The sequence below is a fragment of the Hordeum vulgare genome, chromosome 6H (assembly GCF_904849725.1).
Source record: "Hordeum vulgare subsp. vulgare chromosome 6H, MorexV3_pseudomolecules_assembly, whole genome shotgun sequence".
NCBI classification, from domain to species: domain Eukaryota; kingdom Viridiplantae; phylum Streptophyta; class Magnoliopsida; order Poales; family Poaceae; genus Hordeum; species Hordeum vulgare.
Window position 1 is genome coordinate 490,841,316 of NC_058523.1, and position 288,358 is coordinate 491,129,673.

At 44.3% G+C, this 288,358-nt stretch overlaps 2 protein-coding genes across 2 annotated transcripts; one reads left to right on the forward strand and one right to left on the reverse strand.

Moving 5' to 3' along the window:
* The first annotated feature begins 72,292 nt into the window (after positions 1-72,292).
* On the forward strand, positions 72,293-73,475 carry LOC123402885. Its single transcript, XM_045096853.1, has one exon. It carries the CDS (start codon positions 72,346-72,348, stop codon positions 73,294-73,296), a length of 951 nt encoding a protein of 316 aa, XP_044952788.1. The 5' UTR covers positions 72,293-72,345; the 3' UTR covers positions 73,297-73,475.
* A 101,931-nt stretch (positions 73,476-175,406) lies between these two features.
* On the reverse strand, positions 175,407-177,606 carry LOC123404636 (zinc finger protein CONSTANS-LIKE 16-like). The gene is made up of 2 exons (XM_045098575.1): positions 176,145-177,606; positions 175,407-176,063 (listed from the first exon to the last, which is right to left on the reverse strand). Exons 1-2 carry the CDS (start codon positions 177,405-177,407, stop codon positions 175,830-175,832), a joined length of 1,497 nt encoding a protein of 498 aa, XP_044954510.1. The 5' UTR covers positions 177,408-177,606; the 3' UTR covers positions 175,407-175,829.
* Between the last annotated feature and the right edge of the window lie 110,752 nt (positions 177,607-288,358).

A 288,358-nucleotide genomic window follows, 5' to 3' on the forward strand; every position in this document is an offset into this window, starting at 1 on the left:
AATTTCCTACGCATGTTCAGATCTTCCTATGGAGAGACCAGCAACGAGAGAGGGGCAAGAGCATCTTCGTACCTTTGAAGATCGCTAAGCGGAAGCGTTGCTAGAACGCGGTTGATGGAGTCGTACTCACGGCGATTTCGATCTAGTGCCGAACAACGGCACCTCCGCGTTCAACACACGTGCAGCCCGGTGACGTCTCCCGCACCTTGATCCAGCAAGGAGGAGGGAGAGGTTGGGGAAGAAGTCCAGCAACACGACGGCGTGGTGTCGGTGGAGAGACGAGGTCTCCCGGCAGGGCTTCGCCAAGCGCCGGCAGAGAGGAGGAGGGAGAGGAGCAGGGCTGCGCCGATAGAGAGATGAAACCGTGTCTCAAACAGCCCCGAACCCTCAACTATATATAGGGGGAGAGGGAGGGGGCGCAGCCCTTAGGGTTCCCACCCCCAAGGGGTGCGGTAGCCCCAGATGGGATAGGGGGCGGCGGCCAGGGCAGGGAGGAGGGGTGGCGCACCCCTCTGGTGGGCCTTAGGCCCACCTATGCTAGGGTTTCCCCCTTCCCCCTTTCTCTGGTGCGCATGGGCTGGGTGGGGGGGGGGGGCGCACCAGCCCACCTAGGGGCTGGTTCCCTTCCCTACTTAGCCCATCTAGCCTCCCGGGGTCGTTGCCCCCCTTCGGTGGTCCCCCGGGACCACCTCCGGTGGTCCCGGTGGTCCCGGTACATTACCGGTGACGCCCGAAACACTTCCGGTGTCCAAAACCACCCGTCCTATATATCAATCTTTACCTCCGGACCATTCCGGAGCTCCTCGTGACGTCCGGGATCTCATCCGGGACTCCGAACAACTTTCGGTAACCTCGTACAACAATTCCCTATAACCCTAGCGTCATCGAACCTTAAGTGTGTAGACCCTACGGGTTCGGGAGACAGGCAGACATGACCGAGACACCTCTCTGGCCAATAACCATCAGCGGGGTCTGGATACCCATGGTGGCTCCCACTAGCTCCACGATGATCTCATCGGATGAACCACGATGTCAAGGATTCAATCAATCCCATATACGATTCCCTTTGTCTGTCGGTATAGAACTTGCCTGAGATTCGATCGTCGGTATACCTATACCTTGTTCAATCTCGTTACCGGTAAGTCTCTTTAATCGTTCCGTAGCACGTCATCGTGTGACTAAATCCTTAGTCACATTGAGCTCATGATGATGTTCTACCGAGTGGGCCCAGAGATACCTCTCCGTCACACGGAGTGACAAATCCCGATCTCGATTCGTACCAACCCAACAGACACTTTCGGAGGTACTCGTAGTGCACCTTTATGGTCACCCAGTTACGTTGTGACGTTTGATACACCCAAAGCACTCCTACGGTATCCGGGAGTTGCCCAATCTCACGGTCGAAGGAAAAAATACTTGACATTAGAAAAGCTTTAGCATACGAACAATACGATCTGGTGCTAGGCTTAGGATTGGGTCTTGTCCATCACATCATTCTCCCAATGATGTGATCCCGTTATCAATGACATCTAATGCCCATGATCAGGAAACCATGATCATCTATTGACTAATGAGCTAGCCAACTAGAGGCTTGCTAGGGACACATTGTGATCTATTTATTCACACATGTATTACTGTTTCCTGTTAATACAATTATAGCATGAACAATAGACGATTATCATGAACAGGGAAATATGGTAATAACTATTTTATTATTGCCTCTAGGGCATATTTCCAACACATAGCTAGTAGCTAGATGGCTTCTTCTCTCTCTTGGATCTTCAATACAAAGTTCTCCATGATCTTCATGGCGATCTATCCGATGTAATCTTCTTTTGCGGTGTCTTTGTCGAGATCCGATGAATTGTGGATTTATGATCAGATTATCTATGAATGTTATTTGAGTTTCTTCTGATCTCTTATATGCATGATTTCATATCCTTGTAATTCTCTTCGAGTTGTGGGTTTCGTTTGGCCAACTTGATCTACAATTCTTGCAATAGGAGAAGTGCTTTGTTTTGGGTTCATACCGTGCGGTGACCTCGCCAGTGACAGAAGGGGTAGCGAGGCACACATCGTGTTGTTGCCATCAAGGGTAAACAGATGGGGTTTATATCTATTGCATGAACTTATCCCTCTACATCATGTCATCTTGCTTAAGGCGTTACTCTGTTTGTTATGAACTCAATACACTAGATGCATGCTGGATAGCGGTCGATGTGTGGAGTAATAGTAGTAGATGCAGAAAGTATCAGTCTACTTGTCTCGGACGTGATGCCTATATGTATGATCATTGCCTTAGATATCGTCATGACTTTGCACGGTTCTGTCAATTGCTCGACAGTAATTCGTTCACCCACCGTAATATTTGCTATCAGGAGAGAAGCCTCTAGTGAACACTATGGCCCCTGGGTCTACTTCACTTCATATTTTCAGATTTACACTTTTACTTCGTTGCACTTTCCGCCTTCAAATCTCACCTTGCAATCAATCGTGAAGGGATTGACAACCCCTTTGTAGCGTTGGGTGCAAGTTTGCTGTCTTTGCGCACGTACTTTGGAGACTTGCCTTGATACTCCTGCTCGGTTGATACCTTGGTTCTCAAACTGAGGGAAATACTTACCGCTGCTGTGCTGCATCATCGTTTCCTCTTCAAGGAAAAAACCAACGCAAGCTCAAGAGGTAGCACTCAAGTCCACCAACACTAAAGCGATAGAGAAACACTTTCTTATCTTTTAACCACTGTGGGGATGACAACCGTCTTGTGCCACGTGATAATCTCTGAAAGCTTAATGCACATGATTAGTCCGCAAGGGGTATTGTTATCAACCACCAAAACTACTTAGGAAAAATATGCTCTTACAAGTATCTATCTAGATCTCGATGAAAGCTTCCAAGCAAACCTAAATGAGGATGATATTGTCAACTATCCAAGAGCCACTTTGCCTCCAATATTTAGCCCTGCAAGGAGAGTGCCCGACAGCAGTACTACAGAAATAGAGCATGCAGATGCAGAACCACATGTAGAGAAAGCGACAGAAGAACAACCAGAGGCAGAGCCACAGGCAGAGACAGAGGCAGGGGCACCTATTTCTCTCCAAGTTATATACCGTGAAGTGGATGGAGAAGCAAATGTAGAGGCAGATGGAAATGAGGATGTGCACCAGCTTGAGTTTGTTAGAAGGCCATCAACACACAAGCTATAGGTAGTCAGATTGAGGAAGAAGAAGAGCTGGTGGTAGTGCAACCCAGTCACAATATTGATTATCATATGGAAGCAAATGATGTTGGAGGAAGCACATAAACTAGGAGGAGTGGTAGGCATACCAAATCAGTTATGCTATGGAAGCAGTGGATGAAGCAAGTGATGACAAGTTGATGGATATACTTCTCGCCCGTCGTTGGTTACCCAAGTGGAAGGTGGAGATGTAGTCAGCAGCAGATTTCCCTTACACGTGGACTGTGAGGTTTATCGAACCAGGAGGACTCCGATGATCAACAAGTAGGTGTCCGCTGCTCTGGCGCTAGCAGAAGACGTGGACCTGCACACACAACAAATAAGTTTGCTACCAACAAGTACGGAGAGGTTGTCAATCTCTCCGGCATTGTAGTTTGCAAAGGATCAAAACACAAGCGGGTATAGTGATAGTGATTGCAACGGAAAAGTAAATAAACGCAGTAAATGATGGAGGTGTAAGCAATGGCGGCAATATGAACCGGAGTCACATGATGTTCACTAGTCATGTCTGTCTCCCAAAACACGATAAACTACTATGCTTGGGTAAACAAATTACAGCTCGGCAATTGACAGAATTATAAATACACCGCAATGCTAATCATGCTACTAGAAAGTTAGAGGTTCAAAAGTAATGGGCAGTAGGCCAAGACAAGTAGATCGTTTATGCATCACCCTCTACTTATTAATCATCCACCTTGAGATATCTATCCAGAACAGCTCGCTCGTATTAAGTTGCAAGCCCCACCCAAAGTGTAAACTCAAAGCAACAGACAACTGCATTAACGAATTTGCGTAAGGTAAACAATCCTTGCAACCGTGGTCACAAGCACCGTTGTTTTCTCCCTGGTGGTAATAGCACATCCCCTAGTCTCATGTTTCTGTCACTCAAGGTAGACATCAGGGGGCATGAACCCACAATCATGCATAACGCTCCCTCTTGGAGCTACAATCTACTACTCGTCCAAAGCAATACAAAGCAACGGGGAACATGCATGAATTACCTAAGAACATAATATAAAGGGATAATCAAATATATAACTCATCACAATCTAAACATAATCTCATAATCCATTGGATCCCAGCAAACCGAGCATAGCAATAGTAGGAAAATTACATAGATGCCTTGATCATGTAGGGCATCTCACAAGGGCTAATCATTGAAGCACACGATTGGAGAGAAGACATCACATAGCTACTGGTCGTGGGCTCATGGTCCAAGGAGGACTACTCACGACACGTACATGAAGCGTCCATGGTGGTGCAGAAGCTCCAGAAGGTCAATCCTCCCTCCGACACGGTGCCGGGAAGAGGTCTGCTGACGGTCCCGATCTCGGAAGCGCTGCGGCGGTGGCACGATGGAGAAATTCGTGATTTTGGATATGATGGAAGGGTTTCCAATCAGAGGGGTAAATATAGGTCGAAGGAGGGCACCGTAGGAGGTGGGGCCCACCCAGGCGACCTGTGGGCGCAGCCAGGGGCCAGGCCGTACAGGGAGGCCGCCTGGGCAACCCCTAGCTCCCCTCTGGCCCATCTTCATGCTTCGTGAAGCTTTCGTCACGCTTATTCTTATATATTTTTCTCGGGATTTTTGGGATTCTGTAAATTTGGGTAAAAGTCCCTGCAAAAAAGACATCAGGGGACAGGAACTGGCACCGGGTGCACTGAGTTTGTAGGTTAGTCCAAATATGTGTAAAAAGATATAGAAGTGTAGCAAAACATATAACAATGTCACCCAAAATATCATGGAACAAGCAGAAATTATAGATACGTTTGGGTCGTATCAACATTCCCAAGCTTAATTCTTGCTCGTCCTCAAGTAGGTAAATGATAACACAAATAATTTCTATGGTGACATGTTAACACACATATAAGAACTTCAAACTAAAGCAAGTAGGATATGCAATTCAACTCAAGACAATAACAAGCAAGAGTCTATATTTAGTATTGAAAATAGCAAAGTAAGAACATAAAGGTGCAAGAGCTCTCGTTGTCCGTGATTCGAATGTCTCCAAATGGTGTTAGCATGCAAGAAATGGGAGATGGGTTGAGAGTATAAAAATATTTTTTTAATTGAGAACTCAATCTACTAAACTTCACACTTGGTCTCCTTCGAAATCTTATTTTGACTCATCCCAAGACCACTAGTCAGGCACAAGCCAAAATGATCCTCTCCCTTTCGACTTTGAGCACTCATGCAATGGATGAGCGCAAGCAAGATATGTTGGCACTTAGGATGTCAAAGAGAATAATGATGGGGAAGGAAGACAAAAAGGGTGTGAAAGGCTCACATCAATGAGGACAACCATAGGCGAGAGAAAGCCAAATGATAAATATGATGTGAGGAGTAGGGATTCCCATGCAACGAATGCACATATGAGCTAAGGTAAGCTCTCCAATGAAACTAGTGGGGGTGCATCCAACTTGCTTGCTCATGAATACCTAGAGCTCATTTGAGGAGGCTCATCATTGGAATATAGAAGCCAAGTTCTATAGTGTAAGGGTCCCCACATAGTTATGCATGAATTATAATCTCTATGTAGTACAAATATAGAAATGGAGTACGAGTGTGGATCTTTCAAAAGGAATAGTAGTGTTGCCCCTTCTCTCTCTCTCTCTCTCTCTCTCTCTCTTTTATTTTATTTTTATTTTTTGTGGCCTATTTGGCTCTTTCTATTTATCTCTCGTTTGTCCTCTTTGGGATCTTTTGTTTTGTCCACTTTGGGATCTTTTCCTCACTTAAGAGCAACACTCTATGTTTCACATGAATAAAAAGAAAAATCATCACACTTTATAAGGAGTACTCAACATAAAGACAAGTGAAAACTATCATGATGTATGCAAATGTATGCCTCTGCCAGTGTAGCAGGATATGCAATGATACCAGCACGTCATGTAGCAGTAATAAGGGCAAGGCCCAACTAGCATGTGGCTCTACGATCGAGAAAAAGCATGTATGACATGAAGATCAAGTCATGAGATGGTGGATGTTGCATGGCAATGTATCTCGAAAAGGCTATGGAAATGCCTTAATAGGTAGGTATGGTGGCTGTTTTGAGGAAAGATATAATGATGCTTATGTATGATAGAGCGTATCATGTCATGGGTTTGGATGCACCGGCGGAGTTTGCACCAACTCTCAATGTGAGATAGGGCAATGCACGGTACCGAAGAGGCTAGCAAATATGGATGGTGGAAGTGCCAACAATGGAGCACTCACATTAGTCCGAAGAACTCATACACTTATTATCGATAACTCTCTATCTAGTTAGGAAATTCAAAAAAAGACAAGTACCCGAGGAGCAGTGTTTGGGGGTTTGGTTATCCTTGCATCTCTCGACTCATGGTAACGTGAGGTTACTCTATATATTCCAACCCCTCCATAGGTTAGCGATCAGTTTAGAAGCTAGAGTTCTCAACTAATTTATAGTTTTTAAAAAACACACAGATTTCCCAAAATACGTCACCTATCACTAATAGGCTCATGCTCTTGGCACCAATAGTCCAAACATTACTCAAATCAATACCTCAAAACTATTGCAAGTTACTACTATACTTAAATAGCAACCTGAATTACCTACTCATGCAAGACACACAACTCAGTGCAACAAGCCAACTGTCTAAACAAGATAAGCAGGATAACTCAAGAGAGTTCCAAAAGCAACCTAAATAATAGCTCTTAAAAATATATAGCATAAAAACTAAGAGCTAAGCATGACAACAACTATGAAAATATAAAGAACACACAAAAAGATAAGCATGAAAACCTATGTTGTGTTCTAGTGTGGAGTGAAGCGTGTTTATATCCCAAACAAGGAAGGCTATGTTCTGACTTGTTAAGAACAGCAAGCAAAACTAAAAAAAACTAAAAAGTAAAGAGCGGGACGCTCCAAGTATAGCACATAACATATGAAGTGATAAAATTTAGCATGGAGATGGACGAACTGATGATTGTTGATAGAGAAGGGGATGCACGTGGGCATCCCCAAGCTTAGACGCTTGAGTCTCCTTGAATATTTCTTGGGGGTGCATGGGGGCATCCCCAAGCTTGAGCGCTTGACACTCCTGGATCTTCTTTCATCATCTTCCATCACATACTTGAAAACTCCCTTCATACGAAACTCATCATAAGCTGATTAGAGTGGTTAGTACCCATAATAAAATAATTTATTCCCTACTGAAAATAAAGATTTTCATGAAAAACTACTGTTTCTCATGATTTCCAAAAGGTTTTTAAAAAGGAAAAGCAAGCTTAAGCTTTGCAAAACAATGAAAACGCAAAACGTGGCAGAATCTGTGAAAAACAGAACAACAGGTAGTAAATAATTTTTTCGGGGCACTTCTGCAACTCAAATCAAAAAACTCAGAACAGACGCGAGAAATAAAATTATATAGAGAATTCTGTAAAAACAATTAAGATCAAAAAGATGATCTGGTGATTTTTGGCAATTTTTTCCGTCGAGCAGACATAATCTGTTTCCGGATAACATGTCACAACCTTTTGAACTTTCTTGCAATCGGAGGCTAAAACTTGGCACAAAGCTTGAAAATAAAGATGCAATAACGTTGCTACAGTAGTAACAAGCATCAAGACCACTAAAACTGAAAGTAAAAAACAAATTTGGTTGCCTCCCAACAAGCGTTTTCTTTTATTCCTTTGAGCTATGCATGATGCAAAAAGATCAAGTTGTATCGATTGAACCATCACAAAGATCATCAAAAAGCTCATCAATAGTACAACTAATCTTAAGTGGACTCTCAAAGAGAGGCCTAGTGGAAACACTTCTACGGACAAAATAAAAGGTAGTAGGACCAATTGGAATTTCATTTCTAATTCTATTTAAGAGAGGTATCTCTTCCAAGGTCTTCACAGTTTCAACACACTTAGCAATAGGTATATTCGTTTTGGGTTGAGGAACCTTGGGTACGTGAACGAACTTAGGTCCCTTCCCTACGGGGGTTTCTACCTTTTTAGTCTTGATGGAGGATGGAGTAGTTCCTAAAGTTTCAATAATATCCTCGATCTTATGAATCCTAGAAGAATCCACATCATGGGATTTAAGGGTCTCCAAAATTTTGTAAATTTTGTGCATGGAGCTATCAAGTCTATTTAAGTTCCCTTGAATCCTACGATCTACTTCATTTATTTTACTCATGCTTGGCATCTCTAGCTCTATCTTCTCAAGTCTACTCATAATGTGAGCTAAAGTGATATCATCTTTTATGTAAACAATAGGTGGGATTCCGACAAGATTTTCCATAATGTTAAGAGCCTCCCAAACGGGAGCTTCCAAGAAATTCCCTCCTATTGCTGTGTCTAGAACAAACCTATTCCAATAATACCAACATAAAAATTTCTAAGAAAAATAGTGGTGGATTCCTTCTTGGTGGCCCTGTCTTGAGAATCTTTAATTCTATACCAAGCATCTTTAAAACTTTCGCCAACCCTTTGTTTGAAGGTGAAAATCTCTCCTTCGGGTGCAACACTAGAGGCAAAGGACTTAGACATACTGACTAAACAAAGCGAAAGTAACTAATATTTTGTGGTTCTTGGTATAAGATTCTAATGCACAAACTAGAAAGAAAACTAACAAGACTAAAAGGCAAAGGTAAAAGATAGTGTGCAACTCCTCTATCTTGAAGACTGGAGTCCCCGACAACGGCGCCAGAAACTTGCTTGGTGACGAGTTGATGGATATAATTCTCGCCCCTCGTTGGTTACCCCAAGTGGAAGGTGGAGATGTAGTCATCAGTGGATTTCCCTTATATGGGGACTGTAAGGTTTATCAAACCAGGAGGACTCCGAGGATCAACAAGTAGGTGTCCGCTGCTCTGGTGCTAGCAGAAGACGTGGTCCCGCACAGACAACAAATAACTTTGCTCGCAACGAGTACAGAGAGGTTGTTAATCTCTCCAGTCTTATAGTTTGCAATGGATCAAAACACAAGCAGGAATAGTGATAGTGATTGCAACGGAAAAGTAAATAAACGCAGTAAATGATGGAGGTGTAAGCAATGGTGGCAATATGGACCGGAGTCACATGATGTTCACTAGTGATGTCTCTCTCCCAAAAGACGATAAACAACTATGCTTGGGTACACAAATTACAGCTGGGCAATTAACAGAATTATAAACGCACCGCAATGCTAATCATGCTACTAGAAAGTTAGAGGCTCAAAAGTAATGGGCAGTATGCCAGGACAAGTAGACTGTTTATTCATCAGCATCTACTTACTAATCATCCACCTTGAGATATTTATCCAGAACATCTCGCTGGTATTAAGTTGCGAGCCCCACCCAAAGTGTAAACTCAAAGCAACGGACAACTGCATTAACGAACTTTGCGTAAGGTAAACAATCCTTGTAACTGTGGTTACAAGCACCGTTGTTTTATCCCTGGTGGCAACAGCACATCCCATAGTCTCATGTTTCTGTCACTCAAGCTAGACATCAGGGGGCATGAACCCACAATCATGCATAACGCTCCCTCTTGGAGTTATAATCTACTACTCGGCCAAAGCAATAAAAAGCAACGGAGAACATGCATGAATTTCCTAAGAACATAATATAAAAGGATAATCAAATATATAACTCATCAGAATCTGAACGTAATCTCATAATCCATCGGATCCCAGCAAACTGAGCATAGCAATAGTAGGAAAATTATAGAGATGCCTTGATCATGTACGGCAGCTCACAAGGGGTAATCATTGAAGCACAAGATTGGAGAGAAGGCATCACATAGCTACTGGTCATGGATTCATGGTCCAAGGAGGACTACTCACGACACGTCCGGGAAGCGTCCATGGTGCCAGGAAGAGGTCTGCTGATGGTCCCGATCTCGGAAGCGCTGCGGCAGTGGAACGATGGAGAAATTCACGATTCTGGATATGATGGAAGGGTTTCCGATCGGAGGGGTAAATATAGGTCGAAGGAGGGCACCAGAGGAGGTGGGGCCCACCCAGGTGAACTGTGGGCGTGACCAGGGGCCAGGACACGCAGGGAGGCTGCCTGGGCAGCCCCTCGCTCCCCTCTGGCCCATCTTCGTGCTTCGTGAAGCTTCCATCACGCTCATTTTTATATATTTTTCTCGGGATTTTTGGGACTCTCTAAATTTGGGTAGAAATCCCTGCAAAAAAAGAAATCAACACATAGGAACTGGCATTGGGTGCACTGAGTTAGTAGGTTAGTCCAAATATGTGTAAAAAGATATAAAAGTGTAGCAAAACATATAACAATGTCACCCAAAAGATCATGGAACAAGAAGAAATTATAGATACGTTTGGGACTTATCAACAAGTGATACAAATGATGAGGATTATGACCCACGTGTACTTGTGTACAATGACAATGAGATAGGAAATGATGATGATGATGACTTGTATGCAAATAATGTTGATGAGTATGAACCAGAACAGACGGAGGACAACAATTCAAATGAGAGATCAAAGGATGAACTAAATCAAGTGCAATATAAAGTTGAAGACAAAGGCAAGCACAAGTACAATTCAGACGAAGACTTATCCTGAAGGTGAAGATTTTGGGCACCTGATTCAGATGATGAAGAGATGCATTTGAATATCAAAACTTTCACACCATAGGATCTACGTAGGTCTAAATTCCATGTAGGGCAGGTTTTTGAGAGTGTAGATCTACTAAGGACAACATGCCAGAACAGAGTTGATATCAAGCTACCTATGAATGATATGAAAAGTGTGAACGCCAAATGTGATGAAGAGTATAGATGGTAGTTGTGGGCATCATATGATAACACAATTAAGGCATTCATGGTGAGGAGATATGTGCATGAGCACACACGCAACAAAAAGTGGAAGATTAGGGCTTTCACATCAAAATTCCTAGCAATGAAATACCTAGAGAGCTTTAGGGCTGATCAAGATATGAACTTGATGAATTTTCTAGGGTTTTTCAAAAAGAATGGCGTATGGCACCTGGTAGGATGAAACTCTAGAGGGCCGGGAGAATGGCTATGGAAATAATTTATGGTGATGAAGAAGGACAATACAAGTTGCTTTGGAATTATGGAAATGAGGTTAGGAGAAGCAACCCTCGCTCATCCTTCTATGTTTCACTTGATGAAAATCTAAGGTTCAACAAGTTATATATGTGTCTAGATGCTTGCATGAAAGGGTTTCTGCAGGGTTACCAACTTGTCATCTTCCTAGATGGTTGCCCGATTAAAACTACATACAGAGGTCAACTACTTGTAGCTACTAGGGTAGATCCAAATAACTGCATATTTCCAATAGCCATTGTTGTTGTTGAAGTTCAGGACACCCCTAACTGGGCATGGTTTTAATGCAAACTTAAAAGGGATCTAGGTATCATAAACACTGAACCTTGGACTATCATGTCAGACAAACAAAAGGTAAATATTCAACTATCTTTCTTCAATGTTTCTGAACCTTGGGTTATGGATAGCTTCAATGTCTATGAATTGTTATGTTCTTCTTCCATTGCAAATGTAGAGGCTCATCAATGCAGTTGAAGAATTGTTCCCTGAGTCACAACAGAAATTTTGTGTTAGGCACATGTGGCAGAACTTTCAACAATCTTTCAAAGGTGACATCTTGAAGAATCAACCATGGAAGATAGCAAGGAGCAATACAGTTCAGCTGTAGGAATGGAGGAAATGAACCGTCTTAATGTTGAGGCACACAAATGGCTCCATGAGTTAGAGACTAACACTTGGGTTAAGGCTTTTCAAAATGACTTGCCAAAATGTGATATTTTTCTTAACAAAATTTGTGAAGTTTTCAACAGGTTATAGGAAATGATAACTACATAAGTAATGTACATTTGTTTTCTGCATCAACAATCTCATGTGGTCTACTGTTAATTGCAGGTACATCTTGGAAGAAAGGAAGTTGCCAATACTTACCAGGGTTGATAAGATTTATAGGCAGCTTATGACAAGACATTACAACAAACAGTTGGAGTCAGATAAACGGCTAGGAGACATATGCCCAAAGATTAGGAAGAAGGTTGAGAAGGCAACAGAATTTGCAAGCACATGCTATGTATAGGGATGAGGAGATGGTTTATTCCTAGTAGGTGATAGAGGAGTGGATTACATAGTAGATACACACAAGAAAACCTGCACCAGTAGAAGAATCCAGAAAGCATGGACTCCATGCTCTCATGTGATAAACTATTGCATGAATGACAGAATTGATCCTTTGAAGATGGTTGATCCTTGATACTCAAAGAAGATGTTCAATAAAGAATATGTCAACATTATCTATCCTTGTAGATATAGGAGAGTACGAGAGGACTTACATGGGCTCCCAATATTGCCACCATTGTACCAAGCATGTTGGTAGGCCATGTACTAGAAGGAGACAAGTACATGGACATGTTGCTTACACAAGGGGAGGGAAGAAAATCACAAGGCATGGTGTCATTATGCATTGTTCTTTCTGTGGTGAGGTAGATCACAACAGGAAGGGGTGCAAGTACTTGAAGGCTGGACTGCCACCACCAAATCAATATGACGCTCATGGCAATGTGCCACCTCCAAATGAAGGTGGTGCTGCTGGCAATGTTCCACCTCCATCAACTAAAGTTGATATCGTTTTAACACACGTAGCACCTTTGTGTTAATTACATAGTCACTTCCATCATCTCATGTCTAGCACTTACCTAACAAAAACTACTTCATGAAAATGAAGAACCTTCAGCTGCATATGATGATCTCATGGTTGAAAACATGATTGCACAGGTAATATAAATACCACATGAATGCCCATATGATGATCCCAGCTGCATATCCTATTGATCGCATGAATTGTACATTCTTTATAGATGCCAACACCTAGGGTTTTGGAAACATGATGTAGCAAAGAAGAAAGCTGAGTTTGAAGAGAGAAGGAGAGTGTCTACATTGGAGAGAGTTTCCAAGAAGAAAGAAGAAGATGAAATAAACAAGAAGGTTCAAGCTGAGACCAGACAGATTATTTAAGACATAAAGAAAACAATAGCTGTTGTGAGGAAAGCAAAGCAGGAAGCACAGAGGGGAGCTTCTGCAGAGAAGAAGGAGGCAGAAAAGAGAGCAGAGAGGGAAGCAACTGCTGCAAAAAGAGAAGAGCAAAAGAAATTTGCTTCTGCACATGCAGAAGAAGAGAAGAGGCTTGCTGCTACACAGAAACAAGAGACGAAGAGGCTTGTTGCTCCCCAAAATAAACCTCCTCCACCACCTGAGTATGTCAACTTCTAAAAGAACCTTAACTTTTTTAGCATCACCACAAAAACACCAACACATAGCACCAGCACAACAAACAACATCTTCATGAACTTCACCAGATCCCTCCCTAACATCATCAGTGAAAATGCTTGATGCCTGCTCATCCCACATCTTCCTTCATTCTTCAGAAGCTTGTTGGACCTACTAGTGGGTCCATTCATTTGCACCAGATCCTTTGCACCATAGTGGCATCACCGATGAGGTAGTGTTTGTCAACAAGGTACTCAACATACTCCAACTCCCAATGCCAAAAATCGCAAGAAACCTATCCCAAATTGGGGCAGCATAGGTAAAAAACTAGCATCTTTCCACTCAAATCAAAGACAAACCATCCAAAGGAAACCAAATAAAAACCATTTAAATGAAGCACTAACCCCATGGTTGCGGAATTTGGAAGATCCACCCATCGTGCTTCTCAATGGTTGAGACATACATGCGTACCTTCTCTTCCAGCTTGAGTAGCAGATCATGGGAAGCACCATTGCACAACGACGAACAACAGAGGTGGAGGAGCTTGTGACAGACATGGGGAGATCTGGCGTGAAACAATGGTGGTGGTGGCGATGACGACCACAAAAAACGCGAGAGAGAGGGAGCCGCAGGTTAGGGATTCGAAAATTGGAGATTCCAGCAATTTTACACTTAATCCCTCCATTGAAGTTTGGCATAATAGGAGATGAGAATGTGGCATTCAACAAGTGGTCAAACTGAGCCTCTAGCACTGCATACACGTAACAGTGACCGTATTTTCACGTCACATCATATATAGTAACCGTTACAATCGTATTTCAAAGTTGGGTGACCGTATCATGCTTTCGTCTCAACTTTAAGGATCGTGAGTGTGTTTATCTCTACTTGCAACCAAGGTGTGCTTTCGTCTCAACTTTAAGGATCATGAGTGTGTTTATCTCTACTTGCAACCAAGGGGTTTACTTTTAATTTAGTGGGGATTAGCCCTTAGGAAATTGGTCCATAAGTTTACAATTTCTGAACAACGATTGTCTATTTTCTATACCCTATAAGAAAATTTCCACTATGTGACGCATCCTAACATGGCGACTCCCATCTCCCACCTCCCGCACTGGTGACTCCATGGCGATCTGGACTTCTAGCCGGCGTGCTCCTCCATCGCTCGGTGCATCATCTCAAGTGCACCGCCACGATCAAGTACGTGATTTTTCATGGCTTGCATGGGTGGCTCCACGTTGGATATGGATTTCTCTCCTGGTGCAACTTTTGCGGATAAAGTTTTCTATGAGTATGGCTTCTCTGTACACCCGATGCGTCATCATCGACCTTTCATCATGGTGGTATCTTTTGGTCGTCATACTTTTCTCCTCACCGAGGATTCAGTAGCTGCGGCGTTGGAGTCTGCCATTGGGGGTTCCGCCATTGATCTTATGGTGACGAAGATCACGGACTCGGTTTTCTCCTTCCTGGTTTCTTGCAAACAAGTTGGTTTTCATATCTTGGATTTACGTTCTTACAAGTGCTCCAGTTTTAAATGTTTCTTTCATTTATGGGGTAATGGTGGCCCAAATTGGAATCGGGAATTTTCTCTATGGAAGAAACAATGTGATGCTGAATGGGTTTTGGTCAGCCCCTCCAAGCGACGAGCTACATTAGGTCTGATGGCAATGCGTTCCAGTCTAGGAAAATCATGTCTAAAATCTGGATCGTCTACACGTAAGAAGCTTTCTTTTGCAACCCTCCAATAGTATGAGGTTTGCAAGGGTTATCGATGTCCTGTCATGCAGGATGAATTGTTGACTTTACAAACTGCTGGTTATTCTGTTCCACTGCAGGAGCATGTCATCATCCGTGCACCACGTCAGTTGAACTTCGGTGGACGACGGCGACACCTCATATTACTTTTGGCACAGTTTGTCAGCCGACGTCATCTGCCGGGTTGTACGGCAAGGAAACAAATACCTCCGTGATTGATGGGATTTCTCCCTCTCATTGCGCGGATCGGGTGACCCCCTCACCCTCAAGCGGAATTTCAAAATATTTGGATTTCTCAGGGCTGGATAATTTTACCTCCGAACCTGATTCTGCTAAACCTAATGGGCCGTCGGTGAGCTCTCCTTCGATGGGTCCAAAAATTCCTTCCTCGCAAGAAGCCCACCAATAGTTTGACGAGTTGATCAACGGCATGGTTCAGGAGATATTTTCCTGCACGATCTGCTCTGAACGTGGGCATCTAGCCGCAACTGCACGTCGCCGATATGCTCCTCCTGCGGCTATGTGGGCCATTCCAAATCTAACTATGCTTCCTTTATGCGTGATAATTGTCTTACTTGGAAATGTAAGAGCCCCACCACCTCCCCTGTCGCCGATTTCTCGAGAACCTCTGTTGTTCTTGGGGAAGCCGCACCGCCTACCGAACAGTTCCTGCCTTTCCTATCACACTCATCGCCTCCTAGGACTCCATCAGAGACACCGCCATTGACGCCTCCTCCACCTGCAACTCTCCCTGACAAGGCCAATTTCGAGCTGGACCCTGAGCGGTTTGTGCCTCCGGGCCATAACATCATCGACGGAGGCCCCGATCGCCTCCCGCGGACGTTTATCACGCCGACAAACCCCATTGCCCACAGACATGAACAATACGTCATTGCCAAAGTCATGCCTGCCCCCCTGCTGATCAAGTCGCTTAGGTACGGTAGGAGGTTGTTGATCTTCTCCACAACCTCGGTTTTCATGTCCGCTCTGCTCAACCATGGATTGAGGGGGTAGGTTTATTTGTGCTTAGGGATGCTGGTGAGAGCTTTGCTGTTGGTCGGATGGTTCCCCAAGCTATGGGGGATGACACTTTTGTCAGATGCATGCGACACAATGAGGGAGTAGGATTTAGAGGGGCTGTCGGATTTCGTCAGGGTTGTTTGATTTTTTTACGCGTTCCTTTGGATTACCGCAATACTAATGATCTCCGGGCTGCGGTTAATACTTTTGGGGAATTTCATCATTGGGTCAGTGATGACCCATATCTTGTCTGTTACATCGTCTTTGCATCTTTCCCAGATGATAATCTGGTGCCCCGTAGTGTCACTTTTTCAGAATATGCTGCTTGGGGTGGGGCGAGTGTTTCGTGGTCTGCACCTCTGTTCATCTTGGGTGCATGTTTTGCTGGGAAAATGCCGAATGATGAGGATCCTATGCCCCTTGATGGCAATTCCCATCCACTGCGAGGACAGTTGGAGCAGAAGAACATGTTATTCGCTCTTCCGCCATACCCAACGCTGGGCTGGAATGTTGTGCCACCACCCCCACCATCCCCAATGCCTGAGCCGTCAGCTCAACAAGATGATGGCGGTTGGAGTTGGCCCCCTGAAGCTTCTGTGGAGGAACCTATTGCTCCAGAACAAGACCAGGAGTCCATGGTTGTTGATCAACCAACTTCTTCCGACTCTGTTCAGGAGGTTGTGGTTGTTGATCCTCAACCGGCTGATGATGAAGCTGCTGCACAAGATGAGGCTGCAGGAGAGGAGGTGGCTGATGATGATGCTGTGGCCGCTCCTAATGGGGGCAATGCTGTTGCGGAGGAGGCTGTCGAAGACATGTCCCCTGAGGAGGAGGATGCTGAGGAGGAAGCTGAGGATTTCAATCCTCTGGCGATTGTTCCTTACTAGCAGCCCCTGTTCCGATCTGATCAGCTGATGATCAGAGCAGTTCGGGTGGCCTATGGACCTCCGCTACCACCAGTCGTCACTTGGATACGCTCCTTTCAAGCGCTAATGGGGGTTTTCACCTCCAAGGATGTTCCTCGTCACCTCACCATGCCTGCGGCCATGCCAATTGTGCTTCCCAAGCGCTCCTGGTCATGGCTTTTGATGAAGATAACACTAAACTTCGCGTCGTCTACCACGATAACAACCCTGTTCCTGCTCCTGAGGTAATGGCTTCATCTGACAACATCTCTACTCCATCAGGTGAATTGTTCTCCTTTGTGACTCCGACTGCCCCGAAGCGGGGGCCACGCAAGAAGGCCACGCCCATTGTGGACTCCTCGGTACGTCAGTGTACAAGGGGGTCAATCAAGAGGGATGGTTTCAAGCCAGTGCTGCAGGAGCTTCTGTTGCATGTGCCCAAGAAGAGGAAGCCGAGAGCAAAACCCCTGGACACCCCGAAGGTTCAGGCAGCGTCGCCTTCATCTCAGGAGGATGCTCTACCACCTACAACTCCTGTGCGTGTGATTCAGGCGATGGGCCACAACCTTGGCATTGCACCAGAGAAGCTGTCAGAGGATCGTCTTATGGAGGATCCTGATGTTCCAAAGCCTGCACCTACTCATGATTAAACTACATCTCATGTATCTATGTTCTTATTGCTGTCCGGTTTATTTTGCTACCACTGGTTGTGTTTCACGGCCGTCAGAACTTTGGATGAGTGGGTTATTATGTGACTCCGCTTTTACTTCTTTACATACTTGCTATGGATAGTCGGTCTACGAGAAGCTGGCGTGTTCTTTGCTGGAATGTGCGTGGTTTAAATTCTGATTCACGACAAAGAGCGGTTAGAAACAAAATTGATGAAAGCATGGCTACGGTTGTTTGTCTTCAAGAAACCAAAATGCAACATATTGACTTTCGGCTTGTTAGGATATTTTGCCCCAAAAGATTTGATCAATTTTCTTACATCCCCTCACGTGGCGCCTCTTGTGGATTGATTACCCTTTGGAACTCCTCAGTTTTAACTGGCACTCTAGTTGAAATGCAGAATTTTGGCTTAATTCTGTCATTCACCTCCAATCACACATCTGAGGCATGGACTGTGGTAAATGTATATGGCCCTTGTCAAGGAGAAGCTCGACACCAATTTGTCAGTTGGTTATACCATCTTAATATTCCTGCGAATGATGATTGGATGCTGCTTGGAGATTCCAATTTTATTCGATCCCCTTCCAATAGAAATCTCCCTGGTGCTGACGTGAATGACATGTTCATTTTTAATGAGATCATCGGCCACCTGGGTCTTCTGGAATTTCCCCTCAAAGGTAGGTCTTTCACTTGGTCCAACATGCAAGATTCACCCCTCCTAGAGCAACTGGATTGGTTCTTCACTTCTGCTAATTGGATATCTTCCTATCCCATGACTCAAGTCCTGCCTTTAGCAAAGTCTGCATCTGATCATGTTCCCTGTGTGGTGACAGTAAACACCTCCATCCCTAAATGTAACCTTTTCAGGTTTGGAAATTATTGGGTTGAGATGGATGGTTTTCTGGAATGTGTACAGCAGTCTTGGCAGACCCCTTCCAGGAAAGGTCACATCTCTGCCATCATCATGGATAAGTTTAAACACCTGAGGCAGGCCCTGAAGAGATTGCACACTGGTCTTTCCAAACTAAAAACACTTATTAATAAGTGCAATCAGGTGGTGCTATGTCTGGATGACCTTGAGGAGCTCAGACCACTTTTTAGACCTGAAGCTAATTTCAGGCTGATTGTCAAACTTAATCTAGATCATCTGCTGCATTTGCAATTATTTTACTAGAAAAATAGAGATAGCATCAGGTTCGTCAAGGTGGGAGAGGAAAATACTAATTTGTTCATGCCATGGCTACTGAAAGATACACAATAAACTCCATATCATCTCTTCGGTTGGAAGATGGCTCTGTTATCACTGATCATGAGCAGATTATTGGATGCTTTTGTTCTTCCTTCAAAAACAGAATGGGTTCTTCTCAAGGAATCAACTTAAAATCTCTCATTCCAAGAGTGGATGTGCTTCATGTTTTAACACTACCTTTCACCAATGAAGAAATGGATAGGACTGTCAAAGAAATGCCAATTGATAAGGCACCTAGCCCAGATGGTTTCAATGGTCTTTTTTTCAAGAAATGTTGGCATATCATTCATTCTAATTTCTATCAGCTTGCAGCTGACTTTCATGCAGGGATTGCCAAATTGGAAAATATGAACTCCTCCTATATCACTCTAATATCCAAAATAAGATCCCCTGATCAAGTTGGTGATTTCAGACCTATCTCCCTGACAGGTATGGGTCTTAAATTCCTCTCCAAGATGATTGCCAACAGGTTGCAGTTGCATATCATGAAATGTATCCATAAAAATCAGTATGGTTTCATCAAGTCTAGAACCATACAAGATTATGTTGGATGGACCCTGGAATATTTGCATCAATGTCACCAATCCAAACAATCAATTAACATCCTAAAGCTTGATTTTGAAAAGGCTTTTGACTATGTGGAACATGAATTCATATTTCAGATCCTCAAGCACAAAGGTTTCGATGATAAGTGGATTTTATGGCCACAACAGCTGCTCAGTTCCGGTTCCTCCTCTGTCCTTCTCAATGGAGTCCCTGGTAAAAAAATTATGTTCAAAAAAGGGGTCAGGCTGGGAGATCCCATGTGACCTCTCCTTTTTGCCATTCCTGCTGATTTTCTCCAAACATTGGTCAATCAGTTGTTGCATGATGGCCTCATCCAGCTGCCAATACCATGTCACGATAAAGACTTTCCAATTGTTCAATATGAAGATGACACACTCATCATTTTTCCTGCTGTTAAGTCTCAGCTACTAGAGTTCAAAAAGATGCTACTACTTTTTTCCCAATCCACAGGTCTTCAAGTAAACTATCACAATATCACTTCCTAACATAGCGGTTCACCATACGTGCATGCTACGGGAATCACCAACTTCAACACAAGTATTTATAGATTCACAAGACCCTACTAACATAGCTCTTAATATAACCGAATCCACATCTCAAAACTAATTGAGAGGAATTAAAACTTCTCTTTCTATTCAATGCACATGAAGATGGAGGTTTTTGTATCCTCTTTGGGTACCTATCATATTTGGGACTACTTTCATAGCATAAGCCAACTACCAAATCACGCACCGCCGTTCTCTAAAGATATAAGTGAAGCACAAGAGCAAAAGTATCTAGCTCAAAAGATATAAGTGAAGCACTATGAGCATTCTAGCAAAATCACGTTGAGTGCATGTCTCTCTCTCAAAAAGGTGTACAACAAGGATGATTGTGACTAAACAAAAAGAAAAGACTACTATGATACAATACGCTCCAAGCAAAACACATATCATGTAGTGAATAAAAATATAGCTCCAAGTAATGGTACCGATGGATTGAAGACGAAACAGGGGATGCCTTCCCGGGGCATCCCCAAGCTTAGGCTTTTTGGTGTCCTTGAATTTGGCTTGGGATGCCTTGGGAATCCCCAAGCTTGAGCTCTTTCCACTCCTTATCTCATCGTCCATGAGAACATCACCCAAAACTTGAAAACTTCACAACACAAAACTTAAACAGAAACTCGTGATAACATTAGCACAAGAAAACAAACTACCACTTATTTTGGTACTGTAGCAAACTTGAATTCTGCATATATTGATGTTGGGATATTGTATTCTAACTTTTCCATGGCTAGTACCACCCGATACTAACCATACTTTCATCAAAACAAGCAACCAACTCAACAAAAACAGAATCTGTCAAAAACGTACCAGTCTGTAGCAATCTGTATACTTCGTATACTTCTGGTACCTCAAAAAATCTGAAACATTACGACGGCCTGGGAAAAAGCATATCTACCAGCAGAAAAAAGAACCAACCCAAAATATCTTTCTGAATAAAAATGAAAAATCATCTCATGAGGGAAAAGTTTCGGTCTTTTTCCACCAGGATCAAACAACCATTACCGAGACTAGTCATAAAGGTTTTGCTTGGCTCAAACACAAAAAGAAACACAAAAAACACAATCACAATAGAATTATGAAAGTGTGGACGCAAGAAAACAGAAAGAAAAAGAAATAAATTCCTTCGGTTGCCTCCCAACAAGCGCTATTGTTTAACGCCCTTAGCTAGGCATTGATTTCAATGATGCTCACATAAAAGGTAAGGATTGAAACACAACGAGAGCATCATGGAGCATATGGCTAGCACATTTCAGTCTAACCCACTTCCTATGCATAGGTATTTTGTGATCAAACAATTTATTGAAGCAAGAATCAACTAGCATAGGAAGGCAAAACAAGCATAACTTCAAAAATTTAAACACATCGAGAGGAAGCTTAATACTATTGCAATAAGTAGAAGCATATGATCCCCTCTCATAGTAATTTTCAGTAGCATCATGAATTAATTCAACAATATAACCATCACCTAAAGCATTCTTTTCATGATCTACAAGCATAGAAATTTTACTACTCTCCACATAAGGAAATCTATTATCAAGAATAGTAGTTGGAGTATCGTAAAAGACTTGAGCACTACAAATTGTGTCCACAATGAAAAAGCAAGGTTTAGCAAAAGGGTTCTCGAGAGTATGACAAGTTTTATCATCCCTCTTCTTTAAAGCATAAGTATCCTCACAATAATCATCATAGATAGGGGGCATGCTTTCATCAAAATGATTTTGATCATTCAAAGTGGAAGAACTAAAAAGATCATCTTTATCAAATATAGCATCCCCAAGCTTGTGGCTTTGCATATCATTAGCATCATGGGTATTCAAAGAATTCATCCTAAGAACATTGCAATCATGCTCATCCTTCACATATTCTATGCCAAGCATTCTATGTAATTCTTCTTTCAGCACTTGAGCACAATTTTCCTTCCCATCATGCTCACAAAAGACGTTGAAAAGATGGAGCATATGAGGCATCCTCAATTCCATTTTTTTGTAATTTTCTAGCGAAAGAACAAGAAACCAAAATATTCGATTGCAAGATCTAAAGATATACCTTCAAGCGCTAACCTCCCCGACAACGACACCAGAAAAATGCTTGATGTCTACTAGGCAACCTTCTTCTTGTAGACGTTGTTGGGCCTCCTAGTGCAGAGGTTTGTAGGACAGTAGCAATTTTCCCTCAAGTGGGTGACCTAAGGTTTATCAATCCACGGGAGGCGTAGGATGAAGATGGTCTCTCTCAAGCAACCCTGCAACCAAATAACAAAGAGTCTCTTGTGTCCCCAACACACCTAATACAATGGTAAGTTGTATAGGTGCACTAGTTCGGCGAAGAGATGGTGAAACAAGTGCAATATGGATGGTAGATATAGGTTTTTGTAATCTGAAATTACAAAAACAGCAAGGTAACTAGTAACAAAAGTGAGCACGAATGGTATTGCAATGCGTGTTAACAAGGCCTAGGGTTCATACTTTCACTAGTTAAGTTCTCTCAACAAAGATAACATAATTGGATCATATAACTAGCCCTCAACATGCAACAAAGAGTCAATCCAAAGTCACTAATAGCGGAGAACAAACGAAGAGATTATTGTTGGGTACGAAACCACCATAAAGTTATTCTTTCTGATCGATCTATTCAAGAGTTTGTACTAGAATAACACCTTAAGATACATATCAACCAAGACCCTAATGTCACGTAGATACTCCATTGTCACCTCAAGTATCCGTGGGCATGATTATACGATATGCATCACACAATCTCAGAATCATCTATTCAACCAACACATAGAACTTCAAAGTGTGCCCCAAAGTTTCTACCGTAGAGTCAAAATGTGTGCCAACCCCTATGCATAGGTTCCCAATGTCACGAACCCGCAAGTTGATCACCAAAACACACACCGAGTACTCACATGAATCCACGTGTGCCAACCCATATGCATAGGTTCCCAATTGTCACAAACCCGCAAGTTGATCACAGCAGATAGACACGTGCAAGACATACATCAAGTGTTCTCAAAGACTCAATCCGATAAGATAACTTCAAAGGGGAAACTCAAGTCATTACAAGTAGGGAGAGGGGGAAGAACATCATAAGATCCAACCATAGTAGCAAAGCCCACGGTACATCGAGATCAAGACATCTCAAGAACACGAGAGAGAGATCAAACACATAGCTACTGGTACATACCCTCAGTCCCGAGGGAGAACTACTCCCTCCTTGTCATGGAGATCGCCGGGATGATGAAGATGGCCACCGGAGATGGATTCCCCCTCTGGCAGGGTGCCGGAAAGGGTCCAGATTGGTTTTTGGTGGCTACAGAGGCTTGCGGCGTCGGAACTCCCGATCTAGGTTTCTATTTGGGGGTTTCTGAATTTATAGAAATTTATGGCGGTGGAATTGCGTTAGTTGGGCCCACGAGGAGGTCACAAGCCTGCACGGTGCGACCAGGGGGGTAGGCCGTGCCCCATGGGCTTGTGACTCCCTCGTGGCTCTTCTGGCCTTCTTCCAAAGCTTCGGGGGTCTCTTTTGGTCCCAAAAAAATCATCGTAAAGTTTCATTCCATTTGGACTCCGTCTGAAAAAGGGTCAAAAACACGGAAGAAACAGAAACTGGCACTTGGCACTGAGTTAATAGGTTAGTCCCAAAAAAGATATAAAATAGCATATTCATGCATATGAAACATCCAAATTTGACAAGATAATAGCATGGAACCATCAAAAATTATAGATACGTTGGAGACGTATCAAGCATCCCCAAGCTTAACTCCTGCTCGTCCTCGAGTAGGGAAGTGATAAAGAATGAATTTTTGATGTGGAATGCTACCTAGCATAGTTGTCCTTTGCAACTTCTTTCACGTGACATGAATGTTCAGATCCGTAAGATTCAAAACAATAGTTTGCTATTAACATGAAAACAATAATACTTCAAGCAAACTAGCAAGGTATTCATGAACTTTCGAAATAACAAGGCCAAAGAAAGTTATCCCTACAAAATCATATAGTCTGGCTATGTTCCATCATCCTCACACAACTAATGTAAATCATGCACAACCCTGGTCTTGGCCAAGTAATTGTTTTCGCACTCATACTTTCTCAAACTTTTTATAACTATCACGCAATACATGAGCGCGAGCCATGTATATAGCACTATAGGTGGAATAGAGTGTGCTGGCTGTTGTGAGACAAAAAGGAGGAGATGGTCACATTGACTCGGCGTATCAAAAGGCTATGGAGATGCCCATTAATAGATATCAATGTGAATGAGTGGGGATTGCCATACAAGACATGCACTAGAGCTATAAGTATGTGAAATCTCAAAAGGAAAACTAGTGGGTGTGCATCCAACTTGCTTGCTCACGAAGACCTAGGGCAATTTTGAGGAAGCCCATCATTGGAATATACAAGCCAAGTTATATAATGAAGATTCCCACTAGCATATGGTAGTGACAAAGCAAGAAGCTCTCAATCATGAAGAACATGGTGCTATCATGAAGCACAAGTGTGGAAAAAGATAGTAGCATTGTCCCTTCTCTCTTTTTCTTTTTTTTTATTTGGGCTCTTAGACCTCTTTTTTTTCTTTTCTTTTCTTTTCTCCCTTTTTTTATTTTTGGGCTCTTTGGGCTCTTTTTTTTATTTCCTCACATGGGACAATGCTCTAATAATGATGATCATCACACTTTTATTTACTCACAACTCAAAATGATGATAAATCTATAGGAAATGCCTCTGGCAGTGTACCAGCATGTGCAACGATCTAGCATGGCGTATGACGTTGAAACATCTTGCTAGCTATCTTACAATCATGCAATGGCAATATGAGAGTGACGACATAAGTCATGAGACGGAACGGTGGGAGTTGCATGGAAATATATCTCGGAATGGCTATGAAAATGCCATAGTAGGTAGGTATGGTGGATGTTTTGAGGAAGGAATATGGTGGTTTGTGCACCGGCGAAAATTGCGCGGTAGTAGAGAAGCTAGCAATGGTGGAAGGTGAAAGTGCTGTTGGAATTATGCCCTAGAGGCAATAATAAATATAGTTATTATTATAATTCCTGTATCAAGATAATCGTTTATTATCCATGCTATAATTGTATTGAATGAAGACTCATTTACATGTGTGGATACATAGACAAAACACTGTCCCTAGCAAGCCTCTAGTTGGCTAGCCAGTTGATCAAAGATAGTCAGTGTCTTCTGATTATGAACAAGGTGTTGTTGCTTGATAACTGGATCACGTCATTAGGAGAATCACGTGATGGACTAGACCCAAACTAATAGACGTAGCATGTTGATCGTGTCATTTTGTTGCTACTGTTTTCTGCGTGTCAAGTATTTGTTCCTATGACCATGAGATCATATAACTCACTGACACCGGAGGAATACTTTGTGTGTATCAAACGTTGCAATGTAACTGGGTGACTATAAAGATGCTCTACAGGTATCTCCGAAGGTGTTAGTTGAGTTAGTATGGATCAAGACTGGGATTTGTCACTCCGTGTGATGGAGAGGTATCTCGGGGCCCACTCGGTAATACAACATCACACACAAGCCTTGCAAGCAATGTAACTTAGTGTAAGTTGCGGGATCTTGTATTACGGAACGAGTAAGGAGACTTGCCAGTAAACGAGATTGAAATAGGTATGCGGATACTGACGATCAAATCTCGGGCAAGTAACATACCGAAGGACAAAGGGAATGACATACGGGATTATATGAATCCTCGGCACTGAGGTTCAAACGATAAGTTCTTCGTAGAATATGTAGGATCCAATATGGGCATCCAGGTCCCGCTATTGGATATTGACCGAGGAGTCTCTCGGGTCATGTCTACATAGTTCTCGAACCCGCAGGGTCTGCACACTTAAGGTTCGACGTTGTTTTATGCATATATGAGTTATATGGTTGGTTACCGAATGTTGTTCGGAGTCCCGGATGAGATCACGGACGTCACGAGGGTTTCCGGAATGGTCCGGAAACGAAGATTGATATATTGGATGACCTCATTTGATTACCGGAAGGTTTTCGGAGTTACCGGGAATGTACCGGGAATGACGAATGGGTTCCGGAAGTTCACCGGGGGGGGGGGGGGCAACCCACCCCGGGGAAGCCCATAGGCCTTGAGGGTGGCGCACCAGCCCTTAGTGGGCTGGTGGGACAGCCTAAAAGTGCCCTATGCGCATCAGAAAGAAAAATCAAAGAGAAAGAAAAAAAAGAGGAGGTGGGAAGGGAAGGAAGGACTCCCACCCACCAAACCAAGTCCAACTCGGTTTGGGGGGAGGAGACCTTCCCCCCCTTGGCTCGGCCGACCCCCTTGGAGCTCCTTGAGCCCCAAGGCAAGGCCCCCTCTCTCCCACCAATATATACGGAGGTTTTAGGGCTGATTTGAGACGACTTTTCCACGGCAGCCCGACCACATACCTCCACGGTTTTTCCTCTAGATCGCGTTTCTGCGGAGCTCGGGCGGAGCCTTGCTGAGACAAGATCATCACCAACCTCCGGAGCGCCATCACGCTGCCGGAGAACTCGTCTACCTCTCTGTCTCTCTTGCTAGATCAAGAAGGCCGAGATCAACGTCGAGCTGTACGTGTGCTGAACGCGGAGGTACCGTCCGTTCTGTACTAGATCGTGGGACTGATCGCGGGATTGTTCGCGGGGCGGATCGAGGGACGTGAGGACGTTCCACTACATCAACCGCGTTCACTAACGCTTCTGCTATACGGTCTACAAGGGTACGTAGATCACTCATCCCCTCTCGTAGATGGACATCACCATGATAGGTCTTCGTGCGCGTAGGAAATTTTTTGTTTCCCATGCGACGTTCCCCAACAGTGGCATCATGAGCTAGGTTCATGCGTAGATGTCTTCTCGAGTAGAACACAAAAGTTTTTGTGGGCGGTGATGTGCGTTTTTCTGCCCTCCTTAGTCTTTTATTGATTCCGTGGTATTGTTGGATTGAAGCGGTTTGGACTGACATTACTCCTACGCTTACGAGAGACTGGTTTCATCGCTACGAGTAACCCCGTTACTCAAAGATGACTGGCAGGTGTCGGTTTCTCCAACTTTAGTTGAATCGGATTTGACTGAGGAGGTCCTTGGATGAGGTTAAATAGCAACTCATATATCTCCGTTGTGGTGTTTGCGTAAGTAAGATGCGATCCTACTAGATACCCATGGTCACCACGTAAAACATGCAACAACAAAATTAGAGGACGTCTAACTTGTTTTTGCAGGGTATGCTTGTGATGTGATATGGCCAACGATGTGATGTGATATATTGGATGTATGAGATGATCATGTTGTAATAGATAATATCGACTTGCACGTCGATGGTACGGCAACCGGCAGGAGCCATAGGGTTGTCTTTATACTAATGTTTGTGCTTGAAGATGCGTTTACTATTTTGCTAGGATGTAGCTTTAGTAGTAATAGCATGAGTAGCACGACAACCCCGATGGCAACACATTGATGGAGATCATGGCGTGGCGCCGGTGACAAGAAGATCGTGTCGGTGCTTTGGTGATGGAGATCAAGAAGCACGTGATGATGGCCATATCATGTCACTTATGAATTGCATGTGATGTTAATCCTTTTATGCACCTTATTTTGCTTAGAACGACGGTAGCATTATGAGGTGATCTCTCACTAAAATTTCAAGACGAAATTGTGTTCTCCCCGACTGTGCACCGTTGCTACAGTTCGTCGTTTCGAGACACCACGTGATGATCGGGTGTGATAGACTCAACGTTCACATACAACGGGTGCAAAACAGTTGCGCACGCGGAACACTCGGGTTAAGATTGACGAGCCTAGCATGTGCAGACATGGCCTCGAAACACATGAGACCGAAAGGTCGATCATGAATCATATAGTTGATATGATTAGCATAGGGATGCTTACCACTGAAACTATACTCAACTCACGTGATGATCGGACTTGAGCTAGTGTAAGTGGATCATGAACCACTCAAATGACTAGAGAGATGTACTTTTTGAGTGGGAGTTTAGCAAATAATTTGATTAAGTTAAACTCTAATTATCTTGAACATAGTCTAAGTCCACTTTGAATATATTTGTGTTGTAGATCATGGCTCACGCGACAGTGACCCTGAATTTTAATACGTTCCTAGAGAAAGCTAAGTTGAAAGATGATGGAAGCAACTTTGTAGAATGGGCTCGTAATCTTAAGCTAATCTTACAAGATGGAAAGAAGGATTATGTCCTTAATGCTGCGCTAGGAGATGAACCACCCGCTACGGCTGATCAGGATGTTAAGAACGCTTGGTTAGCACGTAAGGAGGACTACTCAGTAGTTCAATGTGCAGTCTTGTATGGCTTAGAACCGGGACTTCAACGTCGCTTTGAGCGTCATGGAGCATTTGAGATGTTCCAGGAGTTGAAGTTTATCTTTCAGAAGAACACCCGCATCGAGAGGTATGAGACCTCCGATAAATTCCATGCTTGCAAGATGGAGGAAAACTCGTTTGTCAGTGAACATGTGCTCAAAATGTCTGGGTACTCAAACCGTCTAGCTGAGCTTGGAATTGAACTCCCGCAAGAGGCTATCACTAACAGAATCCTTCAATCACTGCCGCCAACCTATAAAGGCTTTGTGTTGAACTACAACATGCAAGGGATGAACAAGTCTCCCGGCGAGTTGTTTGCGATGCTGAAAGTCGCAGAGTCTGAACTCCGTAAAGAGCATCAAGTGTTGATGGTGAATAAGACCACTAGTTTCAAGAGAAACGACAAAGGCAAGAAGGGTAATTCAAAGAAGAGCGGCAAGCCTATTGCCAATCCGACGAAGAAACCCAAAGCTGGACCTAAGCCTGAAACAGAGTGTTACTATTGCAAGGGTATGGGTCACTGGAAGCGCAATTGCCCCAAGTATCTGGCAGATAAGAAGGCGGCCAAAGAAAAATCAGGTATATTTGATATACAAGTTATTGATGTGTACTTAACCGGCTCTCGTAGTAGTGCCTGGGTATTCGATACCGGTTCTGTTGCTCATATTTGCAACTCGAAACAGGAACTGCGGAATAGACGAAGGTTGGCGAAAGATGAAGTGACGATGCGCGTAGGAAATGGTTCCAAGGTTGATGCAATCGCCATCGGCACAGTTTCACTTCAGTTACCATCAGGATTAGTTATGAACTTAAATCATTGTTATTTAGTGCCTGCGTTGAGCATGAACATTATATCTGGATCTTGTTTATTGCGAGACGGTTACTCTTTTAAGTCAGAGAATAATGGTTGTTCTATTTCTATGAGTAACATCTTTTATGGTCATGCACCCAATGTGAGAGGATTGTTCATATTGAATCTTGATAGCGATACACACATACATAACATTGAGACGAAAAGAGTTAGAGTAAACAATGATAGCGCCATATTTTTGTGGCACTGCCGCTTAGGTCATATTGGTGTAAAGCGCATGAAGAAACTCCATGCTGATGGACTTTTGGAGTCACTTGACTTTGATTCACTTGACACGTGCGAACCATGCCTCATGGGCAAGATGACTAAGACTCCGTTCTCCGGAACAATGGAGCGTGCAAGTGACTTGTTGGAAATCATACATACCGATGTGTGTGGTCCGATGAGCGTGGACGCACGCGGCGGATATCGTTATTTTCTCACCTTCACTAACGATTTGAGTAGATATGGTTATGTCTACTTGATGAAGCACAAGTGTGAAACATTTGAAAAGTTCAAGCAATTTCAGAGTGAAGTTGAAAATCATCGTAACAAGAAGATCAAGTTCCTACGGTCTGGTCGTGGGGGTGAATATCTGAGTTTCGAGTTTGGTGCTCACTTAAGACAATGTGGAATTGTTTCACAGTTGACACCGCCTGGAACACCACAGCGTAATGGTGTGTCCGAACGTCGTAATCGTACTTTATTAGAGATGATGCGATCTATGATGTCCCTTACTGATTTGCCGTTATCGTTTTGGGGTTATGCATTAGAAACAACTGCATTCACTTTAAATAGGGCACCATCAAAATCCGTTGAGACGACACCATACGAACAGTGGTATGGCAAAAGTCCAAAGTTGTCGTTTCTTAAAGTTTGGGGATGTGATGCTTATGTCAAAAAGCTCCAGCCTGAAAAGCTGGAACCTAAAGCGGAAAAGTGCGTCTTCATAGGTTACCCAAAAGAGACAGTTGGGTACACCTTCTATCTCAAATCCGAGGGCAAAGTGTTTGTTGCTAAAAACGGTGCTTTTCTCGAGAAGGAGTTTCTCTCGAGAGAATTGAGTGGGAGGAAGATAGAACTTGACGAGGTTGTCGAACCTATCATCCCTCTGGATGGTGGCGCATGGCAAGGGGAAACCTCTGTCGTTGCAACGCCGGTTGAGGAGGAAGTTAATGATGATGATCATGAAACTCCGGTTCAAGTTTCTGTCCAACCACGCAGGTCGACGAGACCACATGCTGCTCCAGAGTGGTACGGTAATCCCGTCTTATTAATCATGTTGTTGGACAACAATGAACCTGCAAATTATGAAGAAGCAATGGTGGGCCCAGATTCCAACAAATGGCTAGAAGCCATGAAGTCCGAGATAGGATCCGTGTATGAGAACAAAGTGTGGACTTTGGAGGTACTGCCTGAGGGCCGCAAGGCTATTCAGAACAAATGGATCTTTAAGAGGAAGACAGACGCTGACGGCAATGTGACCGTTTATAAGGCTCGACTTGTGGCAAAGGGTTTTTCACAAGTTCAAGGAGTTGACTACGATGAGACATTCTCACCCGTAGCGATGCTTAAGTCCGTCAGAATCATGTTAGCAATAGTTGCATTTTTCGATTATGAAATCTGGCAGATGGATGTCAAAACGGCGTTCCTTAACGGTTTCCTTAAGGAAGAATTGTATATGATGCAACCCGAAGGTTTTGTCGATCCTAATAATGCTAACAAGGTGTGCAAGCTCCAGCGATCCATTTATGGACTGGTGCAAGCATCTCGGAGTTGGAACAAACGCTTTGATGAGGTGATCAAAGCATTTGGGTTTATACAAGTGGTTGGAGAATCTTGTATTTACAAGAAAGTGAGCGGGAGCTCTGTGGCGTTTCTAATATTATATGTGGATGACATATTGCTGATTGGAAACAACGTAGAGTTTTTGGAGAGCATAAAGGATTACTTGAATAAAAGTTTCTCTATTAAGGACCTAGGAGAAGCTGCTTACATTCTAGGCATTAAGATCTATAGGGATAGATCAAAACGCCTGATAGGACTTTCACAAAGCACATACCTTGATAAAGTTTAGAAGAGGTTCAAAATGGAACAGTCCAAGAAGGGGTTCTTGCCAGTTTTACAAGGTACGAGATTGTGTAAGACTCAGTGCCCAGCAACTGATGAGGATAGAGAGCATATGCGCTCCGTCCCCTATGCTTCAGCCATAGGCTCTATCATGTATGCAATGCTGTGCACTAGACCGGACGTTAGCCTGGCCATAAGTATGGCAGGTAGGTTCCAGAGTAATCCAGGAGTGGATCACTGGACAACGGTCAAGAATATCCTGAAGTACCTGAAAAGGACTAAGGAGATGTTTCTCGTGTATGGAGGTGACGAAGAGCTCGCCGTAAAAGGTTACGTCGATGCAAGCTTTGACACAGATCCGGAAGACTCTAAGTCGCAAACCGGATACGCATTTATTCTTAATGGGGGTGCGGTAAGCTGGTGCAGTTCCAAGCAAAGCGTCGTAGCAGATTCTACATGTGAAGCGGAGTACATGGCTGCCTCGGAGGCGGCTAAGGAGGGTGTCTGGATGAAGCAGTTCATGACGGATCTTGGAGTGGTGCCAAGCGCACTGAATCCAATAACCTTGTTCTGTGACAACACGGGTGCCATTGCCTTAGCAAAGGAACCACGGTTTCACAAGAAGTCCAGACACATCAAACGACGCTTCAACCTCATCCGCAACTACGTCGAAGGGGAGGACGTAAATATATGCAAAGTGCACACGGATCTGAATGTAGCAGACCCGCTGACTAAACCTCTTCCACGGCCAAAGCATGATCAACACCAGAACTGTATGGGTGTTAGATTTATTACAATGTAATTCGCATGATGATGTGAGGGCTAGATTATTGACTCTAGTGCAAGTGGGAGACTGTTGGAATTATGCCCTAGAGGCAATAATAAATATAGTTATTATTATAATTCCTGTATCAAGATAATCGTTTATTATCCATGCTATAATTGTATTGAATGAAGACTCATTTACATGTGTGGATACATAGACAAAACACTGTCCCTAGCAAGCCTCTAGTTGGCTAGCCAGTTGATCAAAGATAGTCAGTGTCTTCTGATTATGAACAAGGTGTTGTTGCTTGATAACTGGATAACGTCATTAGGAGAATCACGTGATGGACTAGACCCAAACTAATAGACGTAGCATGTTGATCGTGTCATTTTGTTGCTACTGTTTTCTGCGTGTCAAGTATTTGTTCCTATGACCATGAGATCATATAACTCACTGACACCGGAGGAATACTTTGTGTGTATCAAACGTTGCAATGTAACTGGGTGACTATAAAGATGCTCTACAGGTATCTCCGAAGGTGTTAGTTGAGTTAGTATGGATCAAGACTGGGATTTGTCACTCCGTGTGATGGAGAGGTATCTCGGGGCCCACTCGGTAATACAACATCACACACAAGCCTTGCAAGCAATGTAACTTAGTGTAAGTTGCGGGATCTTGTATTACGGAACGAGTAAGGAGACTTGCCAGTAAACGAGATTGAAATAGGTATGCGGATACTGACGATCAAATCTCGGGCAAGTAACATACCGAAGGACAAAGGGAATGACATACGGGATTATATGAATCCTCGGCACTGAGGTTCAAACGATAAGTTCTTCGTAGAATATGTAGGATCCAATATGGGCATCCAGGTCCCGCTATTGGATATTGACCGAGGAGTCTCTCGGGTCATGTCTACATAGTTCTCGAACCCGCAGGGTCTGCACACTTAAGGTTCGACGTTGTTTTATGCATATATGAGTTATATGGTTGGTTACCGAATGTTGTTCGGAGTCCCGGATGAGATCACGGACGTCACGAGGGTTTACGGAATGGTCCGGAAACGAAGATTGATATATTGGATGACCTCATTTGATTACCGGAAGGTTTTCGGAGTTACCGGGAATGTACCGGGAATGACGAATGGGTTCCGGAAGTTCACCGGGGGGCAACCCACCCCGGGGAAGCCCATAGGCCTTGAGGGTGGCGCACCAGCCCTTAGTGGGCTGGTGGGACAGCCCAAAAGTGCCCTATGCGCATTAGAAAGAAAAAACAAAGAGAAAGAAAAAAAAGAGGAGGTGGGAAGGGAAGGAAGGACTCCCACCCACCAAACCAAGTCCACTCGGTTTGGGGGGGAGACCTTCCCCCCCCTTGGCTCGGCCGACCCCCTTGGGGCTCCTTGAGCCCCAAGGCAAGGCCCCCTCTCTCCCACCTATATATACGGAGGTTTTAGGGCTGATTTGAGACGACTTTTCCACGGCAGCCCGACCACATACCTCCACGGTTTTTCCTCTAGATCGCGTTTCTGCGGAGCTCGGGCGAAGCCCTGCTGAGACAAGATCATCACCAACCTCCGGAGCGCCGTCACGCTGCCGGAGAACTCTTCTACCTCTCCGTCTCTCTTGCTGGATCAAGAAGGCCGAGATCAACGTCGAACTGTACGTGTGCTGAACGCGGAGGTGCCGTCCGTTCGGTACTGGATCGTGGGACTGATCGCGGGATTGTTCGCGGGGCGGATCGAGGGACGTGAGGACGTTCCACTACATCAACCGCGTTCACTAACGCTTCTGCTGTACGGTCTACAAGGGTACGTAGATCACTCATCCCCTCTCGTAGATGGACATCACCATGATAGGTCTTCGTGCGCCTAGGATTTTTTTGTTTCCCATGCGACGTTCCCCAACAAGTGCATCTATACCATCGACTCACATTAGTCATGAAGAACTCGCATACTTATTGCGAAAGTTTTTATTAGTAATCGAAACAAAGTGCTAAACGCATACTCCTAGGGGAAGGGTTGGTAGGTGTTAACCAACGCGAGATCCCGACCTCAACACAAAGGATGACAATCAATAGATCAATTATGCTCCGACTTCCAAACATAGCGGTTCACCATATGTGCATGCTACGGGAATCACCAACTTCAACACAAGTATTTCTAGATTCACAACACCCTACTAACATAGCTCTTAATATTACTGAATCCACGTCTCAAAACTAACTGAGAGGAATCAAAACTTCTCTTTCTATTCAATGCACATGAAGATGGAGGTTTTTGTATCCTCTTTGGGTACCTATCATATTTGGGACTACTTTCATAGCATAAGCCAACTACCAAATCACGCACCGCCGTGCTCTAAAGATATAAGTGATGCACAAGAGAAAAAGTATTTAGCTCAAAAGATATAAGTGAAGCACTATGAGCATTCTAGCAAAATCATGATGAGTGCAAGTCTCTCTCTCTCAAAAAGGTGTGCAGCAAGGATGATTGTGACCAAACAAAAAGAAAAGACTACTATGATACAAGACGCTCCAAGCAAAACACATATCATGTGGTGAATAAAAATATAGCTCCAAGTAATGTTACCGATGGATTGAAGACGAAAGAGGGGATGCCTTAGTGTCCTTGAATTTGTCTTGGTATGCCTTGGGAATCCCCAAGCTTGAGCTCTTTCCACTCCTTATCTCATCGTCCATGAGAACATCACCCAAAACTTGAAAACTTCACAACACAAAACTTAAACAGAAACTCGTGATAACATTAGCAGAAGAAAACAAACTACCACTTATTTTGGTACTGTAGCAAACTTGAATTCTGCCTATATTGATGTTGGGCTCCTGTATTCTAACTTTTCCATTGCTAGTACCACCCGATACTAACCATAGTTTCATCAAAACAAGCAACCAACTCAACAAAAACAGAATCTGTCAAAAACAGACCAGTCTGTAGCAATCTGTATACTTCGTATACTTATGGTACCTCAAAAAATCTTAAACATTACAACGGCCTGGGAAAAAAGCATATATACCAGCAGAAAAAAGAACCAACCGAAAATATCTTTCTGAATAAAAATGAAAAATCATCTCGTGAGCGAAAAGTTTCTGTCTTTTTCCAGCAGGATCAAACAACCATTACCGAGACTAGTCATAAAGGTTTTGCTTTGCTCAAACACAAAAAGAAACACAAAAAACACAATCACAACAGAATTATGAAAGTGTGGACGCAACAAAACAGAAAGAGAAAGAAATAAATTCATTGGGTTGCCTCCCAACAAGCGCTATTGTTTAACGCCCTTAGCTAGGCATTGATTTCAATGATGCTCACATAAAAGGTAAGGATTGAAACACAACGAGAGCATCATGGAGCATATGGCTAGCACATTTAAGTCTAACCCACTTCCTATGCATAGGGATTTTGTGATCAAACAATTTATTGAAGCAAGAATCAACTAGCATAGGAAGGCAAAACAAGCATAGCTTCAAAAATTTCAACACATGGAGAGGAAGCTTGATACTATTGCAATAAGTAGAAGCATATGAAACTCTCTCATAGTAATTTTCAGTAGCATCATGAATGAATTCAACAATATAACCAGCACCTAAAGCATTCTTTTCATGATCTACAAGCATATAAATTTTACTACTCTCCACATAAGGAAATCTATTCTCAAGAATAGTAGTGGGAGTATCGTAAAAGACTTGAGCACTACAAATTGTGTCCACAATGAAAAAGCAAGGTTTAGCAAATGGGTTCTCGAGAGTATGACAAGTTTTATCATCCCTCTTCTTTAAAGCATAAGTATCCTGACAATAATTATCATAGATAGGGGGCATGCTTTCATGAAAATGATTTTGATCATTCAAAGTGGAAGAACTAAAAAGATCATCTTTATCAAATATAGCATCCCCAAGCTTGTGGCTTTGCATATCATTAGCATCATGGGTATTCAAAGAATTCATGCTAAGAACATTACAATCATGCTCATCCTTCACATATTCTATGCCAAGCATTCTATGTAATTCTTCTTTCAGCACTTGAGCACAAATTTCCTTCCCATCATGCTCACGAAAGACGTTGAAACGATGGAGCATATGAGGCATCCTCAATTCCATTTTTTTGTAGTTTTCTAGAGAAAGAAGAAGAAACAAAAAGATTCGATTCTAAGATCTAAAGATATACCTTCAAGCGCTAATCTCCCCGGCAACGGCGCCAGAAAAATGCTTGATGTCTACTACGCAGCCTTCTTCTTGTAGACGTTGTTGGGCCTCCAAGTGCAGAGGTTTGTAGGACAGTAGCAATTTTCCCTCAAGTGGGTGACCTAAGGTTTATCAATCTGCCGGAGGCGTAGGATGAAGATGGTCTCTCTCAAGCAACCCTGCAACCAAATAACAAAGAGTCTCTTGTGTCCCCAACACACCCAATACAATGGTAAGTTGTATAGGTGCACTAGTTCGGCGAAGAGATGGTGAAACAAGTGCAGTATGGATGGTAGATATAGGTTTTTGTAATTTGAAATTACAAAAACAGCAAGGTAACTAGTAACAAAAGTGAGCACGAACGGTATTGCAATGCGTGGAAACAAGGCCTAGTGTTCGTACTTTCACTAGTGAAGTTCTCTCAACAAAGATAACATAATTGGATCATATAACTAGCCCTCAACATGCAACAAAGAGTCACTCCAAAGTCACTAATAGTGGAGAACAAACGAAGAGATTATTGTCGGGTACGAAACCACCATAAAGTTATTCTTTCTGATCGATCTATTCAAGAGTTTGTACTAGAATAATGATACGTCTCAAATGTAGCTATAAATTTTTTTGGTTTCATGTTGTTATCTTGTCATCTTTGGATGTTTTATGTACCTTTTATATCTTTTTTGGGACTAACTTATTAATTCAGTGCCAAGTGTCAGTTCTTGTTTTTTCTGTGTTTTTGGCTCTTTTCAGATATGATTTTGGAACGGAGTCCAAACGGAATAAAATCCCCGAAATGATTTTTCCCGAACGAAAGAAGATCAGTTGGTTTTGGGCCAAGCCAGGAGGGCTACGGGGAGCTCACAAGCTCCCACTTTGCCACCAGGGGGCGGCGGTGGGCAGGCTTGTGGCCTCCCTAGCGCCCCCTGACCTAGATCTTTTGCCTATGTATTCCCTAAAATACAGCAAAAAATCAGGGGATCCACGAAAATACTTTTCCGCCACCGCAAGCTTCCGTTTCCGCGAGATCTCATCTGGAGACCCTTCCCGGTGCCCTACCGGAGGGGACTTTGGAGTTGGAGGGCTTCTTCATCATCACCATCGCCCCTCCAATGACTCGTGAGTAGTTTACTTCAGACCTACGGGTCCGTAGTTAGTAGTTAGATGGCTTCTTCTCTCTCTTGGATCTTCAATACAAAGTTCTCCATGATCTTCATGGAGATCTATCCGATGTAATCTTCTTTAGCGGTGTGTTTGTCGAGATCCGATGAATTGTGGATTTTTGATCAGATTATCTATGATATATATTTGAGTCTTTGCTGATTTCTTATATGCATGATTTGATATCCTTGTAAGTCTCTCCGGGTCTTGGGTTTTATTTGGCCAACTAGATCTACGATTCTTGCAATGGGAGAAGTGCTTGGTTTTGGGTTCTTACCATGTGGTGACCTTTCCCAGTGACAGTAGGGGCAGCAAGGCACACATTGTGTAGTTGCCATCAAAGGTATCAAGGTGGGCGCTGTCGTAGATATGAGATTGTCCATCTACATCATGTCATCTTGCTTAAGGCGTTACTCTATTCTTTTGGAATTAATACACTAGATGCATGCTGGATAGCGGTCGACGTGTGGACTAATAGTAGTAGATGCAGAAAGTATCGGTGTACTTGTTTTGGACGTGATGCCTATAGATATAATCATTGCCATAGATATCGTCACGACTTTGCGCGGTTCTATCAATTGCTCGACAGTAATTTGTTCACCCACCGTCTACTTGCTTTCATGAGAGAAGCCACTAGTAAACACTACGGCCCCCGGGTCTATTCACATCTATCGTTTCCACTCTCGCTTTTACTCTGTTTTGTTACTTTGTTGCTTTCAGTTCTCACTTGGCAAACAATCTATAAGGGATTGACAACCCCTTCATAGCGTTGGGAGCAAGCTTTTGTGTTTGTGCAGGCTCTTGTGATACTCCTTCACTGGATCAATACCTTGGTTCTCAAAACTGAGGGAAATACTTACCACCGCTATGCTACATCACCCTTTCCGCTTCGAGGGAACACCAATGCAAGGCTCCAAGGCCACGGGGGAAATTCTTTGCATATTTGCCTAGGAAGTCCCTTAAGGCGTAGTCGTAGTAGAAGGATTCCTGGTGCCGTCGACAGACCTATTTCTGGCGCCGTTGGAAGGACTTTTGTTGCAGTAGTAGAAGTATTTCTGGCACCGTTGCCGGGGAAGGAGAGATCTATCCAAGTAGGTCTCACAAACTCATCTCTCGCATTTACTTTTTTTTTGCCAGTTGCCTCTCGTTTTCCTCTCCCCCACTTCACATTTTCCGTTTTCATTTGCCTTTCTCCTTTGCCGTTTTTCTTTTGCCTTTTGCCTTTGCCGTTTCCCTTTGCCGGTTTTCTTGCCTGCTTGCCTGCTTGTTTGTTTGTTGAAGTCATCATGGCTGAAAACACCAAACTTTGCGACTTCTCGAGTACCAATAATAATGATTTTATTAGTACTCCGATTGCTCCCACCACTAGTGCGGAATCATATGAAATCAACGCAGCTTTGCTGAATCTTGTTATGAAAGAGCAATTCTCGGGCCTTCCTAGTGAAGATGCCGCATCCCATCTCAATACCTTCATTGAGCTTTGTGATATGCAAAAGAAAAGAGATGTGGATAATGACGTGATTAAGTTGAAACTTTTTCCTTGCTCGTTGTGAGATCGCACAAAAACTTGGTTTTCTTCTTTGCCTAAAAATAGTATCGATTCTTGGGATAAGTGCAAAGATGCTTAGATATCCAAGTATTTTCCGCCGGCTAAGATCATCTCCTTACGTAACGATATCATGAGTTTCAAGCAACTTGATCATGAACACGTTGCACAATATTGGGAGAGGATGAAGCTTATGATTAGAAATTGTCCCGCTCATGGCTTGAGTTTGTGGATGATTATACAAATCTTTTATGCTGGCTTGAATTTTGCTTCTCGCAATATCTTAGACTCCGCCTAAGGTGGAACGTTCATGGAAATCACGTTAGGAGACGCTACAAAACTCCTAGACAATATCTTGACCAACTACTCTCAGTGGCACACTGAAAGGTCACCTCTTAGAAAAAAGGTACATGCTATAGAAGAGATTAACTCGCTTAGTGCTAAGATGGGAGAGTTGATGAATTTGGTTGCTAGTAGAAACGCTACCGTAGATCCTAATGACATGCCACTATCTTCCTTGATTGAGAGTAGCAACGCTAGTTTGGACGTGAATTTTGTTGGGAGGAACAATTTTGGCAAACACAATGCTTTTAGAGGAAACTATGTTCCTATGCCTTTTCCTAGTAACCCCTCTAACAATTATGGCAATTCCTACGACAACACTTATGGAAATCACAACAAATTACCCTCTGATTTAGAGAGTAATATCAAAGAGTTCATCAACTCTCAAAAGATTTTCAATGCGTCCATAGAGGAAAAACTACTCAAAATTGACGATTTGGCTAAGAGCGTTGATAGGATGTCTTGTGATATTGATGCTTTGAAAGTTAGATGTGCTCCTCCCAAGGTCAACTTGGATGAAACTTTGAAAGCTATGCGTGTCTCCATGAATGAGAGCAAAGAAAGAACCGCCCAAATTCGCGCTAGGCATGATTGGTTTAAAAGGGTGCGTTCTAGTGATGCAAATCACGAAGATCTTAAAGTACTTGGTGTGTCTCCTCTTGAATCTTTATTTTCGCGTGTCAAACCTATCTATGGAGGGGCTGGATATGAATCCACTTTGGTTGAAAAACGCCCCAATGATTCAGAGTCCACCTATCTTGATGATAAAGGTGTGGAGAGTGGAGTAGAAGAAATCAAAATTTTGGGTAGTAATGAAACTCCCACTTTGGATTTCAAGGAATTCAATTATGATAATTGCTCCTTGTTTGAATGCATTTCTTTGATGCAATCCATTGCAAACTCTCCACACGCTTATAGCCAAAGCAAAGCCTTTACCGCGCATATCGTAGATGCTATGATGAAATCTCTTCAAGAGAAGCTCGAATTAGAAGTCTCTATACCTAGAAAACTTCATCATGAGTGGGGACCTACTATCAAAATCAAGATCAAGAACTATGAGTGCAATGCTTTGTGTGATTTGGGTGCTAGTGTTTCCGTGATTCCAAAGTCTTTATGTGATATTCTTGGTTTTCTTGAGATTGAAGAGTGTTCTCTTAATTTGCATCTTGCGGATTCTACTGTCAAGAAACCCATGGGAAGGATCGATGATGTTCTTATTGTTGCAAATAAGAACTATGTACCCGTGGATTTCATTGTACTTGACATAGATTGCAATCCTTCATGTCCCATTATTCTTGGTAGACCTTTCCTAAGGACTATTGCTGTTATCATCGATATGAAGGAAGGGAATATTAGATTTCAATTTCCTTTAAAGAAGGGCATGGAGCACTTTCCTAGAAAGAAAATAAGATTGCCTTATGAATCTATGATGAGGGCTACTTATGGTTTGAGCACCAAAGATGACTATACGTGATTCCATCACCTTTCGCCTAGCTAAGGGCGTTAAACAAAAGCGCTTGTTGGGAGGCAACCCAATGAATCTATCATTTTTATTTCTGTTTTGTGTTTTCTACACTTTCATAATTCTGTTATGATTCTGTTTTTTGTGTTTCTTTTTGCGTTTGTGCCAAGCAAAACCGTTATGATTAGTCTTGGGGATGATTGTTTGGTCATGCTGGAAAAGACAGAAACTTTCTTCTCACGAAAAGAATTTCCTTTTTTGTGTAAGAGCTTTTGAGTTGATTCGTTTTTCTGCTGATTGCTACGCAAATTCTTCAGACTGTCGTAATTGTTCAGAATTTTTGAAGTACCAGAAGTATACGAAATATACAGATTGCTACAGACTGGTCTGCTGTTAACAGATTCTGTTTTTGTTGTGTTGGTTGCTTATTTTGATGAAACTATGGATAGTATCGGTGGGTATTAGACATGGAAGATTGAAAATACAGTAACCCAACATCAGCATAAGTAGAATTTAAGTTTGCTACAATACCTAAGGAAGTTTTGTGTTGTGAAGTTTTCAAGTTTTGGGTGAAGTTCTTATGGACAAAGAGATAAAGAGTGGCAAGAGCTCAAGATTGGGGATGCCCAAGGCACCCCAAGAGACCCAAGGATGCCGTAAAAGCCTAAGCTTGGGGATGCCCCGGGAAGGCATCCCCTCTCTCGTCTTCAATCCATCGGTAACGTTACTTGGGGCTATATTTTTATTCACCACATGTTATGTGTTTTTTCTTGGAGTGTCTTGTATCGTAGGAGTCTTTTATTTTTGTTGTGTCACAATCATCCTTGCTGCGCATCTAGAGAGAGAGACATGCACTCACTGTGATTTTGTCGAGCTTCACTTATATCTTTCGGTAGACAATTCAACTCACATGTGCTTCACTTATATCTTTTGAGCTAGATACTTTTGCTCCATGTGCTTCACTTATATCTTTTAGAGCACAGTGGTGTGTGATTTGGTAGTTCACCTGTGCTTTGAAAGTAGTCTCAAAATGGTTATTTATCCAAAGGGATACGAAAACTTCCACCTTCATGTGCATTGAACAGTTAGAGAAGTTTCATTCATCTCAATTAGTTTTGAGTTGTGGTTATGGTAATATTGAAGTCATGCTAGTAAGGTGTTGTTGATCTAGAAATACTTGAGTTGAAGTTAGTGATTCCCGTAGCATGCACGTATGGTGAACCGCTATGTGATGAAATCTGAGCATGATTAGTCTATTGATTGTCATCCTTTGCGTGGCGGTTGGGATCGCGCGATGGTTTATACCTACCAACCCTTCCCCTAGGAGTATGCGTTGAATGCTTTGTTTCGATTACTAGTAAAACTTTTGCAACAAGTATATGAGTTCTTCATGACTAATGTTGAGTCCATGGTTTAGATGCACTTTCACCTTCCACCATCACTATCTTCTTAGTGCCGTGCAACTTTCGCCGGTGCACAAAACCCACCATTAGCCTCCCTCAAAGCAGCCACCATACCTACCTATTATGGCTTTTTCAAAGTCATTCCGAGATATATTGCCATGAAACTACCACCATGACATGTGCCACCACGTCTACATTGCCATTGCATGATCGTAAGATAGCTAGCATGATGTTTCCATTAATGTCTATGCCATGCTATATCGTTGTCACGGTACACTACCGAAGGCATTCCATAGAGTCATCATTGCTCTAATTTTGAGTTGAAAGTGTGATGATCATTATTGATGGAGCATTGTCCCATGTGAGGAAATAAAAGAGGCCAAAGAATCCCACCAAAAAAAAGAGGCCAAAGAGCCCACCAAAAAAAAGAGAGAAGGGACAATGTTACCACTTTTCCACACTTGTGCATACTAAGCACCATGATCATCATGATTGAGAGTCTCTCGTTTTGTCACCACCATATAGCTAGTGGGAAATTTTCATTTTATAACTTGGCTTGTATATTCCAATGATAGGCTTCCTCAAAATTGCCTTAGGTCTTCGTGAGCAAGCAAGTTGGATGCACACCCACTAGTTTTCTTTAAGAGCTTTCTCATACTCTTAGCTCGAGTGCATCATTTGTATGGCAATCCCTACTCATGCACATTGATATCTATTGATGAGCATCTCCACAGCTCATTGATATGCCTAGTTAATGTGACCATCTTCTCCTTATTTTTGTCTTGCAACCTCCACCACACTCCACACCATCTATAGTGCTAAAACCATGGCTCACGCTCATGTATTGCGTGAGAGTTGAAAAGGTTTGAGAAAGTAAAGTTGTGAAACAATTACTTGGCCAATACCGGGGTTGTGCATGATTTAAATTCGTTGTGCAATGATGATAGAGCATAGCCAGACTATATGCTTTTGTAGGGATAACTTTCTTTTGGCCTTGTTATTTTGAAAGTTCATTATTACCTTGCTAGTTTGCTTGAATTATTATTGTTTCCACATCAATAGAAAACTATTGTTTTGAATCTAATGGATCTGAACATTCACGTCACATAAGAGGAGTTACAAAGGACATCTATGCTAGGTAGCATGAAAGCATGAAAAATTCATTCTTTATCACTTCCCTACTCGAGGACGAGCAGGAGTTAAGCTTCGGGATGCTTTGTACGTCTCAAACGTATCTATAATTTTTGATGGTTTCATGCTGTTATCTTGTAATCTTTGGATGTTTATGTACCTTTTATATCTTTTTTGGGACTAACTTATTAATTCAGTGCCAAGTGCCAGTTCCTGTTTTTTCTGTGTTTTTGGCTCTTTTCAGATCTGATTTTGGAACGGAGTCCAAACGGAATAAAATCCCCGAAATGATTTTTTCCCGAACGAAAGAAGATCAGGGGGCTTGTGGGCCAAGCCAGGAGGGCTACAGGGAGCCCACAAGCTCCCACTCCGCCACCAGGGGGGCAACGGTGGGCAGGCTTGTGGCCTCCCTCGCGCCTCCCTGACCTAGATCTTTCGCCTATATATTCCCTAAAAAACAGCAAAAAATCAGGGGATCCACGAAAATACTTTTCCGCCGCCGCAAGCTTCCGTTTCCGCGAGATCTCATCTGGAGACCCTTCCTGGTGCCCTGCCGGCGAGGACTTTGGAGTTGGAGGGCATCTTCATCATCATCATCGCCCCTCCAATGACTCGTGAGTAGTTCACTTCATACCTACGGGTCCGTAGTTAGTAGCTAGATGGCTTCTTTTCTCTCTTGGATCTTCAGTACAAAGTTCTCCATGATCTTCATGGAGATCTATCCGATGTAATCTTCTTTGGCAGTGTGTTTGTTGAGATCAGATGAATTGTGGATTTGTGATCAGATTATCTATGATATATATTTGAGTCTTTGTTGATTTCTTATATGCATGATTTGATATCCTTGCAAGTCTCTCCAAGTCTTGGGTTTTGTTTGGCGAACTAGATCTATGATTCTTGCAATGGGAGAAGTGCTTGGTTTTGGGTTCTTACCGTGTGGTGACCTTTCCTAGTGACAGTAGGGGCAGGAAGGCACACATTGTGTAGTTGCCATCAAGGGTAACAAGGTGGGCTCTGTCGTAGATATGAGATTGTCCATCTACATCATATCATCTTGTTTAAGGCGTTACTCTGTTCTTTTGGACTTAATACACTAGATGCATGCTGGATAGCGGTCGACGTGTGGAGTAATAGTAGTAGATGCAGAAAGTATCGGTCTACTTGTTTGGACGTGATGCCTATAGATATAATCATTGCCATAGATATCGTCACGACTTTGCACGGTTCTATCGATTGCTCGACAGTAATTTGTTCACCCACCGTCTACTTTCTTTCATGAGAGAAGCCACTAGTAAACACTACCACCCCCGGGTCTATTCACATCTATCGTTTCCACTCTCGCTTTTACCTTGTTTTGATGCTTTGTTGCTTTCAGTTCTCACTTGGCAAACAATCTATAAGGGATTGACAACCCCTTCATAGCGTTGGGAGCAAGCTTTTTGTGTTTGTGCAGGCTCTTGTTATACTCCTTCACTGGATCGATACCTTGGTTCTCAAAACTGAGGGAAATACTTACCACCGCTGTGCTATATCACCCTTTCCGCTTCGAGGGAACACCAACGCAAGGCTCCAAGGCCACGGGGGAAATCCTTTGCATATTTTCCTAGGAAGTCCCTTAAGGCGTAGCCGTAGCAGAAGGATTCCTGGTGCCGTCGACACACCTATTTCTGGCGCCGTTGGAAGGTCTTTTGTTGCAGTAGTAAATAACACCTTAAGATACATATCAACCAAGACCCTAATGTCACCTAGATACTCCATTGTCACCTCAAGTATCCGTGGGCATGATTATACGATATGCATCACACAATCTCAGAATCATCTATTCAACCAACACATAGAACTTCAAAGAGTGCCCCAAAGTTTCTATCGGAGAGTCAAAACGTGTGCCAACCCCTATGCATAGGTTCCCAATGTCACGAACCCGCAAGTTGATCACCAAAACATACATCGAGTACTCACATGAATCCACGTGTGCCAACCCATATGCATAGGTTCCCAATTGTCACAAACCCGCAAGTTGATGACAACAGATAGACACGTGCAAGACATACATCAAGTGTTCTCAAAGACTCAATCCAATAAGATAACTTCAAAGGGAAACTCAATTCATTACAAGAAGGGAGAGGGGGAAGAACATCATAAGATCCAGCTATAGTAGCAAAGCCCATGGTATATCGAGATCAAGACATCTCAAGAACACGAGAGAGAGAGAGAGATCAAACACATAACTACTGGTACATACCCTCAGCCCCGAGGGAGAACTACTCCCTCCTTGTCATGGAGATCGTCGGGATGATGAAGATGGCCACCGGAGATGGATTCCCCCTCCGGCAGGGTGCCGGAACGGGCTCCAGATTCGTTTTTGGTGGCTACAGAGGCTTGCGGCGGCGGAACTCCCGATCTAGGTTTCTTTCTGGGGGTTTCTGAATTTATAGGAATTTATGGCGGTGGAATTGCGTCAGTTGGGCCCACGAGGAGGTCACAAGCCTGCACAGTGCGACCAGGGGGGTAGGCCACGCCCCATGGGCTTGTGACTCCCTCGTGGCTCTTGTGGCCTTCTTCCAAAGCTTCGTCTTTTGGTCCCAAAAAATCATCGTAAAGTTTCATTCCATTTGGACTCCGTCTGAAAAAGGGTCAAAAACACGGAAAAACAAAAACTGGCACTTGGCACTGAGTTAATAGGTTAGTCCCAGAAAAGATATAAAATAGCATATTCATGCATCTGAAACATCCAAAGTTGACAAGATAATAGTATGGAACCATCAAGAATTATAGATACATTGGAGACGTATCAACCATGCCCCTTCCCTTGCTGCTTGGCATTTAGTATGCAGACCAAAAATGAAGGGGGGGGGGGTTAAACACGACATGTGTTTATTCACTGTCATTCACGAGAAAAGGGCTGGTAATTGGAATGCCCAGTTCCACGCTTAAATCAAAAACATAACTGTAAAACAAGACTCCCCCCGGATTGATGTTAGTATGGACGGTGCCCGAGGATTCGGCTCGCCGTGGAGTGTGATTGATTGGTGGTGGGGGAGTTAAAACTTTACTTTTCTGTTTGGGAACCGCCTATAGCATGAGTAGCATGGAAGATATTGAGAACTCTTGGTCATTGCGTTGACAATGAAAGCATGCCACCCAAAATTATTATCTCTGTTTTCAAAGCTTGAGCTCTAGCACCTCTGCAAACCAATGCTTCCCTCTGCGAAGGGCCTGTTTATTTATTTTCCTGTTGAGTCATCCTCCTCTTGTATAAGCACCAATTAGAGAGCACCTCTGTCATTTTTATGCTTTGATTTTGATTGATATTGAGTATGACTATGACTGGATCTTCGTTGCTATTATTACAATGTTTAGTCAGCCCTTGATCTTTGAAAGTGCTCTGCATTTATGTTTTGCGGTCTCAGAAAGAGCTAGCGAGATACCACCTATTCATATTGCTTCATGCTTGTTTTGATTGAATTGTTGGTATATGAAACTCATTATTATTTGCTCGCTAGCTGATTATGCCATTGATATTAGTTTACCGTGAGACCTTTGTGTCACTTGCTTATGTGGTTTACTTGTGATCTTGCTGAAATTCTGGTTATGAGTTAGACATAGTTGCAACATAAAGATCAACCAGAGTTTGTCAAACTTTTTCTTTCTCTTTCAGTTTGTCAACTGAGTTGCTTAAGGACAAGCAAGGTTTTAAGCTTGGGGGAGTTGATACGTCTCCATCGTATCTACTTTTCCAAACTCTTTTGCCCTTGTTTTGGACTCTAATTTGCATGATTTGAATGGAACTAACCCGGACTGACGTTGTTTTCAGTAGAATTGCCATGGTGTTGTTTTTGTGCAGAAATAAAACTTCTCGGAACGTCCTGAAAATTTACGGAGAATATTTATGGAAAATATGAAAAATACTTGCGCAAATATCCACCGGAGGGGATGGGCCAGTGGGCCACAAGCCCTGTAGCCGCGGCCTCCCTCCTGGCGGCGGCTACCAAGCTTGGGGGGCCCACGTGGCTCTGCCGCCCCCAATTCCAGCGCTATTTATTCCCTTTCGTCCCGGAAAAAATCAAGAGAGAAGATTTCATCGCGTTTTCGATCCAGAGGCGCCGCCACATCCCGTTCTTCATTTGGAGGGCAGATCTGGAGTCCGTTTTGGGCTCCGGATCAAGGAGATTGTCGCCATCGTCATCATCAACCTTCTTCCCTCTCCAATTCCATAAAGCTCTTCATCGTTCGGGAGTAATCTATTCGTAGGCTCGCTGGGCGGTGATGAGTAGGATGAGATATATCATGTAATCGAGTTAGTTTTGACGGGGATTGATCCCTAGTATCCACTATGTTCTTAGATTGATGTTGCTACTACTTTGCCATGCTTAATGCTTGTCACTAGGGCCCGAGTGCCAAGATTTCAGAGCTGAAATTATTATGTTGTCACAAATATATGTGTGTTTTAGATCCGATCTTGTAACATCCCAATTTTCCTAATTGGGAATGTTTTACATTGTAGCTAAGCATCTATGCATATCGCTTGAAATAAATTTAGCTCGTGAATTTTCCTTCATCTTTGATTTGCATTTCCATTTTTTTCCTTGCCGAGAAATGCCCGGAGAATACCCTCTTGCACGCAAGAGAGAGAGCGGAGGAAAATGACACTCCAAAAGTGCGGGCAATTTTTGAAATGTTGGAGCCAAGAAAACCCAAAGTTCTTTTGCAAAAATAATTGCAAAAAGAAATAAAGTAAATTGGGAATTTCTGAAAAAAAAAAATTAAAAGTTTTTATTTTGGCTTTAAAAAAATGTTATTCAGGTAGAGATTCTTTTTTCTGATTTTTTTGATATATAATACCATATATAGATATTTCGATTTATTTCCCTTTATTAGCTTTTGTTTTGTGTTTTGGAAAAAAGTTAGGAAATAGGAAAGGGTTATTTTTTTCTTTCTTAACCGCCGCCGTGGGCGCATCTTAGCCACTGGGCCGAATCCCCACTTACCCGGGATTGAAATCCCTAGGAATAGGCCAACCTCCCCCCTCTGTCTGACCTACGGGCCCCCCTGGCCGATGCCTCCCTCCTCCCGCGGCCTTCTCCTTCCTCCCTCTCTTTCCTTCCTTCTCTGCTCCACCAGGGACCGAGACCGACTCCTCCAGGGATTTTCTTCCCGATTCTCTCCCTCTCCCCTTCCTTAACTCTCCCTCTCCCTGGCCTATATAAGTGCACCGCCCCGAGCCGCCCCCGTTCCCACCCCCGCCGCCGCCTCCCCATCTCCCATCCCCACCGCCCGCCGGAGCAGCAGTAGCAGCAAGGCTGCCACTTTCGGCACCACCCTGGAGAGCCCCCCCCGAGCTCTCTCTCCCCCGAGCGCCCCCCCCAGGAGGAGGACTGCCTAGTCGCCGCCCCATCCCCACCGCCCCGGAGCCCCCTCCTCCCCTCGCCGGCGACGTGACCTCGCCGGAGTACTGCCCAGCAAGGTAGCCTCCCTCTCCTCTCTGTTATTTCATGTTCTCTTTTGTTAGCCGTTAGATCTTAACTGGATGATGTAGATTAGATCATATATACCTCTTCGGTCTAAATCAGAAAACCAACGGTTTTATTTCCCACTTAAGTTTTAGCCAGTAGTTTTTGCTAGCCTTAGGACGTTTGCCCGAAGCGTTCCAACAAACACCTCTCTCGGCCAACAGCAGCCTGCCACGTGTAACCCTCTGTTAGCTACTAGTAGTTTTACATTTTCTGCCTGTTTACAAAAACAGAAACTTTCTGTTTTGTTTTGGCCACAACGTTTTATCCCGACGTCCAATGACATTGATTCTTTTTCCAGTATCTCAAAAATTTCCTGTAGTTTTTAAAAACATATAATTTGTCTATGTTTGAAATTTTCAAATATAAGTTAGAGCAGATTTAGTTTAAACCTTGTTTTGCCTATTCCAGGAGTTTGAAAAATGATTTTGAGTTGATTCTTTGTGCTACTACTTCCTAGTGATGTTAAAGTATTTTTACTGGTGTTTTCAGCAGAAACAAGTTTCTGCCATACCGGCGCGTGATGAATTCTTTTACGTAGGCTTTTGCAAATCATTACTTGTGATGTTATTTTTACTTGTGGCTTGATTGAAGTGCTTATAGTGTGCTTTGTGTTTGTATCGGTAGATCATCCGGAGTGCGAAGCGTGTTACTTAGAGACACTCGAGCAAGACAACTATCATCAAGGCAAGTCATTTTGATCATGTTATTTTTACCTATGTTTTCGATGCATGGTAGATCACCTTCTTTGCCCAATTGCATGCTGCCTAGGTACTTGGAAACTTTAGTATAAGTTGTAGTATCATGTGGTAGGAACACAACAACCCCGACACTTGGCCCCGGGATGACAAAGTTATATTTGCTATGCTTGAGTAGACGGGTTATCGGTTGAGTGTATACCACGAGTGATGCGAGGTTGATATAATAATCAAGACCTGCTAAGACAAGATTTTCAAGACCTCGGACGCAATGCAACTCTGGGTGAAGGACGGTTGATCGGCTCCCTGGAGAACCCAGTGGATGCCCGGGATGCTGGAGAGGCCATGTCATCCTGCGGAAAGCTTCACCCAGGCTCGAAGAGACGGACGGAGACTTCAAGACTCAAGGCTTACCTGCACAGCCACAAGTCATTATGGGCTCTGGCTTGGTTGGACAATGCGACGACTCTGAACAGGCGGTGCTAGCAGATGTAGACGAACGGTAGGAATGAATGGGCACCGACAGGGATTCAGAGGGACCCGTTGAAAGACCATGTTTTGATCATCCGGTCTTCAAACATCGTGAAGTGTGAGGACATACTCGGAGGCGATCAAATCTTGTGGGGAACGTGTGCAAAACTCTGCAGAGTACTCAAACCTAATCGATTAACCGTGACCACGGTCATGGACAACTTGAGCCGAAGGCATTGAATTTCCCCTGAACTCTCGACACAACTTAATAATGATGTGGGTGTTAACAACTACTCGGGTACGAGAATTGGTTGGAAGAACCATCTCGTTAACAACAAACATTGTAGTAATATTTTGCTTTCAACCCTCTTGTTGTAGGATAAAACTGGCTTTATGCAAAAACATAGCCCCACCGGCCAAATATTATTTGATTATTATTTTACCCCTCTCTTTGTTGACTTGCCGGCATATTCAATATGCTGACCTACATGGCTGCAGCGTATCATGTTGCAGAGTACTTTTCTGACCAGGAGTGAGGCTACGATCTACACTCAGCTACATGCCCTTGGAGTCAGATGGACTCGTCTGCCTGATGCTTCCGCTAGTCTTCGTTAGATATCTCATGAGTTGGCCTTCAGCCACTTCATTGTAATCCTTTATTGTAATAAAGTACTCTTTATGAGATTTCGATTAATAAAGCTGTGTGATTGAACTCATGAATATATACATTATGTACTGTGTGTGTACCAGCATGATCTTGGGATGGTACAGAAACACCAGAGGCTTGACTCGTCTTGAGTCGGGTCGCTACAGAAATGGTATCAGAGCACACGCTGACCTTAGGACGGAACCTCTAGGAATAGAAAAGCCTTAGGAAGAAAACTATTTCCTCTTATGTCTATAAATCTTCTATTTCCCCTTCTAATCATTTCTGACTTCTCTCCGATTTTCCAATGTTTAGATGGCCACCTTCATCCCTGTTAAGTTCACGGAGTTTTGCCAGCCCGACACCACTATGCCATTCGAAAAGGAGCTGGTGCAGATCACCAAGGACTTGAGGATTGCTCTGCCGACTATCACAGGGAAGCCAACTTCGTCTTACCCGGAGGATTCACGCTACAGGATCGAGGTGCATATTCCCGGAAGGACATTCCAGCCGCGCACTCAGCCGATGGATTTCAAGTTCATTGCACCCAACTGGATTCTGGGAAGGGACATGGCGATCCATTGTGCACTCGGACGTATCAAGGAAGAATACAAAGGCTGCCCTATTTCTCCAGACCTATTCACCGTATCCCGGAGAAACGAAGACGGAGAAATCATCTCAAGCAAGACCAAGGACGCTCTCTTGTCTTATGCTCAGACCTTGGAGAAGTACAGCGGGACTCTGGAGCATCACGTGATCAAGGAAGCCAGGAAGATCAAGCAACTGTCACTCCGCGAGCTTGAACTTGAAGAAGCAGCCCGGGAAGCCCACTATGAACATGAACTGGAGGTGAAGGACTTTCTGGAGCGGATCGAGAAGCTGAAGACTCGAGTTGCATACCTGGAGGAGGAACTGGACATGGGCGAGAACCTTCATCCCGAAGGAGACGTAGCCCCCTTGATCAGCAACGATGAGGACTATGAAGAAAGCTCCACCGAAGGACCCGTCACCATGCTTTTCTGAGGAGCACACTTAGACTAGACCACCAAATTTATTTTATCGTTATACGTTTAGGCCGATGTTTAGGATTATCGAATTTTGTATCCTCGTGTGAACCTTTGTGATGATATTGACTAAAATGTGTGGTGTGATACTTGTGTGTTGCATTCATATGGGTAGTGAAATTCTTCTTAGACCATTGTTCTATGCTAATCTCACCCCTCTACAAACATCAGATGCCTCCGAGACGTGCCCCTACTTCCAACTTTCCACTGGAACTCACCCAGTTGATCCAGCAACAAAACACCCTGATGCAGCTGATCATCCAGAACCAGAACAACAACAACAACCGTCATCCACCCCAGGCTGACAATCTCACCCGTTTTCTAAGGTTGAACCCTCCAACTTTCTCCAGCAGCATTGAGCCCATTGTGGCAGATGATTGGCTCCGCAAGATGGAGCGTGAACTCATCACCGCTGGTTGTTCTGAAGCTGAGATGGTGTGTTTTGCCGCGCATCAACTTGAAGGCCCCGCAGCTGCTTGGTGGGAGAACTACACCACCACTTATCCCATTGCTGGAGTCACTTGGGAGCAATTCAAGCAAGCCTTCCGCACCGCACATGTCTCAGCTGGTGCAATGAGTCTGAAGAAGCGTGAGTTTCACAACTTACGCCAGGGGAATCGCTCTGTAGCCCAGTACGTCGATGAATTCAGCATGCTCGCCCGTTATGCACCTGGAGATGTGGCCGATGATGCGGCCAAACAGGAAAAGTTCTTGGAAGGACTCAATGATGAGCTGAGCATTCAGTTGAAGGTAGCCACCTTCAACAACTACCAGGAGCTGGTTGATAAGGCCCTCATCTTGGAGGGGGAAACACCAGCAGATGGAGAACCGCAAGCGAAAGTTTGGGGTTGGAAAGTTCAACTCCGACACTCAGGAGAAGCCTCGCTACACCCCCTATTCAGGGAATACCGGGACTGGATCCGGTAAGTTTGGAGGACACGTTCAGCATAACCACCCAGTGCACAACCATGGAGGCCACAACCATGGAGGAAATGGGAACCACCGCAACAACAGCAACTTCAAGAATGGCGGTACCGGCACTCAGCAACATTCAGCTCCAGCTCAGAAGGATCTGACTCACATCACATGCTTCAAGTGTCAGAAGACAGGACACTATGCCACTGATTGTCCCCAGAACAAGCAAGGAAATGGAAACGACAACGGCAACGGTAACTCTGCAGCAAAGAAGCCCAATCCTTTTCCTCGAGCTCAGGTGAACCACCTTGATGTTGAAGAGGTCTATGATCACCCCGATACTGTGGTTGGTAAGTTTTTGCTAAATTCACATCCAGTATTGGTACTTTTTGATTCTGGTGCAACACATTCATTCATATCAAGGGTAGTTGTGGAAAAGTATAGTTTGCCAACTAGAACCCTCAGCCAACCTATTAAGGTCAGTTCCCCAGGAGGCATGATGACAGCCGGGATAGGATGCCATGCTTTGAGTCTCAACATCGGGAACCATAATTTTCCCACCGACCTCATCGTATTAGAGTCCCAGGGATTGGATGTAATCCTAGGCATGGATTGGTTGGCCAAGTATGAAGGGAATATCGATTGTTCCCTTAAGTCTATTTTGCTCACCACCCTCGAGCAGAAGCGGATTAAGTACGTGTCTCAGCGCCCGACACGGAGTAAGCGAGTAAACTCTCTCACGGGAGTAGTCCAGGAGGAAGTACCGATTGTACAGGAGTACCCAGATGTATTTCCGGAGGAATTGCCGGGCATGCCACCCGATAGAGAGATTGAGTTCTTGTTGAGCTATTACCCGGAACAGCCCCGATATCCAAGAGACCTTATCGGATGCCCGCAAACGACTTGATAGAAATCAAGAAGCAAATTAAGGAGTTATTGGACAAAGGGTATATTCGCCCAAGTTCTTCACCTTGGGGAGCCCCAGTGCTCTTGGTTGAAAAGAAGGACAAGTCCTTGAGGATGGTTGTCGATTATCGTGCATTGAACGATGTGACCATCAAGAACAAGTACCCCTTGCCGATGATCAATGATCTGTTTGATCAGTTAGTTGGAGCTCGCGTATTCTCAAAGATCGATCTTCGATCCGGGTATCATCAGTTGAAGATTCGTGAACAGGATATACCCAAGACAGCCTTCACCACTCGGTACGGCTTGTATGAGTACACGGTCATGTCATTTGGACTGACTAATGCTCCAGCATATTTTATGAATCTGATGAACAAGGTATTTATGGAATACTTGGACAAGTTTGTCGTGGTGTTCATCGATGACATACTGATATTCTCCAAGAACGAAGAGGAACACAAGGAACATCTGCGTCTAGTTCTGGAGAAGCTTCGAGAGCATAAGCTATATGCAAAGTTCAGCAAATGTGAGTTTTGGTTGAAGGAAGTCGGATTTCTCGGACACGTCATCACAGGAGAAGGCATAGCAGTGGACCCTGCCAAGGTCGCAGCAGTCACCGAATGGGTAGCACCCACTTCAGTCAAGGAGATCCGCAGTTTCCTCGGACTTGCCGGATATTACCGGAGGTTCATTGAGAATTTCTCAAAGATTGCCAAGCCCATGACAGAGTTGTTGAAGAAGGAATCCAAGTATATTTGGACTGAGGAATGTGAAACCAGTTTTCAAGAGCTGAAGAAACGTCTTGTTACAGCCCCAGTGCTGATATTGCCGAACATTCGGAAGGATTTCCAGGTTTACTGTGACGCTTCTCGTCAAGGACTCGGAGGAGTGCTCATGCAAGAAGGAAAAGTTGTAGCCTATGCATCCAGACAGCTCAGACCTCATGAGTTGAATTATGCCACACATGACTTGGAACTAGCAGCCGTAGTGCACGCTCTCAAGACCTGGAGACATTTCCTGATCGAAAATAGTTGTGATGTTTACACTGATCACAAGAGCCTGAAATATATCTTCACGCAGAAGGAGTTGAACCTCAGACAGAGGCGATGGCTAGAGTTGATCAAGGACTATGACATGAGATTGCATTATCACCCAGGCAAGGCAAATGTTGTAGCCAATGCGTTGAGCCGCAAGAGTTATGTGAACACGCTCACAGCTGGAGGATTACCCCAGGAGTTAGTCGATGACCTCCGAGAGCTCAAATTGGAAATAATTCCAAGAGGATTTGTTGCCACACTGGAAATTCAGTCCACCTTGACTGAAAAGATCCGCGAGGCATAGAAATTAGACAAGGAGATAGCTGAGATTAAGCAGAAAATGGAAGACGGGAAGGCTAAAGGTTTTCGTAAGGATGAACACGGAACGTTATGGTTTGAGGATCGCATCTATGTGCCCAATGATCCCGAACTCAGGAAGTTGATACTTCAGGAGGCCCATGATTCCCCGTACTCGATACACCCCTGCAACACCAAGATGTATCTGGATCTGAAAGAAAGTTTCTGGTGGACAGGATTGAAGAAAGACATTGCCGAGTACGTAGCTATATGCGATGTTTGTCAGCGAGTAAAAGCCGAGCATCAGAAGCCAGCAGGTTTGCTCCAACATCTGCCGATACCCGAGTGGAAATGGGAAAAGCTTGGTATGGACTTCATCACAAGATTACCTCGGACCCGTTCTGGCTATGATTCTATTTGGGTTGTGGTCGATCGTTTGACCAAGGTAGCTCACTTCATTCCGGTGAAGACGACTTACACGAGTGCCAAGCTGGCTAAGATATATATGACAAGGATCGTATGTCTGCACAGAGTACCGAAGAGCATTGTGTCAGATAGAGGGACTCAGTTCACATCCAAACTTTGGCACCAACTGCATGAAACCTTGGGAACGAGATTGGAGTTTAGTTCAGCTTTTCACCCGCAGACAGATGGACAGACCGAGAGAGTTAATCAGATTCTGGAGGACATGTTGAGAGCTTGCGCACTAGACTATGGTTCTAGTTGGGATGACAATTTACCGTATGCCGAGTTCTCATACAACAACAGCTACCAGACCAGTCTGAAGATGGCCCCTTTCGAAGCTCTATACGGAAGGAGGTGCAGAACACCGTTGATGTGGGATGGAGTTGGAGACCGACAACTTTTTGGTCCCGACCTTATCCGAGATTCTGAAGAGAAGGTCAAGCTTATTCGTGACCGACTCAAGATAGCTCAGTCGAGGCAGAAGAGTTATGCCGACAGCAAACGCAAGGAAGTAACGTACGAAGTGGGAGACCGAGCATATCTTCGGGTGTCTCCACTTCGAGGACTCAAGAGATTCGGTGTGAAAGGAAAATTAGCACCTCGTTTCATTGGCCCCTACAAAATTCTTGAACGTAGAGGCGAAGTTGCATACAAACTGGAACTGCCGAAAGGATTGTCCGGAGTTCATGATGTCTTCCATGTTTCCCAGTTGAAGAAATGCCACGCTGAGATGGCCGATGTTCCATTGAGAGATATAGTGCCCCTAGAGGCCATACAGCTTGACAGTGATCTGACGTATGAGGAGAAACCCGTCAGGATTCTCGAGACTGCCAACAGAGTTACCCGCAACAAGATCATCAAGTTCTGCAAGGTGTTGTGGAGCCACCACACCGAGGAAGAAGCCACCTGGGAACGAGAAGAGGATCTTCGTCGAGACCACCCGCACCTATTTTCTAGCCAACCCGAATCTCGAGGGCGAGATTCATCTTAAGGTGGGTAGGTTTGTAACATCCCAATTTTCCTAATTGGGAATGTTTTACATTGTAGCTAAGCATCTATGCATATCGCTTGAAATAAATTTAGCTCGTGAATTTTCCTTCATCTTTGATTTGCATTTCCATTTTTTTTCCTCGCGCGAGAAATGCCCGGAGAATACCCTCTTGCACGCAAGAGAGAGAGCGGAAGAAAATGACACTCCAAAAGTGCGGGCAATTTTTGAAATGTTGGAGCCAAGAAAAACCAAAGTTCTTTTGCAAAAATAATTGCAAAAAGAAATAAAGCAAATTGGGAATTTCTGAAAAAAAAACATTTTTTAAAAGTTTTTATTTTGGCTTTAAAAAAATGTTATTCGGGTAGAGATTCTTTTTTCTGATTTTTTTGATATATAATACCATATATAGAAATTTCGATTTATTTCCCTTTATTAGCTTTTGTTTTCTGTCTTGGAAAAAAGTTAGGAAATAGGAAAGGGTTATTTTTTTCTTTCTTAACCGCCGCCCTGGGCGCATCTTAGCCACTAGGCCGAATCCCCACTTACCCGGGATTGAAATCCCTAGGAATAGGCCAACCGACCCCCTCCTTACCTCCCCCCTCTCTCTGACCTGCGGCCCCCCTGGCCGATGCCTCCCTCCTCCCGCGGCCTTCTCCTTCCTCCCTCTCTTTCCTTCCTTCTCTGCTCCAACAGGGACCGAGACCGACTCCTCCAGGGATTTTCTTCCCGATTCTCTCCCTCTCCCTGGCCTATATAAGTGCACCGCCCCGAGCCGCCCCCGTTCCCACCCCCGCCGCCGCCTCCCCATCTCCCATCCCCACCGCCCGCCGGAGCAACAGCAGCAGCAAGGCTGCCACTTTCGGCACCGCCCTGGAGAACCCCCCCCCCCCCGAGCTCTCTCTCCCCCGAGCGCCCCCCCCCCCCCCCGAGGAGGAGGACTGCCCCGACGCCGCCGCCCCATCCCCACCGCCCCAGAGCCCCCTCCTCCCCTCGCCGGCGACGTGACCTTGCCGGAGTACTGCCCAGCAAGGTAGCCTCCCTCTCCTTTCTGTTATTTCATGTTCTCTTTTGTTAGCCGTTAGATCTTAACTAGATGGTGTAGATTAGATCATATATACCTCTTCGGTCTAAATCAGAAAAACAACGGTTTTATTTCCCACTTAAGTTTTAGCCAGTAGTTTTTGCTAGCCTTAGGCCGTTTGCCTGAAGCGTTCCAACAAACACCTGTCTCGGCCAACAGCAGCCTGCCACGTGTAACCCTCTGTTAGCTACTAGTAGTTTTACTTTTTCTGTCTGTTTACAAAAACAGAAACTTTCTGTTTTGTTTTGGCCACGACTTTTTATCCCGAAATCCAATGACATTGATTATTTTTCCAGTAGCTCACAAATTTCCTGTAGTTTTTAAAAACATATAATTTGTCTATGTTTGAAATTTTCAAATATAAGTTAGAACAGATTTAGTTTAAACCTTGTTTTGCCTATTCCAGGAGTTTGAAAAATGATTTTGAGTTGATTATTTTTGCTACTACTTCCTAGTGATAAAATCTTACTGTGATAGAAGTTTCAGAATTTTTAAAGTATTTTTACTGGTGTTTTCAGCAGAAACAAGTTTCTTCCATATCGGCGCGTGATGAATTCTTTTACGTAGGCTTTTGCAAATCATTACTTGTGATGTTATTTTTACTTGTGGCTTGATTGAAGTGCTTATGGTGTGCTTTGTGTTTGTATCGGTAGATCATCCGGAGTGCGAAGCGTGTTACTTAGAGATGCTCGAGCAAGACAACTATCATCAAGGCAAGTCATTTTGATCATGTTATTTTTACCTATGTTTTCGATGCATGGTAGATCACCTTCTTTGCCCAATTGCATGCTGCCTAGGTACTTGGAAACTTTAGTATAAGTTGTAGTATCATGTGGTAAGAACACAACAACCCCGACACTTGGCCCCGGGACGACAAAGTTATATTTGCTATGCTTGAGTAGACGGGTTATCGGTTGAGTGTATACCACGAGTGATGCGAGGTTGATATAATAATCAAGACTTGCTAAGACAAGATTTTCAAGACCTCGGACGCAATGCAACTCTGGGTGAAGGACGGTTGATCGGCTCCCTGGAGAACCCAGTGGATGCCCGGGATGCTGGAGAGGCCATGTCATCCTGCGGAAAGCTTCACCCAGGCTCGAAGAGACGGACGGAGACTTCAAGACTCAAGGCTTACCTGCACAACCACAAGTCATTATGGGCTCTGGCTTGGTTGGACAACGCGGCAACTCTGGACAGGCGGTTCTAGCAGATGTAGACGAACGGTAGGAATGGATGGGCACCGACAGGGATTCAGAGGGACCCGTTGAAAGACCATGTTTTGATCATCCGGTCTTCAAACACCGTGAAGTGCGAGGACATACTCGGAGGCGATCAAATCTTGTGGGGAACGTGTGCAAAACTCTGAGAGTACTCAAACCTAATCGATTAGCCGTGTCCACGGTCATGGACAACTTGAGCCGAAGGCATTGAATTTCCCCTGAACTCTCGACACAACTCAATAATGATGTGGGTGTTAACAACTACTCGGGTACGAGAATTGGTTGGCGGAACCATCTCGTTAACAACAAACATTGTAGTAATATTTTGCTTTCAACCCTCTTGTTGTAGGATAAAACTAGCTTTATCTAAAAACTTAGCCCCACCGGCCAAATATGCATGTAGAGATAGTTGATTATTATTTTACCCCTCTCTTTGATGACTTGCCGGCATATTCAATATGCTGACCTACACGGCTGCAACGTATCATGTTGCAGAGTACTTTTCCGACCAGGAGTGAGGCTACGATCTACGCTCAGCGACATGCCCTTGGAGTTGGATGGACTCGTCTACCTGATGCTTCCGCTAGTCTTCGTTAGATATCTCATGAGTTGGCCTTCAGCCACTTCATTGTAATCCTTTATTGTAATAAAGTACTCTTTATGAGATTTCGATTAATAAAGCTGTGTGATTGAACTCATGAATATATACATTATGTACTGTGTGTATAAGCATGATCTTGGGATGGTACGGAAACACCAGAGGCTTGACTCGTCTTGAGTCGGGTCGCTACATCTTGCAAGTTGTAGTTACCTACTATGTGTTATGATCCGGCAACCCCGGAGTGACAATAACCGGAACCACTCCCGGTAATGACCATAGTTTGAGGAGTTCATGTGTTCACCAAGTGCTAATGCGTTGTTCCGGTTCTTTATTAAAAGGAGAACCTTAATATCCCATAGTATCCATTTGGACCTCGCTGCCACGGGAGGGATGGACAATAGATGTCATGCAAGTTCTTTTCCCTAAGCACGTATGACTACACACGGAATGCATGCCTACATCACATTGACGAATGGGAGCTAGCCACATATCTCTCCGTGTTATAACTATTGCATGATGAATATCATCCCACAAATCACCGATCCATTGCCTACGAGGTTGTCCCACTGCTCCTGTTACTTGTTTTGCTCTGCTGCTGTTACTACTGTTGCTGCTACTGTTACTTGTTTTGCTCTACTGCTGTTACTACTGTTGCTGCTACTGTTACTTGCTGCTGCTGTTACCTGCTTAGCCCTGCTGCTACTTGCTACTGTTGCTACTTGCTACTGTTGTTTCTACTTTTGTTCCTTGCCACTGCTGTTACTCTTTACGCTGCTGCTACCTGCTACAATACTTTTTCTCGCACCGTTGCGAGGAAAGAATATTTCCCGTCCACGGGCAACTTACTGACGCTATTGATACAACAGTTAGGAATAGTCTGCCGTCAATAGATTGTTTCTGGCACTGTTGCTATCATACTACTTTGCTACTGATACTTTGCTTGCAGACAATAATCTTTCAGGTGTCGTTGAGCTGACGCCTGAACTGCTAATACTAGAGAATATTCTTTTCCTCCCGTCGCGTGAACCAGCAAATTTGGGTTGAATACTCTACCGTCGAAAACTGCCTCGATCCCACGCGCTGGTGAGCTATTGCAAGACAAATTCTAATTGTTGAGCAATTGGGAGCAGCTCTTTTCTCGCTCCGTTGCCGTGGAGGCATCAAGTCAGGAATAGTTGCACTCCAACAGCATTTTTTTGGCACCTTTGCCGGGGAACTGCTAACAACATTTTTCTGGCGCCGTTGCCGGGGAGGATAGCTATATTCTCTGAGTCACTTGGGATTTATATCTGCTGATCACTATGAAGAATATGAAAGATCCAAGAACCAAAGTTTTGCCCTCAACTACGAGGGGAGGTAAGGAACTGCCGTGTAGCTCTGCACTTGATTCACCTTCAGTTATGAGTAAGTTTGCGACACCACCTCCTGCTAGAAATCTTGATATGTCGCCTATGCTTGATGATGCTTATGATGCTACTATGCTTGATGATGCTATGCCAGATACTGCTAGAGATGCTATGCCTAATACTGCTAGAGATGTAATGCCTGATACTGCTAGAGATGCTATGCCTGATACTGCTAGAGATGCTATGCTTGATACTGCTTTGCCTGATGATGCTAGAGATGCTATTTTGCCTGATGATGCTATGCTTGATACTGCCTTGCCTGATGATGCTAGAGATGCTATTTTACCTGATGATGCTATGCTTGATACTTCTAGAGATACTACTTTGCCTGATATGCCACCAGGGGCATTCCTTGATGCTTATGTTGCTAGAGTTACTACCAATACTCGTGATGCTTCTGAAACTGCCGATACTATTGAGATAGAACCTGCTTTTGCTCCTGCTAGATCTAGCTCTCCTAGATATGAATTGCCTGATATACCTGAGGGTTACGTTATGGAGGGAGAGCCAGATGAGGATTTTCTTGCATGTAAGGATGCCTACGACGCTGAGAAATTACTTCTCTAGTGGAAGGAAAAATCTCTGAAAGCTAGGATGGAATACGACCCAAAGTTTTCCACTTCACCTATCTTTATCACCGATGAGGATTATGAATTCTCTGTCGACCCTGAGATAACATCTCTAGTCGAATCTGATCCTTTCCACGGTTATGAGTCTGAGACGGTCGTAGCCCATCTTACCAAACTACACGATATAGCCACCCTTTTCACTAGTGAGGAGAAGATTCGCTACTACTATATCCTTAAGTTGTTTCCTTTCTCTCTAAAGGATGACGCTAAAGCCTAGTTCACTTCTCTTGCTCCTGGATGTGTGTAGTCCCCAGGATATGGTCTATTACTTCTGTGAGAAATATTTCCCTGCCCATAAGAAGCAAGCTGCCTTGCAGGAAATATATAACTTTGCTCAACTCAAAGAAGAGAGTCTCCCACAAGCTTGGGGGAGGCTCATCCAGCTACAGAATGTTTTGCCCGATCACCCTCTTAAGAAGAACGAGATACTTGATATCTTGTATAACGGACTTACCGATGCTTCTAGAGACCACCTAGATAGTTGTGGCGGTTGTGTTTTTAGGGAACTAACTAAAGAACAAGCTAAGACTTTACTGAATAACATCTTGATCAACGATAATGCTTGGACTATTCCCGAACCACCTTCTAAGCGAACTCCTAAGAAAATAGGTATTCTATTCCTCAGTCCCGAAGATATGCAAGAAGCCAAGAAATCTATGCAAGAGAAAGGCATTAGATCTCAAGATGTCAAAAATCTACCACCTATCGAAGAGATCCATGGTCTCGATAACCCGATACACGTAGTAGAAGTAAATTATCTGCGTAGGTTTGATGAGAGTGATATTCCTTTTGATAAACCTACTAGCCTATGCTTTGATGAATTTGAAAACTTCTTTGCCAAACAACAGAGTTTCAGTGATCATGTTAGCACACAATTGGAACAAAGTACTCGTATGCTTAGTCATTTAAGTGCTTGTGTACAGAGAAATGTCAATGATCTGAAGCTTCTGAGTAAACATGCCTCTATGATTACTACTCAGGTAGAACAAGTACTTAAAGCTCAGAATGACTTGCTCAATGAATTAAATGACAACTCTGTCAGAGTCATTACTAGAGGAGGAAAAATGACTCAGGAACCTTTGTATCCTGAAGGCCATCCTAAGAGAATTGATCAAGATTCTCAAGGAATTAATGCTGACACACCCAATAATCCCAAGAAGCACAAGAAGGATGATAGAAACCTACATGTCAGTTCACCAAATACTGTCACACCTGAAGAACCAAATGATATTTCTGCGTCTGATGCAGAAACACAATCTGGTGATGAACATGAACCTGGTGACAATATGGACAGCGATGTTCATAATAATGCTCAACCTAGCAATGATAAGGATGTGGAGATTGAACCTACGGGTAATCCTGACAACCCACAACCTAAGAGATATGATAAGAATGACTTAATTTCTAGGAAGCATGGTAAAGAAAGGGAGCCATGGGTTCAGAGACCCATGCCCTTTCCGCCTAAGCCATCCAAGAAAAAGGATGATGAGGATTTTGAGCGCTTCGTTGAGATGATCAGACCTGTCTTTCTGCAGATGCGGTAATTGATATGCTCAAAATGTCTCCATATGCCAAGTACATGAAAGATATTGTGACTAATAAACGGAAGATACCAGATCTTGAGATCTCCACCATGCTTGCCAATTACACTTTCAAAGGTGGAACTCCTAAGAAACTTGGTGATCCCGGAGTGCCCACTATACCTTGCTCCATTAAAGGAAACTACGTAAGAACTGCCTTATGTGACCTTGGAACCAGTGTTAGTGTTATGCCTCTCTCTCTTTATCGTAGACTTGAACTGGATAAGTTGACACCCACTGAAATATCTCTGCAAATGGCCGACAAATCAACTGCTTTCCCTATCGGCATTTGCGAGGATGTGCCTGTTGTGGATGCTAACACCACTATCTTAACAGACTTTGTTATCTTGGATATTCCTGGCGAAACCCAAAATCATAATGGGTGTTATACGGGAGTGCTGCAGCCACTTCCTGAATAGCCGCCTCACGAAGTCGAGCAGCTGTCGCCTCCCTCTCATACTCCTCTGCCTCTCCTATGGTTATGTAGTATCTTTGTTTTACCTAAAAGTCAAAGAAAGCAGGAGCAGGAAGGGTAATATGGAAAACACGCTGCCGGTTAAATATCAAGCGGTATAGGAGGGATCCATGATCCCTCTCAAGGAACTGGTAGCGTGTTAGACCGACACGATCAAGGTAGGCTGTACGGAGAGGGCGGGTCTCCTGAACGGATGGATACTCCAAGAAAATTTGCTAAGCGTGTAGCATAAATTCCACCAAAGAAATCCCCCTCAATGGCATTATTATTCAGCCTCCTTGCTATTATAGCTCCCATGTTGAAGCTCCTGTCACATGTTACTGCGCTCTTAAGGATACTAAGGTCGGAAGCGCATAGGTGACAATGTGCACCCTTGCCGTTAATGCACCTACCTATGAAGAGGGCAAAGTAGTGCAAGGTAGGGAAATGAATGCTTCCTATGGTAGCTTGCGTGATATCTCTAGTTTCTCCAACAGTTATATTGGAGACAAAGTCTCTGACCGAAGACATAGAAGGATCATTAATACTACCCCCATCGGGTATCTTGCAAATCCTATTGAAATCCTCCAAATCCATGGTGTAGGATTTATCATACAGATCAAACAGTATGGATGACTCACGACCAACTGAAAATTTAAATCTACGCACGAAAGAGGAAGTGAGCATAGCATACTGTTCACATTTATCTGAGAGGAATTCTGCTAACCCGGCATTGCGGACAAGTGTATCAAACTCATCCTTGAAGCCTGCTTCGATCATGAACTCATCAGAAGGCCATTCACATGGTTGTATGGGTGCGTCCCTTAGTTGATAAGGTTCGGGCTCCCGAAAAGAAAGACGGGGACCCTTCTTACTTGAGGAACCACCATGAAACTTCCTCTTGAACATAATTTCCTTTTGCTGAAATTTTTTGAAGTTCAAGAGAAAAGTGAATGAAGACCAACCACACCTTGTAGCAATTACTCCTACTAGTGCCTAGAGACCGTATCACGCGCTAAAACTACTTGGGACCAACTAAAATTAACATTTCTAGCTCAAGAACAGGGTCACCAAGGTAGCAAGAATACGCGAAGGATAAAGCACCAGAGCAAAAACTAATTGGACCAATGGAGGAGTCACTTACCAAGGAGTAATTTCCCCAAAACGGTTCGAAGAATGGTGCTTTGAGCAAGGAGATCGAAAATCACAGCCAAATGAGCAAGAACACGGGTTTGAGCTGCGAAACAATTTTTTCTGGAGTTGGAAGAAGAGGATGGGAGCTGGAATGAGTGGAGGGGGTCCCTGTGGTACCCACAAGCTAGCTACCCGCCACCAGGGGGGCGGCGGCTGCAGGGCTTATGGCCCACTGGTTTGGCCCCTAGGCCAGCTCACACGCCCAGTATTTTTCAAATATTCTAGAAAAAATCATACTAGATTTTCAGGACCATCGGAGGACTTTTATATTCGGGGTATTTTTCTCCGGGACGCTAAAAGAAAATACAGGAAAAACTAAACTAAATCTATCATTTTTCTTCTAAGAAACAAAAAGTGAAAGCTTAAAACAGAGGGATGTGACTCTTTGATTCATCCATTTCATGGTCATCGAAAGAAATCCGTCAATGGGGTTGATCAAACCCTCATGACAAAACCTTTTCGAATCGCAAGAAGAAACGGAGAATTGTCGAATAGCCACTAAGTCACCTCAATGGGGATATGTATCTCCCCAACAAGCAAATCATACTTCATCTTGACACGAGGAATAGGGCATTCAAAGCTCCCAATAAGAATCGATGAAGTCTTTTCGATAGCATTGACGCATTGTACTTGATATCGTTTCTTCGGAAAGTGCACTGTATACTCATTATTGTTGACATGGAAAGTGACAATGCCTTTGTTGCAATCTATAACAGCCCCTGCAGTGTTTAAAAAGGGTCTTCCGAGGATGACAGCCATGGCATCGTCCTCGATAATATCCAAGATAACAAAGTCTATTAAGATAGTGGTGTTAGCAACCACAACACGCACATCCTCGCAAATGCCGATAGGGAAAGCAGTTGATTTGTCGGCCATTTGCACAGAAATTTCAGTGGGTGTCAACTTATCCAATTCAAGTCTACGATAAAGAGAGAGCGACATAACACTAACACCGGCTCCAACGTCACATAAGGCAGTTCTTACGTAGTTTCCTTTAATGGAGCAAGGTATAGTGGGCACTCCGGGATCACCAAGTTTCTTAGGAGTTTCACCTTTGAAAGTGTAATTGGCAAGCATGGTGGAGATCTCAAGATCTGGTATCCTTCGTTTATTGGTGACGATATCTTTCATGTACTTGGCATACGGAGACATTTTGAGCATATCAATTAACCGCATCTGCAGAAAGACGGGTCTTATCATCTCAACGAAGCACTCAAAATCCTCATCATCCTTTTTCTTGGATGGCTTAGGAGGAAAGGGCATATGTCTCTGAACCCATGGCTCCCTTTCTTTACCATGCTTCCTAGCAGTGAAGTCATTCTTATCGTATCTCTTAGGTTCTGGGTTATCAGGATTAACCGTAGGTTCAGTCTCCACATCCTCATCATTTCTAGGTTGAGCATTATTATGAACATTGCTGTCCATATTGTCACCAGGTTCATGTTCATCACCAGATTGTGTTTCTGCATCAGACGCAGAAATATCATTAGGTTCTTCAGGTGTGACAGTATTTGGTGAACTGGCATGTAGGTTTCTATCATCCTTCTTCTTCTCCTTAGGATGACTGGGTGTATCAGCATTAATTCCTTAATTATCTTGATCAATTCTCCTAGGATGGCCTTCAGGATACAAAGGTTCCTGGGTCATTTTGCCTCCTCTAGTAATGACTCTGATAGAGTTGTCATTTAATTCATTGAGCAAGTCATTCTGAGCTTTAAGTACTTGTTCTACCTGAGTGGTAATCATAGAGGCTTGTTTACTCACAAGCTTCAGATCATTGACATTTCTGTCTACACAAGCACTTAAATGGCTAAGCATACGAGTACTTTGTTCCAAATGTCTGCTAACATAATCATTGAAACTCTGTTGTTTGGCAACAAAGTTGTCAAATTCATCAAAGCAAAGGCTAGCAGGTTTGTCAAAAGGAATATCACTCTCATCAAACCTACGCAAAGAATTCACTTCTACTACTTGTATCGGGTTATCGAGACCATGGATCTCTTCGACAGGTGGTAGATTTTTGACATCTTCAGATCTAATGCCTTTCTCTTGCATAGATTTCTTGGCTTCTTGCATATCTTCGGGACTGAGGAATAGAATACCTATTTTCTTAGGAGTTGGCTTAGGAGGTGGTTCGGGAATAGTCCAAGCATTATCGTTGATCAAGATGTTATTCAGAAGGATCTCAGCTTGTTCGATAGTTCGTTCCCTAAAAACACAACCGGCACAACTATCTAGGTGGTCTCTAGAAGCATCGGTAAGTCCGTTATAGAAGATGTCAAGTATCTCGTTCTTCTTAAGAGGGTGATCAGGAAAAGCAATCTATAGCTGGATGAGCCTCCCCCAAGCTTGTGGGAGACTCTCTTCTTGGAGTTGAGCAAAGTTCTATATTTCCGGCAAGGCAGCTTGCTTCTTATGGGCAGGGAAATATTTCTCATGGAAGTAATAGACCATATCCTGGGGACTACTCACACATCCAGCAGCAAGAGAGGTGAACCAGGCTTTAGCGTCATCCTTTAGAGAGAGAGGAAACAGCTTGAGGATATAGTAGTAGCGGATCTTCTCCTCACTAGTGAAAAGGGTGGCTATATCGAGTAGTTTGGTAAGATGGGCTACGACCGTCTCAGATTGATAACCGTGGAAAGGATCAGATTCGACTAGGGAGATTATCTCAGGGTCGATAGAGAATTCATAATCCTTATCGGTGATAAAGATAGGTGAAGTGGCAAACTTCGGGTCGTATTTCATCCTAGCTTTCAGAGATTTTTCCTTCCACTTGAGAAGTAATTTCTCAGCGTCATAGGCATCCTTACACGCAAGAAAATCCTCAGCTATCTCTCCCTCCATAACATAACCCTCAGGTACATCAGGCAATTCAAATCTAGGAGAGCTCGATCTAGCAGGAGCAAAAGCAGGTTCTATCTCAATAGTATCGGCAGTTTCAGAAGCATCACGAGCATTGGCAGTAACTCTAGCAATATGAGCATAAAGGAACACCCCTAGTGGCACATCAAACAAAGTAGTATCTCTAGCAGTATCAAGCATATCATCATCAGGCAAGGCAGTATCAGGCATAGCATCTCTAGCAGTATCAGGCAAAGCAGTATCAGGCATAGCATCTCTAGCAGTATCAGGCAAAGTATCAGGCATAGCATCTCTAGCATCATCATGCAAAGCAGTATCAGGCATAGCAACATCATCAAGCAGAGGCGACATATCAAGATTTCTAGCAGGAGGTGATGTCGCAAACTTACTCATAACTGAAGGTGAATCAAGTATAGAGCTAGATGGCAATTCCTTACCTCCCCTCATAGTTGAGGGCAAAACTCTGGTTTTTGGATCCTTCAGATTCTTCATAGTGATCAGCAGATATAAATCCCAAGTGACTCAGAGAATATAGCAATCGCTTCCCCGGCAACAGTGCCAGAAAAATGTTGTTTAGCAGATCTCTGGCAATGGCTAGACAAATGCTATTCTCGATTGCTCAACAATTAGAAATTGTCTTGCAATGACCCACCAGCGCGTGGGATCGAGGCCGTTTTTGAGGGTCGAGTATTCGACCCAATTTGTTGATTCGCGAGTCAGGAAGTGAGAGGATACTCTCAAGTATTAGCAGCTGAATGTGTCAAATTCAACCACACCTGAAAGATTAGTATCTGCAAGCAAAGTATCAACAACAAAGTAATATGATAACAACGGTGTCAAAAACGATCTGTTGACGGCAGACTATTCCTAACAATTGTATCAATGGCGCCAGAAGTTGTCCGTGGACGGGAAATATTCTTTCCTGTCAACGTCGTGCGAACAAGTATTGTAGCAGGTAGCAGCAGTGGCAAGGAACAGCAGTAGTGACAGCAGTAGCAAGTAGCAACAGTAGCAAGTAACAGCAGAGCAAGTAAGAGCAGCAGCAACAGTAGTAACAGCAGGAGAGCAAAACAAGTAACAGCAGCAGCAACAGTAGTAACAGCACCAGTGGGACAAACTCGTAGGCAATGGGTTTGTGATTTGTTTGGATGATATTCATCATGCAACAGTTATAACACGGAGAGATATGTGGCTAGCTCCCGTTCGTCAATGTGATGCAGGCATGCATTCCGTGTGTCGTCATACGTGCTTAGGGAAAAGAACTTGCATGACATCTATTGTCCATCCCTCCCGTGGCAGCGGGGTCCAAAAGGAAACGACGGGATATTAAGGTTCTCCTTTTAATAAAGAACCGGACCAACGCATTAGCATTGGTGAACACATGAACTCCTCACACTATGGTCATCACCGGGAGTGGTTCCGGTTATTGTCACTCCGGGGTTGCCGGGTCATAACACATAGTAGGTAACTACAACTTGGAAGATCGGATCTAAAACACACATACATTGGTGACAACATAATAATTTCAGATCTAAAATCATGGCACTCGGGCCCTAGTGACAAGCATTAAGCATGGCAAAGTAGTAGCAACATCAATCTCAGAACATAGTGGATACTAGGGATCAATCCCCGTCAAAACTAACTCGATTACATGATAGATCTCATCCTACTCATCACCGCCCAGCGAGCCTACGAATAGATTACTCACGAACGATGAAGAGCTTCATGGAATTGGAGAGGGAGGAAGATTGATGATGACGATGGCGGCGATTTCCCCTCTCCGGAGCCCAAAACGGACTCGAGATCTGCCCTCCAGATGAAGAACAGGATGGGGCGGCGCCTCCGTATCGCAAACGCGACGAAATCTTCTCTCTTTATTTTTTCTAGGACGAAAGTTCATTTATAGAGCTGAGTTTGGGGGCGGCAGGGCCACGTGGGCCCCACAAGCTTGCTAGCCGCCACCAGGGGGTGGCGGCTACACGGCTTGTGGCCCACTGGCCCATCCCCTCCGATGGATCTTTGCGCAGGTATTTTTCATATTTTCCAGAAATATTCTCCGTAAATTTTCAGGACGTTCCGAGAACTTTCATTTCTGCACAAAAACAACACCAAGGCAATTCTGCTGAAAATAGCGTCAGTCCAGATTAGTTCCATTCAAATCATGCAATTTAGAGTCCAAAACAAGGGCAAAAGAGTTTGGAAAAGTAGATACGATGGAGACATATCACCCCCAAACAAGCCCGACGACCCGGCCTCTACCACCGCGATGAAGGGACTGGAGAAGCTGCGGCCAGAGCTCACATCGAAGGAGCTAGTGCACCTCGACCGTGAATCCTCCAAGCGGAGGGGACAACGGTACACCATCAAGGAGAAGAAGGTCGTGGCCGAGTACACCACCAAGGTCCCAACCAAGAAGAAATCCATCAATACAAGCTTGATGTCGACAGTTACGAGGAGCTCGTCGCCTAGGCTGCGCATGCAGCTATGGCGAAGGCCCTCATAATGCTTGGGTACTACCGACCACCATCGGCCATTCTCTTTGTTGTCGCAATGGTCACGGCGAGCACATGCTCGTCACCCGTTCGACCATCACATTTCCGGTCGCCGGCATCCTCCATAACCCCGGAGACGAACGAGTTCTCCACATCGCGGCTGCATGACCAGACTCGATTCTCGATGTCATCGAATGGCATCAGGATCGTGACGGCCACCCCTTCCACCCCTTCCGTCGACCTCAACGTCACAAACGTGGTTGGCCAGTCATCATACGGGATGCCCCGGAAGCAAGCCCATTCCATTCGTACGGCCGCATTTTCGGACGCACGCAAGCTTTTCAACGGAATGTCGGCTCGATAGCACCGCTCAAGGACCCCGATTACACCCAGCTCATCCAAGACGTCATCTATGAGGGCAATGGGCAGGTTTTCCATGTCGACGGCCAAGACAACACTTTCAGTGAAGGCCATGCTTTCGATCCAGAGGAGACACAAAGCGAAGATGGCCGCGTCCAATTTTGTGTGGACGAAGAAGAATAGGCCGAGCATGGCAACTCTTGGCATGAGGATGATGAATACATCTATTGCGGTAGTGGGGAAGAAGAGGTCGACGTTCCGGAGGAGCCATTGATCTTCATCGATGAGCTCACTCAAAGAGTCGAGGCACAAAGAAAGGGTAAGAACATTCGCACCGGATCATACAACGAAAAAAAGGAGTCGAGGCACAACGAAAGGGTAAGAACATTCGCACCGGATCATACAACGAAAAAAAGGACACTCTGATTTGTGAGAGTTGGATGGAGATAAGCCAAGATCCCAAGACCGGTGCCTAGCAAAAGAGAGCCATTTTTTGGGCGAGAGTTCACAAAACCTTGAAAGGAGGAAGTTTGTCCCCTACAAGTATGTGAGCACACATGACATTAACTCCATCCAAAAGAGATGGGGGTTCATCCAACAAGAGTGCAACCAATATTGTGCCGCACTTGTGAGCGTTGAAGTCCGTCACGTGAGTGGCCTAGGCATGGGAGACTTGGTATGACCTCTCTTATTTTGCATTTTTCATAAAATGAACATGTTTGCATTATGTGCTATTTTGTTTTGCGGTCTACTTTTTGATTGTATAGGCATTCCAATCTTTGGGGGCCTTAAGGCCTGCTACAAGAACAGGCAGTTCATTCTCACCCATTCTTTCTCGCTCATCAAAGAACAAAGATTGTGCCAAGTTTAGAGATCAATATGTTACACTAATGAAGAAGAAGAAAGGGAAGGTGTCCACGACCGTGATTGAATAAGATATGCCCAAGAGGCCAAGGGGCAAGACTAACTGAAGATTGATGAGAAGCGTGATGCGGCATCCTTCGCCTTGCAAGAAATTTTACAAGGCATGACGAGTCAAAAGGAGGAGCAAATGAAAGGAGGAGCAATTAAAGATATACTTGAAGCTCTAAACAAAGAAGTTTAATATGGAGAAGGTCGCCAAGAGGATGAAACTTGACATGAAGGAGGCCGGCCAAGCGAAGAAGCTCACTATCGAAGCCATGCTGACACCAAAGCAAAACAGGCGTCTCTTGCGATCATGAGTGTGGACTTGACAAACATATCCCTGAAAAGAAAGAGTTGGTTCATGAACCGTCAAAAGGAGATATTTGACCAAGACAACATGGAGTAGGGAGGACCCGGCCGTGCGACCGTGAATTATGGACGTTCTTTTTGTAGGTTTGGCTATTGTGCAGCCGCTGGCCTTGCTGTTGGCGTACAAAACTTATTCATTTTCGAGGCTCGCTGGTATACCGGTCGCTGACTTTGTTACCGGCGTGAAACTTCAGATTTAACTATTTTGTAGGCTAATAACTGTTTGTCGGTCGCTGGCTCTGTTGCCGGCATGAACTAGCTAGGTTCACTGTCATGGCCGTTGGCATGTATCTACATTCATATAAGCCGAACAAAATGCGGTCGAGATGCGTTCGCGTGTTTGACGCTCCGTCAACGTACCCATAAAAAAGACCGAATGCATGCCCGGCCGGTATCCTTTCATGAAATCTGAACAAAATGAACGTCGGTTTGCCGGAGCGTTGGAGTTGGCCTCACGCCTTCATTCTTGACAATGCTGTTATACACCATTTTAAAAAAGCAGTCACACCGCGTTATACTGTCAGGATACCCACCTTCGTGGCTATTCTGACTCTGTCACACCACCAATTAGCAAACTCTCCCTATATAAAACTATGTTCATTCCTTGTTCATTACTCATTAGTCGCTAGTCGCCACGCGTTATCCAATCCCCTGCCCAACTACTCCTACTATATATCTATGCGTCTCTCTTCTCTCAGCATCATCGCTATCATTTGAAGCTAGCTACTCAACCCATAAACCATGGCAACCAATCCAAGCACGGGACCTTCGTTCTTCAACTTCCTAAAGGAAGGCGTCCTCCTCCCGACCCGCAACCGGGGGCTCTTCATAGCAGTCGGCGCCATCGTCATCGCCTCTACCACGGTGCTCCTCCTCGGCAGCGACCTCGCCGTCCAGCCCCTCGCCGACGAGATCCAGCTCGACGTCAAGGCGCTAAACAGCACCGACCCCGGCAGCCCCGACTACGCCAAGCTCGTACAGGAGATCCAGAATGACGCTAAGGAGCTCCTGCTCGAAGGCGCAGGGTACCTCCTGTTCGCGGTCGTCATCAGCTCCGCCGTCCGGATCCTCCTCCTATTCGCCACCGTCTTGACGTACTCCGGCGAGCAGCGTACTACCTTCAGGGTGCTCCTCGGGAAAGCTAAGGCGCAGCTGAAGGGCCCCCTGCTCACGCTCGCCTTCGTCTACGTCCTGGAGATCGTCTACATCGTGTTTCTGGCGTTGATGGGGGCACTTCTCGTTGTTCTCATGAAGAAGCAGCACTTCGTGTTGCTCATCCTGGCGTCGCTGCTAGTCCTCTCCGCGGCCATCTCTTTCGTGTACTTCTGCTTCGTCTGCTCTTTGAGCGTCGTCGTGGCGGTGGCCGAGCCCGGCTGCCACGGCGCAGCCGCGTTAGGCAGGGCGTGTAGGCTGGCGAAGGGGAAGAAGTGGCAGGTCGTGCTGTACATCGCCGTTACCGGCGCCCTGGCCGCCGTCCTTTCGCCGGTGCACACGCTCGCGAGGACATGCGCGGGTAATAGCGTGGCGCTTGGGTTGCTCTTAGGTTTTGTCTACGCGGTTCTGATGGCACTCTTGCAGTTGTTCGCCCTCTGCGCCATGACCGCGTTCTACTACGAGCGCAGGGAGAACATGGACGGCCAGCTGGGGGCTACTCGATACGCCAAGTTATCATCGGAAGAATCAAACGCTTGATCATTCTACTTGTCAGTTGTCACACCGACTGTTGTTGGCCTGTAATTTCCACTTGCTTTGTAGGCCAGGCCATATTGTTATTTTTTAAACACAGTACAAGCCATATTGTTCTTATATACTCAATTTTATACTAAATATGATGAAGTAAGTACTACTTTACGTTTTTTTTGGAATGTATACTATTATATACTACTCCCTCTGTGACTCAAAAATGACTCAACTTTATACTAATTTTAGTACAAAGTTGAGTGATTTTTAAATTAGTTATTTTGGGACGGAAGGAGTATATGTAATACAGTATATACTTTCTTGCATAACTATATATACACGACCTTTTGGACATGGCATAACAATATACTATATGTAGTGTTGTATTTTAATTGTCCAAAATTATATTTTTGACCCTGTAATTTGTTTTTAAAATTATGCGCTAAGAAAATAGATAACCTCCTAGAATACGTGGAATATCAAACTTCTCTTATGGGTATTATGTATCAATGTATAAATTAGATGGTATTAACATTTCTCAATCGAAATCATCCAAATATATCGGGCATAATATGGTTTTCGAGGTTGCTTTTGATCATTGACAATATTAATAATATATGAGATATATGCTATAAATACTATATCATATAATGAATTTAACGATATGTTTTGTGTAACATGCATATTATTGTTTTAACCATGATCAAAAGTAATCTAAGAAACGTAATAGGCCCTATATATCTGGATCGAGGAAGTTTGACTATATCACCATGAAAATTATTTTGATTGTATCACATTTGATACTAAATTTTTTTCTCACATATTCATAGGAAGAATATTCAAGTACCGTGTCAAAACCTAAAATGTGTACCATTGAACTGCCGGGTCTAGTTACAAAATCTCAATCATACATGGGTGTTTTTAACAACAAACCCAATTGTGCCAATTTCATTTCTGCCACATAACACAATATGATTAGACTAAATTAATAATGGTCAAATTTTTGACTTGGACAACAAAGTAGGCCATACTTTTTCCCGGCAAAAAAAAGTAGGCCGTACTTTTCTGAACTATGGATATTCTGAAAATAAATTTCATGATTAACCTATTGATACCATTTGACACCATTATTATAATTTTTTCCTCCTAATTATGTTTGCTTTCACCACTAATTATATATGACGAACATATGAAAATTTTCAAACAAATTTGCATAGTAAATCTTATTGTCATTTTGAACCTAGTGAAGCCAGATAGTTTTATCAACTTCTTTAAATGATCTTCAAGTACCATTTATTCTCAAAGAGGTCGCAAAAGAAAACCAACGGAAGTTTATGTGACAGCCCGACACCGATGCTCCAAAAGATTCCATTTTTATTCCATTACCGTTGTGCGATTAGATTGTGTGTCGCATTCATCATCGCATTATGCGCATCATCTGCATTGCATCGGCACTCCGTTACCGCCAGTTTTGAAAACCTGCATCTGACATTAGCTGTCGGTTCTCTCTGTTCTTGTCGTTGACCATTTCAAGTCCAACAGCACACGCACGCGCCCGCGGCATCAATAATATATTGTTTTTAAAGGTTTGTATAAAATATTTTCGGATTGGGTTGAAACTTCGTGTGCGGTCTTATATTAATGTACGTAGGCCGCCTCCTAAATTTCATCGCAATCGGTGTCCGTTTAATACCCAAACGGTCGACCGTAGCGGTACCGTCATTGGTTTATTGTCGAACGTTTTTTTGGTGTTTTAAAAATATTGTGCGTGGCCGCAAACTTCCTCTCTTCTTAGCCGACCACCACTGTACACAGGCCAATAACCTATCCTAAGAGCATCTCTAGTAGAACCCTCAAACCCTTAAAAATAACCGCTTTTTTACAGTTTTCATCGGAAAAACGGCGTAGACTAGAACCCTTAAACCCTTAAACCCGTAAAAAAAATTAGAGGTCGAATCCTCAAACCCCTTCCCAGCCTGTAGAAGTGAGGGTTGGGGGGAAAACTGCCCCCAACCCGTACTCATTTTCCCACATCGCGCGGGAGGAAGTTGGTTCCCGCGCGCGGGAGGAATCCGCAGCGGCGGCCGCCAGCCCGCCGCCCTCCGCGCTCCAGCCGCTGCCCCGCCGCCCCCGCGCTCCGGCCGCCGCCCCGGCCCCGGCCCCGCCGCCCCTCCGCGCCCAGGCCCCGGCCCCGCGCTCCAGCCGCCGCCGTCGCGCCCGCCGCCCCCCGCTCTCCAGCCGCCGCGCCTGCCGCCGCGCCCCCACCCGCCGCCGCCGCCCCCCGCGCTCCAGCCGCGGCCGCCCGCCGAGAAGGGCCGCGGCGCCCGGCCGAGCTCCACCGCGCGGTACGCCAGGGAGACGGCCTTGTCCAGGCAGCGCGAGCGCGAGAGCGAGCTCCTCCGCGGCTGAAGTCATTTTTGTATCCTCTAGTCCTCCGCGTGCATGTTCATAGCGTTCAAAACTAGGCTATAAGGGTTGGGTTTGAGGGTTCTAGTCTTTGCCTCTGTTTTTCAACCCTTAAAAGTGTCAAAAATGGCCAATTCTCAACCCTTAAAACTGATTTTGGATTTAAGGGTTTGAGGGTTCTACTAGAGATGCTCTAACCCCTTCCGCGCTCAGTCATCGGGAGCCGCCACCCCACGCTGTTCCTGCTGCCAGATCGCCCCGCGCCACCTCCCTGCGTTCCGCCTCGCCTGATCGAGCGGAGAGGCTCGGGCGTTGACCCGCTCCAGCCTCGCGAGGACCCTGGGCCCGAGCCGGCCCACCTACCGTCGGACCACTCCGGCCTTGCCCTCCCGGAGCAGGCCAACCGACCCAGCTCGCTCCCTCCAGCCTCCCAAGCCTGAGGTGAGCAGTCTCCCACTATCCTACGCGCTAAGCGTAGCATAAAGAAGTTGCGCTCAGTGCTCTGCTAGGCTCGTGACAGATTCGTCCCTGTGGCGGACTTATCCATTAACGAGGACATTCTAATTTTTAGAAAAATATGCATATTTTCAAACGTCCGTAGTTTTTAGACTGTGCGTCAGATCACGACAAGTTAGATACGTAAAACGTGTAGAATTTCGCGTCGTTTAATATTTTCGAACTCTTGTGTATATTTAAAACTGTTTTACGTGCTGTTTGCATCGGTTTGTGTGTCGACGTGACAGAAACGGTTTAGTTCGTAGTTAATTAAACGTAGCTCCATTGGAGATGAGTCATATATGTAAATGGACTAGACCGACGAGTAGAATCACGTGAACCACTTTGGTTTACTGTTTAACAAACATAAAATGTGATTATGACAAGTCTGGACAGATTACAAAATAAACGTGTGGGGTCAGTTTGGAGATGTTATATGTCATTTCCGGCCTCATTTAAATTGCCTAGATAGGTAGTTTAATTTGTGCTTCACCCTCTGCCATGTCTAATAACATTTAATATTGCCGTGGAAATAAATGGGAGTGAACTAAATAATTAAATGTGGAGTTTCGTCAATATGCAACTCGTTGCATATTGAGCTTGACTTAATGTGTAGCGTTTGATTGTCGTGAATAGCCATGTCATGCCTTGCATATTTAAGACCGTTCATGCATCATATGTGTTGTGCATCATATCGTGCATGTGCCGTGGTGATTACTGTGTGTTGATTCTTGTTTCGGGTTTGTTTCGTCTCGATAGAGTTTTGCAAGCGTGTGGGAATGTGAGGATCCGTTCGACTACGTCGATTCACCTGCTTCACTGAACTGTTTTTCTTCCAAGCAGGATCTCAGGCAAGATGATCATTTCCCTAGATACCATTACTATCAATGCCATGCTAGTTGTCTCGTTTCTTTCGTCATGCCTCGCTGCCTACCACCTGTTTAACATGCCTCCCAGCATTGCCATGAAAACCTTCAGCATGTTCACAACCTAGCAAACCACTGTTTGGCCATGTTACCGCTTGCTTAACCATGTGTTAGAGTTGCTAGTTGCAGGTGCAGTTGCTTCCATGTGAAAACATGGGTTCCTTGTTTTATCACCATATTAATTGCTATTTAAACTAATGCACCTATATACTTGGTAAAAGGTGGAAGGCTCGGCTTTCTAGCCTGGTGTTTTGTTCCACCTTTGTCACCTTAGTTTCGGCTACCGGTGTTATATTCCATAATTGAGCGCTCCTAACACGATCGGGATTGTTGTGGGGACCCCCTTGATAATTCGTCTTAGATTAAAACTGGTCTGGCAAGGCCCAACTTTGGTACTACATTTGCCCAATAACTAATGAACCACATAGGGAGTAATTAACCCGAGGAAACTTAATCAACCCACGGGCTAGTGCTCCTCATGAGTGTTGGTCCAAAACGGGCAGCATGCGGGGCCACCGCGAGGAAACTCGAGGTTTTGTTTTACTCATAGCTAGACCCATCCGGTCTTGTCCTGAGAATGAGATACGCGGCTCCTATTGGGTTCGTCGACACGTCGCGCAGCCTTGCTGGATAATTTTTACCTTTTACGAAATATCTTGTGCATCAGGATTTCGGTGATGTTTTAGGTCTTCTCAGAGTTGAGGTTTTCCACTATGGAATCCGAGGAGATCACGAGTTTCGTGATTGAGGTTTTCTATGCGGCTTGTGGTAATTTGTGATGGACTAGTTGGAGCACCCCTGCAGGGTTAAATCTTTCATAAAGTCGTGCCCGCGGTTATGTGGCAAACTTGGAAACTTTGTTTAACATCCGGTTCTAGACGACGTGAAGTAAACTTAATTAAAACTTACCCACTAAGTGTGTAACCGTGATTGTCTCTTTCGTGAGCTCCTTCTTCGATCGAGAATACGGTGGGGTTATGTGTGACGTAAGTAAGTGTTTAGGATCATTCATTTGATCATCAGTAGTTCATATCTGTTGTGCATAGAGCATCCCCCTCTTTTATTTGTGTACTCGTAAGTTAGCCACCAAATAAATGATTAGTCGCTTGCTGCAGCCTCACCACTTAACTATACCTCACCCATTAAGCTTTGCTAGTCTTAATACCTTTAGAAATGAGATTGATGAGTCCCTTATGGCTCACAGATTACTACAACCCCAGTTGTAGGTACAGGTAAAGTGATATTAAGACGTGAGTGCGATGAATGTGCTATTTGGAGTTCTTCTTCTTCACCATCAATCTAGGAAGGGCTCCACGTCGGCAGCCTGGAATAGCAAGGATGGACGTCTTTCTTTTATTGTTTGTTTTCGTCCGTAGTCGGACCCTGCTTTTCTACTTGATGATTGTATATTGTTGTATTGATGTGATCTTGGTGTAGCTTGTGGCGAGTGTAAGCCAACTCCTTATACTCATCTTTTCAGTACATGTACTTGTAACGATATCCATTCTTGCGAAACGACGAGATGCGTTTCTATCCCTGTCGAGGCCCTCACGCCAAAATAAGGATAGGATCGCATCTTGGGCGTTACAAGTTGGTATCAGGGCAGTACCGACCTAGGAGCCCCCTTGATTGATCGAACTTGGCTGAGTCGAGTCTAGTGAAAAACTGTTTTGAGTCTAGTTATATATCACAGAGTAGGATTCCCTTTTTCTCCTCTTCTATACTCAGGTGAGGAATCTTGATGTAAGAATTTTAATTCTACTCCTTTTCTCACTCAAAAAAATTTAGGATCATGCAGATAATTTTGGACTCTATATGATGTCGATGTGACGGAGTTTTGTCTTGGTGCCTCTTCTCTAACTTGATTTCTTCCGTGGAATTGAGCTCGAGGTGATTCTTGAGCACATCGTTATCATTCAGACTTGTTACTATCTCAGGACGAAGGATGTTCGAAATTGATTCAATAGTAGTAGTGGCGAGAGGAGTCTGGCTTCCCCAGTACTGGTGCAGATAGGTCCGGATGTATCGCCATACTTAGTATCGTTGTGATTATGAGGGTCTGAGATAGATGAGGTTCTGAGATTCTGGTTATGTGTTGACGGATGTGATACTTTGGACGGGTTAGATGCTAGGAGTTGAGTGATGAATTTATCCTTGTATCCGTGGACCCGATTGCATGACCAGAAATTTCGGGAGTTCTTACGCTGGAATTCAAGCAGTTACTTATAGGAAAATCTTCCAACAGATGCATGATGTGAGGTTGGGGTTCGACATCTAGTGGATTCGTTTGTTCACGGTCGTCTTACAGCGGTTCTTGTTGTGTCTTAAAGAGTCCTTGTAGCTTGCTACGACTCGGGGACGCTTCGTATGTCGTGCGCACTGCCTTGTAGATGATGGCTACTGTAGGATCGAGCCCGTGCGATCCTATCCATGAAAATATCGAGCGGAATATCTATCATATGTTTGTTCTGGCTAATTCGCAAGCCGCATCCTTTGTTTTGTTGGAGTATAGTAATTCGAGTTGCTTCGATGTCAAGTGGTGAATTCATAACTTTCCAAGATGTGTTCTCATATTTTTATGGGAATGTTGATTCTTTTGCTCAATCTGTTGTCTTTTCAATTCTTCTCAACCGGAGTCGTCATGTCAATTCTTTTTCAACCGGAGTGCTTCTCTACAAGTTAATTCATTCTTGTTCGATATTTGGAAGGTCAATCTCTCATTTCTTCCGGAGTTCATCTCATCTGCCCCAAGTTGTCTTTGTTTTTGTCCACCCTCCCACCTTTTTCTTCAGTGATTCAGTTATCATCCAAGTGCAGTTCAATGCATTGTTGCTTCTTCTATATTTTCTTTTCTCTCTTATCCGGTGATTCGTTGTGAAGATTCTCACGAGTTCCGAGTTCATCATTTCTTGTTCCTTGTTCTCTTTTCGGTGGATTCAATTCAAGCTCTCGTTGTTCATCTTATCCTTTTCTTTTGTTCAGTGATTCCTGTGTTGGAAATTCTTATTCAAGTCTTTCTTGTTTTTTTCATCTCTCTCCATTCTATCCGGAGTGTTCTAGATATCTCAGAGTTTCTTGTTATCAATCCTTTCAATTATTTCGAGGTTCCCAACCTCATCAAGTTTTCAGTTATACCGATGCAGTATCTCTCTTTCTAAGCAATCTTTTCAAGGTGTTTCTTTTGAGTGGGCCCATAACCCGCAGGTTCTTTCCGAGGATGTTTCCTGACACTTCTAATCTCTTTAGAAGATCTCTAATTATTTTCAATTATGACGTAAGTATGCATTCCATCAGTCATATCCCTTCTCCAAGATCTATTCGAATTTATTTTTCATCATTGGATCAACTTTTCCTTGTTCATCATTCCGGAGTGTCTGAGTAATTCTTGATGGTGCTTCTTACTAGCGTTCTCAGCTTGGAAGACCAAAAGGGTGTTTATCTCAAATCTTGTCCATTCTTTTGAAGATTGTCATCTTAACTCGTGTTATCTACTCAATTGTTGTCTCATGAGTAATTCCTTCCATATCTATCTAGTGCATTTCAGAATTTTTTTCTTGATCCTCCGAAGGCCATCATTTCAGAAGATTTCTCCGTTCTTAGCTTTCAGCTTTCAATCTCAAATTCTTCTCAATTGTTGTCTCTTCGTTCGTATCTCAATTATTTCGGTGCCTCATTCAAGTTTTCTGTTAGGCGGCTCAAGATCTCTTCATTCTCATGTTCTCCATTCATTTCTTATATCCCCGTTTGTTCTAAATCTTCATGTTCATCATGATCTCTTCGTTCCCATGTATCTTCATTCATTCTTGGTATTCCCCTTCCGTTGTGAATTCTTAATGGTTCTTCCTTCAATTATTATTCAAGTGGTGCATATCTATCTCTCTCTTCAAGTTTATTTTGAAGAAGAATAAGTGGTATGCTAAATCCGTTGCTTGTCATCAATTTAAATTGATGAAGGTTAAGCATAACATAATTCTTATTCTTGTTGATTTCAATTCTTCTTCTCGAGTGGCTCATGATATCAAATTCTTTTTCTCAAGTGTTACTCAAGATTCTTGTTGGAGTACCTCAAGTATTCTTTCTCTTGCATTTCAAAGATCAAGTCTTCCTCCTTTATCCTTTGAGGTGGTGTTATAGCATTCTTGTTAGTGGAGGAGTCTCAAAGAGAAGTTGTTTCAAGAATTAAATATGTAAACCCACCGATTCTATGATCATGAGATATTTTCAACCCATGATTTCTTTATTGACCTATCTTGGTTTAGACTTCACCTCAAGCTCTGTCTAAGGATTATTGCTATTATGGTGTTGCCATTAATCCAAGTTTACAATGTATCCTCTTGGTGTAAGAAGTTTTTCCTTTCTTGCTGTATCCAATCAATCCTTGTTTTTGTTAGTGGCTGGTTGTCACCTCATAATTGTTGAGATGATTTTCATAAGTCCACTACAAGCTTGTATGTTCCGTTGTTCGTTTGTCAACAACTCCGTTCAATTCTTCTTGCAAGGCTGCTTATCAAATTCAGTTGTGATAGTAGTTGTCATTTTCTTCTCCATTCCTTCTTCCCAATGATCTACATTCTATTCTCTTGTTTCGGAGTTGTTGTGATGTTGCTTGCTTCAATCTATCATCATGTTCTATCAAGATCATGTTCTCTCCTTCGTTATTCTATTTAGTTAATGTGTTGTGTATCTTCTCAACGTCTTTCCATCTTATCAAATTTTTCTCCTCATTTTCCTACCGAAGTGCTGCCAAAATTTTGTGTGAACTCTTGCTTGTTTCTCATATCATTCTTCATCTCTTTGCAACCTTCAAGGATCGTTGGTTTCACTCGTTTGTCAAAGAAGCGACTAATCTTTACCTCTTCTTTCTCATCCTCTCCCCCTTTCATTCTTAGATCTTGGGGCGAGATCTCTTGTTAGTATACGAGAGTTGTGACAACCCAAGACCGACGCTCCAAAAGATTCCACTTTTATTTTGTTGCTGCCGTGCGATTAGATTGTCTGTCGCATTCATCATCGCATCATACGCATCCTCTACGTTCCATCGGCACTCTGTTGCCGCTAGTTTTGGAAACCTGCATCCGATATTAGTTGTCGGTTTTCTCCGTTCTTGTCGTTGATCGTTTCGAGTCCAACCACACATGCACGCGCCCACGGCATCGATAATATATTGTTTTTAAAGGTGTGTATAAAATATTCTTGGATTGGGTTTAAACTTGGCGTGCGGTCTGATACGTCTCCAACGTATCTATAATTTTTTATGGTTTCATGCTATTATCTTGTCAAACTTTGGATGTTTTGCATGCCTTTTATATATTTTTTGGGACTAACTTATTAACTCAGTGCCAAGTGCCAGTTCCTATTGTTTCCATGTTTTTGACCCCTTTCAGAGATTTTGAAACGGAGTCCAAACGAAAGAAAATCCTCGAAAAGATTTTTTCTGGAAAAGAAGAAGATCGGGAAGCTTGAGAGCCAAGGCAGGGGAGCCTCAGGGGCCCCACAAGCCCCCACCCCGCGGCCAGGGGGTAGGCCGCGACCCACAGGCTTGTGGGCCCCCTGAGCGCCCCCGGACCTAGGGGTTGCGCCTATAAATTCCCTAAAAATCCCAAAAAAAATCAGGAGATCATCGAAAGTACTTCTTCGCCGCCGCAAGCTTCTGTCTCCGCAAGATCCCATCTGGGACACGTTCTGGTGCCCTGCCGAAGGGGGGATTCGTACACGGAGGGCTTCTTCATCAACACCATGACCTGTCCAATGATGCGTGAGTAGTTCACCATAGACCTACGGGTCCATAGCTAGTAACTAGATGGCTACTTCTCTCTCTTGGATCTTCAAAACAAAGTGCTCCATGATCTTCATGGACATCTATCCGATGTAATCTTGTTTTGCGGTGTGTTTGTCGAGATCCGATGAATTGTAGATTTATGATCAGGTTATCTATGAATCTTATTTGAGTTTCTTCTGATCTCTCTTATGCATGATTTCATATCCTTGTAATTCCCTTCGAGTTGTGGGTTTTGTCTGGCCAACTAGATCTATGATTCTTGCAATGGGAGAAGTGCTTGGTTTTGGGTTCATACCATGCGGTGACCTCACCCAGTGACGGAAGGGGTAGCGAGGCACGCATCGTGTTGTTGCCATCAAGGGTAAAAAGATGGGGTTTTCACCATTGGTTTGAGATTATCCATCTACATCATGTCATCTTGCTTAAGGCGTTACTCTGTTCGTCATGAACTCAATACACTAGATGCATGCTGGATAGCGGTCGATGTGTGGAGTAATAGTAGTAGATGCAGAAAGTATCGGTCTACTTGTCTCAGACGTGGAGCATATATGTATGATCATTGCCTTATATATCGTCATGACTTTGCGAGGTTCTATCAATTGCTCGACAGTAATTTGTTCACCCATCGTAATATTTTCTATTATGAGAGAAGCCTCTAGTGAACACTATGGCCCCGAGGGTCTACTCCACACCTTATTTCCAGCCTTACACTTTTTACTTCGTTGCACTTTCCGCCTTCAGATCTCACTTTGCAAACAATCTTGAAGGGATTGACAACCCTTTTGAAGCGTTGGGTGCAAGCTTGTTTGTGTTTGTGCAGGTACTCTGGACTTGACGAGGCCCTCCTTCTGGATTGATACCTTGGTTCTCAAACTAAGGGAAATTCTTACTGCTCCTGTGCTGCTTCACCCTTTCCTCTTCAAGGGAAAAACTGACGCAAACCAGAGAAGTAACAAGAAGAATTCCTAGCGCCAAGGAAGGACTTTTGTTGCCGCAACAGAAGAATTTCTGGCGCCGTTGCCGGGGAGGAGGATCAAGTCAAGAACTCATCCAAGTAAGTGTCGCAAACTCATCTCTTGCATTTACTTTGTTTGCCAGTTGCCTCTCATTTTCCTCTCCCCCACTTCTGAAAAACAAAAATTTACAAAAAAAAATTGCCTTTTCGTTTGCCCTTCTCTCTCGCTTGCTTTCTGTTCGCTTGTGTGCCATGTGCTTTCAATATGCTTGCATCTTCGCTTGCTGAAAATCTAGTGATATGGATCCTCATCCACTTGCTAATCTCTTTAAGAGATCCAATTATGTTGATCCAATTGCTAGTGAGTTGAGTGCACTTGACTATCTTTATGGAGTTTTGCTTGAGATGCGTGAATCTGAAAATTGTGAGGAAGAAATTTATGAAGTGATTCACGAGGGCTCCTTGGATGAAAAGCATGATTGCAATAGTTTCACTATAAATTCTATTAGTGACAATCATGCTAAAAATTTGCAAAACCCTAAGCTTGGGGATGCTAGTTTTGCTATGTCCACTACTTGTTGAAATGATCATGAGTGGGGCGATGATTTTTCTTATGATCCTGAAAATTTGTTTAAGCCTCATGATGAATATGATATTTGCAATATTATTAAAAGTGGGTTCGGAGAAGTCATGACTTTAGTTGATCATAATCCCACTATTTTTGAAGAGCGTCAACTTTGCATGCATGTGGATCATGAAAATAATATCCTATGTGAGAGTTATATTGTTAAATTTTATTATGATCCCACATATAATTGCTATGAGAGAGGAAAATATTGTGGTAGAAACTTTCATGTTACCAAATTACCTCGCGTTATGTTGAGATCGCTATTGTCTCTTTCTTCTTCCTTGCATTTGGTAACTATTGGTTGTCTTGCCAATTTGTTTTCCTATAAAATGCCTATGCATAGGAAGTATGTTAGACTTAGATGTGATTTTCACATGCTTTATGATGCTCTCGTTGTGCTTCAATTCTTGTCTTTTTTGTGAGCGTCATTGAATTATCAATGCCTAGCTAAGGGCGTTAAACAATAGCGCTTGCTGGGAGGCAACCCAATGAATTTATCTTTTTCTTTCTGTTTTGTTGCGTCCACACTTTCATAATTCTGTTGTGATTGTGTTTTTTTGTTTCTTTTTGTGTTTGAGCGAAGCAAAACCTTTATGACTAGTCTTGGTGATGGTTGTTTGATCCTGCTGGAAAAAGACAGAAACTTTTCGCTCACGAGATGGTTTTTCTTTTTTATTCAGAAAAAGCTTTTGAGTTGATTCTTTTTGCTTCTGGTTTATATGCCTTTTACCCAGGTAGTCATAATTTTTCAGAATTTTGGAGGTAGCATAAGTATACGAAGTATACAGATTGCTACAGACTTGTCTGTTTTTGACAAATTCTGTTTTTGTTGAGTTGGTTGCTTGTTTTGATGAAACTATGGTTAGTATCAGGGGGTACTAGCCATGGAAAAGTGAGAATACAGTAGCCCAACACCAAGATAGATAGAATTCAAGTTTGCTACAGTACCAAAAGAGGTGGTAGTTTGTTTTCTTGTGCTAATGTTATCACGAGTTTCTGTTTAAGTTTTGTGTTGTGAAGTTTTCAAGTTTTGGGTGATGTTCTCACGGACAAAGAGATAAGGAGTGGAAAGAGATCAAGCTTGGGGATGCCCAAGGCACCCCAAGCCAAATTCAAGGACACCAAAAAGCCTAAGCTTGGGGATGCCCCGGGAAGGCATCGCCTCTTTCGTCTTCAATCCATCGGTAACATTCCTTGGAGCTATATTTTTATTCACCACATGATATGTGTTTTTTGCTTGGAGTGTCTTGTATCGTAGGAGTCTTTTCCTTTTGTTGTGTCACAATCATCCTTGCTGCACACCTTTTTGAGAGAGAGAGACATGCACCCATCGTGATGTTGCTAGAATGATCATAGTCCTTCACTTATATCTTTTGAGCTAGATACTTTTGCTCTTTGTGCTTCACTTATATCTTTTAGAGCACGGCGGTGCGTGATTTGGTAGTTGGCTTATGCTATGAAAGTAGTCCCAAAAGTGATAGATACCCAAAGAGGATGCAAAAACCTCCATATTCATGTGCATTGAGTAGAAAGAGAAGTTTTGATTCCTCTCAAATAGTTTTGAGACATGGATTTGGTAACATTAAGAGTTATGTTAGTAGGGTGTTGTGAATCTAGAAATACTTGTGTTGAAGTTAGTGATTCCCGTAGCATGCACGTATGGTGAACCGCTATGTTAGGAAGTCGGAGCATAATTGATCTATTGATTGTCATCCTTTGTGTTGAGGTCGGGATCGCGAGATGGTTTACACCTACCAACCCTTCCCATCGGAGTATGCGTTTAGCACTTTGTTTCGATTTCTAATAAAAACTTTTGCAACAAGTATGTAAGTTCTTCATGACTAATGTGAGCCCATGGTATAGATGCACCTTCACCTTCCACCATTGCTAGCCTCTCTAGTGCCGCGCAATTCTCGCAGGTGCACAAACCCACGAAATTCCTTTCTCAAAACAGCCACCATATCTACCTACTATGGCATTTTCATGGCCATTCCAAGATATATTGCCATGCAACTCCCACCGTTTCGTCTCACGACTTGTGCCGTCACTCTCATATTGCCATTGCATGATCGTAAGATAGCTAGCGAGATGTTTCAACGTCATACGCCATGCTAGATCGTTGCACATCCCGGTACACTGCCGGAGGCATTTCCTATGGAGTCATCATCATTGTGATATTTGAGCTGTGAGTAAATAAAAGTGTGATGATCATCATTATTAGAGCATTGTCCCATGTGAGGAAATAATAAAAAGAGGCCAAACAGCCCAAAAACAATATTAAAAAGAAAAGAAAAGAAAAGAAAAAAAGAGGCCAAAGAGCCCAAATTAAAAAAAGAGAAAAAGAGAGAAGGGACAGTGCTACTATCTTTTTCCACACTTGTGCTTCATGATAGCACCATGATCTTCATGATTGAGAGGTTCTTGCTTTGTCACTACCATATGCTAGTGGGAATCTTCATTATATAACTTGGATTGTATATTCCAATGATGGGCTTCCTCAAAATTGCCCTAGGTCTTCATGAGCAAGCAAGTTGGATGCACACCCACTAGTTTTCCTTTTGAGCTTTCACATACTTATAGCTCTAGTGCATCCTTTGTATGGCAATCCCTACTCATTCACATTGATATCTATTAATGGGCATCTCCATAGCCTTTTGATACGCCGAGTCAACGTGACCATCTCCTCCTTTTTGTCTCACAACCACCACCACACTCTATTCCACCTATAGTGCTATATCCATGGCTCGCGCTCATGTATTGCGTGATAGTTATAAAAAATTTGAGAAAGTAAGAGTGCGAAAACAATTACTTGGCCAATACCGGGGTTGTGCATGATTTACATTAGTTATGTGAGGATGATGGAGCATAGCCAGACTATATGATTTTGTAGGGATAACTTTCTTTGGCCTTGTTATTTTGAAAGTTCATGATTACTTTGCTAGTTTGCTTGAAGTATTATTGTTTTCATGTCAATAGAAAACTATAGTTTTGAATCTTACGGATCTGAACATTCAAGCCACGTGAAAGAAGTTGCAAAGGACAACTATACTAGGTAGCATTCCACATCAAAAATTCATTCTTTATCACTTCCCTACTCGAGGACGAGCAGGAGTTAAGCTTGGGGATGCTTGATACGTCTCCAATGTATCTATAATTTTTGATGGTTTCATGTTATTATCTTGTCAAACTTTGGATGTTTTGCATGCCTTTTATATATTTTTTTGGGACTAACTTATCAACTCAGTGCCAAGTGCCAGTTCCTGTTTTTTCCATGTTTTTTACCCCTTTCAGAGATCTTGAAACGGAGTCCAAACGGAAGAAAATCCCTAAAAGATTTTTTCTGGAACAGAAGAAGATTGGGAAGCTTGAGAGCCAAGGCAGGGGAGCCTCAGGGGCCCCACAAGCCCCCACCCCACGGCTAGGGGGTAGGCCGCGGCCCATAGGCTTGTGGGCCCCCTAAGCGCCCCCTGACCTAGGGGTTGCACCTATAAATTCCCTAAAAATCCCAAAAAAATCAGGAGATCATCGAAAGTACTTTTCCGCCGCCGCAAGCTTCTGTCTCCGCAAGATCCCATCTGGGGCACATCCTGGTGCCCTGCCGGAGGGGGGATTCGGACACGGAGGGCTTCTTCATCAACACCATGACCTGTCCAATGATGCGTGAGTAGTTCACCATAGACCTACGGGTCCATAGCTAGTAACTAGATGGCTTCTTCTCTCTCTTGGATCTTCAAAACAAAGTGCTCCATGATCTTCATGGAGATCTATCCGATGTAATCTTGTTTTGCGGTGTGTTTGTCGAGATCCGATGAATTGTAGATTTATGATCAGGTTATCTATGAATCTTATTTGAGTTTCTTCTGATCTCTCTTATGCATGATTTCATATCCTTGTAATTCTCTTCGAGTTGTGGGTTTTGTCTGGCCAACTAGATCTATGATTCTTGCAATGGGAGAAGTGCTTGGTTTTGGGTTCATACCATGCGGTGACCTCACCCAGTGATGGAAGGGGTAGCGAGGCACGCATCGTGTTGTTGCCATCAAGGGTAAAAAGATGGGGTTTTCATCATTGGTTTGAGATTATCCATCTACATCATGTCATCTTGCTTAAGGCGTTACTCTGTTCGTCATGAACTCAATACACTAGATGCATGCTGGATAGTGGTCGATGTGTGGAGTAATAATAGTAGATGCAGAAAGTATCGGTCTACTTGTCTCGGAGGTGATGCATATATGTATGACCATTGCCTTAGATATCGTCATGACTTTGCGCGGTTCTATCAATTGCTCGGCAATAATTTGTTCACCCACCGTGATATTTGCTATTATGAGAGAAGCCTCTAGTGAACACTATGGCCCCCAGGGTCTACTCCACACCATATTTTCAGCCTTACACTTTTTACTTTGTTGCACTTTCCGCCTTCAGATCTCACTTGGCAAACAATCTTGAAGGGATTGACAACCCCTTTGAAGCGTTGGGTGCAAGCTTGTTTGTGTTTGCGCATGTACTCTGGACTTGACGAGGCCCTCCTTCTGGATCGATACCTTGTTGGGGAACGTCGCATGGGAAATAAAAAATTACGTGCACGAAGACCTATCATGGTGATTTCCATTTACGAGGGGGATTTCAGATCTACGTACCCTTGTAGATCACACAGCAGGAAGCGTTAATAAACCCGGTTGATGTAGTGGAACGTCCTCACGTCCCTCGATCCGCCCCACGAACCGTCCCGTGATCCGTCCCACGATCCGCTTCGGTCTAGTGCCGAACTAACGGCACATCCGCGTTCAGCACACGTACAGCTCGATGATGATCTCGACCTTCTTGATCCAGCAACAGAGACGGAGAGGTAGATGAGTTCTCCGGCAGCGTGACGGCGCTCCGGAGGTTGGTGGTGATCTTATCTCACCAGGGCTCCGCCCGAGCTCCGCAGAAACGAAATCTAGAGGAAAAACCGTGGAGGTATGTGGTCGGGCTGCCGTGGCAAAGTTGTCTCAAATCAGCCATAATACCTTAGTATATATAGGAGGGAGGGGAGGGACCTTGCCTTGAGGCTCAAGGATCCCCCAGGGGTCGGCCGAAGGTGGGGAGGAGGATTCCTCCTCCAATCCTAGTCCAACTAGGATTGGAAGGTGGAGTCCTTCTCTATTTTCGTACTTCCCCTTTTTTTTCTCTTTGATTTTCTTTCTCTCCTGCTCAGGGGCCTTCTTGGGCTTGCCCACCTGCCCACTAAGGGCTGTTGTGGCACCCGTAAGGCCTATGGGATTCCACGGGCTGGGCTCCCCCCCCCCCCCCCCGGTGAACATCCGGATCCCATTCGTCACTCCCGGTACTTTCCCAGTAATGCCGAAAACTTTCCAGTAATCAAATGAGGTCATCCTATATATCAATCTTCGTCTTCGGACCATTCCGGAAACACTCGTGACGTCCGTGATCTCATTCAGAACTTCGAACAACATTCGGTAACCAACCATATAACTGAAATATGCATAAAACAACGCCGAACCTTAAGTGTGCAGACCCTGCGGGTTCGAAAACTATGTAGACATGACCCGAGGGACTCCTCGGTCAATATCCAATAACGGGACCTGGATGCCCATATTGGATCCTACATATTCTATGAAGATCTTATTGTTTGAACCTCAGTGCCAAGGATTCATATAATCCCGTATGTCATTGCCTTTGTACTTCGGTATGTTACTTGCCCGAGATTCGATCGTTAGTATCCGCATACCTATTTCAATCTCGTTTACCGGCAAGTCTCTTTACTCGTTCTGTAATACAAGATCCCGTGGCTTACACTAAGTCACATTGCTTGCAAGGCTTGTGTGTGATGTTGTATTACCGAGTGGGCCCCGAGATACCTCTCCGTCACACGGAGTGACAAATCCCAGTCTTGATCCATACTAACTCAACAGGCACCTTCGGAGATACCTGTAGAGCATCTTTATAGTCACCCAGTTACATTGTGACGTTTGATACACACAAAGCATTCCTCCGGTGCTAGTGAGTTATATGATCTCATGGTCATAGGTATAAATACGTGACACACAGAAAATAGTAGCAACAAAATGACACGACCAACATGCTACGTTTATTACTTTGGGTTTAGTCCATCACATGATTCACCCAATGATGTGATCCAGTCATCAAGCAACAACACCTTGTACATAGTCAGTAGACCTTGACTATCCTTGATCAACTTGCTAGCCAACTAGAGGCTTGCTAGGGACAGTGTTTTGTCTATGTATCCACACATGTATCTAAGTTTTCATTCAACACAATTATAGCATGGATAATAAACGATTATCTTGATACAGGAATTATAATAATAACTTTTTTATCATTGCCTCTAGGACGTAATTCCAACAGTCTCCCACTTGCACTACAGTCAATAATCTAGCCCTCACATCACCATGCGAATTACATTGTAATAAATCTAACACCCATACAGTTCTGGTGTTGATCATGCTTTGCCCGTGGAAGAGGTTTAGTCAGCGGGTCTGCCACATTCAGATCCGTGTGCACTTTGCATATATTCACGTCCTCCTCCTCGACGTAGTCGCGGATGAGGTTGAAGCGTCATTTGATGTGTCTGGTCTTCTTGTGAAACCGTGGTTCCTTTGCTAAGGCAATGGCACCCGTGTTGTCACAAAACAGGGTCATTGGATTCAGTGCGCTCGGCACCACTCCAAGATCCGTCATGAACTGCTTCATCCAGACACCCTCCTTAGCTGCCTCCGAGGCAGCCATGTACTCCGCTTCACATGTAGAATCAGCTACGACGCTTTGCTTGGAACTGCACCAGCTTACCGCACCCCCATTAAGAATAAATATGTATCCGGTCTGCGACTTAGAGTCGTCCGGATCTGTGTCAAAGCTTGCATCGACGTAACCTTTTACGGTGAGCTCTTCGTCACCTCCATACACGAGAAATATCTCCTTAGTCCTTTTCATGTACTTCAGGATATTCTTGACCGTCGTCCAGTGATCCACTCCTGGATTACTCTGGAACCTGCGTGCCATACTTATGGCCAGGCTAACGTCCGGTCTAGTGCACGGCATTGCATACATGATAGAACCTATGGATGAAGCATAGGGGATGGCTCTCATATGCTCTCTATCTTTATCAGTTGCTGGGCACCGAGTCTTACTCAATCTCGTACCTTGTAAAACTGGCAAGAACCCCTTCTTGGACTGTTCCATTTTGAACCTCTTCAAAACTTTATCAAGGTGCTTGCTTTGTGAAAGTCCTATTAGGTGTTTTGATCTATCCCTATAGATCTTGATGCCTAGAATGTAAGCAGCTTCTCCTAGGTCCTTCATAGAGAAACTTTTATTCAAGTAATCCTTAATGCTCTCCAAAAACTCCACGTTGTTTCCAATCAGCAATATGTCATCCACATATAATATTAAAACGCCACAGAGCTCCCACTCACTTTCTTGTAAATACAAGATTCTCCAACCACTTGTATAAACCCAAATGCTTTGATTGTTGGGGAACGTCGCATGGGAAACAAAAAATTTCCTACGCGCACGAAGACCTATCATGGTGATGTCCATCTACGAGCGGGGATGAGTGATCTACGTACCCTTGTAGATCGTACAGCAGAAGCGTTAGTGAACGCGGTTGATGTAGTGGAACGTCCTCACGTCCCTCGATCAGCCCCGCGAACAATCCCGCGATCAGTCCCACGATCTAGTACCGAACGGACGGCACCTCCGCGTTCAGCACACGTACAGCTCGACGATGATCTCGGCCTTCTTGATCCAGCAAGAGAGACAGAGAGGTAGAAGAGTTCTCCGGCAGCGTGACGGCGCTCCGGAGGTTGGTGATGACCTTGTCTCAGCAGGGCTCCGCCCGAGCTCCGCAGAAACGCGATCTAGAGGAAAAACCATGGAGGTATGTGGTCGGGCTGCCGTGGAAAAGTCGTCTCAAATCAGCCCTAAAACCTCCGTATATATAGGTGGGAGGGAGGGGACCTTGCCTTGGGGCTCAAGGAGCACCAAGGGGGTCGGCCGAGTCCAAGGGGGGAAGACCCCCCCCCCCAAACCGAGTTGGACTTGGTTTGGTGGGAGGGAGTCCTTCCCTTCCTTCCCACCTCCCCTTTTTTTTCTCTTTGATTTTTATCTCTATGGCGCATAGGGCCCTTTTGGGCTGTCCCACCAGCCCACTAAGGGCTGGTGCGCCACCCTTATGGCCTATGGGCTTCCCCGGGGTGGGTTGCCCCCCCCCCCCCCGGTGAACCCCCGGAACCCATTCGTCATTCCCGGTACATTCCCGGTAACTCCGAAAACCTTCCGGTAATCAAATGAGGTCATCCTATATATCAATCTTCGTTTCCGGACCATTCCGGAAACCCTCATGACGTCCGTGATCTCATCCGGGACTCCGAACAACATTCGGTAACCAACCATATAACTCAAATACGCATAAAACAACGTCGAACCTTAAGTGTGCAGACCCTGCGGGTTCGAGAACTATGTAGACATGACCCGAGAGACTCCTCGGTCCATATCCAATAGCGGGACCTGGATGCCCATATTGGATCCTACATATTCTACGAAGATCTTATCGTTTGAACCTCAGTGCCAAGGATTCATATAATCCCGTATGTCATTCCCTTTGTCCTTCGGTATGTTACTTGCCTGAGATTCGATCGTCAGTATCCGCATACCTATTTCAATCTCGTTTACCGGCAAGTCTCTTTACTCGTTCCGTAATACAAGATCCCGCAACTTACACTAAGTTACATTGCTTGCAAGGCTTGTGTGTGATGTTGTATTACCGAGTGGGCCCCGAGATACCTCTCCGTTCACACGGGGTGACAAATCCCAGTCTTGATCCATACTAACTCAACTAACACCTTCGGAGATACCTGTAGAGCATCTTTATAGTCACCCAGTTACGTTGCGACGTTTGATACACACAAAGCATTCCTCCAGTGTCAGTGAGTTATATGATCTCATGGTCATAGGAATAAATACTTGACACGCAGAAAACAGTAGCAACAAAATGACACGATCAACATGCTACGTCTATTAGTTTGGGTCTAGTCCATCACGTGATTCTCCTAATGACGTGATCCAGTTATCAAGCAACAACACCTTGTTCATAATCAGAAGACACTGACTATCTTTGATCAACTGGCTAGCCAACTAGAGGCTTGCTAGGGACGGTGTTTTGTCTATGTATCCACACATGTAAATGAGTCTTCATTCAATACAATTATAGCATGGATAATAAACGATTATCTTGATACAGGAATTATAATAATAACTATATTTATTATTGTCTCTAGGGCATAATTCCAATAGTCTCCCACTTGCACTAGAGTCAATAATCTAGCCCTCACATCACCATGTGAATTACATTGTAATAAATCTAACACCCATACAGTTCTGGTGTTGATCATGTTTTGGCCGTGGAAGAGGTTTAGTCAGCAGGTCTGCTACATTCAGATCCGTGTGCACTTTGCATATATTCACGTCCTCTCCCTTGACGTAGTCGCGGATGAGGTTGAAGCGTCGTTTGATGTGTCTGGTCTTCTTGTGAAACCGCGGTTCCTTTGCTAAGGCAATGGCACCAGTGTTGTCACAGAACAAGGTTATTGGATTCAGTGCGCTTGGCACCACTCCAAGATCCGTCATGAACTGCTTCATCCAGACACCCTCCTTAGCCGCCTCCAAGGCAGCCATGTACTCCGCTTCACATGTAGAATCTGCTACGACGCTTTGCTTGGAACTGCACCAGCTTACTGCACCCCCATTAAGAATGAATACGTATCCGGTTTGCGACTTAGAGTCGTCCGGATCTGTCTCAAAGCTTGCATCGACGTAACCTTTTATGGCGAGCTCTTCGTCACCTCCATACACGAGAAACATCTCCTTAGTCCTTTTCAGGTACTTCAGGATATTCTTGACCGCTGTCCAGTGATCCACTCCTGGATTACTCTAGAACCTACCTGCCATACTTATGGCCAGGCTAACATCCGGTCTAGTGCACAGCATCGCATACATGATAGAACCTATGGCTGAAGCATAGGGGACGGAGCGCATATGCTCTCTATCTTCATCAGTTGCTGGGCACTGAGTTTTACTCAATCTTGTACCTTGTAGAACTGGCAAGAACCCTTTCTTGAATTGTTCCATTTTGAACCTCTTCAAAACTTTATCAAGGTATGTGCTTTGTGAAAGTCCTATCAGGCGTTTTGATCTATCCCTATAGATCTTAATGCCTAGAATGTAAGCAGCTTCTCCTAGGTCCTTCATAGAGAAACTTTTATTCTAGTAATCCTTTATGCTATCTAAAAACTCTACGTTGTTTCCAGTCAGTAATATGTCATCCACATATAATATTAGAAACGCCACAGAGCTCCCACTCACTTTCTTGTAAATAAAAGATTCTCCAACCACTTGTATAAACCCAAATGCTTTGATCACCTCATCAAAGCGTTTGTTCCAACTCCGAGATGCTTGCACCAGTCCATAAATGGATCGCTGGAGCTTGCACACCTTGTTAGCATTCTTAGGATCGACAAAACCTTCGGGTTGTATCATATACAACTCTTCCTTAAGGAAACCGTTAAGGAACGCCGTTTTGACATCCATCTGCCAGATTTCATAATCGAAAAATGCAGCTATTGCTAACATGATTCTGACGGACTTAAGCATCGCTACGGGTGAGAAAGTCTCATCATAGTCAATTCCTTGAACTTGTGAAAAACCCTTTGCCACAAGTCGAGCTTTATAAACGGTCACATTACCGTCAGCGTCCATCTTCCTCTTAAAGATCCATTTGTTCTGAATGGCCTTGCGGCCCTCAGGCAGTACCTCCAAAGTCCACGCTTTGTTCTCATACAGGGATCCTATCTCGGACTTCATGGCTTCCAGCCATTTGTTGGAATCTGGGCCCACCATTGCTTCTTCATAATTCGCAGGTTCGTTGTTGTCTAACAACATGATTGATAAGACGGGATTACCGTACCACTCTGGAGCAGCACGTGATCTCGTCGACCTGCGTGGTTCGACAGAAACTTGAACTGGAGTTTCATGATCATCATCATTAACTTCCTCCTCAACCGGCGTCGCAACGACAGAGGTTTCCCCTTGCCCTGCGCCACCATCCAGAGGGATAAGAGGTTCGACAACCTCGTCAAGTTCTATCTTCGTCCCACTCAATTCTCTCGAGAGAAACTCCTTCTCGAGAAAAGCTCCGTTTTTAGCAACAAACACTTTGCCCTCGGTTTAGAGATAGAAGGTGTACCCAACTGTCTCTTTTGGGTAACCTATGAAGACGCACTTTTCCGCTTTGGGTTCCAGCTTTTCAGGCTGAAGCTTTTTGACATAAGCATCACATCCCCAAACTTTAAGAAACGACAATTGTGGCCTTTTGCCATACCACAGTTCGTATGGTGTCGTCTCAACGGATTTTGATGGTGCCCTATTTAAAGTGAATGCAGCTGTTTCTAATGCATAACCCCAAAACGATAACGGCAAATCAGTAAGAGACATCATAGATCGCACCATCTCTAATAGAGTACAATTACGACGTTCAGACACACCATTATGCTGTGGTGTTCCAGGCGGTGTTAACTGTGAAACAATTCACATTGTCTTAAGTGAGTACCAAACTCGAAACTCAGATATTCACCCCCGCGATCACACCGCAGGAACTTGATCTTCTTGTTACGATGATTTTCCACTTCACTCTGAAATCGCTTGAACTTTTCAAATGTTTCAGACTTGTGTTTGATCAAGTAGACATAACCATATCTACTTAAATCGTCAATGAAGGTGAGAAAATAACGATATCCGCCGCGTGCCTCCACACTCATCGGACCACACAAATCGGTATGTATGATTTCCAATAAGTCACTTGCACGCTCCATTGTTCCGGAGAACGGAGTTTTAGTCATCTTGCCCATGAGGCATGGTTCGTACGTGTCAAGTGAATCAAAGTCAAGTGACTCCAAAAGTCCATCAGCATGGAGTTTCTTCATGCGCTTTACACCAATATGACCTAAACGGCAGTGCCACAAAAATATGGCGCTATCATTGTTAACTCTAACTCTTTTGGTCTCAATGTTATGTATATGTGTATCGCTAGCAAGATTCAATATGAACAATCCTCTCACATTCGGTGCATGACCATAAAAGATGTTACTCATAGAAATAGAACAACCATTATTCTCTGACTTAAAAGAGTAACCGTCTCGCAATAAACAAGATCCACATATAATGTTCATGCTCAACGCAGGCACTAAATAACATTGATTTAAGTTCATCACTAATCCTGACGGTAACTGAAGCGACACTGTGCCGACGGCGATTGCATCAACCTTGGAACCATTTCCTACGCGCATCGTCACTTCATCTTTCGCCAGCCTTCGTCTATTCCGCAGTTCCTGTTTCGAGTTGCAAATATGAGCAACAGAACCGGTATCGAATACCCAGGCACTACTACGAGAGACGGTTAAGTACACATCAATAACATGTATATCAAATATACCTGATTTTTCTTTGGTCGCCTTCTTATCTGCCAGATACTTGGGGCAATTGCGCTTCCAGTGACCCATACCCTTGCAATAGTAACACTCCGTTTCAGGCTTAGGTCCAGCTTTGGGTTTCTTCGTCGGATTGGCAACAGGCTTGCCGCTCTTCTTCGAATTTCCCTTCTTGCCTTTGCCGTTTCTCTTGAAACTAGTGGTCTTATTCACCATCAACACTTGATGCTCTTTACGGAGTTCAGACTCTGCGACTTTCAGCATCGCAAACAACTCGCCGGGAGACTTGTTCATCCCTTGCATGTTGTAGTTCAACACAAAGACTTTATAGCTTGGCGGCAGTGATTGAAGGATTCTGTCAGTGATAGCTTCTTGCGGGAGTTCAATCCCCAGCTCAGCTAGACGGTTTGAGTACCCAGACATTTTGAGCACATGTTCACTGACATATGAGTTTTCCTCCATCTTGCAAGCATAGAATTTATCGGAGGTCTCATACCTCTCGATCCGGGCGTTCTTCTGAAAGAGAAACTTCAACTCCTGGAACATCTCAAATGCTCCATGACGCTCAAAGCGACGTTGAAGTCCTGGTTCTAAGCCATACAAGACTGCACATTGAACTATTGAGTAGTCCTCCTTACGTGCTAACCAAGCGTTCTTAACATCCTGATCAGCCATAGCGGGTGGTTCATCTCCTAACGTAGCATTAAGGACATAATCCTTCTTCCCAGCTTGTAAGATTAGCTTAAGATTACGAGCTCAGTCTACAAAGTTGCTTCCATCATCTTTCAACTTAGCTTTCTCTAGGAACGTATTAAAATTCAGGATGACTGTCGCGTGAGCCATGATCTACAACACAAATATATTCAAAGTGGACTTTAGACTATGTTCAAGATAATTAGAGTTTACCTTAATCAATTTATTCGCTAAACTCCCACTCAAAAACTACATCTCTCTAGTCATTTGAGTGGTTCATGATCCACTTACACTAGCTCAAGTCCGATCATCACGTGAGTTGAGTATAGTTTCAGTGGTAAGCATCCCTATGCTAATCATATCATCTATATGATTCATGATCGACCTTTCGGTCTCATGTGTTCCGAGGCCATGTCTGCACATGCTAGGCTCATCAAGCTTAACCCGAGTGTTCCGCGTGCGCAACTGTTTTGCACCCGTTGTATGTGAACGTTGAGTCTATCACACCCGATCATCACGTGGTGTCTCTAAACGATGAACTGTAGCAACGGTGCACAGTCGGGGAGAACACAATTTCGTCTTGAAATTTTAGTGAGAGATCACCTCATAATGCTACCGTCGTTCTAAGCAAAATAAGGTGCATAAAAAGGATTAACATCACATGCAATTCATAAGTGACATGATATGGCCATCATCACGTGCTTCTTGATCTTCATCACCAAAGCACCGGCACGATCTTCTTGTCACCAGCGCCACGCCATGATCTCCATCAACGTGTTGCCATCGGGGTTGTCGTGCTACTCATGTTGTTACTACTAAAGCTACTTCCTAGAAAAATAGTAAACGCATCTGCAAGCACAAATGTTAGTATAAAGACAACCCTATGGCTCCTGCCGGTTGCCGTACCATCGACGTGCAAGTCGATATTTCTATTACAACATGATCATCTCATACATCCAATATATCACATCACATCATTGGCCATATCACATCACAAGCATACCCTACAAAAACAAGTTAGACGTCCTCTAATTTTTATGTTGCATGTTTTACGTGGTGACCAAGGGTATCTAGTAGGATTGCATCTTACTTACGCAAACACCACAACGGAGATATATGAGTTGCTATTTAACCTCATCCAAGGACCTCCTCGGTCAAATCTGATTCCACTAAAGTTGGAGAAACCGACTCTTGCCAGTCATCTTTGAGCAACGGAGTTACTCGTAACGATGAAACCAGTCTCTCGTAAGCGCACGAGTAATGTCGGTCCAAGCCGCTTCAATCCAACAATACCGCGGAATCAAGAAAAGACTAAGGAGGGCAGCAAAACGCACATCACCACCCACAAAAACTTTTGTGTTCTACTCGAGAAGACATCTACGCATGAACCTAGCTCATGATGCCACTGTTGGGGAACGTCGCATGGGAAACAAAAATTTTCCTACGCGCACGAAGACCTATCATGGTGATGTCCATCTACGAGCGGGGATGAGTGATCTACAGCAGAAGCGTTAGTGAACGCGGTTGATGTAGTGGAACGTCCTCACGTCCCTCGATCAGCCCCGCGAACAATCCCGCGATCAGTCCCACGATCTAGTACCAAACGGACGGCACCTCCGCGTTCAACACACGTACAGCTCGACGATGATCTCGGCCTTCTTGATCCAGCAAGAGAGACGGAGAGGTAGAAGAGTTCTCCGGCAGCGTGACGGCGCTCCGGAGGTTGGTGATGACCTTGTCTCAGCAGGGCTCCACCCGAGCTCCGCAGAAACGCGATCTAGAGGAAAAACCGTGGAGGTATGTGGTCGGGCTGCCGTGGAAAAGTCGTCTCAAATCAGCCCTAAAACCTCCGTATATATAGGTGGGAGGGAGGGGACCTTGCCTTGGGGCTCAAGGAGTCCCAAGGGGGTCGGCCGAGTCCAAGGGGGGAAGACTCCCCCCCCCCCAAACCGAGTGGGACTTGGTTTGGTGGGAAGGAGTCCTTCCGTTCCTTCCCACCTCCCCTTTTTTTTCTTTCTCTTTGATTTTTATCTCTATGGCGCATAGGGCCCTTTTGGGCTGTCCCACCAGCCCACTAAGGGTTGGTGCGCCACCCTTATGGCCTATGGGCTTCCCCGGGGTGGGTTGCCCCCCCCTGTGAACCCCCGGAACCCATTCGTCATTCCCGGTACATTCCCGGTAACTCCGAAAACCTTCCGGTAATCAAATGAGGTCATCCTATATATCAATCTTCGTTTCCGGACTATTCCGGAAACCCTCGTGACATCCGTGATCTCATCCGGGACTCCGAACAACATTCGGTAACCAACCATATAACTCAAATACACATAAAACAACGTCGAACCTTAAGTGTACAGACCCTGCGGGTTCGAGAACTATGTAGACATGACCAGAGAGACTCCTCGGTTAATATCCAATAGCGGGACCTGGATGCCCATATTGGATCCTACATATTCTACGAAGATCTTATCGTTTGAACCTCAGTGCCAAGGATTCATATAATCCCGTATGTCATTCCCTTTGTCCTTCGGTATGTTACTTGCGTGAGATTCGATCGTCAGTATCCGCATACCTATTTCAATCTCGTTTACCGGCAAGTCTCTTTACTCGTTCCGTAATACAAGATCCCGCAACTTACACTAAGTTACATTGCTTGCAAGGCTTGTGTGTGATGTTGTATTACCGAGTGGGCCCCGAGATACCTCTCCGTTCACACGGAGTGACAAATCCCAGTCTTGATCCATACTAACTCAACTAACACCTTCGGAGATACCTGTAGAGCATCTTTATAGTCACCCAGTTACGTTGCGACGTTTGATACACACAAAGCATTCCTCCGGTGTCAGTGAGTTATATGATCTCATGGTCATAGGAATAAATACTTGACACGCAGAAAACAGTAGCAACAAAATGACACGATCAACATGCTACGTCTATTAGTTTGGGTCTAGTCCATCACATGATTCTCCTAATGACGTGATCCAGTTATCAAGCAACAACACCTTGTTCATAATCAGAAGACACTGACTATCTTTGATCAACTGGCTAGCCAACTAGAGGCTTGCTAGGGACGGTGTTTTGTCTATGTATCCACACATGTAAATGAGTCTTCATTCAATACAATTATAGCATGGATAATAAACGATTATCTTGATACAGGAATTATAATAATAACTATATTTATTATTGTCTCTAGGGCGTAATTCCAACATTGATCACTTCATCAAAGCGTTTATTCCAACTCTGAGATGCTTGCACCAGTCCATAAATGGATCGCTGGAGCTTGCACACTTTGTTAGCATTTTTAGGATCGACAAAACCGTCGGGTTGCATCATATACAACTCTTCCTTAAGGAAACCGTTAAGGAACGCCATTTTGACATCCATCTCCAGATTTCATAATCGAAAAATGCAGCTATTGCTAACATGATTCGGACGGACTTAAGCATCACTACAGGTGAGAATTTCTCATCGTAGTCAATTCCTTGAACTTGTGAAAAACCCTTTGCCACAAGTCGAGCTTTATAAACAGTCACATTACCGTCAGCGTCCGTCTTCTTCTTAAAGATCCATTTGTTCTGAATAGCCTTGCGGCCTTCGGGTAGTACTTCCAAAGTCCACACTTTTTTTTCATCCATAGATCCTATCTCGGACTTCATGGCCTCCAGCCATTTGTTGGAATCCGGGCCCACCATTGCTTCTTCATAATTTGCAGGTTCATTGTTGTCTAACAACATAATTGATAAGACGGGATTACTGTACCACTTTGGAGCAGTACGCGATCTCGTCGGCCTCCGAGGTCCGATAGAAACTTGATCTGGAGTTTCATGATCATCATCATTAACTTCCTCCTCAACCGGGGTCGCAACGACAGGGGTTTCCCCTTGCTCTGCGCCACCATCCAGAGGGATGAGAGGTTCGACAACCTCATCAAGTTCTATCTTCCTCCCACTCAATTCTCCCGAGAGAAACTCCTTCTCAAGAAAAGCTCCGTTCTTTGCAACAAACACTTTTCCTTCGGATTTGAGATAGAAGGTACACCCAACTGTCTCTTTTGGGTAACCTATGAAGACGCACTTTTCCGCTTTGGGTTCCAGCTTTTCAGGCTGAAGCTTTTTGACATAAGCATCACATCCCCAAACTTTAAGAAACGACAACTTTAGTATTTTTCCATACCACAGTTCGTATGGTGTTGTCTCAACAGATTTTGATGGTGCCCTATTTAAAGTGAATGCAGCTGTTTCTAATGCATAACCCCAAAACGATAACGGCAAATCGGGAAGAGACATCATAGATCGCACTATCTCTAATAAAGTACGGTTACGACGTCCGGACACACCATTACGCTGTGGTGTTCCAGGCGGTGTCAACTGTGAAACAATTTCACATTGTCTTAAGTGAGCACCAAACTCGAAACTCAGATATTCACCCCCACGATCAGACCGTAGGAACTTGATCTTCTTGTTACAATGATTTTCAACTTCACTCTGAAACTGCTTGAACTTTTCAAATGTTTCAGACTTGTGCTTCATCAAGTAGACATAACCATATCTACTAAAATCGTCAGTGAAGGTGAGAAACTAACGATATCCGCCGCGTGCCTCCACACTCATCGGACCACACACATCAGTATGTATATTTTCCAACAAGTCACTTGCACGCTCCACTGTTCCGGAGAACGGAGTTCTAGTCATCTTGCCCATGAGGCATGGTCCGCACGTGTCAAGTGAATCAAAGTCAAGTGACTCCAAAAGTCCATCGGTATGGAGTTTCTTCATGCGTTTTACACCAATATGACCTAAGCGGCACTGCCATAAAAACATGGCGCTATCATTGTTAACTCTAACTCTTTTGGTCTCAATGTTATGTATATGTGTATTATCACTATCAAGATTCAATATGAACAATCCTCTCACATTGGGTGCATGACCATAAAAGATATTACTCATAGAAATAGAACAACCATTATTCTATGACTTAAACGAGTAACCGTCTCGCAATAAACAAGATCCAGATATAATGTTCATGCTTAACGCAGGCACTAAATAACATTTATTTAAGTTTATAACTAATCATGATGGTAACTGAAGTGAAACTGTGCCGACGGCGATTGCATCAACCTTGGAACCATTTCCCACGCGCATTGTCACTTCATCCTTCGCCAGCCTTCCCTTATTCCGCACTTCCTGTTTCGAGTTGCAAATATGAGCAACAGAACCGGTATCGAATACCCAGGCACTACTACGAGAGCTGGTTAAGTACACATCAATAACATGTATATCAAATATACCTGATTTTTCTTTGGCCACCTTCTTATCAGCTAGATACTTGGGGCAGTTGCGCTTCCATTGACCCATACCCTTGCAATAATAGCACTCCATTTCACGCTAAGGTCCAGCTTTGGGTTTCTTCGTCGGATTGGCAACAGGCTTGCCGCTCTTCTTCGAATTACCCTTCTTTCCTTTGTCGTTTCTCTTGAAACTAGTGGTCTTATTCACCATCAACACTTGATGCTCTTTACGGAGTTCTAACTCTGCGACTTTCAGCATCGCGAATAACTCGCCGGGTGACTTGTTCATCCCTTCCATGTTATAGTTCAAAACAAAGCCCTTATAGCTTGGCGGCAGTGATTGAAGAATTTTGTCAGTGATAACCTCTTGCGGGAGTTCAATCCCCAGCTCAGCTAGACGGTTTGAGTACCCAGACATTTTGAGCACATGTTCACTGACAGACGAATTCTCCTCCATCTTGCAAGCATACTCTCCTCCATCTTGCAAGCATATTCTCCTCCATCTTGCAAGCATATTCTCCTCCATCTTGCAAGCATAGAATTTATCGAAGGTCTCATACCTCTCGATCCGGGCGTTCTTCTGAAAGATAAACTTCAACTCCTGGAACATCTCATATGCTCCTTGATGCTCAAAGCGAGGTTGAAGTCCCGGCTCTAAGCCATACAAGACTACACATTAAACTACTCAGTAGTCCTCCTTACGTGTTAACCAAGCGTTCTTAACATCTTGGTCAGCCGTGCCGGGTGGTTCATATCCTAGCGCAGAATTAAGGACATAATCTTTCTTCCTAACTTGCAGGAGCAACTTAAGATTACGAGCCTAGTCTACAAAGTTGCTTGCATCATCTTTCAACTTAGCTTTCTCTAGGAACGTATTAAAATTCAAGGTGACTGTCGCGTGAGCCATTGATCTACAACACAAATATATTCAAAGTGGACTTACACTATGTTCAAGATAATTAGAGTTTAACTAATCAAATTACTTGCTAAACTCCCACTCAAAAAGTACATCTCTCTAGTCATTTGAGTGGTTCAAAATCCAGTTCCACTAGCTCAAGTCCGGTCATCACGTGAGTTGAGGATAGTTTCAGTGGTAAGCATCCCTATGCTAATCATATCAACTATATGATTCATGATCGACCTTTCGGTCTCATGTGTTCCGAGGCCATGTCTGCACATGCTAGGCTCGTCAAGCTTAACCCTTGTGTTCCGCGTGTGCAACTGTTTTGCACCGGTTGTATGTGAACATTGAGTCTATCACACCCGATCATCACGCGGTGTCTCGAAACGACGAACTGTAGCAACGGTGCACAGTCGGGGAGAACACAATTTCATCTTGAAATTTTAGTGAGATATCACCTCATAATGCTACCGTCGTTCTAAGAAAAATAAGGTGCATAAAAGGATTAACATCACATGCAATTCATAAGTGACATGATATGGCCATCATCACGTGCTTCTTGATCTCCATCACCAAAGCACCGGCACGATCTTCTGTCATCGACACCACACCATGATCTCCATCAACGTGTCGCCATCAGGGTTGTCGTGCTACTCATGCTATTACTACTAAAGCTACATCCTAGCAATATAGTAAATGCATCTGCAAGCACAAACATTAGTTTAAAGACAACCATATGGCTCCTGCCGGATGTCGTACCATCGACGTGCAAGTCGATATTAACTATTACAACATGATCATATCATACATCCAATATATCACATCACATCGTCGGCCATATCACATCACAAGCATACCGTGCAAAAACAAGTTAGATGTCCTCTAATTGTTGTTGCATGTTTTACGTGGTGACCATGGGTATCTAGTAGGATCGCATCTTACTTACGCAAACACCACAACAGACATGTATGAATTGCTATTTAACCTCATCCAAGGACCTCCTAGGTCAAATCCGATTCAACTAAATTTGGAGAAACTGACACTCGCCAGTCATCTTTGAGCAACGGGGTTGCTCGTAGCGATGAAACCAGTCTCTCGTAAGCGTACGAGTAATGTCGGTCCGAGCCGCTTCGATCCAACAATACCGGGAATAAAGAAAAGACTAAGGAGGGCAGCAAAATGCACATCACCGCCCACAAAAACTTTTGTGTTCTACACGAGATGACATCTACGCATGAACCTATCTCATGATGCCACTGTTGGGGAACGTCGCATGGGAAACAAAAACTTTCCTACGCGCACGAAGACCTATCATGGTGATGTCCATCTACGAGGGGGATTTCAGATCTACATGCCCTTGTAGATCACACAGCAGGAAGCATTAACGCGATTGATGTAGTGGAACGTCCTCATGTCCCTCGATCCGCCCCGTGAACCGTCCCACGAACCGTCCCGCGATCCGTCGAACGATCCGCTCCGATCTAGTGCCGAACGGTCGGCACCTCCGCGTTCAGCACACGTACAGCTCGACGATGATCTCGGCCTTCTTGATCCAGCAAGAGAGACGGAGAGGTAGATGAGTTCTCCGGCAGCGTGACGGCGCTCCGGAGGTTGGTGGTGATCTTATCTCACCAGCACTCCGCCCGAGCTCCGCAGAAACGCGATCTAGAGGAAAAACCGTGGAGGTATGTGGTCAGGCTGCCGTGGCAAAGTTGTCTCAAATCAGCCCTAATACCTTAATATATATAGGAGGGAGGGGAGGGACCTTGCCTTGAGGCTCAAGGATCCCCAAGGGGTCGGCCGAAGGGGCGGAGGAGGATTCCTCCTCCAATCCTAGTCCAACTAGGATTGGAAGGTGGAGTCCTTCTCTATTTTCCCACTTCCCCTTTTTCTCTTTGATTTTCTTTCTCTCCTGCGCAGGGGCCTTCTTGGGCTTGCTCCCCAGCCCTATAAGGGTTGGTGCAGCACCTCTAAGGCCTATGGGCTTCCCCGGGGTGGGCTGCCCCCCCCGGTGAACATCCGGAACCCATTCGTCACTCCCGGTACATTCCCGATAATGCCGAAAACTTTCCGGTAATCCAATGAGGTCATTCTATATATCAATCTTCGTCTCCGGACCATTCCGGAAACCCTCGTGACGTTCGTGATCTAATCCGGGACTCCGAACAACATTCGGTAACCAACCATATAACTCAAATGCGCATAAAACAACGCCGAACCTTAAGTGTGCAGACCATGTGGGTTCGAGAACTATGTAGACATGACCCCAGGGACTCCTCGGTCAATATCCAATAGCGGGACCTGGATGCCCATATTGGATCCTAAATATTCTACGAAGATCTTATCGTTTGAACCTCAGTGCCAAGGATTCATATAATCCTGTATGTCATTCCATTTGTCCTTCGGTATGTTACTTTCCCGAGATTCGATCGTCAGTATCCGCATACCTATTTCAATATCGTTTACCGGCAAGTCTCTTTACTCGCTCCATAATACAAGATCTCGTGGCTTACACTAAGTCACATTGCTTGTAAGGCTTGTGTGTGATGTTGTATTACCGAGTGGGCCCCGAGATACCTCTTCGTCACACGGGGTGACAAATCCCAGTCTTGATCCATACTAACTGAACAGGCACCTTCGGAGATACCTGTAGAGCATCTTTATAGTCACCCAGTTACGTTGTGACGTTTGATACATGATAGGTCTCAAACGTATCTCTAATTTTTGATGTTTTCATGTTGTTATCTTGTCTTCTTTGTATGTTTTATGTATCTTTTAATATATTTTTGGGACTAACTTATTAATTCAGTGCCAAGTGCCAGTTCCTGTTTTTTCCGTGTGTTTGACTCTTTTAAGATCTGATTTTGGAACACAGTCCAAACGGAAGAAAAACCCCGAAATGATTTTTTCCCGAACGGAAGAAGTCCAGGGGGCTTTTGGGCCAAGCCAGGTGGGCTCCAGGGAGCCCACAAGCCCCCACTCCGCCACCAGGGGGAGGCGGCGGTGGGCAGGCTTGTGGCCTCCCTGGACGCCCCCTGACCTAGGTCTTGCGCCTATATATTCCCAAATATTCCGCAAAAAATCAGGGGAGCCTCGAAAATACTTTTCCGCCGCCGCAAGCTTCCATTTCCGTGAGATCTCATTTGGAGACCCTTCCCGGCGCCCTGCCGGAGGGGACTTTGGAGTTGGAGGGCTTCTTCATCATCATCATCGCCCCTCCAATGACTCATGAGTAGTTCACTTCAGACCTACGGGTCCGTAGTTAGTAGCTAGATGGCTTCTTCTCTCTCTTGGATATTCAATACAAAGTTCTCGATGATCTTCATGGAGATCTATCCGATGTAATCTTCTTCGGCGGTGTGTTTGTCGAGATCCGATGAATTGTGGACTTGTGATTAGATTATCTATGATATATATTTGAGTCTTTGTTGATTTCTTATATGCATGATTTGATATCCTTGTAAGTCTCTCCGAGTCTTGGGTTTTGTTTGGCCAACTAGATCAATGATTCTTGCAATGGGAGAAGTGCTTGGTTTTGGGTTCTGCCATGTGGTGACCTTTCCGAGTGACAGTAGGGGCAGCAAGGCACACATCAAGAAGTTGCCATCAAGGGTAAAAAGATGGGGTTTTTATCATTGGTTTGAGATTATCCCTCTACATCATGTCATCTTGCTTAAGGCGTTACTCTGTTCTTATGGACTTAATACACTAGATGCATGCTGGATAGAGGTCGACGTGTGGAGTAATAGTAGTAGATGCAGAAAGTATCGGTCTACTTGTTTCGAATGTGATGCCTATAGAAATAATCATTGCATATATATCGTCACGACTCTGCACAGTTCTATCAATTGCTCGACAGTAATTTGTTCACCCACCGTCTACTTGCTTTTATGAGATAAGCCACTAGTAAACACTACGGCCCCCGGGTCTATTCACATCCATCGTTTACATCTCCGCTTTTACTTTGCTTTGTTACTTTGTTGCTTTCAGTTCTCACTTGTCAAACAATCTATAAGGGATTGACAACCCCTTCATAGCGTTGGGTGCAAGCTTTTGTGTTTGTGCAGGATCTTGAGATACTCTTCCGCCGGATTGATACCTTGGTTCTCAAACTCAGGGAAATACTTACCGTCGTTGTGCTACATCACCCTTTCCGCTTCGAGGGAACACCAATGCAAGGCTCCAAGGACACGGGGGAAATCCTTTGCATACTTGCCTAGCAAGTCCCTTGAGGCGTAGCCGTAGCTGAAGGATTCCTGATGCCGTCAACACTACTATTTCTGGCGCCATTGCAAGGGATACACAGCAAAACATCAGAAGTATTTCTGGCGCCGTTGCCGGGGATATTTTTGAAGTAGCAATACACACAAAGCATTCCTCCGGTGCCAGTGAGTTATATGATCTCATGGTCATAGGAATAAATACTTGACACGCAGAAAACAGTAGCAACAAAATGACACGATCAACATGCTACATTTATTACTTTGGGTCTAGTCCATCACATGATTCACCCAATGATGTGATCCACTCATCAAGCAACAACACCTTGTACATAGTCAGAAGACCTTCACTATCCTTGATCAACTGGCTAGCCAACTAGAGGCTTGCTAGGGACAGTGTTTTGTCTATGTATCCACACATGTATCTAAGTCTTTCATTCAACACAATTATAGCATGGATAATAAACAATTATCTTGATAGAGGAGTTATAATAATAACTTATTTATCATTGCCTCTAGGGCATAATTCTAACATACCTTGGTTCTCAAACTGAGGGAAATACTTACTACTCCTGTGTTGCATCACCCTTTCCTCTTCAAGGGAAAAACCGACGCAAACCAGAGAAGTAAGAAGAAGAATTCCGAGCGCCAAGGCAGGACTTTTGTTGCCGCAGAACGGTCTTATTTTAATGTAGGTAGACCACCTACCAAATTTCATCCCAATCGGAGTCCGTTTGACACCCGAACGGTCGACTGTAGCGGCACCGTCATCGGTTTATCATTGGACGTTTTCGGTGTTCTAAAAATCTTGTGTCGGGCCACAAACTTCCCCTCTTCTTAGCCCACCACCACTCTACACAACCCAATAACCTCTCCTAGCCCCTAGCCATCGCCGAGCCGTCCGATCGTGATCATGTGGTCCGAATTCTTACAGATCAGCAAACCCTAACCATTTTTCTATAAATAGGCATCCAACCTCCTCTCCTCACGATCCGCGCCAGAAACCCTAACCCTTGCCACCACTCTCCACAGCCTCCACCTCGCACCTCCTCTCTCCTCGAGCGGACCTGCCAGGCCCAGATCCGGCCTTCCCCGGGCCCGGATCGTACCTCGCCCACGCTGCCGGCTCCCCGAGATCCACGCGAGCAGACCCTACCCGAGCTCCTCCGCAACCCCAGCCGCCGTCTCCGCCACGGATCTGGAGGGATCCGCAACCGCCGCCCTCCGTCAAATCTGGCCGAAGACCCGCCGGCCAGCCAGCGTTGCCGCTACTGCCAAAGCCAGGAGCCCGAGCCGCTCCTCCCGGCCCCTCCCACGCTGCCGCCCGACAACAGCCATGGTTGACTCCTGCACCGGTCGCTGCCACCACCCCACGCCGATCGCCCGCCACCGGTCTTCCCCGTCGCCGGTGCCTCAATCGTCGAGAGCCGCCGCCCCACGCTGTCCCCATCGCCAGATCTCCACGCGCCGCCTTGATACGTCCATTTTGCATCATGCTTTCATGTTGATATTTATCGCTTTTTGGGCTGTTATTTCACTTCACGGTACAATACTTATGCCTTTTCTCTCTTATTTTGCAAGGTTTACTTGAAGAGGGAGAATGCCGGCAGCTGGAATTCTGGCCTGAAATTGGAGCAAGTTTGAGATACCTATTCTGCGCAACTCCAAACGCCGTAAAAATCAACGAGGATTTTTTCGGATTTATAAAAAATACTGGGTCGAAGAAGTGCCACAAGGGCGCCAGCAGGTGGCCACAAGCCTGCTAGGCGCGGCCACCCCCTGGCCGTGCCTAGGGGGCATGTGGGCACCCAGCTGGCCCTCTGGCCCCCCTCTTCTGCTATAATGAAGGGTTTCGTCTAAAAAAATCACGAGGAGGCTTTTTCGAGGATTCGCCGCCGCCACGAGACCGAACTTGAGCAGAACCAATCTAGAGCTCCGGCAGGACGATCCTGCCGGGGAAACTTCCCTCCCGTAGGGGGAAAACGTCGCCATCGTCATCACCAACACTCCTCTCATCGGAGAGGACTCATCCCCATCAACATCTTCATCAGCACCATCTCATCTCCAAACCCTAGTTCATCACTTGTAACCAATCTCCCTCTCGCGACTCCTGTTGGTACTTGTAAGGTTGCTAGTAGTGTTAATTACTCCTTGTAGTTGATGCTAGTTGGATTATTTGGTGGAAGAGTTTATGTTCAGATCCTTGATGCTACTCATTACATCTCTGGTCATGAATATGATTATGCTTTGTGAGTAGTTACTTTTGTTCCTGAGGACATGGGATAATTCATGCTAATAGTAGTCATGTGAATTTGGGATTCGTTCGATATTTTGATGTGTTGTATGTTGTTTTTCCTCTAGTGGTGTTATGTGAACGTCGACTACATAACACTTCACCATTATTTGGGCCTAGAGGAAGGCATTGGGAAGTAGTAAGTAGATGATGGGTTGCTAGAGTGAGAGAAGCTTAAACCCTTGTTTATGCGTTGCTTCGTCAGGGGTTGATTTGGATCCACTAGTATCCACTAGTTTAATGCTATGGGTAGACTTTGTCTTAATTCTTCTTTCGTAGTTGCGGATGCTTGCGAAAGGGGTTAATCATAAGTGGGATTCTTGTCCAACTAAGGGCAGTACCCAAGCCCTGGTCCACCCACATATCAAACTATCAAAGAAACGAACATGAATCATATGAACATGATGAAAACTAGCATGACAGAAATTCCCGTGTGTCCTCGGGAGCGTTTTTCCTCCTATAAGACTTTGTCCAGGATTTTCCCTTGCTACAAAAGGGATTGGGCCACTTTGCTGCACCGTTGGTACTTTTGTAACTTGTTGCTTGCTACAAATCATCTTACCACACAATCACTTGTTACCGATAATTTCAATGCTTGCAGATTTTACCTTGCTGAAAACCACTTGTGAGATCCTTCTGCTTCTCGTTGGGTTCGACACTCTTACTTATCGAATAGACTACAATTTATCCCCTATACTTGTGGGTCATCAAGACTCTTTTCTGGCGCCGTTGACGGGTTGTGAAGCGCCTTTGGTAAGTGGAACTTGGTAAGGAAACATTCATATAGTGTGCTGAAAGTTATTGTCACTTGTCACTATGGAAACTAATCCTTTGAGGGGCTTGTTCGGGGTATCTTCACCTCGAACGGAAACACAAAGAGTTGCTCCTCAACCTGCTACACTTACTGAAAATATTTGCTTTGAATCCTTCGGGTATGCTTGAGAAACTGCTGGCTAATTCTTTTACAGGAGATGGAACATCACATCCAGACTTGCATCTAATCTATGTAGATGAAGTTTGTGGTTTATTTAAGCTTGCAGGTTTGCCCGAGGATGAGGTCAAGAAGAAGTTCTTTCCTTTATCTTTGAAGGATAAGGCGTTAAAATGGTATAGGCTATGTGATGATACTGCATCATGGAACTACAATCGGTTGAAATTGGAATCTCATCAAAAGTTTTATCCCATGCATTTAGTACATTGTGGTCGGAATTATATTCATAATTTTTGGCCTCGTGAAAGAGAAAGCATCGCTCAAGCTTGGGGAGGCTTAAATCAATGTTATATTCATGCCCCCAACCATGAGCTCTCGAGAGAAATTATCATTCAGAACTTCTATGCTCGGCTTTCTCATGATGATCACACCATGCTTGACACTTCTTGTGCTGGTTCTTTTATGAAGAGAGATATTGACTTCAAATGGAATTTATTGGAGAGAATTAAACACAACTCTGAAGATTGGGAGCTTGAATAAGGTAAGGAGTCAGGTATGAATTTCAAGTTTGATTGCGTTAAATCCTTTGTTGAAACAAATGCCTTTAGTGATTTTAGCGCTAAGTATGGACTTGACTCTGAGATAGTAGCTTCATTGTGTGAATCTTTTGCTGCTCATATTGATCTCCCCAAAGAGAAGTGGTTTAAATATCATCCTCCTTTAGAAGTCAATGTAGTTAAACCCAATCCAGTTGAAGAGAGAGTCATTGCCTATAATGATCCTATTTTTCCCAGTGCTTACATTGAGAAACCACCTTTCCCTGTTAGGATAAAGGATCATTCTAAAGCTTCAACTGTGATACGTAGAGGCTATATTAGTACACCTACACCCGTTGAGCAAATTAGAGTTGAACCTAGCATTGCTATTATCAAAGATCTTCTGTCCGACGATGTTGAGGGACATAATACTCACTTCTGTGAAGATGCTGCTAGAATTGCTAAACCTCACGCTAGAGACAAACATAGGCATGTTGTTGGCACGCCTGTTGTTTTTGTTAAGATAGGAGATCATTGCTATCATGGCTTATGTGATGTGGGTGCTAGTGTTAGTGCAATACCTCAATCCTTATATGATGAAATCAAAGGCGAGATTGCACCTGTTGAGATAGAACCTATTGATGTCACTATTCAGCTTGCCAATAGAGATACTATCTGCCCTGTGGGAATTGTTAGGGATGTTGAAGTCTTATGTGGTAAAACGAAGTATCTTGCTGATTTCCTCGTTCTTGCTACCGCACAAGATAGCTTTTGTCCCATCATATTTGGCAGACCTTTTCTCAATACCGTCAATGCTCATATTGACTGTGAGAAGCAAACTGTCACTGTTGGCTTTGAAGGTGTGTCACATGAGTTCAATTTCTCCAAGTTTGGCAGACAACCTCATGAAAAAGAGCTGCCTAGTAAGGATGAAACTATTGCCTTAGCTTCTATTGCCGTGCCTCCTAATGATCCCTTAGAGCAATACTTGCTTGAGCATGAAAATGATATGCATATGGATGAAAGGGATGAGATAGATAGAGTCGTCTTAGAACAATATCCTATCCTTAAGAATAACTTGCCTGTTGAACTGCTTGGGGATCCACCCCCACCAAAAGGTGATCCTGTGTTCGAGCTTAAACAGTTGCCTGATACTCTTAAGTATACTTATCTTGATGAAAAAGAGATATATCCTATTATAATTAGTGCTAGCCTCTCAGAGCATGAAGAAAAGAAGTTACTAAAAACTCTAAGAAAGCACCGTGCTGCTATTGGATATACTCTTGATGATCTTAAGGGCATTAGTCCCACTCTATGCCAGCACAAGATTAAAACTGATCCTGATTCCAAACCAGTTGCGGGTCATCAAAGGAGATTAAATCCTAAGATGAAAGAAGTAGTAAGAAAAGAAATACTAAAGCTCCTAGAAGTGGGTATTATCTATCATGTTGCTCATAGTGATTGGGTTAGTCCGGTGCATTGCATCCCTAAGAAGGGAGGTATTACCGTTATCCCTAATGATAAGGATGAATTGATCCCATAGAGGATTATTACTGGTTATAGGATGGTGATCGATTTTAGGAAATTGAATAAAGCCAATAGGAAAGATCATTAACCTTTGCCTTTTATCGACCAAATGCTAGAAAGACTGTCTAAACACACACACTTCTGCTTTCTAGACGGTTACTCTGGTTTCTCCCAAATACCAGTTGCACAATCTGATTAGGAGAAAACCACTTTCACCTGCCCTTTCGGTACCTTTGCTTATAGACGTATGCCTTTTGGCTTATGTAATGCACCTGCCACCTTTCAAAGATGTATGATGGCTATATTCTCTAACTTTTGTGAAAAGATTGTCGAGGTTTTCATGGATGACTTCTCCGTTTACGGGTCTTCCTTTCATGATTGCCTCAGCAACCTTGATCGAGTCTTGCAGAGATGTAAAGATACCAATCTTGTCTTGAATTGGGAGAAGTGCCACTTTATGGTTAATGAAGGCATCGTCTTAGGACATAAAATTTCTGAAAAAGGTATTGAAGTTGATAAGGCTAAGGTTGATGCAATCGAGAAAATGCCATACCCCACAGATATCAAAGGTATAAGAAGTTTCCTTGGTCATGCTGGTTTCTATAGAAGGTTCATTAAAGACTTCTCTAAGATTTCTAGGACTCTTACCAATCTCTTGCAAAAGGATATTCCTTTTATCTTTAATGATGATTGTGAGGAAGCCTTCGAAATACTTAAGAGGGCTTTGATAAATTCACCTATTATTCAACCACCTGATTGGAACTTACCTTTTGAAATCATGTGTGATGCTAGTGATTATGCAGTTGGTGATGTTCTAGGGGAAAGAGTTGATAAGAAGTTGAATGTTATTCACTACGCTAGTAAAACTCTAGACAATGCCCAAAGAAACTATGCCGCTACGGAAAAGGAGTTTTTAGCAGTCGTGTTTGCATGTGAAAAGTTCAAATCTTATGTAGTTGATTCCAAAGTCACTATTCACACTGATCACGCTGCTATTAAGTACCTCATGGAGAAGAAGGATGCTAAACCTAGACTTATCAGATGGGTTCTCTTGCTACAGGAATTTGATTTGCACGTTGTCGACACGAAGGGTGCTGATAACCCAGTAGCAGATAGCTTGTCTAGGTTGGAGAACGTTCTTGATGACCCACAACCTATTGATGATAGCTTTCCCGATGAGCAATTGAATGCCATCACTGCCTCACGTAGTGCACCCTGGAATGCTGATTATGCAAACTATATCATTGCCAAATATATACCACATAGTTTCACATACCAGCAAAAGAAGAAATTATTGTTTGACTTGAGACATTGCTTTTGGGATGATCCTCGCCTTTATAAGGAAGGAGTAGATGGTGTTATTAGACGTTGTGTACCTGAACATGAACAGGGACAGATCCTACAGAAGTGTCACTCCGAAGCCTACGGAGGACACCATGCGGGTGATAGAACTGCACACAAGGTATTGCAATCAGGTTTCTATTGGCCCACTCTCTTCAAGGATGCCCGTAAGTTTGTCTTGTCTTGTGACGAATGTCAAAGAGTAGGTAATATCGGTAAACGTCAGGAAATGCCTATGAACTATTCACTTGTCATTAAACCATTTGATGTTTGGGGCTTTGATTATATGGGACCTTCTCCAAAATCCAATGGGTATACTCACATCCTAGTTGATGTCACTAAGTGGGTAGAAGCTATCCCCACTAGTAGTGCTAATCACAACACATCTATTAGGATGCTTAAAGAAGTTATCTTCCCTAGATTTGGAGTCCCTAGATATCTAATGAACGATGGTAGTTCACATTTCATTCATGGTGCTTTCCGTAAAACGCTTGCTAAGTACGATGTCAACCATAGAATTGCGTCTCCCTATCACCCTCAGTCCAGTGGTCAAGTAGAGCTAAGCAATAGAGAGATTAAACCAATCCTGCAAAAGACTGTCAACAGGTCTAGAAAGAATTGGTCTAAGAAGCTTGATGATGCATTGTGGGCTTATACAACTTCCTATAAGAATCCCATGGGCATGTCTCCGTACAAAATGGTGTACGGTAAAGCATGTCATTTACCTCTTGAGCTAGAGCATAAAACTTATTGGGCAATCAAAGAGCTCAACTTTGATTTCAAACTTGCTGGTGAGAAGAGGCTATTTGACATTAGCTCGCTTGATGAATGGAGAACTCAGGCATATGAGAATGCCAAGTTGTTCAAAGAAAATGTTAAGAGGTGGCATGATAAGAGGATACAAAAGCGTGAGTTCAGTGTAGGTGATTATGTCTTGCTATATAATTCTCGTTTAAGATTCTTTGCAGGCAAGCTTCTCTCTAAATGGGAAGGTCCCTGTATTGTTGAGGAAGTATATCATTCCGGTGCTATCAAGATCAACAACACGGAAGGTAATTGTACGAGAGTTGTAAATGGGCAGAGAATCAAGCATTATATCTCACGTACTCCCATAAATGTTGAAAGCAATATCATCAATACCATAACTCCGGAAGAATACCTAAGGAATATTTATCAACCTTTTTCAGACTCCGAAAACGAAGAGGTATGTGATTCGGTAAGAAAACAGACTCCAAAACTTTTCCAGTAGGAATTTTTCTCCGTTTTGGAATATTCGAAAAAATAGAAAATTGGAAGTAGTACGGAAAGCGCGCGAGGAGGCGACAAGCCTGCCAGGCGCGGGCCCACCCCCTGGCCATGCCTGGGGGGCTCGTGGCCACCTCGTGTGCCTCCCGTACTCTGTTTTCGTGCGAAGTACTCCTTCTGGTCTAGAAAAAATCAATATATATTCTCTCGAAAGGTCTGACCCTCATATCACGCCGATTTCCTCTGTTTTCGTTTCGAGCCTGTTTTCTGCCACAGATTTAGAGCAAGATGTCGTCCTAGGAATCTGTGGGGGAGAACAATCTCCCTCAAGTCTATGGAGAAGTACATGCTGATCTGAAAAGGATGGAGGTCATGGAGGCCAAGGAAAGGCTACCTAAAGAAACGAAGGGCAAAACTAAGGAGAAGAATCAGGCGTGGGATGAAGCACAATCTACGTTCAACAAGGAAGAAGTTGAAGAAGTGGATTTCCTCAAACCCTACCTCCACCTGTTGTCTCCATCCTTGATTGAACTCTTGAGGTTTTGTGAAACAACTCGTGCTCGCAATACTTATCTCACTCATGAAGTTGTTTTGCGGGAGAAACATATCACAGATCTCCAAGGTATAAATCTAAGATTGATGGGCCTCTTGGAATGAAAGGACAAAGCAACTCCATCACCATCACCTCCAAAGGAAGGCAACTGAGCATGGGTATGGGCAATCCCCTTGGCTTTTGCCAAGCTTGGGGGAGTTGCCCCGGTATCGTATCACCATCACATATTTTGCCCTTACCTTTGTTTTAGTTTGTTCTTTTTCAGTTTTCTTTTTCTCTAGTAGTATAAAAGTCTTAGTGTTTTAGTCTTGAGTTTTGCTTTGTGTCACCCCCGATGTATTCGAGCTCGTGAGCCATATAATAAAGAGTGTATTAGTTGAGGGCTTTGCCTCTTCCCATGATCAAAAGAGTGAAAAAAGAACAAAAGCATGAAAGATCATGTAATGATCTTATGGGAAGTGATGGCTTCACATATAAAAAGAATGTTGATTGAAACTTGTTGAGGGTAGACAAACGTAGACCTTGGTCATTGTTGCAATTAATAGGAAGTGATAAGGAAGGAGAGGTTCACATATAAATACATCATCTTTGATACCATCTATGTTTGTGAACACTCACTAAACTATTGCATGCCTAGAAGTAGATGTTGGACAAGGAAGACAACATAATGAATTGTGTTTGCTTGGTTCCGAACAATGTTATATGATTAGAGATCCCTTAGCATGTGACGATTGCTTCCACCTCATATTAGCCAAAACTCCCGCACCAAGTAGAGATACTACTTGTGCATCCACAAACCTTCAACCCAGTTTTGCCATGAGAGTCCACCATACCTACCTATGGATTGAATAAGATTCCTCAAGTAAGTTGTCATCGGTGCAAGCAATAAAAATTGCTCCCTAATATGTATGACCTATTAATGTGTGGAAAATAAGCTTTGTACGAACCTGTGATGAGGAAGACATAAAAGCGACAGACTGCATAATAAAGTTCTTTATCACAGGAGGCAATATAAAGTGACGTTCCTCCGCACTAAGAGGACATGCATCCAAACCTCCAAAGCGCATGACAACCTCTGCTTCCCTCTACGAAGGGCCTATCTTGTACCTTTACTTTTTTCCCTTGAAAGAGTCATGGTGATCTTCACCAATTCCTTGTTTCGCCTTTATCTTTGCTAACGTCATATGTTAGGGAAAGATCTATATTCATATGTCAACTTGGAGGTAAGAATTCATGAATTATTGTTGTTGACATTACCCTTGAGGTAAGCAGTTGGGAGGCAAAACTATAAGCCCCTATCTTTCTATGTGTTCAGTTGAAACTTTGATCTCATGAGTACCACGTGAGTTGTAGCAATTGTAGAGAATGAAAATATGATTGAGTATGTGGATTTGCTTTACAAGCTCTTATTTGACTCTTTTTTATGTTGTGATAAATTGCAATTGCTTCAATGACTAAAGGTTGTCGGTTGTTACTTCTCGGTAAGGTTCTTGATCCATACTTTACTTTGTGAAGGAATTATCTCTTTAGCATGAGAGATTATATGTCGGTATTGCTGTTCTGATCATGATCATGATGCATGCATGTTCATATTTGGTTTTGTCGACACCTCTCTCCCTAAACATGTCGACATATTTATTGAGCTAGGCTTTCGCTTGAGGACAAGCGAGGTCTAAGCTTGGGGGAGTTGATACGTCCATTTTGCATCATGCTTTCATGTTGATATTTATCGCTTTTTGGGCTGTTACTTCACTTCACGGTACAATACTTATGTCTTTTCTCTCTTATTTTGCAAGGTTTACTTGAAGAGGGAGAATGCCGGCAGCTGGAATGCTGGCATGAAATTGGAGCAAGTTTGAGATACCTATTCAACGCAACTCCAAACGCCGTAAAAATCAGCGAGCATTTTTTCCGGATTTATAAAAAATACTGGGTCGAAGAAGTGCCACAGGGGCGCCAGCAGGTGGCCACAAGCCTGCTAGGCGCGGCCACCCCCTGCTCGTGCCTAGGGGGCTTGTGGGCACCCAGCTGGCCCTCTGGCCCCCCTCTTGTGCTATATGAAGGGTTTTGTCTGGAAAAAAAATAGGAGGAGGCTTTTTCGAGGATTCGCCGCCGCCACGAGGCAGAACTTGAGCAGAACCAATCTAGAGCTCCGGCAGAACGATCCTGTGGGGGAAACTTCCCACCCGGAGGGGGAAATCATCGCCATCGTCATCACCAACACTCCTCTCATCAGAGGGGACTCATCACCATCAACATCTTCATCAACACCATCTCATCTCCAAACCCTATTTCATCACTTCTAACCAATCTCCGTCTCGCGACTCCGATTGGTACTTGTAAGGTTGCTAGTAGTTGTTAATTACTCCTTGTAGTTGATGCTAGTTGGATTACTTGGTGGAAGAGTTTATGTTCAGATCCTTGATGCTACTCATTACCTCTCTGGTCATGAATATGATTATGCTTTGTGAGTAGTTACTTTTGTTCCTGAGGACATGGGATAAGTCATGCTAATAGTAGTCATGTGAATTTGGTATTCGTTCGATATTTTGATCTGTTGTATGTTGTTTTTCCTCTAGTGGTGTTATGTGAACGTCGGCTACATAACACTTCACCATTATTTGGGCCTATAGGAAGGCATTGGGAAGTAGTAAGTAGATGATGGGTTGCTAGAGTGACAGAAGCTTAAACCCTAGTTTATGTGTTGCCTCGTAAGGGGCTGATTTGGATCCACTAGTTTAATGCTATGGTTAGACTTTGTCTTAATTCTTCTTTCATAGTTGTAGATGCTTGCGAGAGGTGTTAATCATAAGTGGGATGCTTGTCCAAGTAAGGGCAGTACCCAAGCGCTGGTCCACCCACATATCAAACTATCAAAGTAACGAACGCGAATCATATGAACATGATGAAAACTAGCATGACAGAAATTCCCGTGTGTCCTCGGGAGCGTTTTTCCTCCTATAAGACTTTGTCCAGGCTTGTCCCTTGCTACAAAAGGGATTGGGCCACTTTGCTGCACCGTTGCTACTTTTGTTACTGGTTGCTTTCTACAAATCATCTCACCACACAATCACTTGTTACCGATAATTTCAGTGCTTGCAGATTTTACCTTGCTGAAAACCACTTGTCAGATCCTTCTGCTCCTCATTGGGTGATTCTGTGACAACAGACCTTCCCCTGCAACGGCACCAGAAGAATGTTGCTAGCACTCCCCGGCAACGAAACTAGAAGAATGTTGTTGATGGCCCACCAGCGCGTGGGTTCGCAGCAGTTTTCGAGGGTAGAGTATTCGACCCAAATTTGTTGATACGACAATAGGAGGTGAGAGGATACTCTCAAGTATTAGCAGCTGAATGTGTCAGATTCAACCACACCTGAAAGATTAGTATCTGCAAGCAAGGAGTCAGCAGCAAAGCAGTATGATAACAACGGTGTCAGAAACGATTTGTTGACACGGCAGACTATTTGTAACGGTCGTATCAATGGCGCCAGAAGTTGCCCGTTGACGGAAATTGTCTGTTCCCGTCAACGACTAGCGAATCAAAATTGTAGCAGGTAGCAGCAGTGTAACGAATAATAGCAGTGGCAAGGAACAGCAGTAGTGACAGCAGTAGCAAGTAGCAACAGTAGCAAGTAGCAGCAGAGCAAGCGACAGTATTAACAGCAGCAGTGGGACAAACTCGTAGGCAATGGGGCGGTGATTCGTTTGGATGATATTCATCATGCAACACTTATAACACGGAGAGATGTGTGGCTAGCTCCCGTTCATCAATGTGATGTAGGCATGCATTCCTTGTGTAGTCATACATGCTTAGGGAAAAGAACTTGCATGACATCTATTGTCCATCCCTCCCGTGGCAGCGGGGTCCAAAAGGATACTACAGGATATTAAGGTTCTCCTTTTAATAAAGAACCGGAACAACGCATTAGCACTTGGTGAACACATGAACTCCTCAAACTATGGTCATCATCGGGAGTGGTTCCGGTTATTGTCACTCCGGGGTTGCCGGATCATAACACATAGTAGGTAACTACAACTTGCAAGATCGGATCTAAAACACACATATATTGGTGACAACATAATAATTTCATATCTGAAATCATGGCACTCGGGCTTTAGTGACAAGCATTAAGCATGGAAAAGTAGTAGCAACATCAATCTCAGAACATAGTGGATACTAGGGATCAATCCCCGTCAAAACTAACTCGATTACATGATAGATCTCATCCTACTCATCACCGCCCAGCGAGCCTACGAATAGATTACTCACGAATGATGAAGACCTTCACGGAATTGGAGAGGGAAGAAGGTTGATGATGACGATGGCGACGATTTCCCCTCTCCGGAGCCCAAAACGGACTCCAGATCTGTCCTCCAGATGAAGAACGGGATGTGGCGGCGCCTCCGTATCGCAAACGCGACGAAATCTTCTCTTCTGATTTTTTTCTGGGCGAAAGTGAATTTATAGAGCTGAGATTGGGGCGGCAGAGCAACGTGGACACCACAAGCTTGGTTGCCGCGGCCAGGGGGTGGCCGTGGCAACAGGGCTTGTGGCCCACTAGCCCACCCCCTCTGGTGGATCTTTGCGCAAGTATTTTTCATATTTTCCAGAAAAATTCTCTGTAAATTTTCAGGACGTTCCGAGAACTTTCATTTCTGCACAAAAACAACACCATGGCAATTCTGCTGAAAACAGCGTCAGTCCGGGTTAGTTCCATTCAAATCATGCAAATAAGAGTCCAAAACAAGGGCAAAAGAGTTTGGAAAAGTAGATACGATGGAGACGAATCATTGGGTTCGACACTCTTACTTATCGAAAGGACTACGATTGATCCCATATACTTGTGGGTCATCACGCCTCCCTACGTTCCGCCTCGCCGGATCAAGCGGAGAGGCTTGGGCATTGACCCGCTCTAGCCTCGCGAGCGCCCTGGGCTCGAACCGACCCAGCTACCGTCGGCCCGCTCCGGCCTTGCCCTCCCGCAGCAGGCCAACCGACCCAGCTCGCTCCCTCCGGCCTCCCAAGCCCGAGGTGAGCAGTCTCCCACTATCCTATGCCCTCGGCGGAGCATAAAAATGCTGCGCTTAGTGCTCTGCTAGGACCGTGATAGATTCGGCTCATTTGTTTTTTTAACCGTGTGGCAGATTTTTTCATTAACGAGGACATTCTAATTGTCAGAAAAACATGCATATTTCCAAACGCCCGTAGTTTTTAAACCGTGCATCGGATTGCGACAAGTTAGATATGTAAAACGTGTAGAATTTCACTTAGTTTAATATTTGCCAACTCTCGTGCATATTTAATACTGTTTTACTTGCTGTTTGCATGGGTTTGCGTGTCAACGTGATAGAAACGGTTTAGTTCGTAATTAATTAATCGTAGCTCCGTTGGAGATGAGCCATATATGTAAATGTACTAGAACGACGAGTAGAATCACGTGAACCACTTTGGTTTGCTGTTTAACAAACATAAAATGTGATTATGAAAAGTCTGGACAGATTACAAAGTCAACGCGTGGGGTCAGTTCAGAGATGCTATATGTCGTTTTCGGCCTCATTTAAAATGGCTAGATAGGTAGTTTAATTTGTGCTTCACCCTTTTCCATGTTTAACAACATTAATATTGTCGTGGAAATAAATTGGAGTGAACTAAATAATTAAACGTGGAGTTTCGTCAATATGCAACTCGTCGCATATTGAGCTTCATTTAATGTATAGTGTTTGATTGTCGTGAATAGCCGTGCCATGCCTTGTATATTTAAAACCGATCATGCATCATATGTGTTGTGCATCATGCTACCTCTTGAGCTTGCGTTGGTTATTCCATTGAAGAGGAAACGGTGATGCAGCACAGTAGCAGTAAGTATTTCCCTCAGTTTGAGAACCAAGGTATCAATCCAGTAGGAGTATCAAGACAAGTCACCAATGTAACTGCGCAAAAAAAAACAACTTGCACCCAATGCTATAAAGGGGTTGTCAATCCCTTCATGATTAATTGCAAGTTGAGATCTGATGGTGGAAAGTGCAACAAAGTAAAAGTGTAGTGCTGAAAATAGGATGTGAAGTAGACCCGGGGGCCATAGTGTTCACTAGAGGCTTCTCCCATGATAGCAAGTATTACGGTGGGTGAACGAATTAGTGTCGAGCAATTGATAGAACCGCGCAAAGTCATGATGATATCTAAGGCAATGATCATACATATAGGCATCACGTCCGAGACAAGTAGACCGATACTTTCTGCATCTACTACTATTACTCCACACATCGACCCCTATCCAGCATGCATCTAGTGTATTGAGTTCATAACAAACAGAGTAATGCCTTAAGCAAGATGACATGAAGTAGAGGGATAAATTCATGCAATAGATATAAACCCCATCTTTTTACCCTTGAGGGAGACAACATGATGCGTGCCTCGTTACCCCTTTTGTCACTGGGTGAGGACACCGCACGGTATGAACCCAAAACGAAGCACTTCTCCCATTGCAAGAATTATAGATCAAGTTGGCCAAACAAAACCCACAACTCGAAGAGAATTACAAGGATATGAAATCATGCATATATGAGATCAGAGGAGACTCAAATAATATTCATGGATAATTCGATCATAAATCCACAATTCATCGGATCTCGACAAACACACCTCATAAGAAGGTTACATCGGATAGATCTCCATGAAGTTCATGGAGAACTTTGTATTGAAGATCCAAGAGAGAGAAGAAGCCATCTAGCTACTAGCTATGGACCCGAAGGTCTGTGGTGAACTACTCACGCATCATCGGAGAGGCAATGGTGTTGATGAAGAAGCCCTCCGTGTCAGATTCCCCCTCCGGCAGGGCACCAGAACGGTCCCCAGATGGGATCTTGCGGAGACAGAAGCTTGCGGCGGAGAAGAAGTATTTTCGTGGCTCTCTCTGGTGGTTCTGGATTTTTATGGAATTTTTAGGCGAAAGAAGTAGGGCAGATAAGCCACGTGGGGCCCCCAAGCCTGGTAGGCCCCCCCCCCAGGCCGCGGCTAGGGGGCTTGTGACCTCCCCCGGTGTCCTTTGCCTTGGTTCTCAAGTTCCCTGTGTATCTTCTGTTATGGAAAAACTCATTCCGCGGGTTTTATTCCGTTTGGAGTCGTTTAATATTCCTCTCTGAAAAAGGTCAAAATCACAGAAAAAACAGAAACTGGCACTTGGCACTGAGTTAATAGGTTAGTCCCAAAAAAGATATAAAATAGCATAATCATGCATACAAAACATCCAAAGTTGACAAGATAATAGCATGGAACCATCAAGAATTATAGATACGTTGGAGACGTATCAAGCGTCCCCAAGCTTAACTCCTGCTCGTCCTCGAGTAGGGAAGTGATAAAGACTGAATTTTTGATGTGAAATGCTACCTAACATATTTGTCCTTTGTAACTTCTTTCATGTGGCATGAATGTTCAGATCCGTAAGATTCAAAACAATAGTTTACTATTGACATGAAAACAATAGTACTTCAAGCATACTAGCAAAGTGATCATGAACTTTTGAAATAACAAGGCCAAAGAAAGTTATCCCTACAAAATCATATAGTCTGGCTATGCTCCATCATCCCCACACAACGAATTTAAATCATGCACAACCCCGGTATTAGCCAAGTAATTGTTTTTGCACTCTTACTTTCTCAAACTTTTTCAACTCTGGCGCAATACATGAGCGTGAGCCATGGATATAGCACTATAGGTGGAATAAAGTGTGGTGGAGGTTGTGAGGCAAAAAGGAGGAGATGGTCACATTGACTCGGCATATCAACGGGCTATCGAGATGCCCATCAATAGATATCAATGTGAATGAGTAGGGATTACCATGTAACGGATGCACTAGAGCTATAAGTGTGTGAAAGCTCAAAAGGAAAACTAGTGGGTGTGCACCCAACTTGCTTGCTCACGAAGACCTAGGGCAATTTTGAGGAAGCCCATCATTGGAATGTACAAGCCAAGTTATATAATGAAAACTCCCACTAGTATATGGAGGAAAAAAAAAAGAGAGACTCTCTATCATGAAGAACATGGTGCTATTTTGAAGCACAAGTGTGGAAAAAGATAGTAGCATTGTCCCTTCTCTCTTTTTCTCTCTCTTTTTTATCTGGGCTCTTTGGCCTCTTTTTTATTATTATTTTGGTGGGCATCTTTGGCCTCTCTTTTTTATTTCCTCACATGGGACAATGCTCTAATAAATATGATCATCGCACTTTTATTTACTTACAACTCAACACTCTGAACAATGATGACTCTATAGGAAATGCCTCCGGCAGTGTACCGAGATGTGCAACGATCTAGCTTAGAGTATGATGTTGAAACATCTCGCTAGCTATCTTACGATCATGCAATGATAATATGAAAGTGATGGCACATGTCATGAGACAGAACGGTGGGAGTTACATGGCAATATATCTCGGAATGGCTATGAAAATGCCATAATAGGTAGGTATGGTGGCTGTTTGGAGGAAGGTATATGGTGGATTTGTGCACCGGCGAAAGTTGCGCGGCACTAGAGAGGCTAGCAATGGTGGAAGGTGAAAGTGCATCTATACCATGGACTCACATTAGTCATGAAGAACTCATATACTTATTATGAAAGTTTTATTAGTAATCGAAACAAAGTGCTAAACGCGTACTCCTAGTGGAAGGGTTGGTAGGTGTTAACCATCGCGCGATCCCGACCGCCACACAAAGGATGACAATCAATAAATCAATTATGCTCCGACTTCCTAACATAGCCGTTCACCATACGTGCATGCTGCGGGAATCACTAACTTCAACAAAAGTATTTCTAGATTCACAACACCCTACTAACATAACTCTAATACTACCATATCCATATCTCAAAACTAACTGAGAGAAATCAAACTTCTCTTTACTAATCAATGCACATGAATATGGAAGTTTTATTATATCCTCTTTGGATGCCTATCATCTTTAGGACTACTTTCATAGCACACGCCAATCACCAAGTTACTTAGAGAGAGCACTCTCAAAAAGATATAAGTGAAGATCGAGAGTTCTTATTTCTCCAAAATATGACACCGCCGTGCTATAAAAAGATCTAGGTGAAGCACTAGAGCAATGTTATTAGCTGAAAAGATATAAGTGAAGCACTAGAGCAATGTTATTAGCTGAAAAGATATAAGTGAAGCACATGTGAGCTAAATTGCCTAACTCAAAAGATATAGGTGAAGCTCAATGAGTATTCTAGCAAATTCACGATGAGTGCATGTCCCTCTCAAAAATGTGTGCAGCAAGGATGATTGTGAAAAAACAAAAATAAAAGACTCCTATAATACACAACGCTCCAAGAAAAACACATATCATGTGGTGAATAAAAATATAGCTCCAAGTAACGTTACCGATGGATTGAAGACGAAAGAGGGGATGCCTTCCCGGGGCATGCCCAAGCTTAGGCTTTTTGGTGTCCTTGAATTTGGCTTGGGATGCCTTGGGCATCCCCAAGCTTGAACTCTTTCCACTCTTTATCCCATTGTCCACGAGAACATCACCCAAAACTTGAAAACTTCACAACACAAAACTTAAACAGAAACTCGTGATATCATTAGCACAAGAAAACAAACCATCACTCTTTAGGTATTGTAGTAATCTTGATTTATATTTAGATTGATGTTATATTACTGTATTATCACTTCTCCATGTCTGGTACCCCCGATACTATCCATAGTTTCATCAAAATAAGGAATCACCCAACAAAAACAGAATATGTCAAAAACAGACCAGACTGTAGCAATCTGTATACTTCGTATATTTCTGTTATCCCAAAAATTCTGAACAATTACGACAATTAGGGCAATTTGTATATCAACCAGAAGCAAAAAGAATCAACTCAAAATCTCTTTCTCGATAGGAATGAAAAATAATTTCGTGAGCGTATAGTTTCTGTCTTTTTTAGCACGATCAAACAACCATCACCAAAACTGATCGTAAAGGTTCTACTTGGCACAAACACAAAAAGAAACATAAAAAACATAATCATAACAGAATTATGATGGTGAGGACACAACAAAACAGAAAGCAAAAAAGGAAAGATAAATTCATTGGGTTGCCTCCCAACAAGCGCTACTGTTTAACGCCCTTAGCTAGGCATAAGGCGACAGAATCAAGTGTCGTCATCTTTGGTACTGAAACCATAAGTAGCCCTCATCATGGATTCATAAGGCAATCTTATTTTATTTCTAGTAAAGTGTTCCATGCCCTTCTTTAAAGGAAATTGAAATCTAGTATTCCCTTCCTTCATATCGATGATAGAACCAATAGTCCTAAGGAAAGGTCTACCAAGAATGATGGGACATGTCGGATTGCAATCAATATCAAGCACAATGAAATCTACGGGCACATAGTTCCTATTTGCAATAATAAGAACATCATTGATCCTTCCCATAGGTTTCTTAATAGTCAAATCTGGAAGATGTAAATTAAGGGAACACTCATCAATCTCATTGAAGCCTAGGACATCATATAAAGACTTTGGAATAGCGGAAACACTAGCACCCAAATCACACAAAGCATTGCATTCATAGTTTTTAATCTTGATTTTGATAGTAGGTTCCCACTCATCATGAAGTTCTCTAGGAATAGATACTTCCAACTCAAGTTTCTCTTCAAGAGATTTCATCATAGCACCAACGATATGATCGATAAAGGCTTTATTTTGGCTATAAGCATGTGGAGAGTTTAGCATGGATTGCATCAAGGAAATACATTCAATCAAAGAGCAACTATCATAATTGAATTCCTTGAAATCCAAAGTAGTAATTTCATCACTACTCAAAGTTTTGATATCCTCTACTCCACTTTCGGTGCCTTTAGCATCAAGATAAATAGACTCCGAAACATTGGGGCGTTTCTCAACCAAAGTGGATTCATATCCAGCCCCATCATAATTAGGATTGACATTATAAAACAAGGATTCAATAGGAGTCGCACCAAGCACTTTAAGATCTTCGTGATTCTCATCACGAGAACACGCCTTTTTAAGCCATTCATGTCTAGCACGAATTTGGGCGGTTCTTTCTTTACTCTCATTCATGGAAACACGCATAGCTTTCAAATTTTCATCCATATTAATCTTGGGAGGAGCACATATGAAAAGACCTCGATGACGCCTAGAGGGGGGGTGAATAGGCTATTTAAAAACGTCTTCAGATTTGGCTTGAACCTAATGCGGAAATAAACTAAGAGGGTACTTGTCAAGCACAAATCCTAAATGCACTAGGCACTGCAACGTGTATCAACAACACGATCTACCAAGATGGACACAATGCAGTTACTAACAAGCACAAGTAAGTTACACAAACTTACTTGAGCTATATCACACGACAAGTAGGTAAATAACACAAGATACTAGATCACACTATATCAACACCATGTATCAAGGGATGTAAGTATGAACGTGTGGATATAGAGGGTATGCTTGAATGATTAATCTTGTACAAGAAATAGCCAACACAATATAATGAGCACAAGCAATATGCAATGTATGTATGCTCAAATAACATAAGTAAACCACAAGTAAGGAGTTAGGGTTAAGGATAACCAAGGTCATTGAGACGAAGATGTATCCCGATGTTCACTTCCTTGGAGGGAAGCTAGTCACTGTTAGAGAGGTGGATGTTACCACGAAGGCACACCAACGCCACGAAGGCTCACCCTATTCTCCCTTCGAGATAACACCACGAAGGTGTTTCTCAACCACTAGTGGTAAGCCTTTGAGGTGGCTTCCAAACCATCACAAACTTTTCCGGGGGAAATCACACGAATTGATTCCTCTCCGAAGAACTCCTACCGCCTAGGAGTCTCCAACCTCCAAGAGTAATAAGATCACGGGGAATGCTCAAAACTTGCTCAAATCACAAATAGCTTGGGTTGAGAGAAGGAGAGGGAGAAGATCTATCTTTTGATTGGAACAACTCTCAAAGGGGCTCACAAATGCTCTTGGGATCTAAGATTTGGAGTGAGCAAATGTGTGTGAGGTGGAAGTGTATTCTTGTGAGGATAAGGCTGTGTTGGGCAACCCTCTCACGAAGTGGGAGGGGGTATTTATAGTGTGGAGAGAAAAAGAGCCGTTGGGGACACTTTAAGTCACACAGGGTCCGGACGTCCTACAGTTGTCGGAAGTCCGGGCGACCGCGAGGGGTCGGACGTCCGACAGGGGTCGGTCGTCCGGGGCCTGTAGATACGAATGAAACTATTTTGAATTAAACAGCGACCGGACGTCCGACAGGGGTCGGTCGTCCGAGGCCTGTAGGTGTGCCTAAACATATTTTAATTCATCAGTATACGAACGTCCGGAGTGGCCCGGAAGTCCGTGTTATACAGCACAAGTTCTACTGGTGGTGGCTTCCGGATTTCCGATGGGTGTCGGACATCCGGTGCTCGGGCATCCGGAGGAAGCCGGATTTCTGAGATATAGTGCACACATTCTACTGGTGTTGACCTCCGGATTTCCGGAGCTTGACCGGACGTCCGGCCCTCGGACGTCCGGAGGTAGCCGGATTTCCCAGATATAGAACTCAACTTCTACAGGTGCAGGCTTCCGGATTTCCGGGACTAGGCCGGACATCCGGGCCTCGGACGTCCGGAGGTAGCCGGAAGTCCGTGTTAAATGGCTCTGATTTCTCTCGTATAGGATGCCGGATTTCCGAGGTAGTCGGTCGTCCGGCCCTCGGACGTCCGGAGGAAGCCGGATGTCCGAGGCACTGGTTGTGTTCACAGATAACAGCAAAGCAGTGGAGATGTGGTCTGAGCAGAAAGTGAAGTTGTAGTTTGAGCAAGTTCATCGCAAAACCTGTGATCCCCTCTTAATAGTGCGGGATCCCTAAGGACTCAAGAATCATAAAAGAGTACTGATGATCCATACTTGAGTGTATACTTTTATTCGCTGATCATCACTCTGCACAACTAATGTCAAAGGAACTGATACCTTTGAGTTAGCCCTTTCACCTGAGCTTGATGTTGTTGTTCCTTCTTGGCTCAAGTTGAAAGCAAGACATGATGAAGTCTTCAAGTAGCTTTCCCATACACAATGCGGAAACCCTAGCTTATGTATTTATCTTCATTTGTCCACCATGTGTGAACATCCACAAGAATCAAGCATGTAGTGCTCAAGAATGCTTATCTTGATCTTGTCCTATCCACCATGTGAACATCCACAAGAATCAAGCATGTAGTGCTCAGGAATGCTTATCTTGATCTTATCCTTGTTAGCACATGATCATTGACAATAGTTTCAATGATATATTCGTGCTGATCCACTTGAACTTGCACACCACAATCTTGATGTCGATCACCACTTGACGTCATCCTTCATGGGTTGTATGAGATCTTCCTTTTGACGCAAGCCCAATGGAAACACACCTAACCCCCACATAGGAGTCTCACAAAGACCATGGGTTAGTACACAAACATGTAGTGGACAATGCTTACCTTACCATGGGATTACTTGATCCCTCCCGGTACATCTTATACGCTTTGTGTGTTGATCATCTTGATTTATTCTTTGTCTGAGATCTTGATCAACCTAGTGTTTCTACGACCATTCTTTGGATAATAACTTGAATAACATCTTGGTCAACATATAAACTCCATGAACCCAACAGATGAACTTCAAGAAGTGCCTATGGACAAATTGCAATAAAAGCAATGTGTTGATCATCTTGATTTACTCTTTGTCTCAGATCTTGATCAACCTAGTGTTTCTATGACCATTCTTTGGATAATAACTTGAATAACATCTTGGTCAACATATAAACTCCTTGAACCCAATAGATGGACTTCAGGAAGCTCCTATGGAAAAATCCTATAAATATAACTTAAGGCAACCATTAGTCCATAGGAATTGTCATCAATTACCAAAACCACATATGGAGATATATGCTCTAACAATCTCCCCCATTTTGGTAATTGATGACAACCACTTCAAGAGAGTTTATATAAGGAAATAAGCATAACCAAGCGCACACATACAAGGTAATAATGCATGTGAGCAAGATGTAAATGCTTACGCAATAAAAGCAAAACCCTCTAAACATATCCAAAGTAAACTCTCTAAACTTCTCCCCCATTGGCATCGATTGCCAAAATGGACGAACAGTTTAGAAGGTAAATATAGTAGGTGGTCCTCCAAAAAGTGTGTACTTCTCAGCAAATGAGTGCAGAAAAATATACAAATACAATGATTAGTAGTTGGAGGAAAACAAACTATATTAAGGACCCAAAAATTGCAAAATGAATCGTATGCCACAAAAACATACAAAGATAGAGGCAGGCAATCAAAGGATTCTAGATGGAACAAACAATCATATGGTCCTTCGAAGCACATGAATAAAAGATATTATGATAAAGGCAACATAGTGCTTTATCAAAAACTAGAGAAGCTCCCCATGATTTGTGCACTAATATGATATTATTGCATTTGACATAGGTGCACAAAATAGGATCGTTGCTCCCCCAGAATTTATAAAACACACAATGAGTGCAAGAGGATAGATGAGACAATAAGCATATCAATTGCACAAAACAAATGTTTGTGCAACATGTAATAGAAGCAACTTAAGAATAGGCTCAAACAAAGTAATGTGTATGAGTCATGGCAAAGCACTTGAGAAGACTAAGATAGGGATGAGCATTTCTCATCAACATAGTCTTGATGAAATGAGATACAAAGTGCAAGACATATCATTCCCACACACACATACTAGAAAATGGGTTCACAAGCTTACTAATAAACAAAATAAGAACCAACACTTGTGACAACCCATTGTGAAGATAGGAAGTAAGAACCTTGTCAAGAGGAGGGATACTAATTGAAAATGGCAAAACCCTCATCAAGACAAGCATGAGGAAAAAATAATCTTCACTGCCAAAGAGTGCATCAAGATGTAGAAATAAGATGCGCACACAAAACAAATCCTTTCACGAAGCCATCAAAAAAATATGAAAGAGGAAATGCAACGATGGACGTGAAAGAAAAGAGGATATCAATTAGAGATGTAACTTCTCTCATGTGTAAAAGATTCTAAGTGGAAGACAATCATGATGATATTTGTCCACAAAGAAGGATATACACACAAAATGGTTACAAGAAGGAACAAACTAGATATCCAAAAAGGGAGTCATAACTATATCAATGAAATCTTTTGCTTGGAAGCATAGCACATGGCCTAATATTTTCTTATTGTATAATATGAACTTCCAACATACGAACATCAAAGACATCCCAACTAGTAGTAAGACATCATCGTTCGGATGCTTTGAGAAAGCAAACAAGTACTACAAGAACGAATCAAGAGATTCATGCCATGATGCAACCTGGAAAAGAAAAGACAGGTTGGATCCTTTGCAAGAAAAGAATGCATGATATGGATACTTGTTACTGAGACAACATTGGATTGATGTAGTAGATGGTTGTTCTTTGATCATCCTAACTTGGCTCCAATAATCACATGGTCTCAACATCTTCCTTATAGGTGAGCCGAGCATCCAATGCATCTCCAGTTGTTCCTGGAACAACAAAACAAACAAAATGGTGCCCAAACTCATTGGGACCAAAGAGTTAGAAAACCAGCAATACATAGGACAAACTCCACATACATATGTGCATATAGATATGAATTTGAATTTCATGCACACTTTAGCCAATTTATGACAAGGTGGAATTTCCCCTATATATTGGGTCAAAGAAGGAAAGCAAGCAAAAGAAGTTGTATATAGTAGATATGATACGCATGCTCAAGACTCTTAAGAATCAACTCAACACAAAGTTGATAGGTCGCCAAAAGGCAAGGTATCAAGTGATAATAAGATCCTAAAACAAAAAGAACTATCACTTGAAGGATATAAATTAAAAGATACCTCAAGGAATGAGATATCCATTGACACATGACAATTAGAAGGCAACAAGAAGCCAATTGAAGGAAAACAAACACGAGGTATCTAATTTCCAAGAGAGAGCTAGGTTCCAACAAACAAAGCCCTCTACAAATTTTCATGATGGCACAAAGCATCATAAAGAGCAAGACTTTCCTCCCATCAACACACACTTGATGGGGATCAAATGATTTTATGATGGGTGAATAAAGAGAGTGTTTTAAAGAGAATAGGATAGCTCCCCCAAGGGACGTGCATTATATAGAATTTGCATTTGAATACAAAACGCACACGATGGGATCATCACTTTCTCTATATCTATAACCACACTAGACATGTTAAAAATAGATTCATAAGAGGCAAGAAAGACAAACGAAACACAAAATCCAATGTAAAGATGATTATCAATTCCAATCATATGATGGGAATACCAATTGTCAAGGGCAAGAAGTATTTTTGAAATGATACTCATTGGTAGATCAAAAATATATCCAAGATCATCTTTACCCATAAAACGCAAGCAAATGACACTTCTAGAGCTAACATGCCACCTAGGAACAAGATAGTTTACAATATCAACGCTAAGTGGTAATACGTCAAATGTACACATTTTCTAGGTTTGTAATATGCACATAGCATATTACTCCCCCATAATGTGATAAACCAATAACATTAACAAGTGGCAAATTAAAACCAACAAGAGATACTTAATGGACCATATAGAATTTGAATTTCTCATGAGTAAGACATACCACATAGACACTAGATAATCTTGAAGCATCAAAACTAAGTGGTATTCCCCATGTATACACATTTATAGGATTGTGAGGTGTGCAAAGCACATCACTCCCCCACAATGGGATAATCCATTAATCTCTCACAAGAGCCAACAAAAATACAGACAAGATGCAAGTAGGCTCAATACAAGACTCACATGTACATGATGTGCAAACCAACATACACATACTCGATTGCTCAAGATAAGCAAGTTGGAAGCACAACATATACAAACGCATGCAAGGTACAAAACCACAACATGCAAAGGGGCAAGCACCTAACAATGTAAACAGTTTAAGTATAAGTTACCGCAAGCAGGCACATTGGATATAAGATAGAAACTCGATAATCCAAATGACTTGGATTGAGATAATATGAATGATGAAGACCCCTTAATTCTTCATTATGTATCCAAGTCTCTAATGTCCTCCAAAGTCACCTATTGATCAAGTTTGAGCTTGTTGGTCCCCAACTATGCTGGGTCCTAAGAGGTTAATCACAATAGGCTTGGCAACCCAAATGGTTCTTTTCTTGACACCATTTTGAGTACCAACAAACTTGGCAAACACATTGCCACCCTTGTCCTTCCCAAGGGAATAGATATCATCAATAGTGATTGGGTTGGATAAGTTACCTATTGTGCAAGACGAAGCGACGTGACCCTTCTCACGACATAAGTAGCAACATCTACCCTTTGCTTTCTTCCCAGTTGATTTCTCACCTCGGGGAGTGTTCGCTTGGGTCTTATTGGGAAGAGGCCTTCCTTCAACTTATAGTTGAATATGTGATTGAGTTTGTGGCCGCTTCCCTTGTTGCTTGTGACTTTGAGACTTCGTCTTCAGAGGGCAAGATCTAACATGGTGCCCTTTAACTTTGCACTTGAAGCAAATGATTTTGGCCGAAATCTTGACTTGTTCTAGGCCCCTCTTGTTCTTGTTTGAGTTTACTCCAACATCATTTTTGTCATTCGGAGATGTTTTCTCACATAGGACGTTGTTGAGTGTGGACATCCCTTCATGACACTGTTCCAAGTCTTTCTACAAAGAAGTGACTTGGGCCTTGAGCTCTTCGATTTCCTCTGCACGGTTAGTATCAATGCAAGTACTAGAGGAAGTGTAAGCTTCAATGTTAGAGCAACAAGGCAAGGAAAGTAATTCATCACACGAGGTAGCAACATTATGAGTAGACGAATTACGAGGACTAGCACATGGAAATATAGTACTTTGACTAGAAGTAGTGCCATTGTCCACATGAGGCTCGCTTGATGTTACCTTGGTGATGATAGCCTCATGAGCTAACTTTTGCACATTATGGGATGTTAGAAGATCGGCATGAGAGCTTGTGAGCATTACATGGTTTTCTTCCAACTTCCCATAATTGCTAGTTAGTAAATCAAGTTGAGCACGTAGCTCAAAATTCTCCTTCAATGTTGATACTTCAAGAGAGGTAGAGTTAGATGTACAAGTATCATCAACAATATGAGAGGAGTAAGTAGCAAATAGAGACTTCTCATGAGTGGATTGAAGCTCCTCATAGATCTTAGAGGTTTTGATGAGCTCTCCCTTGACATTATTGCATTCAAGGAGAAGGACCTCAAAATCCCTTTTAAGTTTATCATGAGCAACTTCAATCTCTCCTTTTTAAGATCTTAAGTCTCTACATGCTTGATGACTCTTCTCAAGTTCATGTTCAAGTTGTTCACTTTTAGCTTGTTCATGATTAAGTGAATCATTACAGTTTTCAAAGTAAGCAAGAACATCTTGGAACCTTTGAAGAGAGTTATTTTTAGCTTTATGAAGAATTTTACTGATCACAAAGATATTTTCAGTCAAGTCATCATCATCATCCTCATCGCAAATATCATCGTTATTGCACAGGGAAGATGATACCTCATTATTACCTCTTGCCATGAGGCACATGTGAACTGGAGGAGTTGATGATGATTCTTTTGGTGAATCAGATTCTTCATTAGTCAAAAGTACTTCATATTTCTTGATTTCCCCTAAATGGTTAGTCATAGAGCAACTAGGGAGAAACAAGATATTTTGAGCAAGAGGACACGAGGAAGCAGGCATATCACCACACACATTTTTCAAGGAATCTTTAGGTGAAATGCATGACGTATCAGCACAATAATTTACACTATGTGTGATGCTAGATATGCTCGTGTCCATAGAGGCTATGCCATTTTCATCAACATATATTTCTTCACTCACCATGTCATTACCTTGTGAGATTGAAGATGTTGAGGTGTGCAAGCAATCGGATATGGGAGTAGTGGCGGACTCTTTAAGATCGAAAAGAGTGAAGAGCTCATGCACCAACTCCTTCATCATAATACCGTCTTCATCAAGATTGGACCCACCATATATATGTTCAAGTTTAGTCCAAACTTCATGAGCTGACTTGCAAGTCGAGATAGACTTGAACACTTCAGGACTTATGGTTCGATGAATGGCAAGAAAGGCCTCACAATCAAGATACATTTCATTAGTAGATGAAGATGCATCATCCTTTTTGTCGGCAATCCCTACAAGAACAATTCGTAAAGTATTTGGGCCCATGGCCCGAAAGTGATGAAGCATACGAATTCTCCATAGGGTATAATTTGTGCCATCAAAGTCAAAGATGCCATTGTGCACTAATCCAATAGTCGACATCGATACTCTCTAGGTCGTGAAACCTAATTAAAGAGAGACCTAGCTCTGATACCAATTGAAAAGACCTCGATGACGCCTAGAGGGGGGTGAATAGGCTACTTAAAAACTTCTTCAGATTTGGCTTGAACCTAATGCGGAAATAAACAAAGAGGGTACTTGTCAAGCAAAAATCCTAAATGCACTAGGCACTGCAACGTGTATCAACAACACGATCTACCAAGATGGACACAATGCAGTTACTAACAAGCACAAGTAAGTTACACAAACTTACTTGAGCTATATCACACGACAAGTAGGTAAATAACACAAGATACTAGATCACACTATATCAACACGATGTATCAAGGGATGTAAGTATGAACGTGTGGATATAGAGGGTATGCTGAATGATTAATCTTGTACAAGAAATAGCCAACACAATACAATGAGCACAAGAATATTCAATGTATGTATGCTCAAATAACACAAGTAAACCACAAGTAAGGAGTTAGGGTTCAGGATAACCAAGGTCACTGAGACGAAGATGTATCCCGATGTTCACTTCCTTGGAGGGAAGCTAGTCACCGTTAGAGAGGTGGATGTTACCATGAAGGCACACCAACGCCACGAAGGCTCACCCTATTCTCCCTTTGAGATAACACCACGAAGGCGTTTCTCAACCACTAGTGGTAAGCCTTTGAGGTGGCTTCCAAACCCTCACAAACTTTTCCGGGGGAAATCACACGAATTGATTCCTCTCCGAAGAACTCCTACCGCCTAGGAGTCTCCAACCTCCAAGAGTAATAAGATCACGGGGAATGCTCAAAACTTGCTCAAATCACAAATAGCTTGGGTTGAGAGGAGGAGAGGGAGAAGATCTATCTTTTGATTGGAACAACTCTCAAAGGGGCTCACAAATGCTCTTGGGATCTAAGATTTGGAGTGAGCAAATGTGTGTGAGGTGGAAGTGTGTTCTTGTGAGGATAAGGCTGTGTTGGGCAACCCTCTCACGAAGTGGGAGGGGGGTATTTATAGTGTAGAGAGAAAAAGAGCCGTTGGGGACACTTTAAGTCACACAGGGTCCGGACGTCCTACAGTTGTCGGAAGTCCGGGCAACCGCGAGGGGTCGGACGTCCGACACGGGTCGGTCGTCCGGGGCCTGTAGATACGACTGAAACTATTTTGAATTAAACAGCGACCGGACGTCCGACAGGGGTCGGTCGTCCGAGGCCTGTAGGTGTATCTAAACATATTTGAATTCATCAGTATACGGACGTCCGGAGAGGCCCGGAAGTCCGTGTTATACAGCACAAGTTCTACTGGTGGTGGCTTCCGGATTTCCGATGGGTGTCGGACATCCGGTGCTCGGGCATCTGGAGGAAGCCGGATTTCCGAGATATAGTGCACACATTCTACTGGTGTTGACCTCCGGATTTTCGGAGCTTGACCGGACGTCCGGCCCTCGGATGTCCGGAGGTAGCCGGATTTCCGAGATATAGAACTCAACTTCTACTGGTGCAGGCTTCCGAATTTCCGGGACTTGGCCGGACATCCGGGCCTCGGACGTCCGGAGGTAGCCGGAAGTCCGAGTTAAATGGCTCTGATTTCTCTGGTATAGGATGCCGGATTTCCGAGGTAGTCGGTCATCCGGAGGAAGCCGGATGTCCGAGGCACTGGTTCTGTTCACAGATAACAGCAAAGCAGTGGAGATGTGGTCTGAGCAGAAAGTGAAGTTGTAGTTTGAGCAAGTTCATCGCAAAACCTGTGATCCCCTCTTAATAGTGCGGGATCCCTAAGGACTCAAGAATCATAAAAGAGTACTGATGATCCATACTTGAGTGTATACTTTTATTCGCTGATCATCACTCCGCACAACTAATGTAAAAGGAACTGATACCTTTGAGTTAGCCCTTTCACCTGAGCTTGATGTTGTTGTTCCTTCTTGGCTCAAGTTGAAAGCAAGACATGATGAAGTCTTCAAGTAGCTTTCCCATACACAATGCGGAAAGCCTAGCTTATGTATTTATCTTCATTTGTCCACCATGTGTGAACATCCACAAGAATCAAGCATGTAGTGCTCAAGAATGCTTATCTTGATCTTGTCCTATCCACCATGTGAACATCCACAAGAATCAAGCATGTAGTGCTCAGGAATGCTTATCTTGATCTTATCCTTGTTAGCACATGATCATTGACAATAGTTTCAATGATATATTCGTGCTGATCCACTTGAACTTGCACACCACAATCTTGATGACGATCACCACTTGACGTCATCCTTCATGGGTTGTATGAGATCTTCCTTTTGACGCAAGCCCAATGGAAACACACCTAACCCCCACATAGGAGTCTCACAAAGACCATGGGTTAGTACACAAACATGTAATGGACAATGCTTACCTTACCATGGGATTACTTGATCCCTCTCGGTACATCTTATACGCTTTGTGTGTTGATCATCTTGATTTACTCTTTGTCTGAGATCTTGATCAACCTAGTGTTTCTACGACCATTCTTTGGATAATAACTTGAATAACATCTTGGTCAACATATAAACTCCATGAACCCAACAGATGGACTTCAAGAAGTGCCTATGGACAAATTGCAATAAAAGCAATGTGTTGATCATCTTGATTTACTCTTTGTCTGAGATCTTGATCAACCTAGTGTTTCTATGACCATTCTTTGGATAATAACTTGAATAACATCTTGGTCAACATATAAACTCCTTGAACCCAACAGATGGACTTTAGGAAGCTCCTATGGACAAATCCTATAAATATAACTTAAGGCAACCATTAGTCCATAGGAATTGTCATCAATTACCAAAACCACATATGGATATATATGCTCTAACAACATATCAATTTCAAATCATCAATATCAAGAGACATTCTATCAACGGACCTAGCCAAGTCATCAATTTTGAGCAGTTTTTCTTCTATGGACACATTGAAAATCTTTTGCGAGTTGATAAACTCTTTAATATTACTCTCAAGATCATAGGGTAATTTACTGTAATTTCGATGAGCATTGTTGTAGGAATTGCCAAAGTTATTAGAGGGATTACTAGGAAAAGGCCTAGGATTAAAGTTACCTCTATAAGCATTGTTGTTGCCAAAATTATTCCTACCAACAAAATTAACATCCAAGCTCTCATTGCTATTCTCAATCAAGGAAGACAAAGGCATATCATTTGGATCTAAAGGAGCACTTTTACTACCAAACAATTTCATTAACTCATCCATCTTAGCACTCAAATAGTTAATTTCTGCTATAGCATGCACTTTTTTACTAGTAGGTGACCTTTCAGTGTGCCATTGAGAATAGTTTGTCATGATATTATCTAGGAGTTTTGTGTCTTCTCCTAGCGTGATTTCCATGAAAGTTCCACCGGAGGCGGAATCCAAGATATTTCTAGAAGCAAAATTTAAACTAGCATAGAAGATTTGTATAATCATCCAAAGACTCAAGCCATGAGCGGGACAATTTCTAATCATCAATTTCATTCTCTCCCAAGATTGTGCAACATGTTCATGATCTAGTTGCTTAAAATTCATGATATCATTACGGAGAGAGATAATCTTAGCCGGTGGGAAATACTTGGAAATATAAGCATCTTTAGACTTGTTCCAAGAATCAATACTATTTTTGGATAAAGATGAAAACCAAGTTTTTACTCGATCTCGTAATGAGAACGGAAATAGCTTCAGTTTAATCATATCATTATCCACATCTTTCTTCTTTTGCATATCGCGTCACTCGGTGAAGGTATTAAGATGGGATGCGGCATCTTCACTAGGAAGGCCGGAAAATTGCTCTTTCATAACAAGATTCAGCAAAGCAACATTGATTTCATATGATTCCTCACTAGTGGCGGGAGCAATCGGAGTACTAATAAAATCATTATTATTAGTATTCGAGAAGTCACACAACTTGGTGTTTTCAGTCATGGTGACTTAGCAAGAAGACAAGCACACAAGCAAACAGAAAGCAAGCGAACAAAAAAGGCAAATATTTTTGTAAATTTTGTTTTTTCAGAAGTGGGGGAGAGGAAAACGAGAGGCAAAAGGAAAATAAAAGTAAATGCAATAGATGAGTTTGCGATAGTTACTTGGATAAGCTTCACTTAGAATAGTCCCCGACGCTAGAAATTGACACGTTGAAGGGAGACTAATCTTGACTTGATACTCTCCGGCAACGGCGCTAGAAATTCTTCTTGCTACCTCTTGAGCTTGCGTTGGTTTTTCCCTTGAAGAGGAAAGGGTGATGCAGCACAGTAGCAGTAAGTATTTCCCTCAGTTTGAGAACCAAGGTATCAATCCAGTAGGAGTATCAAGACAAGTCACCAATGTACCTGCGCAAAAAACAAACAACTTGCACCCAACGCTATAAACGGGTTGTCAACCCTTCACGATTAATTTCAAGGTGAGATCTGAAGGTGGAAAGTGCAACAAAGTAAAAGTGTAGAGCTGAAAATAGGATGTGAAGTAGACTCGGGGGGCCATAGTGTTCACTAGAGGCTTCTCTCATGATAGCAAGTATTACGGTGGGTGAACGAATTACTGTCGAACAATTGATAGAACCGCGCAAAGTCATGATGATATCTAAGGCAATGATCATACATATAGGCATCACGTCCGAGACAAGTAGACCGATACTTTCTGCATCTACTACTATTACTCCACACATCGACCGCTATCCAGCATGCATCTAGTGTATTGAGTTCATAACAAACAAAGTAACACCTTAAGCAAAATGACATTATGTAGAGGGATAAATTCATGCAATAGATATAAACCCTATCTTTTTACCCTTGATGGCAACAACACGATGCGTGCCTCGCTACCCCTTCTGTCACTGGGTGAGGACACCGCACGGTATGAATCCACAACCAAGCACTTCTCCCATTGCAAGAATTATAGATCAAGTTGGCCAAACGAAACCCACAACTCGAAGAGAATTACAAGGATACGAAATCATGCATATAAGAGATCAGAGGAGACTCAAATAATATTCATAGATAATCTGATCATAAATCCACAATTCCTCAGATCTCGACAAACACACCGCAAAAGAAGGTTACATCGGATAGATCTCCATGAAGATCATGGAGAACTTTGTATTGAAGATCCAAGAGAGAGAAGAAGCCATCTAGCTACTAGCTATGGACCCGAAGGTCTATGGTGAACTACTCACGCATCATCGGAGAGGAAAGGGTGTTGATGAAGAAGCCCTCCGTGTCCGAATCCCCCTCCGATAGGGCACCAGAACGGTCCCCGGATGGGATCTTGCGGAGACAGAAGCTTGCGGCGGAGGAAAAGTATTTTCGTGGCTCTCTATGGTAGTTCTGGATTTTTACAGAATTTATAGGTGAAAGAAGTAGGGCAAAGGATCCACGTGGGGCCCACAAGCCTCGTAGCCCCCCCCAGGCCGCAGCTAGGGGGCTTGTGACCTTCCCCGAGGTCCTTTGCCTTGGTTCTCAAGTTCCATGCGTATCTTCTGTTACGGAAAAAAATCATTCCGCAGGTTTTATTCCGTTTGGACTCCGTTTAATATTCCTCTCTAAAAAAGGTCAAAAACACGGGAAAAACAGAAACTGGCACTTGGCACTGAGTTAATAGGTTAGTCCCAAAAAAGATATAAAATAGCATAATCATGCATACAAAACATCCAAAGTTGACAAGATAATAGCATGGAACCATCAAAAATTATAGAAACGTTGGAGACGTATCACATCATATCGTGCATGTGTCGTGGTGATTACTGTGTGTTGATTCTTGTTTCCGGTTTGTTTTGTCTCGATGGATTTCTACAAGCGTGTCGGGATGTGAGGATCCATTCGACTATGTCGGTTCGTCTGCTTCACGGAATCGTTCTTCTTCGAAGTAGGATCTCACGCAAGATGATCATTTCCCAAGATAGCATTACTATCAATGCCATGCTAGTTGTCTCATTTCTGTCGTCATGCCTCGCTACCTACCACCTGTTTAACATGCCTCCCAACATTGCCATGAAAACCTTCAACCTCTTCACAACCTAGCAAACCATTGTTTGGCTATATTACCGCTTGCTTAACCATGTGTTGGAGTTGCTAGTTGCATGTGCAGTTGCTTCCATGTGAAAACATGGGTTCCTTGTTTTATCACCATATTAATTGCTATTTAAACTAATGTACCTATATACTTGGTAAACGGTGGAAGGCTCGGCTTTCTAGCCTGGTGTTTTGTTCCACCTTTGCCGCCTTAGTTTCGGCTACTGTTGTTATATTCCAGAATTGAGCGCTCCTAACACGATCGGGTTGTTATGGAGACCCCCTTGATAATTTGTCTTAGATTAAAACTGGTCTGGCAAGGCCCAACTTTGGTACTACATTTTCCTAATAACTAATGAACCACATAGGGAGTAATTAACTTGACGAAACTTAATCAATCCCCGGGCTAGTGCTCCTCATGAGTGTTGGTCCAAAACGGGATGCCTGCGGGGCCACCGCGAGGAAACTCGAGGTTTGGTTTTACTCATAGCTAGTCCCATCCGGTCGTGTCCTGAGAATAAGATACGTGGCTCCTATCGGGTTCGTCGATGCATCGGGAGGCCTTGCTGGATAAGTTTTACCTTTTACGAAATATCTTGTGCATCGGGATTCCGGTGATGCTTTGGGTCTTCTTAGAGTTGAGGTTTTCCACTAAGGAATCCGAGGAGATCACGAGTTTCGTGATTGAGGTTTTCTATGCGGCTTGTGGTAATTTGTGATGGACTAGTTGGAGCACTCCTGCAGGGTTAAATCTTTCGGAAAGCCGTGCCCGCGGTTATATGGAAAATTTGGATACTTTGTTTAACATCCGGTTCTAGACGACCTGAAGTAAACTTAATTAAAATTTACCCACTGAGTGCGTAATCGTGATTGTCTCTTTCATGAGCTCCTTCTTCGATCGAGGACACGGTAGGGTTATGTGTGGCGTAAGTAGGTGTTCAGGATCATTCATTTGATCATCAGTAGTTCACGTCCGCTGTGCGTAGAGCATCCCCTCCTTTTATTCTTGTACTCGTAAGTTTGTCACCAAATAAATGATTAGTCGCTTGTTGCAGCCTCACCACTTAACCATACCTCATCCATTAAGCTTTGCTAGTCTTGATACTTTGGAAATGAGATTGATGAGTCCCCTGTGGCTCACAGATTACTAGAACACTAGTTGCAGGTACAGGTAAAGTGATATTAATACGTGAGCGCGATGAATGTGTTATTTGGAGTTCTTCTTCTTCTTCATCGATCTAGGATGGGCTCCAGGTCGACAGCCTGGGATAGAAAGGATGGACGTCGTTGTTTTATCGTTTGTTTTCGCCCATAGTTGGACTCTGCTCGTCTACTTGATGACTATATATTGTTGTATTGATGTAATCTTGGTGTAGCTTGTGGCGAGTGTAAGCCAACTCCTTATACTCATATTTTCAATACTTGTACTTGTAACAATATCCATTCTTTCGAAACGACGAGATGCATTCACGCCAAAATAAGGATAGGATCGCACCTTGGGCGTTACAGTTTACAACTAATTGTCTTAAGGCCATGCAAAGAACTTCATAATGCAAATTTGTAAGTGCATCTAGTGCCCCTTAGTGATTTTGGTGGTTTGAAGACTTATAGGTTAAGTATCTAATGTGTTTATAAGTGTACACAGGATCTATAAGTCATTGAGGAGTTTGAGATATTTGAAGAATATCAACCCCTAAAAATATATGTCTTCAGTTGAAGAAATTGGTCTGAAGCTGAAGAAATGAATCACGAGGAATCTGCGATGAAATTGATATACCTCATGAAGATGTTGATATCTAGAAGATCGGTGGTTCCTGAAGAAAATCATTTTGAAGAAATTGAAGCGTGAAGATTTACGCTTTCTGTTTTTACTTTCTTCGCATTTGATGAATAGGAACACTGTACTGTTAAAGGGGGTCAAACTAACGCTATGGAATGAATTTCCTCATGATGCACAACCCAAGCCAAATCCTACCAAAAGCCTCAAGTGAGGAATGTGAGTGACATGAGGACTCTCAGAGTTGAGGGTCCCGACCGTTTCATAGCCACGCCAAGTCACTGGTCTTATCCACTCCAACGGTCATATTATTTAAGGGCATTAGTGTCAAATCATGTCGGGATGCTCCCAGTCTATAAATAGCCGCCCCCCACAACCATTAGCTTGTTGGCTGCTTCGTTAGAAACTGACACTTGTCATAAGAGCAACCCAAATTCCTCAGAGCCTTCGAGAGTAAATCATCAGTGAGGAAATACACCCACCGAAACCACAAACCAAACCTAGTGATTGAGCATCACTGAAGAAGTTGTTCCTTTGTGGAACTGAAGCCTTTTACCTTTGAGGACTGTGCATCCTCCAGACGGTTAGGCGTCATGGTCTAGAGCAATCCAGCAGTCAATTGTGGATCGCCGGGTGACCGAGTTTGTGAGGGTTTGGAAGTCTGCCCTGAAGATTTACCACGAGTCTTGGGCGAGGACTGTGTGTCCTTAGCTCAAGGAGAATATGGTAGGGACTGTCTGTCCCGGGACTGGGTGTCCTTTGGTTTCAATACCAAGCCGATCCAAACCAGATGTACAACTGTCACAACAGTTGGAACTGGGTCATCAACAACAGTCTTCACCAAGAATCGGTTTCTAATTCCTCAACTCTTTACATTCTCTGTATTATGTGTTGATGACATTCACTGTGACTGTTTGAAGAATTTGCTGGAGACTTTCTCTGAATTTCCTCAACCCCAAACTATTCACTTGAGTTAATCATCATCTGTATTCTGCGTGCCTGCTTACTGTGCAATCTGTTTTCATAATCTTCACTCTGTAATACTGCTGTTGTGAACGTTTGCACGACTGATCCTTAACTGTTTCTGCTGTAAGTTAGTCATCGGTGAGGAATTTTCTCAAAAGGAGTTTCCTCAGTGATGAAATTCTAAAAATCTCTTATTCACCCCCCCTCTAGTCGATATAACGCACTTTCAATTGGTATCAGAGCAAGGTACTCCCTTGTTCTATGTGATTTTGGTTTAACCACCTGGAGTTTTAGTTATGTCGACTGCAGGCATGTTTAAGGTGACTGCAGCATGTCCTACCTACGAGGGAAAGAACTTTCCCTTCTGGAAGAACAAAATGCAAATGCATCTACAAGCTATAGACTATGATCTCTGGTATATTGTGGAAAATGGTGTCCCCATCATTTCTGCCAGTGTCACTGCAGCTAATGTGAAGAAATTCAAGAAACTCGATTCTCAAGCGAAGAACATCATCTGTGGTCATCTGAGCCCTGGCCAGTTTGGAAGAGTAAGTGCCTTAGGCTCTGCAACACTGATCTGGGAGAGACTATGCAAGGTAAATGAAGGAGTATCAACCCAACGTGACTCCCGTGTTGATATTCTTCGCAATCTCTTCAATCGCTTCAAGAGAGATGACAATGAAAGCTGCCAAGACACCTTTGATCGCCTCACTAACATATCAAATGAACTGCAAGCACTGGGAGCTCGAGACATCACTGATCACGAAGTTGTGAAGAAACTGCTGAGATCTTTGGATTCTTCATTTGACACTCTAGTTCTGATGATTCAAGAAAGACCAGACTACAAGATGCTAGATCCAGCTGATATCCTCGAAAGGCTAAATACTCATGAATTCCAGCTAGAAGAAAAGAGAGATCTATATGGACAAAGCTATTCCAGACCACGTCCACTGAAGGCAAGAGCAATTTCCTCATCTGAAGAAGAAGACACAGATGACAGCAGTTGTGACCCTGAAGAATTTGGTCAGGAGCTTGCAATGCTTGTGAGGAAATTCCAGAGATTTACACGACGAGGCCAGTTCGGTAAATCATTAAGAAGAGGCATGAGGAAATCAGAATCTGCATCTGAGGACTACAAGAAACGGACCTGTCACAAGTGCAAGAAATTAGGTCATTACATTGCTGATTGTCCCCGCTGGGGAAAGGAATCAAAGAAGAAGAAATACAAGGATGACAGTTCTGATGACTCAAAGAAGAAGAAGAAATCTTCAAAATCCTCATCTTCAAAGTCCTCCTCACACAAGAAGACTAGCTTCAGAAAGGCTCGGGCACTTATTGGCTAGGAAATGGATTCCGAGGCAGAATCAGAGGAATGTGATGAAGAAGAAGGCTCTGGAGAAGACTCAGAATCCGGACAGGCTAGTCTTGCACTAGCAACAAAGTTCGTCAGCAAGTCAATCTTCAATCTTGAAGAAAATGAGTGCACCATCCATACTGATGACTATGCTGATGACTTCGCTCCAACCTATTGCTTCATGGCAAAAGGTTCAAAGGTATCAAATAATGCCTCCTCCTCTGATTCAAGTGATTGTGAACATGATGATTACAAAAAACCCAGTTACAGTAAACTTTCCATCATTGCCACTAAACAACAAACTGCTCTCGAAAAGCTTCAAAAACTGCTAGACAAAAGTGATGATCTGTTGAATGATGAAATGAATCTTAATCAAATCCTCGCTGATGACATGAAAAATCTTCAGTCTAGATTTGATAATCTTCAGGATAGTCATGGTACACTTCTCACTGATCATGAGAAGCTTTCCTACAAATTCCTTCAAAGAAAGCTTGATCTTGAGAAGCTGAGGATGTCTCATGATGATCTTCGTATGGAAAATGATTCATTACTAGCTCAACAGATCAGCGCTAGTCAAGTTGAATTTATTACTCCGTGTCTTCAATGCATTGAACGTGAAACTGCTAATTCTTCACCAGAATCATCAAATGCTACAAATTCTTCAACTACACCTGTTGTGTCTATTTCCTCACTTGAGGAAAACACAAATGTTACTGATGAAAATGCAGGGTTGAAGGAATTGTACGTGACAGGCATGTACAAAAGTCTCAAAGGACACCAAATCCTTTGTGATGTGCTCAAAAAGCAGATCTTGAACAGGAACCCGAGGAAAGAAGGAATCGCCTTTGAGAGGAAATTAAATGCTGATGGAACTTATTGGAAACCTGAGCAGTATCCCAAAACCTCATGGGTTGCTGCTACTTGGCCTCCTTTTGATCCATCTAATCTAACTGGCTTCTCATGTGAATTATCCTATTCCTCGGATGAGTCATTTGATTCCAACTATAAACTGTTTAAAAATCAATCTGGTGAAGTATTTGCTCGATATGTTGGAACTAACTGCAGGAATGGCCCTCCTCTGAGGAAAATCTGGGTTCCCAAAAGTTGTCTTGAAAATCTTCAAGTGAATGTCCTCATGACACCACCTCTGAAGAATTTGAACCCCAGATCCAATTCCTCAGGAGGACTAAAGTCTTCAAGAGGATCAAAATCCTCAACTGGTCAAAACTATGCTCGTACCCATGCTTATGCGTCTAACATGCAGGGAAACTACAAGGAATATGATTATGAGTGCTACTCCTCAAATCATTATGTTCATAAATCCTCAAACCAGTTCTCTGCATACTCATATGAGTACTTTAACCCCCCTACTGTTAAGAGAGGTGCATTAGCTTCAATGCCACCTTTCTCATATGGTGCTCGCAGGATGATGAACGCTTTGTCACCCCTTCAGATGTGGATGGTGAAGAAATCAAACTAATCACTTCTGCAGGTCACGTCTCCAGATGAAAATCATCATTTGAAGAATTTGCTGGAGACCTGAGGAAATGCTTGATAGGACGCAAGCTAATGATTGATGAAATAGAAATATTTCACACGTCCTTACATTTCTGTTATGATGAAATCACTGAACTGATGAAATTAGTATCATATTCTTCAAATCTGAAGCATATGAGATGGTAAGCTGTACTAATTCATCTGCAGGATGACAAACCCAAAAATACTGAGTGGGTTCTCGATAGTGGCTGCACACATCACATGACTGGTGATAAAAGCCTACTGATGAATATGCCACTAACTCCATCACCTCTGAAGCAAATCACATATGCTGATAAAGGTAAAAGCAAGGTATTGGGACTTGGCAAAGTAGCTATTTCCAAGGATAGGCATATGGACAAAGTGATGCTTGTTGAATCCCTTGGTTTTAACCTCATGTCAGTCTCGATGCTTTGTGATCTTGATATGATTGTTATCTTTGGTAGATATAGATGTGTAGTCATCATGGAATCTGACAGATCCAAAGTCTTCGAAGGTGTAAGAAGAGGGGATTTGTACATTGTTGACTTCTCTATAGGTCCTCAACCAGCCACTTGCTTACTAGCAAAAACCTCAGAAGGATGGCTGTGGCACCGAAGACTAGGTCATGCAGGCATGAGGAATGTGCACACACTTGCAAAGAAGAAGCATGTCATTGGCATCGAATCAGTCAAATTCCTCAAGGATCATCTCTGCGGTGCTTGTGAATCTGGGAAAATGACCAGATCCAAGCATCCCTCCAAAACCATCATGACCACTACACGTCCATTTGAATTGCTTCATATGGATTTATTTGGACCTACTCACTATGCAACACTAACCAATGCAGCATCTCTATATGGCTTTGTCATAGTTGATGATTATTCCAGATACACTTGGGTGCATATTATAGTGTATAAAACTGAAGTGCAGGAAATCTTCAAATGATTTTCTTCAAGGGCCTCGACGAACTTCGGCATCAAGATCAAACATATCAGTAGTGATTATGGAACCGAGTTCAAAAACACCGGCCTTGATGATTATCTTGATGAACTTGGTATTACTCACGAATTGTCTGCTCCTTATACTCCTCAGCAGAATGGTGTCGTCGAAAGAAAGAACAGGACTCTGGTTGAAATGGCAAGAACAATGCTTGAAGAATATCAGACTCCTCGTCGCTTCTGGCCTGAAGCAATCAATACTGCATGCCATATCATCAACAGGGTAGATCTTCACAAATTCCTCAAGAAAACCTCATATGAACTCCTCACTGACAAGAAACCCAATGTAAGTTATTTCAAAGTCTTCGATGCAAAATGCTGGATTAGAGATCCTCATCATAGCTCAAAATTTGCACCTAAGGCACATGAAGGTTTTATGCTCGGTTATGGAAAGGACTCGCACACCGACAGAGTCTTCAACAACTATCACAACAAAGTTGTTGAGACTGTAGATGTGCGGTTCGATGAAACTAATGGCTCGCAAAGAGAGCAATTGCCTTCTGATCCAGATAAGTTGTCTCCTGAGGAAGCAATAAAGCTTAAGCCCACTGAAGACATTGTCCCCACTGAGGAAATTGGTGAAGAAACGATCCCCATCACTGATGAAAACCAAGAAGATGCTCCTGAGGAAATTGCAACAGCACCATTTCCTCAGCCCAGACAAAATCCTCAACCAGCTCATCCAAGGATTGCAAATGAAGTAGAACTTGACAAAATCCTCAACGGCATTAACGCGCCAGGTCCTCTCACTCGCTCAAAAGCTTCACACTTAGTTAACTTTTTTGGGCATTTTTCATTTGTATCCATCACAGAACCCTCAAAAGTAGCTGAGGCTTTTCTGGAACCGGAGTGGATCCAAGCCATGCAAGACGAACTTCTTCAATTCAATCTGAATGACGTATGGGAGCTCGTCAAACGACCAGATCCTCGCAAGCATAACATCATCGGCACCAAGTGGATTTTCCGAAACAAGCAAGACGAGGAAGGTCAAGTGGTGAGGAACAAGGCACGACTTGTAGCCCAAGGCTACACCCAGGTTGAAGGAATAGATTTCGATGAAACTTTTGCACTTGTTGCTAGACTTGAAGCTATTCGAATTCTACTTGCTTATGCTAATCATCATAACATCACCTTATATCAAATGGATGTGAAAAGTGCATTCCTCAATGGTAAGCTTGAGGAAGAAGTATATGTTGCTCAGCCCCCAGGTTTTGAGGATCCAAAGAATCCAGACAAAGTCTTCAGACTCAATAAGGCTCTGTATGGCCTCAAGAAAGCCCCTCGGGCATGGTATGATACATTGAAGGAATTCCTCATGAAGAAAGGCTTCAAACCTGGTTCTCTCGATCCAACTCTTTTCACAAAATCCTATGATAATGAGCTGTTTGTATGTCAAATATATGTTGATGATATCATATTTGGCTGTACTGACAAAAGATACAGTGATGAATTTGCCTACATGATGAGTGAAGAATATCAGATGTCCATGATGGTGGAGCTGAAATTCTTCTTAGGTCTTCAAATTCGTCAACAAAGCAATGGAATCTTCGTATCACAGGAGAAATACCTCAAGGATGTTCTGAGGAAATTCGACATGCACGAATGCAAAGGTGCCAAGACTTCGATGCCTACCAACGGCCACCTCGGCACTGATGAAAATGGTAAAGATTTCGATCAGCAGGTATACCGTTCTATGATTGGCTCTTTATTGTATCTATGTGCATCTAGGCCAGATATAATGCTTAGTGTTTGCATGTGTGCACGTTTTCAAGCAAAACCGAAGGAATCACACCATAAGGCTGTGAAACATATTCTTCGATACTTAGCTCACACACCAACACTAGGATTATGGTATCCCAAGGGCTCCAATCTTCATCTGGTAGGGTATTCTGATTCAGACTATGCTGGTGACCGTGTGGATCGTAAGTCAACATCTGGCACATGCCATTTCCTCGGAAGATCACTAGTTTGCTGGTCCTCAAAGAAGCAGAACTGCGTATCACTCTCCACTGCCGAAGCTGAGTACATTGCTGCTGGTTCTTACTGTGCTCAATTACTATGGATGAAGCAAACACTCAAGGACTACGGCATCAACATGAAGAATGTGCCTCTCTACTGTGACAATGAGAGTGCTATCAAGATTGCATATAATCCAGTACAGCACTCGAAGACCAAGCACATCCAGATTCGTCATCATTTTCTTCGGGACCATGTCCTCAAGGGCAATATCCTCATCGACCATGTGAAGACTGATGATCAACTGGTTGATATCTTCACTAAGCCCTTGGATGAGAAAAGGTTTTGCAAGTTGCGGTGTGAGCTAAATATCTTAGAATCTTCAAATGTTTTGTAAAAACATGCACACATCCTAACACTTATGCAAAGTTGATGACTTAGATGTGCAACACATGATGAAACGATTTTCTTCAACCAATGAAGAAAGTCACTCTGAATGTGAAGAAATTAACGAAGAAATTGAATCTCAGGGCCCTACGACAATTGTACGCGGAGTCTGTAATCAACATTCTTATATGGTGGGTAACGCCACCGCCCAATGTGAAATTCCTCAAGTTGATTTTCTTCAAATGATCAATTTCCTCACAATGCATTTTTCTTCAAAACAGCTGTTCTTCATTGTGTTGATCTATTACAAAATCTTCAAAAATACTTGATGACTTTCATTTGCCTAGGTAGACTGTGATTTCTAGTCCTCAACAGCATTCACTTATTGCTATTTGTTCAAGTTGATGTTTCTGCTAAGTGAATGTGATCGGACCCTACTTTCCTTCTATGCTATACTTATCCAGTATATTCAATTCTTCATATGAGTTGTACTTGAAACTTTGCTCAAAATCCTCACTGCATCATTGTCAGCTGATGATTTTGTAACAAAAATCCTCAAATCTTCAAAAATTGTTTTCTTCAAAGGAACAGTAACTGAACCCCCACTTCCCACGATCGGATAACCACGATCTCCACTATCTCCACCGCATCGTAGGGGAGCTACACGTGTCCTGCGGAGACGTAGAGGCAAGGGCTATTCGGTCCGAAACTTTCGCGCCAAACAGTAACTTTCGGGCTATAAATAGGTCCTTATCCCCCTCGGTATCTTCTTCTTCGCCTCATCGCTCTCCTGCCATCACACTCTCCATCGAACCCTAGCGCCACCGCTGGTTGTCTTGTCGCCGGCAAGGAAGAGCTTCACTGCCTCAACCTTTTCACCGCCAGGATCACGCCGGAGTCGGAACATCTACGTCCGCTGCCGCCGTAGACGTCCTCTGCTGCCAAGTTAGGGTGCATTGGACACTCGACCGAAGAGCCTCTCCAACACCACCTTTTGTGTTCTTCGTTCGCACCTTCCAGGGTAAATATATCCCATTTTTACAGTAGATTAGATCTGAAATTTTACCTCTCCCATGTGGAATCTGTTTTTCCTCAAGATACGATGCGCACATGATTCCTCAAACACTATCTATCACCACAATCATTGATGAACTAGCTAAGCATCTAAGATTTTCACGAGATTCCTCAACTGTGCGAATTTTCGGATCTGTACAACTCTGGAACCCAAGAACAGTATGCTTAGGCAAATTCCTCAACCACTGGTTATATTCCTCAAACTGTCAAACTTTTTCATTTTCTTCAAATCTGAGAACGCATATGACCTCTCCAAATTCCTCGCAACTATACTCTGTTCACAGGTACACACATGCCAGCTGATGAATCTCTCGGTTCTCATCACATTAACTCATTTGCAGCGTTTCTGGAAGAAACTCTTCAAGGCTCATCAGAATCCTCAAGAGTTCAAAATCATCAGAAAATTCCTCGTCTGAAGAAAATGGAGGAAGAGAGGAAACAGAAGGGAGGAAAGAAACTGGAGCAGAACACAGCTGCTGATATTCCTGATGACATATACTTGGACTACTGTACGCCTGATGAAGAACCTGAGACAATGGCCAAGAGAAAGATTAGGCTGCAGAAAATTGAACGCAGATGGGCAAAGGAGTGGAAGGAGTACAGGTTTGTGACTCCAAAATATGCGAAGAAATTCGCTTTGAAGCCTCCTGGCAGAAGGGCCCCACTTGAGGATCATCAAGAAGCACATCCCTCTAGCCTTATGACACTTGATGACTACCCAGATGAAAAAGAAAGGCATCTGGACAAGCTCAAGAAGCAAGCTGAAACAGCAGTGAAGAAATTCAATGAATCCTCAGCTGCTGCCTCCGGTGCTCCTCATTCCTCAGCAGCAGAAAGTTCAGGCTCAGAGATTCATCAAAAGCAGTCTGCGCCATCAAAGCCAAAGGCTCCAAAGCCTCAAGAGAAGTCTGCACAGGCTTCTGTCACAAAACCCTCAGCTCCAAAACCCTCAGCTCCAAAACCCTCGGTTCCAAAATCGTCAACACCAAAACCATCAGCGCCAAAACCCTCAGCACCCATCTCATCTACACCAAAGTCCTCAGCTCCACCTCCAAAGCCAGTACAGAAGAAAGTCGTGAAGCCTACGACAACCAGCTCCAGCCCCTCACTCCCAGCTGCAACAAGCTCGGAGACAAAGTCTTCAACACCACTTGTGAAGACTTTGGCAACTACTGAACGTGCACCTCTGCCCAGCCCCAGAAAAATCATCATAGTCCCGTCTGCATCAGAAGGAAGTGATGGGTATGATGATGAAACCCTGCAAGCCATCATCAGAAACAAGCAAGAACGGGTAGCACAAGCATCAGGCAGTGCTATTCCTCTGGCCATGGACCCCAAGGTCCTCCTCGACTTCATCAATGTATGGTATGAGGACCCAAACACACCCATTGATGATTTCAAACTTCCTCCTGGCATCAGCCACATGGTGGCCACCTTCATAAACGAAGCCAAGTGAAAGGAACATAAGGCCAAGCAGGCAAAGATTGCAAAGGCCAAAAAGGAGAAATTCCTCAGGCAAAATCTCCTCAAGCTGACGCCTGAAGCACTGGTTTCAACCCAGGCAGAGCTGCAAGTCTTGACTGACAAGTGTGACAAACTGTCAGACCGCAAAGGCATCAAACGCAATTTCATCAAGCTAGCCACTAGTGTTGTTGATGACTACAACAAACGACACCCACCACCAGCACCAACTCCTCAGCCCCTGGTTGAGCAGCCAGAAGATGCATCTCCTGATGAGGAGGAAATTCCTCAAGCTGAGGAACAACACCAAGAGCGCCGTGCTGATGAGCCGGCCATTGAAGAAATCATCACCGAGACCGCTCCTGATGAAACTGCAACCCCTGATGCAACTGCTCCTGATCCAGCTGCTTCACCAAAGCAGGCTGATGACTGTGTCCCAGCTAGTTCTTCACTACCAGCTGAAGAATCTGTAGAGAAAACACCTTCACCAAAAGCTTCAAAGGTGAAGAAGTTAATCCCGTCTGCATCAGACGCGAAAAAGACAAGAGCTGCTGAGAAGGAAGCGAAGAAGAGAAAAGCTTCCTCAGCAGAAGAAAAGATTGAGGAAAAACGCCTCAAGGAAACTGAAGAATCTAGCCCTCTGGACCCGGTGCCTCTAAATGTTGCACCTTCATATGAAATGATCGTCATTGGTGACCAAACTACAAGGGCAGATGAGGAAATGAAGGATGCTGCCTCTCAGGAGCATACTGATGAGGAAATCCAGATTGATGACAGTCCTCAACCTCATATTCCTCAGACAGAGACTACTCAAGCTTCAGCTGCAGCAGCTGATGAATCTGCTTCTGCAACAAAGCCAGCTGAAGAAGAACAAGCTGATGAAAATGCACAGTCTGAGCAGGCTCCTCACTCTGAACAGGCTGATCAAACGCCTCAAGCTGAGAAGGAAGCAGAAATTCCTCAGCCTGAAGCTCAGCCAGAGCAAGAAGTACCAGCTGATGAAATTCCTCAACATGAGGAAACTGCTGAAGAAAATGTTCCCGCCCCTGACAATGACTTCATTGTGCTCAACCCAGAGACTGCCATGGTTGTTTCCCCTCCCATTCCTCAGCACAATATCAAGCCAGTTCAGCGCCAACCATTCTCGAAGCGGCCAAAGTTTCAGAAAGAAAATTTCTTTGAGGAACGCATGTATTTCATCGGAGAGAATCCCTATGACAAGCCTCAAATGAGGCATCTGAAGTTTTGGACACGAACTCAGATGAACTACTATGCTTCTGTGCTCTGTGGACGCACAAGATATTTCAGCACAGGCACATTCCTCATGTTGAGCTTGAAGAAATTCCCTGCATGGAACCAGTCCTCAGTGTACTCCATGATGCAGGTTTGCTCCCTATGTGCTCAGATATATCAGACTGGAATAGTGAACTTATTCTTTAGTTCTATGCAACTCTGCACATCTCGGGCAATGCTGATGACATCAACACTTGGGTGTTCGACTGGATGACCCAAAACACTCACTACAAGGCTCCAGCGTCTGAACTCCTCAGAGAACTGCCCGTACCAATTCCTTCAGACGGGGCAGTGAAGCTTTATGGTGAGCGTGAGCTGCCAAATGGAATGATGGAAGTCCTCATGAAGCCTTTGGCTGCAGGCAAACCCTCAAGAACCACATTCCTCGTCCATGAGCTCAAGTACACACCCCGGTCTGTCTACCGCATTCTCTGCAGTGTGATCGCGCCAATCAAAGGCCATGACGATGAAGAAGATGTCGTCGGCCTCATGAAGAATATCCTCTTCAACATCATTCATGGTATTCCTATGAATATCCATGATTTCTTCTTGAGGACTTTGGCTGACAATGCAATGTGCCCCTATGATCACAAAATTTATGCACCATGGATCATGAGATTCCTCAGGACAAGGACATGCATCAACTTCCACGCAGATTTCCAGAACCATGTTGGTTATATGCCTCCTATCCGGTTCAACAAGAAGACTTTCGAGCCCATTGAGGGAAAAGGAAAGTCTGTGATTGATGAAGGCAGCAGGCCTCTTGATGGTCAGTTTAAAGAACCAGACGCTTATTCTTCATGGGACGATACTGAGACTCGTCCATCCAGCCCTGTTCCTCCTCGCGTGCTAAACACCAGAGAGCTTATCCTCAGTCTTCATCAGAAGGTAGATCACAACCACAAATGGGTCAAACGCCAGTTTGGTGCCATTGTGAAAACCCTCACTAAGACACAGAACTCTGTGAAACTTAATCATCACTATCTGCATGAGGTTTTCGATCGCACCTGGGCTACTCTTGCACATCTGAAGACCCAGACTGAGCTTGAAGAAATGAACTTTGAGCAAGACTTTGAGTGGTCGTGGCCTCCCAAGAAGAAGTTCAGGCCCGTTCCAGTGCCAGATCTTGAAGACAGCTCCTTCTCGTCATTCCGCACCGCCGAATCTGATGAGGAACAACTCGACACCGCAACAGGCCCAAGGAAGAAGACTACACCCAAGAAGCGTCAAGGATCTTCATCAACCGCCAAGAAATGAAATCTTCACGGGCGTTAGTCCTCAGTTTGTCCCTTTTTTGTCACTTGATGACAAAGGGGGAGAAACTTGAGAGTTAGTCTTCAAACGGGATTTATTTTTGGGGCTTATGAACTATATTTAAGTTACAAACTCTTGGCTCTTCTGAAGTTTTTATGTAATGAGTTGTAACTTAAGCCCGATGGTACTCTGACGCTTTTTGAACGTTTTTCTTCGCATGCTTATTCCTCAAGTTTTTAATGCACGCATGCTGGAATTCGTCAGATACCATTTGCCATCATGCATCTTCATTTTCTTCAAATGATATGTTATATGCATGCATGACTTACAAGATTCAGGGGGACATCTCCATGATATATATCATCAATGTGCATATGCTATAAAAGCAAAATCCTCAAGGTATGCACATCTTCAGGGGGAGTCTCTATGAATCTTGTTTTCAAATTCCTCAATTAAGTATTTACACTTCATATTTTTGATCCATGTTGAAGACTTAACCTAATTGTCATCAACCACCAAAAAGGGGGAGGTTGTAAGTGCATCTAGTGCCCCTTAGTGATTTTGGTGGTTTGAAGACTTATAGGTTAAGTATCTAATGTGTTTATAAGTGTACACAGGATCTATAAGTCATTGAGGAGTTTGATATATTTGAAGAATATCGACCCCTAAAAATATATGTCTTCAGTTGAAGAAATTGGTCTGAAGCTAAAGAAATGAATCACGAGGAATCTGCGATGAAATTGATATTCCTCATGAAGATATTGATATCTAGAAGATCGGTGGTTCCTGAAGAAAATCATTTTTAAGAAATTGAAGCGTGAAGATTTACGCTTTCTGTTTTTACTTTCTTCGCATTTGATGAATAGGAACACCGTACTGTTAAAGGGGGTCAAAGTAACGCTATGGAATGAATTTCCTCATGATGCTCAACCCAAGCCAAATCCTACCAAAAGCCTCAAGTGAGGAATGTGAGTGACATGAGGACTCTCAGAGTTGAGGGTCCCGACCGTTTCGATAGCCACGCCAAGTCACTGGTCTTATCCACTCCAACGGTCATATTATTTAAGGGCATTAGTGTCAAATCATGTCGGGGTGCTCCGAGGCTATAAATAGCCGCCCCCACAACCATTAGCTGGTTGGCTGCTCCGTTAGAAACTAACACTTGTCATAAGAGCAACCCAAATTCCTCAGAGCCTTCGAGAGTAAATCATCAGTGAGGAAATACACCCACCGAAACCACAAACCAAACCTAGTGATTGAGCATCACTGAAGAAGTTGTTCCTGTGTGGAACTGAAGCCTTTTACCTTTGAGGACTGTGCATCCTCGAGACGGTTAGGCGTCATGGTCTAGAGCAATCCAGCAGTCAATTGTGGATCGCCGGGTGACCGAGTTTGTGAGGGTTTGGAAGTCTGCCCTGAAGACTTACCACGAGTGTTGGGCGAGGACTGTGTGTCCTTAGCTCAAGGAGAATACGGTAGGGACTGTGTGTCCCGGGACTGGGTGTCCTATGGTTTCAATACCAAGCCGCTCCAAACCAGATGTACAACTGTCACAGCAGTTGGAACTGGGTCATCAACAACAGTCTTCACCAAGAATCGGGTTCTAATTCCTCAACTCTTTACATTCTCTGTATTATGTGTTGATGACATTCACTGTGACTGTTTGAAGAATTTGCTGAAGACTTTCTCTGAATTTCCTCAACCCCAAATTCTTCACTTGAGTTAATCATCATCTGTATTCTGCGTGTCTGCTTACTGTGCAATCTGTTTTCATAATCTTCACTCTGTAATACTGCTGTTGTGAACGTTTGCACGACTGATCCTTAACTGTTTCCGCTGTAAGTTAGTCATTAGTGAGGAATTTCCTCAGTGATGAAATTCTAAAAATCTCTTATTCACCCCCCCTCTAGTCGATATAACACACTTTCAAAATTAGATTAGAGGTGGAGAAAAATTAACTAAGAGACATTGTATCTCACCAAACAAAATAAGAAATCAAATCTCACGATCTCAATACTCTAAGCCCAAATCGCTCGCATATAGGGAGAGCATTAATTGTCTCATTGCCAATGGACACGTGCGTAAATTGCCAAAAAGGCTTGGGGCTATAATCCATTGATATCATTAAACTATTACAAAGAACAACACGAGCGATAGGACACGGCTTTCCAAGTACTTATACATATCTTATTATCATCATTTTATGCAAAGTTTTGAAGTTTATTTGGACTAACATATTAATAAAGTGTATAGTGTCGGTTTCTATTTTCCAGTGTTTATTTACAAGGGAATAAATATTTTTCGGATATGGAAAATTCTAGAAAAGAATACAAGGATAAGTTTCAAGTCATAAGAAACCCGAGGACCAAACCGCGAGGCCTAGTGTGCACTAGGGGGAAGAACCTAAACCCCTAAGGTGATTGGGCGCACTAGGGCTCCCCTGGCTTATGGGTACTTTGAAAAATCATTGTTGTGTTTATCAAATATTGTGTCTACCGCCGTCGCTTCGCGATCTGAGACGATCTCATCTATGCTACTTCTCAAAAGTATTCATAATTTTTTATGGTTTCATGCTATTGTAATATCACATTTGCATACTTTTTTAAGTAAATTATATTGTTTTTTAGACTAACCTAAGTTCCCAAAGCCGACTACTCTTTTCTGTATATTTTTACTTCTGAGAAAATCCATATCTACGAACGTAAAAAAACAAAGGATTTAATATGATTTTTTTTGGGTCAAGAGGAATCCATAAAGTGTCGGGCCCTATCGGGGTCAATGAATGGGCCCATGTAGCGAGGCGGTGTGATGAGGGGTTGACCCACGCCACATGGCCACGTGCCCATATATGCACCCTCGTTCATCCGTTCCTTCACCTACAAATATCAAAAATCATGAAACCATTTGTACCATTTTCTTTGATTTTTTTCCACCGTCAAAAGTTCTTGGTTTAAGGATATGCAATATATATGCATGTTCTGCCATCCTATCAGAGGGAAAAAACAACAATCAGAGGCTTCTTCATTGATGAGTGTATTTTTTACGCTCCTCACACAGTTGTTTAAATGGGTTTATCTTATAAATCTGAGATATTCCATTAGATATTGCAACTGATGACTAACAAAAGCAAGAGATGTGAAATCCTCTATTTATTTTGTTTTCATAGAAAAATAGGTTGAACAAGGATAAAAATCATCACTTATATGCAAAGACGCAAAATGGAAAAAAGAAGAGATCAATTGGGAGGCGCACCAGAAGAAGCATAGTGCAGGACAACATCTCGTTGATACGTCCACTTTGCCTAACTATTTTCTACTATAATTTCTCCAATTTCAATGATATATTTTAATATATGATGCAATTCTAATGAATTTTCTCTCTTAATTTGCAAGATAAATATGGAGAGGGGAATTGTCGGGCAGCTAAAAATCTCGACAAAATTTACAACACAGAAAGTGCAATTTTCTGGAGTTCCAAATGAAATTTGGATTTTACTGAATTATGTATAGAAAATATGAAGCTAGAGAATCGAAGATGAGCCATAGGGAACCCACCAGTCCTCCATACGGCCTGGTGGGACAGGCCACCCCTGGTCGCGCCCCATGCCCGTGTGAGCAGTGGTGTTTCGTGTCTTGATGCCCTTTTGTCATAAAATCACGATTATCCTAGAGAAAAACAAAGAAAATCTTCAGGATATTCCATCGTCTTCTATGTGGTGGAACTTTTGCGAAGAACTTTCGCTCTCCGGCGGAGTGATTATGTTCGGGAAACTTCCTTCCGGGAGGGGGAAATTGAAGCCTTCCTCATCACCAACACTCCATTCATACTAGGGATCATCATCTTCATCAACATATTCACCAGCGCCATCTCATATCCAATCCCTAGTGCATCCCTTTCATTCAATCTTTGTGTCAATCCTCATATTGGTAACTACGAGTGCTTTTGTGTGTTGATTACACCATGTAGTTGATGCATGGCAGATTTACCGATGAAACATTGTTGAGTTCAGATTGCTCGTCATATATTTGTACCTACGGATCATGATCCATATGATGTCTTGTGAGTGGTTCCATTAGTTCTCGAGGAAATGGGAGAATCCTTGTTGCTAGGAATCATGTGAAGTTGATTACCGTCTATTATTTTGATGATATGTTGTGTTTTCTTCCTCTAATGGTGTTATGTGAACGTCGACTACATGGCACCTCAAAATTCTTAGTCCTAGATGAGGACATTGTGGAATTATTTTGTAGATGATGTGTTGAGGGTGTGATAGAAATCCAAACCCTAGTTTATGTATTGTTCCATGAGGGGCTATTTTGGGTCATTTTGGTTAATGTTATGGTTAGAATAATCTTAATCACTTCTCTTGTATTTGTGGATGCTTGCATGAAGATTATAATCATAGGTGGGTATTTGTTCAATTAAGAGCGATATCTTAGCTTCAATCCACCCCTACAACACGTATCAAAGCAATGAACGGGAACTTAATAAATTGTGCTGAAAGTAGATTGACGAGATTCATATGTTTCCTCAATAGTGTTTAGTCATTATCAAAAAAACGTCGTCTTGTCATTACCATACATAAGGATTGGGCCACTTGCTTCATTCTACTACTTCTGTTAATATTTACCTTGTTACCTTATCCTGTTATCAAAATATCTATCAAAACCATATTTATAGCATTTGAATGAAACCTTGTTGACAAACTACTGGTCAATTCCTTCTACTCCTGTTAGGTTCGACACTCTTACCCATAAAAAATGAAAGATAGATCACCTATACTTGTGGGTTATAATGACTTCGATGTTGATGTATCTGGGAGTGTAGTTATCTTGTAAGTTAATTTGGTGAGGAAAATATTAAACATAGGTGATGTCTTTATTTATAGTTTGCTCGTTTTCTTTATTAGAGAAAATAATCATTGTTTGGACTCACTTCCCTGCGTGCACACGTGCCTAGGGACGAACCTCTACCTACTAATTTTTATTGGACTACTAGAGAGGGTACAAACTAATTGGTATGCATAAGACGAAACTAGTCATCCTGATATGCATTTTCTTGTTATAAAATAATTGTGTGGTTTATTTAAGCTTTCATCTTGGCCTAAGAAAGAAGTTAATAAGAAGTTGTTTCCTTTAACTTTGAAGGGAAATGCATTTGCACGGGTTTGGTTATTGGACAATCCGCACTCCTCAAATTGAAAGGTGCTGAAATGTGGTTTCCATAATAACTGTTATCCTATGGATATGGTTCATCATGATCAGAAATATATCTATAATTTTTTGCCTTATGAAGGACAAAGTATCGCTCAAGCTTCGGGCAAACATAAGGAATTAATGCTCAAATGCCCTCATAAGTATCATTGTTCATAATTTTGATGCAAGACTTCCTTTGCGTGATAAAGAAATGCTTGATGCTTCTTCAACTAGATCCTATACAAGTAAACAAACCGATTACAGATAGGATCTTACTGAAATAATTAAACATAGTGATGAAGATTGGGAGGTGAAAAAAGGTAAATATTCACGTATATATCTTGAATACGATTGTGTTAAGTATTTTTTTGTGAATGATGTCTTTCAAGAAATTATAGCAAAGTATGGGCCTCATTTTGAACAACATTTAATATTTGTCAACTTCTTGTGAGCATGCACATTTAATAAAGAAGAAGTTGACAAAGCATGGCCTGATTTCCTAATTCTTGTGAGCATGCACATTTAATATTTTATTTGATTTTTATTATTCTCTTTTTCCTCGTATCTACATGTGTTTTGGAGCAACTTAGGACCAATCATGATGAAAGGATCAAAGTTAGGTTCAATTCGGAGACACCCAGAGCCACACTTAGTTATTTCGGAGGTCGGAAAAGTCATTTATTCAAAGTTATCAAAATCAAGATCTAAAACAATAAATGAATCGGCGTTGTTATCATTAATCGAAGGAGCCCAAGAACGCCTAAATCGGGGTCCGTATGAGGAAATGACTACCATTTTACCGAAGAGGGACAAATTGATAGAAGACATACCATACGACCAACCAAGGTCGTATGGCTATTTGTATGACGTGCAAACAACTCAAAAAGTTGCCCTTTCAGACATGATTATTCATCAATTTTGTCCATGATTGTTCCCAGGAGATCCTTGGACAATCAGAATGGGTTTGGGAGAGATAAGGCTCATCTAGAGTAATTGTATGCATCTCATCAACAGAGGAGACCGAGGACGCGCCCTATATATCACCTCCAATCTAGACCGAGGACGCGCCCTATATATCACCTCCAACCTAGCCGTTGTCTTCATCATCCTCATTCATCACTAATACATCCAAGTTCATCTTCATTGCTGCTCGATCACCACTATAGAGGAAAGGGCAATATACGGGATTAAGAGAGGGTTCGACCATTGCGAGCCCCGACCTTCACGTCGGTGCCATCTCCACCATGTAGGCACCTACACTGGAGTTGCCCTCGTCACCACCTTCGGGTCATTATTCTTGGGCATACGGATGATTGACTTTATGATTATAATTATTATGATTTACATGCGATCCAATTTTCTCTTGTTTATGTTCAAGTTAGTATTCTCCCGAGTCTTGAGAGAAGGCATGTCTCGCACTATTGTGACGTTGTTCGTGGAGGAACTAGTGTCACTGTACAGTTTATAGGATGTTTAGGTAATTCAAGGTGATAGTCAAAGCCTGAATTCCTAGCCATTGCAAATTGATAGGGGAGTTCAGGTAAACCCATATCTAACTCTGTCCATGGGAAACCCTTAATTAACCATATGTGATAACCGGTGTGGGGAAGCTAAGGATGATGGCCTATGTGGAATGTAGTCTACGTTAGAGTAGAACATGTTCTATACTGGAAACTGTCCACTTATGTATATAAAGAGTGGATAGAAGATACGATAAAGAGCGTTTTCGCCGCACTTGCGGTGTAGGTGATACTTCTGGTAATGACTTTGGAGTCCTAAAGAACACTTTACTACTCAAGCACCTTCACCACTAATGCAGTATATTTGTATTAGACTTTTTACCTTCTTGTTCTTTGTTCAGTAAGCACACTTTTAACCAGTTTCCGAGTTACTTATAGAATTGGCAATTTCCAAACTCCGGTTTGGATGCGTACGTAACTGTGTTAAGTGATATCATGGTTGTGGGGTTTATGGTGCCTTCCTATCAGCTCTGTGTGGGTTCGACACTTTATTTACCACGAAATTGATTCAACAACCTTGTGCACTTGCAGGACATCAAAACATGAGAAAGAAATTAATATGCGTGAAGTAAAACAAATAGAACATATCTTGTTTACATAAAGAACCTATTCTATAACTATAACATCCCAAAATTGTTGCAACCCTAGCTGACGCCTCCTGATATGTAACTCTTCCCATCCCACCTCCTGTATATGTGTAATTGTTGATTTGATATATACATGCAGTATGAGCATCTCCTACTATCTTACACTAAAAAAAAGCATCCCAAAATTCTACATTTTGGAATGTTACAATAAATAAATAATTAGGATTGCTTGTTTGATTGTTTGTGGTAATGTTGTTTGAAATTGAGTGCAATTTGATATTTTTTTAGAATTTAATGAGAGGGAATAAAAGGACTTTCCCAAAAAAATCATTTTGAATCCCTATTCGATTTTGAGTTTTGAATACTTATAAAACCTTTGATAAACAAATAAAATGAGAGGAGGAATATGACACTCCCAAATGAGAGACAATTTCTTGATTCAAATTTTAAACTAGAAACTATTTGTAATTTATTTGAAATTCAAATTCCTTTTCATTTTAGAGTTACTGCAAAAAAAATCAAAAGTATTCTATGATGCCTTGAATATTTGTTCTTGTTTTAGAAACCTTCATTATAAAAAATATGATATATAATATGTTTATATAAAAAGTATTTTAATTTTGTATTTTTTTCTTTTTTTTCTTTCTTAAAAAAACAATTGAAACAAAAGAATAAAGGGAAAAAATGCGTGCCCTTGCGCACCGTACCTGCGCGCGGCTCGCGGGAGGCCTCATGCGGCCGGTCCATGTTGTGCCTCGTTTTTGCTTTGTTTCTTCTTTTAGTATATACTAGCAAAAGGGCCCGTGCGTTGCAACGGAAGAAAAAAACATCATTTTTTATGGCAATGAGCACATTATGTTCATATCTCATCGCATGATTTCGAAAATTTGTTAACAAATGCAAGAAAATATTTCTTATTTTAATTTTATTCACAATTCACAAGTTGAAACAATGTTCATATTTTTTAAAAAATATCATGGTTGTCAAAAAACATGGTAACTCAAAGATTTATTTTGAATTTCAAGAAACATTTTTTAAAATATAGCATAATATTCCGATCCATCCCGACAATTTATTCTTCAAAATTCACCCTGGTACATAATCGGAAAGACTCATAAACATTACTGTTGAACTACATACATTCGATCATTCGTGAACATTTTTACAAATTTGGGGACCTTTTTAAAATCCAGAACATGTTTTACTATTTATAAACATTTTTTAAAAATTACAAACAATATTTGATTACGAACTATTTTCAAGTATTTTCTTGCGAATTGGCGAATAATTCACTTTTTGAATGATCAAACATTTTTTTGATTGCATTAAAGAAATTGCTCAAAATGATGGACTTTTTTGATTCACGAATGTTTTCTCGAAAATTACGATTTTTGGAATATGCAAACATTTTTACAAAAAATCCCGAACAGTTTTTGAATTCACAAACATTTTATGTTTTATCAGAAATTGATGTATATATAATTTTCTGAATTTCGAAAGTTTTTTTGATTTATTTTAATTAGAAAAAATAAAAGGGCACAGATAGTTAAAAAATATAAAATAAAAAAACAGGCGACTGTCCATGGGCTGGCCCAAATGGGCGTTCTGTTTCTTCTCCGGCTGGCAGAGCGTAGTATAGCTGCTCCCTATGCTTGGGCCGGCCCATACGATGATTTCCTGCAAAACGTTTTTTATGACTTATAGGTGGCATTGGTGAGTAATTTTAAACAATTTTGAATGCAATTTTAATGACGTACCACAGAAGCAATAGGTGCTTTATTAATAGGTAAAGATATATAGCAAATATGCCCGTGCGTTGTAACGGGAAAAACTATTAGATTATGCAGGTGTGGTAGATATAAAAAAATATGATTTCATAAACAAAAAATATGATGTTCATCGCGACTTGATTTCTTAATGCGTCACAACATAATATTTTATGGCTAAGCAAACTGTATTTACGAACCCTGTCTGATTTATATTGATGAATGATGTGCCTCGACTTAACTTAGCGTAGCGGTGCTTACCATAACCAGTATTCTGGTACGAGAATAAACATAATTATCTACAAAACTAACCCATAAAAAGTTGTGTCAATTTGGTTGGGCTCAGCGTTGTACAAAACACGAAAACCTTTTTTTGCCTAACGCGAGGGACTAAAAAAATCATAAAACGACCTCCAGAGATCTCGTAATAAAACCTTTATGTAAGTGATATTTAGTTTTGTTCATTATTTACGGATATGTTTTAATTTTTGCGAACATTTTCTAAAAATAGATGGAGATGTTTTTCAAATTCCTGAATATGCTTTGAATACCGGATCATTTTTCAAAAATTTGAACATTTTCTTACTTCATGAAAAATTATTTGAAATTGTGATTTTTTTATAATGTGTGAGCAATTTCTGAACTCATGAACTTTTTATGATTTTTCGAATACTTTTCTGGATTCACAAATGGTTTATCATTTTTCTACTTTTTTTCAAACTCGCAACTTTTCGATATGCAGGGGTCTAAATAAAATCATGAAATGACCTTTACAAATCTCCTAATAGAACCTTTACGTAAGCGACAGTTCGTTTTATTCATTATTTATGCATGTGTATTAATTTTTATGAAGATTTTCTAAAAGATGATGGACAAGCTATTCAAATTCATGAATATGTTTTGATTACTGGATAATTTTATACAAAAATCATGATCATTTAGTATTTCATTACAATTTATTTGAAATCATGATTTGTATTATAATATAAGTGAGAAATTTTCGAACTCATGAATATTTTATGACTTTCTGAATATATTTGTCGAATACACAAACAATTTTTGCTTTTTCCTACATTTTTTATACTCATAAATTTTTGATACTTTGTTCTTTTGAAATCTGGAATTAATTTAGGGAAGAAAAAAATAAAAAAGAAAAAAAGAAAACACGGGCGCCCCGACCAGCACATGGGTCGGCCCATGCTTCACACAGGTAAAGAAAAAGGAGAGAAAACAGGTGAGAACCAGGGATCGAACCCTGGTCTCAAGTCTCGAGCTTTAACCATTAGCCATCGCGCTACTCGTCGATTGTTGTTCTCCTAATGTATCGGATGGTATAACAACAAAGAACGGCGCCGACTTCTGAAATCCGAAAAGTGAACCGTTTTTTGACTTACGAGTGGCATTGGTGGGTAATTTTAGCCAACTATGGGGGCAATTTAAATGACGGACGACCAAAATCATATTTGCTTTATTATTAGGGAGAGATGTTTTGTCCCGCCTCGTCTAGTCTTAGACCTTCAAGTCTTCCATCCATTTATAAATATAGATCCATATGAGCATAAAAAATAATCCAATTCCGGTTAAATTAATCTTTTGATTGGACTAGATTCATTTAAAAATATATTTTCTTCTCTCCAGCGGGATTTCTAGAAGTCGTCTCCTCTTTCAAGTTGTTTCTTCTATGCATTCCAAAGGTATTTAACTTCGTATTTTTATACTACCGTAGTTTATTATTTCTAGACTAGTATATGATAGAGTAATTAGATTATCAATTAGTCTCCGTATTTAGAAACTTAATGGAGAATATTTTTGCAAAATATATAAGAATTATTGGGCCAAAAATACACCGCAGAGGGGCAGCCACCTAGGCACAAACCAACAGGGTGCCCCCCTCCCCAGGTCGCGCCCTGATGGCTTGTGGGCCCTCTGTTGGTCCTCCTACTCCTCTCTTCTCCTATATGGTGTGCTTTACCCTATAAAAAATCAAGCATAACTTTCGGGATGAAGCACCGTCGTGTCAAAGCGGAAACCAGGGCAGAGGCCCTTTTGCTCTCTGGCACACCAATTCTGTCGGGGGAAATCCTCTCCGGGAGGGGGAAATCAAAGTCATCGTCATCACCAACGCTTCCTCCTTCGTGGAATGACCATTCTTCATCAACATTTTCACCAGCACCATCTCATCTCCAACCCTAGTTCATCTTATGTATTCAATCTTTGTCTCAAAACTTCAGATTAATACCTGTGGGTTGCTAGTTGTGTTAATTACATCTTGTAGTTGGTGCTAGTTGGATTACTTGATGGAAGAAATAATCTTCATATCCTTAATCATATTTGTTACACCACTGATGTTGAACATTTTGATTAGGTGTGAGTATTTACTATTGTTCCTGAGGACAAGGGAGAATTCTGGTTATAAGTAATCATATAAAGTTGGCATTCGTTTGATATTTTGCTTATATGTATGTTGTTACTTTCTTTAGTGGTGTCATATGAACATCGCTATATGACACTTCACCATGTAATGGGCCTAAAGGAAGTCATTGTGGAGTAACAAGTATATGATGGGTTGTGAGAGGGGCAGAAGCTTAAACCCCACTTTATGCGTTGCTTCATAAAGGGTTGATTTGGATCCACATGTTTCATGTTATGATTAGATTTATCTTAATTCTTCTTTCGTAGTTGTGGATGCTTGCAAGAGGGGTTAATCATAAGTGGGTTTTTAGTTCAAGTAAGAACAACACCTTAGCGCAGGTCCACCCACATATCAAACAATCAAACTAGCGAACGTGAATCAACTTAATATGATGAACATGACTAGACAGAAATTCCCATGTGTCCTCGGTACCGCTTTCTTTACATAAAAGAACTTTTAGACTTGTCCTTTGCTATAAAAGGATTGGGATACCTTGCTACACCTTTTCTACTATTGTTACTTGTCACTTGTTATGAATTACATTGCTACAAAACTATCTATCACTGTTACTTACAGCACTTGTAGAGAATACCTTGCTAAAAACCGCTTATCATTTCCTTCTACTCCTCGTTGGGTTCGACACTCTTACTTATTGAAAGTACTACGATTGACCCCCTATACTTGTGGGTCATCACTGTTAGCCGCTTTGATCTTCTAGTTGGCTTCCTTATAGGCGGACGCCAGATTTCCATCCCTCTTCTGGAGGGCCTCCTTCATGGTAACTAAAGAAATAGAAGTTTTCAACCTCTTAGCAAGTCGATCTGGTAAAATAACCTCAATCGGTTAGGGAGAAATATCAAGTCTTACGACAGTCGGATGGGAAATATTTACCTTCGAGTAAGCATTTCTCCTGCTCCAGGCGCTCACTCCTAGCCCTTTCAGCATCAAGACTGAGGCGTAGGTCCTGCACCTCCCACTCCGTGGCATCATAGTGGCTCCCGAGCCCACAGACTTTCTGTCAAGGCAAACACAATCATGCAAAATTCAGCAATTGTAACTCCAAGAATAATGCCGACTGATTCAGTCAACGGCAGTCTTGGGGACTATACCTAGTGGGTGCACTCGGCGCACCCCCGGTGGAAGGATGAAGTAGGAGACGATGGGCCTTGTACCCCCATTGGTCTTTCTCAAGTCAATGTAAGAACTAAAACTACCATCGACTGATTCAGTCGATGGAAGTCTCAGGTACTACACCCAGTGGGTGCACTCAGCACTCCCCCACTGGAAGAGAACATCGAGTGGGTGTGCTCCACGCAAACTCACTCACGATAAAAAACAAGAAAAATGCAAAGGGAAAACTCCCTACTGAGGTTGACCTTTGCAAGAAAACTTACCAGAACGTTCTTCTCCAAGACCTCGCCGGCGCCATACGCCTCTTACAGTATTCCGATCATCAGCCCTAGCTGGGCTAAGGCCTCCTTGCGCGCACCTTCTTGGTCCTCTGGGATGTGGTGCAGCTGGAAGATGTTGGCCATTGGAGGAGTCGGTGGTGTCACAGTTCGACCGGTTCCGAGTGATGCACCAGCCGAGGCGGCACCCCGTGCGGGAGTCATAGCATTGGCAACTGAAGACCTAGTCACTCGGATAGGAGTGGCGTCCTACATTGCCACATCCCCGACAGCCGGAGGGCTGAGTGGATGAAGCTCGATCACGTTACATGGCCGGGCAAGTGTCGAAAGGCACTCCTCCGTTGTATCAAATGGAAACCTCAAGTCCTGAATGAAACATGAATGAGTTCAAGCACTACCTTTGGAGGACACAACATTGGCATCGGCCTAACCTTTCTCCAAAGTCTTTGGATCCAGCAAAGTGGTCGAAGTACCGGCTGTGCAACAAAGTCACAACGAAGCAAATATTATTCAACCGTCATTCAGGAAACTCTTCTAAGTAAATGCAGTCACTCGGCATGAACACTTACGCCGAAGCTACTAGCACGTCCACCTTGATACGCGGGATAACAAACTTCCGAGGTTTGGAGACTGTGGTCTTGGGCTGCTTAGCGGCCTTCTCTGGCAACACCTCGGGGTCGCTCCGTCCCCATTTGGAACTACGGGTTGGTGCAGCCGACGCAGTTGGTTTTGCAACACTTGGGGTCTTGGCGCCCCCAGTACGGACTCCACGGTCTTGGAGCGCCTTGGTGTGAGCCTCGGCCAGGACTTCGTCAGACAGGGAGGACTCTATCTCGTCTTCGTGCTTGTTGTTGTCATCGCTCTCCTCAGAGTCCTCTTCGATGTCGTCATCTTCGTCACCTCCCGAGCTCTCCGGAAGCTCGGTGTCACTCGCCATGTCAAACAGCGTACCATCGACCGCTGGCACGAAACTGGTGAAAGTTGTAAAGTCATGCCGAGTGAAGAAAGCAAGTTCATGAACAAGGACGGAGGACAACAACAATAAAGATCACTCGGGCAAAATGTACAAGAGATTACCTCATTCAGTGGGTTAGCCTCCAAGAAAGGGGGCACCAGCCTGGTGCACCTAGGGTTGTCACACACGTGAGTGATGGATTTAAGCTTGTTCTCCAACTCCTCTACTCCAATCTCCTCTGGGTGAACACGGGTTGAATCATTCGTCCCTTCGTACCTCCACATGGGGCGGGCTCTGCCCTGAAGGGGTTGGGTCCTCCGCTAAAATAAGACCTCCAAAAGGTCCATACCATTGACACCTTTTTGTAGCAGCGCTACCAGAGCGATCACCAAGATGTCTATGTCTACCTTATCGTCCTTTGACATGGTTAAAGAAAGAGTCGACTGAGCTTGCTTAGTCGAGTAAGGCGGGAGACCTGGTTGTCCCTCGCCGACTGGGACATCCTAGAAATAAAAATAGGAATCCTGCCAACCCTTCATAGGATCGGTAAAGGACATTCGAGGGAAGCTACTCTTCCCTCTGAGTTGTATACCTAAACCGCCGCAAAGCTGCACTACATCCCCCCCCCCTCGACCGAGAAGATTTCTTTACTGTCATCATCGGCATCTAAACAGATGTTTGAACAATCCCCATTTTGGGTGGCATCCAAGGAAGTTCTCACAGTAGGACACGAAAGTAGCTAAATATGAGACGTCATTGGGCGGAAGGTGCTGAAGCTTCACACCAAAAAAATCGAGGAAAGCGCGGAAAATGGGATGCGTGGGCATGGAGAAATTTCTCTCCACATGAATGACAAGGACACTCGCTCGCCCCCTAGAGGTGCGGGCTCCCGCTCGCCCTCCTCCGACAGTCGCCAGCTCCCCGGAGCCACGAGCCTCTGGCTCTCGAGCTCCAGCAGACGGGCTTTGGTAACGCGGGACGCCATCGAGTCGCCCTGGATCCAGCCCGACGTAAGCGCTCCGGCACTCGACAAGGACCCGCACGAGCCCTTTTTGGCTCGCTCGGCCTTCACCGTCGCACCCCTCGTCATGTCGCACGGCAAAGTGTTCGAGGCGTGTGGTGGCTGGAGGCATGGCGGAGCTTTCGAATGTGACACTTGGGAATGAGGGGAGGAAGAAGAGCTCCAGATCTGAGAGTGTGCCTCTCTCCTCCCTGAGCTCCCCCTTTTTATATGTCGCACAGAAGATCTCCGTTGAGAAATCCGCCTTCAAAGAGGGGATCCACAAGATTCCTAGGACAATGCACATGCGGTACGTGGCGAAATCTCACGGGGAATCGAGGAACCTCACCACTTTCCCCACTCCACACAATGTCGTTGTTTTCGCTCCCTTGAGCATGCTCCCACGGTTCAAAAACCGCGAGAACTCCACCGCGTGTTCATCCCGAATGGGTTATGCATCCTATTTCTCTAAGAGGAGTGGGTCGGACATCCGAACAACTCGTCTCTCCGTGGGACTCTGGTCACTCGGAAACGCCTAAAGATGACCAGGTTGCCCTCTTCAAGGCACGAGTAGGATCCGTCCTAACTTCCCCTGGTCACTCGGAGATCCGGGCTTGCATTCACTCGAGCCATCAATTCATCTCCCCAACAGATAAGCAACCGTTGCCGACTGTAGGCATGCAAATGTGTCTAATCATTCGAAATATTTCACTCCTGAATCCGTAGTGTCTTAGTGTGAGTCCGAGTGAAACAGCTCCGAGTTGCATCCCCGACGTCTCCGAGACCCGAGGACACCGAAAAGTGTCTTTCACTCGGCTAGTGAAACCTAAACTTATTTGGGGGCTACTGATGGGGTTGTCTATTAGGGGTAGGGCCATGGACCTGCATTTGAGGGCCCACCTAGGGCCCCACACAGTTATTAAAGTCCCAAGGCCATCGATGATGTCCCAGTCACACTCGGACATACAGAGTTGCACTCGCACGCACAGGGTCACTCGGATCATCTTCGATCAATCGGACGTGCGCCAACACTCGGACTAAAGCAAGGTGTGGACGAGGAAGAGACTATAACGACAAGAGACTTAATCTACCACACATAGCACAGTGAAGACCGACGTTACCAGTAACGCAAGAGTTAGAGATGTTGTTACTAGTGACTCATGTAGTTATTAGCATTAACTCGCCCTTGTTATGATGCTCAACGGGCCGAGGCGCACTCTATATAAGCGTGCCTTGAGCTCTGTGGCAAGGGTTAAGCATTTTGTGTACTCACACCCCCCATAAGCAACACTAAGCCTCCGGGCTCGACACGTAAGGTCTTTACCACTCCCGAGTGATACCTGAACTCGTACATCCGAGTGTTACCACTACGCCATAGCTAGGCTCTGCCCTCTATTCGTACCCCTCGTACTATTGTCAGGTTCATTCCCACGACATGTGTCGTACATCCGAGTGTTACCACTATGCCATAGCTAGGCTCCTCCCTCTATTCGTACCCCTCGTACTATTGTCAGGTTCATTCCCACGACATGTGGCGATGCTAAGTGAACGCGGATGGTGGTGGCATGTGCAATGGAGCATCACGATGGTACTAATTTCATCTCTCTCCCTCATGTGATTACATGATATTGTGTTTACTCTTATCTCTGGTTTGATTGCATGCTCTCGAAGGTGGGAAAGGGGGTTCGGAGGTAAGGGCAAGCCATTGATTGTTTTGCATTTTTACGATATGACATTGTCATTAACGGTTCAATTTTTCACACATGGATACGTATTGTGTTGTCAACTTTTGTATACACACATGGATATGTCTTTTATTTGTTATGACAATTCACATCAACTCATGATTGGTGTGTTATTGTAAAGACTAAAATGAGATATTTATCATATTTCAGTTGCTTGCTTTTGCTTCCTGATAGAGATAATTATCTCTTTTTAGTTGAGCATTGGGAAATGTTCAGTTCATTAGGCATTCATATCAGTATGAAACCGACATGTCTATGTTCTACTTGGTATGATTAGTGTCTTTCTAACTTCACAAAGTGGAAACAATAGCTATATTATGTTACATGAAAATAGAATTTATGTACATTGTGAACCACCATTTCAGATGTGTACTATAAGGAGCAAATTACTTATACATTCTGAAGAAATAGACATCTTTCTTGCTCTCTAATTAATAATGATGTGCGTTAAATAGCATCGATACATCAATACTGCAATTGATGTTTTAGTTTTTGCCAATCTGAACATTCAAATTTTTCGTTGTTCTGTTTGTTCGTGATCGTTTTTAAGCTTTGGGTGTGCACATTTTAGCCTCTGTTTGATGACCATAATCTCCCTCTCCGAGGGATCGCCCTCTGTTGTTTCCATCAAAAAAGGGTCTTTTCATGATGAACACAGTGGCAATTTATATTATTTTAAGCAATTGAGTGATATAAAAAAGGCGCATCTACCATCAAGGGGCCCTTTACCATGCTTCATAAATGTTGCCTACCAAACGTAGGGGCAGTAATTTTTTTAAAGGAGGACAACCCTTGGCTTGACCATTAGAATGAAACGCACACCCTGGATTTAGTATCAAAACTCAAATATTTATGCCCCATTGTGATGCATCGGTGATTACTGTAGAATCTCAAGTATGTCTAGAGGGAGGGTGATTAGACTACTTGACCAAATGAAAACTTAGCATTTTCTCAATTTTAGTTGTGTGTAAGTTTTAGCGATTGTTGTAAGTCAAGCACACCCTACACATGCAAGTCTAAGACTATAGCAGCGGAAAGTAAAGACATGTACATGTAAATAGAGGATAGGGATAGGAAGATCAAACGCAAAGATTGACACGGTGATTTTTGGCGTGGTTTCGATAGGTGGTGCTATCGTACGTCCACCTTGATGGAGACTTCAACCCATGGAGGGTAACAGTCGCGAGAGTCCACGGAGGGCTCAATCCATGAAGGGTCCATGAAGAAGCAACCTTGTCCATTCTATCACGACTTACGTCCATGAAGGACTAGCCTCACTCGGGCTAGATCTTCATGAAGTAGGCGATCTCCTTGCCCTTACAAACTTCTTGGTTCAACTCCACAACACGAAGTAGGAGGCTCCCAAGCGACACTTAACCAATCTAGGAGACACCACTCGCCAAAAGTTAATAGATGTGGTAGTACAATGAACTCCTTGCTCTTATCCTTCAAAATATAGTCTCCTCAACACTCAATCACTCTCTCACAGATTGGGCTTGGATAGAAGAGATTGATTGGGTGAAAAGTAATTGGGGGAGGTTAGAAATCAAGATTCAAATGGTAGGATTGAAATATCTTGATCTCAACACATGAGTAGGTGGATCTTTCTTAGAAAAATGGATATGACAAGCATATGTGGGTTCTGAGTGCTTCCTCTACGAATGAGAGGTGGTGGATGGGTATATATAGGCATCTCAAAAAATCCAACTGTTACAACATTATTGCCCAACTTGGTGAAACCGGATTAAATCTCAGTGGCACCGACTAGTGCAAAATGTGGCAACTTTTGTCTTTTCGATGAGGCCGATATATAAATCTCAGTGGTACCGTTATGGGTGTCCTAGGCAGTTTCCAAAGCTCGGTCAGACCGATTTCCAAAACTCGAAAATTCTGATTCTTGAAAATAGCTAACGAGAAAGTTGGTCACTGATTTCGGTTGAACCGAATGGAAAGTAGGTGGCACCGACATACTAGGGTTTGGCATAGGATTTGTCTGCTGGAAAACTCGGTAGGGCCGAATGGAAAGTTGGTGGTACCAAATTTTGGACTTTGTGGGTTTTGACAGAATATTTTGGGAGAATTTCTTGAGTATTTTTGGTGGCTATCTCTAAGCACTTGAGCAACCAGATCATCATAGTCACCTCATCCCTTTTAATAGTATTGGCTTCCTATGGACTCAAATGTGATTTTTGCCAATAGATGTTCCTTGCATCTAGGGGTTCTCCTCACAATTCTTAGCCAATGCATCTTTGAACTTTTCTCAAATATACTAGATAAGATCATTAGTTCAATGACACATATGTTGTTATTAATTACCAAACCACCCTAGGGAAAAGTTGTTCTTTCAATTACCTAGGCATAAATGATTTTTTTTCAATATACTGCAATTAGTGTTATCATGCCAAATCTCTCCTAGGCATAAGTGATTTTCTTTCAGTATAGTGCCCGAATGATTCACCAGTGACATGTTCTTCCAATTGATTTGTAAGTATGGAAAACATTATTGATTGATTTTATTATACTTGCTCAAGTATCATGCGAATGAAGCTAAATACAACATTTCTGATAATGTTCAAGAATTAGATTTTAATTTGTAATATATTTTACAATCACTCTATATGTACACATTGTCAAATTGTCCTTTTGTTATTAAAATGGACTTCCATTATAACCCGATCGTTCCTTTTGTCTACTTGTGAAATTTAACATACATCATGTTTACTACATAACCTCAGCAAAATATTTCAAAAGCCCGTGCCAACGTAGGGACATTCTACTAGTGTTTATTATGTTTGAGGTGCTTGTACACCTAACGAACTTTTATATTAGATTCAGATCTTTTTTGAAAAAAGGGAGAGTGTGTAGATATTATGTATAGCCGACCTGTTGATATACACGGTACATACAAGAGTTGCAAACCAACTGAGTATATGTTAATTTATTATTACAAACCATGTACAAATGTACAAGTGTACAAGGGCAAGTGTGCAACCATAACATGCAAGCAGAACCACCTATCCTTCTCTCGCGGTAGAAACGAGAGAAAAAGGTGGCAAAAACTTCTCACGGTGAGCTAACAACAAGCTCAGAAAACCTTTCTGTTCCCGGTCATTCTCCACTGCCCGGAATCACCAATGAAAGAAACGAAAAAGGACAAAACCATTCCTGACCAACGAAACAGACGCTAAAACAGCTTCGACGAATTCTGTGTGTGGGTGTGTGTGTAATTTCATGCCAGCCCGTGACTGACGAGCAGGCCGCAAATCCGTACCGCGCGCGCAGCAATCGACACGCACGGCGCAGCGGCGCCCTGGTCCTCCGACTGGCTAATGAGTCAGGTGACGGCGCACGGGGCGGCGCCGGTGCGCTTGACGAAGCGGCCCTTCATCCGGGGCCGCTTCTCCGCGTTCAGCTTCCGCACCTCGTAGCGTATCTTCTTGGCGAACAGCCGCGTCCGCCGCTTCTCCCGGTACCGCGACACCCGCGCCTCCCGCCACCCGTCCGTCCTCGGCCTCGCCGGCCACGCCGCCTCGCCCTGCCGTCCTCCTCCTCCGGCCGTCCACATGCCCTACACCATGCACCATGATTATTCCAATATAGTTATATGTATCCAGCATAGTTAAGTTAACTTGCAAAATCGTGCATGTACCGCGTGGTCGTTGAGCAACAAGTCGTCGAGCTGCTGGCCGGGCGGCCGCCGGCCGTCGGTCCACGGCGAGCTGGCCCAGCTCGCGATGACCGCCTCGTAGTTCAGCCTAAGATCCAGGCTCCTCTTCAGGAACTGCGCACCGTCAACGGCGTCTCCGTTGCTCGCCGACGACGTCTTGTGCTCGAAACTGTCGTCGTCATCCACCAATGTCGGCGGGCTGCCGCTGAACTCCCGCTTCAGGTCATGGCCAGCCGCCAGGACGCCGTTGCTTCTGGAGACAAGGCCGCCGTCGGCCTCCACCTTTACACGCCCGCCGTGTTCCGCGGGCGGCGATATGAGCCCTAGGGCCTCCATGTAGAACGAGTCCTCCAGCTCGTTGCCATCGTCCAGGCCTTGGCCGAGGAGCGCTTCCATGTCGGCCGCGAATTCCCTGAGATCGGCGTCCGTCGGGCCGAAACTGGCGAAACAATCGGGGAGCTCCTGCACGGGGGACGGCGTGTCCATGAGCTCCTTCGCGTCTTCCACGGCGCCTTCGACGTCCTCGCCGTGCCGTGAGGTCGCGGCCACCGCGTCATCGATCGGCGGGGGCGAGCAGAACTCGCCGAGGGCGGGGTCAAAGACCGGGACGCGGTAGAGCAGCTGCTCCTCCTCCGGCGCCCTCCGCTCGTCCGACGTGGAGGACTCCCCGGCGCCCACCTCGGGAACCACGAGGCGTCTCGACAGCAGCTGCCCGACGCTCTTAACCGTCGGCCGCCGAGTGCGCGCCTTCCGCTTGGGCCACGCCGGCGCGACGTCCAGGCACTTGGACGTCGTCGCCGGCGACCCCTTCACCGCCGTTGCCACGCCCTCGGCCGGCAGCGGGGACGTCACGCGCAGGCGGAGGCGCTCGTGCCGCCTGGCGAGCGGGTTCGCCGAGTGCACGGACGTTTCGCAGCCCTGGCACAGGAAGGCGTCGTCGGCCGCGCAGTACCACCGCGCGCGCCGCCGCATGCACCCGTCGCACGCGCGCGCCGCCTTGCCGCCCACGGCCCCGCCGGCCGCCTTGTGATTGTGATCCGAGCCACCCATCTCCGCCGCCTCCACCAAGACGTGCAGACCAGACCACCTCCAGCGCAAACAATAAGGTTTCTTCTGGTACCGTATAATAATAATAATAATCACGGCGATCCCACCTACGTCTACGCGAAGAAGATTGCGAGATAGTAGAAATGACAAAAAAGTATCACTGGATTTGGAAGGCAATTCGATTTGAGCGGCAGGCATGCATGGCCCAGCCCCTGCCCTTTCCCTTTTCTCCGAATGAGCTTTGCGCTTTAGGCTCGCGGGGGCGGGACCCGCCTGCTGGCCTTATCTGTAACCTGATTGGTTTACTGCTAATGCCCCATCCGATTCCATGATATGCGATTGGCTGCGCCCGGATTTTGGGCGGGGGCCACCTAGCTGGACATCGACACGTCGGATGCGAGAGCTCCTGGAGCCTGGCTCAAAAGCCCTATCCTGTATGTATCCACATCATCAGTCATCACGTAGAAATGAAGAAACGAAACACTTGACTAGTAAACTCATGTCCATGTAAAAAGGAACTACTATAATGCTGGTTGTGCCATTTAAATTCCGTACAGAAATAGTTTGGGGCGTACGTACGGTTGAAGGCAGTGGTGCTTTCCCGATGACAAACTCCAGCCATTCCATTGTAAACTCAGAGCCAAACCTGTGGTGGCAAACGGTACCATGCATCCTGCAAAAATACAGCTTGCTCAACGCCAGATTCGGTGTCGCTTACAGGAAAAGGTTGAGTTGTTACCACCAAAGAAGAAATAATGCAGGCTTTGGAGGCTAATGCAAGAGTCAGAGAGGCCAGCATGGGTTCAGAAAAGACCACGTCGAGAACCTGCGTTACAAGCCAAATGCCATATCCGAAACCTGTCCTGTTCGGATAATGTTCTAATCCTACTTCCTTACTAATACAGTATGTGTTTATGCTTCGACCTGCGTCCAGTTTAAAAAAAAATAGACACTCGTCAAGTTTGATTAACCTTCACCTGTGTTATTTGTCTGCATTTTGGCGGAGCTGCATACAGAAGCAAATTCAGATATGTTTGGCAGACGTTCCATTCCATCAGCCCGACAGACACTGCAGTCCAGTGCCCAAATGAGAACAAACGAGTCGTTTTTTCTCCTAGAAGGGTCCTCCCTGGCTCCAATAACATACCATTGTCCATATGCAAATGCCATATGTACATGTGCATGATATTTGGGACGCCCGTCCTCACAAAACGCGATGGCAAGCAGTCGTCGGCGAGATACCACGCGAGATTTGGCATACCAAACGAGCACGAGGGCTGGTTATTCGGGGCGTCCACGTCGAGCCCTCCCAAGTGGGAGGAGTGCCCATGCCCGTCGTCCTCGATTCCCCGCGGTCCAGCCTTCCGGGGGGGAAAGAGCTCGTCGCCGCGCTCCGGCAGGGCTCCGGACCCCGGATCTTGCCCACATGTGTCCGGTACACGTCGCCGTCCAGAATTTTACCCGTTGCCTGGCCTTCTCTTCTCGGTTACCACCACCACGGCGCTGTTGTGTGGTACAGTGCTGCCAGTCTATTCGCATCTACGCGACACGGCCGGCTGTGTTTATCCAGTCGAGCCGCGTCCCTGTCGATTTGTCCAGCGGCGTACTTCTTGTAGACGTGCAGTTGACACGGAGGCTGGTTTGTACTGTATGGTCTCACACCTTTTCATTTTCGCCGGAGGAATGGTCTCGCGCTCTCTCGAAGATTACTTTGTTCTTTCGCTTTCACGACTGCTCCTGGTAGGTGTTCTTTGTTTACAAGTGATGACAAGTCGTGGCCCTAGTCTCCCGTGCATGTTAGCAGGTTCCCTTACTGTTAAGCGTTTCTACACTAGAAGCAGTTGCGCGTTTTGCTGCGCCGTTATTTTTCGGAGTTATCAGATCAGTTTGGTACCATGCTTTCATTTCGTTATCGAAAAATCAGCAGATAAATCAGTTATCTCGCAGACTAAACCCTTCTTGAGTGTCGCTGAGTAGCAATTAACTACTCCCTCCGTTTCGAAATATAAGACATTTTAGAGTTTTGACTATAGACTACATACAAAGTAAAATGAGTGAATCTACACTCTAAAATATGACTACATACATCTGTATGTAGTATATAGTGAAATCTTTAAAAGGTCTAATATTTAGGAACGGAGATAGTAGATAATTAGCCAGTTTTTTTCATAACGAAACTATATATTAATATCATGGAAATATCAATTACACCGGATTTCTGTAATAACACATTACCTTAATGATATCAGGGATGCACATAGCCAGAAAAAAGAAGCCAAAAAAAAGAAGCTGATTCAGCTGGAGGGCTTTTGCCCTCCTCAGTGACCTTTAAAAAATAAAGCTAAAAAAAGCCTCACTACAGAGTTTTGCTCATTGGAGCAGTACAATCACCAAAACACTTGAATTTCAAGTTCCTCAAAAGTGATGCCCCAAAGAAGGAAACAATATACAAACGCCGTCGTCGCCCGCTCGTAGATCTTGGGTTTTTATCCTGAAGATAATCTCCGCTCTTCAAAACAATGCCTTCCACAAGGCCATTGCCACACACAACCAATTAAGGCCACACCTTGCATTTTCCAACTGAAAAGTAAGACTTTGAACTTCACCTGTGCTGTCGCCCCCACTTACATACCGCTGCTACCAAACCAAAGACTCCAAGCAAGTTCCTCATCGCCACAAAGACTCCAATCATCATTACTTGTCCTCAATCTCGGATGTCATGACATTCTCCGCCTCTCATTTCATCATGGAACTACATATCCTATGATGGCAACGGATAGCAGAGCTTCACACCGCTTCCCACTTAATGGAGAACCAGTGGGCACAACTGAATCCCATCCGATCTAGCAATCTCCACACATAACGCGTCCATGGAAGTTCGCCGACAGAGCCTTCCGGAACCCGACAATCCGGCCAGATCAAGAAGGACAGGCGTCAGGTAGATCTTTGTCTTGTCACATGAGGAACCTTAGGACCACCCCCTTTAATTAGGCCGAGCGAGCAGCCCCACGCTATCGGCCGACACCCTGCATGATATATCATACCGAACCCAATCGGCGGCCATGGGCCACCAGCGGGGAAGGAGGCGACAACACACGGGCGACTCTTCACCGGAACTGGCCCTACCACGCAACGAAGAAGAAATGTGTAGGCGTCAGGGCCGATTTTTCCGGGATATTAATTTCCCATCAAATGACCCTTTTGCATACCAGTCCCAGGAATACTGTTAGCTGGTGCACACTTCCTTGATACAAATATCCAAGCAATTACATAATTTTTGAAGTACTGGACCATGATGGTCTATGGAGTACAACAAAGATCTCTAGTGGTTAATGGAGAAATCGGTTTGGGGATCTCCAGTGTCTATGTGACTCCATTTCCCACGGGAACAGCTCATCTGGATAACTCCTATCTCGTAGGGCTCTATCTTCGGTGTCTAGGTTTCGGGGCTGTCGTCAGGATGTTCATCTCCAAATACGCAATCTGAGCAAGACAATAGCCAGGGACAAGCGAGCGAATACTTTGAATGTACTCGCAAATATCATGAAAACCGACATAAAATAGCATGTGATTAATATGCACTAAAAAGTACTCAAACATATTCAGTCAATCATAAGATAAATTAATAAATGCAAGCAAGCAGGCAATTTATCCATACTCAAGAATTTAATAAGCAATCAACGAAAGAAAATAACAGTGAACATCGGGCGGTAGTCCTCCCAAAAATTCCAAGAGTATAATATAGTCCGATCGGGTCTCCGAAGCGCCTCGAAAGGATAAAAATATGAAACATGCCTCAGTCAAGTGTTTTAGTGACACCGGGCTTATGTGAAATAATAAAATGCGTGCCACAGTCGGCCATTTGAGCGACACCGCATAAAGGGCTTATATGAAAAAAATAAAATGTGTGCCATAGTCGGATGTCTGAGCGACACCACATAAAAGGCCTATAATATCAATGACTAAATAATAACATGCATGCCGCAGTTGGGCGTCTCAGCGACACCACATAAAGGGCTTATAAGATAACCATAACAATGAATATCCATAAGGTAGAACGATCCCAAGGATATTCAAGACTCATACACAAGAAGAGGTTAGTCAATAACAATATAAATATGATCATCCACTAGGATTTACGAATATCCTCATAGTTAAATTAATTTCCTCTGAATATCGACACTCGGACCGACACTTAACCTATGCGAGCTTGTAGTCCTTAACCGCACACACGGCTATCCAATAGATATAAAACTCTGCAGAGGATGTACTCTCTACCCACGAGTAACGAAATTCTTTAATCAACCACAGATGTCAACTAATTCCTATTACGGTCTTTAAGTTGAAAACACACCTAACCTGCACACACCAGCTTAATTTCCCGATGCCTGAAATCACCCACGTCACCCATTAAGTAAAACTCTAAGTGGGGAGACTCCAATCTCGATTTGCATGGGGTCAAAATATTTATAACGCGCGTAAAATAGGGGCACTACCCCCTCGGTCCAACCAGTACACCTGATGGGGTCATAGTCCTAGGGTAGGGTCATAGGCCTGTCATATAGGTCCTACCCAAGGACTACCCCTCACTAAGGGCAAGGCCCTAGTCAGTCCCGACTGAATTAAGGGATCCCCATCATCCAGTCGGTAACAGGTCCTCAACCATCCAGTCGGAGACTAGCATTCGGAAGATACCAAGCTAACCGACTGGATACACTCGGTACATCGTAACCTCTCTGGAGGGAAATTGTCGTACGTTTCCGGGTGCATTTATTAGCATTTAGGGCATACGTTACCTGTAACGTACGCATTCAACCCCCGTTACTCCACCCCTGTACCGGAACCGTTGCGGAGGGCAACGCACTCTATATAAGCCGCCCTCCCCCACTGGTAGAGGGGTTAGCAAATCATTGTATTCCATATTACACTCGACAACAAGCTCCGAGAGCACTGGGTCGTAGGGCTGTTACCTCCACCGCAGAGGGGCCTGAACTCATACAACCTTGCCGCAGCTAGGACTCTGCCCATCTCATTCGTACCCTACACATCTACTGTCAGGCTTATACCCACGACAGTTGGCGCCCACCGTGGGGCAGGCGTCTAAGTGACTTCCGACGAGTTTGCGACTACTTCTTTTTCGTCATGTCGTCCGGTGGAGATTCGAGCATGGGTCACCAGATCTTCTTCGGCGCTCTCTCCTTCATCGTCGACGACTCGGCGTGGCTTCGAGATGCGCCCCTCGACATCGAGGAGCTTCCCCGTCGCGGGGCTACGCACTTCCGTGCTGGCGCCCGCGGCATTCTTCTTCTCCAGTGGTCGGCTCCCGTGTCGACCTACATCGCCGTCACGCGCCGCGTCAAGCGGTCCCGCCTTCCGCGGCTCCAGCGTTGGGTGCAACACGCCCAGGCGCGCCAGAACGCATCTTCGCAAGTGGCGGTTCTTGAGTCCGTTGTGGTTGCCCCGTCGGCCCAGCACTCGGACTCGGTTCCGACTGAGTTTCCTTCCGAGTATGCGGGTCACGGGCCCACAACAGAAGTACACATGGCCAACTCCCATGAAGATCCCCGTCAGGCTGGCCGGAACGAGCACGAGATCGGCGAAGCGTCCGGCGCACGTCGTCCACCTCGCCGTTCTGCTAGTCGGCACACTCGGCGGAGCAACGTGTTGCTGTTCCGCACACCCCTCCTCAATTTGGCTGCAGCTGCCAAGATAGCCGATTCCCTCCAACCGACCGATTCAGAGGCTGGTAGAGGGATCGAGCAGATCCGAGCCCTGTTGCACACGGCGCAGCAGCAGAATTCGGCAGTCTCCCAGTCGCACAACCGGATCTATAACAGTTCCGTCCACGCGAATACGCATCGGTCAGTTCACAGCCCTGGTTCCCATCAGCGCCACAGGGGAGGCAGTCGTTCCATGATTCATGAAGATCGCCGCCGCTCACGCACCCCTCCGCGGGGTGGGCCATATGGGTCCCGACATCATGATGATCGGCCTTCAGTCGGCGACACTTACGACCCAAGACCCGACGCAAGAGGACATATCGCCCAGCGAAGAGTCGACAGAGGTCGAGCCCACCGCGATGGTCGCGATACCGACCGTCCGAGTGGAAACAGGGCCACCGTGTCTGGTCCCGAGTGTTTCAGTCGAGCCATCCGTTCGGCTGACATCTTTGCATGGAAACCCTCTGACATGCCAGGTGTACCCAGGGAGTTGGCTGAGCACCAACTGCACGTGGATTCCACGGCTCGGCCTGTCCGAGAGCGCCTGCGCCGGTCCGCCGCGCACAAGAGGAAGGCAATCGGGGAAGAGGTGGCCAAGCTGCTGGCAGCCAACTTCATTCGCGAGGTTCACCACTCCGAGTGGCTCGCCAATGTTGTCATGGTGCCCAAGAAGGACAAGTCACTCCGAATGTGCATCGACTTCAAGCATCTCAATAAGGTCTGCCCGAAAGACCATTTTCCGCTCCCCCGCATAGATCAAATTGTCGATTCGACTGCGGGTTGCGAGCGTCTGTCATTTCTCGATGCCTACTCGGGCTATCATCAGATCCGTCTGTATGGTCCCGATGAATTAAAAACAGCCTTCATCACCCCATTCGGGTGCTTCTGCTACATCACTATGCCATTCGGTCTGAAGAATGCACGAGCTACCTTTATGCGCATGATCCAAAAATGTCTCCTCGATCAGATCGGTCGGAATGTGGAGGCATATATGGATGATATCGTAGTCAAGTCATGCAAAGGTTCCGACCTGCTGACTGACTTGGCAGAAACATTCGCCAACCTTCGTAGGTACGATATCAAGCTCAACCCCGCCAAATGTTCATTCGGCGTTCCCAGCGGAAAGTTACCCGGTTTCTTCGTTTCCGAACGAGGGATCGATGTCAACCCCGAAAAGATCGGGACCATCGTCCGAATGGAGAGGCCGGTCAGAATACACGATGTTCAACGGCTCACAGGTTGCCTAGCGGCTTTGAGCAGGTTCATCAGTCGACTCGGTGAAAAAGCACTTCCTCTGTACCGACTCATGAAGAAATCATATACTTTCGAGTGGACAAATGAAGCCCAAGTCGCATTCGACGACCTCAAAGTCCTAGTTTCCACCCAGCCGGTTCTTACTGCTCCGCTCAGTAAAGAGCCCCTTCTTCTGTATATCGCGGCTACAAATCAAGTCGTCAGTACTGTTCTTACAGTCAAACGAGAAGAAGAAGGCAAAGCATACAAAGTTCAGCGGCCAGTGTACTACGTCTCTGAAGTCCTGACTCCTTCCAAGCAGAGGTATCCCCACTATCAAAAACTTATCTACGGGATTTACATGACTGCGAAGAAGGTGGCTCACTATTTCCAAGACCACTCGGTGTCTGTCGTTTCTGATGCTCCATTCTCGGAAATTCTCCACAATCGAGATGCGTTAGGCCGAGTGGCGAAGTGGGCGATGGAGATGCTATACTGTGACATCAAGTTCGAGGCCAAGAAAGCTATTAAGTCTCAAGCTCTGGCTGACTTCATAGCAGAATGGGTAGAACAACAGCAACCGACCCACATCTGCTCGGCCCATTGGACAATGTTCTTCGATGGGTCCAAGATGTTGAATGGCTCCGGCGCTGGCGTTGTGATCATATCACCGAAGGGCGACAAGCTCAAGTACATGCTACAGATACACTTCGATTCCTCCAACAACGAGGCGGAGTATGAAGCTCTCCTCTACGGGTTGCGTATGGCCATCTCACTCGGCGTCCGTCGCCTGATGGTCTATGGCGATTCAGATCTGGTGGTCAATCAAGTGATGAAAGAGTGGGACGTCAGAAACCCCACCATGACTACATACTGCAATGCAGTGAGGAAGCTTGAGAAGAAGTTTGAAGGTCTAGAACTTCACCATGTTCCAAGACTGAAGAACCAAGCAGCTGACGAGTTAGCGAAACTCGGATCCACTCGGAGACCAGTCCCGAGTGATGTCTGCCTCGAGCACCTCCACCTCCCCTCAGTCAAAGAACATCCTTCCACAGAGGAACCGGTACAACCCAAGAGCACAACAGATCCGACTGAAGTCGATGTACCTGCTGTGGTTGATCTGGTCATGGAGATTCTGGCTGTCATTCCCGATTGGACTGTGCCGATCATGGCATATATCTTGAGGCAAGAACTTCCAGAAGACGAAGTCCAAGCCAGGCAGATAGTCCGCAGGTCGAAGTCATTCACTGTCATTGAAGGCCAATTGTACAAGGAAAGTATCTCAAGCGTTCTTCAACGATGCATCTCCCCAGAGGAGGGGCAGCTAATTCTGGAGGATATTCACTCGGGGACCTGCGGTCATCACGCTTCTTCGAGAGCAATCGTAGCCAAGGCATTCAGGGCTGGCTTCTTTTGGCTACAGGCTAACGAGATGGCTAAGGATATGGTTGATCGATGTGAGGGCTGCCAGTTCTACTCCAACAAGTCCCACAAGCCAACGTATGCGTTGAAGACGATCCTTCTGGTGTGGCCGTTTGCAGTGTGGGGATTAGGTACAGTCGGCCCATTCAAGACAGGCCAAGGTGGATATACACATCTGTTGGTGGTAGTCGACAAGTTCACGAAATGGATCGAAGCGAAGCCCATCAAGAAGCTCGACGCCTCAACAGCCGTCAAGTTTGTCAGGGACATCATCTTCAGATTCGGTGTACCTCACAGTATAATCATGGACAACGGGACAAACTTCGACTCGGACAGATTCAAAGGTTTCTGTACAAGCCAAGGCATCCGAGTGGATTTTGCTTCCGTAGCACATCCTCAGTCCAATGGACAAGCAGAGCGGGCAAACGGACTTATTTTGCAAGGATTGAAGCCCCGACTCCTGCGAGAGATAGGACATGTCGCTGGCGCTTGGGTTACCGAGCTACCTTCAGTGCTTTGGGGACTTCGTACAACCCCGAACAGATCTACAGGGCGATCACCGTTCTTCCTCGTTTATGGAGCAGAAGCGGTCCTTCCGAGTGACTTGCTTCACAATGCGCCACGAGTCGAACTCTTCTCCGAAGCCGAAACAGAACAAGCAAGGCAAGACAGAGTGGATCTTCTGGAAGAGGAGCGCGAGATGGCATTAACTCGCTCAACCATTTATCAACAAAATCTGCGGCGTTTTCATGCACGCCACGTCAGAAGTCGGACGTTCCAAGCAGGCGACCTGGTGCTCCGAGTGGATCAACAAAGACCTCACAAGTTGGCTCCGGCCTGGGAAGGACCCTTCATCATCTCCAAGGTGCTGAACAACGGGGCATACAGACTCTACAACATCGAGAGGGAGACAGACGAGCCGCGCGCATGGAACGGAGATCTCCTGAAGTGCTTCTACACGTGACCGTCGACTGAAGCGATGTAAAGAACAAGTATTGGCGAAATAATATAAAGCAAATTGAGTTTTTTGCAGGTTCAAAGTTCTTCTCCGGTCGCAGACTCCGGTCTCAAAAAAAAACTTAGCTGCGATCCAGAATCGCCTAAGTATTAACTTTCTCCGAGTGCGCACTTAACGTCACACTCGGGGGCTTAGCTGCGATCCAGCATCGCCTAAGTATTAACTTTCTCTGAGTGTGCACTTAACGTCACACTCGGGGGCTTAGCTGCGATCCAGCATCGCCTAAGTATTAACTTTCTCCCAGTGTGCACTTAACGTCACACTCGGGGGCTTAGCTGCGATCCAGCATCGCCTAAGTATTAACTTTCTCCGAGTGTGCACTTAACGTCACACTCGGGGGCTTAGCTGTGATCCAACATCGCCTAAGTATTAACTTTCTTCGAGTGTGCACTTAACGTCACACTCGGGGGCTTAGCTGCGATCCAGCATCGCCTAAGTATTAACTTTCTCCGAGTGTGCACTTAACGTCACACTTGGGGGCTTAGCTGCGATCCAGCATCGCCTAAGTATTAACTTTCTCCGAGTGTGCACTTAACGTCACACTCGGGGGCTTAGCTGCGATCCAGCATCGCCTAAGTGTTAACTTTCTTCGAGTGTGCACTTAACGTCACACTCGGGGGCTTAGCTGCGATCCAGCATCGCCTAAGTATTACCTTTCTCCGAGTGTGCACTCAACGTCACACTCGGAGGGTTAGCTGCGATCCAGAATCGCCCAAGTACTAACCTTCTCCAAGTGTGCACTACACGTCACACTCGGGGGCTTAGCTGCAATCCAGCATCGCCTAAGTATTAACCTTATCCGAGTGTGCACTTCACGTCACACTCGGGGGGGGGGGGGTTAGCCGCGATCCAACATCGACTGTTTGCCTTTGGCTTCACCAAGAAACGCCAAACAAAAACTCGAATCAACATTGCAACAGAAGAGCAAAAATCGGATTCCAAAATTCTCGCAAAGATAGCTAACTCGGTGCGGATCAAGCTTACCCGCACCGATTTAAAAGTGTGACGGCCAACAGAAGTGGCGAAAGTACCTTACAGATAAACACTCGGCATACCGAGGATAAAGTTTCTTACGCGTCAGCTGGGCCGGCGCCAGGACTGGAGGGCTCCACGAAAGTGTCCAAGTCGATTCCATCGGCGATGCGGGTAGCACTCTCAAGGAACGTCTCCATGAAGTCTTCGAATCGAAGCTTCTTTGTGTTGGCGACCTTCAGCGTCTTCAGTTTTTCCTCACACACCTCCTTGCAATGGACTCGGACCAAGGACAGAGCAACATCTGCACCGCAACGAGCTGCAGATTTCTTCCACGACTGCACTCTGTTGGGAATCTCCTCCAGTCGGGTCATCAGGTTCTCCATCTCCTGCCGCGACTCATCTTCTGGCCAAAGCTCCTTGTCGATTCGGCTGACGACTTCTCTCAGTCGACCGATGAAAGGACCAACTTTGCCCACGCGGATGTGCGCACGGAGCAGATCCCGATTGGCGTCATCGCCGAGTGGAACGTTCTCAAGAATCGAACGCTCCACGTCAACCGCTTCAGCTTCGGCGTCAAAGCAAAAATCTGCGACAATAGGACAAACAGACAATAAGCGCTGAGTGTTACGCGCATAGCACAACCACTCGGAAAAAGAAGGACTTACCAGCCAGACGCGCATCATCTGCCGAGCCCAGTCGCTGACATATTTCTCTTGCGATCTGCATCGTTTGTTCAGCACATCCATCTGACTCATCAGCGCAGTCCTCTGTTTCCCCATCTTTTCCACTTCCTCAGTCAACACCTTGTTCACTTCACGCGCCTGCTCCAATGACTTCTCCCGTTCCGCCAGAGCATCCTTCATGCCGACCATTGCAAGCATGGCCGCATCAAGTTCACCAGCGAACTGATTCCTCTCCGCCTTGAGAGTCTCATAGGCTGATCCCATTTCACAGGTTTTCTGCCACCAAACACCAAGAGACAATCAGAAAGTTCAACAGTTAAAAGTCTAAGTTCTTCAGACCCCTGCCGACGCAAGCAGTCGACAACGGTCTCGGGGACTACACCCAGTGGGTTCACTAAGAGTGACCCCACTGGCATGCAGCTCAAGCAGGCATGCCCTATTGAGATGCATGTTATCACCTACGCCTATGAGGCAAATGCTACCCGACCTGAGTACAACTTACTCTCGGAGACTCTTACAGTAAATGCACTCCGAGTGCCACAACTGCTAGCAGTCGGTCATATTATTTACAGACACGACCAAAGCAAAGACAATATGTATAAAGACAACTGTCGGTGCAAGCACTCGACAGAAGTCTCGGGGACTACACCCACTGGGTTCTCTCAGAGTGAACCCATTGCAAACAACAACTGCTATTCAAGAACACTCAGTGGGTTACAGGAGAAAAGTAAATACTTACTAGACCACTTACTCAGATATGATCGCGCACCTCCAAGCTCCGCTGGTACAAGGCCGCAACGGAGTCGTAGGCCCTCTTGGCTTCTCCAGCCATGAGCTCCGCCTGCACCATAGCCCCCTTGGCCGCTCCCACCTGCTCCTCCGGAAGACGCTGAATGCTGAATTCAGCATTCAACGAGCCTGGAATCGTCGGAGGTTCGTGAGGCATCCCAAGGCCCGCCCCAGTCGGCTCCTCAGCCACCAACACTGGTTCAGTCTGTGGCAGCGCCTCAGTCGGCAGCACGTCGGTGGCGAGAGCGGCAGCAGGAGGATCAGCCTCAAGAACAGGATCCACAGCTGGGTCGGCTCTCCCCTGGTCGCCCTCGTCCAGGCAAATCGCCCCTGACAGGCCGAACGACACGAGGTCTCAGAAAAAGAAAGAGACAGAACCTATGATAGAATAAAACACTCGGAGTCACTACAACGCACCTGGCTGGGACGAGACGACGTTGTCCATGTCCATGGGGTCGTCTTCTTGGCGCGCCAGAGAGGTAGCAGAAGTGGCGACTCTGTCGAGTGAAATCCATTCGACCAATGAACAAGAATTCACTCAGATATCAGAAGAAATTAGAAGACCGACACACTTATGTGGAGGTGACGGGGACAGCAACCCTCATCCGCGGCAGAGCCTTCCGAGGTTTGGACCCACTCGGTTTGGCCGCCTTAGAAGACTGACCCGCAGGCTCAGCGGCAGCATCCCTGGCCCTTTTAGTGCTCCGAGCACTCGGGACCACCGGGGCAGTGGGCGGAACACTCGACGATGCTGGAGGGGCCGAGGGAATGGCAGGCTCGTGTCGGCGCTTGGTCCGATGCTCTGTTTGCGGAGGCGGCGAGTCCTGCTCTTCATCTTCCTCCTCCTCCTCGCTGGAATTTTCCTCCGACTCCACGCTGTCGGAGACATATTCAGCACTCTCCACGCTGCCCTCCTGGCTGCCTTCCTCCTCCTCGGCCGATTTCCCATTCGAGAAGGGAGAAAACCAGTAGGTCCACTCCTGCATAAAATTCAGTCGGCGACATCAAACATCACACAGAGATTCAAGCAAACGACAAGATTAAGACAGTTAGGAGCACTCGACAAGAGTCTCTCACCTGATTCGGCGGAGGATTATCCACGCAGAAGGGCTTCACTCGCCGTTATCCTTTGGGATTCTCGCAGGGGCCCGTGATCTGGAGCACCCACGAGGTCACCCTCTCCTCAGTCACGCCCACAACATTGGTCCGAGTGGAATCCTCGGGACCCGTATAATGCCACATGGCGTGGTCGCGAGCCTGCAGGGGCTGGACACGCCGACCAAGGAAGACCTCGAGCAAGTCTATGCCAGTGACCCCCCTCCTGACGACGTCTACGAGCGCCCCGACCAGAGGCTGGATGTCGTTCTTCTCCGCCCTCGTGAGCGCGAGTTGCTTAGGTGGGGCGGGCCGGTCTAAACTAAAAGGAGGCAGCCCAGTCGACGCATTCGGACAGGCGATATCCTGGCAGTAGAACCACGTCGACTGCCAGTTCCTGACCGACTCACTTAACTGAAGAGCAGGATAACTACTCCGACTCTTCTTCTGAAAACCTAAACCCCCGCAGAGCTGGAGGAGATGCGTCTTATCATCCGACTGGCTAAGTCGTTTGATGGTTTGGGATCTGGCGGAAAAGATGTGTTTGAACAAACCCCAATGGGGAGGGCAGCTGATGAAACACTCGCACAAAACTATAAAGGCAGAAAGATGGGCGATGGCATTCGGAGGAAAATGGTGAAGTTGGGCCCCGAAGTGATTCATGATGCCCTTGAAGAAAGGACGCGGGGGCAAAGAAAAACCTCGGTGGACATGGCTGAGGAGCAGGACGCGCTCCCCCTCCCGAGGCGCTGGCTTGACCTCGTCCTCCGCCGGCAGTCTCCAGGACTTATGCACGAGCATTCTGTGCTCCACTAGCTGCAGCAGATCCCCCTCCGTCACCGTGGAGGGAAGGAAATCGCCTTGAATCCACCCCGCCGGCAGCGGCCGCTGTCGCCGCTGAGCAGGCGCCGCCGCCTTGCCCTTCTTCTTCCTCGCCTCCATCTTGCTGGTCTGACCCTTGGTCATGGAGGCGACGGCGAACCCTCGGGAGGAAGGAGAAGGAAGGAGTGTAGGAGCGCTATAGGTGGCGAGGAAGACGGAGCAGGCGAGAGCAAAAGATTCGGCGAGCGTAACGAAGAAGCCTCGCCGCCGAGATTTAAATAGGGTTCCGACTGGGTCACTGGCGCGTGGCCCCGAAACCTTATCCGTCCGACCGGCCGCGGCGATATAAGTGAAGGAGTTGAAGGCGCGAGAATCGAGGCGTCAGGCGCTACTCGAGCGCGCTGGCGTCATCCCCGCTGGACGCGCGGAAACCGAAATTTGAAGATCCTAGAAAATCCGCCGCTGTCAGTTGACCGGTCGCGTCAAAAGATGCCGCAGAAGCACTCGGCTTCCGACAGTCTGTTTCGCGAGTACTTCCACTCGGATCGTTGGTCAGAAAAGATAAAATGGATCGAGGCAAGCAACGCCCAAACCGAATCTGTTCCAGTCGGATCCTGACTTCAAGCACCGCTTCGTCGTTTCAACCCCAATCCATTCGGGGACTAATGATGGGGTCATAGTCCTAGGGTAGGGTCATAGGCCTGTCATATAGGTCCTACCCAAGGACTACCCCTCACTAAGGGCAAGGCCCTAGTCAGTCCCGATTGAATTAAGGGGTCCCCATCATCCAGTCGGTAACAAGTCCTCAACCATCCAGTCGGAGACTAGCATTCGGAGGATACCAAGCTAACCGACTGGATACACTCGGTACATCGTAACCTCTCTGGAGGGAAACTGCCGTACATTTCCGGGTGCATTTATTAGCATTTAGGGCATACGTTACCTGTAACGTACGCATTCAACCCCCGTTACTCCACCCCTGTACCGGAACCGTTGCGGAGGGCAGCACACTCTATATAAGCCGCCCTCCCCCACTGGTAGAGGGGTTAGCAAATCATTGTATTCCATATTACACTCGACAACAAGCTCCGAGAGCACTGAGACGTAGGGCTGTTACCTCCACCGCAGAGGGGCCTGAACTCATACAACCTTGCCGTAGCTAGGACTCTGCCCATCTCATTCGTACCCTACACATCTACTGTCAGGCTTATACCCACGACAACACCCATGCCCCTGGACCAAGTGACATGCCTACCAGGGGCCATTGCTATCTTTCACTATGGCCTCTCTGTACGGTGTTTGCCAAGAAAGGGGTTGACGACTTAGGGACTGTTTGGTAGCCTGCGCAGAGGGTGCATGAGCCCAAATGTTCCCTATCGGACCCACTTTTTGTTGTTTGCTAGAGTGCATGGGCTCTATTGGACTATGCTCAACCAATGCAAAAAACACCCCCCCCATCTATGCTCAACCCGGCACCCGCATCGGGCCAAGCTGGGGTCATGTAGGCTCGCTTCGACCCACCTCTGCCCTCGAACCACAACCCCTCCCGAATCCACCTCTCCCCCGTGGCCCATTTTTTCTCTCGTGGTCGCAAGCCTCTCTCTCGCACCACCCGATGTCATCGCCGCTCCGGCCCTTGTTGTAGAACGTTGCATGGGACACAAAATTTTTACTATGCACATACAAGATCTATCCTTGGTGATGACCATCTACAAGAGGAGAGATCGGATCCACATACCCTTGTAGATCGCTAAGCGGGAAGCGTTAAGAAATGTGGTTGATGTAGTCGAACGTCTTCGCGATCCAAATTGCAAGCCATCCCGCGATCCAATCATGATCTAGAACCGAAGGGACGACACCTCCATGTTCAACACATGTACAACTCCGCGACGATCTCCACCTTCTTCATCCAGCAAGAGGGGGTGGAGAGGTAGATGGGTTCTCTGGCAGCACGACGACGTGGCGGTGGTGGTGGTGAACTAATCCGGCAGGGCTTCGCCGAGCTCTACCAAACTAATCTAGACAAAGAAGATGATCTATGGAGGATAGGGCAGCACGTGGCTTTTTAGGTGGTGGCTGCCCTGAAAACCTCCACCATATATAGGAGGAAGGGGTATGTGGGCTGCCTTGGCCCCTCCTCCAAGGAGGATGAGTTTGGACGAAGAAAGGGGGAGTCCACCTCCTACAAGGGAGGTGAAAACCCTTGGGAGGACTCCTCTCCACCTCCCCCACCTAGGCTTGGCGCATGGGCCTCTTGAGGCTGGCTGCTTGATACGTCCATTTTGCATCATGATTTTATGTTGATATTTATCGCTTTATGGGCTGTTATTACACTTCACGGTACAATACTTATGCCTTTTCTCTCTTATTTTACAAGGTTTACATGAAGAGGGAGAATGCCGGCAGCTGGAATTCTGGTCTGAAAAGGGAGCAAGTTTGAGATACCTATTATGCGCAACTCCAAAAGCCGTGAAAATAAACGAGGAATTATTTTGGAATTTATAAAAAATACTGGGTGGAAGAAGTACCAGAGGGGAGCCACCAGGAGATCACAAGCCTGGTAGGCGCGGCCTACCCCCTGGTCGCGCCTAGGGGACTTGTGGGCCCCCTGTTGCCCCTCTGTCCCCCATCTTTTGCTATAAGGAGGGTTTCGTTCCAGAAAAAATCAAGAGGAGGCTTTCGGGAGGAATCGCCACCGCCACGAGGCAGAACTTGAGCAAAACCAATCTAGAGCTCCGGCAGGGCCGTCCTGCCGGGGAAACTTCCCTCTCGGAGGGGGAAATCGTCGCCATCGTCATCACCAACAATCCTCTCATCGGAGGGGACTCAAAACCATCAACATCTTCATCAGCACCACCTCATCTCCAAACCCTAGTTCATCTCTTGTAACCAATCTCCGTCTCGCGACTCCGATTGGTACTTGTAAGGTTGCTAGTAGTGGTAATTACTCTTTATAGTTGATGCTAGTTGGATTACTCGGTGGAAGATTATATGTTCAGATCCTTGATGCTATTCAATACCTCTCTGGTCATGAACATAATTATGCTTTGTGAGTAGTCACTTTTGTTCCTGAGGACATGGGATAAGTCTTGCTATAAGTAGTCATGTGAATTTGGTATTCGTTCGATATTTTGATGTGTTGTATGTTGTCTCTCCTCTAGTGGTGTTATGTGAACGTCGACTACATAACACTTCACAATTATTTGGGCCTAGAGGAAGGCATTGGGAAGTAATAAGTAGATGATGGGTTGCTAGAGTGACAGAAGCTTAAACCCTAGTTTATGCGTTGCTTCGTAAGGGGCTGATTTGGATCCACCAGTTTAATGTTATGGTTAGACTTTGTCTTAATTCTTATTTCGTAGTTGTGGATGCTTGCGAGAGGTGTTAATAATAAGTGGGATGTTTTTCCAAGTAAGGGCAGCACCCGAGCACCGGTCCACCCACATATCAAACTATCAAAGTAGCGAACGTGAATCATATGAACATGATGAAAACTAGCTTGAAAGAAATTCCCATGTGTCCTCGGGAGCGCTTTACCTCCTATAAGAGTTTGTCCAGGCTTGTCCCTTGCTACAAAAGGGATTGGGCCACTTTGCTGCACCTTTTTTACTATTGTTACTTGCTACTTGCTACGAATCATCTTATCACACAACTATCTGTTACCGATAATTTCAGTGCTTGCAGAGAATACCTTGCTAAAAACCACTTGTCAGATCCTTCTGCTCCTCGTTGGGTTCGACACTCATACTTATCGAAAGGACTACGATAGATCCCCTACACTTGTGGGTCACCACTGCCCAAGCCCACCAGGGGCTGGTGCCCCACCTGCTAGGCCCATGTGCCCCCCGGGGTGGGTGGGACCCTCCCAGTAGACCCTCGGAACCCTTTCGACACTTCTCGTACAATACCGGAAAACCCCGAAACTATTCCAGAGCCCGAATACCACTTTCATATATATATATATATATATATATATATACCTCCGGACCATTCGAGAGCTCCTCGTGACGTTCGGGATCTCATCCGGTACTCCGAACAACCTTCGATCACCAACACATATAACTCAATAATAACGAAACGTCACCGAACCTTAAGTGTGCACACCCTGCGGGTTCGGGAACTATGTAGACATGACCGAGACACTCTCCGGTCAATAACTAATAACGCGACTTGGATGCCCATATTTTTTCCTACATATTCTACGAAGATATTCATCGGTTGAACCTCTATGTCAAGGATTCAGTTAATCATGTATGTTGTTCTCTTTCTCCGTCGGTATGTTACTTGCCCGAGATTTGATCGTCGGTATCTCCATACCTAGTTCAATCTCGTTACCGGCAAGTCCCTTTACTCGTTCCATAATACAAGATCACGTGACCAATTCCTTAGTTACATTGCTTGCAAGATCCTTGTGATGTTGTATTACCGAGTGGTCCCTAGAGATACCTCTCCGTCATATGTAGTGACAAATCCCAGTCCCGATCCATGACAACCCGACAGACACCCTCAGAGATACATGTAGAGCACCTTTATAGTCACCCGGATACGTTGTGATGTTTGATACACACAAGTCATTACTTCGGTGTCTGGGAGTTGCATGATCTCATGGTCATAGGAACAGATACTTGACATGTAGAAAACAGTAGGAGTAAAATGACGCAATCATATGCTACGTTTATAGTTTGGGTCTTGTCCATCGCATCATTCTCCTAATGATGTGATCCCATTATCAAATGACAACTCATGTCTATGGGCGGGAAATCTTGCCATCTCATATCAACGAGTTAGTCCTATAGACGCTCACTAGGGACAGTGTGTTGTCTATGTATCCACACATGTATTTGAGTTTCCAACCAATACAATTCTAGCATGGACAATAAACGATTATCATGAACAAGGAAATATATTAATAACCATTTTATTATTGCCTCTAGGGCATATTTCCAAAAGTCTCCCACTTGCACTAGAGTCAATAATCTAGCTCACATCACTATGTGATTTACATTGTAATGAATCTAACACCCATATAGTTCTGGTGTTGATCATGTTTCGCTCGTGGAAGAAGCTTAGTCAACGGGTCTGCAACATTCACATCCGTGTGCACTTTGCAAATACTTATGTCCTCCTCCTTGATATAACCGCGGATGGAATGGAGGCGTCGCTTTATATGTCTGGTCCTCTTGTGAAATGTTTGTTCCTTCGCTAGAGCAATGGCATGAGTGTTGTCACACAACAAAGTCATTGGATCGAGTGCACTAGGCACAACTCCAAGATCTGTCATAAACTCCTTCATCCAGACAATTATTTAGCCGCCTCCGAGGCAGCTATGTACTCCGATTCGCATGTAGAATCAGCTACCACACTTTGCTTGGAACTGCACCAGCTTACCGCACCCCCATTGAGAATAAATATGTATCCGGTTTGAGACTTAGAGTCATCCGGATGAGTGCCAAAGCTTGCATGGACGTAACCCTTTACAACGAGCTCTTGATCACCTCCATACACGAGAAACATTTCTTTAGTCCTTTTTAGGTACTTCAGAATATTCTTGACCGTTGTCCAATGTTCCATTCCTGGATCACTCTGAAACCTTCTCGCCATACTTATGGCAAGGCTGACATCAGGTCTTATGCACAACATTGCATACATGATAGAGCCTATGGCTGAAGCATAGGGGACGACACTCATCTTTTCTCTATCTTATGTAGTCACTAGGCATTGAGTCTTACTCAACTTCACACCTTGCAATACAGGTAAGAACCCTTTCTTGGACTCTTCCATTTTGAACTTCAAAACTTTGTCAAGGTATGTGCATTGTGAAAGTCCTATTAAGCGTCTCGATCTATCTCTATAGATCTTGATGCCTAATATGCAAGAAGCTTATCCTAGGTCCTTCATTGAAAAACTCTGATTCAAATAATCCTTTACGCTTCCCAAAATCTATATTGTTTCCGATCAGCAATATGTCATCCACATATAATATTAGAAACGCTCAGAGATCCCACTCCCTTTCTTGTAAATACAAGCTTCTCCATAAAGTTGTATAAACCCAAATGCCTTGATCGCCTCATCAAAACGATGATTCCAACTCCGAGATGCTTGCACCAGTCCATAAATGGATCGTTGGAGCTTGCATACGTTGTTAGTGTTAGGAATAAGCAACTTGTATTCCCATGAGGCCATAGGCCGGTATATATACATGTACATGTGATGGACTATATGCAGGAAACCCCTTATATGTTGGGATAAATACAAAAGGGTAGATGACTTATATTATAACTCTAACAGTTAGCATTCTCTGGATCGACAAAACCTTCTGGTTGCATCATATACAACTCTTCCTTAAGGAAATCATCAAGGGACATTGTTTTGACATCCATCTGCCAAGTTTCGTGATTGAAAAACATAGCTATTGCTAACATGATTCTGATGGTCGTAAGCATCACTACAGTTCAGAAAGTCTCATCATAGTCAATTCCTTGAATTTGTGAAAAACCCTTTGCCACAAGTCGAGCTTTATGGACAGTGACATTGTCGTCCGCGTCCGTCTTCTTCTTAAAGATCCATTTATTCTGAATGGCCTTTCACCCTTCAGGTAATAGTTCCATAGTCCACACTTTATTTTCATACATGGATCCTATCTCGGATTTCATGGCCTCTAACCATTTGTTGGAATCCGGGTCCACCATCGCTTCTCCATAGCTCGTAGGTTCATCATTGTCCAACAACATGATTGATAAGGCAGGGTTACCGTACCACTCAGGAGCAGTACGTCTCCTTGTCGACCTACGAGGTTCGTTAGCAACTTGATCCGAAGCTTCATGATCATCATCATTAGCTTCCTCTTCAATTGATGTATGCTCCAAAGAAACAACTTTTTGTGTTGCGCTACTCTCCGGTTGCAGTAAAGGTTCAATAACCTCATCAAGTTCTATCTTTCTTCCACTCAATTATTTCGAGAGAAACTCTTCCTCAAGAAATGTTCCGTTTTTAGCGACAAGCACTTTGCCTTCGGATCTGAGATAGAAGGTGTACCCAACTGTATCTTTTGGGTATCCTATGAAGACACATTTCTCCGCTTTGGGTTCCAACTTTTCTGGTTGGAGCTTTTTGACATAAGCATCATATCCCCAAACTTTAAGAAATGACAACTTTGGTTTCTTGCCAAACCATTGTTCATATAGCATCGTCTCAACGGATTTTGATGGTGCCCTATTTAAAGTGAACGCATCTTTCTCTAATGCATAACCCCAAAATGACAATGGCAAATTGGCAAGAGACATCATAGAACGCACCGTATCCAATAAAGTACGACTACGACGTTCGGACACACCATTACTTTGTGGTGTTCGAGGCGGTGTCAACTATGAAACAATTCCACATTGTCTTAAGTGAGTGGCAAACTCATAACTCAGATATTCTCCTCCTCAATCAAATTGTAGGAATTTGATCTTCTTGTTACGATGATTCTCCACTTCACTTTGAAATTTATTGAAGTTTTCAAACATTTTAGACTTGTGTTTCATCAAGTAAATATAACCATATCTACTCAAATCATCTATGAAGGTGAGAAAATAATGATAACCACCGCGCGCCTCTATGCTCATTTGTCCGTACACATCAGTATGTATGATCTCCAACAAATCACTTGCACACTCCATTGTTTCGTAGAACGGGGTCTTGATCATCTTTCCCATGAGGCATGGTTCACATGTGTCAAGTGATTCAAAATTAAGTGACTCCAAAAGTCCATCAGCATGGAGTTTCTTCATGCGTTTAATACCAATATGACCTAAGCGGCAGTGCCACAAGAAAGTGTTGCTATCATTATAAACTCTACATCTTTTGGCTTCAATGTTATGAACATATGTGTCACTACTACCGAGATCCAATAAGAATAAACCCCTCACATTGGGTGCATGACCACACAAGATATGACTCATATAAATAGAACAAGCATTATTCTGTGATTTAAATGAGTAACCGTCTCGCAATAAACAAGATCCAGATATAATGTTCATGCTTAACGCAGACACTAAATAACAATTATTCAGGTTCATTACTAATCCTGATGGTAATTGAAGTGAGAGCGTGCCGATGGCGATCGCATCAACCTTGGTACCATTTCCCACACGCATCATCACTTCGTCCTTCGGTAACCTCCTTCTATTACGTAGTTCCTGCTTTTTGTTGCAAATGTGAGCAACTGAACCGGTATCAAATACCCATGCATTACAAAAAGAGTTGGTGAGTGATACGTCTCCATCGTATCTACTTTTCCAAACTCTTTTGCCCTTGTTTTGGACTCTAATTTGCATGATTTGAATGGAACTAACCCGGACTAACGCTGTTTTCAGCAGAATTGCCCTGGTGTTGTTTTTGCGCAGAAATAGAAGTTCTCGGAATGACCTAGAAATTTACGGGGATTTTTTTAGAATATATAAAAAATACTGGCGCAAGAATCAACTAAAGAAGTGGAGCGTGGAGCCCACAAGCCCACCAGGCGCGGGCCCCCTCGCCGCGCCTGGCAGGCTTGTCGGGCCCACGAAGCTCCACCGCCTCCAATTCCAGCTCTATTTAGTCCCTTTCGTCCGGAAAAAATCAAGGAGAAGAGTGCATCGCGTTTTACGATACGGAGGCGCTGCCACCTCCTGTTCTTCCTCTGGAGGGCAGATCTGGAGTCCGTTCTGGGCTCCGGAGAGGGGAGATCGTCGCCATCGTCATCACCAACCTTCCTTCATCGCCAATTCCATGCTGCTCTTCACCGTTCGTGAGTAATCTCATCGTAGGCTTGCTGGACGGTGATGGGTTGGATGAGATCTATCATGTAATCGAGTTAGTTGATGGGGATTGATCCCTAGTATCCACTATGTTCTGAGAATGATGTTGCTACTACTTTGCCATGCTTAATGCATGTCACTAGGGCCCGAGTGCCATGATTTCAGATCTGAACCTATTATGTTGTCGCCAATATATGTGTGTTCTTGATCCTATCTTGCAAGTTGTAGTCACCTACTATGTGTTATGACCCGGCAACCCCGGAGTGACAATAGCCGGAACCACTCCCGAAGATGACCATAGTATGAGGAGTTCATGTATTTGCTGTGGCAACAAAAGTCCTTCCCTGGCGCTTAGGAATTCTTCTTGTTACTTCTCTGGTTTGCGTCGGTTTTTTCCTTGAAGAGGAAAGGGTGATGCAGCATAGGAGCAGTAAGTATTTCCCTCGGTTCGAGAACCAAGGTAGCGATCCAGAAGGAGGGCCTCGTCAAGTCCAAAGTACCTGCGCAAACACAAACAAGCTTGCACCCAACGCTTCAAAGGGGTTGTCAATCCCTTCAAGATTGTTTGCAAAGTGAGATCTGAAGGCGGAAAGAGCAACGAAGTAAAAAAGTGTAAGGCTGAAAATATGGTGTGGAGTAGACCCTGGGGTCCATAGTTTTCACTAGAGGCTTCTCTCGAAATAGCAAGTATTACGGTGGGTGAAAAAATTACTGTCGAGCAATTGATAGAACCGCGCAAAGTCATGACGATATCTAAGGCAATGATCATACATATAGGCATCAAGTCCGAGACAAGTAGACCGATACTTTCTGCATCTACTACTATTACTCCACACATCGACCGCTATCCAGCATGCATCTAGTGTATTGAGTTCATGACGAACAGAGTAACGCCTTAAGCAAGATGACATGATGTAGAGGGATAATCTCAAACCAATGATGAAAACCCCATCTTTTTACCCTTGATGGCAACAACACGATGCGTGCCTCGCTACCCCTTCTGTCACTTGGTGAGGTCACCGCACGGTATGAACCCAAAACCAAGCACTTCTCCCATTGCAAGAATCATAGATCTAGTTGGCCAGACAAAACCCACAACTCGAAGAGAATTACAAGGATATGAAATCATGCATAAGAGAGATCAGAAGAAACTCAAATAAGATTCATAGATAATCTGATCATAAATCCACAATTCATCGGATCTCGACAAACACACCGCAAAGAAGATTACATCGGATAGATCTCCATGAAGATCACGGAGAACTTTGTATTGAAGATCCAAGAGAGAGAAGAAGCCATCTAGTTACTAGCTATGGACCCGTAGGTCTATGGTGAACTACTCACGCATCATCGGAGAGGTCATGGTGTTGATGAAGAAGCCCTCCGTGTTTGAATCCCCCCTCCGGCAGGGCACCAGAACGTGCCCGAGATGGGATCTTGCGGAGACAAAAGCTTGCGGCGGCGGAAAAGTACTTTTGATGATCTCTTTATTTTTTTGGGATTTTTAGGGAATTTATAGGCGCAACCCCTAGGTCAGGGGACGCTCAGGGGGCCCACAAGCCTGGATGGCATGGCCTCCCCCCTGGCCGCGGGGTGGGGGTTTGTGGGGCCCCTGGGGCTCCCCTGCCTTGGCTCCCAAGCTCCCCGATCTTCTTCCGTTCCAGAAAAAATCTTTTCGGGGATTTTCTTCCGTTTGGACTGCGTTTCAAAATCTCGTGTGAAAGGGGTCAAAAACATGGAAAAAACAGGAACTGGCACTTGGCCTGAGTTAATAATTTAGTCCCAAAAAATAAATAAAAGGCATGCAAAACATCCAAAGTTTGACAAGATAATAGCATGAAACCATCAAAAATTATAGATACGTTGGAGACGTATCAAGCATCCCCAAGCTTAACTCCTGCTCGTCCTCGAGTAGGGAAGTGATAAAGAATGAATTTTTGATGTGGAATGCTACCTAGCATAGTTGTCCTTTGCAACTTCTTTCACGTGACATGAATGTTCCGATCCGTATGATTCAAAGCAACAGTTTGCTATTGACATGAAAACAGTAATACTTCAAGCAAACTAGTAAAGTAATCATCAACTTTCAAAATAACAAGGCCAAAGAAAGTTATCCCTACAAAATCATATAGTCTGGCTATGCTCCATCATCCTCACACAACTAATGTAAATCATGCACAACCCCGGAATTGGCCAAGTAATTGTTTTCGCACTCTTACTTTCTCAAACTTTTTATAACTATCACGCAATACATGAGCGCGAGCCATGGATATAGCACTATAGGTGGAATAGAGTGTGGTGGTGGTTGTGAGACAAAAAGGAGTGTGGTGGTGGTTGTGAGATAAAAAGGAGGAGATGGTCACATTGACTCGGCGTATCAAAAGGCTATGGAGATGCCCATTAATAGATACCAATGTGAATGAGTAGGGATTGCCATACAAGAGATGCACTAGAGCTATAAGTATGTGAAAGCTCAAAAGGGAAAACTAGTGGGTGTGCATCCCACTTGCTTGCTCACGAAGACCTAGGGCAATTTTGAGGAAGCCCATCATTGGAATATACAAGCCAAGTTATAAAATGAAGATTCCCACTAGCATATGGTAGTGAAAAAGCAAGAAGCTCTCAATCATGAAGAACATGGTGCTAACATGAAGCACAAGTGTGGAAAAAGATAGTAGAATTGTCCCTTCTCTCTTTTTCTCTCTTTTCTTTTTTTTCATTTGGGCTCTTAGGCCTCTTTTTTTCTTTTCTCTTTTCTCCCCTTTTTTTTGTTTTTGGGCTCTTTGGCCTTTTTTTCCTCACATGGGACAATGCTCTAATAATGATGATCATCACACTTTTATTTACTCACAGATCAAAGATCACAATGATGATGACTCCATAGGAAATGCCTCCGGCAGTGTACCGGGATGTGCAACGGTCTAGCATGGCATATGACGTTGAAACATCTCGCTAGCTATCTTACGATCATGCAATGGCAATATGAGAGTGACGACACAAGTCATGAAACGGAACGGTGGTAGTTGCATGGCAATATATCTCGGAATGGCTATGAAAATGCCATAGTAGGTAGATATGGTGGCTGTTTTGAGGAAGGAATTTGGTGGGTTTGTGCACCAGCGAGAATTGCGCGGCACTGGAGAGGCTAGCAATGGTGGAAGGTGAAAGTTCATCTATACCATGGACTCACATTAGTCATGAAGAACTCACATACTTGTTGCGAAAGTTTTTATTAGTAATCGAAACAAAGTGCTAAACGCATACTCCGAGGGGAAGGGTTGGTATGTGTAAACCATCGCGCGATCCCGACCTCAACACAAAGGATGACAATCAATAGATCAATTATGCTCCGACTTCCTAACATAGCGGTTCACCATAAGTGCATGCTACGGGAATCACTAACTCCAACACAAGTATTTCTAGATTCACAACACCCTACTAACATAACTCTTAATATTACAGAATCCATGTCTCAGAACTAATTGAGAGGAATCAAAACTTCTCTTTCTACTCAATGCAAATGAAGATGGAGGTTTTTGCATCCTCTTTGGGTACCTAGCACATTTGGGACTACTTTCATAGCATAAGCCAACTACCAAATCACGCACCGCCGTGCTCTAAAGATATAAGTTAATCACAACAGCAAAAGTATCTAGCTCAAAAGATATAAGTGAAGCACTAGAGCAAAAGTATCTAGCTCAAAAGATATAAGTGAAGCACTATGAGCATTCTAGCAAGATCACGATGAGTGCATGTCTCTATCTCTCAAAAAGGTGTGCAGCAAGGATGATTGTGAGACAACAAAAATAAAAGACTCCTATGATACAAGACGCTCCAAGCAAAACACATATCATGTGGTGAGTAAAAATATAGCTCCAAGTAATGTTACCGATGGATTGAAGACGAAAGAGGGGATGCCTTCCCAGGGCATCCCCAAGCTTAGGCTTTTTGGTGTCCTTGAATTTGGCTTGGGGTGCCTTGGGCATCCCCAAGCTTGAGATCTTTCCACTCCTTATCTCTTTGTCCATGAGAACATCACCCAAAACTTGAAATCTTCACAACACAAAACTTAAACAGAAACTTGTGATAACATTAGCACAAGAAAACAAACTACCACTTCTTTTGGTACTGTAGCAAACTTGAATTCCATCTATATTGATGATGGGATAATGTATTCTCACTTTTCCATGGCTAGTAACCCCCCCCATACTAACCATAGTTTCATCAAAACAAGCAACCAACTCAACAAAAAACAGAATATGTCAAAAACAGACCAGTTTGTAGCAATCTGTATACTTAGTATACTTATGATACCTCAAAAAATCTGAAACATTACGACAGCCTGGGAAAAAAGCATAGCAATTAGCAGCAAAAAGAATCAACTCAAAATATCTTTCTGAATAAAAATGAAAAATCATCGCGTGAGCAAAACGTTTATGTCTTTTTCCAGCAGGATCAAACAACCATTACCAAGACTAGTCATAAAGGCTTTGCTTGACTCAAACACAAAAAGAAACACAAAAAACACAATCAAAACAAAATTTTGAAGGTGTGGATGCAACAAAACAGAAAGAAAAATATTAATTCATTGGGTTACCTCCCAACAAGCGCTATTGTGTAACGCCCTTAGCTAGGCATAGAAGCGATAGAATCACGTATCGTCGTCTTTGGTGCTCAAACCATAGGTGGCGTGATCACTAAGCATCTTAAGGTTTTCATCTTTCTTGCTGGATGATTCACCACTACTTTTAGGGACAAAGAAAGACTTGGTGATTTTATTGTGGGCAATATTTGGAGTATTCTGCACAGCGGCAAAAGCGGAACCCAAGTTGGTTATAACACCCTCTAGTTTGCCAATTCTAGCGGAATCATGACCTAGCTTTTCGTTAACTGTGGGTTCCTTCTCCTTTGAACTTTTCAAAACCATTCCCACCTTGGATCCGTACTGAGTGATTTGATTGTGGATCTTTTTATCCAAATTCTCAATGAGTTCAATCGTAGCAACTTTATTTTCAATAACGTCCAGTCTACGCATCACATGTTCCAGAGTTAAGGTAGTTCCGTTAACCAAGAGTGGGGGTGAGCCTACCAAATTTATCACAACTCCATAAGAATCAACGGTATGGCTACCCAAGAAATTTCCACCTACGATGGTGTCAAGAATATACCTATTCCAAGGAGAAACACCCACATAAAAACTGCGAAGCAAGACGGTAGGGGATTGCTTATGAGTAGATCTACTCTGAGCGCTGCAAATCCTATACCAAGCGTCCTTCAAGTTTTCTTCCTCAATTTGTTTGAAATTGAGGACTTCGCTCTCGGGAGTATCATTTGAAGTGGTGGATCTAGCCATCAGGATAGACTATCCCACACAGACGAGCAGAAAGCAAGCGAGAGAAAAGGGCAAACGAAAAGGCGAACGAAAAAGGCAAATTGGTGAAGTGGGGGAGAGGAAAACGAGAGGCAACTGGCAAACAAAGTAAATGCAAGAGATGAGTTTGCGACACCTACTTGGATGAGTTCTTGACTTGATCTTCCTCCCCGGCAACGGCGCCAGAAATTCTTCTGCTGCAGCAAAAAAAGTCCTTCCCTGGCGCTTAGGAATTCTTCTTGTTACTTCTCTGGTTTGCGTCGGTTTTTCCCTTGAAGAGGAAAGGGTGATGCTGCACAGGAGCAGTAAGTATTTCCCTCAGTTTGAGAACCAAGGTATCGATCTAGAAGGAGGGCCTCGTCAAGTCCAAAGTACCTGCGCAAACACAAACAAGCTTGCACCCAACGCTTCAAAGGGGTTGTCAATCCCTTCAAGATTGTTTGCAAAGTGAGATCTGAAGGCGGAAAGAGCAACGAAGTAAAAAGTGCAAGGCTGAAAATATGGTGTGGAGTAGACCTTGGGGGCCATAGTTTTCACTAGAGGCTTCTCTCGAAATAGCAAGTATTACGGTGGGTGAACAAATTACTGTCGAGCAATTGATAGAACCGCGCAAAGTCATGACGATATCTAAGGCAATGATCATACATATAGGCATCACGTCCGAGACAAGTAGACTGATACTTTCTGCATCTACTACTATTACTCCACACATCGACCGCTATCTAGCATGCATCTAGTGTATTGAGTTCATGACGAACAGAGTAACGCCTTAAGCAAGATGACATGATGTAGAGGGATAATCTCAAACCAATAATGAAAACCCCATCTTTTTACCCTTGATGGCAACAACACGATGCGTGCCTCGCTGCCCCTTCTGTCACTTGGTGAGGTCACCGCACGGTATGAACCCAAAACCAAGCACTTCTCCCATTGCAAGAATCATAGATCTAGTTGGCCAGACAAAACCCACAACTCGAAGAGAATTACAAGGATATGAAATCATCCATAAGAGAGATCAGAAGAAACTCAAATAAGATTCATAGATAATCTGATCATAAATCCACAATTCATCGGATCTCGACAAACACACCACAAAGAAGATTACATCAGATAGATCTCCATGAAGATCATGGAGAACTTTGTATTGAAGATCCAAGAGAGAGAAGAAGCCATCTAGTTACTAGTTATGGACCCGTAGGTCTATGGTGAACTACTCACGCATCATCGGAGAGGTCATGGTGTTGATGAAGAAGCCCTCCGTGTCCGAATCCCCTGTCCGGCAGGGCACCAGAACATGCCCCAGATGGGATCTTGCGGAGACACAAGCTTGCGGCAGCGAAAAAGTACTTTCGATGATCTCTTTGTTTTTTTGGGATTTTTAGGGAATACATAGGCGCAACCCCTAGGTCAGGGGACGCTCAGGGGGCCCACAGGCCTGGATGGTGTGGCCTCCCCCCTGGCCGCGGGGTGGGGGTTTGTGGGGCCCCTGGGGCTCCCCTGCCTTGGCTCCCAAGCTCCCCGATCTTCTTCCGTTCCAGAAAAAATCTTTTCGGGGATTTTCTTCCGTTTGGACTCCGTTCCAAAATCTCCTCTAAAAGGGGTAAAAACATGGAAAAACAGGAACTGGCACTTGGCACTGAGTTAATAAGTTAGTCCCAAAAAATAAATAAAAGGCATGCAAAACATCCAAAGTTTGACAAGATAATAGCATGAAACCATCAAAAATTATAGATACTTTGGAGACGTATCAGTATTCACTAAGTGTTAATGCGTTGGTCTGGTTCTTTATTAAAAGGAGAACCTTAATATCCCGTAGTTTCCATTAGGACCCCGCTGCCACGGGAGGGATGGACAATAGATGTCATGCAAGTTATTTTCCCTAAGCACGTAAGACTACATACGGAATACATGCCTACATTACATTGATGGACTGGAGCTAGTTACTTATCTCTCTGTGTTATAACTGTTGCATGATGAATACCATTCGGCATAATCATCCATCACCGATCCAATGCCTACGAGTTTTTCCTACTGGTCCTTGCTACATTACTTTGTCGCTACTGCTGTCGCTGCTGCTACTATTACTCTGTCACTACTGCTGTCACTTTGTTGCTACTGGTTACTGTTGCTACTCTTGCTATCACACTACTCTGCTACTGATACTTTTCTGCGGATATTAAGGATTTCAGGTGTGGTTGAATTGACAACTCAACTGCTAATACTCAAGAATATTCTTTGGCTTCCCCTTGTGTCGAATCAATAAATTTGGGTTGAATACTCTACCCTCGAAAACTGTTGCGGTCCCCTATACTTGTGGGTTATCAAGACCTTTTTCTGGCGCCGTTGCCGGGGAAGCATAGCTCTATTCTCTGAGTCACTTGGGATTTACGTCTGCTGATCACTATGAGGAATCCGAAAGATCCAAGAACTAAAGTCTTGCCCTGAACTACGAGGACAGGTAAGGAACTGCCATCTAGCTCTGCACTTGATTCACCTTCAGTTATGAGTAAGTTTGCGACACCACCTCCTGCTAGAAATTTTGATGTGTCGCATGTGCTTGATGATGCTACTTCTGTTGTCCATGATGCTTGTGATGATGCTTTGCTTGATACTGCTTTGACACTAGGTGCACTACTTGATGCACAAATTGCTAGGTTGCTGGTAGATGTGATGATACTTCTGAAACCGTTGAGATTATTGAGGTAGAACCTGCTATTTTGCCTGTTAGAACTAGCTCTCCTAGATATGAATTGCCTGATATGCCTGAGGGTTATGTTATGGAGGGAGAGATAGCTGAGGACTTTCTTGCTTGTAAGGATAGCTATGATGTTGAGAATTTACTGCGCAAGTGGAAAGAAAAATCTCTGAACGCTAGGATGAAATACGACCCGAAGTTTGCTACTTCGCCTATCTTTGTGACCGATAAGGATTATGAATTCTCTGTCGACCCTGAGTTAATCACTTTGGTCGAATCTGATCCTTTTCACGGCTATGAGTCTGAAATGGTTGTAGCACATCTTACCAAACTGCACGATATAGCCACCCTATTCACGAGTGAGGAAAAGATTCGCCACTACTACATCCTTAAGTTGTTTCCTTTCTCGCTAAAGGATGATGCTAAGACTTGGTTCACCTCTCTTGCTCCTGGTTGTGTGCGTAGCCCCGGGATATGATCTACTACTTCTCTGAAAAATATTTCCCTGCCCATAAGAAGCAAGCTGCTTTGCAGGAAATATACAACTTTGCGCAAGTTGAAGAAGAGAGTCTCCCACAAGCTTGGGGAGACTCGTCCAGCTACTGAATGCTTTGCCTGATCACCCTCTTGAGAAGAATGAAATACTTGATATCTTCTATAATGGACTAACCGATGCTTATAAAGACCACCTAGATAGTTGTGCTAGTTGTGTTTTTAGGGAACAAACTGTAGAACAAGCTGAGATCCTATTGAATAATATCTTGTGCAATGAGAATGCTTGGACTATTCCTGAACCACCTCCGAAGCCAACTCCTAAGAAAAGAGGTATTCTATTCCTCAGTCCTGAAGATATGCAAGAAGCTAAGAAATCTATGAAAGAGAAAGGCATTAAATCTGAAGATGTCAAAAATCTACCACCTATCGAAGAGATCCATGGTCTCGATAACCCGATACAGGTAGTAGAGGTAAATTCTCTTTGTACATTCAACGAGAGTGATATTCCTTTTGATAAACCTGCTAGCTTATGCATGGATGAATTTGATAACTTTGTTGCCAAACAACAGAGTTTCAAAGATTATGTTAGCAGACAGTTGGAACAGAATGCTCGTATGCTTAGTCATTTAAATGCTTGTGTGGACAGAAATGTCAATGATCTTAAGCTTTTGAGTAAACATGCCTCTATGGTTACTATTCAAGTAGAACAAGTACTTAAGGCTCAAAATGACTTGCTCAATGAGTTGAATGACAATTCCGTTAGAGTCGTCACTAGAGGTGGTAGAATGACTCAGGAACCTTTGTATCCTGAGGGTCATCCTAAGAGAATAAAAACAAGATTCTCAAGGAGTTAGCACTGATGCACCTAATCATCCTAGAAAGAAAAGGAAAGATGATAGGAACTTGCATGCTAGCAACCCTGTTGCTGTTACACCTGAGAGTCCAAATGATGTCTCTGTTTCTGATGCTGAAACGCAATCTGGTGAGGAACATGAGCCTAATGATTATATCGATAGTGATGTTCATGTTGATGCTCAACCTAGCAACGATAAGGATGTGGAGATTGAACCAGTTGATCTTGATAACCCACAACCTAAGAATAAGAGATACGATAAGAATGACTTCGCTGCTAGGAAGCATGGTAAAGAAAGGGAACCATGGGTTCAGAAACCCATGCCCTTTCCTCCCAAACCATCCAAGGAAAAGGATGATGAGGATTTTGAGCAATTTGTTGAAATGATTAGACCTGTCTTTCTGCAAATGCGTTTGACAGATATGCTCAAAATGTCTCTGTATGATAAGTACATGAAGGATATTGTTACTAATAAGAGGAGGATACTTGAGGTTGAGATTTCCACCATGCTCGCTAATTGCACCTTCAACGGTTGAACTCCTAAGAAACTAGGTGATCCCGGAGTGCCCACTATACCTTGCTCCATTAAAGGAAACTACGTTAGAACTACTTTATGCGAACTTGGAGCCGGTGTTAGTGTTATGCCTCTCTCTCTTTATAATAGACTTGAACTGGATAAGTTGAGACCCACTAAAATCTCTCTGCAAATGGCCAACAAATCAATTGCTTTCCCTATCGGCATTTGCGAGGATGTGCCTGTTGTGGTTGCTAACGTCACTATCTTAACAGACTTTGTTATTCTGGATATTCCCGAGGATGATGCCATGGCGGTCATCCTTGGAAGACCCTTTTTAAACACTGCAGGGGCTGTTATTGATTGCAACAAAGGCAATGTCACTTTCCATGTCAACGGTAATGAGCATACGGTGCACTTTCCGAAGAAACAATATCAAGTACATTGCATCAATGCTATCGAAAAAATTTCATCGATTCTTATTGGGAGCTTTGAATGCCCTATACCTACTGTCAAGATGAAGTATGATTTGCTTGTTGGGGATATGCACATCCCCATTGAGGTAACCTGGTGGCTATTCGAAAATTCTCCATTTCCTTTTGCGATTCGAAAAAGTTTGTCAAGGAGACTTGATCAACCTCATTGACGGATTTCTTTCGATGACCATGAGATGGATGAATCGAGGAGTCACAAACCTGTGTTCCAAGCTTTCACCTTCGGTTGCTTAGAAAAAAAATGATAGATTTAGCTTTAGTTTTCCCTGTTTTCTGTTTTTGCGTCCCATAGGAAAGTACCCCGAAAATAAAAGTTCTGCAAATGCCGTGAAAATCAAGTATGGTTTTTTCTGGAATTTTTGAAAAAATCTGAGATGGAGAGCTAGTCAGGGGTTGCACAAGTGGGCCACATGCCCTGGAGGCGCGGGCACCCCCTGGCCGCGCCTACCAGGCTTGTGGGGCCCACGTGTACCCCCTCCACTCATTCTAGCTCCCATCTGCTTCTCCTACCTCCAGAAAAAATCGTTTCGCAGCTCAAACCCATGTTCTTGCTCTTCTTGCTGCGATTTTCGATCTCCTTGTGCAAAGCCCCATTCACCAAACTGTTTTGGGGAAATTGCTCCTTGGTATGTGACTCCTCCATTGGTCCAATTAGTTTTTGCTCTAGTGCCTTATACGTCGTGTATTTTTGCTGCCTTGGTGACCCTGATCTTGAGCTTTGCATGCTAATTTTAGCTGGTCCCAAGTAGTTTTGATGCGTGATATGGCGTCTAGGCACTTGTCGGAGTAGTTTCTATGAGTTTCGTTGAGCCTTGTTCACTTTTCCTTAGAATCACTAAAAATTTCAGAAATTTTTAGAGTTAGAAAAAGGAAAAGATGAGGAGGTTCTTAAGAGGCTCTTCAAGCCGTGACCCCAAGGATGATGAACATGAGAAGAAGAAACCCAAGTATCCGGTCCCCCGAGTTGTAGAAGTTCGAGCGTGCGAGTGGCCAAGCGATGTGTTATTACGCGTCGCCGGACTTTATGAGGACTTTTACTACTTGGTGGAGAACGCAGGCCTTACCGCCTTCGTTGAAGATAAGTGTCCGCAATACCTCCTCCTCACTAATATTTTCATGCAAAGCTTTAATTTATATCCAAGGAAGAGTCCTCCTATGGTTGAGTTCAAATTATATGATATCCCCCAGCGCATGTCACTTCAGGATTTTTGCAATGTTTGCAAATTACCTTATGTTGGGGATATTCATGAACCTCGTCCACGGGACTTGGAGGCTTTCATCGATACTATTGATGTAGGAGAGGAGAGAGGAGTGTCTTGCACTAGAGCTGCTAGCATACATTTTCTCGTGCTTCAGTACTTCTCATTATTCGTGGGAAAATGTTTGATTGGCCGTGGGAAAGCTGGGGCCCTTAGCTCCCCAGATCTTGCGGTTTTGCACGAAGCCATTTATAATGATAAAACTTATAGCTTGGGCGCTATAGTAGCTCAACGGTTGAACACGAGTCGTTCTGAAGGCGTTGTTTATGGAGGTATCTATGCTACTCGTCTTGCTAGACATTTTGAGATACCTATTAGACTGCACGAGGAAGAAGAGATTCTTCTTCTTGAGAGATATCTAGATTATGATAGCATGGTTCGCCATGACTTTCTTGATAAAGATATAAATAATAGGATGCTTTATAACCTGGTATTTAGTCAGGGTACTCATGAGACTATTACCTTGCCTGCTCCTTCTTCGTTCAATCTTCATCTAGGCAGGTACATTATTATGCCCTCGGACATCGATGCATATCGGGTCATAGCCCAACCATAGGTGCTCGTGCCCGAGCTACCAGTCGAGTACCAGACGCCAGTTTATCAGTGGGAGCCAGAGGAGCTCACACAGCAGTGGCACCCTCAGTACACTCCGGAGTACCCCAGAGCTGGTTATTTCCCTCCTTGGGAGTAGACCAACTTAGGCAAAAAGCCTAAGCTTGGGGGAGTACGTGTTTCTCACCGGCTTTATATCCTTGCTTACGCTTTCACTTTGTTAGTCGGTGTTCACACTTTGCCACTGTATCATCCATGCTAGTTTATTTTTTTTTCTCATTTTCTTCTCGTGTGTTTGTCTAGTTTGAGAAAACCCAAAAGATTTCTCGTTCTTCTTTTGCTTGTTGGGAGCTTTCCCGTGTAAATAGTTTTCTTTTTCTTTGGGTCAAGGTAGAAGACCATGGTTACAATGTTCAGTGGCTCTCGCATGCATATCTGTTTATCTATCAAAGAGCCATATTACTTTGTCTTCTCCTTTGTGTTTGCTTGCAGATTCCAGCTTTTTTAGTCCAATGCACGAGCACTCTTATTATTGTTCACATCATTCGGTCATGCAAGTGAAAGGCAATAATGATGATATATGATGAAGTGACTGATCCTCGAAAAGCTGGTATGAACTCGATCTATGTTGTTTTTGTAAATATTACTAGCTCATCGTTCTAGATTCAGCTTTGTTGTGACAGAAACATGTTTGCAATGACAACTTAGAGATCATAGTTTCTGATGCCATGCTTAATTAGCTAGGAGATTATAATGGTTTGTCTTGGATGCCAACATGAATCTTGAGATGATTATGATGTAGTATGATAGGATGGTATCCTCCTTTGAATGATTCAAGTGGCTTTACTTGGCGCATGTTTACGCATGTAGTTGAAACAAAATCAACATAGCCTCTATGATATTCATGTTCATGGTGATTTATGTCCTACTCATGCCTGCACTCAATGTTGGTTAATCTCAATGCATTTTGATGACTGTTGTCCCTCTCTAGTTGGTCGCCTCCCAGTCTTTTGCTAGCCTTCACTTGCACTAAGCGAGAATACTGCTTGTGCATCCACTTCCATAAACCCAAAGTTGTTCCATATGAGTCCACCATACCTACCTATATGCGGTATCTACCTGCCGTTCCAAGTAAATTTGCATGTGGCACTCTCTAAACCTTCAAGGAATAATTTGTTTTGCATGCCCGAACCGCTCATGTGGTGACAGGGGGCTATCAGTATCTTCTGTGCTAGGCGTGTTATCCTCGATATGTGTTTATTCACTATCATTCACGAGAAAGGGGCCGGTAATTGGAATGCCCAGTTCCATGCTCAAATTGAAAAGATAATTGGAAACAAAACTCCCCCTTGATTGATGTTGGTATGGATGGCACCCAAGTATTCAGCTAATCGTGGAGTGTGATTGATCGGTGGTGGGGGAGTCAAAACTTTACTTTTCTATTTGGGAACCGCCTATAGTATGTGTAGCATGGAAGATGGTGAAAATTCTTGGTCATTGCGTTCACAATGAAAGCATGCCACCCAAAATTATTATCTCTGTTTTCAAAGCTTGAGCTCTGGCACCTCTGCAAATCAATGCTTCCCTCTGCGAAGGGCCTGTCTATTTATGTTTTTGTTGAGTCATCCTCTTCTTATAAAAGCACAAATTAGAGAGCACCTCTGTCATTTTTATGCTTTGCTTTTGACTGATGTTGAGTATGACTGTGACTGGATCTTCTTTGCCATGAATTACAATGTTTAGTCAGCCATTGGTCTTTGAAGGTGCTCTGCATTTATGTTTTGCGGTCTCAGAAAGAGCTAGCGAGATACCATCTGTTCGTACTACTTCATGATTGTTTTGGTTGAAGTGTTGACGTTTGAAACTTATTATTATTGCTCGCTAGTTGATTATGCCCTTGATATGAATTTACCGTGAGACCTAGATGTCATTTGCTTATGTGGTTAGCTTGTGATCTTGCTGAAAATCTGAATATGAGTTAGACATAGTTGCAACAACAAGATCAAACAGAGTTCGTAAAAGTTTTTCTATTGTCTCTTTCAGTTTGTCAACTAAATTGCTTGAGGACAAGCAAGGTTTTAAGCTTGGGGGAGTTGATATGTCTCCATCGTATCTACTTTTCCAAACTCTTTTGCCCTTGTTTTGGACTCTAATTTGCATGATTTGAATGGAACTAACCCGGACTAACGCTGTTTTCAGTAGAATTGCCATGGTGTTGTTTATGCGCAGAAATAAAAGTTCTCGGAATGACCTGGAAATTTACGGGGATTTTTTGTGGAATATATAAAAATACTGGCGCAAGAATCAACTAAAGAAGTGGAGCGTGGAGCCCACAAGCCCACCAGGCGCGGGCCCCCCTCGTCGCGCCTGGTAGGCATGTGGGGCCCACGAAGCTCCACCGCCTCCAATTCCATCTCTATTTAGTCCCTTTCGTCCAGAAAAAAAATCAAGGAGAAGAGTTCATCGCGTTTTACAATACGGAGGCGCCGCCACCTCCTGTTCTTCCTCTGGAGGGCAGATCTGGAGTCCGTTCTGGGCTCCGGAGAGGGGAGATCGTCGCCATCGTCAACACCAACCTTCCTTCATCGCCAATTCCATGATGCTCTTCACCGTTCGTGAGTAATCTCATAGTAGGCTTGCTGGACGGTGTTCGGTTGGATGAGATCTATCATGTAATCGAGTTAGTTTTGACGGGGATTGATCCCTAGTATCCACTATGTTCTGAGATTGATGTTGCTACTACTTTGCCATGCTTAATGCTTGTCACTAGGGCCCGAGTGCCATGATTTCAGATCTGAACCAATTATGTTGTCGCCAATATATGTGTGTTCTTGATCCTATCTTGCAAGTTGTAGTCACCTACTATGTGTTATGACACGGCAACCCCGGAGTGACAATAGCCGAAACCACTCCCGGAGATGACCATAGTATGAGGAGTTCATGTATTCACTAAGTGTTAATGCGTTGGTCCGGTTCTTTATTAAAAGGAGAACCTTAATATCCCGTAGTTTCCATTAGGACCCCGGTGCCACGGAAGGGATGGACAATAGATGTCATGCAAGTTCTTTTCCCTAAGCATGTATGACTATATACGGAATACATGCCTAGATTACATTGACGAACCGAAGCTAGTTACTTATCTGTCCGTGTTATAACTGTTGCATGATGAATACCATTCGGCATAATCATCCATCACCGATCCAATGCCTACGAGTTTTTCCTACTGGTCCTTGCTACGTTACTTTGCCGCTACTGCTGTCGCTGCTGCTACTATTACTCTGTCACTACTGCTGTCACTTTGTTGCTACTGGTTACTGTTGCTACTGTTGCTATCACACTACTCTGCTACTGATACTTTTCTGCAGATACTAAGTCTTTCAGGTGTGGTTGAATTGACAACTCAACTGCTAATACTCGAGAATATTCTTTGGCTTCCCCTTGTGTCGAATCAATAAATTTGTGTTGAATACTCTACCCTCGAAAACTGTTGCGATTGTTGGAATTATGCCCTAGAGGCAATAATAAATATAGTTATTATTATAATTCCTGTATCAAGATAATCGTTTATTATCCATGCTATAATTGTATTGAATGAAGACTCATTTACATGTGTGGATACATAGACAAAATACTGTCCCTAGCAAGCCTCTAGTTGGCTAGCCAGTTGATCAAAGATAGTCAGTGTCTTCTGATTATGAACAAGGTGTTGTTGCTTGATAACTGGATCACGTCATTAGGAGAATCACGTGATGGACTAGACCCGAACTAATAGACGTAGCATGTCGATCGTGTCATTTTGTTGCTATTGTTTTCTGCGTGTCAAGTATTTGTTCCTATGACCATGAGATCATATAACTCACTAACACCGGAGGAATACTTTGTGTGTGTCAAACGTCGCAACGTAACTGGGTGACTATAAAGATGCTCTACAGGTATCTCCGAAGGTGTTCGTTGAGTTAGTATGGATCGAGACTGGGATTTGTCACTCCCTGTGACGGAGAGGTATCTCGGGGCCCACTCGGTAATACAACATCACACACAAGCCTTGCAAGCAATGTGACTTAGTGTAAGTTGCGAGATCTTGTATTACGGAACGAGTAAAGAGACTTGCCGGTAAACGAGATTGAAATAGGTATGCGGATACTGACGATCGAATCTCGGGCAAGTAACATACCGAAGGACAAAGGGAATGACATACGGGATTATATGAATCCTTGGCACTGAGGTTCAAACGATAAGATCTTCGTAGAATATGTAGGATCCAATGTGGGCATCCAGGTCCCGCTATAGGATATTGACCAAGGAGTCTCTCGGGTCATGTCTACATAGTTCTCGAACCCGCAGGGTCTGCACACTTAAGGTTCGACGTTGTTTTATGCGTATTTGAGTTATATGGTTGGTTACCGAATGTTGTTCGGAGTCCCAGATGAGATCACGGACGTCAAGAGGGTTTCCGGAATGGTCAGGAAACGAAGATTGATATATAGGATGACCTCATTTGATTACCGGAAGGTTTTCGGAGTTACCGGGAATGTGCGGGGAATGACCAATGGGTTCCGGGAGTTCACCAGGGGGGCAACCCACTCCGGGGAAGCCCATAGGCCTTGGGGTGGCACACCAGCCCTTAGTGGGCTGGTGGGACAGCCCAAGAAGGCCCTATGCGCCATAGGAAGAAAATCAAAGAGAAAAGGAAAAAAAAGGAGGAGGTGGGAAAGGGAAGAAGGACTCCACCTTCCAAACCAAGTTGGATTCGGTTTGGAAGGGGAGACCTTCCCCCCTTAGCTCGGCCGAAACCCTTAGGGGTCCTTGGACCCCAAGTCAAGGCTCCCCCTCTTCCCCCTATATATACGGAGGTTTTAGGGCTGATTTGAGACGACTTTTCCACGGCAGCCCGACCACATACCTCCACGGTTTTTCCTCTAGATCGCGTTTCTGCAGAGCTCGGGCGGAGCCCTGCTGAGACAAGATCATCACCAACCTCCGGAGCACCGTCACGCTGCCGGAGAACTCTTCTACCTCTCCGTCTCTCTTGCTGGATCAAGAAGGCCGAGATCATCGTCGAGCTGTACGTGTGCTGAACGCGGAGGTGCCGTCCGTTCGGCACTAGATCGTGGGACTGATCGCGGGACGGTTCGCGGGGCGGATCGAGGGACGTGAGGACGTTCCACTACATCAACCGCGTTCACTAACACTTATGTTGTACGGTCTACAAGGGTACGTAGATCACACATCCCCTCTCGTAGATGGACATCACCATGATAGGTCTTCGTGCGCGTAGGAAAATTTTTGTTTCCCATGCGAGGTTTCCCAACAGTGGCATCATGAGCTAGGTTCATGCGTAGATGTCTTCTCGAGTAGAACACAAAAGTTTTTGTGGGCGGTGATGTGTGTTTTGCTGCCCTCCTTAGTCTTTTCTTGATTCCACGGTATTGTTGGATCGAAGCGGCTCGGACCGACATTACTCGTACGCTTACGAGAGACTGGTTTCATCGCTACGAGTAACTCCGTTGCTCAAAGATGACTGGCGGGTTTCAGTTTCTCCAACTTTAGTTGAATCGGATTTGACCGAGGATGTCCTTGGATGAGGTTAAATAGCAACTCATATATCTCCGTTGTGGTGTTTGCGTAAGTAAGATGCGATCCTACTAGATACCCATGGTCACCACGTAAAAACATGCAACAACAAAATTAGAGGACGTCTAACTTGTTTTTACAGGGTATGCTTGTGATGTGATATGGCCAACGATGTGATGTGATATATTGGATGTATGAGATGATCATGTTGTAATAGATAATATCGACTTGCACGTCGATGGTACGACAACCGGCAGGAGCCATAGGGTTGTCTTTATACTAATGTTTGTGCTTGCAGATGCGTTTACTATTTTGCTAGGATGTAGTTTTAGTAGTAATAGCATGAGTAGCACGACAACCCCGATGGCGACACGTTGATGGAGATCATGGTGTGGCGCCGATGACAAGAAGATCGTGCCGGTGCTTTGGTGATGGAGATCAAGGAGCACGTGATGATGGCCATATCATGTCACTTATGAATTGCATGTGATGTTAATCCTTTTATGCACCTTATTTTGCTTAGAATGACGGTAGCATTGTGAGGTGATCTCTCACTAAAATTTCAAGACGAAATTGTGTTCTCCCCAACTGTGCACCGTTGCTACAGTTCGTCGTTTCGAGACACCACGTGATGATCGGGTGTGATAGACTCAACGTTCACATACAACGGGTGCAAAACAGTTGCGCACGCGGAACACTCGGGTTAAGCTTGACGAGCCTAGCATGTGCAGACATGGCCTCGGAACACACGAGACCGAAAGGTCGATCATGAATCATATAGATGATATGATTAGCATAGGGATGCTTACCACTGAAACTATACTCAACTCACGTGATGATCGGACTTGAGCTAGTGTAAGTGGATCATGAACCACTCAAATGACTAGAGAGATGTACTTTTTGAGTGGGGGTTTAGCAAATAATTTGATTTAAGTTAAACTCTAATTATCTTGAACATAGTCTAAGTCCACTTTGAATATATTTGTGTTGTAGATCATGGCTCACGCGACAGTCACCCTGAATTTTAATACGTTCCTAGAGAAAGCTAAGTTGAAAGATGATGGAAGCAACTTTGTAGAATGGGCTCGTAATCTTAAGCTAATCTTACAAGCTGGGAAGAAGGATTATGTCCTTGATGCTGCGCTAGGAGATGAACCACCCGCTACGGCTGATCAGGATGTTAAGAACGCCTGGTTAGCACGTAAGGAGGACTACTCAGTAGTTCAATGTGCAGTCTTATATGGCTTAGAACCGAGACTTCAACATCGCTTTGAGCGTCATGGAGCATTTGAGATGTTCCAGGAGTTGAAGTTTATCTTTCAGAAGAATGCCCGAATCGAGAGGTATGAGACCTCCGATAAATTCTATGCTTGCAAGATGGAGGAGAACTCGTCTGTCAGTGAACATGTGCTCAAAATGTCTGGGTACTCAAACCGTCTAGCTGAGCTGGGGATTGAACTCCCGCAAGAGGCTATCACTGACAGAATCCTTCAATCACTGCCGCCAAGCTATAAAGGCTTTGTGTTGAACTACAACATGCAAGGGATGAACAAGTCACCCGGCGAGTTGTTTGCGATGTTGAAAGTCGTAGAGTCTGAACTCCGTAAAGAAATCAAGTGTTGATGGTGAATAAGACCACTAGTTTCAAGAGAAACGGCAAAGGCAAGAAGGGTAAATCAAAGAAGAGGGGCAAGCCTGTGGCCAATCCAATGAAGAAACCCAAAGCTGGACCTAAGCCTGAAACAGAGTGTTACTATTGCAAGGGTATGGGTCACTGGAAGCGCAATTGCCCCAAGTATCTGGCTGATAAGAAGGCGGCCAAAGAAAAATCAGGTATATTCGATATACATGTTATTGATGTGTACTTAACCGGCTCTCGTAGTAGTGCCTGGGTATTCGATACCGGTTATGTTGCTCATATTTGCAACTCGAAACAGGAACTGCGGAATAGACGAAGGCTGGCGAAAGATGAAGTGACGATGCGCGTAGGAAATGGTTCCAAGGTTGATGCAATCGCCGTCGGCACAGTTTCACTTCAGTTACCATCAGGATTAGTTATGAACTTGAATCATTGTTATTTAGTGCCTGCGTTGAGCATGAACATTATATCTGGATCTTGTTTATTGCGAGACGGTTACTCTTTTAAGTCAGAGAATAATGGTTGTTCTATTTCTATGAGTAACATCTTTTATGGTCATTCACCCAATGTGAGAGGATTGTTCATATTGAATCTTGATAGTGATACACACATACATAACATTGAGACCAAAAGAGTTAGAGTTAACAATGATAGCGCCATATTTTTGTGGCACTGCCGCTTAGGTCATATTGGTGTAAAGCGCATGAAGAAACTCCATGCCGATGGACTTTTGGAGTCACTTGACTTTGATTCACTTGACACGTGCGAACCATGCCTCATGGTCAAGATGACTAAAACTCCGTTCTTCGGAACAATGGAGCGTGCAAGTGACTTGTTGGAAATCATACATACCGATGTGTGTGGTCCGATGAGCGTAGAGGCACGCGGCGGATATCGTTATTTTCTCACCTTCACTGACGATTTGAGTAGATATGGTTATGTCTACTTAATGAAGCACAAGTCTGAAACATTTGAAAAATTCAAGCAATTTCAGAGTGAAGTTGAAAATCATCGTAACAAGAAGATCAAATTCGTACGGTCTGATCGTGGGGGTGAATATCTGAGTTTCGAGTTTGGTGCTCACTTAAGACAATGTGGAATTGTTTCACAGTTGACACCGCATGGAACACCATAGCGTAATGGTGTGTCCGAACGTCGTAATCGTACTTTATTAGAGATGGTGCGATCTATGATGTCTCTTACCGATTTGCCGTTATCGTTTTGGGGTTATGCATTAGAAACAACTGCATTCACTTTAAATAGGGCACCATCAAAATCCGTTGAGACGACACCATACGAACTGTGGTATGGCAAAAGGCCAAAGTTGTCGTTTCTTAAAGTTTGGGGATGTGATGCTTATGTCAAAAAGCTTCAGCCTGAAAAGCTGGAACCCAAAGCGGAAAAGTGCATCTTCATAGGTTACCCAAAAGAGACAGTTGGGTACACCTTCTATCTCATATCTGAGGGCAAAGTGTTTGTTGCTAAAAACGGAGCTTTTCTCGAGAAGGAGTTTCTCTCGAGAGAATTGAGTGGGAGGAAGATAGAACTTGACGAGGTTGTCGAACCTCTCATCCCTCTGGATGGTGGCGCAGGGCAAGGGGAAACCTGTGTCGTTGCGATGCCGGCTGAGGAGGAAGTTAATGATGATGATCATGAAACTCCGGTTCAAGTTTCTGTCGAACCACGCAGGTCGATGAGACCACGTGCTGCTCCAGAGTGGTACGGTAATCCCGTCTTGTCAATCATGTTGTTAGACAACAATGAACCTGCAAATTATGAAGAAGCGATGGTGGGCCCAGATTCCAACAAATGGCTAGAAGCCATGAAGTCCGAGATAGGATCGATGTATGAGAACAAAGTGTGGACTTTGGAAGTACTGCCTGAGGGCCGCAAGGCTATTCAGAACAAATGGATTTTTAAGAGGAAGACGGCCGCTGACGGCAATGTGACCGTTTATAAAGCTCGACTTGTGGCAAAGGTTTTTCACAAGTTCAAGGAGTTCACTACGATGAGACATTCTCACCCGTAGCGATGCTTAAGTCCGTCAGAATCATGTTAGCAATAGCTGCATTTTTCGATTATGAAATCTAGCAGATGGATGTCGAAACAGCGTTCCTTAACGGTTTCCTTAAGGAAGAGTTGTATATGATGCAACCCGAAGGTTTTGTCGATCCTAAGAATGCTAACAAGGTGTGCAAGCTCCAGCGATCCATTTATGGACTGGTGCAAGCATCTCGGAGTTGGAACAAACGCTTTGATGAGGTGATCAAAGCATTTGGGTTTATACAAGTGGTTGGAGAATCTTTTATTTACAAGAAAGTGAGTGGGAGCTCTGTGGCGTTTCTAATATTATATGTGGATGACATATTGCTGATTGGAAACAACGTAGAATTTTTTGGAGAGCATAAAGGATTACTTGAATAAAAGTTTCTCTATGAAGGACCTAGGAGAAGCTGCTTACATTCTAGGCATTAAGATCTACAGGGATAGATCAAAACGCCTGATAGGACTTTCACAAAGCATATACCTTGATAAAGTTTTGAAGAGGTTCAAAATGGAACAGTCCAAGAAAGGGTTCTTGCCAGTTTTACAAGGTACGAGATTGAGTAAGACTCAGTGCCCAGCAACTGATGAGGTTAGAGAGCATATGCGCACCGTCCCCTATGCTTCAGCCATAGGTTCTATCATGTATGCAATGTTGTGCACTAGACTGGACGTTAGCCTGGCCATAAGTATGGCAGGTAGATTCCAGAGTAATCCAGGAGTGGATCACTGGACGGCGGTCAAGAATATCCTGAAGTACCTGAAAAGGACTAAGGAGATGTTTCTCGTGTATGGAGGTGACGAAGAGCTCGCCGTAAAAGGTTACGTCGATGCAAGCTTTGACACAGATCCGGACGACTCTAAGTCGCAAACCGGATACGTATTTATTCTTAATGGGGGTGCGGTAAGCTGGTGCAGTTCCAAGCAAAGCGTCGTAGCAGATTCTACATGTGAAGCGGCGGAGTACATGGCTGCCTCGGAGGCGGCTAAGGATGGTGTCTGGATGAAGCAATTCATGACGGATCTTGGAGTGGTGCCAAGCGCACTGAATCCAATAACCTTGTTCTGTGACAACACGGGTGCCATTGCCTTAGCAAAGGAACCACGGTTTCACAAGAAGTCCGGACATATCAAACGACGCTTCAACCTCATCCGCGACTACGTCCAAGGAGAGGACGTAAATATATGCAAAGTGCACACGGATATGAATGTAGCAGACCCGCTGACTAAACCTCTTCCACGGCCAAAGCATGATCAACACCAGAACTGTGTGGGTGTTAGATTTATTACAATGTAATTCACATGATGATGTGAGGACTAGATTATTGACTCTAGTGCAAGTGGGAGACTCTTGGAATTATGCCCTAGAGGCAATAATAAATATAGTTATTATTATAATTCCTGTATCAATATAATCGTTTATTATCCATGCTATAATTGTATTGAATGAAGACTCATTTAGATGTGTGGATACATTGACAAAACACTGTCCCTAGCAAGCCTCTAGTTGGCTAGCCAGTTGATCAAAGATAGTCAGTGTCTTCTGATTATGAACAAGGTGTTGTTGCTTGATAACTGGATCACGTCATTAGGAGAATCACGTGATGGACTAGACCCAAACTAATGGACGTAGCATGTTGATCGTGTCATTTTGTTGCTACTGTTTTCTGCGTGTCAAGTATTTGTTCCTATGACCATGAGATCATATAACTCACTAACACCGGAGGAATACTTTGTGTGTATCAAACGTCACAACGTAACTGGGTGACTATAAAGATGCTCTACAGGTATCTCCGAAGGTGTTCGTTGAGTTAGTATGGATTGAGACTGGGATTTGTCACTCCGTGTGACGGAGAGGTATCTCGGGGCCCACTCGGTAATACAACATCACACACAAGCCTTGCAAGCAATGTGACTTAATGTAAGTTGGGGGATCATGTATTACGGAACGAGTAAAGAGACTTGCCGGTAAACGAGATTGAAATAGGTATGCGGATACTGACGATCGAATCTCGGGCAAGTAACATACCGAAGGACAAAGGGAATGACATACGGGATTATATGAATCCTTGGCACTGAGGTTCAAACAATAAGATCTTCGTAGAATATGTAGGATCCAATATGGGCATCTAGGTCCCGCTATTGGATATTGACCGAGGAGTCTCTCGGGTCATGTCTACATAGTTCTCGAACCCGCAGGGTTTGCACACTTAAGGTTCGACGTTGTTTTATGCGTCTTTGAGTTATATGGTTGGTTACCGAATGTTGTTCGGAGTCCCGGATGAGATCACGGACGTCACGAGGGTTTCCGGAATGGTCCGGAAACGAAGATTGATATATAGGATGACCTCATTTGATTACCGGAAGGTTTTCGGAGTTACCGGGAATGTGCCGGGAATGACGAATGGGTTCCGGGAGTTCACCGGGGGGGCAACCCACTCCGGGGAAGCCCATAGGCCTTGGGGGTGGCACACCAGCCCTTAGTGGGCTGGTGGGACAGCCCAAGAAGGCCCTATGCGCCATAGGAAGAAAATCAAAGAGAAAAGGAAAAAAAAGGAGGAGGTGGGAAAGGGAAGAAGGACTCCACCTTCCAAACCAAGTTGGATTCGGTTTGGAAGGGGAGACCTTCCCCCCTTAGCTCGGCCGAAACCCTTAGGGGTCCTTGGACCCCAAGACAAGGCTCCCCCTCTTCCCCCTATATATACGAAGGTTTTAGGGCTGATTTGAGACGACTTTTCCACGGCAGCCCAACCACATACCTCCACGGTTTTTCCTCTAGATCGCGTTTCTGCGGAGCTCGGGCGGAGCCCTGCCGAGACAAGATCATCACCAACCTCCGGAGCGCCGTCACGCTGCCAGAGAACTCTTCTACCTCTCCGTCTCTCTTGCTGGATCAAGAAGGCCGAGATCATCGTCGAGCTGTACGTGTGCTGAACGCGGAGGTGCCGTCCGTTCGGCACTAGATCGTGGGACTGATCGCGGGACAGTTCGCGGGGCGGATCGAGGGACGTGAGGACGTTCCATTACATCAACCGCGTTCACTAACGCTTCTGCTGTACGGTCTACAAGGGTACGTAGATCACACATCCCCTCTCATAGATGGACATCACCATGATAGGTCTTCGTGCGCGTAGGAAATTTTTTGTTTCCCATGCGAGGTTTCCCAACAGCAATCCCCTATACTTGTGGGTTATCAGTGATGTACACGTCAATAACATGTATATCATATATACCTTGTTTGGCGTTGGCCGCCTTCTTGTTGGCCAGATACTTGGGGCAGTTTCGCTTCCAGTGACCAGTCCCCTTGCAATGATAGCACTTAGTTTGTGGCTCGGGTCCAGCCTTGGATTTCTTCACGGGAGGGGCAACAACTTCGGCACTCTTCTTGAAGTTACCTTTCTTGCCCTTTCCATTTTTCTTGAAATTGATGGTTTTATTGACCATCAACACTTGATGTTCCTTCTGAATTTCTGACTCAGCGACTTTTAGCATCACAAACAGCTCGACGACTGATTTATTCATCCCTTGCATGTTGTAGTTTATCAAAAAGCTTTTGTTGCTAGGTGGTAATGATTGAAGAACTCTGTCAGTGATTGCCTCTGGTGGGAGAATGATTCCCAACTCAGCCGGACGGTTGGAATACCTAGACATTGTGAGTACATGCTCACTGACAGACCCGATCTCCTCCATCTTGCAAGCATAGAACTTATCGGAGGTCTCATACCTCTCGATCCGGGCATTGTTCTCAAATATAAACTTCAATTCCTGGAACACCTCATATGCCCCATGATGTTCAAAACATCTTTGAAGTACTGGTTCTAAGTCATACAATATTGCACACTAAACTACTGAGTAGTCACCGAGACGCGACTGCCAGACGTTCATAACGTCTTCAACCGCCGGGAAGGGGGGTGCTTCACCAAGCGGTGCATCAAGGACATAACTCTTTTGGGAAACCGTCAGGACAAGCCTCAGATTATGGGCCCAGTCTACAAAGTTTCTCCCATCATCTTTCAGCTTGGCCTTCTCTAGGAACACATTAAAATTCAAGGGGTGCTACTACACGAGCCATTGATCTACAACATAAATTTGCAAAGATTACGTATACTATTGTTCAAGATAATGAGTTTTAGTTAATCATATTACTATAAACTGCCACTCAAATTGACATCCCTCTAGTCATTCGAGTGACACATGATCCAAATCCACCAACCCAAGTCCGATCATCACATGAGATGAGTTGGTTTCAATTGTGAACATCTTCATGTTGATCATATCTACTATATGACTCATGTTCGACCTTTCAGTCTCTTGTGTTCCGAGGCCATGTCTGTACATGCTAGGCTCGTCAAGTTTAACCCGAGTGTTTCACGTGTGCAAAACTGTCTTGCATCCGTTGTATGTGAATGTAGAGTCTATCACACCCGATCATCACGTGGTGTCTCGAAACGATGAACTATCGCAACGGTGCACACTCAAGGAGAACACAATTTTATCTTGAAATTTCAGTGAGGGATCACCTTATAATACTACCGTCATCCTAAGGAAAACAAGGTGCATAAAAAGGATTAACATCACATGCAAATCATAAGTGACATGATATGGCCATGATCTTGTGCTTTTGATCTCCATCTCCAAAGCACCGACATGATCTCCATCGTCATCAGCACCACACCATGATCTTCATCATCATGATCTCCATCATTGTGTTGACATCGAGGTTTTCGCGACAACCATGCTTGTACTACTATTGCTACCATTTAGCGATAAAGTAAAGCATTACATAGCGCTTAATGAGTGACACGTAGGTCATACAATAATTAAAGACAACCCTATGGCTCCTGCCGATTGTCATAGCATCGACATGAAAGTCGATATTAACTATTACAACATGATCATATCATACATCAAATATATATCATCATGTTTTTGGCCATATCATATCACAAAATATCCTGCAAAAACAAGTTAGACGACCTCTAATTTGTTGTTGCATGTTATACGTGGCTGCTATGGGTATGCAGCAAGAACGCTTCTTACCTACACAAAAACCACAATGGTGATATGAAAGTTTCTATTTAAACTTCTACAATGACCACCTCTATCGAATCTGATTCAACTAAAGTAGGAGAGACAGACACCCGCCAACCAACTTTATGCAACAAGTTGCATGTCAGTCGATGGAACCGGTCTCTCGTACGTGGACGAGTAAGGTTGGTTTGGGCAGCTTCATCAAACAATACCGCTAAATCAAGAAAATACTAAGGAGGGAAGCAATCTAAATATCAATACCCACAAACTCATTTGTGTTCTACTCGAGATGTCATCTACTCATAGACCTAGTTCTGATACCACTCTTGGGGAACGTTCCATGGGAAACAAAAAAAATCCTATGCACATACAAGATCTATCCATGATGATGACCATCTACGAGAGGAGAGATCGGATCCACATACCCTTGTAGATTGCTAAGCGGGAAGCGTAAAAAATGTGGCTGATGTGTTGGGGAACGTCGCATGGGAAACAAAAAATTTCCTACGCACACGCAATACATATCATGGTGATGTTCATCTACGAGAGGAGATTTCCGATCTACGTACCCTTGTAGATCGCACAGCAGGAAGCGTTAAGAAACGCGGTTTATGTAGTGGAACGTCCTCACGTCCCTCGATCCGCCCTGCGAACCGTCCCACGAACCGTCCAGCGATCCGTCCCACGATCCGCTCCGATCTAGTGCCGAACGACGGCACCTCCGCGTTCAGCACACGTACAGCTTGACGATGATCTCGGCCTTCTTGATCCAGCAAGAGAGATGGAGAGGTAGATGAGTTCTACGGCAGCGTGACGGCGCTCCGGAAGTTGGTGCTGATCTATCCCAGCAGGGCTCCGCCCGAGCTCCGCAGAAATACGATCTAGAGGAAAAACCGTGGAGGTATGTGGTCGGGCTGCCGTGGCAAAGTTGTCTCAAATCAGCCCTAATACCTCAGTATATATAGGAGGGAGGGGGAGTGCCTTGCCTTGAGGCTCAAGGGAGCCCCAAGGGGTCGGCCGAACCAAAGGGGGGAGTTCTCCCCCTCCAATCCGAGTCCTACTAGGATTGGAAGGTGGAGTCCTTCTCCACTTTCCCACTTCCCCTTTTTTTTCCTTTTCCTTTGATTCCTGCGCATAGGGCCTCTTGGGCTGTCCCACCAGCCCACTCAGGGCTGGTGGGCCACCCCTAAGGCCTATGGGCTTCCCCCGGGTGGGCTGCCCCCCCCCCCCCCCCCGGTGAACGTCCGGAACCCATTCGTCACTCCCAATACATTCCCGGTAATGTCCGAAAACTTTCCGGTAATCAAATGAGGTCATCCTATATATCAATCTTCGTTTCCGGAGCATTCCGGAAACCCTCGTGACGTCCGTGATCTTATTCGGGACTCCGAACAACATTCGGTAACCAACCATATAACTCAAATACGCATAAAACATCGCCTAACCTTAAGTGTGCAGACCCTGCGGGTTCGAGAACTATGTAGACATGACCCGAGGGACTCCTCGGTCAATATCCAATAGCGGGACTTGGATGCCCATATTGGATACTACATATTCTATGAAGATCTTATCGATTGAACCTCAGTGTCAAGGATTCAAATAATCCCGCATGTCATTCCCTTTGTCCTTCGGTATGTTACTTGCCCGAGATTCGATCGTCGGTATCCGCATACCTATTTCAATCTCCTTTACCGGCAAGTCTCTTTACTCGTTCCGTAATACAAGATCCCTTGACATACACTAAGTCACATTGATTGCAAGGCTTGTGTGTGATGTTGTATTACCGAGTGGGCCCCAAGATACCTCTCCGTCACACGGAGTGAAAAATCCCAGTCTTGATCCATACTAACTCAACGGACACCTTCGGAGATACCCGTAGAGCATCTTTATAGTCACCCAATTACATTGTGACGTTTGATACACACAAGGTATTCCTTCGGTGTCACTGAGTTATATGATCTCATGGTCATAGGAACAAATACTTGACACGCGGAAAACTATAGCAACAAACGACACGATCAATATGCTACGTTCATAGTTTGGGTCTTGTCCATCACATGATTCTCCTAATGATGTGATCCCGTTATCAAGTAAGAACACTTGCCTATGGTTAGGAAACCTTGACCATATTTGATCAACGAGCTAGTCAACTAGAGGCTTACTAGGGACAATGTTTTGTCTATGTATCCACACAAGTATTGTGTTTCCAATCAATACAATTATAGCATGGATAATAAACGATTATAATGAACAAAGAAATATAATAATAACTAATTTATTATTGCCTCTAGGTCATATTTCCAACAGTCTCCCACTTGCACTAGAGTCAATAATCTAGTCCACATCACTATGTGATTCTAACGAATCCAACACCCTTACAGTTCTGGGGTTTGATCACGTCTTGCTTGTGAGAGAGGTTTTAGTCGACGGTTCTGAACCCTTTCAGATCCGAGTGAGCTTTACAAATATTTATGTCATCTTATAGATGCTGCTACTACGTGCTATTCGGAAATACTCCAAATATCTACTCTACTATACGAATCCGTTTCACTACTCATAGTTATTCGGATTAGTGTCAAAGCTTGCATCGACGTAACCCTTTACGACGAACTCTTTAACCACCTCCATAATCAAGAAAAAAAATCCTTAGTCCATTTAGTCACTAAGGATAACTTTGACCGCTGATCAGTGATTCAATCCTGGATCACTCTGTGTACCTCTTAACACACTTGCTGCAAGGCACACATCAGGTGCGGTACTCAGCATGGCATACTTTAGATTCTACTGCCAAGGCATAGAAGATGACCTTCGTCTATTCTCTTTATTCTGCAGTGGTCGGGTTTTGAGTCTTACTCAAATTCACACCTTACAACACAGTCAAGAACTCCTTCTTTGCTGATCTATTTTGAACTCCTTCAAAAACTTATCAAGGCATGCATCTTGTTGAAACTTCTATTAAGTGTTTCGATCTATCTCCATAGATCTTGATGCTCAACGTTCAAGTAGCTCAATCCAGGTATTCCTTTGAAAAACTACTTTCAAACAACCTTTTATGTTTCACAGAAATTCTACATTACTTCTGATCAACAATATGTCAACCACATATACTTATCAGAAATTCTATAGTGCTCCCACTCACTTCTTTGGAAATACAAGTTTCTCATAGCGCTGATCAAGTTGAATTCATTCCTCCATGTCTTAAATGCATTGAACGTGAAACTGCTAATTCCTCACCAGAATCATCAAATGCTACTATTGCTACAAATTCTTCAACTACACCTGCTGTGTCTATTTCCTCACTTGAGGAAAACACAAATGTTACTGATGAAAATGCAGGGTTGAAGGAATTGTACGTGACAGGCATATACAAAAGCCTCAAAGGACATCAAACCCTTTGTGATGTGCTCAAAAAACAGATCTTGAACAGGAACCCGAGGAAAGAAGGAATTGCCTTTGAGAGGAAATTAAATGCTGATGGATCTTATTGGAAACCTGAGCAGTATTCCAAAACCTCATGGGTTGCTGCTACTGGGCCTCTTTTTGATCCATCCAACCTAACTGGCTTTTCATGTGAATTATCCTATTCCTCAGATGAGTCATTTGACTCCAACTATAAACTGTTCAAAAATCAATCTGGTGAAGTATTTGCTCGATATGTTGGAACTAACTGCAGGAATGGCCCTCCCCTGAGGAAAATCTGGGTTCCCAAAAGCTGTCTTGAAAGTCTTCAGGTGAATGTCCTCATGACACCACCATTGAAGAATCTGAACCCCAGATCAAATTCCTCAGGAGGACCAAAGTCTTCAAGAGGATCAAAATCCTCAACTGTTCAAAACTATGCTCGTACCCGTGCTTATGCTTCTAACATGCAGGGAAACTACAAGGAATATGAATATGAACGTTACGCCTCAAATCATTATGTTCATAAATCCTCAAACCAGTTCTCTGCATATTCATATGAGTACTTTAATCCCCCTACTGTTAAGAGAAGTGCATTGGCTTCAATGCCACCTTTCTCATATGGTGCTCGCAGGATGATGAACACTTTGCCACCCCTTCAGATGTGGGTGGTGAAGAAATCAAACTAATCACTTCTGCAGGACAGGTCTCCAGATGAAAATCATCATCTGAAGAATTTGCTGGAGACCTGAGGAAATGCTTGATAGGACGGAAGCTAATGATTGATGAAATAGAAATATTTCACACGTCCATACATTTCTGTTATGATGAAATTACTGATCTGATGAAATTAGTATCATATTCTTCAAAACTGAAGCATATGAGATGGTAAGCTGTACTAATTCATCTGCAGGATGACAAACCCAAGAATACTGAGTGGGTTCTTGATAGTGGCTGCACACATCACATGACTGGTGATAAAAGCTTACTGATGAATATGCCAGTAACTCCATCACCTCTGAAGAAAATCACATATGCTGACAAAGGTAAAAGCAAGGTATTGGGACTTGGCAAAGTGGCTATTTCCAAGGATAGGCATATGGACAAAGTGATGCTTGTTGAATCCCTTGGTTTTAACCTTATGTCAGTCTCGATGCTTTGTGATCTTGATATGATTGTTATCTTTGTTAGATATAGATGTGTAGTCATCATGGAATCTGACAGATCCAAAGTCTTCGAAGGTGTAAGAAGAGGGGATTTGTACATTGTTGATTTCTCTACAGGTCCTCAACCAGCCACTTGCTTACTAGCAAAAAACCTCAGAAGGATGGATGTGGCACCGAAGACTAGGTCATGCAGGCATGAGGAATTTGCACACGCTCGCGAAGAAGAAGCATGTCATCGGCATCGAATCAGTCAAATTCCTCAAGGATCATCTCTGCGGTGCTTGTGAATGTGGGAAAATGACCAGATCCAAGCATCCCTCTAAAACCATCATGACCAGTACACGTCCATTCGAATTACTGCATATGGATTTATTTGGACCTACTCACTATGCCACACTAACCAATGCAGCATCTTTATATGGCTTCGTCATAGTTGATGATTATTCCAGATACACTTGGGTGCATATCATAGTGTATAAAACTGAAGTGCAGGAAATCTTCAAAAGATTTTCTTCAAGGGCCTCGACGAACTTTGGCATCAAGATCAAACATATCAGGAGTGATAATGGAACCGAGTTCAAAAACACTGGTCTTGATGATTATCTTGATGAACTTGGTATTACTCACGAATTGTCTGCTCCTTATACTCCTCAGCAGAATGGTGTCGTCGAAAGGAAGAACAGGACTCTGGTTGAAATGGCGAGAACTATGCTTGAAGAATATCAGACTCCTCGTCGCTTTTGGCCTGAAGCAATCAACACTGCATGCCATATCATCAACAGGGTATATCTTCACAAATTCCTCAAGAAAACCTCATATGAACTCCTCACTGACAAGAAACCCAATGTAAGTTATTTCAAAGTCTTCGGTGCAAAATGCTGGATTAGAGATCCTCACCATAGCTCAAAATTTGCACCTAAGGCACATGAAGGTTTTATGCTCGGTTATGGAAAGGACTCGCACACTTACAGAGTCTTCAACAACTATCACAACAAAGTTGTTGAGACTGTAGATGTGCGGTTCGATGAAACTAATGGCTCGCAAAGAGAGCAATTGCCTTCTGATCTAGCTAAGTTGTCTCCTGAGGAAGCAATAAAGCTTAAGCCTACTGAAGACATTGTTCCCACTGAGGAAATTGGTGAAGAAACGATCCCCATCGCTGATAAAAACCAATAAGATGCTCCTGAGGAAATTGCACCAGCACCACTTCCTCAGCCCAGACAAAATCCTCAACCAGCTCATCCGAGGATTGCAAACGAAGTAGAACTTGACAAAATCCTCAATGACATCAACGCGCCAGGTCCTCTCACTCGCTCAAAAGCTTCACACTTAGTTAACTTTTGTGGGCACTTTTCCTTTGTATCCATCACAGAACCCTCAAAAGTTGCTGAGGCTTTTCTCGAACCGGAGTGGATCCAAGCTATGCAAGACGAACTTCTTCAATTCAAGCTGAATGACGTATGGGAGCTCGTCAAATGACCAGATCCTCGCAAGCACAACATCATCGGCACTAAGTGGATTTTTCGAAACAAGCAAGATGAGGACGGTCAAGTGGTGAGGAACAAGGCACGACTTGTAGCCCAAGGCTACACCGAGGTTGAAGGAATAGATTTCGATGAAACTTTTGCACCTGTTGCTAGACTTGAAGCTATTCGAATATTACTTGCTTATGCTAATCATCATAACATCACCTTATATCAAATGGATGTGAAAAGTGCATTCCTCAATGGTAAGCTTGAGGAAGAAGTATATGTTGCTCAGCCTCCAGGTTTTGAGAATCCAAAGAATCCAGACAAAGTCTTCAGACTCAAAAAGACTCTGTATGTCCTCAAGCAAGCCCCTCGGGCATGGTATGATACATTGAAGGAATTCCTCATGAAGAAAGGCTTCAAACCTGGTTCACTCGATCCAACTCTTTTCACAAAATCCTATGATAATGAGTTGTTTGTATGTCAAATATATGTCGATGATATCATATTTGGCTGTACTGACAAAAGATACAGTGATGAATTTGCCTACATGATGAGTGAAGAATATCAGATGTCCATGATGGGGGAGCTGAAATTCTTCTTAGGTCTTCAAATTCGTCAACAAAGCAATGGAATCTTCATATCACAGGAGAAATACCTCAAGGATGTTCTGAGGAAATTCGACATGCACGAATGCAAAGGTGCCAAGACTCCGACGCATACCAACGGCCACCTCGGCACTGATGAAAATGGTAAAGATTTCGATTAGCAGGTATACCGTTCTATGATTGGCTCTTTATTGTATCTATGTGCATCTAGGCCAGATATAATGCTTAGTGTTTGCATGTGTGCACGTTTTCAAGAAAAACCGAAGGAATCACACCATAAGGCTGTGAAACATATTCTTCGATACTTAGCTCACACACCAACACTAGGATTATGGTATCCCAAGGGCTCCAATCTTCATCTGGTAGGGTATTCTAATTCTGACTATGCTGGTGACCGTGTGGATCGCAAGTCAACTTCTGGCACATGCCATTTCCTCGGAAGATCACTAGTTTGCTGGTCCTCAAAGAAGCAGAACTGCGTATCACTCTCCACTGCCGAAGCTGAGTACATTGTTGCTGGTTCTTGCTGTGCTCAATTGCTATGGATGAAGCAAACCCTCAAAGACTACGGCATCAACATGAAGAATGTGCCTCTCTACAATGACAATGAGAGTGCTATCAAGATTGCATACAACCCAGTACAGCAATCGAAGACATAGCACATCCAAATTCGTCATCATTTTCTTCGGGACCATGTCCTCAAGGGCAATATCCTCATCGACCATGTGAAGACTGATGATCAACTAGCAGATATCTCCACTAAGCCCTTGGATGAGAAAAGATTTTGCAAGTTGCGGTGTGAGCTAAATATCTTAGAATCTTCAAATGTTTTGTAAAAACATGCACACATCCTAACACTTATGCAAAGTTGATGACTTAGATGTGCAACACATGATGAATCGATTTTCTTCAACTGATGAAGAATGTCACTCTGAATGTGAAGAAATTAACGAAGAAATTGATTCTCAGGGCCCTACGACAATTGTACGCGGCGTCTATAATCAACTTTCTTATATGGTGGGTAACGCCACCGCCCAATGTGAAATTCCTCAAGTTGATTTTCTTCAAATGATCAATTTCCTCACAATGCGTTCTTCTTCAAAACAGTTGTTCTTCATTGTGATGATTTATTACAAAATCTTCAAAGACACTTGATGACTTTCATTTGACTAGATAGACTGTGATTTCTAGTCCTCAACAACATTCACTTATTGCTATTACTTCAAGTTGATGTTTCTGCTAAGTGAATGTGATCGGACCCTACTTTCCCTCTATGCTATACTTATCCAGTCTATTCAATTCTTCATATGCGTTCTACTTGAAACTTTGTTCAAAATCCTCACTGCATCCTTGTCAGCTCATGATTTTGTAACGAAAATCCTCAAATCTTCAAAAATTGCTTCTTTAAAGGCACAGTAACTGAACCCCCACTTCCCACGATCGGATAACCACGATCTCCACTATCTCCACCGCATCGTACGGGAGCTACACGTGTCCTGCGGAGACGTAGAGGCAGGGGCTATTTGGTCCGACATTCTCGCGCCAACAGTAACTTTTGGCTATAAATATGTCCCTATCCCCCTCGGCATCCTCTTCTTCGCCTCATCGCTCTCCTGCCACAGCACACTCCACCGAACCCTAGCGCCACCGCTGGTAGTCTCGTCGCCGATGAGGAAGAGCTTCACTGCCTTGACTTCTCCGTCGCCGGAACCACGCCGGAGTCGGACCATCTTCGTCCGCCGCCGCTGTAGACGTCCTCTCTAGCCGAGTTAGGGTGCTTTGGACACTCGAACGAAGAGCCTCTCCAACACAACTTTCTGTGTTCTTCGTGCGCACCTTCCAGGGTAAATATATCCCATTTTTACAGCAGATTAGATCTAAAATTTTACATCTTCTATGTGAAATCTGTTTTTCCTCAAGATACGATGCGCACATGATTCCTCAAACACTACCTATCACCACAATCATTGATGAACTATGCTAAGCATCTAAGACTTTCACGAGATTCCTCAATTGTGCGAATTTTCGGATCTGTACAACTCTGGAACCCAAGAACAGTATGCTTAGGCAAATTCCTCAACCACTGGTTATATTCCTCAAACTGTCAAACTTTTTCATTTTCCTCAAATCTGAGAACGCATATGACCTCTCCAAATTCCTCGCAACTATACTCTGTTCACAGGTACACACATGTCAGCTGATGAATCTCTCGGTTCTCATCACATTAACTCATTTGCAGCGTTTCTGGAAGAAACTCTTCAAGGCTCATCAGAATCCTCAAGAGTTCAAAATCATCAGCAAAATCCTCAACTGAGGAAAATGGAGGAAGACAGAAAATAGAAGGGAGGAAAGAAACTTGAGCAAAACACAGCTGCTGATATCCCTGAGGACATTTACTTGGACTATTGTACGCCTGATGAAAATGAGACAATGGCCAAGAGAAAGATACGGCTGCAGAAGATTGAACGCCGATGGGCGAAGGAATGGAAGGAGTACAGGTTTGTGACTCCTAAATATGCGAAGAAATTCGCTTTGAAGCCTCCTGGCAGAAGGGCCCCACTTGAGGATCATCAAGTAGCACATCCCTCAAGCCTCATGACAATTGATGACTATCCAGATGAGAAAGAAAAGCATCTGGCCAAGCTCAAGAGGCAGGCAGAAGCTGCAATGAGGAAATTTAATGAATCCTCAACTGCTGCCTCCGGCGCTGCTAATTCCTCAGTTGCAGAAACCTCAGGCTCAGAAATTCCTCAAATGCAGTATGTGCCATCAAAGCCAAGGGCTCCAAAGCCTCAAGAGAAGTCTGCTCAGGCTTCTGTCACAAAACCCTCAGCACCAAAACCCTCATTACCAAAACGTTCAAGACCAAAACCATCAGCGCCAAAGCCCTCAGCACCAATCTCATCAGTATCAAAATCCTCAGCTCCAACCCCAAAGCCTCAAGAGAAACCAGTATAGAAGCAAGTCGTGAAGCCTACGACCGCCAGCTCCAGCTCCTCACTCCCAGCTGCAACTAGCTCGGAGACAAAGTCTTCAACACCTCCTGTGAAGACTTTGGCAACTGCTGAACGTGCACCTCTGCCCAGCCCCAGCAAAATCATCGCAGTCCCGTCTGCATCAGAGGGAAGTGATGAATATGATGATGAAACCCTGCAAGCCATCATCAGAAACAAGCAAGAAAGAGTAGCTCAAGCATCAGGCAGTGCTATTCCTCTGGCCATGGACCCCAAGGTCCTCCTTGACTACATCAATATCTGGTATGAGGACCCAAACACCCCTATTGATGATTTGGAACTTCCCCCTGGCATCAGCCACATGGTGGCCACTTTCATAAATGAAGCCAAGTGGAAAGAATAGCAGGCCAGGCAGGCAAAGGTTGCAAAGTTCAAAAAGGAGAAATTCCTCAGGCAGAATCTCCTCAAACTGACTCCTGATGAACTGGTGACAACACAGGCGGAGCTGCAGAAATTGACTGACAATTACGCCAAGCTGTCAGATCGCAAAAGCCTCAAGAGCAATTTCATCAAGTTGGCCACTAGTGTTGTTGATGACTACAACAAGAGAACCACACCCCCAGCACCAACTCCTCAGCCCTTGGTTGAGGAGCCAGCAGATGCATCTCCTAATGAGGAGGAAACTCCTCAAGCTGAGGAAGAACACCAAGAGCGTCGTGTTGATGAACCGGCCATTGAAGAAATCATCACGGAAACTCCATCTGATGAAATTGCTGCCGCTGATGAGACTGCTCCTGATCCAGCTGCTTCATCAAAGCAGGCTGATGACTCTGTTCCAGCTGGTTCCTCACTACCAGCTGAAGAAACTAAAGAGAGAACACCTTCACCAAAAGCTTCAAAGGTGAAGAAGATAATTCCGTCTGCATCAGACGTGAAGAAAACAAGGTCTGCTGAAAAGGAAGCCAAGAAGAGAAAAGCCTCCTCAGCAGTAGAAGAGACAGAGGCAAAGCGCCTCAAAGAAATTGAAGAAACTGCTCCTCTGGACCCGGTGCCTCTCAATGTCACCCCTTCCTATGAGATGGTCGTCATTGATGACCCAGCTACAAAGGCAGATGAGGAAATGAAGGATGTCGCCCCTGAGGAACACACTGATGAGGAAATTCAGATTGACGATAGTCCTCAACCTCTTATTCCTCAGACAGAAACTGCTCAAGCATCAGCTGCACCAGCTGATGAAACTGCTTCTGCCACAAAGCCAGCTGAGGAAAAACAAGGTGAAAATCCTCATGCTGACGAAATTCAACATTCTGAGAAGACTCCTCAACATGAGGAACAGGCTGACCCAACTCCTCCAACTGAGAAAGAAGCAGAAATTCCTCAGCCTGAAGCTCAGCCAGAGCAAGCATCATCTCCTCACCATGAAGTACCAGCTGATGAAATTCCTCACCCTGAGGAAAATGCTGAAGAAAATGCACCCGCCCAAGACAATGTATTCGTTGTGCTCAACCCAGAGACTGTTATTGTTGTCTCCCCCCCTATTCCTCAGCAAAATCTTCAGCCAGTTCAACGTCAGCCTTTCTCCAAGCGTCCAAAGTTTCAGAAAGAAAATTTCTTTGAAGAACGCATGTACTTCATCGGAGAGAACCCTTATGACAAGTCTCAAATGAGGCATCTGAAGTTTTGGAAACTCAGATGAACTACTATGCCTCTGTGCTCTGTGGACGAAATAAGATATTCCAGCACAGGCATATTCCGCATGTTGAACTTGAAGCAATACCTTGCCTGGAGCCAGTCCTCAGTGTACTCCATGATGCAGGTTTGCTCCCAATGTGCTCAGACATATCAGACTGGAACATCGAGCTTATTCTTCAGTTCTATGCCACTCTTCACATATCTGGCAACCCTGAAGACATCAACACTTGGGTGTTTGACTGGATGTCACAAAACACTCACTACAAGGCTCCTGCTTCTGAACTCCTCAGAGAATTGCCCGTACCAATTCTCTCAGATGGGGTTGTGAAGCTTTATGGTGAGCGTGAGATGCCAAATGGAATGATGGAAGTCCTCATGAAGCTTTTGGCTGTAGGCAAATCTTCAAGAACAACCTTCCTCGTCCACGAGCTGAAATACACACCCCGGTCTGTCTACAGAATCCTCTGCAGTGTGCTCGCACCGATCAAAGGCCGTGACGATGAAGAAGATGTTGTAGGCCTCATGAAGAATATCCTCTTCAACATCATTCACGGTATTCCTATCAACATCCATGATTTCTTCTTGAGGACTTTGGCCGACAATGCAATGTGTCCTTTTGACCACAAGATATATGCTCCATGGATCATGAGATTCATCAGAACAAGGTCCGGCATCAACTTTCACGCTGATTTCAACAACCATGTTGGTTATATGCCTCCTATCAGGGTCAACAAGAAGACTTTCGAGCCTATTGAAGGAAAAGGCAAGTCTGTCATTGATGAAGGCCGTAGGCCCCTTGATGGCCAGTTCAGAGAGCCCGAAGCATATTCTTCATGGAATGATACTGAGACTCATCCTCCAAGTCCTATTGCTCCTCGTGTGCTGAATACCAGAGAGCTTCTTCTCAGTCTTCACCAGAAGGTGGATCGAAATCACAAGTGGGTCAAACGCCAGTTTGGCGCCATTGTGAAAACCCTCAATGAAACACACAATGCTGTGAAGCTTAACCATCATTATCTTCATGAGGTTTTCGATCGCACCTGGTCTACACTTGCACATCTGAAGACTCAGACTGAGCTGTAAGAACTGGACTTTGAGCGAGACTTTGACTGGTCGTGGCCTCCCAAGAAGAAGTTCAGGCCCATTCCAGTGCCACACCTTGAAGACAGCTCCTTTTCTTCATTCCGCACTGCTGAATCTGATGAAGAACAGCTCGACACTGCAACCGGCCCAAGGAAGAAGACTACTCCCAAGAAGCATCACGACTCTTCCTCAACCGCCAAGAAATGAAGTCTTCACGGGCGTTAGTCCTCAGTTTTTCCCTTTTTGTCACTTGATGACAAAGGGGGAGAAACTCGAGAGTTAGTCTTCAAGCGGGATATTTTTGGGGCTTATGAACTATATTTAAGTTACAAACTCTTGGCTCTTCTGAAGTTTTTATGTAATGAGTTGTAACTTAAGCCCGATGGTACTCTAACGCTTTTGAACGTTTTTCTTCGCATGCTTATTCTTCAAGTTTTAATGCGCGCATGCTGAAATTCGTCAGATACCATTTGTCATCATGCATCTTCATTTTCTTCATATGATATGTTACATATATGCATGATTTACAAGACTCAGGGGGAGATCTCCATGATATAAATCATCAATGTGCATTTGCTATAAAAGCAAAATCCTCAAGGTATGCACATCTTCAGGGGGAGTCTCTCTGAATCTTGATTTCAAATTCCTCAAATGAGTATTTACACTTCATATTTTTGACCCCTGTTGAAGACTTAACCTAATTGTCATCAACCACCAAAAAGGGGGAGATTGTAAGTGCATCTAGTGCCCCTTAGTGATTTTGGTGGTTTGAAGACTTATAGGTTAAGTATCTAATGTGTTAGTGAGTGTACACAAGATCTATAAGTCATTGAGGAGTTTGAGATATTTGAAGAATATCGACCCCTAAAAATGTATGTCTTCAGTTGAAGAAATTGGTCTGAAGCTGAAGAAATGAATCGCGAGGAATCTGCGATGAAATTGATATTCCTCATGAAGATACTGATATTGAGATGTCCGGTGGTTCCTGGAGAAAATCATTCTGAAGAATTTGAAGCATGAAGATTTACACTTTCTGTTTTACTTTCTTCGCATTTGAGTAATAGGAACACCGTACTGTTAAAGGGGGTCGAAGTTACTATGGAATGAATTTCCTCATGATGCTCAACCAAGCCTAATCGTACCAAAAGCCTCAAGTGAGGAATATGAGTGACATGAGGACTCTCATAGTTGAGGGTCCCGACCGTTTTGATAGCCACGCCGCATCATTGGTCTTATCCACACCAACGGTCATATTATTTAAGGGCATTAGTGTCAAATCACGTCGGGATGCTCCCAGGCTATAAATAGCCGCCCCCACAACCATTAGCTGGTTGGCTGCTCCGTTAGAAACTGACACTTGTTATAAGAGCAACCCAAATTCCTTAGAACCTTCGAGAGTAAATCATCAATGAGGAAATACATAACCCACTGGAACCACAAACCAAACCTAGTGATTGAGCATAACTGAAGAAGTTGTTCCTGTGTGGGACTGAAGCCTTTTACCTTTGAGGACTGTGCATCCTCCAGACGGTTAGGCGTCATGGTCTAGACCTTTCCAGCAGTCAATTGTGGATCGCCGGGTGACCAAGTTTGTGAGGGTTTGGAAGTCTGCCCTGAAGACTTACCACGAGTGTTGGGCGAGGACTGTGTGTCCTTAGCTCAAGGAGAATACGGTAGGGACTGTGTGTCCCGGGACTGGGTGTCTTTTGGTTTCAATACCAAGCCGCTCCAAACCAGATGTACGACTGTCGCAACAGTTGGAACTGGGTCATCAACGACTGTCTTCACTGAGAAACGGGTTCTAATTCCTCAACTCTTTATTTTCCCGTATTATGTGTTGATGACTTTCACTGTGACTGTTTGAAGAATTTGCTGAAGACTTTCTCCGAATTTCCTCAACCCCAAATTCTTCACGTTAGTTGTTTCTCATCTGTTGTCTGCGTGCCTGCTCACTGTGCAATCTGTTTTCACATTCTTCACTCTGAAAAACTGTTGTTGTGAAACTTTGCACTTCTGATCCTTTACTGTTTCCGCTGTAAGTTAGTCATCGGTGAGGAATTTCATCAAAAGGAATTTCCTCAGTGATGAAATTCTAAAAATCTCCTATTCACCCCCCTCTAGTCGATATAACGCACTTTCAATCGACAAAAAATTCTGATTGTATCACATACAATCTTTCCTCAAGGAAACCGTCGAGGAAACAATGTTTTGACTTCCTATGTGCAATATTTCACCAATAATGCAGCAACTATTAACATAATTCCAATAGACTTTTAGCATCGCTACGAGTGAGAAAGTCACATCATAGTCAACTCTTTGATCTTGTCGAAAACATCTTTGCGACAAGTCGAGCTTTTCTTAATAGTGACTTATCACCATCATCGTCTGTCTTCCTTTTAAAGATCCATCTTTACTTAATAGTCTTACTACCATCAAGCAGTTCTTCCAAAGTCTACACTTTGTTTTATACATAGATTCTCTCTCGGATTTCATGGCCTCCACCATTTGTCGGAATCCGGGCCCACCATTGCTTCTCATAACTCGTAGGTCCATTATTGTTCAACAACATGACCTCCAAGACAGGGTTACCGTACCACTCTGTAGTAGTACGCGACCTTGTCGACCTACAAGGTGTGTAGTAACTTGATCTAATGCTCAACGATCACTATCATCGTCTTCCACTTCAATTGGTGTAGGCGCCACAGGAACAACTTCCTACGCCCTGCTACACACTAGTTGAAGTGATGGTTCAATAACCTCATCAAGTTCTATCACCCTCCCACTCAATTCTTTCGAGAGAAACCTTTCCTCGAGAAAGGACCCGTTTCTAGAAACAAACACTTTCCTTCCGGATCTGAGATAGGAGACGTACCCAACTATTTTGGATACCTATGAAGATGCATTTATCCGCTTTGGGTTCGAGCTTATCACACTAAAACTTTTTCACATAAGTGTCGCAGCCCCAAACTTTCAATAAACGACAGCTTAGATTTCTCTAAACCTCAGTATATACTGTGTCATCCCAACGGAATTACGCGGTGCCCTATTTAAAGTGAATGCAGTTGTCTCTAATGCATAACCCATAAATGATAGTGGTAATTCGATAAGAGACATCATAGCATGCACCATATCAAATAGGTCGCGGCTATGACACCATCACACCATGGTGTTCTTGGTGGCATGAATTGCAAAACAACTTCCACATTGTCTTAACTGTGTACCAAAACTCGCAACTCAGATATTCATCTCTATGATCATATCATAGACAGTTTATCCTCTTGTTAAGACAAACTTTCACTCTGAAACATAATTGAACTTTTTCAATATTCCAGACTTGTGATTCATTAAGTAAATACTCCTGTATCTACTCAAATCATCATTGAAGTAAGAACATAATGATATCCACTGCGTGCCTCAGCACCCATTGGACTGCATACATCAAAATGTATTACTTCCAACAAGTTACTATCTTGTCTCATCTTAATGAAAACAAGGCCTTGCTCATGTGGTATGATTTGCATGTCACAAGTGATTCAAAATCAAGTGAGTATAAAGATCCATCATCATAGAGCCTCTTCATGCAATTTATACCAACACGACTCAAGCGGCAGTGCCACAAGTAAGTGGTACTATCATCATTACCTTGTATCTTTTGGCACCAATATCATGAACATGTGTAACACTACGATCGAGATTCAATAAACCATTGAAGGTGATTATTCAAGCAAATAGAGTAACCAATATTCCTTTTAAATGAATAATCGTATTGCAATAAACAAGATCCAGTCATGTTCATGCTTAACGCAAGCACCAAATAACAATTATTTAGGTTTAACACCAATCCCGATGGTAGAGGGAGCGTGCGATGTTTGATCATATCAACCTTGGAAACACTTCCAACACGTATCATCACCTCGCCTTTAGCTAGTCTATGTTTATTCCATAGCTTTCATTTCGTGTTACTAATCACTTAGTAACCGAACCGGTATCCAATACCCTCGCGCTACTAAGAGTACTAGTAAAGTACACATCAACATCATGTATATCAAATATACTTCTGTCGACTTTGCCAGCCTTCTTATCTACCAACCATCTAGGGTAGCTCCGCCTCAGTGACCGTTCCCCTCATAACAGAAGCACTTAGTCTCGGGTTTGGGTTTAATCTTGGGTCTCTTCACTAGTGCAGCAACTGTTTTGCCGTTTCACGAAGTATCCCTTCTAGCCCTTGCCTTTCTTGAAACTTAGTGGTTTTACTAACCATCAACTATTGATGATCCTTCTTGATTTCTACTTTCACAGTGTCAAACATCGCGTATCGCTCAAGGATCATTGTATCTATCCTTGATATGTTATAGTTCATCACGAAGCTCTAGCATCTTAGTGGCAGTGACTTTGGAGAACCATGAATATCTCATCTGGAAGATTAACTCCCACTTGATTCAAGTGATTGTTGTACTCAGACAATCTGAGAACATGCTCAACGATTTTGAGCTTTTCTCCTTTACTTTGTAGGCAAAGAATCTTGTCGGAGGTCTTATATCTCTCAACAAGGGCACGAGCATGAAATCTCAATTTCATCTCCTTGAACATCTATTATGTTCTGCGACGTTTTCAAAACGTCTTCGGCGCCTTGCTTCTAAGCCATTAAGTATTGCACACTGAACTATCACGTAGCCATCAAAAACGTGTATGTCAGATGTTCGCAAAATCCATAGACGACGCTTGAGGTGCAGCACACCGAGTGGTGCATTAAGGACATAAGCCTTCTGCGCAGCAATGAGGACAATCCTCAGTTTTATGGACTAAGTCCGCTAAGTTTCTACTATGAACTTTCAACTAAATTTTCTCTAGGATCATATAAAAATAGTAGAGCTATAACGCAAGCTACATCTTAATTCGCAAAGATCATTAGACTATGTTCATGATAATTAGTTCAATTAATCATATTACTTAAGAACTCCCACTCAAAAAGTACATCTCTCTAGCCATTTGAGTGGTACATGATCCAAATCTACTATCTCAAGTCCGATCATCATGTGAGTCGAGAATAGTTTCAGTGGTAAGCATCTCTATGCTAATCATATCAACTATATGATTCATGCTTGACCTTTCGGTCTCTTGTGTTCCGAGGCCATGTCTGCACATGCTAGGCTCGTCAAGTTTAACCCGAGTGTTCCGCGTGTCCAACTGTTTTGCACCCGATGTATGTGAACGTTGAGTCTATCACACCCGATCATCACGTGGTGTCTCGAAACGATGAACTGTAGCAACGGTGCACAGTCGGGGAGAACACAATTTCGACTTGAAATTTTAGTGAGAGATCACCTCATAATGCTACCGTTGTTCTAAGCAAAATAAGGTGCATAAAAGGATTAACATCACATGCAATTCATAAGTGACATGATATGGCCATCATCATGTGCTCCTTGATCTCCATCACCAAAGCACCGGCACGATCTTCTTGTCACCGGGCCACACCATGATCTCCATCAACGTGTCGCCATCGGGGTTGTCGTGCTACTTATGCTATTACTACTAAAGCTACTTCCTAGCAATATAGTAAACGCATCTACAAACACAAACGTTAGTTTAAAGACAACCCTATGGCTCCTGCCGGTTGTCGTACCATCGACGTGCAAGTCGATATTAACTATTACCACATGATCATCACATACATCCAATATATCACATCACAAGCATACCCTGCAAAAACAAGTTAGACGTCCTCTAATTGTTGTTGCATGTTTTACGTGGTTGCCATGGGTATCTAGTAGGATCGCATCTTACTTACGCAAACACCACAACGGAGATGTATGAATTTCTATTTAACCTCTCTCCAAGGACCTCCTCGGTCAAATCCGATTCACATAAAGTTGGAGAAACCGACACTCGCCAGTCATCTTTGAGCAACGGGGTTGCTCGTAGCGATGAAACCAGTCTCTCGTAACCGTACGAGTAATGTCGGTCCAAGCCGCTTCGATCCAACAATACCGCGGAATCAAGAAAAGACTAAGGAGGGTAGCAAATCGCACATCACCGCCCACAAAAACTTTTGTGTTCTACTCGAGATAACATCTACGCATGAACCTAGCTCTGATACCACTGTTGGGGAACGTTGCATGGGAAACAAAAAAATTCCTACGCACATGCAATACCTATCATGGTGACGTTCATCTACGAGAGGAGATTTCCGATCTACGTACCCTTGTAGATCGCACAGCAGGAAGCATTAAGAAACGTGGTTGATGTAGTGGAACGTCCTCACCTCCCTCGATCCGCCCCGCGAACCGTCCCACAAACCGTCCCGCGATCCGTGCCACGATCCGCTCCGATCTAGTGCCGAACGGACGGCACCTCCGCGTTCAGCACATGTACAGCTCGACGATGATCTCGGCCTTCTTGATCCAGCAAGAGAGACGGAGAGGTAGATGAGTTCTCCGGCAGCATGACGGTGCTCCGGAGGTTGGTGGTGATTTATACCAGCAAGGCTCCGCCCGAGCTCCGCAGAAATACGATCTAGAGGAAAAACCGTGGAGGTATGTGGTCGGGCTACCGTGGCAAAGTTGTCTCAAATCAGCCCTAATACCTCAGTATATATAGGAGGGAGGGGGAGTGCCTTACCTTGAGGCTCAAGGGAGCCCCAAGGGGTCGGCCAAACCAAAGGGGAGAGTCCTCCCCCTCCAAGCCTAGTCCAACTAGGATTGGAAGGTGGAGTCCTTCTGCACTTTCCCACTTCCCCTTTTTTTCTTTTCCTTTGATTCCTGCGCATAGGGCCTCTTGGTCTGTCCCACCAGCCCACTAAGGGCTGGTGCGGCACCCCTAAGGCCTATGGGCTCCCCCCGGTGAACATCCGGAACCCATTCGTCACTCCCGGTACATTCCCGGTAATGTCCAAAAACTTTCCGGTAATCAAATCAGGTCATCCTATATATCAATCTTCATTTCTGGACCATTCCGGAAACCCTCGTGACATCCATGATCTCATCCGGGACTCCCAACAACATTCGGTAACCAACCATATAACTCAAATACGCATAAAACATCGCCTAACCTTAAGTGTGCAGACCCTGCGGGTTCGAGAACTATGTAGACATGACCCGAGGGACTCCTCGGTCAATATCCAATAGCGGGACCTGGATGCCCATATTGGATCCTACATATTCTACGAAGATCTTATCGATTGAACCTCGGTGTCAAGGATTCATATAATCCCGTATGTCATTCCCTTTGTCCTTCGTTATGTTACTTGCCCGAGATCCGATCGTCGGTATCCGCATACCTATTTCAATCTTGTTTACCGCAAGGTTCTTTACTCATTCCGTAATACAAGATCCCGTGACATACACTAAGTCACATTGCTTGCAAGGCTTTTGTGTGATGTTGTATTACCGAGTGGGCCTCGAGATACCTCTCCGTCACACGGAGTGACAAATCCCAGTCTTGATCCATACTAACTCAACGGACACCTTCGGAGATACCTGTAGAGCATCTTTATAGTCACCCGGTTACGTTGTGACGTTTGATACACACAAGGTATTGCTCCGGTGTCAGTGAGTTATATGATCTCATGGTCATAGGAACAAATACTTGACACGCAAAAAACTATAGCAATAAAACGACACGATCAATATGCTACGTTCATAGTTTGGGTCTTGTCCATCACATGATTCTCCTAATGATGTGATCCCGTTATCAAGTAATAACACTTGCCTATGGTCACGAAACCTTGACCATCTTTGTTCAACGAGCTAGTCAACTAGAGGCTTACTAGGGACAGTGTTTTGTCTATGTATCCACACAAATATTGTATTTCCAATCAATACAATTATAGCAAGGATAATAAACGATTATCATGAACAAATAAATATAATAATAACTAATTTATTATTGCCTCTAGGGCATATTTCCAACATGATGTTGTCGAATGTCTTTGCGATCTAAATCGCAAGTCCTCCCATGATCCAATCACGATTTAGAACCGAATGGACCGCACCTTTGCGTTCAACACACGTACAGCTCGATGACAATCTCCACCTTCTTGATCTAGCAAGAGGGGACGGAGAGGTAGATTAGTTCTCCAGCAGCACAACGGCGTTGTGGCGGTGGTGGTGAACTAATCCGGCATGGCTTCCCCGAGCTCTACCGAACTAATCTAGATGAAGAAGACGATATATGGAGGATAGGGCAATACGTGGCTTTTCAGGTGGTGGATACCCTCAAAACCTACACTATATATAGGAGGAAGGGGTAGGTGGTATGCCTTGCCCCCCCTCCTCCAAGGAGGAGAGGTTCGGTCGAAGCATGGGGGAAGAGTCCACCTCCCACAAGGGAGGTGGAAACCCTTGGGAGGACTCCTCTCCACCTCCTCCACCTAGGCTTGGCACATGGGCCTCTTGAGGCCGGCTACCCAAGCCCACTAGGGGCTGGTGCGTGACTTCCTTGGCCCATGTGCCCCTCGGGGTGAGTGGGCCCCTCCCGGTGGACCCCCGGAACCCTTTCGGCTCTCCCGGTACAATAATGGAAATCATCGAAACTATTCTGGAGCCCGAATACCACTTTCCTATATATAAATATTTACCTCTGGACCATTCTAGAGATCCTCGTGATGTCCAGGATATCATCCGGAACTCCGAACAACCTTCGGTCACCAACACATATAACTCAATAATACCGAAATGTCACCGAGCTTAAGTGTGCACACCCTACGGGTTCGAGAACTATGTAGACATGACCCAGACACTCTCCGGTCAATAACCAATAGCGGTACCTGGATGCCCATATTGGTTCCTACATATTCTATGAAGATCTTCATCGGTCTAACCTCTATGTCAAGGATTCAGTTAATCCCATATGTCGTTCCCTTTGTCTGTAGGTATGTTACTTGCCCGAGATTCGATCGTCGGTATCTCCATACCTAGTTCAATCTCGTTATCAGCAAGTCTCTTTACTCGTTCTGTAATACAAGATCCCATGACCAGCTCCTTAGTCACATTGCTTGCAACCTTCTTGTGATGTTTTATTATCGAGTGGGCCCTAGAGATATCTCTCCGTCACACGGAGTGACAAATCCCAGTCTCAGTCCATGCCAACCCAACACACACCCTTGGAGATACCTGTAGATCACCTTTATAGTCTCCCAATTACGTTGTGACGTTTGATACAAAAAAGGCATTCCTCTGGTGTTCGGGAGTTGGATGATGTCATGGTCATAGGAACAGATACTTGACATGTGGAAAACAATAGGAGTAAACTAACACGATCATATGCTATGTTTATAGCTTGGGTTTTGTCCATCACATCATTCTACTAATGATGTGATCCCGTTATCAAATGACAACTCATGTCTATGGCCAGGAAACCTTGACCATCTTTGATCAACGAGCTAGTCCTATAGAGGCTCACTAGGGACAGTGTGTTGTCTATATATCCACACATGTATTTGAGTTTCCAATCAATACAGTTCTAGAATGGACAATAAACGATTATCATGAACAAGGAAATATAATAATAACCTATTTATTATTGTCTCTAGGGCATATTTCCAACAGCCCCCTCCCCGGATCTACCCAGCCGCCGCTGCCCCCGCCCCAGATCTACCCCCTGCGCCGCCGATCTACCGCGCCCCCGCCGCCGTCGCCGATCTACCCCGCCCCTGGCGCTGTCGCCGATCTACCCCACCCCCGTCCCTGCCCCAGGTCTACTCCGTTGCCGCCGCCGGTCTACCCTGCCCCTACCCCGGCTCTACTCCACCACCGGTGCCGATCTACCTTGCTGTTGCCGCTGTTGATCTGCCCTACACCACTCTCTGCCCCGTCTGTGCCCCTGCTCCACCCCTCTTCAACCTCCCCGTCGCCAGAGGTAGCATGTCGTCGCCACTGGTCTTCCTTCCTTCCTTCGCCTAACTCCCTCCCTCCATGCTTCCTGCCTAGATCTCTGGAGTATTCCTTCATTCCCTTGTGATTAGGTGGTAAGAACGAGCACAATAAATGTTTCCCTTTCATATGTTGTAATTATTGTGCTTAGATTTAATGTTGTTGTTTGCGTGTCACGTTGGAAAAAATTGTATGTGATAAGTTTTATTTGTTTTGTTTTTAATGGATGAATTGGCAAGAAAACAAAGAAAATTCATTATGAGAGGAGCTTGGTCTAGCTGAAATAATGACTGATGCATCCTACCTGAAATACACGCTACCAAACACAGTCCGAACACAACATGTCTCAACACATACATCACTACCAAACAACCACACATGCATGCATCCAACATGTCTTGACTTAGCATGTCTCAAAGGGGAACAACTATGCTAGAATGGGAGCAGCTGCCAAACACACCTTTACTGAACCATACCCTTCATGTGACAGGGACAAGTGGTAGTACAAAACGAGTATGGGAGGTTACTGGAACAAGACTCGATCTACAGTTAACTCACGAGGTTTATGTATTCCCTGCATGGTTAGCACAACAGTTTTTTCTTCACAAATATCTCATAGAGTCACTCCTATCATGCCCCACCATGCCTCCATGGATCACTCCTGCCACAACCAAAAACCCGTCCCTTGGTCATGTCTATTGATACGTGTCCAACGTATCTATAATTTTTGATTGTTCCATTTTGTTATATTATCATTCTTGGGTGTTTTATGATCATTTTATAGCAACTTTATATTATTTTTCGGGACCAATCTATTGACATAGTACCTAGTGCTAGTTGATGTTTTTTGTTGTTTTTTCCTTTGAAGAAAATCAATATCAGATGAAGTCCAAATGCCACGAAACTTTATGGAGATTTTTTAGACCAGAAGGAAACTCGGGAGCCAAGGATGACACCAGACGAGGCCTAGGCAGCCCACTAGGCACCATGGTGCGCCCAGGGCCCCTGAAGCGGCCTCGTGTATAGTGGGGGCCTCGGGCGCCTCCTACATTGCCTCTGATCTCTATAAATACCCCAATATTCAAAAATCCCTAGGCGAGCCGACGAAAAATTGTTTCAGCCACTGCAAGTTCTAGGAGCCACGAAATCCAATATAGAGCCCGCTCACGAGAGGAACACGATCATGGAGGGATTCACCATCCTCATAAGTGCTCCTCCCATGATGCATGAGTAGTTCATATCAGACCTACGTGTTCGTAGGCAGTAGCTAGATGGCTTTCTCTCTCGTTTTGTTTCTCAATACAATGGTCGGAGGAGCCACGTGGGCCCCACAAGCCATCAGGGCGCACCCAGGGGGTGGGCGTGCTCTGTTGGCTTGTGGCCCACAAGCAGCGCTCCGTCGGTGGTTCTTCGCTCTATAATTCATTATATATTCCAGAAATAATTCACAAAAAGTTTTGTCTAATTCCGAGAACTTTTATTTCTGCACAAAAATAACACCAAAGTGTATCCCATTACCATGTTGATCGGGGATTTATGAGAATTAGAAAAGAAATATTCAATGTTCCACACATAATTAGCAACGAAGGTTCAGGAGGTTCCCCATCTCCATGAGTAGTAAGCACAACTATTTTTCTGGTGTTTCATGTTCCATATCAATAACTAAAGATAGATAACAACTAAGAATAGAAAATAGATACTTACAGCTAAAGCGAACAAAAACACACTCGAGAATACTCACCCCACACACTATTGCTCCTAGGAAACAACGCTAGAAAAGGTCTTGATAACTCACAAATGTAAGGGATCAGTTGTAGAATTTTTGGAGTGTGAAACCCAACGAGAAGCTAACAGTATAGTTGATATTCTCTCAAGTTCTATCGACCACTGATATAACTCTCACACGCTAAATTTCTCTTTACCTAGAAAAAGAAAGAAAAAAACTTTGCAAGTGTTATGGGATAACTTTGTAAGATAATAAAGAACGCAGAAATAAAAATTAGGTATTGTTTAATAAAAGAACAATAAAGTAAATATAGTGAATGTGGAAAAGTGGTGACACGATGTGTGAAATTGTCCCTAGCTAATTGAATATGACACGATAGTGATACTTATCATACTTACGAGGGAGGGAATTAAGCTAGCAAACTCTCTATACTTGAATCATATGTTCTTATGATTGTAACTCTAGCAAGCATCCGCAACTACTAAAGATTCATTACGATAAAACCCAATCATAGCATTAAGTTAAGAGTCCACTTTAATATCATATGCAACAACTCATGAACGCCGATTTAGGATTCTAGTCACCCCCGCAGCCCACTATAAGAAAATCATTAACATATTGCAACACCCTACAACGGGAACCCCACATGCTTACGTGACACGACGGACATCGCACGATAGCAGCATCATAACATGCAAATCGTAGCAATCATATTATACCAAAATTAACCCACATGACAAATGGAAACTATTGAGACATAATAGAGATGCAAAACACCATTGGATAATCATATATAATATAAAGCACCATGTTCAAATAGTGGATTACATCATGTTGCGGGAGAGTGGATAACTAATTATAGAGGGAAGAAGGCGATGGTGGTGTTGATGAAGACGACTGATACGTCTCAAACGTATCTATAATTTTTGATGATTTCACGTTGTTATCTTGCCTTCTTTGTATGTTTTATGTACCTTTTTATATCTTTTTGGGACTAACTTATTAATTCAGTGCCAAGTGCCAGTTCTTGTTTTTTCCGTGTTTTTGACTCTTTTCTGATCTGATTTTGGAACATAGTCCAAACGGAAGAAAAACCCCGAAATGATTTTTTCCCGAACGGAAGAAGTCCAGGGGGCTTTTGGGCCAAGCCAGGTGGGCTCCAGGGAGCCCACAAGCCCCCACACCGCCTGTAGGGGGGAGGTGGCGGTGGGCAGGCTTGTGGCCTCCCTGACCTCTCCCTGGCCTAGGTCTTTGGCCTATAAATTCCCAAATATTCCACAAAAACTCAGGGGAGCCTCAAAAATACTTTTCCGCCGCCGCAAGCTTCCGTTTCTGCGAGATCTCATCTGGAGACCCTTCCCGGCGCCCTGCCGAAGGGGACTTTGGAGTTGGAGGGCTTCTTCATCATCATCATCGCCCCTCCAATGACTCGTGAGTAGTTCACTTCAGACCTACGGGTCCGTAGTTAGTAGCTAGATGGCTTCTTCTCTCTCTTGGATCTTCAATACAAAGTTCTCCATGATCTTCATGGAGATCTATCCGATGTAATCTTCTTTGGCGGTGTGTTTGTCGAGATCCGATGAATTGTGGACTTGTGATCAGATTATCTATGATATATATTTGAGTCTTTGCTAATTTCTTATATGTATGATTTGATATCCTTGTAAGTCTCTCTGAGTCTTGGGTTTTGTTTGGCCAACTAGATCTATGATTCTTGCAATGGGAGAAGTGCTTGGTTTTGGGTTCTGCCATGTGATGACCTTTCCCAGTGACAGTAGGGGCAGCAAGGCACACATCAAGTAGTTGCCATCAAGGGTAAAAAGATGGGGTTTTTATCATTGGTTTGAGATTATCCCTCTACATCATGTCATCTTGCTTAAGGCGTTACTCTGTTCTTATGGAATTAATACACTAGATGCATGTTGGATAGCGGTCGACGTGTGGAGTAATAGTAGTAGATGCAGAAAGTATCGGTCTACTTGTTTCGGACGTGATGCCTATAGAAATAATCATTGCATAGATATCGTCACGACTCTGCACAGTTCTATCAATTGCTCGACAGTAATTTGTTCACCCACCGTCTACTTGCTTTCATGAGAGAAGCCACTAGTAAACACTACGGCCCCCGGGTCTATTCACATCCATTGTTTACAACTCCGCTTTTACTTTGCTTTGTTACTTTGTTGCTTTCAGTTCTCACTTGGCAAACAATCTATAAGGGATTGACAACCCCTTCATAGCGTTGGGTGGAAGCTTTTGTGTTTATGCAGGATCTTGAGATACTCCTCCGCCGGATTGATACCTTGGTTCTCAAACTGAGGGAAATACTTACCTCCGTTGTGCTACATCATCCTCTCCGGTTCGAGGGAACACGAACGCAGAAGGATTCCTGGTGTCGTCAACGTGCCCATTTCTGGCGCCACTGGAAGGTCTTTTGTGCAGTAGCATAACGGACATCAGAAGCATTTTTGGCGCCGTTGCCGAGGAAGAGAAATCAAGATCTACCCAAGTAGGTCCCACAAACTCTTCTCTTGCATTTACTTTTGTTGCCAGTTGCCTCTCGTTTTTGTCTCCCCCACTTCACATTTGTCGTTTTCATTCGCCTTTCTCCTTCGCCATTTTCTCTTGCCCTTGACGTTTTCCTTTGCCGGTTTCTTGCTTGCTTGTGTGCTTGTTTGTTTGTTGAAGACATCATGTGTGGAAACACCAAACTTTGCGACTTCTCGAGCACTAATAATAATGATTTTATTAGTACTCCAATTGCTCCCGCCACTAGTGCGGAATCGTATGAAATCAACGCAGCTTTGCTGAATCTTGTTGTGAAAGAGCAATTCTTTGGACTTCCTAGTGAAGATGCCGCATCCCATCTCAATACCTTCATTGAGCTTTGCGATATGCAAAAGAAAAGAGATGTGGATAATGACGTGATTAAGTTGAAACTTTTTCCTTTCTCGTTGCAAAAACTTGGTTTTCTTCTTTGCCTAAAAATAGTATCGATTCTTGGGATAGGTGCAAAGATGCTTATATATCCAAGTTTTTTACGCCGGCTAAGATCATCTCCTTACATAACGATATCATGAATTTTAAGCAACTTGATCATGAACACGTTGCACAATCTTGGGAGAGGATGAAGCTTATGATTAGAAATTGTCCCGCTCATGGCTTGAGTTTGTGGATGATTATACAAATCTTTTACGCTGGCTTGAATTTCGCTTCTCGCAATATCTTGGACTCCGCCTCAGGTGGAACGTTCATGGAAATCACGTTAGGAGACGCTACAAAACTCCTAGACAATATCATGACCAACTACTCTCAGTGGCACACTGAAAGGTCGCCTGCTAGCAAAAAGGTGCATGCTATAGAAGAGATTAACTCGCTTAGTGCTAAGATGGACGAGTTGATGAATTTGGTTGCTAGTAGAAACGCTACCGTAGATCCTAATGACATGCCACTATCTTCTTTGATTGAGAGTAGCAACGCTAGTTTGGACGTGAATTTTGTTGGTAGGAACTATTTTGGCAACAACAATGCTTTTAGAGGAAACTATGTTCCTAGGCCTTTTCCAAGTAACTCCTCTAACAATTATGGCAATTCCTATGGCAACACTTATGGAAATCACAACAAATTACCCTCTGATCTAGAGAGTAATATCAAAGAGTTCATCAACTCTCAAAAGATTTTCAATGCGTCCATAGAGGAAAAAATACTCAAAATAGACGATTTGGCTAAGAGCGTTGATAGGATGTCTTGTGATATTGATGCTTTGAAAGTTAGATGCGCTCCTCCCAAGATCAACTTGGATGAAACTTTGAAAGCTATGTGTATCTCCATGAATGAGAGCAAAGAAAGAACCGCCCAAATTCGCGCTAGACATGAATGGTTTAAAAGGGTGCGTTCTAGTGATGCAAATCACGAAGATCTTAAAGTGCTTGGTGTGTCTCCTCTTGAATCTTTGTTTTCGCGTGTCAAACCTACTTATGGAGGGGCTGGATATGAATCCACCTTGGTTGAAAAATGCCCCGATGATTCGGAGTCCACCTATCTTGATGATAAAGGTGTGGAGAGTGGAGTTGAAGAAGTCAAAATTTTGGGTAGTAATGAAACTCCCACTTTGGATTTCAAGGAATTCAATTATGATAATTGCTCCTTGTTTGAATGCATTTCTTTGATGCAATCCATTGCAAGCTCTCCACGTGCTTATAGCCAAAGCAAAGCCTGTACCACGCATATCGTAGATGCTATGATGAAATCACTTGAAGAGAAGCTCGAACTAGAAGTCTCTATACCTAGAAAACTTCATGATGAGTGGGAACCTACTAACAAAATCAAGATCAAAAACTATGAGTGCAATGCTTTGTGTGATTTGGGTGCTAGTGTTTCCGCGATTCCAAAGTCTTTATGTGATATTCTTGGTTTTCATGAGATTGAAGAGTGTTCTCTTAATTTGCATCTTGCGGATTCTACTGTCAAGAAGCCCATGGGAAGGATCGATGATGTTCTTATTGTTGCAAATAAGAACTATGTACCCGTGGATTTCATTGTACTTGACATAGATTGCAATCCTTCATGTCCCATTATTCTTGGTAGACCTTTCCTAAGGACTATTTGTGCTATCATCGATATGAAGGAAGGGAATATTAGATTTCAATTTCCTTTAAAGAAGGGCATGGAGCACTTTCCTAGAAAGAAAATAAGATTGCCTTATGAATCTATGATGAGGGCTACCTATGGTTTGAGTACCAAAGATGACTATACGTGATTCCATCACTTTCGCCTAGCTAAGGGCGTTAAACAAAAGCGCTTTGTTGGGAGGCAACCCAACGAATCTATCCTTTTTCTTTCTATTTTGTGTTTTCCACACTTTCATAATTCTGTTATGATTGTGTTTTTTTTGTTTCTTTTTGCGTTTGTGCCAAGCAAAACCCTTATGATTAGTCTTGAGGATGATCGTTTGGTCATGCTGGAAAAGACAGAAACAGAAACTTTATGCTCACGAAAAGAATTTTCATTTTTTTGTAAGATCTTTTGAGTTGATTCTTTTTTCTGCTGATTGCTACGAAAATTATTCAGACTCTCGTAACTTTTCAGAATTTTTGAAGTACCAGAGGTATACGAAACATACAGATTGCTACAGATTGGTCTGCTGTTAACAGATTCTGTTTTTGTTGTGTTGGTTGCTTATTTTGATGAAACTATGGATAGTATCGGGGGGTATTAGCCATGGAAGATTGAAAGTACAGTAACCCAACATCAGCACAAGTAGAATTTAAGTTCACTACAGTACCTAAGGAAGTGGTGGTTTGCTTTCTTGTACTAATGTTATCACGAGTTTCTGTTTAAGTTTCGTGTTGTGAAGTTTTCAAGTTTTGGGTGAACTTCTTATGGACAAAAAGATAAAGAGTGGCAAGAGCTCAAGCTTGGGGATACCCAAGGCACCCCAAGAGATTCAAGGATGTCGTAAAAGCCTAAGCTTGGGGATGCCCCGGGAAGGTATCCCCTCTCTCATCTTCAATCCATCGGTAACGTTACTTGGGGCTATATTTTTATTCACCACATGTTATGTGTTTTTACTTGGAGCGTCTTGTACCATAGGAGTCTTTTATTTTTGTTGTGTCACAATCATACTTGCTGCACACCTATAGAGAGAGACATGCACACACCGTGATTTTGTCGAGCTTCACTTATACCTTTTGGTAGACAATTCAGCTCACATGTGCTTCACTTATATCTTTTGAGCTAGATACTTTTGCTCTATATGCTTCACTTATATCTTTTAGAGCACAGTGGTGTGTGGCTTGGTAGTTGATCTATTCTTTGAAAGTAGTCTCAAAAGGGGTAGTTATCCAAAGGGATATGAAAACTTCCACCTTCATGTGCATTGAATAGTTAGAGAAGTTTGATTCATCTCAATTAGTTTTGAGTTGTGGTTATGGTAATATTGAAGTCATGCTAGTAAGGTGTTGTGGATCTAGAGATACTTGTGTTGAAGTTAGTGATTCCCGTAGCATGCACGTGTGGTGAACCTCTATGTGATGAAATCTAAGCATGATTAGTATATTGATTGTCATCCTTTGCGTGGCGGTCGGGATCGCGCGATGGTTTATACCTACCAACCCTTGCCCTAGGACTATGCGTTGAATGCTTTGTTTCGATTACTAATAAAACTTTTGCAACAAGTATATGAGTTCTTCATGACTAATGATGAGTCCATGGTTTAGATGCACTTTCACCTTCCACCATCACTATCTTCTTAGTGCCGCGCAACTTTCGCCGGTGCACAAAACCCACCATTAGCCTCCCTCAAAACAGCCACCATACCTACCTACTATGGCTTTTTCAAAGTCATTCTGAGATATATTGCCATGCAACTACCACCATGACATGTGCCACCACGTCTACATTGCCTTTGCATGATCGTAAGATAGCTAGCATGATGTTTCCATTGATGTCTATGCCATGCTAGATCATTGCCACGGTACACTACCGAAGGCATTCCATATAGAGTCATAGTTGCTCTAAGTTTTGAGTTGAAAGTGTGATGATCATCATTATTGGAGCATTGTCCCATGTGAGGAAATAAAAGAGGCCAAAGAAGCCCATAAAAAAAAGAGGCCAAAGAGCCCACCAAAATTAAAAAATATAAAAAATGAGAGAAAAAGAGAGAAGGGACAATGCTACCACTTTTTCCACACTTGTGCATATTAAGCACCATGATCTTCATGATTGAGAGTCTCTCGTTTTGTCACCACCATATAGCTAGTGGGAAATTTTCATTATATAACTTGGCTTGTATATTCCAATGATAGGCTTCCTCAAAATTGTGTTAGGTCTTTGTGAGCAAGCAAGTTGGATGCACACCCACTAGTTTTCTTTAAGAGCTTTCACTTACTTGTAGCTCTAGTGCATCATTTGTATGGCAATCCCTACTCATTCACATTGATATCTATTGATGAGCATCTCCACAGCTCATATATATGCCTAGTTAATGTGACTATCTTCTCCTTTTTTTGTCTTGCTACCTCCACCACATTCCACACCATCTATAGTGCTATAACCATGGCTCACGCTCATGTATTGCGTGAGAGTTGAAAATGTTTGAGAAAGTAAAGGTGTGAAACAATTACTTGGCCAATACCGGGGTTGTGCATGATTTAAATTCGTTGTGCAATGATGATAGAGCATAGCCAGACTATATGCTTTTGTAGGGATAACTTTCTTTTGGCCTTGTTATTTTGAAAGTTCATGATTACCTTGCTAGTTTGCTTGAATTATTATTGTTTCCGCGTCAATAGCAAACTATTGTTTTGATTCTAATGGATCTAAACATTCACGACACATAAGAGGAAATACAAAGGATACCTATACTAGGTAGCATGAAAGCATCAAAAATTCATTCTTATCACTTCCCTACTCGAGGACGAGCAGGAGTTAAGCTTGGGGATGCTTGATACGTCTCAAACGTATCTATAATTTTTGATGATTTCACGGTGTTATCTTGACTTCTTTGTATGTTTTATGTACCTTTTTATATCTTTTTGGGACTAACTTATTAATTCAGTGCCAAGTATCAGTTCCTGTTTTTTCCGTGTTTTTGACTCTTTTCAGATCTGATTTTGGAACGGAGTCCAAACGGAAGAAAAACCCCGAAATGATTTTTTCCCGAACAGAAGAAGTCCACGGGGCTTTTGGGCCAAGCCAGGTGGGCTCCAGGGAGCCCACAAGCCCCCACTCCGCCACCAGGGGGAGGCGGTGGTGGGCAGGCTTGTGGCCCCTGGACGCCCCCTGACCTAGGTCTTTGGCCTAAAAATTCCCAAATATTCCGCAAAAAATCAAGGGAGCCTCGAAAATACTTTTCCGCCACCGCAAGCTTCCGTTTCCGCGAGATCTCATCTGGAGACCCTTCCCGGCGCCCTGCCGGAGGGGACTTTGGAGTTGGAGGGCTTCTTCATCATCATCATCGCCCCTCCAATGACTCATGAGTAGTTCACTTCAGACCTACGGGTCCGTAGTTAGTAGCTAGATGGCTTCTTCTCTCTCTTGGATCTTTAATACAAAGTTCTCCGTGATCTTCATGGAGATCTATCCGATGTAATCTTCTTTGGCGGTGTGTTTGTCGAGATCTGATGAATTGTGCACTTGTGATCAGATTATCTATGATATATATTTGAGTCTTTGTTGATTTCTTATATGCATGATTTGATATCCTTGCAAGTCTCTCCGAGTCTTGGGTTTTGTTTGGCCAACTAGTTCTATGATTCTTGCAATGGGAGAAGTGTTTGGTTTTGGGTTATGCCATGTGGTGACTTTTCCCAGTGATAGTAGGGGCAGCAAGGCACACATCAAGCAGTTGCCATCAAGGGTAAAAATATGGGGGTTTTATCATTGGTTTGAGATTATCCCTCTACATCATGTCATCTTGCTTAAGGCGTTACTCTGTTCTTATGGACTTAATACACTAGATGCTTGCTGGATAGCGGTCGACGTGTGGAGTAATAGTAGTAGATGCAGAAAGTATCGGTCTACTTGTTCCGGACGTGATGCCTATAGAAATAATCATTGCATAGATATCGTCACGACTCTGCACAGTTCTATCAATTGCTCGACAGTAATTTGTTCACCCACCGTCTACTTGCTTTCATGAGAGAAGCCACTAGTAAACACTACGGCCCCCGGGTCTATTCACATCCATTGTTTACAACTCCGCTTTTACTTTGCTTTGTTACTTTGTTGCTTTGAGTTCTCACTTGGCAAACAATCTATAAGGGATTGACAACCCCTTCATAGCGATGGGTGCAAGCTTTTGTGTTTGTGCAGGATCTTGAGATACTCCTCCGCCGGATTGATACCTTGGTTCTCAAACTGAGGGAAATACTTACCTCCGCTGTGCTACATCATCCTCTCCGCTTCGAGGGAACACCAATGCAGAAGGATTCCTGGTGTCGTCAACGTGCCCATTTCTGGCGCCACTGGAAGGTCTTTTGTGCAGTAGCATAACAGACATCAACGACATTGTCGATGACGATGTTTGCGATGACGATGGTTCCCCCCGTGTCACTTCGGTGCCACTAGGAGAGAGGGGCAAATAGGCCCCTCCTTCTTCTTCTTGCTTACCTTCCCCTATATCGAAGAAGGTTTTCCCCTGTAGTCTTTGGCTTGCATGGCCCCCGGAGGGCGGGATGCCCTCCAAGATTGGATCTCCCCTCCTCTTTTTATCTCAAGCTTCTTCTCTATTGTGGTATTATTTTCTAGTTGAACAACGTTTCCTAAATAGACAGAGTTCCATAACTCCAATTTGGTTGAAATTTTAATACAATTTATCACTCACAATTAGTTTTCTTGCAACTGAAGGAGAGCTCCAGAACCTTCACGATCTCTCCACAAGCCAAGCCCCCACGTCATGGGGTGGGCGTGCCCTAGTGGCTTGTGAGGCCCGGAAGCCTCGTTTTGTATTAATTATTGCGCCATAAATTCAGATATATTTCATAAAAAATCCACATAAATTTTCACGTCATTCTGGCTTTGTATTTTTTTCCACCTACCTGTCACGCCCAAGATGCGACCCTATCCTCAATTTGGCACGAAGGCCTCGTCAGGGATAGAAGCGCATCTCACCGTGTCGCAAGAATGGATATCGTTACAAGTACATGTACTGAAAAGAAGATATATATATATATATATATATATATATATATATATATATATATATATATATATATATATATATATATATATATATAGGATTGGCTTACACTCACCACAAGCTACATCAGAGTCACATCAGTACATTGCTTAATCATCAAGAGTAAGAGCAGGGTCCGACTACGGACGAAAACAAACGAGAAAAGAAGAACGACGTCCATCCTTGCTATCCCAGGCTGCCGGCCTGGAACCCATCCTAGATCGATGAAGAAGAAGTAGAAGAAGAAGCAACTCCAAATGAACAATCAACGCGCTCGCATCGAGTAACCTTTACATGTACCTGCAACTGGTGTTGTAGTAATCTGTGAGCCATAGGGGACTCAACAATCTCATTTACAAAGGTATCAAGACTAGCAAAGCTTAATAGGTGAGGCATGGTTAAGTGGTGAGGTTGCAGCAGCGGCTAAGCATATATTTGGTGGCTAAACTTACGAGTACAAGAATAAAGAGGGGGACGTTCTACGCATAACGGACGTGAACTACTCATGATGAAATGAATGATCCTGAACACCTACCTACGTCAGACATAACCCCACCGTGTCCTCGATCGGAGAAGGAACTCACGAAAGAGACACTCACGGTTACGCACACAGTTGGCATATTTTAATTAAGTTAACTTCAAGTTATCTAGAACCAGTGTTAAACAAAGTTTCCACGTTGCCACATAACCGCGGGCACAGCTTTCCGAAAAGATTTAACCCTGCAGGGGTGCTCCAACTAATCCATCACAAATTACCACAAGCCGCATAGAAATCCTCAATCACGAAGCTCGCGATCTCGTCGGATTCCCTAGTGGAAAACCTCAACTCTAAGATTACCCAAAGCATCACCGGAATCCCGATGCACAAGATATCTCGTCAAAGGTAAAACTAATCCAGCAAGGCCGCCCAGCGTGTCGACGATCCCGATAGGAGTCGCGTACCTCGTTCTCAGGACACGACGGGTGGGTCACACTAGGAGAAACCAAACCTCGGGTTGCCCCGCGGTGGCCCCGTAGTCTGCCAATTTGGACCAACACTCATGAGGAGCACTCGCCCGGGGATTGATTAAATCATCCTCGGGTTAATTACTCCCTATGCAGTTCATTAGTGATTAGGCAAATGTAGTACCAAAGTTGGGCCTTGCCAGACCAGCTTTAATCTAAAACGAATTATCAAGGGGGTCCCCATAACAACCCCGATCGTGTTAGGAGCGCTCAATTATGGAACATAACACCGGTAGCCGAAAACTAAGGGGGCAAAGGTGGAACAAAACACCAGGCTAGAAAGGCCGAGCCTTCCACCTTTTACCAAGTATATAGGTGCATTAATTTAAATAGCATTTAAATATGGTGATATAACAAGGAACCCATGTTATCACATGGAAGCAACTACACCTGCAACTAGCAACGCTAACAACAGGGTTAAGCAAGCGGTAACATAGCCAATCAGTGGTTTGCTAGGTCGAACAGGTTGAAGGTAATCATGGCATTGTTTTTTGTTTGAAGGAAAACTGTAAGGGAAACCCCCCCAACAGTGATTTTTTTAAATAATAAGAACCCAAATTCGCGCCCGTGGGGACTTGAACCTGGGTGGCTGGGTTGTACATCCACTCCACTAGCCAAGTGAGCTAGGCTCACTTCCGTAATCATGGCATTGTTGAGAGGCTGATATTTAACATGTGGTAGGCAAGACATAAGCGATAGAAGCGATAAAACTAGCATGGAAATGACGAGTAATGGTATCTGGGGAAATGGTCATCTTGCCTGAGATCCCGCTTGGAAGAAGAACAACTCCAAGAAGCAGTCGAACCGAAGTAGTCGAACGGTCCTCACATTCCGACACACTTACGGAACTCTATAGAGACGGAGCAAACCGGAAACAAACATCAACACAGATATTCACCACACGAAGCACAACATGATGCACAACCTACTATGATGCATGATCAATTCAAAATGCAAGGGATGGCATGGCAATTCACCTCACGCAAACTATACACATTAAGTGAAGCTCGATATGCAACGGATCACATATCGACGAAACTCCACGTTTAATTATTTAATTCACTCCCGATTATTTACACGACAATATTAAATGTGGTTAACATGGCAAGGGGGTGAAGCGACGGTCCTACATGACATCCTAGTCGCTTAACACACGGGACTTAGAACGGAGCTACGGCACAAGAGACATGCAACACAAAGATTTATGCCATGAATGTGTCATGCATGCGAGTCACAACAACACGGGCAAGGAGAGAAAGAAACAAGTGTCGCCACGGCGAGCGAAAGGGAACCATGGCGGCAAAACAGAAACGATGTCACGGCAGCGTTCCTATCCTGATAACTCGTCGAGATAACGTGCCAACATATAGGAAGCGTGTGCGGGAACGTTAAATAAAGATGGGGTGATCCCGCTACCGGGTTCCCATGTGTCGAGGGCACGTCGAAAAGGGGAACACGTGCAACGGCAACATACGGCGCAAACATACATACAACTCATACAACACATGTACACGGTTCACGGCCACGTCTCATCGGTATACCTTCTAAGCGTGCATATCGGAGCGGTTCGGTTCGTCGCGAACGTCGTGGTCATCGTGGAAGTCGTGGTACTCGGTCTCGTCGACGGTAATCGTTCGCTCGGCGTCGTGATTCACGTCTTCGGCGACGGTAGTCTAACTCGTTTTCCGAAGATGGTCGGGGTCGTCGAGGACGTCGTGGTTCACGCGGTCTTGTCGTTCCCACGAAGAAGGGGATGGTGCTTGCGAACTTCAGCGACGGCAAGCGGCACCAACAACTAGTCTAGCAGCAACCTAGGCAAGCAGCAAGCAAGCAAGCTAGCCTCCTACAGAAACAGCCAGCGACAGGCAACAACATTAGCAACGGCGACAGCAGGAGCATGCACAGCTACAGCAACAACATCTGGCGAGCAGCAAAATGGCAAGCAGCGGCAGCACAAGCATTGTAATAGCATCTGCTCCAGCTAGCTGGCAGCAGCAGCACGCGGCAACAGGCTCAGTAGCAGCGGCAGCACAAGGCGACAGCAGCTTCAGGCGGCAACGGCATGGGTCGGCGGCACGGCGACGGCAGCAGGGGCGTGCACCGACGGAGGAGGTCGGGGCGGCGCACCGCGACAGCAGCTCCTCGGCTCCATGGGGAGGAGGAGGCCGGCCATGGCGAGCACGGCGGCGAGGAGGCGCGGCGATGGACGCGCAGCGAGGCGGCGCGACGGCCTGCTCGGCAAGGAGGCGAGGCGGCGCGTGGGTTAAGCGGGGAGGCGGCGAGGCGGCGCGGCGCACCGGTGAGATGGACACAACGACGATGGGAGGCGCGGCCGGGCCGAGGGCGGCGCGCGGCGGCTGAGAGCGCGGCGGCGGGGCTGCCGGAGGGCGCATGCGGCGACCACGGCGGGGGGGGAGCCCGAGGCGAGGGGCGAGGCCATGGTGAGCGCGCGGACGGAGGGGATCGAGGAGGAGGGAGTTGCGTAGAGGGAGGAGACGAGAGGCTCGAGGGGATCGGCTGGAGAGGAGAAGGGGATCGGGCAAGGGGGCTCGCAGGGGGATTGGGCTGGAGGGACGCTAGGGTTGGGGAGGCTTGGGCCTCGGCCTAGCTAGGCTTGCTCTCTCCCTCCCTCTATTGTTTTTTTAAACTTTTAAAACAAAAACTTTTAAACAAAGAAAGGCTTTTAACACAGATAAAATAATATAAAAAATGCCTTTGCTCCTTTGAAAATTTATACCCCAACTATAAAATAGCTTGGGCGTTTTCTCAAAGGAATAAAATAAAATCTTTTGAAGAATTAAAAATTAAAACCCTTTTGAAGAATAAAATAAAACCTCTTTTATTTAAAGAAAAAAATAAAAGCCCTTTAAAGAATAAAAGAAAATGAGACTGTTTTAAAATAAAACAGGAGGAGAAATAAAAGAAAACCCAAGGGGTGGCCCCACATTTAATAAAAGGGTTTTTAAGAGAAGACGCATCTTTTTTTGAAGGGGGTTAAAACTGGACTTTAGCAACCACAAAAATGAAAAGAGAGGGGAAAGAAGGGTTTTAGGTCTGCGGTGCAACAGGGTTTGAAGCGGCTCTGTTGCACCCACTCTCATCACGCCAACGAACAACGCCACACACAAGGCATTAACACCCACAACAAGGAGCAACAAGCAACACCAACAAAACACAGTTGACATGATGCCATGCATGATGCAATGATGCAAACTAAATGATGAGGCCACGAAATAAAATAACCACATGACGGAAACGTAAATAAAGGGGAATCTTCTGGAACGTCGGTCTCGGGCTGTCACAACTCTCCTACACTACAAGAGGATCTCGCCCCGAGATCCAAGAATGAAAGAGGGAGAGGATGAGAAAGCAAGAGGTAAAACATGGGTGGTTGTTGTTAGTTGTCATTGGTGGGTTTAATTATGCTAGCTCAATAAAGAAATCATGGGTTGAAAATATTTCATGATCATAGAATTGGTGGGTTTAATTATCTCATTCTTGAAAGGCAACTCTTCGAGGCTCCTACACTAACAAGAATGCTATAATACCACCTCAAAGGATAAAGGAAGAACAAATGCATAGAAAATGCAAGGGAAAGAATGCTTGAGGTTGTCCAACAGGAATGTTGAAGAGCACTTGAGAAAAATCACATACTTGAAGAACCACCAAGAAGGACCTCCGTATACAAATGAATGATGCAAAGATATGAAGGATGAAAGAATAAGATTATGACCTTGCCAATATCTAGATGAAGCTTCACGAAGAGATACTTAAAGGAACTTGGAACTCCGGAAAAGAAAGATAGGCACTTGAGAAAAGAATTGATATCATGAGCCCTCCGGAAGAATAATTGAAATCTCTTGGAAGAAAGAAGGACAATAATAAGAATTATGTTATGCTCATCCTTCATCAAATTAAATTGATGACAAGCAACGGATCTAGCATACAACTTATTATTCTTGAAAGAAACTTGAAGAGAGAGATAGGTATGCACCACATGAAACACAATTGAAGGAAGCACCGGTAAGAATTGACAATTGATTGGGAATACCAAGAATTAATGGAGATACAAGAGAATGAACAAATCATGAGCCACCTGAGAGAAACTAGAGCAAGGCACCAGAATAATTGAGAGACAAACGAAGAGATAACAATTGAGAAGAATTAGAGAATGGAAGCTGCAAGCTAAGAATGAAGAAGTCTTCTGAAATGATGGCCTTCGGAGGAACGAGAAAGAAAAACAACTCAGAAATGCACCGAATAGCAAGAAAGGGATCACTCATGATTGGAACAATTAAGATGATGGCACCAAGCTAAAATGATTAATCTCCAAGAGAATGAACCAAGATTGAGAGATACACCCCTTCGGATTGCAAGTTGAGAATGATGACGAGAACACACCAAGAATTACTGAGACACTCCGAAATAGAGAAGAATGAAAGGTTGAGCCAAATATGAGATTTAATTCGAATAGGCCTTGGAGAAGGGATATGACTGATGAAATTCATACTTACGTCGTAGTTGAAAAGAATTAGAGATCTCCGGGAAAAAATTAGAAGAGCCAGGAAAGATCCTGGGAAAATCCTGTGGGTTATGGGCCCACTCAAAGAAATCACCGTTGAAAAGATTGCTAGAACGAGAGATATTGCACCGGTATAAGAAAACTAGATGAGGTTAGCACCTCGAAATAACTTAAGATTGAAAACCAGAACTTCTGAAATATCTTTAACACTCCGGATAGAAAGAGAGAGGAATTTTTTTTGACCGGCTACTGTAGGGAAAACCCCCCACAGCCTTCTTTTCTTTTATTCCATATATGAGATGATTATGTACAAGAGGAAATTAGAATGTACAAAGGGGAAGAGGAGCAAAGACTACAAACCTCAAGGAGGCAAAAAGGAAACCCATTTAAGGAGATCATCCCTGAAACTAGCCTTAATTCTATGAGCTAACAGGGAAATGTCATGAATGAATCCAGATCTCCATTTTCTGAACTTTGGCTGCTCCTGGTTGAAGACCTTTCCATTTCTGATAGTCCAGATGTTCCAACATGCAGTGAAGACCACCTCAGCAAAGAAGGGGTTATGGAAGTCCCTTTTAGCAGCAACAGTAGCACTCCACATGGATGGACCCTGTCATGTGATCTGCAGGTAATTCCAAACCCTGGTACTGAAAAGACAGTTGAAGAATAAGTGATCCCTGTCTTCCTTGACTCGAGCGTGACATAGAACACAGAGATTGGAGTCGGAAACATTCCATTGACGCCGTTCAAGCATATCTTGAGTATTCAGCCTATCCATGATGAGCATCCATGCAAACATCTTAATCTTCATGGTACAACAACTTCTCCAGATCGAGTTGAGTAAAGGGTTTGAATACTGTTGTGAATGTGAGCATAGTAACTCTTGGCTGTGTAGGCCTTAGCATCCTTTCCCCATACCCATCTATCAGAGGCCTGATGATCAAGATCCAGGTTTTGAAGCAAAGATTGGACCGAAAGCAGCTCCTGGTAAGCTTGAGCAGATAGTGGTAAGTGGAACATGGAGAGCATGATGTCATCATAAAAGGATGTAAAGACCTCTTGAGCTGTGCAGAAAGGATCAGTCACAAAAGAAAACAGTCTTTGAAATCTGGCAGCCAGTGGCATAATGGAGTTTTCAATCAACCAGGAGTCAGACCAAAACAGGAAGGAGTCACCCTTGTTCGGCAGAACATATGTAACTGATCTGAATTTGTCAAGCCGTTTACACATATCCTTCCACCAAAAAGAACCACAAAGGGCAGTTCCCTGAGGTACTGTGTCGTGATAGTAAGTGTTCCAAATCAAGTGAATCCAAGGGATATCAGCATGATTGAGGAATTTATCAACATGCTTGAGCAGGAGTGCTTCATTCTGGACTGCTAGGTTCATAATTCCTAGCCCCCCTCTATTTTTAGGCCTGCACACCAGAGGCCAGGAAGCAAGAGATGGTGCATGATCATTCCCATTTCTTCTCCATAGACATTGCCTTTGAATTCTCTCCAGCTGCTTCAGTATGCCTGGTGGGATATCCAGACTGCATAGAAAGAAGATAGGCATAGAAGACAGTGCTGAGTTTAAATACTGGAGCCTTCCCCCTTGAGAAAGAAAGGATGAACTAGCACTAAGTCTTCTTTCCATGTTATCAACCAGTGGCATGAGATCAATGATTCTTGGTTTAGTTGTCCCAACAGGAAGGCCTAGGTATGTGAAGGGCAAAGATCCCACTTTGCAACCGATGGAGTCTGCCAGATCCTGTAGATGCTGAGGAGAAGTGTTAACAGGTAGAAGGGCAGATTTTTGATAGTTCACCTGCAATCCACTGGACTGGGAGAAAAGTAAGAGCATTTTCTTGAACTGCAACAACTGAGGTTTGTTAGCAGGGAGGATGATAAGGGTATCATCAGCATATTGCACTATGGGGAAATCCTTATCATGACAAGGTATGGGCAGCTGAATCAGTCCCTCCACCAGCAGTTGGTTAACCAGAGTTTGTAAAAAGTCAGCAGCAATAGCAAAAAGCAGTGGAGACATGGGATCTCCCTGCCTGACACCTTTCTTGCACATAAACTTCTTTCCAGGCACACCATTTATCAGAACTGAAGATGAGCCAGAAGTTAGGAGCTGCTTGACCCAAAGTATCCATCTGTCATTGAAGCCTTTGTGCTTGAGGATGTGGAAAATGAACTCATGCTCCACAGAATCAAATGCCTTTTCAAAATCCAGCTTGAGAATGACTATAGGTTTCTTGGATTGGTGGCATTGGTGCAGGTACTCCAGGGTCCATCCAACACAGTCTTGAATGGTCCTAGACTTGATAAAACCATACTGATTCTTGTGAGGACACTTCACAATCTGCAACTGCAGCCTGTTAGCAATCATTTTGGACAGAAATTTGAGACCCATCCCAGTAAGTGATATTGGTCTGTAATCTCCCACATGTTCAGGTGATCTCTTCTTTGGAATCAGAGTAATATAAGATGAGTTCATGTTCTCAAGCTGAGCCTGACCAGCATGGAAAGCCGCAGCAAGTTGATAAAACTCAGGGGAGATAATGGGCCAGAATTTCTTGAAGAAAAGACCATTGAACCCATCAGGACCTGGAGCTTTGTCAATGGGCATATCCTGAACAGTCTTGTCCATTTCAGACTTAGAAAAAGGTTCTGTGAGAATATCTAGACCCTCCACCTCATGTAGCATGGATTGTAAATCAAATGCCATGTTAATGCCAATAGAAGTTCCCATTCTATCCTTAAAAGATGCCCAAAAGCATGCAGCAATTTGATCATGATCAGATATGATAGAACCATCATTTAACTTGAGAGATGCAATGGAATTCCTCCTATATCTCTCAGTAGCCATAGCATGGAAGAATTTAGTGTTTTCCTCACCAACCTTAACAAATCTGATAGTGGCTCTCTTTTTCCAGTATAAGCACTGAAGATGCAGAAGATGCTCCAAATGTAATTTGACAATTTTCCTGAAATTAGCTTCTGGTCTGAAAAGTGACCTCAACTCCTCAAGCTCATCCAAACACAACACAACTTGGTTACATCTGGAAATAAAAGTTTTTAACTGTGATAGATTTGTCTGCCATTTTTTCAGAGCCTGCCTAAGATGCTTCATCTTATCCATAATGACAGCAGTAATGTGGGTTTTCCTTGAAGGAATGAGCCAGGATTGCTGAACACATTCCATGAAGCCCTCCATTTCAACCCAGTAGTTTTCAAAGCGAAATAGGTTGCATTTGGGGATGGAAGTGTTGATAGTGACCACACAAGGAACATGATCAGAAGCAGTCTTTGCAAGGGGTAGCACTTGTGTAAGAGGATATGAGGAGATCCAGTTGGCTGATGTGAAAAACCAGTCAAGCTGCTCCAGAAGAGGGGAATCTTGCATATTGGACCAAGTGAAAGATTTGCCTTTAATGGGTAGTTCCAGCAATCCAAGATGCCCAATAATTTCATTGAAGATGAACATGTCATTTACATCAGCCCCAGGAAGGTTTCTGTTGTCAGGGGATCTAATGAAATTAAAATCTCCAAGAAGCAACCAATTAGCCCCAGTGGGAATATTAAGATTATAGAGCCAGCTAACAAAAAGATCTTTGGCTTCACCATGGCAAGGACCATAGACATGCACTAAAGTCCATGTTTCACCAGTGTGATTTGAGGTAAAAGAGATTATCAAACCATAGGGTGTGCATTCCACTAATTGACCAGTAAGGATGGAAGAGTTCCAAAGGGTGATAAGCCCCCGTGATGCACCCCTGGAAGGAGAGTAGGCAAACTGATCAAAGCGTTTGGGACAGAAACATTTGACTGAACGAAACTCGATTGACTGCATTTTGGTTTCCTGCAAGCACACCACAGCAGCTAGGCTCTCATCAATCTTGTTGCGGACCGCACGTTGCCTATGGTACGAATTTAGGCCACGCACATTCCAACACAGCACACGCCAACTTCTCGTACAACGACTATCCATTGCACAATATATATATATAGCAAAAGCAGGGCTATGTAATAGCTAGTGCGACCAAGGTTCAGAAAACCAAACGACAGAGCAAGCAGAAGTTTCACAGTACATGGAGCCAGTATCGTAACAACTTAACATAAGTGGATTAAACATCAGCAGATGATGGCGCGGAATCAGCAGGGTCTTCCATAAGTCGATCCACCGTTAGCTTCTCAAGGGCAATGCCTAATGACTGCCCAACCTCCTGAATCACTAGGATAGGAGTGGCAGGAGGTACTTGCACATCCTCAGTCTCCTGCGATGTAGAGGGCATTGGCTTGGCATTGGGCTTCCTCTTCTTGGGGACATGCGCAGGCAGCTCCTGCAGGATTGGTTTGAAGCCATTGCGCTTGATGGAGCCGCGAGTACAACGACGGACAGAGGAGTCAACGACAGGAGTGGCCTTGTTGCGGGTCCCCTTCTTCGATGGAGCAGGAGAATGAAAAGATAAGTCCTCTGCAGATGAAGAAGGACTGAGGGGGATTACCTCCTGCATTGGGAGAGAGCTACTAGCAGGCTTTGATGGCGGTGGTTCTGGCGCATCAGGGTCGAAAGCCGCCGCCCAGGAGCGCTTGGGGATCATAATGGGCTCCAGAATTGGCATCTGCAGTTGGCGAGGCACGTGCATAGCAGAAGCAACCCCCATGAGAGCATCGAAGGTGCGAGCCCAGGAAATAACTGGCGGCAGAGGACGCCCGTATACAACCCTTGCAGCCCCAACAAAGATGTTGTTAGTCTGAATGGGAGGGGGTTTGTAGAGGACAGTTGCCAGAGGATTGTCGTCATGCGCCTCCTCCAACACAGGCACATCTTCCTCCGGCTCAGCATTGTGGCCCTGGGCAGCCGGTGGCATGTAAGCATCATCGGCAACAGGGTTAGCCACTATCCCCTCCAGGTGAGGGGCCGGGGGTTCTTGATCAGCAAGTTCCGCCTCCATGTCACCCTGCGGCTGAGGGTCGAGGTCCACAAGCTCATGAACCGAGTCCGAAGAAGAAGGACTCGGTTGATCAATCACCATAGACTCTTGATCCTGAACAGGATCAGCAGCAGGTGCTTCCGGAGCCGCTTCAGGTTTCCATCCTCCTCCATCAGCGGCAGCAGGCGGCTGTCCCCAACCTCCGGCATGAGCAGCAGGAACCACTGGATCTTCAGGCGCCAGCGGCACCGCATTCCAACCCAACGCAGGATACGGGGGCAGAGCAAATTGCAGATTGTCATGGACAAGGTGTCCAGGGAGCGGGTGGGGGTTGCCATTGAGGGGCATGGGATCCTCATCATTGGGCAGAATCTCGGCACCCTTTGCTCCCAGGATGTAAACCGGCGCAGACCAGGAGACCTTGGCACCCCCCCAAGTTGATACTGCGAAGGACCAGTCGGTCATCTGGGAACGAAGCAAACACGATGGAGCGAACCAAATAAGGATCATCACTGACCCAATGGTGGAACTCTCCGAAGGTGTTGACAGCAGCCCGGAGATCTTCAGTGTTGCGGAAGTCTAGGGGGACCCCCAGAATCTTGAGGCAGCCATGACGAAAACCCTCTTGTCCACGGAAACCAACACCCCGATCATGACGCAGGAAGCGCACAACAGAGTTACGAGCAACTTCCTGCGGAACCATGTGGACCGCAGCATAGCTTTCCGCCGCATCTCGGAGTTCAAACAATCCAACGCCCTCAATCCATGGCTGGGCAGACCGAACATGTAGCCCTCGGTGAAGAAGAAGAGCAGCAACTTCTTGCCGTACCTGGACCACGTTGTCAGCCGGAGGTGCTGGATGGACGTCAGCGATGACGAAACGCTCATGACGTCTGGTGATGGGGACCGCGGGCGTGGTGTAGGTCCGAGGCAGCCGGTCCGGACCTCCGTCGATGATGTTATGGCCAGGCGGGAGGAAGAACTCAGGATCAAGCTTGAAGTTCGCCATTGCGGGAGGCGGTGGTGGAGTGGCAGGCGGCGTCTCAGAGGGAGTTCGAGGAAGCGACGGCGATGAGACAGGACAGAACTATGCTGCAGGCGTTGTGGTTTCACCAAGAGTATCAGCAGTTCCCGAGATATCAGCGGCAGGGGAGGTGGTGGGTCTCTTACAGTTCCAAGTAAGACAATTATTACGCATAAAAGAGGCTCCTCTAGATCTTGCGTGGCCCACAGTGGTGTCAGCGAATCCAGGCGAAGCCGTGCAGTTGGCAGCTAGATGGCCCCGAGCGTTGCAAATTGAGCAAGAAAAGATATCCTCGACCATGCCATTAATAAGTTCATCAAAGGCCAGATGGGCTTCCTGCAAGGAGGGAATATCCATCCTAGGATTAGGGTCAGGCCGAGAGAAGGAGGTAACCTCAGCAGGCTCATTAATGAGCGTGGAAATAGGCCCAGAATCCAAACTTGCCACCGAAAAGTGATTCTCATAATTCGAAATACCATGAAACTCGGCGGGATCAGCTGCAGCACCTTGTTGCATGGGAGAAGCTCCGTTTAATTTGGCAATTTGAAAATCATCGCCGGGAGATCCGGAGGATGAATCTTGGCGAGAAACGGTGCCAAACGTAATATGCGGCGTGGCTGTCGTCCACCGGAGTTCTGCCGGCGGTGGCGTCGAGATGATGACACGTACAGGAGAAGGCACCGAATAACCAGCATGTTCAAGCGTGAGTAGCTCGTCGTGGGAAATAGGATATTTGTAACCCTTGCAAACTTCATATTGCTGGAGGGATGCGAATGTGAGCTTCTTACGAACACATGATCCAGATTTAAGAGAATATTTTAGGGGTCTGGAATGCATCGCCATCAGACCTAATGAGGCTCTCCTCTTAGAAGGACTCACAATAATCCATTCAGCATCACATTGCTTCTTCCACAGAGCAAATTCCCGACGCCAATTAGGACCACCATGTCCCCATGGATGGAAGAAGCACTTAAAACTTGGGCATTTGAACGAGCGTAAATCCAGAATATGAAAACCGACTTGCATGCAGGACACTTTGAAGGAGAAAACCGAGTCTGTCACTTGAGATACACAAAACTCAATAGCCGATCCCCCAATCACCGATTCCAGAGCTGCGGCGACTGTGTCCGTCGAGATACGGAACACATGACGACCAAAAGAAACCACCATGATGAAAGAGCGGCGGTGCTTCATAGGGTGCACCGTAACACCAGAGTGACAATAAACCTCATCAGAGAAAGCCAAACCATGCGAAAAATCAAAGTCCAACGTAGAGCCACCCATACGAGCCATGCACGACCACGTGAGGAGGGTCGGGAGGGTTCACCTGAGCAGAGGAGCGGCGAGGAGGGAGGATACGCCGGCTAGAGTGCCAGATCGCCATTGGTTCACCGCGGTGGGAGGTGGGAGGTGGGAGTAACAAGATAGTCTGAAAAGAATTTCCAACATGGGAGAGAATTTAAAGGATGGCAAGTATATGATGAACACGGATAACCGAATTAAATTCACCGGTAAGGATGACAAGAATGAACAAATATGACACGAATCTCCTGAGAATCTTCACAATGAATCACCGGATAAGAGAGAAAAGAACGGACAGCGGAAGCACAATAACAAGAAAACTCGTGGATAAAAATTGAATCACTGAAGAAAAGGGTGGGAGGGCGGGGAAAAACAAAAATAACTTGAGACAGATGAGATGAACTCCAGAATAAAATGAGAGAATGATCTTGCAAAAATTGGAGAGGATTGAATCCACTTGGAGAGAAACACACCGGTTGGAAAAGAATTAACATGACGACTCCGGTTGACAAGAATGATAAGACAATTGATTTGAGCAAAGAGAATTAGCATTCCCGCAAAAATATGAGAACACCGCTTAGAGAAGATCTGAAATCACCACTTGACATCGAAGCAACTTGAATTACCATATTCCAACAACACAAGGGGTGCGGCTTATGAAACAAGCTAGAACAAACTCATGAGAAAGATTTCGTCCGATATTTTCGTGGACAAGATCGCACGGGCTCGATCCTTACAGTAGCCATCATGTGCAAGGCAGTGCACCCGACATACAAAGCGTCCCCGGGTCGTAGCAAGCTACAAGGACTCTTTAAGACACAACGAGAACCATTGTAAGTCGACCGTCAACAAACGAATCGACTAGATGTCGAACCCCAACCTAACATCATGCATCTGTTAGAAGATTGTCCTATAAGCAACTACTTGAATTCCCACCTAACAATTTCCGAAATTTCTGGTCATGCAATCTGGTACACGGATAGAAGGAGTAATATCACACAACTCATATACTAACCCGTCACCTGTATCACATCCGTCAACACACAACCAGAATCTCGGACCTTCATCTACTACAGACCCTCGTGATCACAATGATACAAAGTATGGCAGTACTCCCGAAGAATCTGCACCAGTACTGGGGACATCGGGGTTATCTCGCCACTACTAGTATTGAAGCAATTACGAACATCCTTCGTTCTGAGATACTAAGAAATCTGAATGATAACGATGTGCTCAAGAATCCCCTGGAGCTCAACTCCCCGGAAGAAAATCAAGTCAGACAGGAGGCACCAAGATAGAACTCCGTCACATCGGCATCATATAGACTACAAAAATATCCGCGTGATCCTAAATTTTTTTTTTGAGTGAGAAGAGGAGTAGATTAACTTATTACGTCAAGATTCCTCACCAGATCATAGAAGAGGAGAAAAAGAATCATACTCTCCGATATATAACTAGTCTCAAAGTAGTTTTTCACTAGACTCGACTCGGCCAAGTCCGATCAATCAAGGGGGCTCCTAGGTCCGCACTGCTCTGATACCAACTTGTCACGCCCAAGATACGACCCTATCCTCAATTTGGCACGAAGGCCTCGTCATGGATAGAAGCGCATCTCGTCGTGTCGCTAGAATGGATGTCGTTACAAGTACATGTACTGAAAAGAAGAGATATATATATATAGAATTGGCTTACACTCGCCAAAAGCTACATCAGAGTCACATCAGTACATTACCTAATCATCAAGAGTAAGAGCAGGGTCCGACTACGGACGAAAACAAACGAGAAAAGAAGAACGACGTCCATCCTTGCTATCCCAGGCTGCCGGCCTGGAACCCATCCTAGATCGATAAAGAAGAAGAAGAAGAAGCAACTCCAAAAGAACAATCAACGCGCTCACGTCGAGTAACCTTTACCTGTACCTGCAACTGGTGTTGTAGTAATCTGTGAGCCACAGGGGACTCAGCAATCTCATTTACAAAGGTATCAAGACTAGCAAAGCTTAATAGGTGAGGCATGGTTAAGTGGTGAGGTTGCAGCAGTGGCTAAGCATATATTTGGTGGCTAAACTTACGAGTACAAGAATAAAGAGGGGGACGTTCTACGCATAACGGACGTGAATTACCCATGATCAAATGAATGATCGTGAACACCTACCTACGTCAGACATAACCCCACCGTGTCCTCGATCGGAGAAGGAACTCACGAAAGAGACACTCACGGTTACGCACACAGTTGGCATATTTTAATTAAGTTAACTTCAAGTTATCTAGAACCAGTGTTAAACAAAGTTTCCACGTTGCCACATAACCGCGGGCACGGCTTTCTGAAAAGATTTAACCCTGCAGGGGTGCTCCAACTAGTCCATCACAAATTACCACAAGCCGCATAGAAATCCTCAATCACGAAGCTCGCGATCTCGTCGGATTCCCTAGTGGAAAACCTCAACTCTAAGATTACCCAAAGCATCACCGGAATCCCGATGCACAAGATATCTCGTCAAAGGTAAAACTAATCCAGCAAGGCCGCCCAACGTGTCGACGATCCCGATAGGAGTCGCGTACCTCGTTCTGAGGACACGACGGATGGGTCACACTAGGAGAAATCAAACCTCGGGTTGCCCCGCGGTGGCCCCGTAGTCTGCCAATTTGGACCCACACTCATGAGGAGCACTGGCCCGGGGGTTGATTAAATCATCCTCGGGTTAATTACTCCCTATGCAGTTCATTAGTGATTAGGAAAATGTAGTACCAAAGTTGGGCCTTGCCAGACCAGCTTTAATCTAAAACGAATTATCAAGGGGGTCCCCATAACAACCCCGATCGTGTTAGGAGCGCTCAATTATGGAACATAACACCGGTAGCTGAAAACTAAGGGGGCAAAGGTGGAACAAAACACGAGGCTAGAAAGGCCGAGCCTTCCACCTTTTACCAAGTATATAGGTGCATTAAGTTAAATAGCATTTAAATATGGTGATATAACAAGGAACCCATGTTATCACATGGAAGCAACTACACCTGCAACTAGCAACGCTAACAACAGGGTTAAGCAAGCGGTAACATAGCCAATCAGTGGTTTGCTAGGTCGAACAGGTTGAAGGTAATCATGGCATTGTTGACAGGCTGATATTTAACATGTGGTAGGCAACGAGACATAAGCGATAGAAGCGATAAAACTAGCATGGCAATGACGAGTAATGGTATCTGGGGAAATGGTCATCTTGCCTGAGATCCCGCTTGGAAGAAGAACAACTCCGAGAAGCAGTCGAACGGTCCTCACATTCCGACACGCTTACGGAACTCTATAGAGACGGAGCAAACCGGAAACAAACATCAACACAGATATTCACCACACGAAGCACAACATGATGCACAACCTACTATGATGCATGATCAGTTCAAATTGCAAGGGATGGCATGGCAATTCACCTCACGCAAACTCTACAAATTAAGTGAAGCTCGATATGCAACAGGTCACATATCAACGAAACTCCATGTTTAATTATTTAATTCACACCCGATTATTTACACGGCAATATTAAATGTGGTTAACATGGCAAGGGGGTGAAGCAACGGTCCTACATGGCATCCTAGTCGCTTAAGACACGTGACTTAGAACGGAGCTACGACACAAGAGACATGCAACACAAAGATTTATGCCAGGAATGTGTCATGCATGCGAGTCACAACAACACGGGCAAGGAGAGAAAGAAACAAGTGTCGCCACGACGAGCGAAAGGGAACCATGGCGGCAAAACGGAAACGATGCCACAGCAGCGTTCCTATCCCGATAACTCGTCAAGATAACGTGCCAACGTATAGGAAGCGTGTGCGGGAACATTAAATAAAGATGGGGTGATCCCGCTACCGGGTTCCCATGTGTCGAGGGCACGTCGAAAAGGGGAACACGTGCAACGGCAACATACGGCGCAAACATACATACAACTCATACAACACATGTACACGGTTCACGGCCACGTCTCATCGATATACCTTCGAAGCATGCATATCGGAGCGGTTCGGTTCGTCGCGGATGTTGTGGTCGTCGTGGAAGTCGTGGTACTCGGTCTCGTCGACGGTAGTCATTCGCTCGGCGTCGTGGTTCACGTCTTCGGCGACTGTAGTCGAACTCGTTTTCCGAAGATGGTCGGGGTCGTCGAGGACGTCGTGGTTCACGCGGTCTTGTCATTCCCACAAAGGAGGGGATGGTGCTTGCGAACTTCGGTGACGGCAAGAGGCACCAACAACTAGTCTAGCAGCAACCTCGGCAAGCAGCAAGCAAGCAAGCTAGCATCCTACAGCAACAGCCAGCGACAGGCAACAACACTAGCAACGGCGACAGCAGGAGCAAGCACAGCTACAGCAACAACATCTGGCGAGCAACAAAATGGCAAGCAGCGGCAGCACAAGCATAGTAACAACATCGGCTCCAGCTAGCTGGCAGCAGCAGCATGCGACAACAGGCAACAGCAGCAGCGGCAGCACAAGGCGACAACAGCTTCAGGCGGCAACGGCATGGGTCGGCGGCATGGCCACGGCAGCAGGGGCGCGCACCGGCGGGGGAGGTTGGGGCGGCGCATTGTGAGTAGCAGCTCCTCGGCTCCATGGGGAGGAGGAGGCCGACCATGGCAAGCACGGCAGCGAGGAGGCGCGGCGACGGACGCGCAGCGAGGCGGCGCGACGGCCTGCTCGGCAGGGAGGCGAGGCGGCGCGCGGGGTACGCGGGGAGGCGGCGAGGCGGCGCGGCGCACCGGCGAGACGGGCACAGCGACGACGGGAGGCGCGGCCGGGCCGAGGGCGGCGCGCGGCGGCGGGGCTGCCAGAGGGCGCAGGCGGTGGCCACGGCGGGGGGGGGGCGAGGCCGAGGCGAGGGCGAGCGTGGGGACGGAGGGGATCGAGGAGGAGGGAGCTGTGTAGAGGGAGGAGACGAGAGGCTCGAGGGGATCGGCTGGAGAGGAGAAGGGGATCGGGCAAGGGGGCTCGCAGGGGGATTCGGCTAGAGGGACGCTAGGGTTGGGGAGGCTTGGGCCTGGGCCTGGCCAGGCTTGCTCTCTCCCTCCCTCTATTGTTTTTTTAACTTTTAAAACAGAAACTTTTAAACAAAGAAAGACTTTTAACACAGATAAAATAAAATAAAAAATGCCTTTGCTCATTTGAAAATTTATACCCCAACTATAAAATAGCTTGGGCGTTTTCTCAAACGAATAAAATAAGATCTTTTGAAGAATTAAAAATTAGAACCCTTTTGAAGAATAAAATAAAACCTCTTTTATTTAAAGAATAAAATAAAATCCCTTTAAAGAAGAAAAGAAAATGAGATTGTTTTAAAATAAAACAAGAGGAGAAATAAAAGAAAACCCAAGGGGTGGCCCGCACATTTAATAAAAGGGTTTTTAAGAGAAGACGCATCTTTTTTTGAAGGGGGTTAAAACTGGACTTTAGCAACCACAAAAATGAAAAGAGAGGGGAAAGAAGGATTTTAGGTCCGCGGTGCAACAGGGTTTGAAGCGGCTCTGTTGCACCCACTCTCATCACGCCAACGAACAACGCCATACACAAGGCACTAACACCCACAACAAGGATCAACAAGCAACACCGACAAAACACAGTTGACATGATGCCATGCGTGATGCGATGATGCAAACTAAATGATGAGGCCATGAAATAAAATAACCACACGACGGAAACGTAAATAAAGGGGAATCTTCTGGAATGTCGGTCTCGGGCTGTCACACTACCCCCCTCCAAAAAATTCAATAGAAAATAGGAACCGACCTTTGGCACTAGGTTAATGAGTTGGTACAGATAAAAATTACATAAATTTTTGCCCATAAATATGTAAAACGGGCATGATAATATCATGAAACAATAAAAAGTATAGATATGTTGGAGACGTATCACCCTCAAGTCCCAAGGGTCGGTCTATCTTTCATGTCTTACTCTTCCACGTCGGCGTACATGCCTTCACTTCGGGATATTATCTGCCGCTCATGGAGATGGCGAGATGGACCCGACAATTGCTAGAAGGGAACAACAAGGACGTGGGGGACGGATGCCGCCGTAGGTTATGTTTAGGTCGGGTTGCCTTTTTAACTGAAAAATGTGTGTTGAGGGTTCGTGCTTGAAGCTCCATGGATCATGTTTATTTGAGCATGAGGAGGAGATTGTGTGAGGGTGATGAGCCCGGGATGTGCGGTGGTGCTTCATCGCTTGGCGGGGGATAATGGTGGAGGTCGAAGATGCTCGCTGCAGTCTTGGGTGGAAGAAGAAGTATGAAACAAGGAGGCACATCCGACGGCTAGTAGTTTAGCAATCGTACGGTCTTGGGTGGACAGGCCGAATTGTTGCGTCGTTGCCCCAGTGCAGAGCATTGTCCAAATTGTATGTGGGTACAGTTAGATGACTGGCTTGGCTGGGCGCGGGCGGTGTCGATGCGCCGGCCCGGCTGGTGGAGTGCATTGGTTGCACTCACGACGAACTGTGGCCAGGCCCGATCTGGCCTCCGGCGGCGGCAGAGGGGGCGGGTTGCGCACGGCGAGGGTTGGTGGCCCCGGTTATTCCTCTACGGTGGTGGTGGTCGGTCGAGGGACAAGCTGGGTACCTGTTGGAATTATGCCCTAGAGGCAATAATAAATATAGTTATTATTATAATTCATGTATCAAGATAATAGTTTATTATCCATGCTATAATTGTATTGAATGAAGACTCATTTACATGTGTGGATACATAAACAAAACACCGTCCCTATCATGCCTCTAGTTGGCTAGCCAGTTGATCGATGATAGTCAGTGTCTTCTGATTATGAACAAGGTGTTGTTGCTTGATAACTGGATCACGTCATTGGGAGAATCACGTGATGGACTAGACCCAAACTAATAGACGTAGCATGTTGATCGTGTCATTTTGTTGCTACTGTTTTCTGCGTGTCAAGTATTTGTTCCTATGACCATGAGATTATATAACTCACGGACACCGGAGGAATGCTTTGTGTGTATCAAGCGTCGCAACGTAACTGGGTGACTATAAAGATGCTCTACAGGTATCTCCGAAGGTGTTCGTTGAGTTAGTATGGATCAAGACTGGGATTTGTCACTCCGTGTGACGGAGAGGTATCTCGGGGCCCACTCGGTAATACAACATCACACACAAGCCTTGCAAGCAATGTAACTTAGTGTAAGTTGCGGGATCTTGTATTACGGAACGAGTAAAGAGACTTGCCGGTAAACGAGATTGAAATAGGTATGCGGATACTGACGATCGAATCTCGGGCAAGTAACATACCGAAGGACAAAGGGAATGACATACGGGGTTATACGAATCCTTGGCACTGAGGTTCAAACGATAAGATCTTCGTAGAATATGTAGGATCCAATATGGGCATCCAGGTCCCGCTATTGGATATTGACCGAGGAGTCACTCGGGTCATGTCTACATAGTTCTCGAACCCGCAGGGTCTGCACACTTAAGGTTCGACGTTGTTTTATGCGTATTTGAGTTATATGGTTGGTTACCGAATGTTGTTCGGAGTCCCGAATGAGATCACGGACGTCACGAGGGTTTCCGGAATGGTCCGGAAACGAAGATTGATATATAGGATGACCTCATTTGATTACCGGAAGGTTTTCGGAGTTACCGGCAATGTACCGGGAATGACGAATGGGTTCCGGGAGTTCACCGGGGGGGCAACCCACCCCGGGGAAGCCCATAGGCCATGAGGGTGGCGCACCAGCCCTTAGTGGGCTGGTGGGGCAGCCCAAAAGGGCCCTATGCGCCAAGGATAAGAAATCAAAGGAAAAGAAAAAAAAAGGAGGTGGGAAAGGAGAGAAGGACTCCACTTTCCAATCCTAGTTGGACTAGGATTGGAGGAGGACTCCTCCCCCCTTGGTGGCGCAGCCCTTGGGGCTCCTTGAGCCCCAAGGCAAGCCTCCCCTCCCTCCTCCTATATATATGGAGCAATTAGGGCTGATTTGAGACGACTTTCACACAGCAGCCCGACCACATACCTCCATAGTTTTTCCTCTAGATCGCGTTTCTGCGGAGCTCGGGCGGAGCCCTGCTGAGACAAGATCATCACCAACCTCCGGAGCGCCGTCACGCTGCCGGAGAACTCTTCTACCTCTCCGTCTCTCTTGCTGGATCAAGAAGGCCGAGATCATCGTCGAGCTGTACGTGTGCTGAACGCGGAGGTGCCGTCCGTTCGGTACTAGATCGTGGGACTGATCGCGGGATTGTTCGCGGGGCGGATCGAGGGACGTGAGGACGTTCCACTACATCAACCGCGTTCTCTAACGCTTCTGCTGTACGGTCTACAAGGGTACGTAGATCACTCATCCCCTCTCGTAGATGGACATCACCATGATAGGTCTTCGTGCGCGTAGGAAATTTTTTGTTTCCCATGCGACGTTCCCCAACAGTGGCATCATGAGCTAGGTTCATGCGTAGATGTCTTCTGGAGTAGAACACAAAAGTTTTTGTGGGCGGTGATGTGCATTTTGCTGCCCTCCTTAGTCTTTTCTTGATTCCGCGGTATTGTTGGATTGAAGCGGCTTGGACCGACATTACTCGTACGCTTACGAGAGACTGGTTTCATCGTTACGAGTAACCCCCTTTGCTCAAAGATGACTGGCAAGTGTCGGTTTCTCCAACTTTAGTTGAATTGGATTTGACCGAGGAGGTCCTTGGATGAGGTTAAATAGCAACTCATATATCTCCGTTGTGGTGTTTGCGTAAGTAAGATGCGATCCTACTAGATACCCTTGGTCACCACATAAAACATGCAACAACAAAATTAGAGAACGTCTAACTTGTTTTTGCAGGGTATGATTGTGATGTGATATGGCCAAACGATGTGATGTGATATATTGGATGTATGAGATGATCATGTTGTAATAGAAATATCGACTTGCACGTCGATGGTACGGCAACCGGCAGGAGCCATAGGGTTGTCTTTATACTAACGATTGGGCTTGCAGATGCGTTTACTATTTTGCTAGGATGTAGCTTTAGTAGTAATAGCATGAGTAGCATGACAACCCCGATGGCAACACGTTGATGGATGATCATGGTGTGGCGCCGGTGACAAGAAGATCGTGTCGGTGCTTTGGTGATGGAGATCAAGAAGCACGTGATGATGGCCATATCATGTCACTTATGAATTGCATGTGATGTTAATCCTTTTATGCACCTTATTTTGCTTAGAACGACGGTAGCATTATGAGGTGATCTCTCACTAAAATTTCAAGACGAAATTGTGTTCTCCCCGACTGTGCACCGTTGCTACAGTTCGTCGTTTCGAGACACCACGTGATGATCGGGTGTGATAGACTCAACGTTCACATACAACGGGTGCAAAATAGTTGCGCACGCGGAACACTCGGGTTAAGCTTGACGAGCCTAGCATGTGCAGACATGGCCTCGGAACACATGAGACTGAAAGGTCGATCATGAATCATATAGTCGATATGATTAGCATAGGGATGCTTACCACTGAAACTATTCTCAACTCACGTGATGATCGGACTTGGGATAGTGTAAGTGGATCATGAACCACTCAAATGACTAGAGAGATGTACTTTTTGAGTGGGAGTTTAGCATATAATTTGATTAAGTTGAACTCTAATTATCTTGAACATAGTCTAAGTCCACTTTGAACATATTTGTGTTGTAGATCATGGCTCACGCGACAGTCATCCTGAATTTTAATACGTTCCTAGAGAAAGCTAAGTTGAAAGATGATGGAAGCAACTTTGTAGACTGGGCTCGTAATCTTAAGCTAATCTTACAAGCTGGGAAGAAGGATTATGTCCTTAATGCTGCGCTAGGAGATGAACCACCCGCTACGGTTGATCAGGATGTTAAGAACGCTTGGTTAGCGCGTAAGGAGGACTACTCAATAGTTCAATGTGCAATCTTGTATGGCTTAGAACCGGGACTTCAACGTCGCTTTGAGCGTCATGGAGTATTTGAGATGTTCCAGGAGTTGGAATTTATCTTTCAGAAGAACGCCCGGATCAAGAGGTATGAGACCTCCGATAAATTCTATGCTTGCAAGATGGAGGAAAACTCGTCTGTCAGTGAACATGTGCTCAAAATGTCTGGGTACTCAAACCGTCTAGCTGAGCTGGGGATTGAACTCCCGCAAGAAGCTATCACTGACAGAATCCTTCAATCACTGCCGCCAAGCTACAAAGGCTTTGTGTTGAACTACAACATGCAAGGGATGAACAAGTCTCCAGGCGAGTTGTTTGCGATGTTGAAAGTCGCAGAGTCTGAACTCCGTAAAGAGCATCAAGTGTTGATGGTGAATAAGACCACTAGTTTCAAGAGAAACGGCAAAGGCAAGAAGGGCAATTCGAAGAAGAGCGGCAAGCCTGTTGCCAATCCGCCGAAGAAACCCAAAGCTGGACCTAAGCCTGAAACAGAGTGTTTCTATTGCAAGGGTATGGGTCACTGGAAGCGCAATTGCCCCAAGTATCTGGCAGATAAGAAGGCGGGCAAAGAAAAATCAGGTATATTTGATATACATGTTATTGATGTGTACTTAACCGGCTATCGTAGTAGTGCCTGGGTATTCGATACCGGTTCTGTTGCTCATATTTGCAACTCGAAACAGGAACTGCGGAATAGACGAAGGCTGGCGAAAGATGAAGTGACGATGCGCGTAGGAAATGGTTCCAAGGTTGATGCAATCGCCGTCAGCACAGTGTCACTTCAGCTACCATCGGGATTAGTGATGAACTTAAATCATTGTTATTTAGTGCCTGCGTTGAGCATGAACATTATTTCTGGATCTTGTTTATTGCGAGACGGTTACTCTTTTAAGTCTGAGAATAATGGTTGTTCTATTTCTATGAGTAACATCTTTTATGGTCATGCACCGAATGTGAGAGGATTGTTCATATTGAATCTTGATAGCGATACGAATATACATAACATTGAGACCAAAAGAGTTAGAGTAAACAATGATAGCGCCATGTTTTTGTGGCACTGCCGTTTGGGTCATATTGGTGTAAAGCGCATGAAGAAACTCCATGCTGATGGACTTTTGGAGTCACTTGACTTTGATTCACTTGACACGTGCGAACCATGCCTCATGGGCAAGATGACTAAGACTCCGTTCTCCGGAACAATGGAGCGTGCAAGTGACTTATTGGAAATCATACATACCGATGTGTGTGGTCCAATGAGCGTGGAGGCATGCGGCGGATATCGTTATTTTCTCACCTTCACTGACGATTTAAGTAGATATGGTTATGTCTACTTGATGAAGCACAAGTCTGAAACTTTTGAAAAGTTCAAGCAATTTCAGAGTGAAGTGGAAAATCATTGTAAAAAGAAGATCAAGTTCCTACGGTCTGATCGTGGGGGTGAATATCTGAGTTTCGAGTTTGGTGCTCACTTAAGACAATGTGGAATTGTTTCACAGTTAACACCGCCTGGAACACCACAGCGTAATGGTGTGTCCGAACGTCGTAATCGTACTTTGTTAGAGATGGTGCGATCTATGATGTCTCTTACTGATTTGTCGTTATCATTTTGGGGTTATGCATTAGAAACAGCTGCATTCACTTTAAATAGGGCACCATCAAAATCCATTGAGACGACACCATACGAACTGTGGTATGGCAAGAGGCCAAAGTTGTCGTTTCTTAAAGTTTGGGGATGTGATGCTTATGTCAAAAAGCTTCAGCCTGAAAAGCTGGAACCCAAAGCGGAAAAGTGCGTCTTCATAGGTTACCCAAGAGAGACAGTTGGGTACACCTTCTATCTCAAATCCGAGGGCAAAGTGTTTGTTGCTAAAAACGGAGCTTTTCTCGAGAAGGAGTTTCTCTCGAGAGAATTGAGTGGGAGGAAGATAGAACTTGACGAGGTTGTCGAACCTCTCATCCCTCTAGATGGTGGCGCAGGGCAAGGGGAAACCTCTGTCGTTGCGACGCCGGTTGAGGAGGAAGTTAATGATGATGATCATGACACTCCAGTTCAAGTTTCTGTTGAACCACGCAGGTCGACGAGATCACGCACTGCTCCAGAGTGGTACGGTAATCCCGTCTTATCAATCATGTTGTTAGACAACAATGAACCTGCAAATTATGAAGAAGCAATGGTGGGCCCAGATTCCAACAAATGGCTAGAAGCCATGAAGTCCGAGATAGGATCCATGTATGAGAACAAAGTGTGGACTTTGGAGATACTACCTGAGGGCCGCAAGGCTATTCAGAACAAATGGATCTTTAAGAAGAAGACGGACGCTGGCGGTAATGTGACCGTTTATAAAGCTCGACTTGTGGCAAAGGGTTTTTTCACAAGTTCCAGGAGTTGACTACGATGAGACTTTCTCACCCGTAGCGATGCTTAAGTCCGTCAGAATCATGTTAGCAATAGCTGAGTTTTTCGATTATGAAATCTGGCAGATGGATGTCAAAACGGCGTTCCTTAACGGTTTCCTTAAGGAAGAGTTGTATATGATGCAACCCGAAGGTTTTGCCGATCCTAAGAATGCTGACAAGGTGTGCAAGCTCCAGCGATCCATTTATGGACTGGTGCAAGCGTCTCGGAGTTGGAACAAACGCTTTGATGAGGTGATCAAGGCATTTGGGTTTATGCAAGTGGTTGGAGAATCTTGTATTTACAAGAAAGTGAGTGGGAGCTTTGTGGCGTTTCTAATATTATATGTGGATGACATATTACTGATTGGAAACAACGTAGAGATTTTGGAGAGCATAAAAGGTTACTTGAATAAAAGTTTCTCTATGAAGGACCTAGGAGAAGCTGCTTACATTCTAGGCATTAAGATCTATAGGGATAGATCAAAACGCCTGATAGGACTTTCGCAAAGCACATACCTTGATAAAGTTTTGAAGAGGTTCAAAATGGAACAGTACAAGAAAGGGTTCTTGCCAGTTTTACAAGGTACGAGATTGAGTAAGACTCAGTGCCCAGCAACTGATGAAGATAGAGAGCATATGCGCTCCGTCCCCTATGCTTCAGCCATAGGTTCTATCATGTATGCGATGCTGTGCACTAGACCGGATGTTAGCCTGGCCATAAGTATGGCAGGTAGGTTCCAGAGTAATCCAGGAGTGGATCACTGGACAGCGGTCAAGAATATCCTGAAGTACCTGAAAAGGACTAAGGAGATGTTTCTCGTATATGGAGGTGACGAAGAGCTCGCCGTAAAAGGTTACGTCGATGCAAGCTTTGACACAGATCCGGACGACTCTAAGTCACAAACCGGATACGTATTTATTCTTAATGGGGGTGCAGTAAGCTGGTGCAGTTCCAAGCAAAGCGTCGTAGCAGATTGTACATGTGAAGCGGAGTACATGGCTGCCTCGGAGGCGGCTAAGGAGGGTGTCTGGATGAAGCAGTTCATGACGGATCTTGGAGTGGTGCCAAGCGCACTGAATCCAATAACCTTGTTCTGTGACAACACTGGTGCCATTGCCTTAGCAAAGGAACCACGGTTTCACAAGAAGACCAGACACATCAAACGACGCTTCAACCTCATCCGCGACTACGTCGAGGAAGAGGACGTAAATATATGCAAAGTGCACACGGATCTGAATGTAGCAGACCCGCTGACTAAACCTCTTCCACGGCCAAAACATGATCTACACCAGAACTCTATGGGTGTTAGATTTATTACAATGTAATTCACATGGTGATGTGAGGGCTAGATTATTGACTCTAGTGCAAGTGGGAGACTGTTGGAATTATGCCCTAGAGGCAATAATAAATATAGTTATTATTATAATTCCTGTATCAAGATAATAGTTTATTATCCATGCTATAATTGTATTGAATGAAGACTCATTTACATGTGTGGATACATAGACAAAACACCGTCCCTAGCATGCCTCTAGTTGGCTAGCCAGTTGATCGATGATAGTCAGTGTCTTCTGATTATGAACAAGGTGTTGTTGCTTGATAACTGGATCACGTCATTGGGAGAATCACGTGATGGACAGAACCAAACTAATAGACGTAGCATGTTGATCGTGTCATTTTGTTGCTACTGTTTTCTGCGTGTCAAGTATTTGTTCCTATGACCATGAGATCATATAACTCACGGACACCGGAGGAATGCTTTGTGTATATCAAACGTCGCAACGTAACTGGGTGACTATAAAGATGCTCTACAGGTATCTCCGAAGGTGTTCGTTGAGTTAGTATGGATCAAGACTGGGATTTGTCACTCAGTGTGACGGAGAGGTATCTCGGGGCCCACTCGGTAATACAACATCACACACAAGCCTTGCAAGCAATGTAACTTAGTGTAAGTTGCGGGATCTTGTATTACAGAACGAGTAAAGAGACTTGCCGGTAAACGAGATTGAAATAGGTATGCGGATACTGACGATCGAATCTCGGGCAAGTAACATACCGAAGGACAAAGGGAATGTCATACGGGGTTATACGAATCCTTGGCACTGAGGTTCAAACGATAAGATCTCCGTAGAATATGTAGGATCCAATATGGGCATCCAGGTCCCGCTATTGGATATTGACCGAGGAGTCACTCGGGTCATGTCTACATAGTTCTCGAACCCGCAGGGTCTGCACACTTAAGGTTCGACGTTGTTTTATGCGTATTTGAGTTATATGATTGGTTACCGAATGTTGTTCGGAGTCCCGGATGAGATCACGGACGTCACGAGGGTTTCCGGAATGGTCCGGAAACGAAGATTGATATATAGGATGACCTCATTTGATTACCGGAAGGTTTTCGGAGTTACCGGGAATGTACCGGGAATGACGAATGGGTTCCGGGAGTTCACGGGGGGGGCAACCCACCCCGGGGAAGCCCATAGGCCATGAGGGTGGCGCACCAGCCCTTAGTGGGCTGGTGGGGCAGCCCAAAAGGGCCCTATGCACCAAGGATAAGAAATCAAAGGAAAAGAAAAAAAAGGGAGGTGGGAAAGGAGAGAAGGACTCCACTTTCCAATCCTAGTTGGACTAGGATTGGAGGAGGACTCCTCCCCCCTTGGTGGCGCAGCCCTTGGGGCTCCTTGAGCTCCAAGGCAAGCCTCCCCTCCCTCCTCCTATATATATGGAGCAATTAGGGCTGATTTGAGACGACTTTCACACAGCAGCCCGACCACATACCTCCATAGTTTTTCCTCTAGATCGCGTTTCTGCGGAGCTCGGGCGGAGCCCTGCTGAGACAAGATCATCACCAACCTCCGAAGCGCCGTCACGCTGCCGGAGAACTCTTCTACCTCTCCGTCTCTCTTGCTGGATCAAGAAGGCCGAGATCATCGTCGAGCTGTACGTGTGCTGAACGCGGAGGTGCCGTCCGTTTGGTACTAGATCGTGGGACTGATCGCGGGATTGTTCACGGGGCGGATCGAGGGACGTGAGGACGTTCCACTACATCAACCGCGTTCTCTAACGCTTCTGCTGTACGGTCTACAAGGGTACGTAGATCACTCATCCCCTCTCGTAGATGGACATCACCATGATAGGTCTTCGTGCGCGTAGGAAAATTTTTGTTTCCCATGCGACGTTCCCCAACAACGAGCTGGGTAGGGTGGGGCTCGTTGTGACGTTGCCTTGCTCTGGCTCATATAGATCTTGGTGGTGGCACCGACCAATGGAGCGGCCTCGGTCTCGAGCGGCGGTGGTGGCTGCTTGTTGGTGGGGTGCGGGCGATGGCGACGTCTTCTCT

What these genes read in the sequence shown, in the direction of transcription:
- LOC123402885 (XM_045096853.1), top strand. Translation starts at nt 72,346, where the DNA reads ATGGCAACCAATCCAAGCACGGGACCTTCGTTCTTCAACTTCCTAAAG.
- LOC123404636 (XM_045098575.1), bottom strand. Translation starts at nt 177,407, where the DNA reads ATGCCTGCCGCTCAAATCGAATTGCCTTCCAAATCCAGTGATACTTTT. An exon ending in TGTTGCTCAACGACCACGCG is followed by an intron (nt 176,064 to 176,144) that starts GTACATGCACGA and finishes TGCATGGTGTAG; the next exon opens with GGCATGTGGACGGCCGGAGG.